Source organism: Pimephales promelas, chromosome 8 (genome assembly GCF_988280905.1).
Source record: "Pimephales promelas chromosome 8, fPimPro1.hap1.1, whole genome shotgun sequence".
NCBI classification, from domain to species: domain Eukaryota; kingdom Metazoa; phylum Chordata; class Actinopteri; order Cypriniformes; family Leuciscidae; genus Pimephales; species Pimephales promelas.
The window spans coordinates 32,718,072-33,006,429 of record NC_142776.1 but is presented as its reverse complement, the minus strand read 5'-3'; the positions used below and the strand labels follow the sequence as shown (position 1 = coordinate 33,006,429).

At 37.1% G+C, this 288,358-nt stretch overlaps 4 protein-coding genes and 1 long non-coding RNA gene across 8 annotated transcripts in view; 3 read left to right on the top strand and 2 right to left on the bottom strand.

Annotated features, from left to right (window-relative positions):
• Positions 1–30,138, top strand: part of magi3b (membrane associated guanylate kinase, WW and PDZ domain containing 3b) — a 117,253-nt gene extending 87,115 nt beyond the window's left edge. Inside the window, exons 5-21 of one of the 2 annotated variants that reach the window (XM_039693399.2) lie at positions 1,849–2,035; positions 3,465–3,544; positions 4,754–4,811; positions 4,899–5,011; positions 8,451–8,645; positions 9,718–10,338; positions 13,441–13,472; positions 15,333–15,492; positions 16,009–16,103; positions 16,230–16,422; positions 16,535–16,714; positions 17,897–18,082; positions 18,530–18,617; positions 19,567–19,672; positions 20,757–20,894; positions 21,658–21,793; positions 23,522–30,138. In XM_039693399.2, the coding sequence (XP_039549333.2) occupies positions 1,849–2,035; positions 3,465–3,544; positions 4,754–4,811; positions 4,899–5,011; positions 8,451–8,645; positions 9,718–10,338; positions 13,441–13,472; positions 15,333–15,492; positions 16,009–16,103; positions 16,230–16,422; positions 16,535–16,714; positions 17,897–18,082; positions 18,530–18,617; positions 19,567–19,672; positions 20,757–20,894; positions 21,658–21,793; positions 23,522–24,498 (3,545 nt within the window). In that variant the 3' untranslated portion in view covers positions 24,499–30,138. Of the gene's footprint in view, positions 1–1,848; positions 2,036–3,464; positions 3,545–4,753; positions 4,812–4,898; positions 5,012–8,450; positions 8,646–9,717; positions 10,339–13,440; positions 13,473–15,332; positions 15,493–16,008; positions 16,104–16,229; positions 16,423–16,534; positions 16,715–17,884; positions 18,083–18,529; positions 18,618–19,566; positions 19,673–20,756; positions 20,895–21,657; positions 21,794–23,521 lie in introns of both variants that reach the window. The other variant, XM_039693398.2, reaches the window with a different exon arrangement.
• A 5,254-nt stretch (positions 30,139–35,392) lies between these two features.
• Positions 35,393–43,795, top strand: LOC120494053 (zona pellucida sperm-binding protein 3 receptor). 2 transcript variants are annotated; one of them, XM_039693138.2, is made up of 12 exons: positions 35,394–35,718; positions 36,655–36,840; positions 36,941–37,040; positions 37,121–37,191; positions 37,407–37,586; positions 40,062–40,235; positions 40,966–41,043; positions 41,120–41,155; positions 41,403–41,438; positions 41,987–42,035; positions 43,314–43,384; positions 43,606–43,795. In XM_039693138.2, exons 1-11 carry the CDS (start codon positions 35,655–35,657, stop codon positions 43,375–43,377), a joined length of 1,038 nt encoding a protein of 345 aa, XP_039549072.2. In that variant the 5' UTR covers positions 35,394–35,654; the 3' UTR covers positions 43,378–43,384; positions 43,606–43,795. The 2 variants fall into 2 exon arrangements, with proteins under 2 accessions (XP_088990531.1, XP_039549072.2); XM_089134405.1 differs by lacking the exon at positions 43,314–43,384 and having other exon boundaries at positions 35,393–35,718.
• Positions 43,796–47,240: 3,445 nt separating this feature from the next.
• Positions 47,241–50,506, bottom strand: LOC148978124 (uncharacterized). The gene is made up of 2 exons (XR_016169551.1): positions 50,389–50,506; positions 47,241–49,040 (listed from the first exon to the last, which is right to left on the bottom strand). It is a non-coding gene; the product is annotated as an uncharacterized LOC148978124 (long non-coding RNA).
• Positions 50,507–55,716: 5,210 nt separating this feature from the next.
• On the bottom strand, positions 55,717–69,204 carry LOC120493999 (uncharacterized). Of its 2 annotated transcripts, XM_039693060.2 has the most exons (8): positions 69,037–69,203; positions 60,182–60,253; positions 59,480–59,637; positions 59,250–59,330; positions 57,567–57,687; positions 57,087–57,139; positions 56,536–56,685; positions 55,719–56,439 (listed from the first exon to the last, which is right to left on the bottom strand). In XM_039693060.2, exons 1-8 carry the CDS (start codon positions 69,134–69,136, stop codon positions 56,263–56,265), a joined length of 912 nt encoding a protein of 303 aa, XP_039548994.1. In that variant the 5' UTR covers positions 69,137–69,203; the 3' UTR covers positions 55,719–56,262. The 2 variants fall into 2 exon arrangements, with proteins under 2 accessions (XP_088990532.1, XP_039548994.1); XM_089134406.1 differs by lacking the exons at positions 57,087–57,139; positions 57,567–57,687 and having other exon boundaries at positions 55,717–56,439; positions 69,037–69,204.
• A 13,517-nt stretch (positions 69,205–82,721) lies between these two features.
• grm4 (glutamate receptor, metabotropic 4) lies at positions 82,722–260,593 on the top strand. The gene is made up of 11 exons (XM_039693054.2): positions 82,722–83,110; positions 131,829–132,722; positions 185,002–185,218; positions 198,050–198,185; positions 202,831–202,985; positions 205,196–205,336; positions 222,403–222,603; positions 228,472–228,608; positions 232,566–233,501; positions 246,310–246,559; positions 259,257–260,593. The coding sequence occupies exons 2-11, from the start codon at positions 132,195–132,197 to the stop codon at positions 259,304–259,306; spliced, it is 2,751 nt and encodes a 916-aa protein (XP_039548988.1). The 5' UTR covers positions 82,722–83,110; positions 131,829–132,194; the 3' UTR covers positions 259,307–260,593.
• The last annotated feature ends 27,765 nt before the right edge of the window (positions 260,594–288,358 follow it).

Genomic DNA, 288,358 nt, shown 5'->3' with positions numbered 1-288,358 from the left:
TGGGGAGTGTTCTTGCTGCGGAATAGTGTGATATTTTCTTTAAAGGCTTTCTGCCACTTCAAGTGTGTTTAAAAAGAGGGAAAATGGCAGTGAATTCGTTATCATGCATGCACACACACTTACTGCTTTTAAATATAAACACAGAGCTGATTATTACCACGGACATTTCTTCCTATGCTGTTGCCATTTTTTTACTGCATCAAATTATGTGCATTTAGTCAATTTTCAGATTTTGAATGATATGTAAATCTATGCAGAATCCATCAGATTAGTAATGAATCAGATTTAAATTAGTAATGCTTGGTAAGATACCGTAAATCATATTGCGTGCTAATAACCAAGTCAAATGTTGTTGGTTTTTTTGTGCACTTTTTACAATAGTGTTTTAAAGCCACTTCACAGAAAATCGTGATGTTAATGTTTGTAATATATCTTAATATTTTCATGCCTTATTGTCACATTTTGCAGATTAGAGCTGAGATATAATAGTTTACATTTTGTGATGAAGCAGTTGAGACACGCATGCTATAGTGTATTTCGGCCTACTCGAGTATTGCGTGTATGTGGATAAAGTTGTATGTGCTTTTTATATACTTTATACATAGAGCTAGACTATAACATAGTTACATTTAGCAACAAAATAAAATAAGGCAGTTGAGATTATACAGTGTATTGCTTTACGTGAGTGAATTGTATAGTTGGACACAATATGAAACATGAAACAGGACTCGCAACAGAACTTTTTCACACTTGTGCTCGAAAAAGAGCCCTGCCCCTCCATGTCAATGAACGACCCAACAATTTCACTCATAAAGACACTTGCTTTGTACCTGAATGAATCACCCGTTTTAAACAAATTGACTGACTGAATGATTCAGTGACTCACTCTTTAAGACTTTTGGCAGTTCATATATACATACTTTGTTATGTATATATTATATATATACGTATATACAATATATACATTTGTTATATATATATATATATATATATATACTTTGTTTGTGTGAAGATATAAACAATCACAAATCAAATTGTTTGCTATATATTGCCATAGTCTATAGACCATTTCACAAGATGTAAACAACACTGGTCCAGAAGCACTTCCTGTTTCAGTTTTTTAACACTACATAAAAGCTGGGATAAAATACAACCAACAGAACATTTAAAACTGAATCAAAAAGTTAAACAAACATCTTTAAGATGTTTTCTTTACATGTGAAATAAAGAAAACAGCTACAAACTGAAACAGGAAGTGCTTCTGGACCAGTGTTGTTTACATCTTGTGAAATGGTCTATATTACTTTACATGAGTTTACTGGATGCTGATTAAGTAGGATGTACAATTTATATAACTTTCAATATATTAATATTGTTATTTTTTATGAAATAACAATCAGGCAGTTTTACATTTGCTATATATTATTAGCAAAAGGTTTATGTTTATATATATATATGTGTGTGTATATATATATATACATACATACACACACACACACACACACACACACACACACACACACATATATATATATACAGTATATATATATATATATATATATATATATATATATATATATATATATGTATATATATATATATATATATATATATATATATATGTGTGTGTGCAAATATGATATAAAAATGAAAACTAAAAAAAATGTATGTATAATTAATTTGTGCTAATAATAATTTAATTATATCATTGAATTGTGGCTATATATTTTTTCTGCTATGTACCTGAAACAGAAAAAGATCTTGCTTGCACACCATCCTACTTTGACATGCAAAATATAAGCGGCCTTAGTTTTGCATTATACTTTTTTATCTTGTTTCCTTCTGTAGAGAGGACAGAGGAGTGGAGGAAAGCAGTGCCCAGCTACACTCAGTCCAGTGGTGGAGGCAGTGCAGGAGGCAGCGGGACACTGGAGCTCCGCACCTGGAGCTCTTTACCCAGAGACGACAGCCTGGAGCCCCTGCCCTACAACTGGGAAATGGCCTACACCGAGACGGGCATGGTCTACTTCATAGAGTGAGTGTGTGGCCATAAGAGGAGACTTTAGTAACTGCATGAGGTCTGCTGATGTCACCTATAATAAGACCTGTTCATAGCATTGAGAATATTGTATTTGAAAGGTGAATTTCAACATTCAGTTACATGATACTATTCATGAGTAATTTTCATTAATAATGTTGAATTATAAAAATAATCTATTTTATGTTATTGAAAAAAAAACTATTTATATATTCTGTAAATAATATGAATAATATCCATTATAGACCATTATAAATGTCTGTCAACCCTTGAACCGAATATACACCTTGAAGTTTTTTGTTGTCGCATTGCTGATTTGACAACACTGTATATCACAGGATATTGTATTCTGTGTTTATTATTGTTTTCATGCCACTGAATGGCATATGGGATTTGATGCACTATACACAATACCACAGGATATTCTTTTGTTTGTTTTTGTGTTTTGTTTTGCATTTATAATGCCGCTGTAGTATTACTGCAGAGTGCTTTCATTTTTTTTTATTGCCGGAGGCTCTTAAAGCGATATTTTGATGCAGGAGTAGTATGCAAAGACATTTTATGTAAGTTGTATATTTATACAAAGGTTTTATTTACTGTTTCTAAATTTGCTGCCCAATATTTGTTAGCAGGCAGCACATTTCCCCCTTCATAGCACTGCTGTCAAAATTCTTTTCAGGTTGAGTCTCAAACTTCATCAACATAGTATTCCAATTTCTATTTTCACAAACAGCATACTTTATCACTTTCTCTCCCCGTCTTGCTGATATCTGATGTTTTTCTCACTTTTTCTTAAAGTAGTGTTGCTTTTTAAAGTCAAGAGCAGAGCTGTCAGAACAGAATAAATATAGCTTGCAGTGTGGCCTAGATGCTCTTTAAAGAACAGAGTCAAAGTTCTGTTTCTGTGTGTGCGTTTGGGGTCGCAATCATAAATATTTTAGAGGTTCCAAACATTTTCCAGTTCAGTTTATAAGACTCATAACTACAGTCCAATAAAAATCTCACATTCTTTGACCTACCAAGACTTTGTAATGCGACTTTCTTTGACGCATCACATTAGCCAAAATCAAAAGTTAAAGCAATGGGGAAAAATAGACCTAAATAATACAATTATTGACAAAGAGCACTAACATTGAATTAATCGACTAATTGATCTATTCATAACAATAAATTAACTAATTATGGTTGCATAAAGCATTTCTGCAGTTTCGATTTAATAACGTAACTCATTTGCATCAGGGAACATTCGATGCTTGCCATTAGTCAGTTCATGAAGGTTCATTAGCTGAAAGTAGCAGCCTAGTTTATTTTAATGAAATAAGAACAAAACAGTCCAGCAAACTTATAGTGAGTTGGGGTGTTAGGTACTCTGCATTTTTTGTTACATACAGGTATTTTATCTAATTACATTTTTTTTGTTTCATAGCCACAACACAAAGTCGACTACGTGGTTGGACCCTCGGCTGGTCAAAAAAGCCAAGCCCCCTGAAAAGTGTGAGGATGGAGGTGAATCATTGCATCTACACATTTGAAAGATTTGACCCGTATGACAGATACATGCATATGCAAATAGAAATTAAATTTCATTCTATCAGATGTGAGCAGTCTTCCACATTCACATAGCAGAGGGCATGATTGCATAACCTCATCTGAATGCATTCGCTTCCTCTTGCCTTTTCACATACACACATAAGAACACATGATGTCTAACAAAATGTAGCTGCTCTTTTAAGCGAGTTTTATAGTCCTGTGCTATATGCGCACTGGTGCACAATACTTTTCTTTGAGTGTGTGTGAAGCTCTCTGTAGCGTGAACAGCTTTTTTTTTCCTCCTCATTAGTTCATTTGGGCATAATGTACGTACAGCAGAGGGGATACACACACACACAAAGAGTGGCTGTTTATTTAACTATTTCCTTTCAAAATATGCAATCTTTTGAAGTCTCATTTATATATATATGATTTGCATTCTACAAAATCTTATGACACATTATTAAGCACCATAAGTTGTTTAGTCATTTAGGGTATGGTAGTATGATAAAATATGTATTTTTATGAAAATTAAATACATCTTAAATACCCTAGAGATATTCTCCATTATTAAATAAATATGTTAGGAACACAAATTATGGATTTGAAACATATTCTAATTGGAAAAAGTGCATCTAATAAAATAGTGCTAAATAGTGCTATTTAATGTTACAGTAATATAATGCTGTGGAAATGTTGTAAATATAATCAATATAATTTACTAATTTAATTATAATTTCAATACTTTTCTCTCTAAATGTTGCAAACTGGTCATTATTTATTTATTTTTTTTTTTTTTTTTTGGGGGGGGGGGGGGGGGTTGATATATAAAAATGATATATAAATGGTGATATATAAATGATATATAAAAATATATCATTTTTATATATTTAATTATCCCAACCTCCCCCCTAAAAAGTCAACATGTAATGGTAATTAACGTGACATTTTTACACCACACCTTCAGTAATAACCTTACACCAACCAGGCTACTTTAAGGTAAACACAGTCGCTTTGTTATGATTGGCTAGCCTCTGAAAGTAATTTTACATTCAAAATATCAAGGAAATCTGATTCTTCATGATATGACCCCTTTAAAGTGCTGCACACTGTTGTTAATGATGTAGCGGCAGCGTTTGTGTGGATTTGCATATAAACACAACACTCTCACTCCTTCATCATCAGAACTTCCGTACGGATGGGAGGAGATTGATGACCCGCAGTATGGCACATACTACGTTGAGTAAGTGTTGTGACATGATTGTATTTGTTTTTATGCATAGAAAGTATAGGTTAGCGGTACTTATAAACTTTCTCTTGCCTTCCTCAGTCACGTAAACCAGAGAACCCAGTTCGAAAATCCGGTTCTAGAGGCCAAGAGGAAACTCGGTTTGGACACTGCAGTCGCAACCCAGACCCAACAGAGGGCAGCACCTCCTCCAGGTACAAGCACACACCGACGCCATCTGTGAATTTTAACTGAGTTTACGAGTGTAAAGGAAACAGCAAAGCATGTTAGAATTTCCCGACAGCAGCCCGGAGACAAACACACGGGCTGCTCGCTGTGTGAATGATTGTGTATGTGAGGGAAAGAGGACAGAAAGATAAGATTAAAGAACAGTGAGTCATCTGCCATTCTCAATATGATGAATTAAAGATTCTTCCATTACACTGGATGCATTATAGATGTGTTTGAGCATGTGCGAAAAAAAAAAAAAAAACCTGAGGAAGAGAGAGTGCTGTTTTAGGGTGAATGGATGGGGATATAAATGTTATAGAGATTGCTTTGCAGCACATCACAGGCTGCATTAACATAAAAGAGAACATTAGCATCCATCACGCATTCCTATTGCCTCTCTTTGATCAGTCCCTCTCTAAAACATGACTTTACTTCTTCATATTCATTCTGAATTTCTGGAAACAGTGACTACTGTCCATTTGAGCCAGTAAATCCATTTCTACTGAAGTGAACTGTGGTTATCGAAGCAGAGATGACAGTAACAGCAGGGAAAAGGATGACACATGAGTCTGAGGGTTTTGATTGGATGTGAATATAGTGTAAAATAGACTCTATTCAGTCATTATGGGTTGAGGGAAGGACGAGAGGAAAAAGCACTTTTTCTTTTACTTTACTGAAACGGTCAGTTACCATGGCAGTGGTGAGTCAAGTTTTATTGCTTTAGATAACAAAACCACAAATCAAGTGCCATCTACAGACGATGATGATCGAGCTTTCTGAAATGTTCACCAACATGATTTCGGTGGATGTATAAACTCGGTTGCCCCTCACATCCAAATTTTGAACAGTATTTTTTTTTTACTGTTTAAAACCTTTTGCAAACTTTGTACTTACCTACATTTTTATAGTTTCTAAATATTACCTTAATATTTATTAGATTACAGTTCCGTTCAAAAGTTTGGGGTCAGAATGTTTATTCAATAATTAATAGATTTATTTAGCGAGGACTCATTAAATTGGTCAAAAAATGACAATTACAATTTTAGAAAATGTTTCCATTTCAAATTAATGCTGTTTTTTATTCATCAAAGAGTCTATTAATAAAAAAAATATTAAGCAGGACATCTGTTTTTAACATTGATAATAATGATAAATGTGTCTTGAGCATCAAATCAGCATATTAGAATGATTTCTGAAGGATCATGTGACTCTGAAGACTGGAGTAATGATCCTGAAAATTAAATAAATTAAATTTAAAAATATATTAAAATAGAAAACAGTTATTTTAAATTACCGGTATTATAATATTTCACAATTTTAATGTTTTATTGTAGCCTTTGTGAGTAGAAGAGACTTCTTTCATAAACAATAGAAACATTTACTGACCCCAAACTTTTTAGTGGTAATTGAATAAAATAAATATATATTATTTGTGATTTATATTTATTTTGTATAACCTATTTAATTATTATACCAATATTTAGAATGTTAAAAACAAAAATGTGAATATAATAACATTGATTGTTTATTAATACACATAATAATACATATTAATATATTTTCATATTCTATTAATATAACGATAAACCCAAGCACACTTACAATTGGTTGCAGTTAAATAGGTGGCACTAACCAGCAACTTAAGTTACTTTAGATTATAATTAAGGGAAAATCAATATATGAGTGCACATCCTATGACATGTTAACCCGTTACAGACACAGACGATTCCCTTGTCTTGCTGGGACAATTTTCAAAACCCATTCACTATCATAATTTCCTCTCTTTTCTCTAATCTGTCCTGGAGAAAATGGCAAAATCAATGTTTTGACAGGCATTCCTCCATAGAGATTCTCAGCTGTCATTACAGCACATGCAGTACAATAGCTCATCAAAACAGTGTGATGCCCAGTCTTCGAAACTTCGCTGGTGACTTGGAAAACTGTTTTCATCTTTACTGAAAGGAAGTACAAAAAGTGTGAGTCAGAGCAGCCATGGGAGTAAAACACAAAGTTGCACTTATAACTCTCACTTACAGGCATGGAACATTAGCTGGAAAACTCCACACCCTGGTGATGAAAGTTTATGAAGGTTGTCCAACACTGAGGATGTAAGTGTTGTCATTCCCTCAGTCCTTCTGGGAACCCAAAGGATGGATGTATATTAAAAGAGTGTGAGGTCGAGTCCGCTAATGATTAATGTCCTGTCTACTCTGTCAAAGATAGAGTTGTTAATGGTTATGTTTACTACGCCAGATGTTTGGAATGATTTGCTGTTTTAATTACATGTCAGTCATACATAGGACAATCCTGCTCAAGAAAATAATAGCTACATGGAATCTGCCTGTCTATTTTGTCTGTTGTTCTATACATCTATCTATCTATCTATCTATCTATCTATCTATCTATCTATCTATCTATCTATCTATCTATCTATCTATCTATCTATCTATCTATCTATCTATCTATCTATCTATCTATCTATCTATCTATCTATCTATCCATCATCTATCTATCCATCCATCATCTATCTATCTATCTATCTATCTATCTATCTATCTATCTATCTATCTATCTATCTATCTATCTATCTATCTATCTATCTATCTATCTATCTATCTATCTATCTATCTATCTATCTATCTATCTATCTATCTATCTATCTATCTATCTATCTATCTATCTTGTCTGTCTGTCTAACTGCATTCATAAATCTCACTTTGAAGTTTATCAAACAGGCTGTCTTTTACCTAATTACATTTTAATTAAGGTTACATTTTTAACCCGGTTACCCATTTATATATATAGTGTCTTTAATTTTCTTAAACAAAATCTACAATTTATTTACAGCAAAAGTGCAAACCTCATATAAAATTGATAGAAAAATTTAGAAAAAAACCTCCTGAGATTGTCAGTTGACTAATTTATGGTCTAATTTATGTTTCAGGTCTATTTTTTGACCATATTAGTGAAAGTATCCCATAATAGGCTTTGGTTACTGATATTAGGAACATGATAGAAAAAAGAAAATATGTGCGTTTGTATGGAAGCGTATTGCATTCACTTGAGGAAACAAAATCTACTCTGTTTTTCTGAATTAACGTGTTAATTATCTCAGAATTATGAGATTTTTCTTGAAAAAAAGTTTTTTTGTTTTTTTTTACTCTGTTTAATGAACTAATTAGTTACTCCTAATTTTTGAGATACGGAAGTGTCATTAATTCAAATCCAAAAACTTTTTAATTCAGAAAAACAGAGTAGATTTTGTTTCTTCAAGTGAATGCAATACACTTCCGTATTTGTTGCTTGTATGTATCAAACACATCTACTATATCAATGTCTAGCTGTTTACAGTTTCGTCTTTGTGCATATTTTATGTGAAGTCATCACAGATGTTCTATGTCTTCTTCTCATCTGTCTCTGTAGGTGGAGCGGCTGGTACACCTGGATTCACACGGGACGCCACCCAACTGAAGGGGGAGCTGTATCACACGGCTCTCAGGAAGAGCCAGCAGGGGTTTGGTTTCACCATCATTGGTGGAGACCGACCTGATGAGTTCCTGCAGGTGAAGAACGTTCTCTCTGATGGCCCCGCCGCACAGGACAACAAGATGGCCTCTGGTGAGTGATGCCTAGTTTGGTAAAAGGTGTTTGGTGAAACATCCACAATTATTAGAAAGTTAACCTATGTGTGACTTAAAGGAGTAGTTCACTTTAAAAAAAAAAACTTTTTCTGATATTTACTCACCCCCATGTCATCCAAGATGTCCATGTCTTTCTTTCTTCAGTCGAAAAGAAATGAAGGTTTTTGATGAAAACATTCCAGGATTTTTCTCCATATAATGGACTTCATTGGGAACCAAACAGTTCAAGGTCCAAATGAGAGTTTCAGTGCAGCTTCAAAGGGCTTTTAAACGACACCAGACGATGAATAAGTGTCTTATCTAGGACCCTTCGAGTCATGACTCGAAAAAAGATTTTTTCATTTTGATGAACAGGAAAGTCACGAACGCTCATCACAGAAAAGAGCAAGGCGAGCATTTGTGCTTGTAAAACTTAAACTTTTTTATTAATTTTTTAAATGACCGATCGTTTCACTAGATAAGGCCCTTATTCATCGTCTGGTGTATTTTAAAGCCCTTTGAAGCTGCACTAAAACTCTCATTTGGACCTTGAACCATTTGGTTCCCATTGAAGTCCATTATATAGAGAAAATCCAGATGTTAACCAAAAAAGTCTGAAATGTATATCCTTATTCACTGATAACCGTTATCTAGAGAACTGCTGTGGATCATTGAGTCTGTGAGTGAGGAAAAAGTCTTATTCATGAACTGTATCTGCCGAGTCATTGAAAAGAAACTAATTTAAAAGAATAATTCATTCACTGATCCCATTCCAAAAAACTTGGAATATGCCATAAAGTCACACAAACTGCTCGGTGTGATTTTTGTAGCTTTTCAGATGTGTAAATAAAAAAGACCTGTTTGAAAAAATCTTCAAAGTTTTATAGAGAAATACACAGGTTTGGAACAAATAATGAAAGAATTTTCAATTCTTGTGTGAACTATTTCTATTATCTTTCAAAAGCACAAACGTATTAGAAAAAGTGTTCATCCACTTTGTAATGATTCTTTTCTTCAGTTCTTTCTTTACTCATTCCCATGCTGTCAAATTTCCTCTCTTCTAATCCAAGGTGATGTTATTGTGGAAATCAACGGCACACTTGTCTTGGGCAAGACGCATGCAGATGTGGTCCACATGTTCCAGTGCATCCCAATTAACCAGTACGTGGACATGGTCCTCTGTCACGGATACTTGCTCCCCCCTGACGTGAATGCGGACAGCGAGGACCTTCCTCCTCCTCCTCCTCCTCCCCCTCCGACAGGAGAGATCGTAACCGCGGTACCCCTCATCAACGGCCAGCCGCTGCTGGTCAAAGGTGACGCCCTCCACGGTTCCTCCCAAGAGCTTCACTATGTGACCACAGATGCCAACGGGCGGCCGGTGGTCGCTGCGCTTCCGGGAGGCATCAGTGCCAACGATAGGCCGGAGACGGGGATGCTGCAACCGGAGCTGGTGAGCGTTCCAATCGTGAAGGGGCCTGGAGGATTTGGCTTTGCCATTGCAGACTGTCCGTTGGGGCAGAAGGTGAAAATGATCCTGGATGAGCAGTGGTGCCGAGGACTGCTGAAAGGAGACGTGATAAAGGAGATTAACAGGCAAAATGTGCAAACGCTGAGCCACGCGCAGGTGGTGGATATACTGAAGGACCTCCCTGTGGGGAGCGAGGTGAATCTGTTGGTGTTGAGAGGAGGTAAGAGAGCGGGAGGGTGTGTGGCACATCCCACTGATCTGTTTAGGCCATAAACATGGACTACACAAACAGAAGAAGCCGAACGTTTACACTGATGGTGGCTCTTGCGGCGATTCTGTGAATCCAATGCACATTTCTTTTGCGTTATGACGTGCATTCTAACACAAAACACAGCATGATGTAAAATGCAGCTAGACTGCTTTGTCCTGTGTTCCTGTAGCTTAAGCATGGCACTAGCAACACTAGGTTTGATGCCATGTTTATTTTCACAATACAGATCGTTTCAAAACAGCTTTACAGAAAATTGAATTCAATTCACATTTATTTGCAAAGCGCTTTTCACAATACATATCATTTCAAAGCAGCTTTACAGAAAATGCATGCGTCCACATTACAATTTAGAGCGATCTGTTATCAGAGGTAACTGTGTAATTTATGTATTTCAGAAATGTACATATACAAAATCACAATTAGCTAAAAATGTATTACTTTAAACAATTTAACCATTTAAGGCAGAAACAATGAGCTCATTGAAGTATTGCATACTAAATATACTTTCTCCTTAAAGAAGTAGTTCACTCACCACCATGTCATCCAAGATGTCCATGTCATTCTTTCATCAGTCGAAAAGAAATGAAGGTTTTTGACGAAAACATTTCAGGATTTTCTCCATATAATGGACTTCAATGGGAACCAAATGGCTCAAGGTCCAAATGAGAGTTTCATTGCAAACTGTTCAAAGGGCTTTAAACGACACCAGACGATGAATAAGGGTCTTATCTAGTGAAACGATCTGTCATTTAAAAAATAAATAAAAAACTTTACGTTTTATAAGCACAAATGCTCGCCTTGCTCTGTTCTGTGATGAGCGTTCGTGACTCTCCTGTTCGAAGTCGTTCATCTAAATTAACAAATCTTTTTTCGAGTCATGACTCGAAAGGTCCTAGATAAAACCCTTATTCATCGTCTGGTGTCGTTTAAAGCCTCGTTTGGACCTTGAACCGTTTGGTTCCCAATGAAGTCCATTATATGGACAAAATCCTGGAATATTTTCATCAAAAACCTTAATTTCTTTTTTTTTTTTTAAAGTGAACTACTCCTTTAATGACCAGGGAATCTTGTATTAAATCACAAATGTACAGCTTGATTGCAATGTAAGTCACTTTGGATAAACATGTCAGCCAAATGAATCAATGTAAGAGTTCTTGTGTAGTGTATGTTTTGGGCCTTTAGGCAGTTATAGAGTTTAGGTAGTATAGCCATATAGTATAGGCATATGGTGACCAATGACAATTTAAAGGGGTCTTGTTATCTTTTAAGAAATCTTTTTTCTTTTTTGGTATTTTGTAGACTTTCAAACTAAAACTTTCCTCTGTTATCCATCACACACACACACACACACATGCACACACACTCAAAAGGAATCTTAAGCATTCCTAGTAAAACCCTGCTGAAAAGACTTTAAAGACTTTAACTTTGACAAGCATGAAGTGTATAAAAAGCGAACATGAATAAAACAGTCATACTATTTATTCTTTGAACTTTCAGACAAGCTTCTGTCAAGCCATCATTCAATACGTCGTATTTTTAAGTAAAATTACAATATTTAGAAAGAGTATACTGCAAAAAGTCACTTTCTTAAGCCCCATTCGCATAGAACTAGTTTTTTAAATGACGTTTGAGTAGAAATTCTAATCCCGTATAAGTATGTCTTTTAATTTATTATTTGTTGATACAATTTAGTAAACTTCTTGAGTTTATAGCAGTGGATGTTTATAACAAAACAGCATAAATGAGCAGAGAAATCTAGACAAATATCTTACTCTTACCTGACACTGATATTAAAATGGACAGTGTTTGCAGTTTTTTTTTTTTTTTGAGAAATACATGAACATTATTATGCTTTTTAACAAATAAATATAAAAAAATCTTGTTTTTTAAATTAAGTTGAATTGAATTAGAACCCCATTTCCAGGGTTTTCCCCTTATTTTAAACACGCACTTCACTTAAGATTTATACGTTTCTCAGAAAACCACTTGCATCCATAACAGACTGTATACTGGTGAGCAGCTCTAGCATGCTGGTCTTTTCAGCAGGGAATTGCATAAAGGCACTTTCCCCTTTTGTCTCTTTTTTATCTCTCCATTTTTCAGCAGGTGAGAAATCATTTCCATTCTTTTCCCTCTTCATAATTTTAACATTTTAGCCACACACGGGTTCTCCTCTCCTCCACGCTCACTGATCATACTCAGGCTGCGTCTCTCAGGAAGGTATTATGTAAGAATGATGGACCGTTGCTCCTGACACAGTTGGCAGGAGAGGCCCCTTTGCATTTTTGCAACCCACTCTGTGGGGTTGGCTGGGAATTTGGGAAATGAGTCTAGATTACAGGGCAGGGGAATTTTAGGATGTGTCTGCAAAGAGTTCTGTGAGGATTTATTGTCTGCTGAACGAAACCGGGAGGGGGGAAATGAGACAGTGCTTTAATCAGTTTCATTAACCCTCAAAGGCTGGGTGAGTTGCATCATTTATGGTTCAGCCATTAAATTCAATGGAAATCACACCAATCAAGAGAAAGTCAGAAAACAAAGGGAATGAATAAACGGCGTGGGTTCTGAATTGACAGATGGAAGTGTTGCTGCGTCATTATTTTACGCATGACTTCTCTCATTTGCAATGTCTCTCTCACTGGAGAATTCATGTGTAGTATCCATCATAATTTTCTCTTATGTACATTTATTTTATCCATCTTTAATGGCTCCTAGATGATGCATGTGTCATGATTTTACTCAGCTCGGAATTGGCTCAGGAAACGCCCCACTTTAAAGCACTTGAATGACATTTGCTCTTCGAGTAGCTTTTTAGTTAGATGGATGGGAATTAATAATGTAGCACTGAAACAATGTATTCTCATGCCTTTTTCATGTTTGAGAGGCAACAACCAAGAAGTGCTGTCATTATAATAAGGCTAGAAACTTTCTCCGTAATGACGTCCTGTTTTTTTTTCTTTCATCTGTTTGTTGATGAGTGCCTGTTCCCCCATTTTTTTCTCTTTCAGTGCTACATGTCTCTCATTTGGCTTTTTTTTTTTCTGTTTCTAGGTCATACATCACCAGTGAAGAGTTTACGACCTGTGAGTATGATAACAGATTTTCAGATGTGATAATGACCTTGTAGAACTGAGAAAATGGCAGAATATTTTGTTTTGTGCTTATGAAATATCTTCTCAATTCTCAAGCTTCCCTTCCTGTAAAGTACTAAAGTGTGATACTGTAGTAACACTAACACATTCCACACCATTTGCACTGGCGACATAAATTAATCCTGTGGCTTGTACATTTTTTAAGTGATTAGATGTACAATTTTCACTTGAGTATGATATAACAGGCAAAACTGTCCCATAGACTTACTTTGAAGAAGGATTTTGAGGGATCAGAAAACCATAGAGACTTGTGGGTGGGCACTTGACTCTGGCCTGTAAACAAAAACATGGAAATCACCCAGAACAGCCCAAACATTCCTAGTAACCACCTAGAAAACCATTGAAACCACATAGAACAATTTAGAAACACCCTAGCAACCATATAAAACACATAAGAAGCAGTTATCAAACACCCAAGACATTATAGAAACCACCTTGTAGTAAACATACAATAATAAAGAGAACACCTAACAACCACCAAGAACACAATAGAAATGCCTTAGCAACCACCCAGAACACCTTAGAAACACCCTAGCAACCACCTAAAATACCTTAGAAACCTTAAAAAGCAGTTATCAAACACTCATGACACTATTTGTAGTAGCCACAACAATAAAACCCTAACAAAAAAACACCTAACTATCACCCAAACACCATAGAAATACCCTGGCAACCACACAGAACACCTTAGAAACACCCTAGTAACCACCTAAAATACCTTAGAAACCATAAAAAGCAGTTATCGAACACTCATGACACTATTTGTAGTAACCACAACAATAAAACACTAACAAAAAACACCTAACTATCACCCAAACACCGTAGAAATACCCTGGCAACCACACAGAACACCTTACAAACACCCTAACAACCACCTAAAATACCTTAGAAACCATAAAAAGCAGTTATCAAACACTCATGACACTATTTGTAGTAACCACAACAATAAAACACTAACAAAAAAACACCTAACTATCACCCAAACACCGTAGAAATACCCTGGCAACCACACAGAACACCTTAGAAACACCCTAGCAACCACCTAAAATACCTTAGAAACCATAAAAAGCAGTTATCAAACACTTATGACACTATTTGTAGTAACCACAACAATAAAACACTAACAAAAACACCTAACTACCACCCAAACACCGTAGAAATACACTGGCAACCACACAGAACACCCTAGAAACCACCTAATAACTTCTAGCGACCAGAAGGAAAATCTTAGAAATCAATTATCAAACACCCAGGACACTCTTGTAACCATCTGGTAACCACCCAGAAAAGTAGCCCATAGCACTTAGTAATGCCCCAGCAAACAGAACATCAGGATACCCACATTGCAATCCTTGGCAACCAACTTAGTATCATGGTGGTGAGTTTTGTGTGTGGACAACATCACTTATATTTTCTACAGTAAATGTAAAAAATGTAGTTGCTTAAAATGTAATGCTTTATAAATTCTGTAACTAAAAACAAAACCATTAATAGTTTGGGCGTGTCAGGCTGTATTTTCCTGTGGGTTTCGTGAAAGACAGTGTTTTTGAGTGTCACTCTTGAAATGGAAACTGTAATTAATATTTTTTCCACTAACCAGACCATGAAGGCAAGATCCAACAAAAAACATTGTTTCTGTAGTCTATCTATCTGTATACACATGCTTGCATTCTTTCAAAAGACACACCCTGCAATCCGTTTTACTGTAAATGTTGCTTGTTCAGGTCCATATCTATGTTCACTCTGCGAGGTGGTATTAAAGCATGTTTTATTCCCCTTGTATTCCAACAGAGACCGGGGATGAGTGCCAGTACTGAGACTCTGGACCGTTGCCATGACATCATGGTTCCCCAGGCTTTGACCTATCACTCAAACACACTGCCATGTAGCTCTCCAAAACAAGACGCTTCCCTCCACTACAGCAAGCCCAAAGCTTTGCCGGAGAGCATAGGTGAGTCTCTGCTGGGCTGAGACAGCAAGGAGGAAACTCTTTTAATTTACAGCACCATGATGTTGAAAACATTCTAGTAGGTGGGTATATATATATATATATATATACATTGAGTGTTATTTGGTGGGTGAGGGAACCCTAAAATTTTGATAATAGGTGCAATAGGGAAAAATTACCTCATTTTCATCTGTCAGTGAAGAAAGTAAACATAGGCTTAGCTGATATTTAAGTTTTATGAATCATTTTCTTAAACAATTTACTCAAGGCTACCAGGTCAGTATTGCCAATAGGAACCTTCTACAAGAGAGATTTGGTCCAGCGGTATCTATCGGACTCCACCATTGTAAAAAGCTAACCGGAAGAGCCGCATCCCTACTAAAAGACGTACTTCCGGTCTTCAATTATTTCGTGACATAGGCCTATTGGTTTTACTTTTTTTTTTGATGTATTGATGAATGTGGTTTATTTCCAATTTATTTATCATACCTCCGTGGAAATCTGTCTATTGTTATGCAGCACCTCACACTAAGGAGTTGGACGTGTTCATTAAGCGAGATCAGGACACAGGCTTTGGCTTCCGTGTGCTTGGGGGAGAGGGCTCAGAACAACCAGTAAGTCCTTCATTCTTCCGTAACCACATTACTGAATATTTACATGAATTGTATTTATGTGATTTATTCGCAGATCGACTTTTGTGTCTTATCTCTAAAATGGACCTATCCATCTAATTCCATTAGGTCTACATCGGTGCCATCATTCCCCAGGGGGCGGCGGAGAAGGAAGGCCGTCTGAGGGCCGGAGATGAGCTCATTGGCATCGATGGCATCATTGTAAAGGGGAAATCTCACAAACAAGTTCTGGATCTGATGACTAACGCAGCACGTAACGGACAAGTGCTTCTTTCAGTGCGCAGGAAGGTCATTTACAGAGGTGAGCACTGCTGACTGACAGGCCTTAGACATAAAAACCAGTGCTGGAGTGTAATTAACTGCCTGAATAGCTTTTTATTAAAGGTCAGTCTGTGTAATCTTCTGCTCTATAGATGCCCAAGTGAATGTTGGGAGCGGGGCAATGACACTTGTGAATGGCTCACCCCGGCTTCCCCGTATCCAGGTGCCAAGTGTTAAGGACCAGGAGTCATTTGATATCACACTCCATCGTAAAGATAATGAGGGCTTTGGATTTGTCATTCTCACCTCAAAGAGCAAACCGCCACCTGGAGGTAACAGCAGATTCATTGATATTATTTACACAAAATGTTTATCGCTAGGATTTGGAATCAAGAACCAGTTCTTATTCAAACGGTTATATACTTATATTTTATTTTATGTAATATTCAGTTTTTTACCACATAATACTATGACACTGTTTCCTGCACCAGCATTTCACTGCTAAATTATTATTAAGGTTGTTAGTTGTTTAAAAAGACATATTTTGAAAAAACTATTGTTAGAATATACATTCAGAACAGTTTTTTGGGGGCAATAAAAAAGTCAATTAATTGTTTATATATATATATTAAAGAAACAAATTTGAGATGAAAAATTATAAACATTTAAAGAAAAGTTCAGAACAGTTTTTTTGGGGCAATAAAGAAGTCAATTAATTGTTTATATACGGTATATATATTAAAGAAACAAATTTGAGATGAAAAACAATAAACATTTAAAGAAAAGCACATGGTCAACATGACATTAATTCACCACTATTTAGGTTAAATTAAATTATTAAATAAAGAAATAAAAAAAAATATATAATATAAATACAACATCTAAAAGTAGTTGACTTTACTAGTTGATGATTATATATATATCTATTTATTTTTTATTTTTAAAAACAATAAAATATTTTTCCTGATTTTTTACATTTTATTTTATTTTATTATTCTATTTAGTTTGATTTTATTTTATATATACAGTAATCAACAACTAGTAAAGTCTACTAAAGTTCACCTGTCTATTACTTTTAAATGTTTTATTTATATTATTTTTTTATTTAATAATTTAATTTGACCTTATTAGTGGCGATTTAATGTCATGTTCACCGTGTGCTGTTCTTTAAATCTGTATTGTTTTTCATCTCAAAGTTATTTCTTTAATTTCTACCTTTGTATCACCGATACAGCCATACACATGTAAATGGAAGTACGTGGCAGTTGTATCAAAACTTGTTGCTGTTTTTTGAGTATTTTGTGTCACCTGCATTGCATTTGGCATGTCGTGTTAAACATACAGTAGTTTAACTTTTAAAGAGTGTCCTGGGACCCATGCGCTCCGTTCCATTCCGCTCCATCCAGCAGTTTTGCACAAACTCAGACAGTTAATTCATTATATCATTACATACTATATATAAAACTCAAGCCGTTCTAATTCTGCTAAGTGATTTGCCTAAGTGTGTGTTGCAGTGATTCCTCATAAGATTGGACGAATAATCGAGGGCAGTCCAACTGACCGCTGCGGGTTGTTGAATGTGGGCGACCGCATATCCGCTGTGAACAGTCAGTCCATTGTGGAGCTCTCCCACAACGACATTGTTCAGCTCATCAAAGACGCAGGGAACTCAGTCACGCTCACCGTGGTTCCTGAGGACGGTGAGTGAGATAATGAAATGTCACATAAATACTGCCGCAGTACATATTCCTGCATTCTCAACCTGTGCCTCATGCTTTGATTTGTCACACCAGGGCAATGATGTAGCTTCAATTAAAATGCTAATATCCACAGCAGAATTTGATATTAATTATGCATGCATATTTAAATTGAACGTTTTAAAAAGGGCACTTAGACCAATTACTAGCTTATTTAAAATACAAAGCATGAAAATACACAGTTCATTTTTCTCTGTCATGTTTGATTTCTGTTGGCTCCCAGGTATGAATATAATACAACAAAAAAGCATTAATTGACAGAGGCTTTTGTAGTTAAAACGTTCTTGATCTTATTTATTTATCATTATTATGTCATAATACAGAGGTAAAAAAAAACTTTAATACTTAGCATTTCATATGACAATCCATCTGTTTTGATTGGCGGTTTAGAGTACAAAGGTCCGCCCTCAGGAGCAAGCTCGGCCAAACAAAGTCCAGCACCTCAGCACAAGATTTTCAAAAACACTCAGGATGAGAGGTGCAGTCCATTATTACATATTTAGACCACTATAAATGTGCTTATACAACCATATACCCAATATAATTAACCTCCAATCACATATGGAGGATTTAAAGGGATAGTTCACTTTGAAATTAATTTTTGGTATGTTTTAGCTTAACTCGAGGGCATCCAAGATGGTGTCTTTGTTTCCACAGTAGTTTCAATTTTGATATTTTTAGGTCAAACCGTTCTTGTCTGTCAGTCATATAATGGAGGTCTATGGGGTCCACCACAAAGAGTTCAAATGAAATGTAAGTACACATTGATGGCCTAAGACAGAAAAAGAGCGGTTTGTGTGAGAAAACAAACAGTATTTATATCGTTTTTTACCTCTTGTATCCACAGCCACGTCCAAGTGATCTGAGGGTGCAGGCGCTTCGTTCTGCACAAGCGCTGGAAAGCGCCGGAAGTGATCTCTCGCGGGGTCTGTTGATGTACCAAAATCTTCTTCCATTGCGATTTCATGTATATCTATGTTTAGATGTTCACAGTGTAGGGTAACACTTCTGAAATCTCTGTGTAAATAATGAGAATACGCGCCCGCGCCCTCAGATCACTTGGACGTGGCTGTGGTTACAAGAGGTAAAAACGATATAAATACTGTTCGTTTTCTCACACAAACCGCTTATTTCGTGTCTTAGGCCATCAATGTGTACTTACATTTACGAGTCATTAAATCATGTTTCATTTGGACCTCTCTGAGCATGCTCTCTGAGTTGGTGACCATATACCTACATTATATGACTGACAGACAAGAACAGTTTGACCTAAAAACATCAAAATTCAAAATACTGCAGAAACAAAGACACCTACATCTTGGATGCCCTCGAGGTAAGCTAAAACATACCAAAAAATAGTTTCAAAGTGAACTATCCCTTTAAGCCACCCTGCCTTCTGATCTATAATACATGTTACTCATGTGCAGATATAATTTGGATATGGATGAGATCAGGGATGAGCTCATCTGGACGGAGTATAAAGCTCTTCCCATGAGTGAACAAGGAACGTTGTGTGTCGCCAACTCAAAACAGGTAAGAGTCACACTTATATCATAAACTGTACCTAAACTTTATCTAAAGTCATCACATCTAGTGTAATATGATGCAAAATAAAAATACAAATATTATATTATATTATATATTGTAGGGCTGCATGATATATCGTTTTAGCATCGATATCACGATGCACACATGCACACATTACTGGATTTGCTATGTCAATATAGGGATCGTAGTCAAGCAGCTCACTGGTCCGGAGCGCAGATTAATTGCAAAGTTTAAACATCATAGAGGAAAAGTGTATCATTTGCATGCGTTTTTAAAGTCCTATCAGTTTAAACATCAAACGTAAGAAGACTGGAACGCACACAGACAGCATGTGAACACCGAATTCAGTTCTCTTTTTTAGCTTGCACGCAAAATTAAGTTAAAATTAAGTCAATAATGTGTTGTAAACAATGGAAACATACATATCATTATATTGGATCTGTGCATTCATCTTTTAAAGTATACCCGCAGGTGTTTGTGTCACCAATGTTAATCAGACAACAAAAGAGAAAGAGAAAAATCACTTTTGTAGCTTGTATGAACTATATTTAATTTATACAGTGAAGACTGCAATGTTATTTTACATTTGATAATTCATTTTCCGTACCTGAATACTGTTAGATTTACTTGAAAAACATAAAGCACTGCTTATTTCATTTGTCTCTTTGTTCTATTGTATGTATTAGGGCCCGAGCACTGGTGGTCCGTGCGAGGACGCTCTTGGAATTGCCCCGTTTGTTATTATTATCTATGCTTGTAATGTGGTTATTATTTTCTATACAGATGTGCTCTGCTACAAAATCACCTCAATCATCCTAGAACGATTGATTCTCAACAAATAGAGCCATTCAAATCATCTGGTGAAATTGTTGTCATTGCGGAAAAAGCAAAATATTGCAATGTCAGTTTTTTTCTAATATCATGCAAGCCCCAATATACAGTATGTCATACATTATACATACACTAGGTATTTAAGCCAAGACTAAAGTAATTTAATCCAGGGTTATACTTCATATATATTCATGCCATCACTGGAATAAATTGCATTTTGTGTGTATTTTCCACCTAGGGCTGTATTGCAGTTGAGTTGGAGCGTGGTCCTCGTGGTTTCGGCTTTAGTCTGAGAGGGGGAACAGAGTATAACATGGGCCTCTACATCCTGCGGCTGGCTGAGGACGGCCCCGCTCTACAAGATGGCAGGATACACGTCAGTACAGAGAACACCACTCTTTAATAACTCGCATATTGTGGATGGAATCGGCAGACTTTTTGCATCTTCTGCAGAAATTTTAGGGAGTGCATTTAAATGTAGTAAAATGTTTTGATCAAAAAAACCTTTTTTTGATCAAAATCTAAATATGTCAAACCGTTGTTTACAGATGTCTTGAGAAATGCTTTTTTTAAGTGCTGTGAAGTACAACCTTATAAGAAGGTGACAATGTTTTTCATGTGTTTGATGATCTGGTAACACTTTACTTGAAGGGCTGTGAATAAGACTGGCATGACACCTTCATAACCATGACATGACATATGTCATGAATATGAAATAGGATTTATGCATGTTAATGACAACTGTCATTAAGTGTTAAAAAGTTATAATGGCTTCATGACAGCCAATGTTAAAACCAACCACCTGACAGTTAATGTAATGTTAACCAATAAAGCTAGTTGTTTTCTTAAGTTTGATAATTAATCTGCTATATCATATTTATGACAGGTTGTGGCAGGTTATGATGTATTGGTTTATGTCAAGGTGTCATAACAAAGACATCTCAAACAATGTCATATTTGCATTAAAAATGTCACAATTGAGTGAATGACACTTAATGACAGTTGTCACAAACATGCATAAAACTTAAATTCATATTTATTACATTTGTCATGATTATGAAGGTGTCATGTAAGTCTTTTGCACACCCCTTCAAGTAAAGTGTTACCGATGATCTTTTTGGCTGATTGTGTCTCTGCAGGTTGGAGATCAGGTAGTGGAGATCAATGGAGAACAGACACAAGGCATTAGTCACACTAGAGCCATTGAGCTGATCCAAGCTGGAGGAAACAAAGTGCTACTGTTACTGCGACCACAAGCCCTCTTAGCAGAGAACAGTGAGTAATCACACAAACCAGGATCATGCTGTGCTGATATATAAGCATACTGTAAGAACATCAAGACCACACAAGTTAACTTTCTTTCTTTCTTTCTTTCTTTCTTTCTTTCTTTCTTTCTTTCTTTCTTTCTTTCTTTCTTTCTTTCTTTCTTTCTTTCTTTCTTTCTTTCTTTCTTTTATTTCTTTTTTTTTCTTTCTTTCTTTCTTTCTTTCTTTCTTTCTTTCTTTCTTTCTTTCTTTCTTTCTTTCTTTCTTTTCTGTGCAGGTTGTGTAAGCTCATCTGCGATGTGTTACTGCCCCCAGGAACATCATCACTAACAGCCTCTTTTCCTCTAGGTCTTTTTTCTTTGGTAATGGGACTTTCACACTTTCTACACTTTCTATGCTTTCTAATTGCTAAACATTTTTCTTTATTGTCCAAGTTTATAGTAAAGGAGTAGTTCACTTAAAAAAAAAAAAAACTTTTGCTGATAATATACTCACCCCTCATGTCATCCAAGATGTCCACGTCATTCTTTCTTTAGTCGAAAAGAAATGAAGGTTTTTGATGAAAACAGTCCAGGATTTTCTCCATTTAATGGACTTCAGTGGGAACCAAACAGTTCAAGGTCCAAATGAAAGTTTCAGTGTAGCTTCAAAGGGCTTTAAACGACACCAGACGATGAATAAGGGTCTTATCTAGGACCCTTCGAGTCATGACTTGAAAAAAGTTCGAACAGGAGAGTCACGAACGCGCATCACAGAACAGAGCAAGGCGACCATTTGTGCTTATAAAACGTAAACTTTTTTTTATTTTTGAAATGACCTATCGTTTCACTAGATAAGAAGACCTTTATTCATTGTCTGAAATCGTTTAAAGCCCTTTGAACAGTTAGCACTGAAACTCTCATTTGGACCTTGAGTCGTTTGGTTTCCATTGAAGTCCATTATATGGAGAAAATCCTGGAATGTTTTCATCAAAAACCTTCATTTCTTTTCGATTGAAGAAAGACATGGACATCTTGGATGACACGGGGGTGAGTAAATTATCAGCAGGTTTTTTTAAAAGTGAACTACGCCTTTAATAAGACAATTATATATATTTTAGAACTGCACAATCAATCGTTAAAATATTGCAATTTTAATTCAAACACCCACGCGATCTTATTCTTAAACAACAACAATTCACCTGTCTATTAAACCTTTGACAAAATCATACTGGCACTTCAAATAATGATTGTATCGATTACATCATTAAATTACCAGGACTGTTAAAAATGTATTGTCATTGAATCATTCATTCAAGAGATTCATTCAAAAACGCTGATTCATACAGTAATGAACAAGTGAAAAAATGATGAGCGAGTCATTGAATAATCATTCAATAATTCATTTTATATTAATTAAACATTTTTAAATTGACTCCAGCACTTCATATTTTGTTAGAACCTCTAGTAAATTACATGTTATTTTGTTTAATTGGCTGTTCAGAATCGTGATCTCTCTTTAAAACAGTAAAATTGTGATATATTCAGAATCGTGCAGTTCTAATATATACACTAGCAACTGCCTAGCAACCACCCATAACTTTCTGTCAACTACATAGCAATGCATGTGCAGACATCCACAACAACCAAGCATTCTGGAATTAAGCACGTGTATGCAAAATCACTCAAAAAAAAAAAAATAGGTTATCATGATAAATTTTAATAAGGCTTTAATTAGTTGCAAATCTTTTCATCCTTAGGTTCTACAGGAGATGTTATCCTTCCTGATCCGCCGGAATCCAACACTTCCAACGTTCCTCTCAGTTCTCCTCTCCTTCATCCATCATCCACCTCAGCGAAGAAGGGAACACCAGACCTGACAAGCTCCTTGGATCTGGCCTGCGAGGATCCTCGCACTAAAGACAGCAAGAGGGAGAAAAGTGCCAAACCACGAAACACCAGCTCTTCCAGAGTCTCGCAGCAACGCCGCATCAAGAGTCGTTCCGCAGAGAATCTCCTTGATCTCGGAGAAACAGAGAAACCCAAAAGCTCATCCAAAGACAAAGCTCGCAGCTACAAAGAAAATCTGAAACAAAGCACTCAAGACTCCCACAAGAACAGAAAGTCCTGCCAACACAGTCGCTCAGTCAGCCCCCAGAAGTCAAAGCGTGAAGGACAGGAAGTGGCATTTGGAGAAACACAGGGACAGAAAGGGGAACGCCGTGCAAAGGGCACACTGAGCGTGGACCAGAGGAAAGGTGATGCTGAAAGGAGGAAAAAACAGGAATCTAGAGGAAGGAAGCGAAGTGAGGCCCAAGAACGGGAGGAGAGTTTGAGAACTGAGAGAAAAGCGAGGAGCAAAAAAGAGGATGAAGCGGTTGAGCCAATAGGGGAGGCTAAGCTCAAAAACACCCAAAAGAAGAAAAAACAGGAGGGAGACATGAAGAGCAAAAAAACAAAGGAGAAGGGATCTTTGAGGGATCAAAGGGAAGAAAACAAGAAGGAAGTGATTACAGACAAGGATGAAAACAAAAGAGAAGGAAATGAGAGTGAACACCCGAATGACGTCATTGTCACCACAGATGCAGCTTCAGTTACCACTAGAGAGAGTCAAGTGTTTGATCAGCCAGGACCCTTAAACCATGGCCTTTGGAAGATTCCTAGTTATGCACGCATTCTCACTCACGAGGAAGTGATGCGAGATGTTCACGAGCAGATCGAGGATGCTTGGGAATAGAAGGTCTAAGACCAGAAACATATGCATGTACGTGAATGCAAACTCTTCTTGCTAAGATTTCACACATTGACTAGGTTTACATCCAGCCAATAACCCGTTCAAAACCTGGATATTAGCAATAACCCGGTCACGAACGGCCATGTAAACACAGGTAAAAACCTGAATATTGCTCATATCCCTGATTTTAAAAACCGGGATATGATACCCCTTTTCTAACCCGATTTTTTGGTCATGTAAATGCGTATCGGCATATCCCCATAGTGATTTGTGTTCTGCGCATGTTCTGTTCGCAAGGAATCTTGGTCTTTTGAGTAGAGAAACTTCTCGGCGCATACAAAAATCCAGGTGTAGTGTACCGGAAGTAAACATGGCGAGACCAGGCGAGACACAGCACAGCATACTTTTGGAGCGAGGTCAGTAACGTTACCAGCATCAAAGCGCAAACAAAGGCGATCGCTATCTGCCCCAAACTATTCATTATCCGCGTGCTGTTGTTGTTGTTGTTGTTGTGTTTGGATACAGGAAGAAGAATCGGAAATGACGCATATTGCGTCTTAAGATTGTTCATACGTCTAGACGCTAAACGTGCGTCGGCGTTTACATGGGGATATTGCAATTCCATGTATACAGGAGAAACTCTCTCTGCTCAAGCATGTAAACGGGTTATTCCTAATGTTTCAGAAACCCGAATAGTGACCTTAACCCGACCATAACCCGAAGATTGGCTGCATGTAAACATAGTCATTGTTATTTATGCATTATAAGGCACATTAGCAGAAACCGTCTGCTGTCATGGTAGAGCAACATCTGGAGGACAATCTTGGTGAGCAAGTTACGTGTTTATAGCTAGCAACCTGAATTACAACCCATCTGGTTTATTGGCACATACATTTGAAGAAAACTTTGGACCCTTGACTACAAGACTAAACATCTTGTACTCAATGGATTTTCCTTTACAAGTCTACTGTATGTCCAATGGCTCAGAAACTACATACTTGGAACTTCTCTTAACGGGTTGCCGACACTGTAAAAAATCAAGTTGGAAAACTCAAAAACGTATACGACGAGCTTCAGGACTTTTTTGAGTATACTCAGGTTGATTACTTTTTTGCGATTACTGAAATTGTGGGCCATTCAACTGAAATCATGCATCCATAGTAAAGCAAATGCTGGTGAGGGACTTGGTTCTGTCCATCAAATTTTGATTGGACAGAGTCAGGTCTGAATGGGAGCATGCAGTCAATGAATTGACCTATGGCTAAGCCACGCCCTCAAATGCGAGGAGCCAATCACAGTGCGCAGCTAACCCAATACACTCGGACATTCTCTGCTTCCACGTCCATTGAAATGTGTCGCAGTTAGTGAGTTTTCATTCGTTTTTCTTGTCATTTTAAAGAGTAACTAAACAATTAACCAACTTTTTTTAGTTAATGATCTGTAAGAATGGACCTTTATTAATACCAGTCATTGATTCGAGTAACTTTTTTGACATTTGTTTATAAAGTGTTCAATTTCTACAATATACGGTGTAAAAACGTCTTAGTGCTGCCCTCTTCAGGTTGAACGGTGGCTACTACAGTTGAATTTTCCTATTGGATGTTCCGCACTTCGTGACGTACCCAGGTTTCAGCTCACCACGCGAGCTACGCCCTTGGCAGTATAAAAAACATCTTGTGTCGTCAAAACCACTGTAGGGAGTCAGGAGTTGGAATTGTGAGCATTGAAAACGATCAAGATAGAGTGTTTTAGCATCTATTTCGTCCCCTCTATCTCCGCTTTTTCAGCATTTTCAAATATTTCCAGTGGGTGGAGTCAGGCTCTGACCAGGGGTTTAGTTACCCTTTAAGTTTAAAATGGTCAAACAGTGTGCATGGGGTAGATGCAACTCCGACACTAGGTTCCCGAGAAGCTGGGCGACGGTGTGTATTTTTTTACCCTTTCCCAAGCCACATCTCAACCAAGATAAGTGGCTCTGGATAAAGTTATGCGGTAGCTAGACCACAACACCAACTAAACGTGGATAAAATTAAACAAGGATGTCTACATCTTTTCGAAGTGAAGTCAACAACGTATTTGAACGTTATCTTAAAAATATCTAACGTAACGTTTGGCTAACGTTAGACGTACATTAGAAAATGTTAACGTTAGCTTCTAGCTGTGTTGTACATCATGTCACTTAGCTTCATTAACGTTTCTGTAAATAACCGAGGTAACAAATGTTAACAATGTTGTGCTGAATGATTCATGTAAATACTGTAGCACTAAACGGTGATGGCAACGATATGCGGGTTATCACTTTTACACTGTGACCTATACATTTTTGGCTGGAGCTTTTCATCGACCTTCTCAACAACAAAATTATTAAAGTCCCCGTGAACCGGAAGTTGCAAACAATTTTTCTCCAGTGCTGTGACGTATTTCCAAGTGAAACGGAATATTGAACAGAGGGCAGGGTTTTACTCTAGCGCTCCTCCTCTCCATCTCTCGCTCATAGCAAACTAACGGTTCGAGGGGAGTGGTTAAGCGTTTCCCCACCCAAGCTGTGAAACCTACGTCATCAGAAAAAGAAACCATTCCAGACCGGAAGTAACTTTTCAGATTTTGATTAAAGATTACCAAGGTAAAACATTTTTTTTAATATATATTTACTTGCATGGATTAATTGTTCACCACAAGACTAGTAATATGCGCTAACAAAGTAAATAGGTTCAATTTTGATTTCACGGGGACTTTTAATGTTACCCTCCAATGCATAGTTAAGACCCTTTAGGTGACTTCCAGATGATATGTAATCGTTCTATCTCCAAAAATCACCAATTGCCTCCTGTGAAATGTCTCCTACTGTGACAGCTGCCATAGCGCCTGTCCCCGAATGTTGACTGTTTGTCCGAGTGAGTGGAGGGGGCGTGGCTTAGCCATAGGTCAATTGTTCACAATAAACAGTGAATTTTCATTTTATGGCAACTTTTAGCTCTTGACTTGTTTAAAGCTAGCTATCTGAGTAATAAACAATCTGGTTTAAAGGCACAGACATCCCTAGTCTTACCTTTATCACCTGATTGAATAGAGAGGTTTATAACCACCACAATAATGCAAGCTCTGTACCTTCAGTGCATAGACCAAGCATTCACACGCTTTCCACAAATATGTTTTTGGCCTTACACCTTGTTTTTCTCCTGTCCAGGCTTACTTCTGCTTACAGTAGCGTATGACGTGAACCATGTTGGACAGTGGTCAGGATGAGCTTCTCATTGAAATAATTTCTAAATGTTTGTAATCAGGAGTCTCGCTGTTACACAAACAGACTGATTTAACATGAGGCGTCATACAAACCGCTTTATGGAGATCATTGCTTAATCATCTTGGACAGGCAATTTCTGAGGCTTTGTGGTCAGACGCACGGAGCTCCCTTTTAATTTCCTTCGAGCCAGCTGACATTAAGCAACACAATGACTCTCTTGACATCACAATGCAATCCTTCCTTATGCAATTTAAGAGAACACGGCACGCACCATCAATCACCAAAACGACAATGCAAGTTTGTTTCGGTTAAAAACAGCACGTCCTTACCCCAAAGAATCTTTATTTTTCCTGCATGCAAACTCCTTGTTTTGTTGCATGCCTTTTTTGACCCGTGCAGGTCATCTCTAATGTTTCCGGACTTTGTAAATAAGAACCAGGGACTTTTCAGACTGTTCTATTTCTCTTCCATGTCTTTGACTCCCTGATCTCCAAATATTCTAACTGCAAACGACCAGAAACTTGTGCTTTAAGATACCAAGAAGATGATCAAATGTTTTATTTATCGAAATATGTATATGAATAGATACATGTAGCTATAACAGATTGTGACATTGATTTCGGTGTAGAGATCCAGGCTCTTGCTAAGCACCGTGGTAGTTTTACCTTGTAGCAACTGTTTTGACTTGTCACAAAACAAATGGTACATGCAAATGTATTTTTAAATAGATTTAATATAGTAAATATTTATTTTATGTTTTATTTTATTTTTTTCCTGTACATGGATTGTCCAGTCTACTCAAGATGAAGACAAGCAGTGCAAGCAATTCAAGCCCTCGGTTATGAAGCTATACTTTACTTTATGCTGGTCAACCTTTGATTTATGACCACCAGAAGCCAATGTATACATGGGTGAATCTCGTAAAGAATGTAAAGGGGTCATATTTCATCTCAAATTCAAGAGGAAATGGTACACTTTACTTAAAGACTTCAACTATGATGCATTCTCATAATGTACAGTACATTATAATGCATTATATTTGCAGATTCCTCGTTACTTCTGAAATTGTTTGTCAGGTTTTAATGCAAATTTCTAAATGTGTGTTTAATGAATATATAAGTATTGTCATTATAATAAATGATTCCACCTTACAATGCAGTAATAAGCATTAAAAGGCACAATTAATTAATAAAAAAATACATATTTTATAATGCATTATATATAAAAGCAATAAGTAAAGTGTTACTTATACAAAAATATTTTGCATGAAGAAAATGAGGCCTGTTATACCTTTAACTTACACTTAAAATATCAAAAGATGTGTGTATATACAGCATTTTATATTCATATATACAATTTAATTAATCAATATTAATATTAAAATACATTTTATATTGCACTAAATAATGAGAATATAAAACATATCATTTCCGTCAAAATCAAACTGTATGGATCAATTACAGAGATTTTTTAAGGGGAGAAATGTGCTTACAATTTATGCAAGAAATGTCACAATGCCAAAATAGACTTCATTAGGCTTCATTGTCTTTATGCAAATTAAGGTTTCTTCTTTTTTTTCTCTTGATTTGGTGAAATATGACCTAGACAGGTTTGGTGTGTGTGTGTGAGAGAGAGAGAGATTCACCCTAATGTGATAAGAATCACTGTCTGAAGTAGGGGAGAAATGATTTTCACTCCTAAAAATAGGATTGTTGCGGGTATAATGTCTTCTAACTATCTATTAGATGATCATCAGCTAATTTTGTACATGCTTGCATCACATGATCAGTTGTGGGAGGTTTCTGAAAGGGCTTATTTATTGGGGTTTTGAGGTCTGAAATGTGGCCAAGATTAATGTGTAAGGTGTGAAGTGATTTATCAATACCAAAGGACTGATGGCCATTCCACATGTGTGTAAAGTGACTATGACCTCAGGGTTTGGATATGTAACTAACAGCTGTGTGACACAGCTTTGATATAAAGGATGAGAACCCAAACTAATTACAAAGACAAGATTGTTGTACACTTTAAGTTGTGGTGGTGTTACATTGTGTTTTTTGTGCATATGACAGACTTCGAAACTCTGACAACGTGAAAGAAATGTCATAAAAGCAATGTTAGCATCTGCTGTACATAACTCATATATGTGTTCATATTTAAAAGTTATAGGCCTAGAATCACCTCATATTAGACTAAATACATATGGTCTCAATATAATGTGGTCTGATTCATGTAAATGTTTAAATATTGTACAGCACCTTTATAAAAAAATAGCTGAGTGCTCTCTCAGAACCAAGAATAGAAATATGTAAATTTGTGCCGTTATTTTTCTAAGTAATTATTTAAGAATGGGAGGAAATATTTAAAGTCAGTGTATAGAAAATAAAATCATATCCTGGTGTTCTGGTCATGTAAAGTTTTATGCGAAATCAAATCAAATGTATTTTTGAAAAATCAAGCGAGTTTCTATATTATTTGAACGGTCTCAAAACTTTTTGATGAAGTCATGAGAGCTTTCTGTCCCTCCATTGACAACTACATACTACCACTTTGATTTTCATAAAGAGATCATAAAACAAATCCATATGAATTGAGCGGTTTAGTCCAAATTTTATGAAGAGACTTGATCGCTTTACAGTAACAAAGTACATTTACTTTAAGTAAACTTTTTGAGTGTCTGTACTTTACTTTATTGTAGGCTACGTTAACTTTATTTTACATTAACTTTACTACATTTTAAAGACAATTATCGTACACTACATTTCTGTCAAGGTCCTTGAGTAGAATGTAGTAACGTCAGTCAGGGGATGATTTTGGTTGCAGGGGTTGCATTTCGGTTGAATTTTTTTTTTTTTTTTTACCTTATCGGATGTTACAACGGGTTCCCTTTTTGCTGAAAATCAAACGTGCTGTGTAACGCGAGAATGAACCGTTCTCGCTGAAGCTCAAACGCACTGCGTAACACAGCAATGAAGGACAATGAAGTGGTAGTTGTCAATGGAGGGACAGAAAGCTCTCAGATTTTAACAAAAGAAGATCTTCATTTGTGTTTTGACGATGAACGAAAGTCTTTCGGGTTTGGAACAACATGAAGGTGAGAAATTGATTACAGAGATTTCAGTTTAGGGTGAACTATCCCTTTAAGGGTCAACAGTCTACTTTTACTGAAAATGAACTTCAATGATTAGTCAAGCACACATGCGCTCATTTGAACTATAAAACAGAGTTGTCCAACTCTCAGACAAATTGCCATTTTGTGACTTGCGCTTCAGAATAATGCTGTTATCAAAGTATATGAATTATTGCTTAATTGCTATCGTTTCTATTTTTAACATCAGCACATTTCAATTGAGATAATTTTCTGCTGCGCTTTGGAAAATTAAAGGCACTGTGACCAAGCCGAACGCACAGATAAGACATATGTTTGACTAATTAAATTATTTTAAAATGACCTGAAGCCATACGATTAAAAAACACAATGACTGTGACCGTGACGTTTATTATCCCAGCTCAAGTTGTCTACAGAAGGTCTTATCCCGGTCTGTCACGCCTACAGTATTGTCTAGATGATAAAAACCTAAGGCCTGCCACACACAAAGTGTAGTGTAGTCTACTTTAATGGCTTACAGTCAAGAAATATGCCAGTCTAAGCAGCATTTGTTCTGCTGAGTTAAGCAGAACACTGCTGTCTGATTTCATGATTGTTCAGCGATGTGTAAAAGTACTCACTCCCGTTGAGACTGGAGGAGGTATTTTAGGCGGTAGCAGAGATATAAAAGAGCAGATAAATGTATCACAAACCACCGGAGCAGTGGTGAGAATGGATAATAAATGTCTGACAGGTGAAATGTATTAGGATTATTTAACACGCAGTCCTTTACGATTATGTGAACTGCCACCAGGTGTCACTAACGAGTCGTTTCCATTGAAACATGTCACTAATGGGAGAAAAACACAGCTTGTATGGTACAATAAAAGCTGAATTCTTGTTAAAGTTGAAATGTTTATCTGTGCTAAAGTTTTACATTTGTATATTTGTATTAGCCTATAGAAAAAAGCTGTCATTTAAAAAAAACAACCTTTTCCCCATCTGAATTAGCCAGGCTTATCTATCTTTATCATACTTATCTCCATAAACATTTTCATTTATCTCCATAAAATAGGGTTGAAAAGAAAGACTCATGAATCAAAGTTTATCACAAATACAAGCTGAAGTAAATGCCATCATGGTAACCAGTGTTGGGGATAATGCATTAGTAACGTGAGTTATCAGATGACTTTTTTCAAGCAACTAGAAAGTAATGCATTACCTCACTAAATCTACAACAGCAAGTTACAACAACAAGGCAAGTGACTTTTTTCCCCATTAATTGTCTGACACCTCTCCTGTCCCGCATGCTGAGAGAAATCAAGAGTAAGTGCAGAGGTGTTGGAACAGGATGGCTATATTGTGGATCTAAACTAAATGAGAGCATGACCTCACTTACACAAAAATAGATTCAGTGTTCTTCAAATAAAAACAGTGAAATGCAAACTCAGAATATTATGCAAACCTGCAATAATTACACAGATTTACTTTATTTAATCTCACTTTGCATGTCCTTCAGGCCAAGGCTTGGGCGCCGCGTTGCATTCTGGGACGTGTCGGCCATGTTGACAGCTTCGCAAATGTAAACATACCAGCAAGTCGAACGAGGAGAAGCAGCTGAGTTGGGAGAAAGAAAATAAAAAAAGATGTTAAAATCCCTAAAAGGATGCGGAATTCACCGGGATATGTTTAATAGGGAAACCAGGGACCGGTATGTGGATAAAACTGCACTTTTTTAACGGGTTGGATCCATTTGAAATTTCCTACAAACAGTGGGAGCACAGCACGTTACGTTAATTACTTAATCCGGACAAAGGTAAACTGCTCTCCACCTAGCTGCTAGTTTAGTAACAGTGCTAACAACCATTCACACATGTAACGTTCTTTTAACTATTAAATTCTGGTGTGAAAGGGTCTTCCAATTTGCAGAAAACTTTGTTAAAAAACAAGCAAGCCCAGCTCAGGTGAGAAAAAGTGACTTTCCATAAAAAGTAACTAAGTAACACAATTAGTTACTTTTTTATGGAGTAACAATTCTGTAATGCATTACTTACCTTACCATCCCCAATGTAACATACCGTACATGATGTTAAAATAAGGCAATGAACACTCCGGATGATTAAGGGTCAAGATAACAAAAAGAAGAGAGAGTCTGTGGAGAACTTTTCATCTCCAGTCGCAACTCTAAATAAAGAACACTGCCAACCAAAAATAAAATAAATAATTATCATAATATTTGAAACCGAAATGTAATGGAAACAAACGATTTAGGAATAAGCAAGGTCAAAATAATAATAAAAAAGGTTCTTAATGAATTATAATCTGCTCTAAACAGCAGTACGCCCTGTCTTAAAAAAAAAAAAAAAAAACGGTAGAAAAAGATGAAATACAAAGAAAATGGCTCTCACTTCCCCAAACAGTTCAAATAACAGAAAAGAAATAACAAAAAATAAAGTATTAAAGGTAAAGTAAGCAATTTCTGAGAAATGTTCTTACCCATGTTTTTACCCAAAAAGATCTTGATTTGCAACAGCTGGCAAACTATCTGGGACAGACGAGAAAGAGTCAGAAAACATAAAACCCATTAGGCCTATAACTGATAAAAATAAGAAGAATTATAAAGAATTAAAATGAAAAAACATCCAATGTTAAGTGTCACACATGGACTTGAATGTCAGTACAGCTTTTCACTATAAATTATAAGATAATTTGTTCTTTTTAATCCCCAAAACAGTAAAATGACGTTATATAGGTTTTCCTTACTGTTACAATCTTTTACTGTAGATCTTTTTTACAGTTAAAATTACAATCAGGAAATGATGGGAAGAACAACTAACCACTTGCCATTTTTGAACTTCAACCACCTTGAACCTTAAAGGAGTAATTCACTTTAAAAGAAACTTTTGCTGATAATCTACTCACCCCCATGTCATCCAAGATGTCCATGTCTTTCTTTCTTCAGTCGAAAATAAATTACGGTTTTTGATGAAAACATTCCAGGATTTTTCTCCATATAATGCACTTCACTGGTAACCAAATGGTTCAAGGTCCAAAAGACGTTTGGTTACCAGTGAAGTGCATTATATGGAGAAAAATCCTGGAATGTTTTCATCAAAAACCTTCATTTCTTTTCGACTGAAGAAAGAGAGACATGGATATCTTGGATGACATGGGGGTGAGTAAATTATCAGCAAAAGTTTTTTAAAAGTGAACTACTTCTTTAATGTGGACAAGCTGATGAAAAACAGAGCAGGTTTTGCTATAAATAAGTTTTGCAGAATGAGGTTTTATCTCCTTGCTCAGATGAGGAGTAAATGGGTGGAGTGTGTGTTTTTTGAGATAAGAGGCGCAGAGAGCACATTTGGAGTCTGTTACAATTGTCTAACCCCTTTCCAAGAAGTTGAGAGAGAGGAGGTTATTCAGATTCTCTGATAAAAGAGGGAAAAAATACTGCCGAATACCTTGACCATACGTGGGTGTGCTTCACATTTTCCATGCTATTAATTTACTTTGACTTTCTGGAAAGATATTAACGTTGTTGATCAGAGCTTTTTTTCCGAAGGGTCAGCAGTGGTTCAGTTGCGCCTGGTGTTCCCTGATTGAATCATTCAACTTTTTTTGTGGTTTAATATATAACATAATATATAACCACATATCCCGTGGTTTTGATTGCTATGGAGATACAAACACTGAGCCATGTAAAACACAGAGAGATGTCACAAAATAGTACAAAATAAGTCATAATGCTGATGTAAACAATTAAACATACGAAAAGTAGTTACCATAATGAACAGAGAAGGAAAACAAATTTGTAACTAGGCAGTGTCAAACATAATAACATGCCCTTGCTAGGGAACACCCTTACAATGACTCACACATTCCTTTTAAATCTGTTTGGAAAGTGGAGACGGCCTTCAAGACCTCAGCAGACTGGATTCATTAGATTTTTTACACTATTTTGATTTAAATAGGCCTATACATGCATTCAATAGCAACAGCAGTCATACACAGCTTTTGGAGATGTTCTTGCCATGTTTTACATCTCAAAGTCATCCACAATGTAAAACGTGCATGTTTAAAATATAGGCCTTCTACTATTTCTCCAATATGGATGTACTGTGCATGCATATTTTCTGTTTGTACCCACATAGCCTACAAGTTTATTTTTTTTAATGCTCTTTGATGAATATGAAGTTCAAACAAAACACACACACACACACACACACACACACACACACATATATATATATATATATATATATATATATATATAATAAAAAAATATAGAATTTATAACTGTTTGAACTATCAATTTTGATATTTTAATTTAATGCGTCCTTGCCGAATAAACGGCTTTTGAACGGTTCTGTACATAATAAAGTTGCCAAATAAAAGCAAAATATCACAGTGTCAAAAATACATATTGTTTAAAAGTGTGTACTGAACTGTACAGTGCACGCAAGTATTAGCGAGTAACACATCATTTTCTTCAATGATATTTTAATCTCTGGGGAGGAGATTTGGGAGGGGGGACTCAGACGTGATATGGGCGTGTTTTCAATCGTTTGGTTGGACCAGAGCCATATGTCTCTGGGTTGGACATGCGAATCTATGAAGCGTATTTTCCTTGTTATATGTGTTTTATTTCATTCTCAGGGAAAGCGACCAGTGACCAGTGAACTTATCATGGGGAATATCTTTGTCCGTGTACTGCTTTCCTGTTGTTTCGTCTTTATGCCTTCAGCCCGCTAAGTTTTCTGTCAGTTGTTGTAGGCTATATTCACGACAAGTGTTCACTGTTTAAAAGAAAAATCTATTTAAGAGACGATGACAACTGATGAGACTTGGCCGCTGTTTCTGCTGCCGTTTTCACTGCTCTCTGTGGTGAAAGGTAAGTTGCTTTTCCTCACCGGTGTCTGAAACGTAGGCTATATTATTTTTAAACCCATGTAAGTTTAAACTACATTAACTTATCAGTGTAGGCTAAAATAGTCCGAGCAATTTATTAAAGATGTTTCTGAGGTATAGACTTGTGATTCTAAAGTAGCATGTCATTTTAACAGCCTAGCTGAACAAAAATAATAACAATTACTCTAGCCTAATACTGTTTCTATGTTACGATGTTATGTAAAAAAAAAAAAAACATTGTTGGGATAAACCGGCTGCTAACCGGATAAACCATGAGGTAACCAGGTCATTGATTGATCTTTTTGTTTAAATTTTATTGAGATTATTATTATTATTATTATTTTGACAGAATCTCTAAAATTAATAAAGTGGGGGGAAAAACGTTCTGATAACGGTATAAAACTTTTGGAAGGTTCCTGTAGGTGGAGCCACTAACACACCTGCTTCCAGCCTTTGTAATACAATTAAATGTTAAAAGGAACATTACTACGCTAATTTTAGGGTTGGTAAGATTGTTTATGTTTTTGAAAGAAGTCTCTTATACCATGAATACAGTAACGTTGTGAAATAGGCATATTGCATTTTAAAATCGTTAAATTGCTATTTCTTCATGTGTAAAGTTGAATTTTCGGCACCATTACTTCAGTGTCAGTGCCCCAATGATATATGATCCTTCAGAAATTATTCTAATGCTTATTTACTGCTCAGAAATAAATGTCTTCTTATTATCAATGTTCAAAACAATTCTGCTGCTTAATGTGTGTAAACCATGATATGTTTTTTTTTCAGGATTCAAAAGAACAGCTTTTATTTGAACTGAAATAGTGTCCTAAATATAAGAATTTATTAAACTTTTGTTTGAATGACTAGAATCAAGTATTTTAGTTGATTATCTATCTTGTGTCTGTGGTTTATTTAGCAGATTGTCCGGTTCCTGTTTTGAATGGCAAATTTATCTTGTCTACGGAATCCATACAGATGAATACATTCCCAGAGGGTTCCAAAGCGTTTGTGGAGTGTCCTAAAGGACAGGAGAGAAAGGAAGGTTCAAATGTAATCACCTGCACGAATGGGATTTGGAGTACCGTGGAATTAATCTGTAAAAGTAATTCATTTTTGATTTTTGAATTGGGCCGTTCCCGCTTAACAAAATGGTGTCCAGAAAGGTATATGTTGTAAACTTCTGTTATTTACACTCATTTCAGAGATAGACTGTGGATCACCTGAAAATTCACCACATATGAACTACAACATCCCAAGTGGAACGTTGTTTGGTTCCCTCATACAACCTGAATGTGATAGGGGGTAAGAACTCCTGCGGCCCCTGCTGTCCTTATTGCACTCAAAATGTAGCAAACAACTTATTTCTTTTGTCTTGAAACCAGATATGACCTGGAAGGATCAAGTTATAGACAATGTCTTGTTTCTGGCTGGAGTGGAAGGTCTGAATGTATATGTGAGTCCTCATCTTTGCATTCTTCTTCTTATTATTTATAAACACACACACACACACACACACACACACACACACACACACACACACACACACACACACACACACACACACACACACACACACACACACACATTCAATATTAACATCAATGTTGTCTAGAACAACTTTACAAAAAGTCAGAGATGCAACAGCCTCTGTTATCTTGTCTTTCATAGTGATAACGTGTGATGAGCCAGCTCCAATTGAGCATGGAAAGTTCATCACGCCCGGGAGGATTCCACAGCTTGATGATGTCATTGAATATTCCTGCGAGGAAAACTACACCCTCTCTGGAAACAGATTCATTAAATGTGGGGCAAATTGGGAATATGATTTACCACCTCCAGAATGCAAAGGTTAGTTTTTGGAACTCAGGTTTTCACTCCAGCATATTCCAAGCATAAAATCACACACAATCATCAAATGCTCAACACTGCTGCATTCCTGTCGCTCAAGCAGTAGAGGATGGCGCTAGACGCGAAGGTCATGGCTTCGATCCCTAGGGAATGCATATTTTGAAGGATGCATCGGATGTATCACCCACAATCCTTTGCACACATTTAAATTCATAAAAAAAAAAGGATGGTACTGAGCTTAAGTCTGAGTTTAATATGAAATGTAAGACAAAAATAATGCGGACTCTAGCCTAGAAGCCTCAGAAGGACTTGACTAGGAAGGACGCAGTCTCGGTAGGATGAGAAACAACCCAACTTTTGGCCCTCTAGCGTTTAAAAAACAAAACTGTATCTATTATTGGACATTGTTTTAGTTGCGCTTCGGCTCTGCGTGACTGTGCAGTTGAATATGTTTTTTTTCTCATAACTAAAAAAAGAGTGCGAGATTATCCTGCTGCTCATAAAACATTCACTATAAGGCTTAAGAGATATAACCAGTTTAAAAGAAAAGGCCCTAAAGCTGACTGGCTGAAGACTTTGCTGTAGCTATACACATTAATAGACATGGAACTTCCTTAAAACTAGATTCCAGCACAGCGCTACAACAACCCATTATGAAAAGACCCTTCACAATAGGTAATGAACTCTGTTAGAGAGCGACATATGGAAACTTTTCTGTTGAGTAATAAAAACGTGATGTATGCACACAATTTCCAGCGAAAATCATCCCGTTTGGTCTAAAATATAAAAACGTATGATATATCATACGTTTCAGGCAAAACACTGAATCATAGTTCATAACGCGTTCATAATTTGGGCGAACGTGAACTGAACGTATATTACTGCCTGATGAATGTTACTGTGTGTACGCGTTCATTCTGGACACCAGACACCAGTGTCGCACTGCGGCCGCCGTCGACAAAGTAGCGAGCGAGGAAGCGTCGTATGATCATTTAAACGGGTGAGGATGGGATAAATCTTACATTTCTGTGCAAACTTTGCCCGTCGATAAAATAATTGTTGTCTGTGGGTTGTGGCTGTGGCAATAATAAAAAAAAAGAAGAAGCTCACAACATATGGAAAAAAAGAACTATAAACTAGTTCATTTTTTGAAGTATGAACTGTGAACTGAAGTAGTTCATATTAAAATGTGTGAACTGAACTTTGAACTAGTTCATGTAGAAAGTGAACTTTCCTAACACTGGCATAGTTCCTCAATCTGATCCTTAAATAGTCTGAGCATGCATGTATTTAGACCGGTGTTGTGGAAACATCTGGTCACAGTGTGTTAGGACTGGTGGAACATCTCTAGTAGCCTGCCCAACTCATCTTGCTTTTCTTGCACAACACAGTTTCATTGCCCTTTCTCTGTATTGCATTTTATTGTTTGGTTCCCTGACCTGTTTACTTATGTTTGCCTTAGTATGCATCTCTCAGTAACCTATACCGGAAGGTCATCTTTTTCTTGTTCAGCAGTTCCTCCAGGCCTTTTATGATTCATGGATTTTTTTTTTTTAAGTATGTTGATGTGATCTGTAGATTATGTATATTTCTAGGGCAGATTAGGGGTATTAGGTGGCTGTGTGTAGCAGTGCTAAGGAGTATGCTGCAAAAAAAGAAAGAAAAAAAGTGTGGGAGGAGAAGAGCAAAATTGTTTGTTTGTTTTTTTTTAAATGAAAAATACCAGTCATTTTTGTTTAAAGTTTACTAACAAATATGCAGAATTTTTTTTTTAAATTAGATTTACTAAATTTATTTTGGCTCATTAAATTAGATTAACAATAAAACTATATTTATACATATTTATTATTACTATATGTCAATATATTAATATGAACTAAAACATTATTATTAATTACCAATAAAATGCAAATATATCTATGCAATGTTGTTTTGAGATCTAAATAGCTGAAATCTCTGATGTGATTTTGGGCTACATACTCATTAAACTTAAAATGCTACTGTTTATGACCTGAGACTGAATGGCTGTTAAAATTAAAAATGAAAATAAAACCCACGTCACCAGTTGACACTGTTGTTTCCACAGTTGTGGTTTTATGGGTGTGATTTTTGTTTTTGTTTTTTACGCGTCCCACCAAACTGAGACATTTATTGGCACACCTGATATTGAAAAACTAATAAACATTTCAGTAATGTTTAAAACAGAAATCTTTCTGTAAATGTTTCTTTCCAGAGAAACATTCTTTTATAGTCTTGGTTTATAAAACCATTTGGAATCTTGTTTTGACATTTAATTGGGCTCTACATAACATGACTGAAATTCCAATGTTCCAGATGCCTTGATGTGTGTCCTTATGTGGTTTCATTACTATATTTTGCATATTACATTCCGCAAGTATTTACTGCCTTACAGAAAAAAAAGAAAAGAAAAAAATTTTTTTTACTGACTTAATCCAGTTTCCTTTCTATTCTCAGAAATTGAGTGTCAAGTTCCTGAAATTCGGTTCGGTAACCAGACTGAAGGAAATCCTCCATACTCTTATAAAAGTAAAGCCACGTTTGAATGCTGGCCAGGTTACAGGATGAAAGGTTTTGCTACATCAGTGTGTGAAGAGAGTGGCTGGTCTGCCCTTCCTGTCTGTGTTCAAGGTAAGCTTAAACTTCCGAATGCTAAAATGGATGGGATTTTTCCCCCAAGGTCTGAATTCATGATATGAGTGATACAGTAAGCAGACCCGTACAGAATCTGCAGCGTTTCCTGTGCTGATTCCAAGGGAAACTCTGCTGCATTCTCCATTGGAAAAATGTGTCAAACTGACCTGATGTCAGGCTTGATGTGGCTGAAATAATACAAGCACATTGATACAGTATTAGTACTGTATGCTTACTACATAAAGCATACTTATGAATATGCTTGCACTTTACTTAAAGGGATACTCCACTTTTTTGGGAAATAGGCTCATTTTACCACTCCCCCAGAGTTGAGTTTAACCGTTTTTGCATGCATTCTGCCAATTTTCTGATATTTAGAAAAATATCAGTAACCAGACGGTTTCTGGTCTCATTGCCTTCCATAGTAGGAAAAAAATATACTATGGAAGCCAATGAGACCAGAAACTGTCTGGTTACTGCTGTTCTTCTAAATATCAGAAAATTGGCTGAATGGATTCGAAAATGGTAAAACTCAACTGTTTAACTCTGGGGGGGGGGGGGGGGGGGGGTATCCTTTTAAGTATACTTAACAAAATGAATCAGAAGTATACTTTTTTTTGTTAAAGGTTATGTTGCCGTCAACTAAACTGCCGAGATGTTTACATGTGCAATGTTGTATTGAAGAAGGTGGCAAAGTAGATGATGACACACTAATATTTTCTTTCAGACATCATAACACAGACAACAACAATTACTACCACAAACTTAACCACAACAACAGCCACAGCCACCACGCATGCACATGGTGAGAAGCCCAGCCCATAGCATATTCTGATTCCTGATCATTTGTTATGGTAATGCTGTAATGCTTATTATTGCAGGAACACATGAAGAACAGCCCGATTCTGAATTACTAAGTGAGTCATCCTTTAAAGCCAATGATACATCTGCTACTGAATGAAATGTCCAAATGCGCCAGGGAAAGAAATGCGGTTACTGAAGTCACCATAATATAACAGTCAATGATGAGAATGAGTTATTTTGTCTCATTCAAGTTTAAAGTAATAGGAGTGATGACTACTGTAACCGAGGGCCACATGTCAATGAAACGTTTTTTTTCCTTTTGTTCATGTATTTGTAATAACACAACAATTGATCTTTCAGGTAGTGTTCCTGTGATTGCCTTGTGTATAATTGTCGGTAAGCATCTGAATGACTTGGATTAAATGATAGACTTTTATCTAAAATTATGTTTATTTTTATATGTAGTGTTCAAAAGTTTGGGGTCATTGCATTTTTTTTTTGTTGTTGTTGAAAGAAATGAATGGATGTATTCAACAAGGACACATTAAAGTTGAGTAAAACATTCTGAACTGTTTTCTGTTTCAAAATGCTGTTATTTTGAACATTCTCTTTATAATCCTGAAAAAATATATCACGGTTTCTAGAAAAATATTAAGCAGCATTTAAGGAAGGATCATGTGAGTCTCAAACTGGAGAAATGTTGCTTTAGCATCATAAGAATACATTATTATTCGAAAATATTAAAATATAGAATTGTTAAAAGTTTTTTACTGCATTTCTGATCAAATAAATGGAGCCTTTGTGATCATAAAAAACTTTCAACAACATAAAAAATATTACTGACCCCATACTTTTGAGCGAAAGTGTGTATACACCTTTTACTGTTTACGGCACTGTTCAATATTTTATAATATAATATTTTAATATTTCCTTGGTGTCCGCAGGCTGTGTTATCATCGTTTTGGTTTTGTGTCGTGAATATAAACAGAGAGGGTGAGTATATGCTAAGTCCTTCTAAGCATGACCGACTGTGTCTCTGCTTCTACTGCAGGCTGCTGTAGACATGCCTTGACCTGATGCTTTCTTTTGCTGTCTCTTGCATGAATGCCATCTTTTCATATGCTCTTCGTTTATAATAAGGGGGGACAGAAAATGCTTCACTTAGATGCGTGTTTTCACTATCAATCCGGAAGCTAGCTGTCCTTGTGCTGGATTTGTAGTTGATTTGCAGCTCACTTTTAAATTGCTCCTATTATGTTTTTTGGATGTTACCTTTCATGTAGGCTATGATATACTGTAGCTGTTTGTGAATGTAAAAGGGCTGCAATGTTCCAAAGATCAAAGTGTGGGATAAATGGAGTTATTGTCTCCCATTGGTGGGGGTTGTTGGATAGTAGGGGAGTGTCTGACATTTCTAATGGCCTTAGTCAGAGAGGGGTACTATCGAGGGATTTGTAGCTTTTGTTGGCTACCCATGAACAACGTCTACTTTGACCCGGCCTCAAACACTGTAAGCTGAAACCTGGAAGAGTTTGGTATGTGCCGTTGACATCTTGATGAAAATCCACTTTACACGCATTTTCGAAAGATGAGGATGCTAGTTCATTTCACTGTGCGGAAATTCAGATATGGTAATTGTCCCTTTGTTTCTGAAGAGCTGTATTCAGTTGACCAATCACAACAGATTTGGGCCATCTGACCAATCAGAGAATTGTAAACTCTTTGCAAAAAAAAAAAAAAAAAAAATTTGAGAGACTGAATCCTTTATCAAATCATTTGAGAGAAAATAGCTGAGGCTGCAAAATAATGTGTTTTTTAACCTTTGATGCATGTAAACCTTTTTCCAAAGCAAAATTAGGGTCTTTAAAATAGCATAATTGGGGCACTTTAAATTCTCAATTATTAATTAGTGTCTGTTGTACATTAACAGAAGTTCAAGGTTTCAAGGAAGTCTATTAAACTGTCCACCCTTATTTTTTGGGGGATTTTCCTGCATGCTTACATGGTTGGTTGGCTCACTAACTATTAAGTAACCTCAATGTACATGTGGAAAGACATTACAGTGTGTCTGGGCACATAATGATCTGCAGAATGTTAAAAAGAAACCCACACATTTTAATTAAAAGATCAGAGTTTCTGTCTGACCAGATACTAATTACATCCAAACAGCACGCAGAACGGATGGCTAATTGAATGTTAACAAGAAATGAAAGTGTCCAATAAATAATGTATTATAATGACTCTATCTCTTCGTTTGATAATGGTGCATAGTTCATACAATACTGGAGAAGGCAAGAAGACAAAAGAAGAGTTATTGCTAAAACAAAGTCTGTAAACCCAAGGTAAACCCAAACCCATCAAAATCTTCATAAAATGAGGTTTCTTTTGTTGTACAGTCACAATCAAATGCCATCATCTCAGACTAATACACTCATAGTTGGAGAGTTTATTCTGGCATTAGTTGCAAAATCGTCTCCATTAATTATTCTTAATGTGTTATTATGTTGAATAACAGCAATGTTTCATTTTCCTCAATGTGTTTTCTCTGGACTCTCCACCACAGGGCAAACAATCGGACGGCTCCTTTGTTCTGAGGCTAAGTGGACTACGTGAAGTTGAAGTTTTATAATTCAGTGTTGTATTTTATAAACTAAAATTTGTATTTATTTATAATTGCTATATAATGTGCTTCCAGTTATTGATGAAAACATAAGATGGTATTTTTGTATGTTAATAAAGATATTTAAACTTGAGTGTGTTCTCCCTATGATTATATCCTGACCTCAGAATTTCCCCATCTCGTAGTCAAGAATCCACCCAAAAGGATCTCCCAAAAGCCACATGTTTCCACTCATGTCTTTTCACTTTTTAAAAGTGCACTTTTATTTGTACCAATTGACAGTGCATCAACAGTCTGGATCAAGATTTCCATGACCATATGGTGAGGAAACCTGATCCCGAATGAGCAGACGTTCTTGATGTGAGCTGAAAATAATAAATGTTGCACTCCCTTTTCAATAGTGTCCTTTTACGTCAGCAGTAGAACCAAACAACAATGTGGTTACCAGGACAATGGCAGAGATAGTTGCTGCTATTCAAGTCAAATACTTCATCAACTGGAGAGTCATCCAGACAATGTGCTATACAGAGACCTTGGCCAATCCCACAAAAGCAAAGAAAAAGTCTCAATGTTGTTCTCAAAAACCTGGAATAAGATTTCGATTTCAAACTATATTAAGATAATAGTTTTCCTGACAGCTTTTTTTTTTTGATAACAAAATATAAAATGTCATTTATTCATTAATGTTTTAACAGTTGAAGAGCAAAACTTGTTGCTTGGCAAGTGTGAGAAAACTGGGTGGACAAGATGTTGTTTTGTGGTTGCTAATTGTTTCCTCCCATGTGATTGTTTCCTGGTTTTAAATTGTAAGTCAGATAGCTTAGAAAAGCTTCTCGCTTCTAGCTGTGTAGCACAAACATTGGGTCGAAGTATGTGTAAAACTATAGGCTTAGTCGTTTTTAAATACCTAACCTTAGTTTGTTCAATATAATAGTGATGGCACCTCACTTACATATAGAAAAAAGGTTACATAAAAGAGGTTACATAAAAGAGGTTACATATAGAGGCTAAAGGAGTAGTTCACTTTTAAAAAACGTTTGCTGATAATTTACTCACCCCAATGTCATCCAAGATGTCTTTCTTTCTACAGTCGAAAAGAAATTAGGGTTTTTGATGAAAACATTGCAGCATTTTTCAAGGTTCAACGTTATCAAAATGAACAAATCTTTTTCCGAGTCAATTTGTTCGTTTTGTTCGTTGAATGAACCAAATGACTCGGAAAAAGATTCGTTCATTGTGATGAACGTGTTCGAACAGGAGAGTCACAAACGTGCGTCATAGAACAGAGCAAGGCGACCATTTGAGCTTATAAAACTTAAACTTTGTTATTTATTTATTAAATGAGCGACCGTTTCGCTTGATAAGACCCTTATTCGTCGCCTTGAATCGTTTAAAGCCCTTTGAACAGTTTGCACTTTGTACAGGAAAGTGTCTTTTGGACATTGAACCGTTTGGTTTCCAGTAAAGTGCATTATATGGAGAAAAAATGCTGGAATGTTTTCATCAAAAACCTTAATTTCTTTTCGACTGAAGATGGACATTTTGGATGACATGGGGGTGAGTAAATTATCAGCAAAAGTGTTTTAAAAAATGAACTACTCCTTTAAAGGGGACATTCACCCAAAAATTTTAATTCTGTCATCATTTACTCACCCAATTGTTTCAAACCTGTATGAACAACAACAAAAAGGTATTTTGAAGAATGTTGGTAAGCAAACTGTTGACGGGCCCCATAGACTTCCATAGTATGGAAGAAAAAAAATACTATGGAAGTCAATAGGGACCATCAACTGTTTGGTTACCAACATTCTTCAAAATATCTTCTTTTGTGTTCAGCAGAAGAAAGAAATTCATACAAGTTTGGAACTTGAGGATGACAGGTTCCCATCATGGGACCATTTTATGGATTTAGTTTTGATTCATTCATTTTGTTTTAATATAATTTTTTTAATTTTGATTACATTTTTACATCACATAAATATAAGAATGCTATAGTATGGAAACCCAGTGAACATTTTGAATAGAATGTAGCACCACCACAAATCTAATAAAAGGTTTCTAACACGCTAATTGCATTAACAGTTAACAGGACAAGTGCCTTCACAAACTGAAAAGAATGGTTTCTTGAGTTCTTGCGTCACTGAACGGAATGTGGCAAATTTAATTTGTAAAGTTCATTGCTGATAACATACAGTAGGTTTATACTCAGTCTTTATTTGGAAGAATGAACCCATTATCAGTGCTAAAGCTTCTCCATTTTTTTTATCTCATAGTAACCCAGGTCTTTTGTTATCTGTTTGAGTAAAACCGTCCTCATTTGCTAAAGCTTCTCCGTTTTTTTTTTTTTTTTATCTCATAGTAACCCAGGTCTTTTGTTATCTTTTGTTAAAGCTTCTCCGTTTTTTTTTTATCTCATAGTAACCCAGGTCTTTTGTTATCTGTTTGGATCTGCACTGGATCATTTCACACTGCAGTCAAGGGTCCACAACTTCTAATAACAGTTGGTCATCTGTAAGGAGACTACAGTGAAGAATTACAGGGAAACCTTTAACCATTAAATCAATGTACTGTAGTATAATTAAGGATACAATGTATGTTACCTTCACCTCACTGAAAGGCTACATGAAGCAAGACTGCAGATGATTCAGTGTTTAGGGTGTAGGTTTAGCTGTAGATTAATGAAGGGATATTGAATGGAGGTGTATTTACTCATGCTGTGGTAAACAAAACCACAAGGATACGTCAGCTCTTACCAGACCACTCAAACCAGTAGACTGTTTTATTTAGGGTCATCTAAAAACAAGACATTTAATACGCTTGCTCACCCATTTTGTTCACAGACAACATGTTTTATGGGATTCAGGAGTTAGGCTAGGGTGACCATAGTTTGATTACAAAAAAACGCAGGACACTCGGCCCGGAAAACAGATGCTCAAATGATACTCGAAGTTTACTCAAAGATGCCTTATTAATTTCAATACATTTAAAGTATAGGCTATGCCTCCTCTGTACGGATAGAAAATTGTTATATTACAAGACCCAAATTCAAATAGGCGCCTTCTCAGAGGTTACTCAACAGGGGTTTTATTCTGACAGGTTTCAAAAATAATTAATGAAATAATGATAGAAATAATATCTCTTCTGTATTAGAAAAAATAATATATAAATAATAAATAACTAAAAGAAATTGGACAAAAATAGCTCTCACAAACATACAAAAAGAAACTAACATAATATATTTATATCTTTAGTTTTCTTCCTCTTTATCCTGTTTTTCTTCCTCATCCTCCTTGTTTGCCCATCTTTTGCTGTAGAGCTGATCTTTCCCAGCAGTTTTTTTTTTTTAAACCAGGACATTTTGATTACTTTATAAAAAACAGCCACGACGGCCAGGACAGTATGTGAAAACAGGACATGTCCGTCCTGGGAAAACAGGACTGTTGGTCACCCTAAGTTATGCTATCTGTTGTTGACTGTTCTTTTTTGTTTTGTTTCGTTTTTGTTTTGTTTTGTTATTGTTGCTCTTAAAATTGTATGGCAACGTAAAAGATCTCTTCCTGGCAGAAAGGAAATGCACATCCTTTTTATTCATTTATTTGAAGTAGGCTATCTTGTTGAAGGAAAGAGCATCTAGCGTTTGACATTGATGAATGCAGGACATTTCCTGGGCCTCAAACATACAACGAGAACACATTAGCACAATCATATAGTGGACAGCAATTTTAATACGATAACTTATAAAATATCTAAAAGACTGTGTCTGTTTTAAAGTGAAATGTGGTATTGGTGCTCACTTGACAGAAGTTAAAAATAGCATATTATGCTATAGGGTTGGGTTCTTACAGTTCAATCAGCTGTGTCATGCTCCCTCAAGACAGCACAATACATCCGGTTTATAACCACGCGTTAGACCATTAAATGCAATCAACTGGCATCAGTTACAGATGTTGGGAAAGTGATCCCAAGTTCAAAAGTTAAATGTGTGTCGGTCTTGAAAGCCAGTTGTTGAGCGTTCTCTCATTTCATCGACAATTATTAAGTCTAAAGAATCGGGAGTAGGTCTGGTGGGGGGAAAAGGGGTCTTGCTAGATGAGAGTAACTTCTTCTTTAGGGTTTAATGGCGGTTGGCAAACCCGGAGTGGACTAACTTGGAGATTAGTTTATTATGTTAGTCTGACTCCGGAGAAATCGAGAAGAACCGTTTCCACGCACGTTTTGGATCGGTTTGTCTGTAAGTAGGAAATAATAATGCACTTTTGAGGTCACACAGTGCCATCCAGTGGTGAAGAGTTGAAACGGTGAATGAGTTACGTCAGAGACATTCTGGTTACGTAGCGATTGAGCGTCAGGCGCTTGTTGATGATGTCACCAGTTCCACAAGCAGATTCGATAAATGGCAAATTTCGCCACCTGTAGTAATGTCATTCAAGATGCACACGTGCCACGGTGGAAAAACGGTGTCATTTTTACACTTTTACCCTTTTATTTTATTAAAAACGGAGATATTTCTTACTTGCGAGGTTCTGAGACGGTTCTGTTGCTGCTGTGGAGGTCCATGGTGAACTAGATGAATGTATCAGGTAATATAATGTAAAGATATTTTTAAAAACTGTAGTGAACCACAAATATCTGCAGGTGAACACAATGACAAGCTATTTTAAACTGTTATTATGACAGAGATCCTATGATATATTGCCTGCAGTGGTCCTGCAGTCTTGTAGAGGAATTACATGAACTTGTTGCACTTAAGAATCATTATTTTTATTCAATTTATAAAGTTTGTGCAAATCAGACATGCAAAGACATGGATCACAAATGTTGCAGTATGTAGTCCACAGCATTTACTGTAGGTCTCCCGTCCATTGTGATGTCAGGACTGACCCAAGAACACTGATTTCAAATGGTGCTAGATGCCATAAAGTACTCTATTGCACCATTTGAATCCAGCTTCCAGGAGCAGCAAGTGAGGAGATAGCACTGCAAAACAAAATACTAAAGATGCTATACATTCTGGAGCTTTTAGACCTCATTCTGCAAAGGTTGTTTTGAAGAGAATAATTTGTTCTGGACCATACATGCTTTTAATATTTATTGCTGTGCAAATAAACCTTTTCCCCAATACTTTACCTTGAAAGAAAGCTGTGAGATTTTGTGCACCTATACCCATATTTGAATTACTTTAGACCTGAGTCAATAGAATCAGTACACTAGAAAAGTATAGGGAGTGACCTAGAGGGAGGGAGAGCATTTGTTTACAAGTTTCATTTTCACTCATGTGCATCAGTTTATTCTTGGTTTGCTGCAACTGCGCACCTGATCGCTTGTGTAATGCTGATCCAGCTCTTAAAGGGAAAGGCGTCTTTATTGAAGCTTAGAATCTGCCATTTAAATGGAGTGGAAAAGAGAAAATACAACAGAAATATACAGTCAACAGATTGCAAACAGTTGAGACATGCAGTATGTTAGAAGATTAAACAGACTTTTATTTTGGAATACATTACTTAACCTCAGCATTGAACAGACACTGTTCCCTGTAAAGATGTCTTCAGGGACTTGTTGATTTTGAACTATCTTAAACTGTACGGCATATCACTAATTGTAATGTTGGGTCTAGATTTACCTGTTAATTTTTTTTTATTTTTTTTTTTTATAGCAAACAGGCCAATATATTTTTGGTCAGGCTAGACAGGATACTAAATATAACACTTTGTTTTGAAGTGATCTCTGCATTACATTAGCTTATTATTATCTCATATAAGAGTTAGAACAGAGATAAAGAGAGGGAGAGATAGAGGGGTTAAGAAACACACATATAACGTCTAAACGGCTTTTTTATTTGTAAATTTGCATTTCAGTAAATAAAATATGGGCAAAAGATTATTAGTATGATGGCATGCCTACCTGTTTCAGTACATTCAACAAGCGTATGCGGTCTGACTGCGCCGCCTAGAGGAAAAAGTGAGCACTACGCTAATGATTTGTTTACCTCGTATAGTCAAGTGCGCACTAGCAAATAACTACTCCAAGTTTATTGTTAAACTCGCTGAATAAGACCGACGTTGTCGCAGTTTGCCGTCATAAGCATTCATTTACTGAAATGAAGTGTCTATGTGGTGTTAAAACAGGCAACAAATAGATGTTAAGCCCCTTTTAATCCGTGTTCCACTATTATTTCTTGACAATAACACTTTACGGTCCCTCTTTGAAACAGATTAATCCGAATCGACAAAAAGTACGCACTTCTGATAGCCTACTGACGTACGCAACGCATCTCTTGCTCGCGCAGCATCCTTTTCCTGCCGTTGTCTTGAATGCGACGCCTCCAGTTGGATGAGACTGGTGAACACTCACTTATGATTATGTCATGATCAGTCGCGACGCGTTAATATAAATAAGGAGCACTCCACGAAATCTCTACGCAGGCGAAATTCCCTAACGAATCTCCATATTGTCGCAATAGCTATGATGACGCAGTAATTCTAATGCCTGTTGGAATAATTATCAACATATTTCGCTCTCAGATTTCAAGTGATGACATCAATTCTTCAAGCATTATTTGTCATATCATTTATTAACTGTGCTTAACTAAAATATTAAGGAAATTTAAAATGAAATAACTATTATCCTGGTTTACAAACAAATAAATAAAATAGCCTACATATTTCTACTTACATGGATAGCCTACATTCAAACGATTGACTTCCAATGAAATCTTTTCTTTGTTACCTGCATGCCATGGATGCCTGCACTCTTCACTTGTTTCAGTCCAACCCAATTCCTCAGTTTCTTTTCTTGAGACATAGTCTCCTCGCATCATTACAAGAACCCTATCGATTTTTCCAGTGCGAAATTCTCAAGCCCCGCCCCCTCCCAGACACTCCCCCGGCGTCTGATTGGCTGCAGCGCGTTACACGTTCCAAAAACACTTCTGGATCACATGTGCTTGACGCATGTTTACAAACATTGTACAGGTCACGTGGTACAGGGCACCATTTAATGCGCATCGCTGGGACACTGTCGCAACGTCTCATAGAAGAGAACAAAAGGACAAGGTCCCAAGTTTACATGAAACCATCTGTTGTTGCATTCCATCGTGTTAAAAAAGATCCGAAGCACTAAATCTTGTTTATGTGATCATATAGTAAGGAAAATTGGCAATAACATTGGCATAACTCACTATCTTAGTATAGAAAACATTTATGTTTAGATAAATTACGTCATATTTTCAAATTGAGTAGGCCTAATCACATTAATTAACTAACTAAATATCAAATAAAAGCACATGCGTATGACAAATTATTTGATCACTTTCTGCATGTCAAACGTTAGTGGAAGATGTTTAATGAGATGAACTACTCTATAGTAGGCTATATTATTGCATTCGTTTGGTCATTTTACAGAAGAGTTTTTGCATTGCTAATTATTTTAGCTGTTCAAATGACACCTTTAAAAGTCTAAATGAAATCCTGATTGTTTATATTTTCAATATAACATATTTTGGCCAACCAATAGGCTAGGCCTAAGGAAAGAACAGTTTTAGTGAAATAATTCCATGTTCATTATGACTACCAATTGTAATAATACTAATTATAACTTTTTTTATATATATACTTTTTTGCATCAGAATGTTAGACAACAAATAGGGAAATATCTGTAAAAAAACAAAACAAAATCGCTTTTATAGCCCACCCCTATTTGTTTTTCATATTTCTTGTATGATAGAGAGAAAACTTTACTAAGTGCTTGCTGAGAAAGTGTTTGTGACAATAAGAAAAGTTTATTGTTTTACCTCTTCGATTTGTCATTGCTTTAAAGCAGATTGTTATTGTCCAGTAACAACTTTGCCATGCAGGATCTCTTTATACACACTAGGGGGCGATATTTACTTAAAATACGGTTCACTAAAGCCGTTGCTGATGTTGTTGTCACTCTTACAAAGTGGACTATTTTCTAGGTTGCCCACTGATGTAATATGTAATGTTATATTTCATAATAAAAAAATAGGTCAGCATGGTCTTTTATTCCAAAAGCCATATTTTAAACAGACATAATCAACCGATTCATTGTCATTCTCAATGGAGCAGTGATTTATAATACAGTAGTGCACAAATGTGAAAAAGAGGGAAGTGTCTGGGAATTGAGCATGAAATGTACATGTGTTGGTCGTAAAACAGCGTTAGGGGGAGGGCATGACATCTGGGTGAAACCACCCCTCATGTTCATTCTCATTGCTGACAGGTTTATCTGTGTGTGTGCGTGTGAAATGAATCGATGTGTCCCATGCCTGGTTAGGGAGGTTGATGCATTCTTCTGCAGAACAAAGATAGAGTTTTTCTTAAACTTTTTGAGGTGGTGGACCACCTAAACCCAAGTTAGTGTTGCTGTGTTGAGTTCATACAGAGTCATGTTTTAATAGCACCAGTTTACATTCATCAGCCTATGTGTGGCATATTGAAGTCATCTCTGATTATTTAGTTTATTCATTAAGCCCTTTGTTTGTTGCTGAACTAGATCTGGTGTGTCAGTGAGTGTCCCGTTGCTATCCAAACTCTGAGGCTTGCAGATGGCTCTCACTAAAGGTCTATATTTAGCTCTGTGGTATTTCTGGAGTGTCTGTAAAGAATCTACTTTTAATAAACAAATGTGCATCTAAATTATTACATACACCTGTATAGTAATTTGAAATATGAATTTAATGGATAGAAAACTCTAGCATAAGAGTGAAAATTTTAGCACCCCATATGAAGATAAAATGGGGGTAGTAGTGTTTATTGAAACCAGCGTTGGAGAAAGTTACTTTTAAAAGTAATGCATTGCAATATTGTAATACTTTTTTTACTATCTAAAAAAGTAACTAATTGGAAAAATGTAACTTTTTATGGAAAGTATTGCAATTTCATTACTTTTACGTTACCTTTTTCTCACCTGGGCTGGGATTGGTTGTTTGTTTTTTGATAACATTTTTTTTTTTTTTTTTTTGTATTTTCGGAAAACATAAACGGGCCCCTTTTCACCAAATGTGATATTGAATAATCCTCAGGCTGAAGGAAATGCAGAAAATCCAAATAATAAAAAATAAAATAAGATTAAATACATAAAGTACATTTGTGTAATTTAATTATTATACATTTGCGTAATATTCAGAGTTTGAGTTTCACTGTTATTCATTTTGAGGAACACTGAAATAGTGCAAGTGAGAGGAGTAAATGCATGTTCACATTTACTCTAGAACTACAATAACCATCATCATCATCATCATCATCATCATCATCATCATCACACAACGCCTCTGCACTCCCGATTTCTCTCATCATGATGACAGGGAGCAATATAAGGGGAAACAAAGTCACTTGCGTTACTTGTTTGAAAAAGTGACTCCGATATTTTGTTGTAGATTTAAAAGTAATGCAATACTTTACTCATTACTTGAAAAAAGTAATCTGATTACATAACTTGCATTACTTGTAATGCATTACCCCCAACACTGTTTGAAACAGTCTATTTAGACTTTACTTGTGTACTGTAAAGTCATGAGTACTCCCCAAAAATGATACTCGAGTAAAGTACAAATCCCTTCAAAATTGTACTTAAGTAGTACTATACTCAAGTAAATGTACTCCGTTACTGTCCGGCTCTGCTTTTCTAAAACTTTAGTTTAAGAGCAACTGGGAAAAAAATTTCACTTGCAAATGTCCACAGCAAAATTGTCTGTATTTTCTAGCTGTTGATAATTTGGCTATTTTCATTTAATAAAATGATTCGCAATGTGAATGATTTCTATATTCCCCCTTCTCGACACCCATTAACTGGTTTACAGTCGGAGGGAAATATCCGCTCAGCCTTCAGTTTTTTTCCTGCTATTGCTGAACGCATAACACACACACATACACAGAGAGCGAGAGAGAGAGAATACCATAGTAAAAAATGTTCCACTGTGAGGCTCCACAGAGAGTTTAACACACTTCACTTGATCCCATGACCGTGTGAATCCACTGAAATTTTAATGCATGAAGCAAGTTTGATGTGGCCCAGGGGACATTATTACTGCCTTACTAGTGTTTTCTTTGCTCTAGCCTCACTATGCTTACTCGTTTACTTAAACAACCATTCAAAGCCAAAGATTTATATTATTTATCTGCTGATTCTTAATGTATGTTGATTGTTAATGAACTGTAAAATGAGCAAGATGTTGTACTGTATATTTGAGTGTTTTGTAATCTGTGGACTTTTCCCCCATTTTGTTCGCTGACTTTGGGAGTGGAATTGATTTAAATTTAGTAAAATCTGTGATATAAACAGAATTTTAATACATTTTTCAGGATTCACTCGGAATTATTGATATGGTAGTCAAACATTATGAAAATTGTGTTTATTCTGGAGCAGTTTAGAACTTTGGCTTGCACAGTAAATGAAATGAGACAAACAATACAACTATTCACTCATACACACTTCTACATGCACAAAACAACAATGCTACAATCCCCCCATGAGTAACTGAATGTCTAGATTACACACCAATCCAAAAAGGTATAAAACAAAATATACTTTGTATAAAAATATAGGCAATTGCAAAATACATAAAGGTAAATGTCATGGCCTATCTGGTCAGTGATTCATCAGTCATTACTATCAAGATCTACATGCAAATGTGTTTTCAGTGAGTGACGTGTCTCACACAAGGATTTTTAGCAGTACTAATGAGTTACCGGTCTGCCACTCAAGCTTTTGACTTAATACACAATTTTCCATAGTTCAACTTGTAGCATAATGCTAGAAATGGCAAGGTCCTGAGCTTACTTTCCAGAAAACACACATACCGAATAAACGTATTTTGAATGTTCAAAAGCATCTGCCAAATACATCTGAAATGCATAAAAATCCTGAACATTACTGAAATAAATCAAATAAAAGTAGCGGGAGAAACCTTCACATAGGCCATTGATAACCGCATGCTAAAAAACATTGAATGCAAACAACAGTAAACTGAAATTAACATTAACATTTATGAATTTAGTATCATGAACAACTTTTACATTTTAAAGCATTTATTAATCTAACTTAATGTTGATTCAGAAATATACTATCGTTGTTTGTTAATTATTCTTAATTCGTAATACTTTTGAATTTTCATTTATACAACTTGATATGTTAAAATATGTAGAAAGTATGTGTACAAATTAGCATTAACCTAGATTAATAATTGCTGCAGTAACACTTTATTTTACAGTGTCTTTGCTACATAGTATGCTACTATTCCTTACCCTATAGTAATAGTCATTAATATTAGTCAGTACTTAATGTATCATTATACTGTAACACTGACACCTTAAAATAAAGCGTTACCAAGTTATTTCACTTTAAAAAAAAACTTTTGCTGATAATTTACTCACCCTCATGTCATTCTTTCTTCAGTCGAAAAGAAATTAAGGTTTTTTTAATGAAAACAATCCAGGATTTTTCTCCATATAATACACTTTACTGGGAACCAAACAGTTCAAGGTCCAAAAGACACTTTCGGTACAAACTGCAAACTGTTCAAAGGGCTTTAAGCGATTCCAGACGATGAATAAGGGTCTTATCACGCGAAACGATCGCTCATTTAAAAAATAAAAAACAAAGGTTAAGTTTTACAAGCTCAAATCGCGTTCGTGACTCTCCTGTTTGAACTTGTTCATCAAAATGAACAAATCTTTTTTTGTGTCATTTGGTTCATTCAACGAACGAATTGACTCGGAAAAAGATTCGTTATTTTGATGAACGAGTTCGAACAGGAGAGTCACGAACGCATCACAGAACAGAGCAAGGTGAGCATTTGAGCTTATAAAACTTAAACTTTGTTATTTTTTTTTTAAATGAGCGATCGTTTCGCTTGATAAGACCCTTATTCATCGTCTGGAATTGTTTAAAGCCCTTTGAAAAGTTTGCAGTTTGCACTGACACTCTCATTTGGACCTTGAACTGTTTGGTTCCTAATGAAGTGCATTATATGAAGAAAAATCCTAGAATGTTTTCATCAAAAACCTTAATTTCTTTTCGACTGAAGAAAGAAGGACATAGACATCTTGGATGACATGGGGGTGAGGAAATTATCAGCAAAAGTTTTTTTTAAAAGTGAACTACTCCTTTAACGCATAATGTAAACAAACATACTTGATTGTTAACCATTACTACTGTATGTAAGTAATCTAGCAGCGGTTTTAGACTTGACAATGTTTTGCATACATGAGATTTTGGCTCATCTAAAGGTATAATACAAATCCTTAGTATTGTACTGTTTTTGAGTTCCTTAAGAGAAGCTTTGGCATGAATGATCTCTGAAAAATGGAGATTTAAACAGATTTAAAAGTGTAAGTGTTTGTATATAATAGATGTGGTTTCTGAAGGGTTATTCATATCCTGCTAACGTTTTCAGGCTCAACAAGAGCAGACTTACACAAAAGGCTCCTCTCACATCACGTTTTGGTTTTCATACTTTCAGCATTGTGTCCCTCGGCATCATCTCAGTTGTAGTTTTCATCACTCCTAATGTTGTTGTGTACGATAACCCATGAGGTCTGTTCACTCTAGTTGGTCATTGGATTGATGTTGACTCCGAGCCGCTTACATCGGAGTATCGGCCACCTGTGTCTGGGTGGCGGAGTGTCCATTGGTGGGGGGTGAGTCCGGAGACTCTCCGTTAATGATGGGCTTGTCCAAAGGCTCCTGTTGAGGCAGAGGAGCCACAGACAGAAGTGTGTTGCCTTGGTTGTCTTGATCCACTTGGAAGGAGTCCTCAGCCTTGATGAAGACAAGAGTCATAAATACAATGAGCAATGGCGCTACCCCAAGCTTAATTTTGATTCATTTGGTATGTGATTAGACGCTTACACTCACCAGTCTTAGCCCTTTGGATTGTCCTCGATGAGTCTTTAGAAGGTATCCAGCTATTAGCAAAGCAGCAAGAAGCAAACCCGTAATCAGAAGAGAGATCAGGACAATTTTCGAGCGCTGGCCCACGCGAGACACCGCCTCATCGACGTCCACCTATAGAGACAAACCATTACCAACACATTCTCTTTTTTACCTGGCAGGTGTTGTATAGTTTATAGCATTGCGTGAATTAAGTTTACGTGTATCGTAGAGTGTGTTTATCTGATTTGTCAGCACAGCTATTTACCTCATAATGAGTTCCAGCCTTACCTCACCCAAACTTAACCCTAAACTAAACCACATGGCAATATGTAGTGTTTCTGTTTCAGAGGCCGAACAGAGTGCGTATTATTCATATGTCCTGGAATCTGGGAGTAACGCTTTATTAAACCACTGCTATGCAAAATCCCAATAGCAGATGTACCAGGCTACATTCCTCATTTCAGTGTAATTTCTTTTGGATGTGTATGTGCATTTTGCATGTGTATATTTTATTGCACTTTTGTGTCGCTGACCTTATCTGTAATGTTGTCATTGTTGATCTTCCCAGCCATTTCTTCAGGATCAACTTCATGAAACAAAAAAAATTGCTGAAAGTTTAGTCTGATTGTTCAGATGTAGTCTGTAGAGCAGAGTTGTGCACCATTCAGAATTGAAATAAGAATTTTATAATTCCAGTGCAAAAGTTTTGTAGTTGTAAGAATTAATTCAAATTCGACATTCGTCATTTTAAACTTGTTACAAAAGATAAAATTCAGCTTTAAAAAGCCAGATAGATAGATCGATTTCATCATATTTAATAAATTGGTAACTTTTGTTATTTTATGGGGTGGGGACATTTCAGTTCACACTAATGAAGGTCAATTAAACTGAATTTGGATTAGTATACTATTAATTAATTGATATTTGGTGATTCCATTGTATTGATAGTGTGTTTGTGGAATATTTTGTAATAATATGAAACAAGCAAAAAATGAAAAGAAGACGATACAAACCATCAATGCTGTCTCCATAAATTATGACCTCATCGGTGTTGTCTTTCTGATAGATTTTAAGTTCACAATCTTCACCACAGAGATGTTCTAGAACACTCTGTATCCTGGCTCTAGTCTCTTCCTATTGGATGAAAGGGTTTTGAATTTAAAAAGTGTTTGTAATAAATGTTGGACACTTAAAAAGTCATGTATATTTAACATCAAATGGAGTGATGGCTTGCTCTCATTTCTCCCCCTTCTCTCTCTCTCTCTCTCCATCTTTCATATTTCTTTCTTTCCTGGAATTTGGTGTAATATGAAACCTGACTTTCTCTCATAGTAACAGCCTCCCTTTCCGCTGAATCACAGTCCTCCAAGGGAACATTGGTGAATAGAAGAATTCCCATAAGAGCTTTAAAATGCCATTTTGAACACGCGCACACACAAATACACACACACACATATATATCTCAAAATACTGAAATAGATAAATATATTGCTAATAAACTGAAATAAATAAGGCATAATTGCTTGAGACGGAAGCTTTTTGACTACGATCTATATCTAACTTTCCTTAAAAACGTGTCAAATTTGTGCTGAATTTTAGCTTAAATCATCAGACTTCATGAATATGTCACTTTTAGTCACACACACAATATAAATGCATGTTTTTTACTCTCATGATGTGTTTTCTTCTATTTGACTGTTTATACTTCATTCTATTGGGAGTTTGGTACTCTACTGGCTCTGAAACTAAACCTAGAGGCCCGTCTACTGTATGTATCTTGGCAGAGTTCCTGGCGTGAATTCCGAACAGCCGCCGCCCATAGCGTGTAATGGAATGCCATTGATGTGCGGGCCGCAAGGCCTCTATGATGGTCCACCCAGTGAGACTTGAGCACATGGCATAACACGCTTATTAGGGTCTCTAAAGGCTGACTTATAAAAAGGCTTCAACTTCTTATATAATGTCATAGTTGCCAAAATGAAGTTTGACTATAATTTGTAGCAAGTTAAAGGCTTAGCAATGATGTCTTTTTATTCTAGATTATGCAGATCACTCTTTGTTGTGGGTTTCCAAACATTTTAAAGGCGTGAGTGATTGCTGTGTATGCTAAAGTGTGATTCTCACAAAAACACGCATAGGTCACATTTACCGTACACATAATTCTCTTTACTGTAATGCCTCTGGTAGTTTTTTTACCCCCATAAATAATCTACCTCGATAATGTGGGTGCAAATAGGCTCCCCGCAAAAAACTTTTATACGAATAAAAGCGTACATTCAATCTATTCATCATATAAAGCGATTTGATCTCTTCAAGAATTTTGGACTTAACTGCTTAATTCATATGGATTCGTTTGATCTCTTTATGAACTTTTTGCAGCGTCAAAGTGGTAGTTGCGTAACTGTCAACGGAGGAACAGAAAACTCAGATTTCATCAAAAATATCTTCATTTGCATTCTGAAGATGAACGAAAGTCTCACGGGTTTGGAATGACATGAGGATGAGTAATTCATTTTTTTGGTGAACTAGTCTAAACGTTTCAACTGTATTAGTCTCGATAGGTGTATAAATCCGCACACAGCACTACCGTATTTAACTAAAGAGTTCTCAATCTAATAGCCACTGATATAGAATCAGCTCTCGCATGATATATTTTCCACCCAGTTATCACAGGATAAACGCAGCCCAGAACTTACACACGTGGAGGAGGCCTTTAGTTTCAGCAGCACATCATATCTGTAGTGCTCTTGTATTTTATCCACACAGACCACTTTTCCCTGCAAAAATAAATAAAACAAAAATGTAAGTCCAGATGTCTTCTTAACTGAATGGCACACACAATCAGGGTATAGCCTTTGGTAAATATAAAACATGTTTTGACATAATATTAATGAGGCACAATATCTGTTGTCTGGTTGTCCCCAACCTTTGAAGTAAGGCTGTTTTTTTGAGGTGGGTTTGAGTGGGTCTGATCTGGGGTCTGTGTGTTAGGTTGAGTGGTCCCACTGTCTGCTCCTGGTGTCTCTGACGTCTCTAAATCAGGTGATATGGAGGGGAAAACAACAATCTGGATCTGAGGATCTCCTGTGAGGGAAATGTATTTGATGTTACTTGCCGTATTGTTGTAATCATTCTCATAAAAAAGCAGTTTTTCTCATACAGTTGAATTTTAAATGGTGAGAACATGGTCATAGTTTAGCGAGGTATGGTACATTCTACTTTTTAGACTTTCAACTGGTATAACATAAAATTAGATCGCAAACATTTGTACGAATGGATTAGAAATGGAAAGTTAATGGAGCGCGGTGTTCAAGTTAATGAGAGTATATCATTAAAATAGCATGTATTTACATTGCATCTAATCCAAACTTGAATGGTCATTTAATTTAAAGCAATGTCATCGCCTGTTTTGGTCATAAATCCCTAGTTAGTTTTTTTTGTTTGCTGGCTAATGATGTATAAGTTAATCAGCTCCAAAAAAAAAAAAAGGGAAAAGAAAAGGAGCAAAATATAAAGATACATATCTTTAATTACAAGGGTCAAATGAAGAAATTGCACCTTTATGAATTCATTATTTATTCATTTATTTGTTGAATTTAATATGTAATTTTTTTATTATTTTTTTTACCTTTGCCGTGCGCCTTTTCGGTTGGAGAGACTGGATCACCATCTCCTCGGATGATTTCTTGACAAATCACAGCTGAAATATAAGGCAAATGTTGTCAGAGCGTCTGCATCCAACGTGTCATGATATAATAATCTTTCTTACTTAGCGGATGATGGAACGAGCAAAAACACAACAACAACCATAGACTAAAGTAGGCCTACATTAAATGAGGGATCTTATTCCTACACTTTAAAAAAAATATTGTTGGTTTAACTTGGAAAAAAATAAGTAACCTGGTTGCCTTAAAATTTTAAGTTCATTGAAATGGAAAAATTAAGTTAATACAATGAAGGAGATTAATTTAATCACTAGAAACTCAAAATATTATGTTATCTGAACTACATAAATTATCTAAGTTGATTTGACAAAAGAAAAATGTTGTGATTACAAATCATGAAAATATTTTTTTACAGTGCTCTGAAAATCATATAGTATATTACATTAGCATTCAAAGGTTTTTCCTTTAAAATTTACTCAGCAAGGACACGTTCAATTAAGTAAAAGTAAAGTTTTTTTAATAAATTGTATTGTTTTGAACTTTCTATATTTCCATCAAGCAATCCTGAACAAAATGGGTTCAGTGTACACATAAATATTGCAATAATAATTAATAATATTATGTTTTTTTGTATTTTAATAAATAATAACTGCAGCCTTGGTGAGCATAAGAGACTTCTTTCAAGAACATGAATAAATCTGACCCCAAACCGGTAGTGCAGTACACTAGCCTATTAGCCTAGCATCACTTTTGTGATTTTGCAAGGGTAAGCATCACTCACATTTTATTCTCAACTGTATCTAGATAATAGATAATTAGATTAAAATGAATTGGGTTAAACTGAGCTGTAAATCACGAACGTTGATGTGTTATTTCAAATCTCCTGTCACAATATTGTGGCCTTGGCAGAGTTCCAAAGACTCAAACCCAATTAGCATTTCAGTGGAACATACGTTTTCCCTCCCCTATTTAATTGAGTTATTTTCTGTCTTTATCACCCACAAACACCGTAGTTAACGATTCAAAAAAACTCACTTGTGTTACAGCCCACACACTGAGCCATGGTGCGAGTTTGAATCAGGCTCTTATGCTTCTTTTAAACTGTTGCTAACTTGCTAGCGCTGAAGTTAGTTGAAGAGAGCTGAATGAAAACGTAACTCATTTTTTGCAGTTGACCACATCCAAACTAATTAAATTGAGTGGAGCTTTACAAAAGTGAATCTTTGAAGAACTACAATATGCTTTGCATTTTCTAAACATGCGCAACTCTGGTTTCGAGTCAATTTTTTTTAGAGGAATGAATACTGACCTCATTTATTTGGCTCTAAAGGGCTGTGCTGGTATGAATTTCTAAGCTGAAGGTGATGTATGAAATGATTAGCCTGATTGAGCGCGAATACATCGGCACAGACTGAGCTAATAAAACCTTAACCTTTCCCCTCCCCCGTGCAACAAGAGGTCCCGACCTCTGACCCCGACCCTGACTCAACACACTCCCCTCTGCACTCCGCAGAGATTCGCCAGTCAGAGGTTAAAAAGAAAAGAATAGTGAAAGAAAAGGAGGCAGGGAGATAGATAGAGGAAATAAAAGAGACTCTTATGTCTCAGAGATCCTTCTGGATTTGTCATTTGCACACCATTTCTGCTAGAGATGTTTTGAATAAAAGAGTGATTCTATTTTAAAAGCGAGATTGTTTTTGTCTTTGGTCATGTGATCAATGCTCAGCACGGTACTCGTGAAACCTAAAGTGAGACATTTAGATCGCTGTCAGGATGATTTAGTGCGCTTTAAGACATCCGTTCCATCCATTATAATGAAACTGAATGTTTAGCATTTTTACATAATTCTTTTGAGCAAGATCAGAATGCCAGGGTGAATTATTTTGATTGGTTACCAACTAAATGTTGGCCTTTTTTTAAAGTTTTGCTAGTCAATAAACAAGATTTCCCACGTTTGTCTTTAATAAAAGCTACGAGAAGTGTAAAGAACTGGCATCCGTTACAGTAGCACTACTCTCGAGTATTGTTTTCTCTCTTTTATGAATTTCTTTGGCTTGTTTTATATTTGTATGTCATTATAAAAGTCTATTTAAAATGTCTCCAGATGCTAGCCTCTAGATTTTTCCATGCTAATGTTTCAAGGCGAAATTCACCAAGAATAAATTGAGTTTATTTGCCTTCTGTCTGGTTTGTTTTGACTAAAAGAGTTATGCAGTTCCGGTAATGGCGAAGGCGCGGCCAAAAATGATCACTGAATTCAATTTGCGCAATGCAATTCCCCATCTTTTAAACTGGTTTTGAGTGTTAGTTTGTGGAGGCACTGTTGAGTGAATTTGTCCCTCTGTGTTTTGTAAATTTGATTTAATAAGCAGGATAAAGTAGCTCCCCAAGAATAATACATTCCACTTCTTTGTAATACACTTTCCAATTTTGTTAATGACTGATTTAGTGGGGAAAAAAAAAATTAACCAGGAAATGTACAGTGTAAAACTGGACTTTAAACTAACTAGGATTTGCTTTAGATATAGGCTACAGCCGGGGTGTCCAATCCTGGTACTGGACGGCCATTGTCCTGCAGAGTTCAGCTCCAACACCAATCAAACACACCCGGACCAGCTGATCAAGGTCTTACTTTAGGCATACTAGAAACTTCCAGACAGGAGGCAAATTGGGGCTACACTCTGCGGGACCAACCTGATCACACTAAATGCATCTCTATAGCATGCAGTGTGTTTATTGTGCAGTTTTTTACGTGAAAATGAATTTTTTTGTGCATACAGTAGGATATGCATGGGTTGGTTAGGGTAGGTTTAGTAGTGGTGTGGGATGCGTTTGTATTACTCAAATGAACTGCGTATCAATTGCGTATCTACAGCAAAATAGAGCGAGAACAATTACACACAAACTGACAACCAGCAACAACTTTCAGCAATGAAAGGACAACCCGAGTTCTGACGTACATTTTCAGCATTACAGATTCATTTCCACCGTGGGGTTTGCTTTCATCACATGAGCTGAGTCATCCGATGGGCAAATTCAGATCTTGTTTTCTCCTCATCCTTCTTCTCTAAGCTTTTGTTCCATGACCTCACATTTACTCATTCACTCACTCCCCTGGGCTCCTTAGGTTAAACAGACAAATGTGTGTGTGCTATCATGTGCGTTTCTGTGATTCAGAGGCGTATTGTTTTAATAGTTTCATTTAATTTAGAGGCACTTGGAAACAGAGCAACTATGTAAAGTTCTTAACCAACACCGATGTAATGATGATGCTTAGGTTTTTGTTTGTTTTGTTTTTTTCTTGAAGATTTGCTTTACAGTAGTAGGTTTGCTGGACTAAAATATTATATTAGGCATGCAAAGAAAACATAGAGGTATTGACACTTGGCTGGAATCACTCACTCTGCCTTACTTCCTTCCTCCCTTCCTGTAATATGACAGAAGGAATAGTTTTCAGGCATTTCTGATAAAGTACAATCTGTTTTTCTTCATATATATAGATAATATAAATGGGGGGGGGGGGGTGACATTTTCTTAATAAAAGAGGGTTCTTGAACCATTGGATCAAATTGAGATTTGCATGCTAACACTGGTTTTCTCTGTGACAAACTTGCCCGTCACAGCTGTTGTCTTGTGCTATGAGCAAATATTATAAAGGAAGGTGACTGCAACTTTTATGCAGTAGGCCTAGGCTACACTTTGCCTACACCAGTCAGTTTTGGACTTAAATGCAAGACTAAGATCTATATTGACACTCTTTGGTCTTGTTTTCAACACTACTGTATATATCTGCCATATGACCTTTGCCTGGTAATGGTTGTTTAGAGAATATCTTGAATGATTGAATCATGTAGAAACTACTTTGAAAGCATTCAAAGTTTCAGCACAAACACAATGAGACTTTGTTCTGAAGGCTCTACATACAGTAGTTTAGTAGCTGACAGTAAATTAAAGCATATCAAGAGCTCTGAATAGCAGTGGCTTGAGGCACAATAAAGCACATTACTTAAACAATCATATGAAAGCATGGCTTCAGTTTCGTAGAAGGTACATTAGTGACCCAGTTTTTACTCGGTTTTACAAAATTCTGTTATAGGGAATTGGTGGTACATATCTAACACATCTAAAAACGCACTGTAGTGAGAGAGAATTAACAGCAGGGAATGAATATCTGGTTAAATGGAAGAATGGATGGGAAATGCATTTTAAATAGTTAAACAAATTCAACTCAAAGAATAGATTTGTTAGAGTCACTGTTGTTTGTTTGTCTATCTATCTATCTATCTATCTATCTATCTATCTATCTATCTATCTATCTATCTATCTATCTATCTATCTATCTATCTATCTACAGTATCTAACTATATAACTATCTATATCTATGTATATAACTTTTAGTGTTCCTAAAAGCTTGTTTCCACCACTGAAAAATTCAAAAAGGTAATTGTGACTTTTTATCACCCAGTTCTGACTTTTCTCAAAACTGCATGTTATAAAGTCACAATCGTAAGTTATAAAATCTGAATTGTGAGATGGAAACTATCAATTCTGAGGGAAAAGTTTGCCTTTTTCTTATTATAACCCAGAATTGCGAGTGTCTGTATGTCTCACAATTCTGAGAAAAGAAGTCAGAATTGCAGGATATAAACTCATACAATTGTGAGGAAAAATAGCAATTAAAAAGGTTGCAATTATCAATTGGAAACAAGCTTCCACAGAAGAAAGAAAGAGCTGACAGAATTTTAATTTTGGATAAACTGTCCCTTTAAGAGAAATGTTTATTTTAGTTTTACAACTGTTCTTGGACAGAAAGGGCGGCTCTTTTAGAAAGGACCAATGAAGGTGAAACATTGCCCAGACGAACATAAACAAACATAGCTGTGTCTCATTTCGAAGGCTGTGTCCTCCGGAGGTCGCATTTGTAGCCCGCACACGTACGTCACCAAGGATGTTTTATTTCAGAAAAGGGGTGTGGACTGAATTGTTGTAATTTTCTTATGACTTTGGAGTGTCATGGATACTCTGGAGGACGCAGCCATAGACCAATTCACACATGCACTAGTCCCTTCAGTGCTACAAGTGAACCCCTTACAACCATAGGGAACATTCCTACAACCCCCTTCCACACAGATGTTGTATCTATTCACCCCATCCCCCTTATTCCTCGACTCATCTTCACCCCATTCCCTCCATGAGAGGAAGTTACATCCCTCATTCGTTTACTGTCTCTTCCATTCCCTCAAAGCCTCTGGGAATTCCCAGTCAAGGAATGTTTCGACATTCCAAACCCAGGAAGGCTTGAGTAACAGGATCGTATGGATTCCTTTTAAGCCGTGGGCAAGAAGGAATGATAAAGGAAGCTTTCATGTGAGGATAGAAAGGCAGAAGGGGTGGGAGTGTCAATAAAGTGCTATGTTTTTGTTCTACATCTGGACTGTGATCCTCAAGGCTGCTCACGCTACTTGGCGATGTCCCATGTCGCAGCTTCTCTGAGCCGACAGCACGCTCGATACATCACGCCCTGCTTCACACTTGATAACACTGACAGTTTGTCAGCTGCTATGAGAGATCAGCTTTACGACAGCAGATGTATGAGCATATGCCTCCAATCCCCATCTCAAGTACATCTGTCACTTGTGCCTATCGAAGGCAAAGAAATTGCCCTCAAATATCATTCATTAATGAACTTTTTTAGTACTTCCTGGTGGGAAAACAAAAATTCCATTGACTTGCATTGAAGGAGAACCAGAATGTCAGAGGCTTGTGGATTGGCTCTTTTGAATTGGGAGAATAAACAATCATCCATAACGCCCTAGCAACTGTCCAGAACACCCTACAATCAACAACACTTAGCACTGGCCAAGTTTACACATCTACATAGCATATTTTATTCAGGAAATGTTTGAATCTAGTTTAAAAATCTTTTAGGTATCACTTGTTCTAACATTTAAAAATTGTAAAAAAAAAAAAAAAAAAAAAGTAGGATACATTATCTGTTAGACAACATGAAATGTTACACCGTTTAAACATTTGTAGTTGGCAATATTTTTATAGTAAAAATGTCTTTGGTACACTGCAGTTTTAAGGAGAAAATATTCTGACTGATGAATTTTCACAATATCTGATTGAAAGCGTATTAAAAATACCACATATACATTTAAACAACATTAAAAGCTTGTTTTTCACTTTGTTTAACTGACAAAGATGTATTAAAACATTCACGTTTTTCACGTACAGATGAAAACGACTAAAAACGCTGTTATACTGCCAGACCAGTAGTTGGCGATGTTAGTTTGTAACTTAAAAGTATATGCCTATAGACTGAACATGTAATATGTACGCGCATGACGTCACCGTTTTCACAAATTCACGTTTTTGTAGTTTCGTTGGGACAATAACGGTATCGTTTGCAAAAACTTGAACTTCGAAACCCGTTTCCAAAAGTTTTTAGTTGAAAACAGTGTCATGTAAACGGCCCCTAAATGTCTTGACAATCACTTTTTAAATTGAAAAAAGTTTTTAAAAAAATGAAGTAAAAAAAATTATAAAAAAATTATAATCATGTATGTAAAATAAATTCGGTAACACTTTACAATAAGATTAACATTAGTTAGCATGAACTACACATACTGTATACAGCATTTATTCATCTTTGTTAATGTTAATTTCAAAATTTACTAATACTTTATTAAACTTATTGACATTAGTTAATGCACTGTGAACTTACAATGAACAGCTGTATTTTTATTAACTAACATTAACAAAGATTACAACAAATACAGTAACAAATTGGTTAATCATGGTTAGTTAATGGACATTAACTAATGTAAACAAATGAACCTTATTGTAAAATGTTACCTTAAATTCTGTAAAAGTATTTTTCATTGTTAATTTATGATGGCTAGTGCCTTAACTAATGTTTTAATTTTTTTTTTCAAATGGAACTTGTAATTCATACTGTGATTCATCATCCCTCTCTCTCTCTCTGATGCAATTTAACTATATAGGACATTTTGTTCAGTTCTGCACTGCTCTACTAAAAGATGCCTGGTCGTCTGCTGCATCACTGAGCGTTCCCTTAGGGATGCTGGAATTTGAGACTCAAACCATCCATTTAAAGGGAAGGAGCAGTGTAACTTTGGATCTCTCTCACACAGCATGCCCCCTCTGACCTCTGACCCCCAGTCTCTCTCTTCCTCTCCCAGTAAAGGAGTGTGGGTCCCACGCTGTCTCCACCCAAACAGGGAGGGCAGCAACCATATGGAGGAAAGACACTCTTATGTTTCTAATCAGACACTTCTTGAGCAGCCCAACTCCCTCACTCTCTGCCAAAGCATCATTATCAGCAGAGCTCATACCCCCTTTAAGCTACAATAACCGAGTTATGGGACCTATGCCAATGAGAACAAAATCTGTTCTTGGTTGTCGTGAGTAAGGGAATGCATGCAAATGGAAAATAAACACGATACTGAATGACTAGAATGACACGAGGACTGACAAAAAACAGATACTTGCTTATTATTTTGATGTTTAATTGATTTGAAATTTAAAAATTCACATCTCTTTATATGAATGCATGGTTGAGTATTTTTTTTATATATAAATTGTTAATATCATGTTATGCACTTCATTATAATTCATATAATTATTTGACAAATTTTATTTACCTAAAATCGTTTACTTGAATGAATATATAATTGCAGATATGATAGTTTTTCATATAGTTTTCCAATAGTTTTTGATGAAAGAAAAAAAAAATATATATATATATATATATATATATATATATATATATATTTCATCAAAAACTATTGGGTCATATCTGAAAATATATAAAATAGTCAATATTCATAGAATCTTTCATCAACAACTATTGAGTCATATCTGCAATTTAGCAGGATTTATTGGCAACTTAGCAGGCATTTATTGCAATTTAGCAGGATTTAACAGTGCTCAAACATTTTCTTAATTTGTATTTTGTCTTGTTTTCCAGTAATAAAAACTATATTCCTAAACAAGATACATTAAATTAGAAGTAGTGATAATATCTTTTTTTTTTCTTCATATAAATATCAAGTAGCTACATTTTAGTTCGATATTGGCTTAAAACAAGAACTACAATTAGAAGAAAATAATCTTAATTCTGCAGGTATTCTCTGAAAGCAAATTTGCTTTTCAAATAAGTTTATTTTACTGGAAAACAAGATGTATTAATAATGAATAAATGTAGATTCAGAAAATAACTTTGCACTGCTGCATCTGGTATTTGCAGTTTTTGGTAATCTTGAGTGAATATGTAATGTGGATTAAGTTACATCATACAGCCCACGACTTTTGCTGCCCAGGGTCCTGGAAACACCTGGATGCTTCATAATCCGCCAAATGAACAAAATCCTCTTTATGCATTATGGAATAACAACAGATGGACTTTTATTTCTCATACAGACGCACACACGGCCACCTGGTGATAAAATATATGCATAGATACACTGAGTGGAAGAGAGCGATTCCATTGATCTCAAGCCATTAACTTGAGAGGGAACTCGCCAACTTTATTTAAAGCGTATGGCTGTCATGCAAAGGGGTGTGGTAGATTCGCAGGAAGAAAAAAATAAATGCATGCATGATGGCACGCACTGAAACGTTTACACAGCTACTTTCTAATAGTTACTAAAAGTTTGGAGCAAAACTATTACTAAAAGTAATAGCAACATTATAATCGCACACTCTTCTCTTAAAGCTGCACAACATCTTGAGTGAATCAAAGTTAGATCCAAACATCTGCAGTAGAACAAAAGTAAAGTAAATTTGTACTCACCTTGAAAAAATACAGCAAAAACACAGACTAAGAAAGCAACATCTGAGGATGTATGGCATTTTATCTGTGTCGCCATCCTGAGCGAACGGTCATGCAGCATGTGGTGTGTGTGTGTGTGTGTGTGTGTGTGAGAGAGGTTAGGTTTTTCACTGAGTGTCACACGAGGGATAAAGCAATGCCTGTGCTCTTATAGATTCAAGTGTGGCCCTTCCCCCTCTCTCTTTCACTCGATTCTGTTCTTTTCTTCATTTCCATGAGCTGTGTAATTATGGAGTATAGTGTGTTTATTCAGAGTAGATTGTATGATCCTAAGTCTTTTGAAATGTACAGACAGAATAGAGACCACATCAATGCACATTAGCTTGCTGTGATGATGCCATTCTGAGAACGCGCATTGTAAAAAGCATATATTATCTCTTTAGTTATCCCATAACACTGGAGAAGAAAACATTGTTTTCAAACGTTTTGTGTGAATGTTTGAGCATTTTAAATGTAAATCTGTAAAGCACAGAAAGTAAACATGTGTTCTTTTATAATTCCTAGACCTAAATCTGAAAGTGGATGAGTATTACAAATAATAATGCTGTTTTTAGGCAGTAGGTCCGCAGAATCAAATGTGTTTTGCAGTTTCTAGTTTTATGTTAATGGATGGCCTTCTTTCCAGACTACACAAAGTTACTCAACAATAGCAAAGACTAAAGGGACTTTAGTAGTCAACTAACGATTAGTGATTTTAGGATGTTCATATCTAGGTTTTAGTATTTTATTGTATGCAAGTATCTGTAGCTACATTTTAAGCAAGCATTTGTTTTCATTGGTTTACAGGGTGTTTTCATTGGCTACAATAAAACTAAGTGCTGCCCCCTGCTGTTTAAACTTTTTAAGTACCTTTATGCATTTTAGGTACTAGTATTTATCAGACTGCCGCATTGAAAACAACCTAATTGTGCACAAATAGAAACATGATCACCTAGAAATATATTTATTTAAAATGGAACAACGTATTGTATATGGCACGAAGGGACAAATTAAGCTCTGCCATCTTAAAAAAAAAAAAAGAAAAGTTATTCTTCAAGAAAATTATTGAAAATGTTGATCATCAACCCAAGGTCAAACCAAATTTTATATTATGTTTCGCTACATTTTGAAATGCTGAAATGTGAGATAAATTTGCTATATTAGCAGGTGGAACATCATGCAGTCATTGCATGAAATATGGGACACCGAATATCTAATACTGCTCACAAAAGAAACTCATCAAAGTGTACCAACCTACTGAATGGAGAGCACCATTCTGCATAGTCATGATTTTTCCTTTTGGATATACTTCATAATTGTAGATTCCATCTGTGACTATTGAGGCTGGGTTTAATTCGATGTTTGCAGGGTTTAATCAGAAGAGATGAATGACAGTGTGATTCTGGAATAATGTGGGAGTCATTTCTCTAAGGGATGGTGTGAAATGATTGTGCTTGTTTTCTTGCTTGTTATGAGTCAATACTGGTACAGCAAAGTCATCTAATCAAAACTAAGTCGGAATGAGGACGAAGGATGGCATAACTTGTGCAGATGTGAGGAATCTCTGCTTATATATTAGATTGGATGGAATTTTAAAGAGCTTGAAGTGATTTTTTTTTTTTTTGGAGAAAGTATAGCTTATTCCATATATGATCTATGATTGCTCTTGTTTAAAGTAGTTCACTTTAAAAAAAAAAAAAAAAAAAAAAAAAACTTTTGCTGAAAAAAAAAAAAAAACTGCAAACTGTTCAAAGGGCTTTAAACCATTCCAGACAATGAATAAGGGTCTTATCAAGCGAAACGGTCACTCATTTAAAAAAAAAAAAATAATAACAAACTTTAAGTTTTATAAGCACAAATGGTCGCCTTGCTCTGTTCTGTGATGCGTGTTCACATTTATCAAAATGAACGAATCTTTTTCCAAGTCAATTTGTTCATATCGTTCGTTGAATGAACCAAATGACACGAAATAAGATTTTGTTCATTTTGATAAATTAGTTCCAACAGGAGAGTCACGAACGTGCATCACAGAACAGAGCAAGGCGAGCATTTGTGCTTATAAAACTTAAACTTTCTTATTTATTTTTTTAATGAGTGATCGTTTCGCTTGATAAGACCCCTATTCATCGTCCAGAATCGTTTAAAGCCCTTTGAACAGTTTGCAGTTTGCACTGAAACTGTCTTTTGGACCTTGAACCGTTTGGTTACCATAAAGTGCATTATATGGAGAAAAATCCTGGAATGTTTTCATCAAAAACCTTAATTTCTTTTCGACTGAAGAAAGAATGACATGGACATCTTGTATGATATGAGGGTGAGTAAATTATCAGCAAAAGTTTTTTTTTTTTAAAAAAGTGAACTATTCCTTTAACTGTAATCATATCTCCTGTTGTTTTTAAATCAGCCGACTTTCTTCTGTGGAACAGAAAATAAGATATTTGTCAGAATAAACGGAAGCTTTTCTTTCACTGAAAGTATAGATGGAGAGCACGGACTACTGTGGTTTAGAAATGAAGATTTAAGGCCTGTTCACATCAAGAACGATAAAGATAACTAAAATGAAAGCTAAGGGATAGTTCACACAAAAATGAAAATTCTCTCATTAATTACTCTCTCTAATGTCGTTCTGAACCCGTAAGTCTTTCGTTCATCTTCCGAACATCTTTTTTAATGAAATCTGAGAGCTTTCTGTCCCTACACAGTTACACATATACCACTTTTATGCTTCAAAAGTTCATAAAGAGTTCGCGAAACTAATCCATATGAATTGAGCAGTTTAGTCCACATTTTCTGAAGAGACTCGATCGCTGTTTATGATGAACAGAGTTAAATGTTAGATGCTAAATGTTTTTTTTTTTTTTTGTACGTCTTTGAATGTTACCTCAGAATGTGGCGAAACATTATTACTGGAAATACAGCAGGGGATGTGAGAGCATACATCAGCCTTCTGTATTTCTGCTTATGAAAATAAAGAGATAATAGATTTCATGCATTACAGCCCATAGGCATTCATTCACCATGCGAACTTCTGAAGAGTGAGGTTAGCCACGATCAGCTGTCTTACCCCGAGGCATAGCAAAACGTGTGATGTGAAGAAGCACAGATTGTGAGTCCGTTAGCACTGTTACCACAATATTTACTGTTACAGTGCAATGTGGAGTCCAGTACCCCAGAGAAACACTCTCAGTCTGTGTGATTAGAGGTTACACGGGGCCTATTTCATGCACATTGGTGAATACATATTGTGAATAATTCATCAGTGGAAGATATTCAAGAGGATAAAATGTGTTTTCTCTCTAATCGTTCAAAGTGTAATAACTTGCGCTACCTCTGAAACGATTTTTCTTTTTGTCACCAATCACTCTTATTTTTCAACCTCATTTTCAACCTGAAACCTCAAGTCCCACATTGTTGAATATCCGGTTTCAGTCTGAAATTCCAGAAGTAAAATTAGTTGCGAATGTTGTTTGGTGATTTTAAATAGTGAAAAATCAGTAAATAGGCTAGAAAACGATAACAATTATTAACTAACTCATGTATAGGCTAATAGGCTAAGCTCAGATGTGTGAATGTGTGTTCCTAGTTAGCCTATAGTATGTGATTTTGTTTTTATTTAGTTCAATTTGAAACTTAATGGTTAAGTTAAACTTCTGCTTTAAAATGCTTTTATTTTTCGATTGTAATGTTATTAGAATAATGTAATTTTAACCCTTTTTTTCCACATATAGCATAGCCATGATGGTTACATTCACATATTTGTCTTAGCCTTCAATATGAATTGAACATTGTTTGTAGGACAACTTTGAGCAGGATGTGACTTTTTATTTTTATTTTTATTTTTTTTATAGAAAAAAGCCCCAGTAAATGAAATATACGTATAGCAACTGACTCATTATGCTTGCCGATTACTCCCTTGTAGCTTCAACGAGGGCTGATGGAAATAATTTGTTAATACAAAATTAAAGATACATATCAGCTTTCCTTCCAAATGAGAGGACATCTTGGGATATTCATGAACGTTCTGTAGCAATTCACTTCTATCACATCCAAGTCACTATTTAGATATTATCAACTTCGACTGCCTTAATGGCACTTCCATAGGAAACGTAACAACAAGGAAATTGCTGTTAAGAGTTGTCTAAGAGTCTTGTATTAGCCCAAATGGAGAAAATGTCAGAGGAAGATATTGCTTGCTTTGAGAGTGATTGTTATAGAACCAGCAGCTCGATTCAGTTGCTTATCTGCACCGTTGCAGTTATAACTCAGGGACACTGCAGCAATTATAGTGCTAGTGTGGTCTAAGCAAAACTGTCTTATGTACTCGTGCTTTAGATTCTTGAGAATATGACTTTGCTGAACTTGTGCAGAACCGATCTGCAAGGGTAGGCTCCTTGTATCATATTGAGTATGATGTAACTCCTCTGTGGTGAAATGTGAAAAACTGAAGAATGAATTCATCAATATTCAATGTTCTATGGACTTAATTGGTGAAGCTGTTATGATCAGGCAGGGACGTGTCGACACGCCTGGTCTCTGAAACACCGTGAAAGACAGATGTTCTCCTTCACAGAATATAGCCAGAAGTTCAGAACTATACTCTCATGTGACACTTTATAATAACTACGTGAGGTGATCCCCAATGTTGAATCTCTCTCTCTCTATTTCTCTCTCTGTCTCTCTCTCTCTCCCTCTCTCTCAACATACATACACACTCATATAAAGGGTGTTTACATAGAAGGCACATTAGCAAAATTATGGGCCAGAGAAAGGTAAAATGGTCATGATATTAGTCTTAATAAAATGGTTGGTTCCAATCCTTGATTCTGACTGGTCAATAGCTGTGCTTTATTCATGATGAAACACGGCTATGACCGCATCACCCAACGGTTCTATTTATCACTGCGCAACACAGCAGTTCCTACACTCACCTAGAGGATTATTTGGAAAACCATACTAATACTGTGTTTGACCCCCTTTCAACTTCCAAACTGCCTTAATTCTACGTGGAATTGATTCAACAAGGTGCTGAAAGCATTCTTTAGAAATGTTGGCCCATATTGATTGGATAGCATCTTGCAGTTGATGGAGATTTGTGGGATGCACATCCAGGGCACGAAGCTCCCGTTCCACCACATCCCAAAGATGCCCTATTGGGTTGAGATCTGGTGAATCTAGGGCAGTGATTCTTGGGAATTTGGATAAAACAGGTTTTAATTTTGAAAATAAAAAGTTAGTTAAATTACAAAATCTAAAGGTATATCATTATAAAGCAAGGTCTTGGCTGTTCAGCAATGCACCGGTGCAACCTCCTCATTTTGTATTTTTTTCATAAAATAGGCGTTTCTCCAGTTATCACTTTGTTTTTGTCAACACCGTCAGACAAAATAAATAGCAAATTATTTTTTATTTGTTTGGTCTAATATGTATTTAGAATTTTTAAATCATTATCTGGCATTCTTGGTACACATATATGCTGTTAAATGTTGAATATTCACTTTTGTTCATTTTTTATACTGTTTTGCGTGTACTCCTTTAAAAGATATAACATCATACAACATTTACTTTAAGCCTAAATAGAAAAATTAATGTTGTTTTACTTAACAAACATATTTTTGTATTAAAAGAGACTATTACTTTAATAACTCAACAGCACTGAAGAATCATATTTCAAGTATATTCATTTAAAACCAATAAAACTCCCTCTGACGGTGGTGACTTTAGAACTGACGGTGGTGACATTAATCTGACGGTGGTGACTGTGACTCTTTACAACATACAATTCCACAATGTATACCACTCAAGTCAATCAATTCTTGCTTAACAACTTCATTTAACTCTTTGGTCCAAAAAATAACAATCTTGAGCACTGTGATAAACATTTTTTTCCTTTTATGAGGTATTCCTCATTTAACTCTGCCTCACTGTGTATTTTCTCTCTCAGCTTTTTTTGGTATTCCCTGTTTCTTCTCCTTCTCTCCTCTATATAGCTGCTGCCTAGCCATAACTTTCGAAAATACATAAAGTCAAAGTTGAGTGTAATGACTATGAAATTGGGGGTAATTACAGCGAATGTTAGATTTGTTTAAATGATGTCATGCCATTTTCATTTGGCTTTAGTCATTGGAGATGCATAGCCTGGAATGGATAGTGCATACTATGTGCTGTGTAGGTAGGCAGTAGCTGCACTATGTGCATCCTTAGTTCTGGTTAGTTCTGGCAGGTCACGTTAGTCAAGCTCGCATCAGCCGACTATTAGCTGATCCACCTCCCCCTATAGGAATATGACGCCTATCACTGTACACATATACAGTATAAGCTCCTTCAGTATTATCATCAGCTATCACGTTTCTCAGGAGCTCATTACCCTCCTCCTTCCCCAGCTCCACTCGTCAGTCAGGACTTGACATTCTGATTCCCCAAGAATCTGAATAAATTCTCGAATTATATTGTACTTTAAATTTTGAAATAATCTGCAAAACATTCATGTTGGTTCTGTTCTGTTTACCCCAAGGGGGTTATTGCTGCTCCTATCCATGCTAGGCTTTAACAAATTTTTAGTGTGGGCAAAAATCTAAATGAACGTCATGAAACACAATTTAATCGCATCAAACGTGTTCAGATTAGAACTGCTGTATTCCTGCAGCTGAACCACAGCCGTGAGGATATCAGGAAACATCCTCACTCTCACTCGCGCTCATAGTAGCATGCAGTGTAAGCCTGAATGGAAGAAATATAGGGGGAATTAAATAAATAAAAATATTAAAGAGGTGAATGGAACATTACAGGATAATATATTGGTATTTATTGTGATCAACAATTATATTCTAGCCTCTGTTATAGACCATTTGGGGGGTTTTGTCACCACCGTCACACGGTATGTCACCACCGTCAGATAGAAAACCTGACGGTGGTGACGTCTGACGGTGGTGACAAAACCTACTCTTTCACATGATATGCATGAGTTGTTCACATTATAGCCATCTTGTTTCCCCTCTGTTGCTAGCTACTTCAGACCTCTTCTTAAAAAGTATACAATTATGTCATAATCTAATCTAATATTTTCTATACAAAAGAGACGGTGTTGACATGTTATGGTTGTGACAGTAGCAGTGCCCAAATATATGAACAAATTTAAGAGAAAATAGCAAAATTACGGGAGCTTGAGTGATCTTGAAGCATGCTGTAAAGCTGAAGGTTTGAAAATGGGGTATGGAGGAATGTAGTTGACCTTGTAGTTGCCTGATTTTATTGCTTTTTATAAATATCTGACGGTGGTGACGAATATGTGGGACACATTTTGAACAACCACAAAATAATAGTAAATATTGTTCAAAACTCAATGTTTGTAGTTTTTAATACATATTACAATGTACTCTTTTGTGTGGTAAATATATTATTCAATTCAATTATTCCTTTTTGTTTTTTTAATCAAGTTGAAATGATTATCTCCTATCCGAGGACAGCTGATTTTGTAGGCAATGGGCCAGGATATAATCATTAAAATAATAAAAATGAAAAATAAACCTATAAAAGAACCTTACATATGTGCAAAGGACCCCCTGATTATAAACTTGATTCTTTTCATTCATGAAAATGTTATTAATTTCCAACAGAATTAGCACTTTTTTTAGTGGGACATGTTTTTGCCAAAGTTTCAAGAATCAGTGAGGGGCCATTTTAGTACAGTGAACTCATTGTCATGTTCAAGAAACCAATTTGAAATGATTCGAGCTTTGTGACATGGTGTATTATCCTGCTGGAAGTAGCCATCAGAGGATGGGGACATGGTGGCCATAAAGGGATAGACGTGGCCATAAATAATGCTTAGGTAGGCCGTGGCATTTAAACGATGCCCAATTGGCACTAAGAGGCCTAAAGTGTGCCATGAAAACACCCCCCACACCATTACACCACCACCACCAGCCTGCACAGTGGTAACAAGGCATGATGGATCCATGTTCTCATTCTGTTGCCAAATCTGAATGTCTCAACAGAAATCGAGACGCATCAGACCAGGCAACATTTTTCAGCCTTCAAATGTTCAATTTTGGTGAGCTCTTGCAAATTGTAGCCTCTTTTTCCTATTTGTAATGGAGATGAGTGGTACCCGGTGGGGTCTTCTGCTGTTGTAGCCCATCCGCCTCAAGGTTGTGCGTGTAATGGCTTCACAAATGCTTTGCTGCATACCTCGGTTGTAACGAGTGGTTATTTCAGTCAAAGTTCCTCTTCTATCAGCTTGAATCAGTCGGCCCATTCTCCTCTGACCTCTAGCATCAACAAGGCATCTTCGTCCACAGGACTTCCGCATACTGGATGTTTTTCCCTTTTCACACCATTCTTTGTAAACCCTAGAAATGGTTGTGCGCAAAAATCCCTGTAACTGAGCAGATTGTGGAATACCAACAACCATGCCACGCTCAAAATTGCTTAAATCACCTTTCTTTCCCATTCTGACATTCAGTTTGGAGTTCAGGAGATTGTCTTGACCAGGACCACACCCCTAAATGCATTGAAGCTACTGCCATGTGATTGGTTGATTAGATAATTGCATTAATGAGAAATTGAACAGGTGTTCCTAATAATCCTTTAGGTGAGTGCATGTTGTTTTTATTTAAGCTTTCATGCATATTACACACCAGAACGTTGTTGTTTCTAGCGGAAGGAAGGCTTTTAGTGATTGTCATGAAAGTTGCACTAATACATTTTTTTTTTTTTTTACTTGAATATTTCGATTGTGTGTTAACCGTTTTATGAGAGCACGTCGTGCCTAACAACGCCCTTCAGCCGCTACTTATTCACGATCCAGCACAGCCTCTCGTACCTTATTGCTTACATATTTTTCATGCAAAAATAATTATTAACATTAAAACTAGACCTCAGGAAATAATAATTAAGTGATAAAAATAAAACGTATTATGATTATGATACTGTATAATCTCAGCAATGTTGTGTAATAACTCATTTAGTTTGTTTATCTGGCCTGGGGAGGTACTATTTGTATTTATTTATTTATTTATTTTTAGATGTGGTCCACACAATCTGTTGTGCCCAAATGATATGACTAACATACTACACTGTGGACATCATGACTGGAGGCATTAAGACAAACCCATACCGCATGTTTCTGTGCTGTTTGGAAACTGTGTTCTGTGGGGCATAAAAATACAATTATTGAAGACTGTTTATCATTGAGAGCTATGTTATTACAGTACGAGAAGCTTGGGCAGTCATAGAGGAGATTGGTGGCAGAATTTTAAGATAAAACTCACAGGTTAGAAACTATGCAGCTATTGACTGCTCTACAAGAATAATGCTAAATTACAGATTTTAATACTCATTGTGAAATGTTTTCATTGATTAGGGCTCAGAGTAAACCGTTGTCTTACCAACAATGTTTGCTGCACAGGATGATGGGAAAGTAGCTAAAAATCAGCACGTTATGATTTATGATGCCATTGTTTTTAACGTCACAGTTGTGAATGAGACTGCATTTATTTCTTACATCAATCTAAAAGTTTTTCAATGATTATTGATGATGATCTGCTGTATGGCTAAGGCTAGTACACACTTTCTAGCTGTTATCTAACCGATGCACCCTTTTCAAGGGTTATGCGAATAGCAAATAACAGTAGAAAAGCTATTTACTTTGGAGCTGCTCACATTATCAGCCTGCCAGCTCACTTTAAGTTATTTAATGGAGTCATTTCCTACAGTCACCATCCTGCACTTTGTTCTCTTTTTTTTGTCCGTTTAATGGTGCAGAAGTAGTTAATTACAGTTTACACTTTTGCAATGGACAGTGTTCAGAGAAAACGTACTTGCCAGTTTGCTCAAGGAGTTTGAATTTTAGGATGCAAGTGATCAATTAGTTCAATATTATTAGCAATGTTTTTTTTTTTTGGATTGGACCGATGCCACTAAATTGCATGATGATTATTGTGCTAGAAAGTAATTTGTGGATTAATAATTTAAAAGATTTAGACGTGTGTGTGTTGGAGGAAGAAATAGCTGGAAGTGATTTACATGAACCAATCTGGCCTCATCCTTCCTTTCTCTGTTCCATTTGTTTTATTTATCCCCTCCTCGTGGACCTGGTGATGTATAGTTTAACATAATAATATTAGCAAGGGACATTTAAATGTCAGTTAATAATTGTAGTCCACAATGAGCTCTGCTAAGTGTGAATTTATTGCGAAGGGTCCTCACTATGAGCTATCTTATAGCTGTATATATCTTTCTGTGCTGCCTGTCAAATATGCCCCCTAAATCCAAGGCTTATTTAAATGTCACACACAATTTAAGACCACTGAACAATGTCACGTCTGGATATTTCTTTTAGTTTTACTTGCAGCACAATATGACTGTTTTTAATCTTTTCTATTCGGTTTTTCTTCTTTGTGCTGCTTTATCTTCAGGGCTTTGTTTTGCAATGGGTGCATACAGTTTATAATAGCTGCTATGGAAATGGAAAGAAAATATATTTAATGGAAAGGACCTTGTAAAATAGAAAGCCTGAATACGAAGACGTCTTAGATGAGCCAAAACATTATGAGCAGTCAGAGGTGAAGCGAATATTGTTGATCATCGCCTAACAAGGCCACATGTTAAGGTCTGTAGATTAGATGGCAAGCAAACAATCAGCTCTTGTTATCAACGTGTTGGTTTCAGTGTAGAAGGTTCAGGAATAAAGATCTGAAGGACTTTGACAAGGGCCAGATTGTTATGGCAAGGCGACTGGGTCAGAGTATCTCTGAAACGGCAAGGCTTGTGGGTTGCTCCAGGTCAGCAAGGGTGAGAATTTAACAACAGTGGTCTGAGGAGGGACAAACCACATACTGGCGAGTCTGGCGACAGGGTGTTGGGTGCCCAATGAAGGCTATCCCTGGTCAGAGCAAACAGATGCTGAATGCCGGCTCACCTCGTGACCTATTGGACCTGAAGGATCTGTGCTAACCTCTTTGTGCCAGATACCACAGGACACCTTCAGGGGTCTTTAAGAGTCCATGCCTCAGCAGGGCAGTGCTGTCTTGGCAAGCACGTGGAGGAACAACGGCAGATTTTCTTACTATATAAGTAAAGCAATGATCCAAAAGCACTAGATATGAACTAAAACTGGATGTAGTGCCAGAGATTCTGGCAGCACTGCAATTTGCCACCTTGAGGAGTTTATCTGTAACACGCTGGCCAATGTTCCCACAGTGGCTTGGCAGCTTGGCTTCTGAACAGTAAAGCTTCTTGGCTAGACACCAAAGAGACATGAGCTCTGTCCGACAGGGACAAAACACTGCTGCAGGACTGTACTAAATATATCTCTGTTTGTGATACTTTACTACTGCGGAGTTTTATCATACTTATAGGAGGAATAAGAGAAGTTTGTTGAAGACAAAGTTGGTTATATATATATATATATATATATATATATATATATATATATACGTATATGAAGAGTTCAGATGCAAAAGCCTCTAAATGCCATTTGAAATTTTCTTCTAGAATGGTCATTTTTATCAAGCTTGTATATTTAAGTTCAGTAATTTCACTTAAATGGCAATTAATAGGTTATCTTCATTGCCATTTAAGTGAAATTACTGAACTTAAATATACAAGCTTGATAAAAATGATCATTTTAGAAGAAAATTTCAAATGGCACTTAGAGGCTTTTTGCATCTGAACTCTTCATATATATAAATATATATACACACACTTTAAAAATGCTATTTTTTTTAGTTTAGCAGCCATTTGGTTAAATTTTTAAATTACATTTTTTAACCCAATGTTTGAGTTTGTCCATATTTGACCAAAAATTGGGTTAAAACAACCCAGCATTTTTTTTGAAGTGTGTATATATATATATATGCATGAACACACACTTTTGTAAATGCATATCTATATGCACATTTAAATTGTATTTGCAAATTACATAGGCCTGTATGTTACATATTGTTTTTTTTTGTTTTTTTTCAGGTGATTAAACGACAAACGTTATTTTCTGTTTTTGGTATGTAAAAATGGCAGTAAAAAATTAATGTTGGCCATAAGTAAGCATTTCTCTCCACTAGGGAGTGCTAGTGCACCATTAAAAAATGACACTTATCTCTAAGATTTCCCAAAACGCAAATGAGCTCAGAATTTTGGACTGTTTAAAACTTAATTGGAGAATTAGCATTTACTGTGTGCTTTACTCATAGAGCATTCAGTTATAGCTGAATGGGACAAGAGGTAATGCCAAATGTCCTCAGTAAAACAAATCCCACAGAATTAAAAGCAGATGCAAGGAGCAATAAAGGGACTGGAATGAATAAGAAAAATATTTAATAAGCAATTTATATATCTGAAAATCAGATTTTTTTTTCTTGACACACCAAACAATGGTTCATATCAAGCTCATTTCTAAAAGAAGGGTCTGCAACTCATTCTTTATGTCCACTGATGTAAGTTTGACTTTTATAAATTATTTTGCATGAGTTTCAATGAATAAATTTAAATAAAAAATGATCTGCGAACAACTGATACAGGGTACCTAAAATGTCGGTCTTCCTTTATAAACAACAGGCAAGTTAACAATAGAAAGATATCAGTATTATGCACTCTAGATTAATGATTTTATAATCATAAGCCCCTTGGGGAAATGGTTTGGAAAATTCTGACATTGAAGGCATGTATGTGAATACATTAGATTTAAGAATATATCCTGGGAGAATGCTCAAATGCAACACTAGACCAGAATCCAAATGCCTGCCTTTTGTTCAAGCCCAGATTTGTATTGACGTGCTTTGAGACTAAATGTGTCCTTAAAAAAATAACAGTAACACATAAATGGGCATATTTAGCATTCCAAAAAAGTCTCCTTCGGGACATTATGTATTTTTAGTTCCTCCTTTTCTCTCTGCACTGTGGTTATCAATGCCCTGAATCTTTATGCTTTATATTTTACATACTGCATGTACAAGAAGATGTACAATTGTCTCCAGGACATTTACACTGGGGTTTAAAAGCGTATTCAACTAATTTCCTTTCCAGAGTGAAGAATACAGTAGTACAAACCTTAAGAATAAGTTAAGAAAACTAAGGAATCAGTCCTAATGCAATCAAACAAGACTTCTTTAAAAAGATCCATACTGGATAATCTGAAATAATCTTCTCCCCTCAACATGGTTGCTTTTTCATTACTTGAGCCTTTTTATTTACAGTAAAAAATTACAGTGACAATATTTACAGGAGACATTTTAGTGATTGTATATTTTGATAAAATTTTAGTAAACCAACCTAGCTATTAAAATCCATTTTGTTATCTTTTTTTTTACTTAAAATCCTTAAGATATGTGTATTATCTTCTCTACTTCTAAAAAGCATATTTACTACTGGTTACTGTAAAATCTTTACCGTAAAATGAGATATTTTATGAATATAAATCTTCTATTGTACAGTTAACTAGTCATAGTTTGTGCTGTAGCATTTTTAATTAAATATTTTACTCTGTTTGAGCTCATTGAAGTTGCTTAAAAATTATGAATAAAATTAGAAATTAGAATTCCTTTAGGATTTTTGACATATTTTCTTTTTTTTTTTAAGCTTCCTTAGTGAGCTGCAGGAAAGCTCTTCCATCAATTTGGTGTGTGTGTGTGTGATCAACTGGAGTGGGCTGTGTGGGCGTTGAACACACTGCTTCGACTGAAGAGCACTGCCTACATCTCAGCACGGCTCTGCTCTCTAGTTATGTCAGTGCAGTAGGCTACTATCTCTTCAGGTATGAGCTTCTAACACAAGATATTTGCCTCTATTGAGTGAATGAACACGGAGACTTGGAGAAATGGAAAGTACTTCGGCCCCGAGAGCGTTTCAGCACCACTTTCACTGGACAGCGCAACAGCTTTTCCCACTTGGTATAGTGCTTTGGGAGATTTGCGTGTGATTTCCATACGTGGGGAATGGAGTTTGTCGAATCGGGGGCCATCGTGCAGCAAACGATTAACGAGATCCCCAAAAATCTGCAGTCGACTGTGTTTAGGTGATCACACGGGAGGTGTTTGGCAACAGCGGCAGCAGATAGAAGAAGGTGAGTGCATGGAAATGGGTCAACTTTGAAAATCTCTCACGGATTCCTTGCAGGAAAAGCATCGCTTGAATCGTTTCGTCGATTTGTTGAAATCAATAGTGACATTTGCTGGATTACACATAATAACAGCGCGGGCACGATGTTTGTGAGACGTTTGGTTTCAACCTATATTTTGGCCAGTAGTGCGGTACTTTTGCAAATCTGATTTTTTTTTTCTCTGCGTTCCTCTGTGAAAAAGGCAGTGTGAAGTTGTGCCCATCACTTTGTTCCAAACAACAGGTTTTTCTGTCGTGCATCAACGCCTCTTAGATTGAATGCATATCACTGATTCATATGCGAATACCCTGTCAGGATTGAATGTTTTTATTAAGGTTTACCGGATAGGTGGGCTTCATTGCAATGAGAATATTTGAACGGAGAATTGTACTTAATTTTGTCTGACATAGTGAATCTCTTGGTCACTTGCAGCTACAGAAATTAGATAAAAGAAGATGGGTCATGGACATTGGGATCTACAAGATATGGAGGAGATCTTTTAAAAATGCAATTTAAGGCGAAACGTGACAAGTTCTTATATGATCTTATACCAAGACAATTCATAAAAATGCTTGCCATATATGTATAGATAAAAATTCTTACCATTTATGCACACTGACTTCAATTTGAGGACAAAAATGTAATTATGTATTAGCCTTTTTTATGTTTTATTATATATATTATAATTAATGGCTTCCATTACTTTCATCCAAAGAATTTCAGCTTTCATATTTCATTTACAATCTTTGTTCAACTATACATTTTTTTTGGCGTAAACACAACGACAATTATCAAAATAACTTGAATTCAGAAATTTAAGCCATGTTTAATAATTTTTGGATTGGTTGCATTTTAACGTATCGTTTTATAATTTGATATGCCGACATCATGCCATTGACCCAGATTTAGCCTGTGGATATCTAGAGGAAGCGAAGATTTTTATCAGCCTTGCAGATGTCATACCTTGAGGCCATCTGGACCAGATGGGCTAGTTTAGACAGTATGTTAGACGGGTTTGCATAAACCTCCAAATGCCTTAATACCATGTTTTGGCATTATTAAAAGCTTTTGCAATCTATAATTGCCACTGGAAATTACCAGAGACAAGTTAAATGAAACACCTGTAAAAGAAAGGAGTTGGGAGGTGTCAGTCGGAGAGAGAGAGAGGGCTGCATGGAAGTGGCGAAACCTTGACTTGTAACTTTGTTCCACAATACCGTATGGCACGACATTGTCAGACCTAATGAGTCAGCTATGTAAAAGCATACACCTACATGATGTGCTTGAACAATGTGTGATGGAGTTGCACTGACTTTTGTAGTATGGAGAGGCTGTCGCAGCAATGACTCACTCCCTGGGTCTTTGTGAGAGAGCTACAATCCCATTGATCATAAAGGAGCACCGAGCACTGCATTTCCCTGTTTTGCCACTGCAAAAAGACTTTTCTAGGACCTCTGGTAGAAAAAGGGTGTATAATAGAGAAGCATGTCTCTCTGTATGTTTAGCCTAGAGCAGTATGAAGTCACTTCTTTAGACTTCATTAGTCCAGAGAAGCTTTTAAAGCAATGGAAAGAGCTTTAGCTTGGAACGCTAAGGTCTGGCGGTTTCAGAGTCCGCCAAGATGGCTCTATTACATAATTGAATGAGCTAATGAACTTTTCCATCACGGCGATAGGGAAGTCAGGAAAACTGGTGCGGTGCCAACCCGAAAGTTTTGTCCTGTGACAAATATTTTTTCTCTATAGCCACTGGATGACTTCAATCGCCGAAGTGTGCGTTTGCACTCCTCCTTACGAGTCCGATCACGCACCGCCGTGTACGTTCTGCAAGGTAAAAAAGAGAAAGAAACAATACTAGGTTTTATGCATTATTCATTAGTTTTCTTAGGACTGTAGCTCTGTAAATGCCACCTGACCCTGAGTTTCCTCCAGGTTGAGAGTCTGTATCGTTTAATTTTGTTTATCCACATCTCACAACACAGTCGGACTGAATAAACTAAGTCATAATAACGCTCTTCCTTCACCTACTGTCACCATCCTGTTCTATAGGCAGCAAACATGATGCCAAATACATTTTGAATTATCATACATGGCAGTATGTCAATGTTTGTCATCATTTGAGTTACCAACTGCTGACAGATGGCCAAAAGCTGTTTGTTAGCAGCTAAATAACTCTATCAATAGCTTCCATTTTCTAAAGTCCTTGTTTTAGGAACAACTCGTGATATTTCTGTGGTGTGAAATAGATTGGCAGAGATCCATAAAGTTTACTTATGAGTAATGGTCATGAGCTACAACCGATAATGAAGCTGCAATTAGATTCAGATTAAACGTAATTCAGATTGACTACTGATGTTGGAGGATTGGCATAACGCAACCAGAAATGATTATAATGATGCTTCTTTTTTTTTTGGATCGGAACTCTTGCTTGAAAAAGAAACGCTGAGGGTGGATAATGGCAGGCCTACTTTATTCCAATGCAACAGTCAGGGGATCACACTGTGATATGATATGATGTGGGAACTCAGTCTTTGTGTTTTCACTGAATGTTGTATTTTTAAATCTGTTGCCTGCTGTTCCAACACATTCTCACCCCAAGGCGTCACCTTTGACCATGCTTCAATATTTGACGTTTTAGGCGCCCTTTAGCGTCACTTACATGACGCGATCCTACGGCGTCATCGACCTGACGCTAAAGGAAAGCGTCAGTTAGAGGACGCGGTTAGGTTTAGGTGTGGGGTGGAGGTAGGGTACACGCGATCCTAGGGCGTCATCTAACTGACGCTAAAGGGCGCCTAAAGCGTCAGATATTGAAGCATGTCCAAATAATAGTTAGGTGACGCCTTGGGAGTGAGAATGGGCTGGCTGTTCAGGGCCAGAGCTCAGGCCTAGATTGAATCAACACATTCTCACCCCAAGGCGTCACCTTTGATCATGCTTCAATATTTGACGTTTTAGGCGCCCTTTAGCGTCACTTACATGACGCGATCCTACGGCGTCATCGAACTGACGCTAAAGGAAAGCGTCAGATAGAGGACGCGGTTAGGTTTCGGTGTGGGGTGGAGGTAGGGTACACGCGATCCTAGGGCGTCATCTAACTGACGCTAAAGGGCGCCTAAAGCGTCAGATATTGAAGCATGGTCAAATGCTTCCCAACTGACGCCTTGAGAGTGAGATGATTGAATATCACAGTTTGAACGTGGAAAAATCTGTCGTGCATGTGGATGAGACGTCTTGTTTTCAGCTTCTGCCCACGTGTTGAAGTCGCTATCGTTGGCCAGAGAATGAGCGTCCTTCTTTAAGATCAAAAACCTTTGCTTGAGGAGGTTTGACTGATATCGCAACTTAATTACTTAAACCAACTGACTAAGCATAAAGACACATTCGGACTCAATTTAGCCCTGTTTCTGAGGCTCCTGCTTATGGATTTTCTGCCCACATTATCTGATGACACCCTCTGGCACAGAGGGCTAGGAGAGGAGACTGTGTATTGAGTGTAGTGTGATAGCCTTTAGCGGGTCATCGCCTACATCTGTTTTTCACATCAGCACAGTTCAGAGTGGCATGGCTTTATCAGATGCAGACTCCCCATCACCCTTTTTTTGCGCTATCTCTCGCCTCTATTTCTTGCCCTCGCCTTCACAGGCTGGGGAAATTCAGTGTCTGCTGCAGACTTGTGACATGAGATAATTTAAATTAAGATCATTGGCCAAATATTAACAGGTCTTGCATATTTAAAGCGATGCAAGCTGCAACATGACAGCTCAAGTCAGAAGTGTTAGCTGTGAAGATTCACAGAAAAAAAATGGCTGTCAGGAAAATGAAATATTAAAATCAGTCAGATTTATGCTTTATTAACTCTTAACAGAGTTTAAAAAAAAAAGCCAGCCAGTGAAGTATTTTTGATTATTTTCACTAAACTTTCATGGCCCCCCAGAATATTTTGTTGTATGAATATCTGAACATGCAATATGTTGAAGGAAAAAACAAAGCCTCTTCTTAAAAATCAAAACAAAAAAAACTTAGCTTCTAAATTCTAGCTTTTTTTTGCGATCAACTATTTATTGTCTTTAGAAACAAAGATAAAACAAGCATCTACAAAAAAATAAATAAATAATAGACAGGGAAGGGGGAACAACAGACACATCAAGAAATGTACAGTATGACAGAGAACATAGCATAAGACAAAAAAAAAATATATATATATATATATATATATATATATATACTGTATATAGCAAAATAAAATAAGAAATCTTAATACAATCATTCCTTTATATAATCCAACGTTTTTGAAGAAAAACATTGCCATGCACCAACGGTGAGTCTTTTTTTTCAGTCAACACTTGAATGTGGGAAAGTTTCATTAAAAAAGCAACATATTAAACAAAAAGCTGAGAAAATCGTGTTTTTGTCAAAGACTACGGTATGTCCAGATAGGATTCAGAACGATTCACAGCATATATGGGCTGCGTTTAACTCTTAGACAACTTTTAGACAAACACTCGCAAACTTCCCTAAGCACTAATCCCCGCTGCCATTTTGAAGTGCTTTTAACTTCGTCAAGTGCACGAGGGAAGTTTATTAGGACAGACGAGGTAGCGAGTCTACTCAATATAGTACACTTCAGGCAGACCCATAGACCATAATGCAACATGAAATTCATAAAAATGTAATAAAAAAAACCAAAAAAACGGTATAAATCTGCTCCATTGGGGATTCCAAGTGATCAAGAGCTTAGGGTGTTCCATTTAAACACATTGCAAGGGTTCCACCAGTAGTGGGCGTTGTGTAAGCAGTGGTGTAGCCTACATACGTGTGAATGAGACGTTAGCGAGAGAGGGGCATACAATCTTTTATTTAAATGCAGCCATGGAGTAGATCGCTACTGTCAACACCCCCACGCTCTGAAGTCCTGTATCTGGGTCAACCTTTCATTCAGTAACGTTGGGTAGTTTTGATTTATATGCTGTTTAATGTTTAATTATTGTGTTAACTTATGCATCTGCTATCTCTTTTTCTGCTTTTTGCATGTGTTTTGGTCTGAGATCCTGTAAGAGGTTTAATAGCGTCCCCTACTGTATACCCTTGTGGGGTCTCATGAATGATGGAAAATTCTGTCAATAGTGGGAAATAACACAGTCTCATCCCAAGTCGTCATTGGGATGTCTTTTGACCATACGTCAACATCCGCCTTTCTTGGATAGGCCTACCCTTAAACGTCGATTAGTTGATGATCCCGGGCCGCTTTACCTTTAACATGAGTTTGGTGACAGGGTAGGTTTAGGTCTGGGGTAGGGTTAGGATCCGATAACGTGATCTAACCGACGTTTAAGGGTACCCTAAAAAGGCGGATGTTGACGTATGGTCAAAAGACGTCCCAAGACGTCAGTCATATGACGTCATGGGATAAAAATTTGCCCTCTTAAAGGGCTAGTTCACCGACATTTTTTAATTCCGTTGTCAATTTATGTCGTTCCAAACCCATGACTTTCGTTCATTTGGGAACACAAAGAGATTTATTTCCCTTCATTAAAAGTCTATTCACCCAAAACTCTTTGTGCGATACATATTACCCCTTTTTTAAGGGTTCAATAATAAGAACCCTTTAGGGTTCTTTGTAACCAGGTTCTATATGGAACATTCTGGCTTCATTCATTATCATTTGTTTTGTCCTTTCCAGATCAAATGTTTCATATTATTGACAAACATCAAGACCCTAAAATGTATTTATGAATGATCACAAAATTCAAGATATGGAGGTTAGAAAATGTGTATTTATATCATTTTATGTAGTTAATCAATATCACATGAATGTGCCATTTCAGTTTTTCTCCTCCAAAAATCAGCTTGATTAAACAACAGTTTAATAAACATTAATTTAATTACCACTACAAAATGTTGCAGAATAATGTAATATATGAATGAATAATAGCCTATAAAGAACCTTTGTGCCAAAAGGGTTCTTTCTTGTCATTATAGAACCTTATTTAGCATAAAAGGTTCTTTGGAGTTGAGTAAAGAACCCTATGGTCATATATAGAACCCCAATGAACCCTTTTTTCTAAGAGTGTACTTGCTTGACATGTGAGTACAAACCTCAATAGTTCTCAATGGCTAAAGTGACACCAGCATAAACCTCATTGCCTTGTAACTGATGACAGAATTTTCATTTTTGGGTGAACTAACACTATTGGCCAGATAGAAAAAGTGTGTCTTTTGTAATCTATAATTAAAATATTTAAACTTTAAAATTACTGCTCATATAGGGTGTCCTGGCTATTGCTTTACATTAACTTATAGACAAATAGCTATTAATGCATTGTTTTTGCACCATCGTGGTATGAAATGCTCACTTTTCACATTGTAATCATTTCCTGGTGGATAAAATCATGTCCAGTCTTACATATATTTTGTTTTGAATATCCTGTTTCATCGTAAATATGTGACATTATAGGACGCAAAATGGGTTTGCGAATGAATGCCTTTTCATATTGAGTTTAAAACAAGCAATTTTCTTCTCAGTTAGATTCATCTTGGTGTAATGATGTTTAGGTACCTTTACTCAACAACAAGACCTAGATTTTCAGTAAAAGAGAGATGTTCAGATGTTAGTTCAGTGCTTCGGTATATGATTGCGTGAGTGTGTAATGAGACATATTGGGTCATATTGAGTGTCTTCATTCCAGACCATCTGCTTTAGGCGACCCTGGCCAACTGCTCGAAGACTAGGGGGAGCGCAGCACTAGCGCCGTCGCCGTCCCCGACAGTGTTTCTCAATCCACAGCGTGCACAGCAAAAATGTTCCTATGTGCTCCATTACTGCAAATGGGCCGTGTAGTGTTTTGGGTAAGAGGATCTGTGGCACAAGATCGTACCCCCCCACACACCCCCACAGAAGAACTCAATGGACTGTATAAAACAGAGAACTCAGTAGTCTGGCTTGCGCTCTGCATCGGTTCATTTCAGAGCGATGGTTGCAGGGTATTGTCCACCTCTCTAGTGAGAGCCAACTCATTAGGCCCCTTTCTGCATGGCCGTCGGGATGCAAGGCACACGCGTCTCTTCAGAAGTGCTCCTCTTTCTCCAAATTTTCTGTTAAATCATCTTTGTTTGCTCGACTGCACTCGGAGCTTGATTTAGGACTTGCTTGAAAAGCAAAAAAAGATATTTTTGTTACCCACAGTGATAAATGGTGTGTAAATGGTCATTAGTCATATGGCAGAACAGTGACAAAAAAAAAAACAATGACAGGCAAATTAAGAAGAGGCAATAAATCATGTTACACTTTAAAAATTTGAGATCGTCTGCATAGAAATGGTATCGGTGTAATCAAAATCTTTTATAAATGTCAAAATGAGCAAATGAACGAGAATACAGTGGGCTCCAAAAGACATTAAAAATCTTTTAACAAGTAAAATGAGGACACAATACTGAACATTATGATTTTTCTTGATCACCAATCAAATAAACAAGTTGGTATTTTGTATATAACATTCTCAATGCTCTAGATTGCTTCCAGAACATTCTCAGATCTTGATAAACTGTATGGATCATTATGTTTTGCACAAACCTGTAGGTTTCATGTCAGCTTGAGTTCTGCTGTTGTTAAAGACTTTTCAAATTTTCTTTACAACTTTCTTTAGTGTGTAATGTTGAGGTTTGAGCAGGAAAAAAAAGTTCTGCAACGTTACAGAGCTCAAAGACACTCTAAAAGGGAGTTATTCTAGTTATTCATGTAAACAGCCCCTAAACTAAATTAATAACTAATGTTTTTTACAATGAAAATGAATCAATGATGAACTCACATAAACCAGACCGGGGCTTTCTTCTAGAGCTGCTGTATAGCCAAAACAATCTTTGTTGCATTAAAGGGATAGTTCACTTTAAAATTAATTTTTGATATGTTTTAGCTTACCTCAAGGGCATCCAAGATGTAGTTTCCACTGTATTTTCAATTTTGATATTTTTCGGTCAAACCGTTGTTGTCTATCAGTCATATAATACAGGTTTAGGGGGTCCTCCCTCGGTTCACCTCAAAGAGCATACACAGAGAAGTCAAAATTAAACATGATTGAATGACTCGTAAATGCATTATATGACTGATAGACGACAACGGTTTGACCGAAAAATACTGTGGAAACAAAGACACCTACAGTACATCTTGGATGCTCTTGAGGTAAGCTAATACATTTCAAAAATTAATTTCAAAGTGAACTATCACTTTAATTTCTCGTTATCTCCGTAAAGCTGCTTTGAAACAATTTGTATTGTAAAAAGGGCTATATAAATAAAGGTGACTTGACTATATATCAGTAAGCACTCCCTGAAACACCTCGATTAGTCTTCAGTTTTCTTCAACGTACGTCATAATTAATTCCCACCCGTCGCATACAAGAAAAAAAAGAGTTAGTCAGTAGTGTGTTGAAACTCATGGGCGTGACATTTCCGAAGCACACTCGAAGCATTTGACAAATCACAACACAGTATTCGAGCCGACCAATCAGACCAGATTGGACTTTTCAGAAAAAGGGTCTTCATAGAGACCGAAACTAAACAGAGCGTTACTGAAAGCCTAGGAAGAGAGGTGCTGCAGCAATTTAAAATATGTGAAAAATAAACATATATGAATTTTTTTTTTTTTAATTTAAGCATGAAAAACTATTCAAGTAATCTCAAATATGCTGACTCGAAAGCAGGTCAAGTAAGACCGCGCGGTTACAAACACAAAAATAGATTTTCATCAGAAAATAATGCAAAATATAAGATTCACTCAATCAAAATATCAGATTTATACAACAGTTTACCATCATCTGATTGACTCTATGCTGTAATTTTGCCTCTGGAGTAAAACGCAGCATTAACCCACCTGAGGAGATTCTGTGTTGTTGTATTGATCTTTGCCCTTGCTACCCACGTAGCATGAATTAGCCTGAGCAAAGATCTTTATTAGCCCAGCCCACACGAATCCTGCAGTGTGATTTCAACTATATATTCCCGGATATTCAAGAAAGCAATGCAACAGTGCCTGCGTCCTGCGGAGACTTTGTGTCTGTCGAACGGTGCCTTATGTCAGGTTGAGCGACGGACCCCCGTATGAGCGCCTCATGTGAAATGGTGTGTGAAATGAGCACATTTAACTAGCCCACCAGTATCATGCTCATTCCTGGGCTGGGGCAGACTTACAGCCAAAGACTTGCTGTCCTGACACTGCCAATTGGATCATATTCTCCTGCCTATCTCATGCTGCCAGATTATGTATTTCCCTTTTGTCTCTGACCCCTGGGGTGAGGGGCCTCATGTAGAGGTTAAATGAAAATGATCAGCTCCTCGCCCACCATCTAAAGCGAATCCACGGTGACTGGGAACACGGACATCACTATGTGCTTTATAGAGCGAGCGAGCATCATTCACACTTGCGCTTTCAGTGCTTCAAATGAACCGTTGCGATAAGTGATTTTTTTCACCCGACTTTTTTTTTTCTTTTTCACACAAATCACTTGATGTGTCTTCCCTAAATGGGAAAAAAAGGTATCTCGCCACAAAGTGTGACTGTTTTGAAATCACTGACCTATACCTACAGTAGTAACGTGACTAGCCCTGGCCTTTTTTTTTTTTTTTTTCAATTTTATGTACATGCTCTGCAGCAATTTTAATTGCAATTAATTTAATATCCATTGCTGTGTTTTAATACCCTTTCTAATGTGTAAAAGTGATGTGACAATTAAAGAAACAGTTCACCAAAACAATAAAAATGTTCCCTCAAATTGGACACAAAAGAAGATATTTTGAAGAATGTTGGTAATCAAAAATCTGACAGTAGACATTGACTTTCATAGTATCTTTTTTCCTATTATGGAAGTCTATGGGGACTATCAACTGTGATGTTTTTCAATCTGCTTTCGTGTTCAGCAGAATAAAGAAACTCGTGCAGGTTTGGAACAACTTGAGGGTAATGAAGTTTTTTTTCTTTCCCTTGTCAATATTGTTGTGTTAATTCACAAAATAATTTAGATATATTTTTAAGTTAGGGTTGCGTGAAATTCATGCTGATTTTTGGACACAGTAACTTGTTTGTAACTTGGCCCTGGTTTACACTCACATGTCATTGCAATTCTACCCTAGTTTAAATGAAATTCAAATGAAGTCACTGAGATGAAATTCAAAAGCATTCTCGACTCGGTTCGGAATGGCACATTATTCTGGTATGTTTATGTTTCAGAAACTGCTGAATGTAATAAGGAAATCCCTTTTTTATATAAGTATTGGTTTATGCCACATGATTCCGAGACACTTTTTTTGGTGTTTTGTTTTTTACAAGCCTGTTGGGCTAATTTATTGTTTTATACTAAGAACATTTTCAGTAGTTGAGTCATGCTCTGATGTCTAAAATTGAGCATGGGCTCAGCTTCTCATGTTGAGTCTAGTCATGCTCCTGACCTACATCAAATTTTCTTTGCGTTTCCTTTATCTTCTTGAAGTGAGCAAAAAAGCTCACTCAATCTCTCAAATTCACTAGATGTAACAGAATGGCAGCCGTTAGGGCAAAAATAATGAAAGAAGCCCTTGAATGTAAGCCCAGCCCTGATGGCGAACTGGAGCCGGTGAACTGATAGCGACAGTTTGTTCTCTTTCGCCTTCTGATTTCGCAATACAAACCCACAGTTGGGGAGGAGTTGCCTCTTTCAAACCTAACAACTCTAACAATGCTCATTAAGGAAATAGAGAGGACATGCCTCAGTACTCTAAACCCAAGCTTTGATAATGAGATGTAATTATTTACTTTGAGCAGCCCCAATTAATAATGCATGGTCTGCAACCTAGAGAGAAGGGTTGCGCTATAATTCTCCACCAGAGCTGTATTATGAAGCCGGGTAATTGTCATGAGTGTACTAGAGGAAAAAGGCTTCTCCGATGTTATTGAATCCGGGAGTTCTCTTACGAGAGGTTCTCTCATACTGCGTGATATCTTACGCTAGGGGAAAACCTCTTTTCTACGAGATATTGAAGCCAAAAAGCCTATCGAGAGAGGTCCTTGGTGACATCAGATCGAATGCCAAAGCGGGCGTGGCCTGAGCCTGTAAATATAGCTTGATAGGCTGATGATATCTGATTTTTCAGATAAGCTTAAGCATCGCTGGGTCCGGAGCGAAGAAGCCACGCCGTCTTAGAAAAAGCTTTTTGCAGAACGAGGCTTTGCATCTGAAGCCGCTGGCCTTCATCTTGCCGCCTTCAGTCGCCATACCTATTACGCTTTCCGGCATTTATACCATCAACCGTTTGGATGGATGTTTCTTACAAAAGGACTGTGTAACTCTGTCTCAGCAGCTTTCACCGTTGTGGACGGTGCTAAAGACAGAGGATAACACTTTCTTCCTCCAGTAGAAGAAGCTGTAGGTGCCCATCTTTGCCCGCCCTCTGTTGGACGGCGAGCTAAGACGGCGCTACATTCCAAAGCTTGCCGCACTACTTCTTTTCACACCGCGAAATCCGCTGCACAGGCCATTGGGCGGGAACATTGCTTCCCTAACCATTGCTGGGAGACACCTACTGCTGACGTTATCCGAGATGCCGGACGCGGAGCACTCCGCTTTCCTCAGCACGTCCATCTCCCCAGCTGGCCTCTTTGGATCATCCGTTAAAGATTTTGCGGATAGATTCGCTGAGGTTCGGAAGACGTCACAGGCTTTGAAGCATTTTGTTACCAAAGCGCTCTAGCCTCGCAGCAAATCGCCCAAAACAGCCGTCTGCCCGATGCTCCCAGCCACAGTCTCTGCCCGCTGCCGCTTCACAGCATCATCAAGCCCAGGACCATATTGGATTTGGCCGCCATCTTGGTCTCAGGGACCATTGGCTTGAGAGCCCTGGCTAAATCATTTCTGTATGCCCTCAGCTACATCTGTGCCAAATTTGGTGCTTGTAGATGAATTTACACAAACAATGGAATGTAAGGCCCCATTCTACAGCCCAAACTGCTTTTTTGGACAGTGGCCATATTGGAATTGGAGGATCAAGGGGTCCAGATATACTGGGTCATAAATATAAACATTTCTGTGTGTTTCCCATGATCAATTAAGCTGAAAAACACATCAAGTTTGTATTTGTAACTCATGTGGTTCAAAAGTTATAGCCGGAACCCTTTTCGGGCAGCGGCCATATTGGATTTGGCCGCCATCTTGGTCCTGAGGGCCGCTGGCTCCGGCGCCCAAGCTAAATCATTTCAATATGGCTCCGGTTTGTTTCGCCTCAAGGTCGATCAGAAACGCGTCACAGCTCGGAAACCTTGGAGGTCAATCGACTGGTACCAGTCAGGAATAAACCAGGGGACTTCCTCGAGTGCGAGAGTGGTGTCCACAGACGCCTCCACCTCTGGATGGCGCTGCTCAATGGCAAACCGTTCTTTGGCCAGTGGTCAGAATGGGAGAAACTCCTACACATAAAATGTCTAGAAATGATGGCAGTCGACAACGCGCTGAGGCGTTTTTGTCCCCTTTTAAAAGGTCACCACGTTTTGGTCTGCCTGGACAACATGTCAGTGGTGGCCTACATAAATCACCAGTGTAGTGTCAGGTCCCGAAATCTTTACAGGCTGACGGAACGGTCCCTGCACAGCACCGATAGGCTGCTGCAGTTACGCAGGACAGCCAATGGGCACGTGAGCAACACGTTTTACATTTAATTCAAAATTAAGAATCATTTTTTGGCTTCAATATCTCGTGGAAAAGAGGTTTTACCCCTGCGTAAGATATTACACTCTTAGAAGAAAAGGTTCTATTTAGAACCTTAAAAGGTTCTATCAGCGCTATGTATTTATAACCCCTAAAAGGTTCTATACACTCTTAAAAAAGGGTTCCTCTGGGTTGTATGTAGAACCCTGGGGTTCCATACTTGGCCAATAGAAAAATGGTTCTATATAAAACCATTTTGGAGTTCCATATATGAAGCAGGGGATGGAACCATTTCTTGTAAGAGTGTACGCAGTACACTGTTCCCTCTTCTAGAGAGAACCGAGGCTACGTTAGTAACCGAGTACGTTTTCTTCCCAAGCCTCCCTCTTTGCATGTGCACGCATTTCTGCAGACCTTAGTCAGGGTAGACGCCTTTTTTATTTTTTATTTCACACAATAAAAATCAATGCTGTGAGGTATAGATGTAAAGTCCCTTTAGGCATTACTGTATTAAGATTCAAAGGTACATTTTTTGGAAAGATTTATTTTCCATGTAGCACCGGTTGAGCATTCAGCACTACAAGAGTACAACCCGTTGAACATCAATTGATATTCCCTCTAAACTGCTTGCATGTTGCTCCCGCGCAAATCCGCAGAAGGCAGGCTCAAAAACATGTGGGAAAAAGCAAGAGATTTCTTGAATCAGACCTAACTGAACGGGCAACATTTCAATTGGAGCACATCCGAATGTCCATTGATTTTTCTTTCTTTTTTTTCTCACTGAAACCGGAGCTGTGAGAATTTCTGTATCCACAAACAGTGCGAGAAATTCATAGTGGCAGTGTGGCACATTCAGAAGCCCAAAGAGGTCATGCATTATTGCCATGAAATAGAATGCATCGACATTCTAATTGTAGCTTTTCTTTTAAGGTTTATTTATAGTTCAAACTTTATATATTTAGAAGAAACTGTTTAGGAATTGATGTTGTGATGGTTTCTATTAGAAACGGTGATGAGATTTGGAAAATAACCTAATTATTCTATGAAAAAGGCTGTTTAGTCACTGGCCCATTTTATCCACCCCAGGCATTGAATTCAGTATCTCATATTTATATTTTATGAATGCAGTATCCATAGATGAGCACATACCCACACAACCAGCACACACATACTCATATACATAAATCAGCATTTTTATTACAGCAGTTGTTATTTAAAAATTACAATTATACATAAACGAAATGATAAGGAGGAACGTTACATTAAAATACACACTATTGTGTGTGAGTGTGTTTGTGTGCCTCACACACTAAGGTGCACGCTTACAAAAGTAACTATAAGTCACTGTAAAAAAAAAATATTTTCATGATTTGTAATCACAACATTTTTAACTTAGATAATTGATGTAGTTCAGATAACATAATATTTAGAGTTTCTGTTGATGAAATTAATCTCCTTCATTGTATTAACTCAATTTTTCCATTTCAATGAACTTAGAATTTTAAGGCAACCAGGTTACTTTTTTTAAGTTAAACCAACAATATTTTTTTGTAAAGGAAGTTGTATTTTAAAGTCACCATGAAGCATGAAATCAAAATGGATTTTTTAAATGTAATATTGCACTATTTATTAAATGATTTATCCATGCACATTGTCATTTTTTTTCATTATTTTCCCCTCGTAATCTTTAATATAAATAACCTCCCCTTTCCTTTTGCAGCAACGCCTCTTTTCTTCTTTGATGTTGTGTTTACTGGCGCGAGGGCGGGGCAATCTGTCACTCACATGACATCACAGCAATAGCAAACCACAACCATCCAATCAATCCCCCATGGCTAAAATCAAGTCCCACCCTACATTTTTTCTTGTTCGAGAAGCAATCTCACTCAAACATATGTGTCACAAAACACCCGTCTTTAATGTTAAATCAGTATCACTTTATTTTACAGTCCTGTTTCGCACTCATTAACACATTTATGGAAGTGGATTTTTTTGTAATGCGTGCTGTACACTAAAGTAAACATATTTTTGATAAATTAAAAGAGTGTCTGTTTCTTTATTGACAGTGGTTTTGCTGTATAATTTCATTCCAATTTCACCTGTGCATAGCGCTGGTGACATGGAGTGGGACGTCTGACTTTGATTTATATTTTTATACTACTTTTTAAGGGGTGTTGCTGAGCAAGAATAGAAATTAGGCAAAACATGCTGGACAGTACATCATTCACAGCCTTGTCGAATTGAATATTATCTATTGAGATCATCTTTCTGAGGAAGGACATACTCTGTATGAAGATATGTTAGAGATTCAGATGTGCCTGAAGACATCTCTGGATTGGCTAGCTTGCTGGAGTCCATACATGTCTCAGCAACACTGTGTTGTTAATGATTTGTATACTCTCTCCGGCACTGCAGTACATGAAGATGGTAGCTGTATCCATGGGGCGTCATCCCATCACTGCATATATTACTCAGTTCTTCCCTTTGTTTATCAGTGTTTCTGCAGAAGCACAGCTTCAGGGGCTGTTCTCTGATCTTTTCTGGCCCAGAGAAGTACGTCAGACCTGTGTTGAGGGAGTCATGGCGCTGTAGGTGAGACCAGGATGAGCATAATGCTCTTACCTTGAATACATTCTGCAGGCGTCCAGCAAGTGCTTGTTATAGTGTTTCTGTTGGATTTTACAGAACGTGTCCTCACAAAAGCACACGGCATCTGATTATTCCACGTATGCGGTCAGTTCTAGATCCACACAATGGAGGAATATATGAAACATAAAGAAAGGAAAAACTCAAGGGGAGATGTCAAAACTTCTTTCGTTACTTACAATATATTTACACCCTTTCACTCTGTTCACAAATAGAAAGAACCATAAGAATACAAATTACCACTGGAGCCGAATAACCAAAAGCAATAAAACAAAAAGAGATCTGAGAAAATTTAGAAATCTCTATGAACAAAAAAATACACTCGCTGCTCCCTCACTTACTACCTATCTAACAAAAACCCAAAATAACCCAAAATAAAAGGAAAAGAAGTGCTATAAGGCTTCTTCTTATTATTATCAGAGTGATTTTGGGACTTATGATCGGAGTGATTTTGGGACTTTCTTCAGTGACACAGACGAAAATGAGTTCAGCTTTAGGAGGGGAAGAAGAAGGGCATGATAAGGACACTGAGAGAAAAAGAAAGATGTAGATGAGGAGAGAGCAGGTATTGACAAAATAATATAATGCCCACTGACATGATTTTAAAGCTATTTATTAGCCTCTTGGGGGCTTCAAAAGTCTTAAATTGCACATATAGGTCAGAGAATCAATTTTCTCAGGGAGCATGCCCCTGGACCCCCCTAAATACCTCAGATTTTAATGCACATGTCCGTGGCTGAGGCTGTGGATGATAATGTGGGCTGGTGTGGCTACAGTGCCAGGGCTCAATTTTTGTCCTAGTGTTAAGCAATTTTAACATAGTATCATCAGTGTAGATGGCCCAAAATTAAACCATTAAAATATCAAGTCAATAAGTGATACTTGGTGCCACAGCGACACTCTTGACCCAAAAAGTATTGGTATATCACGATACTCAATGTTATATATTTATATTATAATATTATATATATTTGAGGGTTCCCCTACCCGCCAAATCCCACTTTAACCACCGAACATAGCCGTATTTAATAATTTGCTAAAACTGTTTAAAGTTGAAACATATACATATATAATAACACACAACAACAGCATTTTTATTTTTTAAATGAAAGTATTTTATTAGCAATATTTTATTTTATATATGCCATCTTTAAAAAATGTGCTAAATGCTGCTCTAGATTTTGACTTTTTGAGTTTACTATGATTTTTTTTATGTTATTGGTGGCATTTTGCATACTGATCAATCTAATATTATTTAAAGCTGTCATCCTAATTGAGATCTGTGTTGTTTTTGTGCCTGATACTCCGATTGCTTGTTTGTACTGTATGTATCCTGCTTGTAATGTGACCATGGAAAGCATGTGTTTACTGCACTGCAATAGATCCTGCTAGTCATTCGCTTATCCTCATCTATCTGTATACAACCAGGGTTGTAACCCTTGTATTACCGTCAAAAGTCAACAAGTGCTTTACTCCCCAAAGCAAGTGAGGTTTAAGTGCATTTCTGTTGAAGACGATGCCCTCTGAGTCTGAAATAAAGATACGTATTTGCTAAAATGTAAATCAGAGCTGACAAATAGGAAAATCCTTAAGTAATTTAACATGTTAATGCATTTCTGTCATATTTCAGAACATGGCTCACTCATTTGAAATTCAGCTCCTCCAGCTGCATGCTATCTGACAGTGATAATGGTAAAATGGCAAACTCCCCAAGGATATTAGATAGACATGCATACACTCACACACACATACTGGGGTAGAGGCAGCGAAATGAGTGATGTTTGAAAGCTTATGGCTGCACAACGTGGGTGTTTTCTCTTTGTCTTTCCCACGGGGGATGCTCTTGTTGTGTTGCGGGGGTAGCTTCGGCTCTTAGATGATTGAAAAGCACCATCTTAGTCCATAAAAAACAAGCTCTTTCACTTTCCCTCCCGTCAGGATATGCAGAGCAGTGGCTTGCCAGTGTCTTTGGCTTCTGAGCCATCGTGTGTACAGAGTCACTGTCTTGATTCCCTTTTGGAAGAGCTTAAAATGGCTGCAGGCACTTTGCTTCCTCCTGCTCTGAGGAAGCCTTTCACATTTGTCACTGACAAACGGATTCGGCAGCACTTGTTGCGCTATGGAAAAGAAAAGGGACAATATAATGGATAGCATGCCTAGCATAAACACGCAGCAGGATTCCAAACAAGGTTGACCACTGACTGTGTTAACTATGTACTGTGAAACATCGGCAAGGCGACAGTCTGCCTCTCGCATATGCAATTTATAACTATTACTTGGGCAAATGTCAGGGAAACGCTCTAGCTCCTTGTGCTAGATAACCATGCCATACAGCCATACGTACATTTATTCATATGTTTGAAGTGATATCATGAATTATGTTAATGAATCAATGTGATTTAAATTATGTAATTTCTAAAAAAAAATAACATGAAATAAATACATTTAAATAAATTAAAACTGAAATAATTTGACAACTTGCCTGTATTTATTAATATTTTTAAATGTTCTATTTTCCTTTTAATTTTAGTAATTTTGTTAAGTTAAATTTTTATTACAAATTTTAGATAGATTTTTTTTCTATATAGATTGAATTTATTTTTATTTCAGATTTAGCTTCAGTCATTTTAGAACTCCAACTTATCCAAAGGCGTCACATACTGACGCTTTTGACATTTCGTCTACATCCAACACACATGCCACCCTTTAGCATATTGACATGAGACGCATATATATTTTGGGCTAGATGGCGCCTCCTAGTGGTTTAACCCTAAACCTACAACAGAACTAAACCTACCAACAACTGAACAAAGCTCTGTGCACGTTATATTGAAAAAGGGTGCCATGTGCGTTTGATTTAGACGAAATGTCAAAAGCGTCGTAATATGATGGCCTAGGATGAGAATACATTAGATTTTCTAATCTTTAAGTTTTTCATATATATATATATATATATATATATATATATATATTGTATTCCGCTTAATAATTTTAGTTGGCAATATCAACAGTGGTGTACAGTATAAAGTCAGTGTGGCTTTAATGTGTTAAAGTGTTTAATTGTTGGTAATTGAAACACATGTGGCAAAACATTTGTGTAATAGGACTTTTGACTCAGACACAGCAATGGCAACTAACCCTAGTCTCCTCCGTATAGCTAATATTTTATTGTAATACAGTATGTGTCACCAGTGCCTTTTTTTTTTTTTTTTTGAGGGCTCTTAAAAGGATGAAAGTAGGTTACATATTTGCTGTCACAGCTCAGGATGGTCAATAGTGAGAGGCTTGGAACTGAATGTGCCCTTTTCTGTGGTGTCATCATCAGGCAATCATGATGTCAGCCTCATATCAGGTTTCATATCTGCTGTAGAAATCAAAGGAAATGCTGGTGGATAACTTTCCTCAGGTATTATTTATAACTGATGCTACTAGTGGCACAAAAATGACACTCTTGAAATAGTATATGAGAGTAGAGTTTATCAAGGGTTTAAGCTATTTTCCAAAGGCTTAGGAACGCCTTCTCGGTCATATGTTTGTGATCAGAGAATTGATTCAGTTAAACAATATTTCTCTGTTTGGGGTTGTTTGCTTGTAGCTGATTATCTTGGTGCCTGGCAGAAACAAGATAGAAATTCTGCTTTAACGAAGTTGCATCACGCTTGTGGATTACATTGTGCATACTCCACAAATACAAAGAGGCTGTCAGTGGAAGTTCTGCATCAGCTTTCTGAGAGTATAAATGAAACCGGGAAAAAATAAAACATGGAAATAAAAATCTTCTTTCTATTCAGGCCAGTGGGAAATGTGTCATGGATGTCATTTGATTTTTATTTTTTTATTTATTTTGTAAAGAGCCATATTTTTACATTTAGTTTTGGGGTTTGGATTTTTCTTTTTTTCACCATGTACTTTTGTCTGTTTGGATATTTTTGGCTCTTGCAACCACTGAAATAAAGTGGACACCCTAAAGTTGCTGTGGGTGGCATTTTCTTTATCTCACTTTTCCAGAGAATAGAAGCTATAGAATTTTTTTTTCTGCAGTCACATTTTTAATTTATCATACTTTCTTAAAAGCTTCTTCTAAATATCTTCAAATGCAGGGATTTCATGCATCTATTTTTTTCGTTTTCCTATGGTGAGATCATTAACAACACCTTTTAAACACTTTATAGGTTTTTTATTATTAATAAGATGTGTTAATCTTGTTAAGTTTTTGTTACCTTGCAAAGGACCCTTTGCACCCTGAATGCTGTGAAAGGTGCTCACTTCGCTCGCATTTAGAAAATGTGTGATTTCTGCCTATGCATTTTAAACAAACACGTCTTATCTAGACTAATCATTCAGCCTAATTGTAAATATGCAAATACATCTCTTTTGTAAGCTGTATTTGAAAATCCTCTTGGCTCATAAATCTTAATGAGGATGACACTTCTATTTAAATTCACATCTAAAATAAACTAAACAAGCTTGTTGGATGATTACTGAAATATTTCGACAATTTTGTGATTCTGTCCAGTTGCGTTTGACAGCATTTGAATATAACAACTCAGGCTGGTGTTGATATGCTCAGTACAGTATAATCCGTCCTGAACTCGGCAGAAATATTTTAAACTCCTCATTCTTTTATTTATTTTTTATTTTTTTAGGATCTGAGCCACAATACAATCCGATAGCAGAAGAGCAACTGTGAGCAGTTGAGAGCCTGCGGGCAGGAGAGGATGTGAGAAACTACAGTAAACAGTAGCACAAGGTCAGGAGATGTCAACTTATCAGAAGTGTTCATGCACAGTATCAAGGTCCACTGACAGTAAAATATAGTTCAAATTTGCAGAAATGTCAGTATTAAACTATCCATTTAAACCTACAGTGGCTTCCAAATGTAAACTTATTTTATATAAATATTAACTTATCAAACCAAGCAGCATTTGCAAGCACATGCATCTAGAGCTTTTCTCAGAACATGCTTTACTTTTCTGAGAAATGTAAGGGGATAATAAAGTATTCAATCAATCAGGAGTCAGAACACAGAGTTTAGATATACTGAACAGTCACGCTCGTGAGGAAACACGCTGTTTAACAAATCATCCATCAGTAGCAGTTCACTTCTGTGATTCAGTATATGATTACATTCATATCAGCAGCGAACTGGAGTTCACATGAATCGTATCCCAGACCAACTTTTTTTTTGGCGAACTCTGAGACGGTTCACAGATACATACCATTCAGAAAACAGTGTTCACATTATCCAAATGAACCAAACTCTGATCAATCCAACATGGGTTTGCTAATGAAGTGTGTAGGTGATTCACGTTTGACAATAAGAATGCACCAACAAATGTTCTTTTTGACATATAAAAATAATGTTTATGCTTTTTTGACTTGTACATTTTAATCATTTTACTCATACATTGTATTTTTTCAAATTTTATCCAGAGGCCCAAACTGAGCAAAAATATGCAATTTGGTGTAGATAATATTTACTGTATATGGCCAAAATGTAGAATGAAATTCTTATAGTCAATGAGATTATACATACATAAAATGTATACATATCAGCTGTCACTCAATATCTCCCTATATGTCTTAGATATTAAAATGCTTAATTTTATGATGAAAGCTCTGTAGATTTAATTGTGGCGGGCAAAACATCTAATGATGATTGACAGATGTACAAACAAACATTCCTCAAAAGCTTTGATACATTTTAACATGATTTTTATGTAAATAAAAAGATGTGTGGATAGTCAAGCTTCCGTCCAGTAAGTTGCAACTTAGTTGCCTCAGTCCAGTAAATGTTCATCTTAAAATATCACTAACAATATATTATGTTTATTATTATTATTGTTTATATCTTGTTATTTATGTTTTGATTATGTTGAAAATTTAGAGGCCGAAATGCATGTATCAATTTTATTTTATGTAGCAAGCCTTCTAAATTAATACAAATGCTTGGTTAGAAAAGAAATCTTGGTTAGAGATTTTGTGTCTTATAAAATGACATTCATACATTTAAGGTCCAAATAGCTTTTGAGGCCACTGTACTTTCCTAGAATTTTTATTGTTTTTTCTGCTACTAGTAAACAATTAAATCTGTGGTCATGCTAGGCTTTGAGAATGCAAAATTCCTTGGACCTTGCAACTCTATGAATCATGCATCGTGTTCAAATAAATAACCCAATGTTTTCACAAGGATGGTATTTGCAGTTACACATCTGCAATCTGCGACACACTGCTTTAAAAAAAACGTTGACGGTTATGCAGAGAATACTAAACCGATGCGCAAAATGATCATTAAAGATGATTGAATATCTATCGATTACGCCAGTTTAAACGAAGAATCCCCAAGTGTAACTGCGGAAGCCGTCGCATTCCAGGAATCCAGCCATGCTCCCATTGTTCCAGCCCTGCCATGTCAGCACTTTTGGCCATTTCTGAGGCTTGCATTCATCACCAGACATTTCTCCGGGCTTTTAAAAGACTTGTAAAGGTCCCGGCGAGGGAGCGCGAGAGAGAGAGCGCGCCCTCCTCCCCCTTCCCTGTATACTCCCAACAATCACATGCTTGTCAGAATGTCAGCTGGCATTATAGTAACCCCCTCATACGGGCCTGCAGGATCAAGACAGCCGAGGAACTGGAGCGAAACAGAGGCAGTCACTGGCACAGCTCGAGAGGGAGCAGTCGTCTCCAGAGTCCCGACCTGTGATGGCCTCAGAGGGCTTGAGGAACAGGCCCTGCGTGGGCGGCCACACTATAGTACAGGAAAATCTCTGTCACCAATGATGTGCACCGCCAAGCCTGATGGGAGTTGAAGGTTTGGACTGCGCGAGGTGCAGATTCTAACTCCCTTTGACTAGAAACAGAGCAAGACTTGATTCTCGTCATCAAAATTTAATTAAGTTTCGGATTTCTTAGCGAGGAAGCATAATACCACCGCTTCACCTTGGCAGTAGCTTTCATTTTTATGCACTTGTATTGACTTTTGAAATATTAGCTCATGAAATGTGTTTCGAAATTAAGAAATTTAGTTTTACTTTATTTTGCTGCTCCCTTTAACACATTCTGTTGATTATAGGTAATGTTGCACCTACATGTCTACTAAGAGTGTTAGTAGAGTGACTATATGGTTCGGGTTAAACACATAGACTACTAAATACTCTTAAAGGAGTACATCACTTTAAAAAAAAAAAAAAAAAATTTTGCTGATAATTTACTCACCCCCATGTCATCCAAGATGTCCACGTCTTTTTTTCTTTAGTTGAAAAGAAATTAAGGTTTTTGATGAAAACATTCCGGGATTTTCTCCATATAATGGACTTCATTGGGAACCAAACGGTTCAAGGTCCAAATGAGTTTCATTGCAGATTCAAAGGGCGACACCAAGAGAGCTTTAAACGACACCAGACAATGACTAAGGGTCTTATCTAGGACCCTTCGAGTCATGACTCGAAAAAAAGATTTGTTTATTTGAATGAGTTTGAACAGGAGAGTCATCAAAGAACAGAGCAAGACGAGCATTTGTGCTTATTTATTTTTTAAATGAGCGATCGTTTCGCTAGATAAGACCCTTATTCATCGTCTGGAATCGTTTAAAGCCCTTTGAAGCTGCACCGAAACTCTCATTTGGACCTTGAACCGTTTGGTTCCCATTAAAGTCCATTATATTGAGAAAAATGCTGGAATGTTTTCATCAAAAACCTTAATTTCTTTTCGACTGAAGAAAGACAGATATGGACATCTTGGATGACATGGTTGTGAGTAAATCATCAGCAAAAGTACTCCTTTACCCCTTTAATGACTGGCAGTTGACATGTAGTTGCAAAGTTAATTAATAGTCAACAGAATGTTCAAAAGCGACCATCTGTGTTCAACCATCAATCTGTGGTGATCATCAGCAATGATCCTTTAAATCTATCAAAATAGTGATGTGGAGGGATGCTGAATTAATGGGATACAGAATCAGAATGAATCATTCACTCTCCCTCATATCATTTCAAACCTCTATGATTTTATTTTTTCTGTGGAACACACATTTTTTATTTATTTAAAGATATTTTGAAGAACTGTTTTTGTCCATACTTCCGCAGTGTTCCCCAGAAGAAAGTCATAAATGTTTGAAATGAGGAAACCCTAAGACGACATGATATAAAAAAAGGAAAAATGCTTTTGCGTTCTCTTGCTATGTGTAAAACTATGTGTTCCATGGCAAAACATCTATTTGCTCGCCTGCATTCGCTTTCATAACATTAATTTGCCTTTTTTCTCGCAAAACTACTGCATTTTCCCCCAAGAAACTTTACATTCACTCGCACTGAAATATAGTTTTACCCTCCCACCTTATATGTTTTTCATTTCACAAGTTTTGCAAACAAACGCAAAGTTTCTTGCACTTCACTTTGGCTGTCGTGAGGAGCTGAAGTTTTACCCTCTGAAAGGCAACTGCTTTCAAACGCCCCTGTGTGTATTTGTGTGTGTGCTCTTGTTTTGTAATTGAAAAAGGCAAAGGTTTCTATTTGCAATTTTTTTTGCAGCGTTGAGTTCTGTAGCCAATGACAGGCACGTATTTTGAAAGCCAACCAGAGGCCAACGGGTTTAAGTTTACTGATTTCTACACGCTTGCTAATCCTCTTATAACAAACAAAGCGTAGGCCCATATTAGATAAGTGATTCATTGATTATAACAGAAGAGTTTGCGCGTGAGTGAGCTCAGTCAGTCGTTAGCGACAACAGGAGTTCCTCCAGTCTCATATTATTTACATCACAACAAATGCAGAGTTTCTCAGGAGAGGTATGGAATCATTGAAATAGGATTTTTCCACCCATCTCATTTCCCTCATCATCATGACCTTTTCCCATACAGTATCTGAGCTATCCCTTTAATTTGACCAGCTTAGTATGGGGGCAATCGGTCAACTCCAATTTGTCCTGACCTAACACCCACCCACCCACCCACCCACCAAAAAAGCCTTTCTCATCTCCGTCACATTTCCCCAGACAAGGTGATGATGTTCCAAGTTACACCTCTCACTGTTCATCTGGACTCACAGCTTCCTCAGGGGTGGTTCTCTGAATGAAGCGCTGGGGAGTCTGGAAGATTAAAAACAGCAACTGAAAAGCCTGGCAGGATTGGGCAGCGAGGCTCCGAGGCTTTGACACACAGGTTCTTGCTGGGGAGACTTTTCCTTTGTCCTGATCCCTTATTTATATTGTGTAAGCCCTGTTCAATTCCTGGAACACGTTTGGAAAGGCCTGAGGTGTGAATTTGTATGGAATAAAACCATGGCGGTGTCGAGCATGCCAAAGGCTTAGCTGGAGAAACTGTTGACTGGTTTCACCATTGCCAAAATGATTATTTTGATGAGAAAAATCTCTTTTTGTGTGTGAAATCTCTCTTTGATGAATATTAAAGGAGAATGTAAAACATCGGTACCTAGTCAACCGTTCTCTGAGATTTTTTTTTATGATAATCGAATGTATAGAGTTTTATCTCTAAAAACTGTTTAGCGTATAATGCTAGTACTGGGGGCATTTACTAAGTAAAAAGAAATCGCTAGTTTATACCACTAACAAGGCTCAAAATAGCCCCACACTAGGACGAACGAAGCATTGAGAACTTTGTAAGTGTACAGACCGTTTAATAAGAAGATACTTTATAAAGACAGACAGGAGCCATCTTAGAAAATAGTTTCGACCCTCATTATGTTATTGTGTTAGTGTGGGGCTATTTTGAGCCTTGTTAGTGGTATAAACTAGCGATTTCTTTTTACTTAGTAAATGCCCCCAGTATACTATACGCTAAACAGTTTTTAGAGATAAAACTCTTTACATTAGACTCTCATGAAAAAAAATCTCAGAGAACGGTTGACTAGGTACTGATGTTTTATTAGACCAAAGGTTCATTTTGCGCCGGAGTTCTCCTTTAAGTTCAAAAGAACAGCTTTTATTTTATATAGATTTTTTTCTCAAATCTAAAAAATCGATGTAATGCATATGTGCTAGATAATATGATTGTTTTCAAACCACAGACCTTTGAATATAGTGTAAATCTGGATGAAAACAATAGAAACAAATCTGAGAATGGAAGAATTATGATGTTAAAACAAGACAATTAAGAAAATAGCATTTTCACTTTACAGTTTTACTCAAATCAGTTTGACTTTGTACAAAGCAATAGATCAATTCCATAAAAGACATTTTTAATATTTGTTTTGCTACTTCACACTGGCATATATGGACCACCACTGACAATGCAGAAAGTCATGTCTGTGCACAATTTTGGAAACAACTCAAAACTCTTCCTTTTATAAATTATTTTCTTGTTCTACTTTTTCTTTCTAAATTGTTCTCCTCTTTTCAACTCGCCTTGTTCTTTAAAGATTTTGTTCTCATTGTTCTCAATACACAAGTGAAAACTTTCTTTACTTATTGTTATATAATGTGTAGACTTCAAAGTGTTTTAAAACTTGAGTTCCCCTTTAAATACCCTACATAAATGATCCTACATAATAAATGGAATAATAAATAGAAAATGATGATACCTTTAAAATTCTCATACTCATTTAATGTTTTAGACAAAAATGTTGTTTTTTTAATTGAAATTGTATTAGTATTGTCAGTATTATGAGTTTTAGGCGACAGTCAGAATAGGAACATTTGAAACAATTCATTTGACAGCATCAGTATGTTTCTCGCACAGTGTTCAAGGGAAGATTTTCACTGTCAGTTCACATAACATGCATGGCTCCACATACAACTCCATTAAAACCGAGCGCATTCTAACATATACAGGTATTTATATGAACTATTTTAGCCCTTAAACACATACAGTATACTGTATGGATCACAGGAGAAACACAAAACCAAAACAAATAGATGCCATTACCACCAGATCTACATACATCACAAGCATGTATTATGTTTATTAGCATTCTCTGATGGAAATTACATATATAACTCTTAATAAACACTGATTTGTCTTGCTAAGGCTATTTATGTGTTCATTTGTAAAATTAAAGGAGCTGTACGTAAGAAAATTATTTCAATTAATTATAAATTTTCCCTGATATGTCACTAGACATTAAGAAATCATGTTCGTTTCAAATACTTATATCACTGACAACGGTAGTCCGGCCAGGATATTGTCAATTAAAAAGTGAAGTCGCAGCCCTTGAATGATGTTGATATTGTCAAGTTGTGTTTTGTTCTGATGCGTCACTCTCCACCGATCTACCAATCACGGACTCAGTAGTGTTGCGGCATTGAGGTTGCCAGCTCTTCTCTAGTTACCACAGCTGCAGATACAGACGCGTCGTAATTGGATAAAAAAAAAAATTATAACATTGCGAAACCCCAAAAAACTCGATATGAATCGGGAATACTTTGACTAAATCCGAAATAAATAATTAACAGAAAAAAAAACTCACGGTGTAGGACTCGTCACTTGCCACTCCTGCTGGAACGTGCAGCATATCTGGCAACCTCGAGTCATGGGGAAAGGCGGGGATACACCCTAATTTGAAAGTGATTGCAGTACCAGTTTTGGCCACAATCTTGCATACAGCTCCTTTAAGTAATATTTTCAACAACAAAAATATAAAAAAATAAAATAACTTGACAATTAGTTTGACGGGTATAATTCCGAAAATGAATGCAAATTATTTATCCCAGTCTAGTGGACGTAGGCCAGTAATTTAGCATCCTTGTTAATGTGCCCGCCTCCCACACCGGAGAACCCGGTTCAAATCTAGCTTAGAGCGAAGCAAGTAAGACTGGTTATTTGGTGCCGTGACCCGGATGGGAGTAAGGTTTATGGGGGTGAGTGTAAGGGATGTAGACCACTAAGAGCTGTGCATGTAAACCTCTCTCTCCTGATCTAAAGTGTGTGTGTGTGTGTGTGTATATATATCTTCAGGGACTTTGTGTAAATAAGATTTCTGAGAATCTCGCTCATTTTTCCTCTCTTCCTCAATTCTCCAATGCAATAGATTGATATGATATGAAGACTCTGGATATATATATCATATCTGATAGAAAAATCAATGTATTCCCGTGGACAGTTGACGCATTAAATGTTGAAAAATCCCTGGCATACCTCTAAACCGATCGAGGCAGCGTGCCCTTTTTTTCAACTGACACTTTAAGTCCACATGTTGGGAGCGGTGGAATAAGATAGAAAATCAATTCACATTGCATATGTTTGTCGGTAAGTTTGCTTTCTAAAAAAAGTACAAAGCGCATTGGCCTTTTTTTTTTCTGCAGTACAACCATTGAGTTTCAAATGACATCCGAAAGAAAGGACACGAGCACATACATCATTTTCATTGTAAATGTTTGCGGATGAGAGAGCATAATCCTGGTTTGTGCACCATTTCTGACAAGCCGCCATGAAGCGCTGACATATCTACAATTCATAGCCATCTCCATGACAACCAGAGACCTGAGCCTAGCATTGTGATCAATCACCCTGATATATCCCCTCATTTCACTGAAATATAAGACCCATATAATGGAGCAACGCACATAAAATGAATTATGCATCCAGTAGACCGTGAGGACCAAACGTATACAATGAACAGTAAGTCGAATGCCGTATCTGAATACAGTCTCTTTCAGCATCAAGACCCACATGAAACGGCAGCAAAATGAACAGAGAGATTAACAAAGCAGCCGGGTTCACTTTAGAAAACACAAGCGCTCGTCAAGAAAACAAAGATTGTTTGCTGAGGAATCCCTCTGAATTAGTACATTTCCCATCGACAGACTTAATATTCAGGGCTTGTACGAGGGTTTAGCTGCTGATAAAAATGAGAGCACTGTCAGTTCTTCATCACCATGAGGCCATTTCCACAGAGGCGACACTCCAGACATTAAACTAGACCAAACGGGTTTATCTGTCAATTTAGTCCCTTGATTAGCCATTCATTAGACATGTTATACTGTTCCTTGAGGGTTTTTTTTCCAGAGTAACAATCCCCATAAGGGGTTCTGGAGTCATATTTTAATTAGCAGCTGATTAAGTAGAAAATTGTGGCATTAGAGAGGGGAAATAAGGAAAGACATGCGAGGTAGAGGGCAGGTTACGGATGGGGAGCGAGATCCAGATATCAAAATGGTTCCGCATCAAAGGTTTTACATCAGGATTACACGACCACAATGAGTTGTTTAATGTGGGAGAAAGGACAAAATCAAAGTCCGACCTATAGCAAATGGAACGGTTCGTTAAGAGGATAAGAACAAAGATTTTAGAAGGGGGGATCGAGTGGGACGCTGATTGGGTTGTGGTGGAAGCACGTTGATTGAGGCAATCAGACCTGCTACAACACTGAAAGCCTTCTTGTCCCTTTCTTTCGTAGGCCGTATGTTTTGAGCAACCTCGGATGAAACATGCATGGCTGACCTCTAGACGATCCCTTTTAGATTCGAATCGACGTGCTCTGAAGTTCTGTAGCGATCCAGCCATTTTATTTCAACTGTTAAGATTAGTGCGCTGACAAAGCCAGATTTCTCGTCCTCTTTGACGTGCCACTTTGCTTTCAGCGTTTGCAATAAAGACACAAAGTGTGTAGACTCTTTGAGTGTGATAAGATCTGTAAACCTGACAAGCAATGCAATCTCATCTATATATAGTCTCCACAGCTGTGATAGTGCAAATGACAGATGACAGCTGCTTCTATAACCAGAAGCATCAGCCAGGATGCAGATGAAATGTCCCAAAACAGTGACTAACAGCTAATAATTATATATATGGTAAACTCTTTTAATTAATGATTGAATAATGCTGTTTTGGCCCTTTTAGAGCTAATCCTTAAAGGGTTAGTTCACCCAAAAATGACATTTATGTCATTAATTAATCACCCTAGTGGGTCAACCTTAATGTTATGAAGTAAAAAACAACTATTTTTTCTCTTCGTCTCTGGCGCCATTTTTCTGGGCTTTGAAAGTGGTTATGAAGTTGCACATGGGGGGGTCAGAAAACTCTCGGATTTCATAAAAAATATCTGGTAACACTTTACAATACAGGTGCACTAATATGCATTAATTCATGTTTAACTAATGCACTTATAATCATGAGTTAATGTATAACTCATGAAGAACTAAACCATTAATTAATGATTACTGCATCAGCAACTAATAAAGAGTCTATATGATTAATAGATTAAGTAATACATGAATTGCTATTAATTCAATGTGTCATTGTGTATTACTTCCTTAATAACATATTTTATTAACTAATAGTGTAAATTAATGTGTTAATTACCACAATTAGTCAAAGCTATGCACTTCAACTTCCAGTTGTCTGCTTTAATTAATCATTAGCTAATGATTTGCAAAGGTATCATTATGTTATGGCTTTACTTGTTGAGGCACATCATTATTAAAGGGTTAGTTCACCCAAAAATGAAAATTCTGTCAGTATTTACTCACCCTCATGTTGTTCCAACCCCGTAAGACCTTCGTTCATCTTCGGAACACAAATTAAGATATTTAAGATATTAAGATCGCTCCTGCATACAGTCCGTAGGCTTCTTGAGGGACTGGCTCTTGCTGTCCTCAAAGTCATTAAAGACATCGTTAAAATAGTCCAAGTGACTACAGGGGCTCAATCTTAACTTTATCAAACGACGAGAACACTTTTGTGCGCAAAAAAACAACAAAAATAACGACTTTATTTCAACTATTCGTTTATTTCTCCCTCTGCGCGAGTCAGGTTACTAGTTTAATAGCGTAAGCTTCTGTACGTCACACGCATCACACACACATGACCAGCGTCGGCCAATAGTGAGCCTACGTGTGACGTAGCTCTACGCAATCACACTACGTTAACTGACTTACAGGCTCATGGAGAAGGAAGTGAATAGTTGAAATAAAGTCGTTATTTTTGTTGTTTTTTTGCGCACAAAAGTGTTTTCGTCGTTTGATAAAGTTAAGATTGAGCCCCTGTAGTCACTTGGACTATTTTAACGATGTCTTTAATGACTTTTCGATGCCAGCAAGAGCCAGTACCTCAAGAAGCCTATGGACTGTATACAGGAGCGATCTTAATATCTTAAATATCTTAATTTGTGTTCCGAAGATGAACGAAGGTCTTACGGGGTTGGAACAACATGAGGGTGAGTAAATACTGACAGAATTTTCATTTTTGGGTGAACTAACCCTTTAACTAGTCATTTAGTAATTGTAGTAATTTGCACATTAATTTGCACTAACAATGAAGTAATTAATCATAAATTAATGCATATTAGTGTACCTGTCATATTATCTGGAAGTTGAACTACAAGGCTTTGGCTCATTCTGGTAATTAACATATTAATTAACACTATTAGTTAAAAAAATTATACTGGAATTAATCCACAATTACATATTTAATTGATAACAATTAATTTATGAACTAATAAATCAACCTTACAGACTCTTAATTAGTACCTAATGTGGTAATCATTAATGAATAGCTTAGATAATTATTAGTTACACTTTAATTCAGTATTATTTGTGCATTAGTTAAGCGTGAATCAATGCTTATTAGTGCACCCATATTGTAAAGTGTTACCAAATATCTTCATTTGTTTTTCTGAAGACGAACATAAGGTTTGGAACGATTGATTAATGAGAATTACAATTTTTGGGTGAACTATCCCTTTATGTCCCTCCTATGTAAAGCTTGTCACTGCTTTGCCAGCATGATAGCCCTTATAAAGCATTAATATTGATACTGAACACATGTTGTTCTTCACTGAACGAGTTTTGGCACTAAATCTGGTCACACTTTATATTATGTGTCCTTAACTAGGCCTACTATATACATACATCAAAAATGTTATATTGCAAAAACACATTTGCTGCTATTGAAGTGGGATACGGGTATGGTTAGGGACTTTGGTGGTATGGGTAGGTTTAAGGGTGGGTTAAGGTAGGCTAAGTATTTACACATGTGATTTACATGTGGTATTTAAAAAAATATTCTTTATAAAATCATGTATGTACACAATACGAGCATTGTATCAAATGATTACTTTAAATGTTAGTAGTTAAAGACACTTAATGTAAAGTGGGACCCTAGATCTGGTTTCTGAACGAACTGAATGAATGAGTCATATCATGTGAGTCCAACTCGTATTCATAGACTTACATTGATTTAGCCAAATCAAAAGATTGAGATCCTTATTATTCTTACCAAGGCTGCTTTTATTTGATCAAAAATACTGTAAAAACAGTGATATTGTGAAATATTATTACCATTTAAAATAACTATTTTCTATTTTAATATATTTTAAAATGCCATTTATTCCAGTCACATGGTACTTATGCTGATTTGGAGCTCGAGAAACAGTTGTTATTATCATTGATGTTGAATAGTGCACAACCCTTCCATCCTATTTCATTTTTATAACCCACCAGTTCCAATAACGCCAAACGCTTGTTTCAGCCTAGCTTCTTGCCACATTGTTGTTTACTCTTTCCCTTCACAATGATCGTGTCTAGGTTGCATATTGAATCAAATGAGGAAAATGAAATAAATCTATATATATATTTAAAGACAAACATCTGAGTCATTCTGATTCAGCTGGACTTTGAGTGGCTAAGCGAGACTCTCTTTCATTCACCTTGTCCTGGATCATTACCAGAGCGGCTGGTGTCGATGCCATTATCGAGAAACCAGCAGCATAGATGCACTGCTGTGATCGCTCCATCCTCTCACAGGCTCATTAACCAACAGCTTTCAATCACATAAAGCCACTTCATCTTAATATGGTAAGACACTGCGAGGACTTTTGAGCAATATGCAGGGAGTTTGACAGCCGTAAAATATTGTTACTTGGTATTCCAGTGAATAGCAGGGATTAATGTTTTGAATCAAATGCTTTGAACGGCCTGTCTGAATGTCATCTGTATCCGTATTTTCGGAAAATGGATGACCATGGATACCCTTCATTTGGACCCTACTAACAAATTGAGATTGTGTTTGTAAGAAGCCTCATTATTGAATCTGTTGTCATTACGTCCTTTAGCTGAGCTCTATTACTCAGAATGAAGATATTGTCATGCAAATCATTCACTTGCCATTTAGGAGATGCGTTTCATGCTAAGCCACTTACAGTAGTCTAATCGGCTAGAATGGTTCGTGACCCGTCTACTTTAGACAATTCAGCTCTGGGATTCTGTATGCTTTGGTAAGGGCATCCTTTGCAGTAAGTAGTAAGCTAAAGGTAAGGCTATTAACTTTTCAGTAGTGCGACACCAGTCCAAAATAGCAAAGATGGGCAAGGTGCACACCTCTAGTACTTCAGTAAAAGAATATATTATATTACTAATATATAGTAAAAGTACTTATTTTTGGGGTTTACTTGAGTTAAAGCACAAAATAACTTGATTTTGAAACAAGCATTAAAAGTAAAAAGGACTGATTTAAGACACATATAGGCTATTTATTCTAGTCAGACGGGTACGTTTCCCGTACGACTGTGTAGTTCGCTGCTTCACTTCCATAGTACGATGCATCGTTGGAGAAATCAACTAGCTATTCCATCATTAGTGGGTTACCACGAACTTCACTTTATAGAATTAATTATAAAGTATAAATTATTAACATTAATTATGACCCTGTATGTAGTAGTTCTTAGTCCTCTGGGAGGTATCAGAATAGGCTCGCAGAAAGGAGGGAATTAGAGAGACCGATTCATCCGACGAGTCGTTTGAGAATCATTGGAAAATGTGGTGATGTGCAAATATGCGAAAACGAAAGTGTTTTTGACCTTTGATGCAAGTAAACCTGTTGTAGGAGACATCCAAAACAAAATTATGAGCCTTAAAAATAGCATAGTGGCACTTCGGCAAGCTACGGTTGCCAAGCTTCCCCAACTCGAATTCTTTAAATAAACATTCAGTTTAGTCCTAATAACAGGTTGAGAGTGGCCGTTTTCATAGACAGCCAGTCTCTCACAGCACTTAAAGACCCTACTCGACTTATGCAAGCAGATCAAGTCTTTCTGTAATAGCTGGACACCCAGGTGACTTCCTTTTCTGAGGTGACTAAATTGGCTCTCTATAGCAGGTCGAGAAGTCCGGAAGGTTGTGTGACTGGTAAAAAATAATGAAAAGCGCCAACCGCGGAGAGCAGCCTCCCCTGGACCTGCCGGCTTCTGACTCCTCTCACATTTGCACCCTTTCATTTTCCCTCAGGCCTGTAAAGATGCTCATCTCTGCAAAAGAGTACCTGAAACTGGGTCAGGGCTCTCCTCCCGTTTCATCTCATGTCCTCTGTACTGCGCACTGTCTTAATTGATTCTCTCAGTATCTGGGGTTTTGAAGTGCGCCACTAAAATAAAAGTTAGCCGCGTGAAGAGAGCTTATTCTTTTTCACAAGAGGGTCTAATTAGCATACAGGGCCCGAGGTAGTTTGTCGCTGGCCTCGTCTGTATGTCTTGGGAGCTTTCTAGGATGAACTGAATGGCTCCATCTCCCCCAAAATAAACCGGCTCACTGTCTGACATGTAGCCCAGTTGAGAGTTCTATTTTCATAAGTGTTGCATTCATTTCGTCGAGCTCCTCGGGAGAACGGCATCTCGGCTAGGCGGTGGAGTGACTCGGAGTCTCTCACTAGTGTAGATGTCTTTCAGGCTGTATTTTTCAGTTGACAAATTGCACCAGTGTTTCACTGAGTTCAGAGCCAGGGGAAATCAAACAGCTGCAGAGCGACAGATCATGCATAATATCATGTCCCCTTTATTCACAGAAAACATTCTCCCCGACAACAGAGTTGGCCAGATTTGTTTTTAGTACACTTCTCTTTTATTATCATCAACTACTCATCCGTTTAAAGGGGTGATGATATGTTACATTAATTGTTGCTTTTTTTCCCATTTATAATGGTTTATCGTTGTTTTTTGCAACAAAAAGTGGGTTTTACTTTATTTGGAGGATCCCTTTCTCATTCTGTTGACTATAAGTAACGTTGCTATGTCTACTAACTCTCATTAGAGTGTTAGTAGAGTATTGGTAGGGTTCGGGTTGGAATAGGTTGACCAGCCTGGTCTCATTCCAAAGTGTGATATAGGTGACTGTTTTGAAATTGGGTCTACATCCGACACACATGGCACCCTTTAGTGTTAATATGAAACGCAGATATATATGGGCCAGAAGGTGCCTCCTAGTGGTGTAACCCTAACACTACCCCAGACCTTAACCTACACATAACCGGAGCGTGTTAAATTGACGCGAAAGGGTGCCATGTGCTTCGAATTTAGACGCATGTCAAAAGCGTCACCTATATGGCGCCCTAGGATGAGAATGCGTGTTGACATGTAGTTGCAAAGTTAGTCAGTAGAATATCTGTCACGCAGACAGATTACTCTAATGAGAGTTAGTTGACAAGTATTTGCAAAGTTACATATAATCAACAGATTGTTCACAAGGGACCATCAAAATAAAGTGTTACCAAAAATAATAACAAAAAGAAAATGAAAATTCTATCATTGTTTACCTTGATGGCTTGCATTGTTTTTTCCTGCTGAATACCAACACCACAGTAGTAAAAAAATGACCGTGATTTTAACAGTAAAACACTGTAAAAATGCTACAGTGCAAAACTGTTAATTGGTTAACAGAAAGTTTCCGTACTATACACGGTAAATAACTGTGATATAATTTTACAGTAAAATACCGTTTACAGTTTTTGAAAGTGAAAAAGAACAAATCGCATAATTTACAGTGAAAAACCGTAAATTGACATGCTCACAATTCCCTGTTTCCCTTATTTCAACAAAATGTGACACTTCACATTTGATGAGTTTTTGTTGAAATAACTATGGTTCCTCATAGTTTTATTGTTTTATTTTTTATAATCAGTTGTACATTAGGGTTTTATATTACATTTAATGTTGTTATTTTATGTGTGTTACCATGATGGTGTTTAATGTGTGAATGACACTGTGCAGCTTCTTTGGTAGGATGATTGTTGGTTGTCAGTGTATTACAATGGTCTAAAACAGATATCAATACATCAATAAGTTGGTAAATCAACATTTTATCAGAAAATAAAATACAGTTTATTACTGTAAATTTTAAGTTAAGTCTGTAAAACCATTAACGTTCCTACCGTATTTTCAACGGTAAAGTTCTGCCAACCACAGCTGCCGTTTTTCGCCGTAAAAATTACGGTTTTATTTCTTACAGTGTAGTGCAAAGTCTTGTGAAGTCATAACGCAGCTAATCAAAATTTACATTTTCACACTTTGGACACCAGTGATTCTTGCTTGTCTCTAATAACAATGCACAACATTTTAATATATGCATTTTTGTCTGAATGAGATTTAAGAGCAACATTTGTCTAAATTATGATAGAATTGTCATCATTTTATGTTATCATTTTACTTTTACGTGATCATCTCTTAATTTTAGTATTAATCGGGCAGTTTTGTCACTATATCTTTTAAGACTTTTATTAAACTCTTTGCATGTGAAGTAAATAAACAATGCTGGCCTATATGGGTGGTGCAGCCATGACTTTTTTATAAAAGAATAAATAAAAAAATCATGTAGGGGTCGTTAATATATGTTGATGTGCCAATCTGGGGTGCATTTCCTGAAGTTCCTTCCCTCCCAACACAATTCAACAGAACTTGCGACCATAGTAGCAAACAATGCGGGGAACCACACACACCACAGGGCGGTTATATGCTAATGTAACTGTTATTTCAAAAAATCAAGAAATTATTTATTAAATGACCTATATGGCCTCTTTCTCTGTAACATTGATTGGAGTGTCGCTGAATAGCTGGTCATTGTTCATGGATGGCCTAATTCAGAATAAAACAACAAAAGACAGACACCCAAACAAAACAAGTGTCCACTAGTTGTTACATAATGAGGTTAATTAACTAGAGGGTGATCGCTTGGGCATTTAATTAGACTGTTATGGTAAAATATTCACCTTGCTTTGCTCTTTTGCTCTCATTAGACCCATCTTATTACCTTTGATGATTCCCTCTTTGCATCATTCATTCATTAGTTGCCTTTTGCTTTAATGAGAGCATTCCTCTCTTTATTCTGATGCGGAGACTCACAGTAATTTGCACATCTTAAAGGCACAATTCTTACTGTTGGAAGTGCAACAACAAATGGCTTCAAAAAACAACAACGCCCTCCTTATCCTTCTGCATTGGATCCGTATAAAGGTTCAAAGGCACAAAACTTTCCTGTAGGCTCTCAGCGAATTCTTGAGGGAAAAAGTCGGGCTGTTTTATCGGGTGCTTAAAGGCGTGATTATCGGAAATACTTCCTTTCAAGCGTTCAAGGCTCTCTACCTTGTGGTGGTGGTGCTGCTGCAGGTGCGCACAGAAATCCTGCAATATTGAGCACTGAACATTTGAAACTGTGTTTTCCTCTTGCAGTGTGACATAAAACTGTCAATTGAATCAAAACACGTTGTGCCCAGCACACCAATTGGATTCCATCACTTACAAAAAGAGCTGGTGGAAAAATGCAACGGTCAGACACAATGCATAATTGATGAGTCTTATCGCGTTCATCAACATACATTCTGCAGCTTGCATTCTGCATTATTGATGCGAGGGCATTGTTCTGCATGGCAGACCTCCGAGACTTTTGACAGATGAGTCAATATGCTCTGAACGCCGCAGTAGTGCACTTTGATTACCATGGAGAAAACATTGCAGCTTTGTTTAAGCAACAGTCTACTGGAATACAGTAAAATAGCAAATACAATTAGTTCCTAGATCATCTGTTAAATGACTATTTTGTTAGCTGGCGATATTAGTTTGCGATACATAATGAGTCTACTTTGTCTATTTATTTAATCAGTCTCATTTTAATACAATTATTCAGAAAAGATTCACAATCCATTGCTTTTTGGAGATGATAATGATAATCGTATAATTGTGTCATCAAAATAAAAATGATCCTGAACTAAACTGAACTGGAGATTGGATTATGTAATGTGGGCATGTGGCTTGTCAAGAGGCTCTCAGAGATATGCATTGGAGCACTTCAGTGTAAATATTGAGGAAATTGTCAAACCCAAAATGAATTCAAAGCCACTGTACAATTGTATGTGTAAGTGTACAGTACTACTCAGCTCATTACAAGCAACTTGAGTTACGTAATCAGATTGCTTTTATCAAGTAAAGTATTACTTTTAAATTTGCAGGAAAATATTTGTCACTTTTTCAAATAAGTACCGCAAGGATGTAAACATGATAAGTATTTATTGACTAAATGTGAGCGTGCATTTACTAATCTCACTATAGCACACAAAAAGATTCAGTATTCCTAAATCAGTGAAATGCAGAATCAGAATAATACGCAAACCTCCAATAATTAAATATGTTAAATAAAACTAATGTTTTTATGCATTTCATCTCACTTTATTGATCAATGTACTTGTTGCTGTCTTTGATGATTCAGTTCAACCATAAGCAAATATGACTTGTTTTTATTGGTGAAGTAAACGTTGAACTTTTTTCTCATGCATCTCATTCTTATGTTATCCAGAAATCCGCCCCTCTACTGTCCATGCATTTTCTTCAGCCTTGTTATTTAAATTTTGGTCTGAAAGTACCTTTACATTGAACCAAAAATTAAAAAAACTGAAGAAAAAACAACAACATAAAAGTGGTGCATACAACTGATGCACTATATTCCAAGTTTTAACTAGTCACGCAATAGCTTTGTTTTTAAAGACAAATGCATTTGTTATTGTCTCATCTATAAATGTTTTTTGGTGCATCAATTTCTTTATTTTTATTTTTATTTTTTTATTTTGCTTTTTATTGAACATCTAAACAGGTAATGGTTTTGTGAAGTTATGGCCACAGATGGTCTTCACATAAGATTACTTTTATGATACCTTTATAGTGCTTTTTTCCATCCACCTACCCACTCACCTATCCATCCACCCACCCATCCATCGATCCATCCATCCACCCACCCATCCACCTACCCACTCACCCATCCACCCATCCATCCACCCACCCACCCACCCACCCACCCATCCATTTTATTTTGCTTTTTATTGAACATCTAAACAGGTAATGGTTTTGTGAAGTTATGGCCACAGATGGTCTTCACATAAGATTACTTTTATGATACCTATATAGTGCTTTTTGGTGAAATATCCATCCATCCATCCATCCACCCACTCACCCATCCATCCATCCATCCACCCATCCACCTACCCACTCACCCATCCATCCATCCATCCATCCACCCACCCACCCATCCATACATGTATCCATCCATCCACCCATCCACCTACCCACTCACCCATCCACCCACCCACCCACCCATCCATCCACCCACCTACCCACTCACCCATCCATCCATCCACCCATCCATCCATCCATCCATCCATCCATCCATCCATCCATCCATCCATCCACCCATCCATCCATCCATCCATCCATCCACCCATCCATCCATCCATCCATCCATCGACCCATCCATCCATCCATCCATCCATCCACCCACTCACCCATCCATCCATCCATCCATCCATCCATCCATCCATCCATCCATCCATCGACCCACCCACCCATCCATCCATCCATCCATCCATTCACCCATCCACCTACCCACTCACCCATCCATCCACCCACCCATCCATTCATCTATCCATCCACCCATCCACCTACCCACTCACCCATCCATCCACCCACCCACCCATCCACCCATCCATCCATCCACCCATCCATCCATCCATCCATCCATCCATCCATCCATCCATCCATCCATCCACCTACCCACCCATCCATCCACCCATCCATCCATCTATCCATCCATCCATCCACCCACCCATCCACCTACCCACTCACCCATCCATCCACCCACCCATCCATCCACCCATCCATCCATCCATCCATCCATCCATCGACCCACCCACTCACTCACCCATCCATCCACCCATCCATCCATCCATCCATCCATCCATCCACCCACACATCCGCCTACCCACTCACCCATCCACCCATCCACCCATCCATCCATCCATCCATCCACCCACACACACACTGTCTCTCTCTCTCCAGGAACAAATTTTATATTGGACGCAGTATCAAAATCATTTTCGCAATTAATATATGAAATATATTCTTAGACATAAAGTCAGTTTGATTTTTACTATAATAATTTTGGTTCGTGTCTTATGTAAATTAAACTCAGTGTCTGATTCTGCGATAATATTTGGTCCCTTGTCCAGGAGTTGAGCACCCCTATGGTGATCTCACTGCCGCATACCTGCGGTGCAAGAGGCAGCTGCACGAGTAAATGAGTTTGTGTGTGTCTGGAGGTCTCTTCCTCTCTTCCTCTCTCCCTCCCGCCACTACTTTCCTGCTGTGCATGGCTCCTCTGCAATGAGAATTACTGAGCTCCTCCTCTTTCCCCCGCAGAACAGTTGGAGAGAGAGGATGGAAGAGAGAAAGAGAGATATGAGCATGTCAGAAAAACACATCTGCTTGATGTTGTTCCTTGTCCTCATTTGCTAGGTTTTTCCAAATGTTGTGCCAATGTGTTGGGATCAGAGAGCCGACACAGCTTCCCTTTGAAGTTTAAATAGACGGTTGGTGGTTTCCCTCTTTTAGTGCCGCCAAAGTGCGCCTCAGTGTGCACGCACCGCTCCCATCTGAAAACATCAGGAAAGAAACGCGCTGCATGGCTGATCGAAAATATTAATGTGGGGGTTTCTCTATATCGCCTGTGCTAAATGCGCCTCGAATGTAATTCCTTGCCTCCGTCACGACAAAATTGGCCTCATTTGAAATTCAGCTTGAAAGCATTTTTTAGTTCTCTTTTAATGGATAAATTTTAAAGGATGTTAAGAGCGTTTGCTGTAATAAAGCAAAGACAAATTTGCACTTCCTGAAGGAAAAGCCAGTGCTCTCAAGCCTGCCAAAGAAAGGGGTTACAATTTAAAGTAAGTTTAGGTTTTAAGCTCTTTGGTTTTCTGTTACATATAATTAATGCTGAAAAAGGAATACCAAAAATGATTTAGTGTGCAAATATATGTAAGACGAAGACCAACTGGAATTCATTTGCAAATAATTTAAGCTCAAAACAGTTTGCACATGCAGCAACACCATATTTTAAACCAGGTTGACATGATAATAAGCTCTTTTAATGGAAATTTGAGTTTCTGTCAACAAGACGTGACAAATTACTTGCGCTACATGTACTATTTCTCCTGTAAAACAAGATTTATTTATTTTTTGCTGAGTATAAAAGAAGAATACATGTATACGTCCTCTTTTTCTGTCCGTTATCAGCAACATTATTTGTTAGGCAAAAGCATTTTTTTTTTAGCTAGGCAAATTGCTATTAGACAATAAAGTAAAACAAATAAAAAAATAAAAGTCAGCATTTACATGATGGTTCCAACCCAGGCAGGTGTTGTTATCAGTGCAAAGGTTAAGGAAATGTGAAATGACATTTATCTCGTTCCCTATAGGATCTTACACCCAACCTTTAGATATCTGTTTATTCTCGCCCATGACTGGCCTCAGCAAACATGTGGTGATATTGCGGTGTGTGTTTGTGCCGTGTGGAAGTCCCACAGCTGTCTGTGACATTTTGCCGCTGTAAGATATCTGGTTATTCGCTCCAGTCCAAATGTGCTCTGGAAGATATTTACAGCTTTAATTTTGTGGGTTGACCGTTTCCCATCTTTCTGGAGGGAAAAGATCGGAATATTCAATTAGAGCATGTGTAGGGCTCCTATCTTCTTATAAAATGTCATACTGTGTTTTTGGCCTCACAGTTCTCAACTCTCAATGAATCTAATGGTCCTCACGTGGCTATAAACATACTCGGCACAGGTCTTCAAATTAAATTCTCTGTGTTTCCTCAAGGGGTGCATACGTTTTCCCTGTGTGTCATATGTACTCCGTTCACCTTTTCTATTAATTAATAGTCCCTCTGTATTAAGAATCTGAGTTTTCCTCTGTTTCTTGTCCCATCTCTTCAATGTGTTGGTTGTGTTTGCCTGTTTTGTTCCTGTTTGAACTGTTATTTTTTATTTTTTTTAAATTTTCCTTGTACGTCTCTATAACCACCTGTGACACTCCTGCTTTAAGCCTGATCTATTTGATCAAATATGGTCCATCGGTTTGAACAAGGTTGGTTTAACTCAATTGCTGAATAGAAAGATGGACATTATTTGATAAAATAGATCATCAAATGTATTGTTGCTTTTTAAGCCTGATCTATAATTTGGATATACATTTTCTAGTCATACATTTCCACCGTATCTTTAAATTGATACTCAATTAAATTGATGCTTTTATGTAACAAGTGTTCTGTGGTAGCATAGAGTGTGTTTCTGACCTTAAAATTATGTGTGTGTTCTGATTTATTGCTTGCCATGCAGTCTCGAAGCTTTTTGGAGACTGTGACATCCCACATTCGAGTTCTATCTTTATCTTTTGGCGGGGTGAAAGCCCCATGGTACTCCCTAGCAGGCAGCTAGTACAATATTAAGTGCCTCAGCTTCTTATCTTCATACAGTGTGTGCTTGGGAGTCCACTGTATTGTAGAAAGAGATCGGCACGGCTGAAAGACCTGTCAGCCAATCACAAGACAACAATAATGGCCCTTAAGGTCAGTGAGTCAACGAAATGCTTACCGTGGCAACATTTTAATGGCTGGGCCAAAAACTTTGTGGTATTTGCCTAAATCAGCAAGGGAGCCCGAGGGAACTCTCAAATGAACAATATTTCCTACGCGCTCTCTCGATCCCAAAGCTAATTTCAGTTGTTGGCTGTACAGTTATCTGGATGTGATAATATGCTGTTATTTCACTAATGTGATGGAAACGTTGACAAAGCTTTGTGAATTGTCATGTTGTGTTTATCTCATTGGTGTCTCTTTAGGCATTGAGTCAACCAGGTGATTGTAAGATACAGGGAACTGATGTTTAAAATACATTGGATTATGTGGCTCCAAATTCCCAGATCGCATTATTTAGGTTTCAGAAACAATGAGTAAACAACAGCTCAACTAATATTAACAAATCATGCACATATACACGATAATGTTTGAAAGTCATTTCAACTTGTGGTGTTTTTGCTGTGTTATTTTAAAACACAGATCCAACAAAATTCCAACAGCCAGTTCTGAGTCATTTTTCACCTCGAGGAGGAAATTAGAAATAATATTTAACTTAAAGAAAACAAAGAATCTTTTAGGACCATCAAGATGTTTATGAGCACCACATCATTTCTCTCTCTCTCTCTCTTTTAAAAGAAATTAATACTTTTATTCAGCAAGGATGCATTACATTTGTCAAAACTTAAATTCAATAAATTTATATTGTTATGAAAGATTACTATTTCAAGTAATTGCTTTCAAAGATATTTAAAAAATATGCTGTAATGGAATAATTCAAACATTTTTAATGTTCCCCAATATAGGCTTTATTTTCTCTTTTTGTAAAATATTTCCTATAGTTGTTCTTTTGGCTTTAAATTAAATGTGATCTCGATCTTCCTAACAATAAAATGGTACGAAACCATACACGAACTGTCACAATGCTGGGTTGTAGATCCCTGATGAACACGATGAAGGCAAAGATTATCTTTAATAAATCCAAAGGAAGATAAATCACACAAAGAGAACGGCTTACGACATATATCACAGATGAGACCTGACAGCATATAAATAGACAAAGGACTTAAGTTTACATTCAAATGAGGATAATTAACAACACACAGATAAACTAATCAGAAATCTCAAGTCACCTTTATTTAAATAGCTTGTATCAAAGCAGCTTCACAGCGATAATATGAATATACCAGTTTGTTTCTAGAAGAAAATTGTGTCATCATCCACCTGAAGTAAGGCAGATCAATAATATTGTTCAATATTAAATGTCCCCAACTAAGCAAGCCAAAAGCCAAGGCGACAGTGGCAAGGAACCCAAACTCCATCAGGGACAGAATGGAGAACCCAGACTCAGTCGGTCAACGAACGAACAATGTATATGATTCAGGCAACATAACAGGTCAGAAGTCAGATTGGATCAGGACATTCACAATATTTATCCAGTTTCATCTGGTTGGGGGTCAGAGTCGTAATGCCGGTATGGAGATGAGTTTGTTGAGGTGTCCACGAGGCCTTCACAGGGCTGATGCGTTGTGGTCGTGTCTAGCAGGTCCACCGTCTGATCCGGATACGGCCTGGATCTGACTTCACTAAACCTCGGAAAAATTGAAAGACTAATATTAGCGTAGATGCCATTCTTCTTATGATGTAACGAGTCAACGCATCCTCATCCTAGGGCGTCATATAGTGACACTTTTGAAATTTCGTCTAAATCCAACGCATTTGTTTGGTTATGGTAGGTTTAGTTCTGGGGTAGGTTTAGGGTTAGACCACTAGGAGGCACCTTCTGGCCCATATACTGTGTCTCATATTGACGCTAAAGGGTGCCATGTGCGTTGTATGCAGACGAAATGTCAAAAGCGTCAGTATATGACGCCTTGGGATGAGAACGGGCTGAACGAGTACATCGGGTGTTGTTCCGGCTGACCTGCAGCCTAATAATCGTTTAACTGATTTGAATAATAGAAATGTATAATGTTCTATGTGAATGTCAGGTAAAAGAGATGTGTTTTTAGTTTAGATTTAAACTGACAGAGTGTGTGACAATGTTTGGGAGACTGTTCTAAGGTTTAGGTGCTAAATAGGAAAATGATCTATGAAGGACTCAACGGTGGAAACAGTGCAAACTGAAAAAGTACAAAGTAAGAGTGTGAAAAGCACATCTTATTTTGGAAATTTTGCTAGAGTAACCTCGCAAAATAAACGTATTTAATGACTGGCTTTTGTTAGTACTGATGGGAACTAATAAGTCAGCGTGGATAACTCCAAATTAAAAATGAATCCGTCTCTTCACTGTGTTTGAACGTCTCCATCTCTCCTCTCTACTAATCACAGTCACTTTATTTGTGTAAGCCCCTTATCTATTCCGAGACTCGAACTGAAGCCATAGTTGAGCTGTGAATTGGAAAACAGGTCTGACATTAGCCTGCCTGATTCACTCTACATTGATTAAACTGAATCTGCGGTGAATGATCAGGCCCAAATAACTACTCCGCTCGAAAGAGTGTGCATTAAATTCACCATGTCACCTTCAGTCTTCTTACAAAGGATCTGCTCCCAGGTCTTCCAATGCACCTCGTCCCATTGTGGCCCACATCTCATCTGTTTCTAGAAGAGATGGGAAAGAGATTATTCCTTTAAGATCAATTACTGCTCTAACTGACTGAATGGTGTCAGCCCAACACGCTTAAAGAAACCGAGACAAGGAGGTGCTTTAAAAAGCAACCCATGAATGGCATGTGTGGGCGACGTGCGCAGCTTTTTTTTGCACGTGACTTTCCCCAAGACTGTGCAGGTGGGTTAATTTTATCAAGAATGTGTACACTGTAAAAACACTCCCAGTGAGATGGCAATTTGTGCTTTTAATTTGGCAGTGCACTATAAGTAATTGTCCTTTTACAGCAGCAAGGGCTTAGCATTAAGAGTCTTGGAGGTGGAGCCTAAAACAAGCATCCAATATGTACTGCGTTATGAGAAACAGATAATGATCTCATTAGCGCTATTTATAATTGCCATAACTAATATTTCCTTGAGCACACACTTGAATATGATATTAGATATGAGGAACAACACAATTTCTCTGCGGCACGCTGCACCAGCGAAGATTTATTAGCCTGTTGCTAAGTGGAGGTTCCCTTGGGCAGCTTGTTGGGATTCTACAGTATGCATGCTAGATCTTGCACACATATGGATTATTAGGAAGTGCAGTGCTCTTGGGTTACTGAAAATCGAAATAACTTTTAATAAGTGCCCTTAAAAAGGCAACGCATTATTGGCAGTTGCCGAATCTCCTGTAGAAACAACTTAACAACTCTTTAAACGGCTATCTAGAGATAGCAAGGAGCGCTACAGTGCTGTGTTGTTTTTGTGATTCTTTTGTTTATTGACCACATTAAAATTGTGGCTGCTCTGTGCTTTGAAAAACACAAACAGACAAACATAATCCAGTGTGAAGCACAAAGTAGGCACCTGGTTGTGGGCTCATTTGTGAGATTTTGCAATGTCTCGAGTACTTACTTGCCAGTATGAGGATGTTGTTTTGACAGTCTTCCCATCCTATAAACATCAAATAAAGTGAAAGTGTTTGCATTAAAGGATTTTTTGCTTTATAGGCTTACAAAAGTCTGCTCCAGCCATTTCCCCCTTTCATAAAAGAATTGAATGAATGCTCACTCACTGGGTCTAATGCGGTTTTGGTTAGCAATCGAGTTACGTGCTATGGACAATTGTAGGAGGCATTTTGAGAAGGAGACACATGCAGATATTTCCTAAATAGTATTTTGAAAACTTTGTCTAGTGTATTATTATTCCGAGATTGTGTTAGCTCCGAAGTGGCCGGTTATGGTGTGAAACTAAAAAATGTAGATTTGGTATCAATAAAAAGTTAAACTTCAAGGACTGGAGTGTACCTGTAGCGTGACTTCCTCATACTCATATTCTAGTGAGAATGTGAGTCTGAAACCGCTTCATAGGGCTTTGATTATGAGGCGTGTCTTAACTGAACCAAGAAAAAAACTTGAGCCTACAACCAATCAGAGCAACTACTTGCAGCTACGCAGTCAACTACTTTGCATAGCACAGTTTTCAACTATAGAACTTACTTTTAGAAGTAAAATAATGAGTGTTGCTTCTTTTACTTACTCCTCCATGAGTGCAACCAAAGGAGAAACCACAAGGACTACAGGCATTTCATTACGTCCCATCTTCTTAGCGACCATCGGAGACAGCTGATAATTTAAACTTTTGCCCAATCCCGTAGGAAGGACTGCAAAAATATCTTTCCGATCGACAAATGCCTTGATTGCAGTTTTCTGTTCGTCTATTAAAATGAATACGCTGTAAAAAAAATGTACAACAATTTATACATCTCAATTCTCCAGCTGCATCTTTGAGGGAAACCAGTTAAAGGGATACTCCACTTTTTTTGAAAATAGGCTCATTTTACCACTCCCCCAGAGATAAACAGTTGGGTTTTACCGTTTTCGAATCCATTCAGACGAATGAGGTCGTGCTGATTTTTTCACATGCTGCATTTCTTAAGTGTAGTAGTCAAATAGCACTGATGTGCTCAAATCAATTTTTCTTTATTTAAAAACACAAGCATTAAAGGTGGTGTATATTCTACCTCTTCTATGCTAGAAGTGAACTTCAATCAAGTTTTAACATTTCAATGATTCTGAATTTTCTAATTAAATACACCAAACTGTTTGTAGCACTCCAGATCTGATATAACTGAACATTACCCCAAAAAGAGCAAACGATGTATAATTGCTGTTATCCACTATCGGTTCCAAGCCTATTGCTGATAAAAAAAACAAACTCTCAGCGCTTATTATATCTCCATTACGTCCTCAGACAGCCATGCACTGTCAATTAACTTTAACTAATGAATTAAATTAACTTCTGTGGTAGGGCTGACACTCCCGCAAATCACAGCAATGATCGCAGATCATGCTGACAGCTTCATATGGGTCAACAGTCACCTAACAAGCTTGGCTTCTCCTTAAAAAATCCCAGGGAGTTAATCAACCAGTGTTGGGGAAGTTACTTGGTTAAGCTATGACTATTCAGAATTTACTTAAGCAACAGTCAAGCTAAACCCTGAGAATTTTTTATGGATGCACATGGAACAAAATATAGCATTTTGTCATCCTAGGTACCATTTGCTGTATTAGCCATGACACTATACTATAAACAATAAAATAACCAAGCTACTGACACAATACTGAGAAATGTAGTTGAGTTAGTAGAATTGCTACTTTTAGTTAGTTACTCCCCAACACTGTTAACAACACCATTCAAGACAAACACCTTTGAATCTAGGCTGCGTTCCATCTCTCACGTGTTTGGCAATGTTTCCCTTAGCTGTGAGCGTGGGAGAGTGGAACATGTGCTTCAAGCCTCACCGTGGTCTCTCTCACGAACTTCTTTTCCCAAAGGAAGGATTCCCCAGTTCAACTCTTTAATATCAAAGCACATTTGCCAACATTGAAAAAGCATTTCATAGTCACTTCAGAAGCCCTGTTGTAATTCTTTGAAGTGCCTGTGCACTGGAGGAGAAGTGTGGAGCAAGCGTATAGTGTACTAATAGAGGATGAGGTGGAAAGAGATAAAAAAAAAAAAAAACACTAGATAGAATGAGAGCAGGTCAGTTAGAACTTACAAAGGCATAAAAGAGAATTTCCGAGCTTTTTCATTCACCTTGTAAATAAGTGACTTGAACGAAACGATTTGCAGCGATCAAGGCTTGTTTAAACTGCATCAATGTTTAATGAAATGCACAGTATTTGTATGCAAGACCGTAATTGATGATCATTTAAAAATATCAAGTACTGTAAAAAAGGAAGCTTTTAATGCTATGCTTGACTCTTTCTCACAAAAAAAAGTAAGATACACAAGTGGAAGAAAGTGCAGGAGGAGGTGAGAACAAGTCAAGCAGTGAATCACGATGGTGCATGATAACGATATTGTGTAGGCATTAAAAATATGGCTAGATGAATTTGCCGTATTTGGAACTCACCAACTAATTAAAACTAAATTTTGAAAGACTCTACAATTCAAATATATGGACATGCATACTGAAAAAAAGCCTGTTGTACTTGTAATATTCCAGTATGCAAATTTTAACCCAATTAGGCAACGATTAAGGGAGTAATGATAACAGTGTCTGTCAAAGTTGTGGGAGATAACTCGTCGTCCCCACGTCGAGATCAGCGTCATACAAATTAAATCTCAGTTCTTAAATTAAATTATGACCTCGAGGTTGCGAAAGTTACAATCCATCCTGAGAACTTTGAATATCCTGCGGTGACCGTTGGGGAAAGGATTAAAGGGTTTGCTTTATGTCAGCATGCGGAACAATTTTCATCTACCAAGCTCATTTCCTTTATCAGAGTTTGTCATTTCAGATGGGGTGAAAAAAAAAAAAAAAAAAACCCTAAAACATCACATTACATAGATAATTCTCCCACTCTCAGGATAGGAGCTCCTCATTGGAATTCAGCTCCTTCATTCAGAATGTTGAAAAGAGACATGTGGGAGCCAAAGCATATTTCTCTCGACCTTGGGAGCCCATAGCAACATTTTAAATTCAAACTATAGCGAGAAAGTGGGTGCAGAAAAAGCTAGGGTGTTTTCTGTAAGAAAAAGGTTTTCAATGAGATGCTACAAAGGAAAATTTAAGGAAAAGAACCCAAGTCCTACAATGCCCATACTGACAGATTCTCTGGTGCTAACTCACTCCTTTCTTCCGATCTTTTTTTCTTCCAGGAAGGCCGTCACAGGTGGGTGAAGATTTGTGTTGGCAGCACAACACCCCCAACCTCCTCCACCAGGAGACAAGGCAATTGGAAACCTAGAGGGAGCAAGGGACCAAAGACGTACGATAAACCTTTAATCTCATCAAAGGAACCCAGAGGAAGTTCCTTGACAGGAGATAAAGAGGATTGACTCAGAACTGCTGCCTAAAGAACCCGATGAACATTCCATTCAATTACAAATGCATCGCAACGTGACAACTATGAACTTTACAAGATTGTGCCCTGTGAAAGGGTGCCTCCATTGACCCATTAATTCAGTTGTGACACATCTCCGATCCAAAAATAGACACGCTTGGGTTGAACCTAGCTTGGTGCGATGTCTTCTGCCATGGGCAAAATGGTTGGATGGACCAACCGTCACTGTCAGGCCTCAACATTAGTTCTTCTCTACCTCTTCCTGATTGTTTTGGCTGCAAAGCCCAAAGGTCCAGGCCACACGCATCTAAACTCTATCCGGATTGATGGGGACATTGCCTTGGGCGGCCTGTTTCCAGTTCATGCTCGGGGTCATGAGGGGAAACCCTGCGGTGAGCTAAAAAAGGAAAAGGGGATCCATCGTCTGGAAGCTATGCTCTTTGCTTTGGACCGCATCAACAATGACCACGAACTGCTCCCAAACATCACGCTGGGGGCCCGCATTCTGGACACATGCTCACGGGACACTCACGCTCTGGAGCAGTCTCTCACTTTTGTCCAGGCGCTCATCGAAAAGGACGGCACGGATGTGAAGTGCCAAGGTGGTGGATCGCCCATCATTACCAAGCCAGAACGGGTGGTGGGTGTCATCGGAGCGTCGTCCAGTTCCGTGTCCATAATGGTGGCTAATATCCTCCGACTGTTTAAGGTAAATGCATCATCATACAGTAATGTTTGGGGTTTATGTGGATTGAACTTGGTCATGGTGGAACTAAATGCGCTGACTCTTTACTGATGAAAGAATTAATAGTTTCAAACGCTTTAGCATCCTTATCTGCTATTGTATTATAGATATAAAGTCATACAATTATAAAATTGTAAAATAAATTAAGAAAATTATTTGATGAATTAATTACGAAAATAATAAATTATGATTATAAATGATAAAACAATAATTAATTATTGGATAATATATGTTTTTACGTTATCATCCCAAGACATCATCTAAATGACGCTATTGACCATACGTCAACATCCGACGCTTTAGGGCTTAACGTCAGTTAGATGACGCTGTCTAACCCTCTAAACCTACTCACTACTCGCTATCCTAGGGCGTCATCTAACTGACAGTTTACCTTTAGCGTCAGTTAGATGACGTCCTAGGATAGCGTCATCTAACTGACGTTAAAGGGCGCCCTAAAACGTTAAATGTTGACGTATGGTCAACATTTCAGGTCAAGCGTCAGTTAGATGAGAATGTGTTGCAATGGGCTAATGACATGATAAAAAAGGTTTAATTGGTATTTTGGAGGTCTTGCTGGAAATGAAAAAGCCTGGTTTGGACACAACTGAACCAGCTTCAAAATATGCTTGAGACATGATCTTTTCACAGGTTTGAAATGAATACATTGATGTGTGAGATTGGATTTTTGTCGCTGTTGCGTCTGTATCTTTCCTTTCCTGCTGTTTGGCATTCTCCTTTGGTAAGCAGAGTGGTATTATCCCAGTGAATGTATAATTGATAAGAAAGCAATCGGAGGGTTCTTACATTCACTTAGCCATGACCAAACAAAGTCAGTAGCATTCCTAAACTCATTCTGGGCAAATTGCAAGGCTCATGTGTGATAATGCACTCATGGCTCATTTCCAAACAAATGTTAACTTAATATTTACTACATTAAAACTCACGAGATAAACAGTCGAGAGAGATTTCCGAATTAGGATACTGCACTTGCAGTCTTCAAGATTGTTATGGAGGTGGGTAATTCTTCATTGACGAAATATAACTGCACACTTTCACACTTTGATGATCACCTTGGGGGGATAATCTCAATATGCAAATTGAAATAGTTTTGCGCCCACAAACATATGCAGTTAACATGGGATACGGATAATGTGGATTATGGGTTTAACATGATGTACTGTGTCTTGTCTGTTATATGTAATGCATGAATTGTTAATTGAATTTGTGAATTGTGAGCATCAACCTGACTATAAGCGTTTGTTATGCTCAAGGTTAACCATTGAATAAGCTCTTTAGGACCCTCTGCGTGCATACGTTAATGCACTCTTCAATTTAAGAGATCAAATACCTCTCCCTTTTGCAGAGGACTGTGGTTATGTTTTAAAAAAAAATTGTTTGAATCTGGAGATCAGATTTGCATCTGTTCACAGCGGAGGAATATGAATAATGCAGGACTCCATGTTTAGCTCAGAGTAGTACTGACCTGGCATCAGCGAGGCTGATTCTCATTCATTCTTCAGCCAGGCCGCCCAGAGACAGATGCCCAACGTTTAATGGATATTTACCCTCTGAAATGCCGACTACACAGTGCCATTCATCAGCCAGAGAGTTGTGATCAAAGACAGATCGCAGGCGGAGGAAACTAAGCAGCCGTTCGTGGAGATGACATGCCTCGAGCACGAGTGGGGATATAAGCGCATTTAAAGCTCACAGCTAAAACACTGGTGTTATTGAGAAAAAGAAGCAGCAGGTGCAGCGACAGGGCAAATGGGGAGTCCTCTCTGCGGGTTGAGCTCGTACGCTCATAAATTCACTGAGTGCTTTTGTGCAAACCCTCTTATTAGGATCTTCAGATCAACTGTTTTACAAGAGCTTCTCTTTCAAAAGGACAAACTGCATCCGTATTAGCCTTGCCCACCTCAGTTGCAGTTAATGAAGATGCACCTCGCTCATAAACCACACAGTCCTGCACTCTACGCATGTATGGCTCGCTTCTCCCATTCATTCGCAATTTCCTTCTCTCATCTACAACATGTGGCCGTTCCTTCCAGAATCTTCAGGGCTATTTTACCGGAAAACCTTAAAAAGGTTTCAGTCGGGGAGATGATGAAATCTTTTTCATAATCCACTTAGATAATGGATTCAGCTTTTTCATGCTGACCATCAAAGTACAATATGTAAAAAAATAAATGGTAATAGGGATGGTTTCATTTGACTGAAAAATGTTGGATTAGCCTGAGAGTCCTCACTGACAAAAAAAAAGTATCATGGCAGTATTACCCTGGAATTTTGATCATGTACTGTAGTAATATCATGGTCTTCTTTGAAGTACCAGAGTGTGTAATCATTCGGTACTATATACAAAGTTAGGTCTCTCGGCAGGCATGTTAGGTAATGCTACTATCTACTTGAATGGTAAAAGCTGCCTGTCAAATTACATTTAGAAATCAGCCATAAAAAATATGAATTCATCCATATAAAAAATATGAATTCATATAATTGTTTTCCTTAGCTAAGCTTGCACTTGCAAGTGTATATTTATGTAAATGTAGTTTGTATTTTACATACATTTACATAAATATACACTTTGACAAGTGAGATTGCGATTGTATAAAGAAGTATATAGATATTTTAATTCTGTTGCTTTTATACAACAACAGTTCAAAAAACTACTTTGTAAACTACACTAAACTTGACTATTTTTGATTCAATGACTCGCTCAGTAAATAATGTCACTTGCTGTGTCTAATTTTTAAGGCTGTGCTCTCCAAAGGCCACATTTGTCGGCTATTTAACGGAGACCAGTGAGAACTGTGCAGGTAAACCTCACTAAACTGATCTCCAGAGGCACATTAGCGACTGATGCTAGCGTCTGTGGTCTTAAGCATTCTTGTTAGCAGCCCAGGCTCATTATTTAAATGTACCTGTGGCAACATTAACGCAAAACATGTTGCATCGTGAATGTTTCACGACAGTTTCAAAGTGAAATGCCCAGTGAGTGGCCCTAAAAACGTGTTTAGTTTTTTCCGAAACAGATGAACGTGAACATGGCAATGATTTATTAGGTTGGAGTTTAATTGAAAATTGAAATTGAATTGAAATTGTTTGAAATTGAAACGTCCAGTGAGTGGCGCTATTTTAAAATAGCGTACACCTACACTAAAGCCTAAACCCAATAGTGTTAACAAAAGTAAATGTCATAAAAACACAATAGTAAAAACGGTGTTTTAGCTTGTTTTTAAACTCATTTATTGTGACTCCTCTTTCATGGGATTCATACCCGAGCCCTCTGCATCACAAGTACAGCTACTGCAAGCTTGGTATGGCAGTAAAACTGAACATATGGAGCTGGTTAATGATGTTAGATTACCTTAAAAAGCTAGCTTATTAGCTCAAAGCTAGCTTATTTCAGAAAATAAACCATAAAATTCTTAAGTAATAAAGCAATGACAGCAATAACGCCTCATGATGAATAAAAATCTGTTTTCTTGGTTCAAAAATGGTCTTTCTTGGTGGCAGATGAATACTTTCAGTCACACACAGAACAAAAGTATACCCTATCCATGTGATTTGTGATAGTACTAACAATAAATCCAAATTAAATGCAAAGAAACAGTTATGCTAAGAAATACAAAAGATATTAACTTATCCTACACTGTAAAAAAAATATTGTTGGTTTAACTTAAAAAAATAAGTAACCTGGTTGCCTTAAAATTTTAAGTTCATTGAAATGGAAAAAAAAATGAGTTAATACAACGAAGGAGATTAATTTAATCACCAGAAACTAAAAATATTATGTTATCTGAACTACATGAATTATCTAAGTTGATTTGACAAAAGAAAAAATGTTGTGATAACAAATCATGAAAATATTTTTTTACGGTTAAATAATTTGTTTTTGTTCTGTCCATATCAGCTGTCAGTCGGATTCAATCATGCATTTAAATACGGTTGTCAATCCAGAAACTTTGCGATGTGAAGTTAGCTGCATTAAAAATACAAATATATACAGAAAGACGACATAAAAGACACTGAAAAAAAATCAAACAGTGAAAATGCACAATGTTGTTGGACTGATAACCAGCACTCAGAATTTGATTGACCAATCAATTTCAGGACCAGTTGTATAAAATGTGATAAGTAATTGAAAAGATATTACATAATTTTCACAATTTTTACTAAATACACAGTAAATAAATTTCAGCTATACTTTTTCAACCAGACATTGAATATAGCACCATAGAATTTTTATTTAGTGCAATAAAAGCTTCTATGCATTACAGAGAAAAACAAAACCCTGTAAATATCAGCCACATCTGAATGCTTACCCAAGGCAGTAAAAAAAATGTGCATCAGCAAAAAGCATTTAATGCTCCAGACTGTCTCCCTGAATTTAAACACGTCTCAGGCCAGATGAAGCTATTGGCCTTTTGCTTGCATTTTGCTAGTTTTCAATTATAGAATCCGAAGCAGTGAGGAACAGGAAAAAAATGCATACTTGCATACGCAAATGCACACACAACCCTCACCCACAGCCTCAAACATGCACACACGCAAACACCGGGGAGAAAGAAAACTGCATACTCTTGCAAGAACACCCTCAAGATGGAAGGTCTGCCACCTGCATGCAGTTTAGGGGGTTAACAAAAAGCACTTTCCCCAGCATAGATTTGGCAGTTCTGAGCTTTTCATGATTAATATTTCACATCAGCATTACATAACAGCAGCTAGAAGCAGCAAATTACCCTTCCCCGACATCTATGTATTGAAAAATCCGACAGCACATTCAGAGTAGAGGCTGGAATCTGAAAGAAAAAGCATTAACAGTTGTTTGGAGTTTTTTGTGAAATTTGCCAGTATCATTTATCTAACAAGAGAGTTGCGCAGTCAAACTCAAACAGCTGTCATAAACTCTACAGCCACATCCTCTTGATTATTGTTGAAGTAAAATGGAAGCCTGTTTTGGATTAATCGCCGAATTTTCAGTGCCAAAACGCTTGAAATGAAACTCTGAAGCATTTTAGATGTTTACCACCACTGATAATGTACTAGCTATTACAGAGTCTCTTACTTCCATGGCTATAAAGCAAAACTACCCCACTATCTTGGTATAATGTGAACATTCTGTTCAAAATCTATGCTGTGGCAGACCATCAGAATTGCTATTATGGGTCATAGAACTGCCCTGGGTTCACGGCTATGCTAATAAACAACACCAGTCTATTTTATTCGAGCAATATTGTTCTCTGAAAAGACTGTTAATATAAATTTATGTACATCATTAACTCAAAACATTACATTGTGTCATTTATCCCTATTATTTTAGTCAATATGAAAGCAAAACTGACCCTGTGTACATTCAAAATACACATTCATATTCTCGCATGATTCGTGGGTGCACATTATTCCAAAGAAAACATCTCAAAATGTATAATGGCTTTTTGGCTTTTGCTGTCATATTCTTTAGTCCATTCACTCCAATGATGCCCAAAACCACTTTTAATGATCCAATCAATGTTCAACAGGTAAAACCCAACATTTTTTTGTACTAATGAATATCATAAATGCATCGAAATGGCTTGCAAATGGCGTATTCGTGTTGACATTGACAGAAGATGTTTATTTTCAATCCAAAAAAGGTCAATGGTTTCAAGGCATTTTCAGGGTGCTAATTAGCCTAAATTAATTACAATAATCACTGCCTGCTTGGCATTGAGTTTTGTATTCACGTACATCACTGATCAATGTTGTTGTGCTTTGAATGCAGGCTGTGAATGTGTATGCCACATGGTTTGTAGCTTGCAATTTAGCTATTAAATTGGAGAGCCATTTTAAAGCTCAATTCCTGCCCAGACACTTTGAGGAGGACAGTCGATTCATGATATAAACTCTCTCAGTGGTTGTTTTGTCTGTCTGGATGTTTGATTGTTTTAGCTGCAGTGAGCAATAAAGAGTTTCAGAGAATCAGGTAAGGGGTCGCTACAACAATTGTTAACACTGCACTCTTCAACTGGCCTGTTTACACGGTTGTCTCACTGTCTGTTTTCACTCAAATGTCACGACATATTGCTCTCTTTTCCTCCATATTATCGTTTCTTTGTCCTCTTATGTCTTACTACCCAGGATTCGGACCTGACTGTTCTTACCAAATAACTTGCTGATGGCTATATTTGAAGTGATGTTGGAAGAAAAAGTGAAAAGAATAGTTTTCAAAGAGAAAGTGAGCACAATCAGCTGTTTCATTTGTTTTAAACTGTTTCAGTGAGGAAACTTTCAACACTTAAAACCTAAAAGGGAAGCATGTCATTTCTTTGGCGGCAGGATGGAAACACTTTTTTTTTTAATGTTGTCAAAGTGTCTTGTTATATATTTGGCTGGGATGATAAAATAAAGTATTTTTTAATGGAAAAATAAATAAATGACACACTTCATCTTTAAGTACACCGATCTAAGGGATTTTTAATTCTCGAAAGCAAAGCACTGCTCTGCATTTATGGAAATTAATTCCTATTAACTCAAATCTAATGTGAAGCGACATAGTCTATTGCTTATCAATCACTCAGTGGTGTTAGATTTTCTAGCACATTTCATGAGAGAGCAGCTGCAAGCACACACAATGTTGACATTTAAAATGAATCATTGAATTTACCCAGACAATGGCAATTGCTAGGCCTATAGGCCAGGAAAATTGCAATTGATCCACATTGTTATCTGAGGCATTGAACCTTTTCATAAAATTTCTGGTTTAAGGTGAGTTTTTTTCTTGACATTGTGGGTCTGAGAGACTGATATCAGTGAGTTTAATTTTTCTCAATATCTTTTTAATAATTTGTTTAGGGCACAGTAAAAACTATTTACGCGCCGATGCGAACTTTCGTGTATTTGAAGATTTAAATGCTTTAAATAGGCCTCCATTTACTTTAATTTGCTTTCTTTCAGTACAGGTTTATGGCAAATAAATAGTCTCTCTTCCTGTGTGACTGATGGGGCTTTTACCCGCCACCTGCAGAAAAAAAAAAATACCACACTATGGTCTCTTTGATTTCTGAAGCAAACTTGCCATCATTTGAGTAGCTTGCTTAGAGGTTCAATTTGACATCGCCTTCCATCTCAAAGAGGGTTACGTCGTAATAGCTCTCCGTCTAAGAGCGCTCCATTTTTCAATTACACCTACCCAGCGTGTGATCATGTTTCTACCACCTCACAAACTAATATTCTATTGCAAGAGATTGGAGTGACACATTTAATGTAATTTCCTATTCAGAGGTTCCCACTGGTTTCTCATCTGGTTTTTGCATTAATGTGTGAGGATATTAGAAATGTTTGCGTTAACCCAACTCTGTCCAACATAGGAGCCATTGTACATTTACTGTATAGGTGACTAGATTTAGGATTGTTCTTTTGAACCGAGTCTGTTCAATTAACTTGATTAGTTTCAGACACTGGGCTGAGCGGAATGGATTCACTCACGAATCAATCAACCGATTTTAAGAACAGTTCATCAAAAAGAGCAAATCTTTTGTAAAGCGGATAATGCCGATTATCAGCCGTTATATATTTTCTGATATTTAGAAGAATATCAGTAACCAGACAGTTTCTGGTCTCATTGACTTCCATAGTAGGAAAAAAAAAATATACTATGGAAGTCAATGAGACCAGAAACTGTCTGGTTACTGATATTTTTCCAAATATCAGAAAATCAGCTGAATGGATTCGAAAACGGTAAAACTCAACTGTTTATCTCTGGGGGAGTTGTAAAATGAGCTTATAGAGTGCCGAAGTGATGATGTCACTTTGTAGGACAACTCGGAAGCTAGCGGCGGCGCATATTATCATATTAGTTTCTCTGGTATCCCTTTAAGGCTTTCCCCAGAAAAAAGTTTACCCTTCTTCCGGTCTCGGTCGCCATCTTGCGAAATAGGCCTATTATACAAAATAAAGTCATTATGAATGTTATTATTGTTAATATTATTTTATTAAGTAAGTAAGATAAGAGGAGTTTTATCAGTACGTGTGACGAAGCCTTTTCTGCGACAGCTCCAACTCTTCGACGCACAGTGTAAACGTCAGCTTCCGAATTCACTCACTTCATCTCGTTCACTCCTTGCAGATATAACGTTAGTGCACTCAAATGGTGAATGAGTGAACAAGTGAGCGGTTTCGGACACAGCTAGTGATTCAAATAAATATAAAATATGGCGACATGTACTGGAAAACTGCATCACCCGTCAGAACCAACGGCAGCTGCTATTTGGGAATGGGCTCTATGCACGGCGGTATTTCCGGTGAAGCATTAGGGATGCTCGATAACTTCCGCCGATCGTAGAGTCCAATGCAATACCGAGAATTTATATTGAATTTTATACTCCATGGTTATACTAAAGAAACGTTAGTCACAAAAACCAGATAAAACAGACACCCCTTGTTGTGTTTATGCTTCTTTTTAAAATTATATTAAATAAATATAACTATATATAAAATTACATCTAAACGTATGTACGTTTCATTTCAAAGACTGGAGGACAGTAAATTTTGAAGACTCTGCCATAATCCCGTTTTCCTCTGTTCTCCTCCGCTTTAATCTCCACAACCGGAAATGGACGAGCATCCTTGCGTCAAATGCGGAATTTATGCGTGCATATAGCCCATTGAGTCGCGCGCATGCAGGCTTAACAACACCGGAAAACTGAATTCGCGTCGGATGAAGACGGACGACGTTCGAAAACTTCAGGTGAGACACAGCTAATTTCGGCATATCTGAAAGTTACCGGAGTCATATATGAAAACACAACAGTCAGAATTGCCTGTTGCATTGTAATTATGATTTGCGGTTCGTTCACGTTCACACTTCGTCTAATATAAGTTTTTGAAATTTCAGTCTCACAAACACCCAAAATGCTATGAAAATTGTCATTACGCGCTCAAATACAATTATGGTAACCTAATTTTATTTTACAGTATGTTAACCCAATTGTACAAACCGTTATAAAGTCTGTCAGAAAACATATTTTAATGTGAAATTTGGCTGAAACCAAATTAGGCCTATCTGACGCCATGTCAGTTAGCTTTATAGCTACTCTTGATATGTTGAGCCACTGTTGTCTATAAAAGAGCAGCTTCAGAGTAATGTATTCTGTAATATTTTGATGTAATATCAGCCTGTTATATCAGTCAACTTGTAGAATTCATGAGAAATGAAATGCATGAGGTGGAATCATGTAGGCCAGGGTACATTTTCGCAGTGCTGTGATATTGAAGCAGGTTGCTTTGCTTTGCTTGACGATTTTGCTCCCGGTCCAGCTTTTTCCCAAGTCTCCAGTGCATCCTTGTAAAAGTGAATTAGTGCAAATCTGCCTGGGGTGATATAGCTAATTCAATGACTGAATCATGTCTTCTTAAAACAAAACAGACTGATCTGCCCGTAGTCCCTGTCATGTTGAATAAGCGCAGAAAGTGCTCATGTTGTTTGGTAGAGAGCACATCAAGTGTGATTGCGTGTAATGGCGGTCGGCTACTTCTTTTCTTCTCAATGTTGTGTGCGCTGTTTTTTTCCCCTTTGCTCTTTTCTTGCTTTTTTTTTTTTTTTTTTTTTACCTGTTGCATAAATAATGCACGTTTTTTTTGTTTCTGCTTTTTTCTATACTAGCACATACTGTATCTGCATGGAATGTTTAGCACATATTACTACTTGCCCTAACTTCTTGTTGGGAATAAGTTTACAGTATCAAAACTGCATTAATATCTGAATGTGTGGTTCTGTCTATTTGCTAATGTCTGGAACTAAACTTGGGAAAACTCAGTGCCCTTCCCTTCAGGGATTTCTGTAGTATACTTGTCACACCGGTGAAGCTGCTCAAAGATTGACTTCGACTTCCATTCCACCTCGCTTGTCAAGGTGGTCAATTCCCTCAAAGCATACCGGCCCTCCCCCCATCCTATTACTTTGGGCTTTTTCCTTCACTGTGCGGCACAAACAATATCACAAAGGCTAGAGGCTTACGATCCTGTCTATATCTCATATAAAATATTTTCCTTCATCTTGGAGATACCTACATCCAATCATATTTAAGTACAACCAAAGAACATATCTTTTTGATGTACATATGATTAGAATGATTGGAGCAGCATATTGGCTTCATATTTTGATATAGCCACATCACCAATGCCAGTTTGAATTGGAAATTGTACTATTTTGATCATTGAATAATTGATGGATGGCTTTGCTAGGATCTTGGGACAGTGGGTAATCACGGCTATGTTTATGTCAACTTTTTAAAGTTTTACACAACTTTTTTTTTAAATCGGACAGAATTCATTACGATTAACTAATCCGAATGCAGTTTACACGAACGCTATACGTGATTGAGTTTAGGTGTGCTTTTATATGTTACAAGCTTCAAATCAGAATAGATTCGCGCATAAGAACCATTCTCCTCCACCGGTTCTTTATGTGTTTTAAACAGTTAATATTTATTCATTTCTGATCATAATTTGGGGACAATTAACATATGAACTGTTGTACCGTGCTGTCACTTAATAGAACCAGGTGCAAAACAATTGCTTTAAAAAAAAAAAATAATTTAAAATTCAATAAACATTTTCATTGAATTTCAAACAATTAAAAAGTGCAATTAATACCATAAAGGTACTGCTAATATAATCAAATGTTGGTCTAGTGTATTTTCGTTTACTGTTGTGAAATGGAAAAGCAATAATCGCTAATCGAGAATCGTTTGTAATCGAATCGAAATCGGGAAATCTGACAGATTAACCACCCCTAATTTCTACATCATTGCACATGCGCAATCCTTTCAGTTTTGGTTTTCCATCCGATTTAGCGTTTACATGTCCTATAAATTGGATTAGAAAATAAAATAAAAACCACCCCTTGCAATCCAATCGAAATTGAATTCGGATCGAGCTCAATCGGATCATTAGGGTGTTTACATGAAGGTTTTTTCAGTCCGATTGAGCAGTCAGTCTGATTGCTAATGGATTATTTGGTTGCATGGAACCTATGTAAGCAGCAGCATGTCTGACTTGCTTACCGTAGCGTGTTGTGTATGTATTGGCAGTAGCGAGTCCTGTACTTGCTCTACAGCAACAGCATTGAAAGCAGCAGACCTTGGCAGGTCTATTCCGCCAAGACCAGACATATCAATATTGTCATACCTATTACCATGCCAAAGAGTTGTCATGATAAAAATGTCTTTACTGTGACTTTTGATCAATGTAATACCCCCTTGCGGACTAAAAGCATTAATTGTGTTTTTTAGAAAAAATCTTAGCGCAGAAATGTTTGAATGGTAGTGTATATTACTTGTTGTATTTGTTTATTGCTCTTTTTAAAAGAAATATTTTATTTATTACAAATCAACCATGGCAAGCTCAAATAGAGTTAATATCAGTGCAAGATGTGAACAAAACCTTTTAAGACAAACGAAAGAGAAAATCTTTAGCTGAAAATATGAGTGTGTGATGCATTCCCCCTGTTGCTGAGAATTACAGGCATCACTGCTCACAAAGAGACTTGACTTTAAGAGACTCATTTAAATTTCATTTTAAGTAACTAACCTTTAAATCGTGCAGCTCACCAGCCCTTTCCATTCTGTGTTGCAAAGTGTATCTGGCATTTTGTTATATTGTTATCGTAATTTAATTTGTTTATTTTCAGGTCTACATAAAATGACAGATTTTCAATGTGCCGTCGGATCTTTTTACTTCACGCCAGGGCCGTAGTCAGAAGAAATGTTGAGGCTAAAGGGCCCCCGTGATATAGTCACATTGAGCCAGCAGAGGGGGCCCATCCATAAACCTTTTGTCTCGGACCCCTGCACACATACGTGGACATTCGGCTAGAACAGAAACCTCAGACTTCACATTATTCAGATTGCGATACATTTTGTCTTCACAAGGCAGCAACTCGTCTACCATGACAAGATCAAAGTGAGTTAATATCAGTGCAAGATGTGAACAAAACCTTTTAAGACTGAGAAAATGAATGGAGAAAATATAATGAGCGTGTGATGCATTCCCCCAGTTGCTGAGAAGTACAGGCATCTTTAAATTGTGAAGCTCACCAGTCTTTTCCATTCTCTGTTGCAAAGAGTATCTGGCATTTGGTTAAAAAAAATAATAAAATTTGATAGATGATACAAAGCAGGATGAATGAAAAATCAATTCATTATTTCTCAAGTGAGTCTCACTTGCGCCTTCCTCTATATTGTTGTACGAGTGGACAAGTTATTCTTTTGATGCAAATGTCCAGGCTGCAGGTGATGCTAATAGAGTTCGAGGCCAATGAACAACCCCAGAAATGCCAAAGCCATAGATCACCACAAAGTATGAAAGGTTTATCAGCAGGGCTTGCTTGTTGATATGTATATGTGCATAATTCCTGACAATGCAATTTGATTGCGGGCATACTGTAGCTCTCGTTTAGTTTGCTTGTTCATTTGTTTGTTGGTTTTGCACGTCAGCACTCATTTTCAAAACAAGTCAACCTTTATCAGCGCAGCCATTTTTCTGAGCCGATTGGTGTTGTTTGCTCACAGGATTGTCTTGGTTCACTAACAGCAGCACACACTGCAGAGGATAGACGACAGCGTGCATTATTTGCGTGGTGGTGGGTAGATCCGATTTTCCCTTGACAACTCCCCATGATTGAGCTGATAGACCACGGCGCCCGATGAATTTGTCTTTGTTGAGAGAGTCTCGGCAAATGTTTTACATGCTCCTCATTAAAGTCTTAGCTTTCTTGTTGAGAGCGAACCTGAGAAGTAAAGCTTAGAACTGGGGAGCCATATCTGTATTGATTTAACACCTCATTGGGGGAATGACGGCTGAATCAAGATTAACGCTTCTGCTCAATATCTGCGTGGTGTGCCCATTCCTCTTCAACCCCATTAGTTGAGGGGTGATAGCCAAGCTGGCCAACAAATCTGTTTACACTGTCAAGCGCACTCAATGGCAAATGCACCAGCAGGAATGAGCCGCCTTATGAAAGCTTTTCATTTTCTCACTGCAGCGACGTTGATGGATAACCATGCAGGGTGTTTCTTTTTCACTATACTCTATTGTGTGTGTGTGTATAGCCATGCGTATTTTTGTGTAACTGCCCATTGGTTAATGGTCTGCTATAGTGATGGGGCCAAATGGAGTTGTGCCAGAAAGCACTGGCAGAAGAGGGTATAAGGATGTCAGAAGTACCTTTTACTATAGTAAAAAATGTAAAGATGGCAGTTTTTCCACTATGTTGTTAAATATTCAGACTGACTGACAACCTGCTGCTTTTAAATGCTTATATATAAAGTTTTTTTTAAGTACAGTAAAGTAGCTGTGTATATGAACAGTCAAATACCCAACTTGAGACCACTTGGAGATGTATTAAAGTAATTGGTTGGTTTGTCTTAATTGGACAGAAAATCAGATTTGGGTAAATAGTCCTTGCGGTGTAAATGCAGCCCAGTCATTAATCATTTTATTTCTTTGTTTTATATTTTTCTTATAAAAACGGCATTTACTTCATTGGAAAATACTGCAAAAATAATTGTCTTAAAGGGATAGTTCACTTTGAAATTAATTTTTGATATGTTTTAGCTTAGATGTAGGTGTCTTTGTTTCCACAGTATTTTCAATTTTGATAATTTTAGGTCAAACCGTTTGTGTCTATCAGTCATATAATGGAAATCTATGTGGTCCACCTCAAAGAGCATGCATAAAGAAATCCAAATTAAACATGATTGAATGACTCGTAAATGTAAGTACACATTGATGGCCTAAGACACGAAACGAGCGGTTTGTGTGAGAAAACGAACAGTATTTATATAGATTATTTATATAGATATTTTGCTTAAAAAAATTTATAAACATCCTTAAAACAAGATTTTGTTTTAAAGATAACAAGAAAATAGAATAAGCTATTAATAATTATTTTCATAGAATATAAATGAAATGCTGTTTTTACATTCTTTATAGATTCATAAATGCTGTTTGTACATTCTTTATACATTCATAGCTTTTCCCCTTTTTAAAGTATAAAACAAAATTTAGTGGGGCACATGCAGGTTAGGAAAAATAAACCGGATTCAAGATATGTTCTATGAAAATAGGATTTATTTTGACACTAATTCTTATCTTGTTTTACTTGAAATCAAGATAAAGCCCTTAAAAAGAAAAGTTTTTGATATTTACGTAGCAAATAAATGTGGTACATGAATTCAATAGAATAGTTTCTAAAGGATATTGCTGTGGTGTCGAAATTGATATAGAATATTGTGACATTTTGGTGGTATTAGTATTAATGACTGAAATTATGCTGTTGTGACTGACAACCCGGAGTTTTTAGTTCTGTTCAATATTGTGCCGCTTATGTTGCCGCATTCTTTCAAAACCTTCATTCTCTTCTTTCCTTTGAATCTGGCCTCATCTGAACTTAGCCTAAACTTCATCAAAGTCTTTTCTTCTGATGTTGTTGGAGGTCATCAAATAGGGTGGTATTGGGATTATTATAGAGAATTTCTCCACCGCCTTTGTGTCTGTCAACTAGGGTCTCTCTTTGCCTCACATTCTCTCTCTCCAATCTCTTTGGAGACAAATTACTAAGGTTGAGGGTTTATCTCTATTTCTTGCAGAATCGGTCCATCTGTTTGCATGCTGCTATATTAAGATGGTGTTACCACTGGGTACCCGCAACCATACTGTTTTATCCCATGCGTTTTCTGTTTTTAGGGAGCATGCCAGTGTTTCCCCTACCATTGTTTTGAATAAATGAATGATGATAATAATGATAAAATAGATGTGCAAGCTCCATGTAGTAGCCTAACATTTTATAATTTACTGTATAAAGAGGAATTTCACAGAATTGTCATGTTTTTTGATGAATAAATAAAAAGCAGTTCAGTATACTTGAAATCAAATCGCTATATAGACTATTTTAAACCGTAATATATATATATATATATATATATATATATATAAAATGCATGTGTGAATGAATGGTGCAGACGAAGCATAGTTTCATTTACTGTTTTTTGATGAGGCGTAAAAAAAAAATTGTTTGTTTCCGGTTTCCGACCGACCCTGTCAATTTATGTGCGACCCAAAATTCTTTTATGACCTTGGGGAAGAAATAATAAAAAAATAAATAAATACACAAATAAAAAACTCTGAGGCGAACTATTAATTTACTTTTTTGTACAGCTCCGTCTTTTTATAGCACGCGATGTAAGATGCATCTTGTCCTCCAGCAATCTATTAACAAACGAGGCAGATATCGTTCGTCAAACTGAACTGTCTATAATACATATTATTCAAGTCTTTTTTTGTAATTTAGGATATTTTTATTCATATTCGCACACATACAAATACATGCATTCATAGGCATGCACACACCACATACTAATACCTCCATCCGCCTAGTTTTATTAAAAAATCATCCTATCATGATCCAATCATGATCCCAATCCCATCTTCTGCTGTCTAGCACTTCTTTCGCCATGTATTTGTTCGTTTCTTTCATTATTTTACGCAATCCAAAACACTCTAACCTGCCGCGGTTCGTATCTCTAGAGCCCGTCTAACTTGTCCGCTTTTCCGGGACAAATGGATTTTTGAAGGACAAGTAAAAGAGAATTTTACTCGCCCCAACGGACAAGTAGCCTGATTAGAACATCAATAACAAACAAAAAAATAACTAGGGAATCACTAAACCGAGAGAATGATTCTGATTTTATTACATTTATTGCAAGTTGCGATCGATTGTGGATAATAAATGTAGCAGGCCTACTGTATTACTGATGGTAAATTTGCGCTGTTTGTTGACGCTCGCGCAGAGAAATCTACACACATGAGCGGAGCACACACACACAGTTAACAACATACTCTGTCTATAAAAAATTTAAATGTGGAGTTTTTATATTTTAACATATGTTAAGCACTAAGCAGCCTCAATTATTTTTTCCTGAATACCATCACGATTGAAAAAGTGACATTGATTTCCTACAACAGTTCAATAAACAGTTAAGATTAAGTCACTTACTGTTTATAAGCAATATTGGGTGTTTTTGTTCCATTTCAGCAGCGAAAATAGTTCCAAAGAAAAGTCACAGCAGAACCACGACGCATCTCACAGGAACTCATCCTGTTGTCATTACTGAATGATTCAGTATTTTGAACGAATTGGTTGAGTCAAGGATTCAATGACCCATTCATAAACATCAACATCTGTCTCATTCTTGAATGAATCAACCGTTTGAACGAATCGTTTGAATTAATGAATCAATAACTCACTCATTAATACGGCCGCCTGCCGCCACCTATTGGCAGTTTAGTGTTATGTTTATAAGTAGCCTAGTATAATTCTTTCCAATATTTCTTATTTGCACATTTAAATCAATTTCATAACATTATTTTATGAAATTGTAATTTTTCAGTGTAAATGATTTAATTTCATCAGCCCTACCTAGGGTAACAGTATGCTTCATCTTTCATTTTAAATTCCTAAATTTGATCAATAAATTCAATTATTTAGAATAATAAGACACTATAGGGCATTTAATAATATTGGTGGAGGGGATGCCCTTAAAGGTGCAGATATTACAATTTGCCTTTTTAAATATCAAAGCTGATTGAACACTGATGAGAATATTGCTTCAGAATAAAAAATAAATAAATTTTAAAAATCCGGACAAGCAACTTTTTTACTCGGACAAGTGATTGACAGATTTACTTACTTGTCCGGAGGACAAGCACGTGAAAAGGCTTAAGGGGATAGTTCACTTTGAAATTAATTTTTGATATGTTTTAGCTTAACTCAAGGGCATCCAAGATGTAGGTGTCTTTGTTTCCACAGTAGTTTCGATTTTGATATTTTTAGGTTTGACTATCCCTTTAATGTCGAGCCCTGAATAATTTCCTACCCATCCCTTGCTGCCAAAAAAAAAAAAAAAATTCCCCACCGACCCATGACCTCAACTGACAACCAACCGGAACCAAACTTTTTTTTTTTAGGCCTGAATGAATAAAAAGCAGTTCAGTATACTTAAAATCAAATCGCGATATAGACTATATTAAACCGTAATATATATATATATGTAAGGGTTAATGCCCGACGAGGTGTCCATTGTCAGGTTTTAATGGACGACGGCGAGGCGTAAACCGGCCGACGCGCAGCGGAGGACGGTTGCCTCCGCCGAAGTCCATTAAAACCTGACAATGGACACCTCGGAGGGCATTAACCCGCTTATACCATGGTCACTTGCCAAATAAAACATTAGTTTATATTTTAATTAGGCTAAATCTAGTTTTTACAAATAATAACTTGACTGACTGTTTATCTAGCAACCGGAGATATTTATAGTCCGCTTAGCTCGTATCCCTTCAGGTTCACAAATGCATTTTTTTTTCATGAAACACAAAGGTAGGCATAGTTTTTTTATTACACATAAAACAATTAATCAAACAACAATAAAAAAACAATTAGCTCTGAGCTCCAGCGATTTGCGCTTAACGTTATAGAGGGCAATAAATTAATCAGATCAAAGAGAGGGTCATTTGCCTCAGGCTCCTTAGGCTTGAAACGCTGTAACGTTCAGCCTTCTCCTGCCTTGGTTGTCTGGACAGCTGCGTAAAACTCCCGCAGGGTCTCATTCAGGGGTGCGTTTCCCGAAAGCATCATTATCCAACTATGGTCGCAAGTTACGTCGTTACCAATAGAGTTCAATGGAGCAGCGCAGCAGCGGTGTAATTTCCTCCGTTTTATTTACATTTTTTCTTTCTTCAGCAGCATACCAGTCGTCAAAGTTGCCATATTCTCCATAAATGTTAAAAGAAATAGCACGAAGTCGCTCATTGTTGTATTAGGCTATAATATCTAACGTTAGATGATAGAGCATGTGACTGCCTGTTGCTATGGTTACTCACAGCCGTTGTAGGCAGCGCATTTATTTATTAATTTCGAATGGTAAACAGGCAGTTTCACCAGAACTACTTTACTAGGTGTCCTCTATCACTTTTTAACGGACACCCTGCAGCCAATCAGAATCGAGTATTCACCCAGACCATGGTATAAATATATATAAAATGCATGTGTGAATGAATGGTGCAGACGAAGCGTAGTTTCATTTACTTCACACACACTAAAACACGTATGATGCTCGCACTGTTTTTTGCCTATATGTGGACACGAATGCATGAACTTCCTCTCCAAACTCTAGATCCGCTCTAATAGATACTTCATAAGCAACCGCTCATAGTTTTGAGAAAAACTATGGTGATGTCATAAACACAAAGGTCTTCATGGCAACCCGTCAAAATAAAAGTTCGCTTTAACTTGACAGAAATATGTTTCTGTTGTACACTAGAATTTACATATGTCCCAAGGTAATAATAATAACACTAATACAAATAAATTAATAAATTGTTTAATAAATTATCATCAAATGTATTTAAGGAATACATTTTTCTTCCATGTTTTAGTTTTAACAGTAAATCTCATTGTTTTTGTTTGACAAAAAGTGTTTAATTTGATATGATTAATGTATTATGTCTTCATTTGATTAACAAACAAAAAAAACAGAATTTGTTTAAAAAACATTTCTTATATTTAATTTTTTTTTTATAAGTTTACTAATTGTACAAATTTCATGACTAAATTAATCAGACATGCTTTTTTTATTACAAAATTTTTTACACCATCTGTAACGCCTGCTCCGCGACATTAGTAGTTTCAGGTGCACTGTCCTCTACCCCTTCCACCCCTGAAAAAAATCCTAGGGCAAACACTGCATGCTATTTTACATTACCTGATTAAGGTGTTCATTTCTGAAAAAAAAAAAGAAAGAAAATAGAACACATGCATATCACACAGCCATTAAAACAAATAAATAAAGAGTAAAGCAGAAAGAAAGGCTCCCAAAATGTGGTATTTGTGCACTCAGGAGAAAATCCAACATCAACCACGCAGTCAGACCATGAGAGAGGAAACAACTGTGTGTTATTGCTTTTATGTAGAGTGCCTCTTAAAGGTGCTCCCTGAGCCGGAAGAGTTCATTTACTAGATAGATCTTGACAATGGACTCTTTTGTTTTTGAGCATTAGTGTGCCCTACTACAAAGCAGTAAAGCCCTAATAACATCCAAAAATGGACTCGGACACTGACTTACTTTGAGCATTACCTGTCTCCTCATCTCAGTGCCTCTCACTTACTGGGGCACCGAAATGAGAAATGTAACAATGGGAGCTATTTTCTTGATTTCTGAGTAGATGGATGACCCAGCAATGTCATTTATCCACAAGAACATTTATGTGTTCGTGGCAAAACCCAGCAAACAAAAATGTGTTCTAAGAATATTTTGGATAATGTTCCTATTAAGGAATCTTTCAAAGCATCCATTTTTGTTTATGTTTTAAAAAGTTAGAGAAAACGTTAAGTGAATGTTCAATTTTATAATTTTGCAAACATTATGGGAACATTTACGTTTTCTGAACCATCTAAAACAACCAGTAATGTTTAAAAAATAAAGTCCAACTAAAATGTTTTAGAAAAATTTTTCCAACAATATATAAATAATGTTTTTGTGCTAACTTTTGAATTGTTATTAAAGATTACTTTCTGCTAACATTAATGGAAGAACGTTTATAACCTACTGACCCCAATTTTTTTTAATCTAATTAATGCATCCTTGCTGAATAAAAGTATCAATTTTTTTTCTTTTTTAAAAAGTTACTGACCCCAAACCTTTGAATGGTAGAGGTTGAATGTATGTATGTGTACAGTATGTGTATTGTGTGTGTATGTATTTGCATGTCTTTGTGTAGGATAAGCAGTTTGGAAAATGGATGTGTGTGTCTGTAATGTATACTGCTCTCTGCTCCCCATACCGGGAAATTCAGTTACTATTAAATAGGCCACAGCTTCCGTGTAGTTGTTCTTTCATGTGATAATGTGCAGAGTGTGTTATTTAAGTGAGTTAGAAAGGGAACAGATAGTAGATGCCAAACAGACCACTCCATCTCAGATATGGTGCACATGGTGTTCTGATGTTCCAGCTTGTCAAGAGTTCTGGGAGTGGGGCAGTGAACATGATGCACCTCATAAGCACCCTAAAATACATTAAGCATGTGCAATTATCACATTGTAATTAATTAGAGTTTTAGAACCCATTGCTGTTGCTGTCACCGGTCTGCGCACCTCGTGTAGGCAAGGGTGAATCGAATTAGGCATCAGTTGGAAATTGTTCAGGGTATTGGATGTGCTGTAATGGTTTGTGGTGTTTTTAAGATGTGATTTTCTAGGAACACGGACATACTTGATTTACTCTAGCTACTTTGCTGTCCATCATTCACCCAGATAGCAAAGTCGAACGCGTATACTGTAATGGACGAGACATAGTTTTAGAAGAATTTATCTAATTTCAGAATGCAACATCCTTGTTTGTAGGACATGAACTCTGTGAAACATCTTTAGGATGTCATAGTACAGTCAGTTTAATATATGGATCAACTAACTTGAAATAGGATGCACTGATGCAGTTATGTTGTGCCATTAAAGGTGGATGCGTGCCAATACTTGCAGCAAGCCTCTGAAATCTCATAGACTCCTTTTTACACTTTATACCTGAGGCTATTGAGGCTAAAGGTTATTGAGACTATTGATGTTTATTGACTGAGATTTTATGTAGTTCGACTAATGAAAATCCAAGCTGCCAAACACAATATCCGAAAATAGTAGCTGCATTCCTTCAAATGATTATTCCAATGTCGATCTCTCGCCTTAACTGGTCCAACTGGAGGAACTTCTTGTTTTCACATTCCAAATATAAATTATATAAACATTGGTTTTCATTATTATTATTCAGAATTTTATTTCTAAAGCATGTGCTTCTAAACCTATATGTTGTATTGTTATGTTGTGCTACAAAAAGACAACATGGGAATATAATAAATATTGTCTACATCATGGCCATACATCACATTTATGGCCACAAATCATAAGAATGAAATGACGTCATAATGCCCTTGGCCATAATCACACATTATTGTATTGGTGCAGTCTTCGTAGCAGAGTCTGAGGATGCAAAACAGAGAGATATTGATTCCAGCTGGCCTCAGTCATGTCTGATTTAATACTTTGCTGTTAGGCATATGGTCCATTGAACTATATAATAGCAGCATTGCAGGTGGGCAGCGAGGGTAAATTATGAGTGTAGTTTCTCATTACTTCAAAACTTGGAATAAGGACAAAGGCAGTGGCATTATTTGAGACATGCTTTATGCACGGCCCAAATCAGCTGAATAAATAAGGCTAAATAAAACTGGGGGTCTGCATTGAAAGTCTAATATAATTTAGACGAGGAAATAAACAATGTAACAATGTTTTAGGATTTAGGGTGGAATGGGGACAGTGGGCAGAAAAACAAGAAATAAAATCTGTATATTTTTAATTCCAAACCAAATAGTTCCTTCCCGATTTTATTTGAATCATATCATGGATCATCTGGCTTTATTATCATGTTACTTCTTATTTATTATTTAATTAAAATGATTATATTATATTTTATGTATTCCAGTCCATTATTACATTATTGAATGTACTCTATTTGTGTTAGTTCGTTACCTTCATATTAATCTACTGAATACTAAATTTCATACAGGAGGCGAGGTCCAAGATTATGTGGTTTGGTAGTCACATGTAAATGTGACTGTGTCTGTATTGATGTATCAGCTTCAATGAGCTATAAAGTGTGGTTAAATAGACAGTTGCAACATTATTGCATTTCACTGCTCTAATGTAGTAGATACCTTAATCTTAAGCCTGCATGACGTGTTTCCTTGGATTTATGAGTCTGGAGTAATGGAATACAATGGAATGCAGAATAGAGTGCAGTCTCTCCAGGCTGTTGCTTTTTTTCATGTTTGTTTTAATTATTCATATTCCCTCTGATATATGTTAACATAAAAAGGTTGGTTAAATTATGCACGCGAAACAAACATAGATTAATCCCAGGGCTTTTACAGTAAGAAAAGACCGTTAGAACAAAAGTGTGATATTGCAATTTTTGTTTTTTCTATTAGATTATACTCCATCATCATGAGTCATGCTTAAGCTGTTTAAATAGCTTCACCCTGTTTGTAAATGAAACACTGTCGTATTTGTCCATTAGTATTAGTCTTTTTACCTTTGGTTTACCATATTTTGCATTTTGAGTGTTTTGGGTGCAAAGTACAGCATTTTGATGATTTACACAATGAGTTTTGTCTGAACTGTTATGTTTCTCTCTTGCTGCTGTTCAGCATTTTCTATATGCATCATTGAACCTTGGGCATTCTTAGACGAGGTGGACGTTAGAAATGCATTTAGGGTAAATGAGACACTGAAATGCATGGATCGATTGCACTTGGAGACGGTTTCCGAGCTGCTCACTCTTTAGGCCAATGGCTCAGAAGGATGAGGTTGCTGTGCACAAGACAGAGCCTTAATGGATCTGAGAGTGGGTGTGTGGAGAACTGAATTCAGATTTAACCATAAAAGAGGACTACCTAACCTAGAAACAGATGTTGAGGTGCCGATAACATTGTTTTCCAAAAATTCTCACTTGAATGATATTCTTAACGTTTCTACCGCTCTTTGAAATAAAGCAGATTTTCAACACCAAATCAATATTTTCCACCCCCAAACACACCTTTTTTTATTTTTATTTATTTTTTTATATCATACCTTCAACGCTCATAAAATCAGCTTAGGTGCTTTAAGGTGAGCTAAGCCATCTGTGAGCCTTGGTGAAATTTAATCACAAGAAATACAACATTTTTAGCCTTGTGCTTTGACCAAACCAATTGCTGTGATATGGGTGTATGATTAGCTCATACAAAGTTTTCATAATAACAGTTAATGTAATTCAAACAATTTAGTACTGTAATGTCTCTATGATACATGTATTAAAGAGATAGGTCAGTAGTTCATTTATTTATTCCAAATCTATTTCTTCTTCAGAAAATCAGAATATTTTACAATAGAAGTCGATGCAATGTTAATTATACCCCAGTGTTCTTTACAATGTTCTTTTGTGTTCCAGACGAAAGGTAGTTATTTTTGGGTGAACTATCCCTTCATATTGATTACACATTTAAAAGATAATATAAGTGGAATAGTAAGAAATTAATTAATCATAATAAACAATATGGTTAAATAATATGAATCAATAGTCTCAGTTTTTGTGGTTTAATTTTTGACGTTAACTTTCATTTTAAAATAAATAACAGGCAGTTTATTAAATATATTCCATATTTTCTTCATTAGGCGGTAATATTGCAGAAAAAGGAGAAGATCCCTTTACAAAGCAAAAGCCACTTTCTTACTGTCATCATCTCGATTACATCATCACTTTGGATCACCTAAAAATTAAAATTCTGTCATTAGGCTATTTACTCATCCTCACCTCGTTTTAAACCCAAGACATTTTTTCATTGTCGAAACACAACACTCGCTTTCTCTTTCACACATCTCTTTTATTATCAATATAGCTGACTGCACAATTAATCTGTCATAAAATGTACACTTTGTTATAATTAGAGGATTTGCCAGCACACAGAATTCAGCACTGTTTTGATCGAGGAGCTGAGTCTATCTTAAATGCTTCTGATGAGCCATTGCGAAGATCTGGCAACTGGTCAACATTAGACAAACATATTGGTCTGATTATTCATAAAGGAATGCAAATTTGGGCCATGCAAATTACGGGAGTTTCCCGAGAGAAATAACAAACAGGTATTCTTGCCATACTTGTCTCGGAGATAGGGCTAAAGAAACAAGAGAAACCCGGGAAAAACGGGAGTGTTGACATGTATGGCAATAACCAATGAGGTTCATTCTCATGTTACGCAGCACGTTTGAGCTTCAGCAAAAACCAATGAGGTTTTTATTCTACGTGTCAAGTAGGGCTGCAACAACTAATCGATAAAATCGATTATAATCGATTATGAAAATCGTTGTCAACGAATGTCATTATCGATTAGTTGGTCTGATTACGTCACGGGGATTGTTTACATGCTACATGCGCTTCTTACATGCGCTTCATGAGGCACAGGCGCAGTCTCTCTCCCTCGCCGGTCTGTGCGCAACACGGACGGTTTGGAACACATTATCTTCTGTCTCTCATGCGCACTCTTGATTCCGTGAGTTTGAACTAATTTGCGGGCATCAGGAAACCGCTATCAATATGGAGCATACACGAAAATCATTCACCTTTCGGCAAATTCGCCGTTTTGAAACCAAAATAGGCGACCTACGTTAATCGTGTATACTTTATGAAGCCATAATGTAGTATAATGTGAGATAGAAATGTATATTTAAGTCATTAAATCAAGTTAACGTAAGCTTTTCCTTCCACTGCGGCTGTCAGTCATTCTCTATTCGGTGTTCAAGCTCGTCGCGTTCGGTTACAACAGTTAACATGATGAAACTCTTTCCAATATGATTCAATGTTATTATTATAATTGATCCGTAGATAAAGGTCTATGGTTTCGTAATATAATGACTATCTTGCTAGACTTTTATTGCTGTAACTTAATCACTTTCTACTGAGCGTTTGTTAGATCACAACACTAGAGTAGACTCGGCGCACTATAATTGTTCTTCACGTGCACAGTAGCCTAACTGAAATTTAAAACTGTTAAAAGAAAAGGCTTAATAAACTATTGCAAAGATACTGTATAATACACAGTCAATATTGCTTCCTCACTAAACAGCTGTGCTTCTGATTTTTACGATGTTTTTCATGAATGTATAACAACAATACAAAGAGCAATGTGTAACGTTTTACCAGAGTTAGTGCTACACTTATTGTCTCTTATTTTTTCCCCACTAAGGAATGTTTTTTTCACTAAATGTTCAGATTTTATAAAATTATTGTGCATTTGTGATTTTTCTAGGCTAAGTTTTTCTGAGTTATCCACTAATCTAGTTTACAATAGCATTTTTGTCATCGGTTATGGTCATATATAATTTTTTTATTTGTTGTTTTTCTTTATAATGAAGTTGTCTGTATTAAGTAGATTGTTTAACACACAAAAGAGTGTGGTTTTTAGGGTTTTATTTAGTTATAATAAACAAAAAAAATGAAAAATGTTTTATCCGATTAATCGATTAATCGAAAAAATAATCGTTCGATTAATCGATTATCAAAATAATCGTTAGTTGCAGCCCTAGTGTCAAGAAGGTTCGGTTGAGCGTCCTGTTTATGTTTGCTGATCAATGTTTTAATGTGGATAAAAGCCTAAATTCAATCTGTTCATCATATAAAGCGCTCGAGTCTTCCGAAAATTTTAACTAAACCTCTCAGTTCATATGGATCAATTAATTTACAATCTCTTTATTAACAACTGTCAAGGAGCAACAGAAAGCTCTCAGATTTCATAAAAAAGATCTTCATTTGTGTTCTGAAGATGAACAAAAGTCCTACGGGTTTGGAACGACATGAGGGTGAGTAATTACGGACAGATATTTTTTGGGTGAACTATCCCTTTAAGGAATGACCCTTATATGTAATATATATTTTGTACTATACAGATATGGTGAAATATTGCTTGACTTTATGGTCATAACAGCAGTTCTCAGTATGGCCATTGTCCGCAGAGGGTTAGCGCTGTCAGCGCTGATAAACAAAAACTGCATCATAAAGTAAAGCACAGTGTCTTATGGGAAATCTGTGCAAATGCACACTGTATACAACGAGAGCTCGTCGGGCCTGTGGGGAGACATAGCCACGGTGCTAGCCGTTCCCTTTAGAGCGCTACCTCATTTTGTGTGGAGTTATCCCAGCGCTGAATCCCGACCAGGCCATTGGAGGTGGGGAGGGGGGAGGGGGGGCATTTCACACGGGTCTGGAGCAGTGTGAGTGATGAGGAGCTTGTAAATGATTCTCCTGTGTCTCATTCTCTCCACCAGCTTTTGCTCCCAACCATCTACAGAGCTTCATCCAGCCCCCCACACTAAGCTAATGGAGCCGAGTGGCTGTATAAAGGTGTAATTATTATGGCTTCTGTTTTAAGGATGCTTCTCTGTAATATTCATTAAGAAATTCACTAGCATATGGGATTGCATGTAAGATTGGCGAGACTGCTTCGCAATAGTTGGAAATAACCGCGAAAGCAGGCGATGCCTATTGATGTGGTGTAAACATCAATCGCTCATTTTCACTCGCTGTGTGATCACAGCTCTCAGGACGGCCAACAGCACCACTGAGTGATATTCCAGGCTTATCTATCCTCTGACTGTCAAGGCTATCTGTAGGACTCACCGCATGTGTTATAACCCACACAGACTCTATAATAACAAATCAAGTTGCACAGAGTGTGTATATGGCACAATGATTTTTTTTTTCCTTTTTCACAGGTGAGAATCTGACTCATATAATGTAGGGCTTTTCTAACTCAGGAGAGCAATAGGACTGCTGCAACCAAACTCTACACCAGCATCCGATATGGTAACAACGGGCGCAAGGACAGAAATTAATAATAACTATAATATTGCTATTGTATTTCACAAATAAGTGCAGTAATACATAATTTTCTCAAGGAAATGGATATTTGACAGTAAAGCGTTTGGATGCAGATACACATCACAACAGTAAATCTAAAAATTAAACCTCATATTAATAGTTAATGTAAATGTTTTGACTCTGCAGCCCTTGATTCTTCTTTTTATTTGCCAATTAAAATTCACCATTGTTTTTTCATAGTATCATACTGATCATGATAACAAGTAAGAACATGGATTGTTTCTATCATAGTTTAAAATAACTATATGGTTTCTATATTTGCTAAAAACAGTAGTTTAGCACATTTAGCATACATTTAAATACAAAACAACTGCCATGGTTAATAATAAAAAATGCTGTAATATTCCACTAAACCTGCAATACATTTATTAAATAATGAATTGCATCCATTGTGAATGCCACATTTCTGTCAAAATACATTGGTTATAGTAAATCCATGGTAAATTTAGGTAATTTTGGGAATTGCAAAGCCTGGATCATTCATGTCAGTTTTCCATGTTAGTGGCATTTCATCAAGATTTAAAATAGTTTAAATCATGGAGACTTTTGTGGATTCTGCACAGTTTAATAATGGTTGTGTGTTTGAGATTGGTCTGTGAGTAAACACACCTTCCCTGAGCTTATATGCTGTGCTGTGTAAGACAGCAAATATCATTTTTGTATTCCCATTTGCTCCAATAGCAAATAGCGTGATGGCATTTCCACCATTATCTAAAAGAGGAAAAAAAAGAGAGATTAATTACAGCAATCAGAAGAGAGATGAAATTTGCTGGCACTCCCTTGCCCGTATTAGAAATACTCACGCAGCACAGTAGTTATAATGCTGCCAAGGTAATAGCTAGTGTGTTATATTACATATTTAAAAATGAAATTATGAAAAACTTTTCTGGATTTGTGATGTTGATAACTGTGGAAATATGTCATGACAGTCTGTGAAAAGGTTCCATTGGGCTGAGCTGATAAATTATCTTTGCTCTGCCATGGATGTTTTTCATACGCAACAGTAATGGCAGCGCATTATCTAAGAGAGTTTGGCAACTTTGTAGTGGCCCAAGTGCAAACTCAAACATTTTTAATCACACTGGCACAAAAAAAGTTGCAAAATGCGAGCATTTAGTCACAGGCTGGAGCCCTGTAATGGGATGTTTTGAGTTATGACTGTGTTTAAGAATTATTAAATGTCAGCGAGGGGGCAAGTAATTGGGCTTTTGAAGGATTAGTTGGATGGTCTATCATATGTTTTAAAAATCCATGCAAATGTTTGAGATGCTTTTTACTATACAAGTATGATTTTACCAGATCTCCTCCTGATAGTAGCTTCCAGTTATCAACACTGATCAATCATGCCTTTTACTATGTTCATTCTTGTATCTAATATTCCTTATAGTTTGCAAAATAAATTTGTCTTTGACCCTGTAGTCTTTTTTGTTTTGTTTTGTTTTTTTGCTAAAGGTAAAATCGCTGTGTAATGAGATTAAATGTTGCAATTTGGAGGCTAATTTGTCATTTGTCAAGAGATTTTAACAGTTTGTCAAACTTCACAGATTTGCCAACATTCATCAATAAGTGGATTTAAAAGTTAAGATTGTGGCATAATAATTATTGTATTTTTTTCCCTTTAAAAAAAATCACATTACAGTTTTGTACTTACTATGGAACTAAATGGTGTGTGTGTGTGTGTGTATGTATGTATGTATGCATGTATATATATACTGTATATATATATATATATATATATATATACTGTGTGTATATATATATATATATATATATATATATATATATATATATATACTGTATATATACACATATAACTGTTTTAGGATTATTATATTATATTATATTATATTAGTGCTGCACAATTAATCGAATTTTAATCACGTTTACGATTTTAGGTTCCCACAATCAAATTTGTGTGATCAAGGGATATTTAAATTGCGCCATTCTGTTCACAGAAGTTCCGTATCAAAGGTTTTTTTTTGCACTGTCTGATCACGTGCCTCCATGAGCGACAGTGTACGAGAGAGACCAAGTGTCCAAGAGTGCGCTCAACAGCGACCGAGTGTGTCTGCATGCGAGCGATATCGTGCTAGAGAGACCGAGTGTGAGCATAGTAAATTGGTACATACTACATAGTAATATATAATTACTATATAAGAGGAATGGAAGTTCGATCAATGGACTCCAGTAATCAGTAGCCTATTAACGTCTTGTTTTGAACTATTGTTTAATAAATAGAAATAATTCCGCACATAAACTTTCATATGGAGGATTAAATAAGATTCAATTCATAAAGTAAGATTTTATTTCAGATTTCAAATGAATTGTTAATCAATGTTGTCACAAATGCTGTCGATTTAGTTTAACATGTATTGAACATGTAATGTTACTTTTAGATTTGAATAAAAAAGTGTTAGTTTATATGTTACCATAAGAAGCAGAAGGTTGCATTAATTTACAGGTATTTATTTAGCTCTGTCAATCCTTGACTATTAAGGTTTATTTATGAGCTATAGGCTAGATATTTATCCGTTTTTTTCGTTGTTCATCCGCACTAGGTAACTTGTAAAGTAAATGAATTGCGATTTAATACAGGAACCTCATTTTGTCCTTTCATTCAGCCATCTGGGTTCATCCATGGCTCTTTCGAGAGAGGGAATGCAATCTCGCTCTGAGCCAAAGAACATATACATCACTACAGAAGAACAGAGGAGTGATGGAAATTATTGTGTTGGGTTTTTCAAAGGCATGCGTCTGCATGAAAAATGCATGAGGCTTCCATAGGGAGGCACTCGGTTGAACTCGGTCTTGTTGCTTCCTCCTCCTCCTCCTCCTCCTCCATCTCGAGCTGCTGAAATGGAACTCAGTCGCACATAGTTGCCCTGTGCTTAGAGATGGAGGAATCTGTCAGACAATGCTATTGAGAGCAGGATTAAAGATGGTTTCCGCACAACTCTGTTCACGTCATGCAGAAACTCATCTGTCTTCTTCCTGTATCCTTGAGGGGTCTATAAGAATCTCTGAATGCTCTTCAATCGACTTGAATCTATCGGAAAAGTATGTTACTGTCAATGCCTTGCTTTTGGAATAGAGGTTTGTTTGCTTTCATATATCTCAAGGGAAATGTTCAACCAAAGCCTCTCCACGTATCGAGGCAGATTATGTTTCAGGATAAAAAGACCGTCCCATAACAAGGCGCCTGTCCACTTTGCTGTCCACCTGATCCCCAGATTAGTTAGAAATTGAACTCCGTTTACATTACGTTTGCACAACACTTCTCTAATGTCTACGGGTTAGCTTTCATATTCTTCTCAAGTGCATATCGGTTCAGGTCTGGCAAGGCAACTACAGGCAGAGACAGGAAGTGATTTCTGATATATGTTATAGTTTCGTACAACTTTGTCAGACATTTCAAATGTCTAGAAAGTGCTTACTGTTGGCATGGAAACAACCTTTAGCCGCTCTTCCATTCCATTTAGCCGGGCCAAACCATTCTCATTGCTTAACGATTCCATTCCGTGCCGATCCGGTTTAGCCGGTACGGATATGGTTTCTTTTTCCACTGTGGTGGGGCTGATAAGAGCTCTTTTGAATTTAATACAATTGTGTCATTTGTTCCCTTGGTATCACAAGAGTTTGCAGATAATAAATACCTCATTCAGAGCAGCGCCATGATGAGTATGAAAGCGAGGTTTTGAGGTATAGACGTACTGTGTTTTCAATGGCATCCACTTTAAAAAGCTACATAAAGCTCCTAGATCTCGTATAATTTTACACAACTCCTATTGTGAAATTTCTCTGAAAGATATGTTTGCAGTGTTTCGTCAGCAGAACAATCCAAAAATGCATAAAACAACAGTACAACCAAAGATGGTGCTGCTGTGAACAAGGTTAATGAGATGTAAGTAGCGACCACATTATGGAGACTTGTCAGATATTTCTTTTAAAGGGTTAGTTCACCCAAAAATGAAAATTATGTCAGTATTTACTCACCATCATGTTGTTCCAACCCCGCAAGACCTTTGTTCATCTTCGGAACACAAGTTAAGATATTTTTGATGAAATCTGAGAGCTGGATCACTCCTCCATACTAGTCCATAGGCTTCTTGAGGAATTGAAACTTGCCGGCCTCAAAGCTATTAATGACATTGTTAAAATAATCCAAATGACTTCAGTGGCTCAATCTTGACTTTATCAAGCGACGAGAACACTTTTTGTGCGGAAAAACAAACAAAAATAAGACGAGACGAGGAAAACAAACAAGCATGCGAATGGAGGGGCTACTAGCTGTTAGCTACTTAACTAGCTAACAACGCTACCTTGTCAGAGCAAATAACCACCAAAATCATACATTTGATTTTTTTTTTTTTTTTTTTTAATAATACCTATTACGTTTCGAATTTCCCATGATTAAATGTAAATCTCTGATGGCCAGTGTGTAAATATATAGATATACAGTAAATATCATGAAAGGCAAATTGGGGCAAGTCTGGGGCAGATAATAATGGATAAAAGAAAACTGGGCGTAACAAATAAGGATTGGAGCCTAAAATTATCTCTTTCTCTCTCTCTCATTCAAATGGGCAGTTTGGGCGGCCATACCGGGCGAGATCAGTCATAAATATGACTCGTTAAATTTGGAGTGACGTAGGTGGTACTGCACCATACTGCAAACCGCGTTGGAACTTGTTGGCATTACTATTGTGAAATACCTCAACCTTGACTCTTTGGTCACACATTTCCGATGACTAACATGCTAATTAGTTAGCCTTCTAAGCTATCATATCCAGCAGAACTTACACGTCTTTAAATTGTGTGTTGTATGGTAAAATGTATATTCTAGTTCTATATATAAGGCTAAAAATGAAGTTTAAGTGGCAATGTGAATTTGTTTATTTTTAGTTTATTTCAATATATTTACATTTATTTGAATTAAAAAATAATATATAAATTAATCTTAGATAACAAAGATTCAATAACCTTTTCAACTACAAGACATCTCTTGTATTATACTATATTAATAGCCACATTGAAGTACTGCTTAATCATGACAATTATGGGATTGGCTACAAATGGAAGATGTGACAGTGTCTTCTAATCTTACACGCAAAGTCCCAACGTCCCAAGGGGATCAAATCCTCAAGTCATCAAGGACGAATTCCAAATGACATTTTTTCCCTCCCTTGAAGGGCATTGTGGGAAGTGGATGCTATTTGAAGGGCCATTAGTGAAGTGCACACGATGGTCACTTGAACGAATTAGTCACTTTGAAAACTGAGGTAGTTAAAAAAATAATGCAGGCTGCCGTTGTCTTTTACCATGCGTAGCACGTACGCGTCAGTTAACGTCTTGAAAACAGGTTTTAGTGTTTCATGACCTTCAAGTAGACAGCGCGGATTAGAGGTGGATCTGACCTGCCCCCGGAAAAATGGCAGGCGGTGGCAAGGAAATTGGGAAAAATTTGATTAGTTGGGCCACTGAAATGGTGACAAGAAGATTGAAGTAAATGACACGGACAATTGCTAAAATGGCAATGGGAGTAACCGAAATGGAGGGCAAGGAAGCAGATGACGTACTTTTTTCATGAACAAAGTAGATTGTGATGGGCTAATTAGTGCAGATGGGAGGTTGTCGTTCTCAAGGAGCTTTGCCAAAACTCTCATTAATTGATGTTCTTTCTGTCCTGTAAATGTTGATACAATCGTATTTGATACACTTACCACTTGCAGTCTCACTATGCCAGTGTTACTTTCTAACGTCGATTACTAATTGAGCTTGGAAATAGGCTTAACAAAGGATTAAAAGATCTATGTTCCCTTTAATGTGACCTGGGTCCCTTAATAATTGTAGGGACCTGCTCTGGGACTCAGCAGGGCAGTCAAACGAAGAATTCATTTTACAGAACCCTAATTCACACACGCAGACACACACCAGTGTGCTAATGTGCCTTGTCAGGTAGACCAGCATTAATAATAGCAATCTCCATTCTCCATGTCTCTAGTATTCCCACTGCACAGGATTACCGCTGTGTAATGTGACCCTTGGTGAATTACTCCAAATTTTGATGACAACATTCCATCTTATGTCCTGACTGATTGAAGTCATGGTTTTATAGTATTTCATCTGCACCAAAGTTACTGTAGGGCTGCGTGATTGACGCGCATCGTAATTTTTTTTTTGTTAATTGAATTGTCTTTTATGTTGTAATAATATCATTTACATTTATATTCTTTTAAATTCTATAATAATATACTACAATAATAATTTCAGCATTATTCCAGTCGTCAGTGTCTAATATGCTGATTTGCTGCTCAGTTATTAATATCTGATTATTATTCATAATATATATTATTCATGCTCAATTATTAATGTTGTTTCTTATTATCAATGTTAAAAATGAAATCAAATGTCAATGTTATTTTTTGCTGCTTAGTTTTTTGTGGAAATTATTTTTTTCAGGAGCCTTGGACTTTAAAATGTAAACTTTTACAATATTTAAAAAAAAACGTTTTTGTTATAACTAAAATTCAAAATGATGAATATAATTGTATGTTTGTTTAAATTGTAATTCTAAAATATTTAATATACAGTATATACTCTCCACCAATATCACAAAAGGCAACCTCAGCAAAAGAGCTCATATACATTTCTTGCTCACAAGGGTGCTAGTGTTGCATTTTTTAATCATTTATTGTAACCGTCTTAAGAGGGAAAAGAAAGATTTTGAAAGCGTTTAACGAGGCCAACAGGGTTATGCAAATCAGTTTTTCTTATTTTGGTGCATTGATCTGTTTTATTCACATTTTTGAGTTTGCACATTCATCTCTGATTTGTTTAGGTAAATACTGTAATTAGCACAAATATACCGAAACTCAGCAAGGAAAGAGGTCAGATGTAACAAAACAAGCACAAGCAATACAAATCATTATCCATTCAAGATATTCCATGCATGCAAAGGTCAGAGACATTAGAAGTACCTAGTTGGGACTGATCAGCTGAGAGTGAAGCCAAATTTAATATGGATTATATATACACATCAAGTCACCTGCCAGATTCAGATGACAGCTGTAACTGCTTCATGAAGTTCAAACATGATATTGATCGACTGTGAGAGTGAAAGCTGTGACAAGAAATTGTCTTGCTGGTGTTTAACAAGTGTGACCAATTATTTTCCCACTATAGTGTAGGATCGATATCGATATAAATATATATTAAGCACAATTATTCCGGGATAGGCTGAGAGGCAACTGAACACGAGTGTGTTTGCCCCATATTTTAGCCTTAATCACCTTGAAGACAGTTATGTTGCTATCAGCCGTGCTTTAGGACTTCTAGATGTAGACACAAACAATTTTCTGCACAGACCAGCATATTTCAGTTGAATGAGTAAGACACAATGAGAGCAATACTGAATCCACTGCCCTGGGAGAGGGGAGTCTATACAGTATCTAATTGAAATGGCAACCTGAGAGACAAATCAATGGTTGCAGGCAGTGTAACAGGAAATGCCGGCCACTGGGTGTTGAGTTTATTATTAAGTTACATCACAATCTGATAACCTCTTGCTTTTTTGACTGTTCTATTTGCCTTTAAAGCCGCTACACGCTGGAGGCAAGATTTTATAGTGTACGGAGATTTCGCATTGGAGCGTGTATTGAAAAAAAACAACAACTTTATACTAATGGAGTATCAGACTAGCATCACCGACACAAATAAAGGTCTTGAAAGAGCTCATGGAAACAAAACAATTTATTTATTTATTTTTTTTACATTTTTTGTCTAAACTTGAAAGGGTTTTTTTCTGCTGAGTTACAAGAGCTACAATTTGGATGTTATGTTTTATATTTAAAATATGCTTTTATGTTTTCAGAGCTTTACTTTGGAGCCCTATGGGTTTGTCGTCTTGTTGTGTCTGGACCATCTTTGTGGGCCTTTCAAAAGAGTGAATTAGGAGTGCATTACTGCACAATAAGGTCCGTGTTCCCTCTGGACTGACTGACTGACTGCACTCACTATTTCCAGAGAGAGATTTGGGCCAGTGTCATGTCTTTGCAATTTTGTATATTAGTTTTTCATCTCAAATTAAATTTTAAAGTTAAGTTAATTGCCAATTCAATTAGACTCCTCTGCAAATGGTAGTCAATTCACATTGAATCCAGATTTATTTGTTCCAATTGTGTTATTTGCTGGTGTGAATGCATACCAAAGACTGTACAAAAATATGAACAATGCACCTTCACTCGTTTCCTTCACTCTTGTAGAGTGTTTTTTGCTAGTTTCAGCCTGACGCAGTTATCATTTTCACATCCTGCTCTACGTTGTTTAAAGAGCCCCTATCATAGCATTTGAAATGTTCCTATTTTTGTTTTGGGAGTTCCCAAAAACAATTTAACGTGCATGCAAGGATAAATGCTTTATTTGTCTTACAATATGCATTTATTTTTACCTGATTTGCTCAACGACTCCCAAATGATTCGTTCGACGATTCCTTTTCCCAAACACCTCCTTTGAGTGACGCGAATCTGCGGCGATTGGTCAAATGACCCAGTCAGTTGTTATTGGTAAACCATAGGCAGAGATTGTTGGAAACAGAACGCCCATCACCATTAATGGGTTATAGCTTGTCAAGTGTTGAAAATTGTATATAGTGTTTGAACAAACATGTCAGAAAAAGTGCACTTTCCACACGGTCCCTTACTCGCGTCTCCGTCAAGAGTGAGCTTTCCCGGCGAAGCTCGCATTGCGGCGGCTTTTGAGGGGCAGTGCTTATTATATAGAGCGAAGTCATATTTGGCAAGGTCGTTTAGGAGGTAATTGCCATTTTTCAAAGAATGTCTGGTGAATATCAAAAACAAAACTAACTTTACCCCACTTAGAAGCTGCGCAGAGTGTACACAACACAATATAACTATATTGGGCATGCTACAGAAAACATAACAGAAAACATTATTAATAATACTTACAGATTGTGATTCGGAGGACGACGAACCTGATCCATATACACTGGATACTGAGCCCTCCTTCGGGAACCGGCTTGCGAATCCACATTTGAATTCATTTATGTTTTTGAATGATTCGCCACTAAAATGATGAGAACACAAGGTTCGGGCTATATTGTTGTGGTATCATTGCAAATATGAACTCTAACCACTGATTCTTCACATGCTCGTCTCTGGGCAATGAAAACAAGTGGCTGAACTGTCTTTGCAACGTAGAGCACAGCGTCTTCTCGACATGACGCTATTCAGCTGAAGTTTTTGAATGTGTTCTAGACTTCAAGTTTACACACTTCCGTCTGTGCGCGCAGTTGTTGGGAGCTGCCAATGAGCTAATGTTTTGTATCAACGTCACTACGAAACAGCTAATGACTCCTTTCAAAAACAATTCATTTCATAGACTCAGAGTCGACTCTCACTTTTGAAAGACAATAACTTTATATACGGTGCACTTTCAGTTATAAATCTTTGGAGGATGTTTTCATTCCCTTAGAGCTATATTCCACACTACATGAACAGTCGTTTTCAAAAATCAATGAGAGAATAAAATGACAGAAATAGAAAAAATATTTGAGGTTTAATTTGTTTTACTTTGTCTCAAGTCCTTTAGATTATATGGAGAGGACAGGGTTTATGAGCTATTCTGCATTTAGAAACCTTGGAGTGATCGAAACATTTTGCCATCCCTTTTTAGGACATGTGCGGCACACTTGATGCATGCATGGCAAGCAGCAGCTTGTGTTGTTGAACCTATTGTCAATGTATTGTATAAACATTGCAACATAATGGCTTTAGGCTCAACAATTCTGATGTGTCATTTAGGAGATTGGGACGTGCCAATAGAAAGCTCCAATTCCAAATGTCGATTTTAGTAATTTAAACCAACGATGGTTCCCATTCCTGAGAAGGTCTATCGCTGGATGTATTTGAACTGCAGTTGACCCTTGAATTGCATCTGAAATTGGAAGCAGCCTCATTCTTGCTTTTACTTGTCTAACAATTTTGATGATTGATAGTATGACTATCAAGAGGCCTGAGTCTGAAGAAACAGTTCAAGCTAAATTTATGGATTCATCATTTTAGTGCATGTGCACTAAAACATGTGATGGCACATTTATTATGCATTTAATTATGATAGCTTTGCATGAAGAGCAGACTGATAATCTTTCTTTAGCTGCTGGCTGCTGCAAATTAATCATTGAGTCTGTGAGTTGAACCTGAGAATCAGATTAGTCTCATTTGTGATTTGAAGCTATGGCACAAAAAATCGTCTCGTATTGTATGGCTTTAGACTTGCAAGCTCCAGTCCTCACAATTTCTCCTTTTGTGTGATGGAAGAGTTAAATGTTTTTTGGAATGAAATGATGACGGATTTGTGATGTCAGGGTGAAGTATCCCTTTAAATCGAGAATAAACTTATGATCAGTACAGAAGCAATGCCATGACAACAGAATTGCTAAGACATTGCATCTTGTCTCGTGGGACAATGCATAAATAAAAGTGTGAAATGCTCTGTTTTTTCCTTCCTTTCTTGAGACTAAGAAAACTAAATCTTTAAAAGCAAGTCAAAGACCTGATGCTTAAAATATTTCAAACACCATGAAATCCATTACCGTATCAACACGTGGAATCACTTTTGTTACATTTTTGATCACTTTATATAATGCAGTGTGATTTTATTTATTAATAAATACCTTGGGCCCGGACACCTAGGTCTTTCGCGTTTAAATGCATTTTTACATAAAATATTCATTGGGTGGAACGCAGACCATAAGCAATGGAATATTCAAATATTCAAGTTATTTTAGGGAAAGGAAAAGTTGGACCATAACCTACATATATTTCTACTCTCATTCTGGGTGTAACAAGATTTAGAGTATTCATTCACTCCTAGAATTTGAATGAGTTTGCGCACAAAGGCATTATTAATTAAAATATTCCTATTTAAACAGCGTAGCCTTGCTGTTACATAATAACGACTTGCCCCAACCCTGCTGATCCGTAGCAGGAACATGATCACTAATGAGCTTATGGAAATCTAAAGTTCCGAGTAAAAAAGTGCTTTCAGCTCTTAATGAATATACCGAGGGCTGAATTATGATTTTTGAATTTCTAAAAAGCACTGCCATATATTCCTCTGCAGTTGATAAACTCTGTAAAGTAGCTGCTTGCCCAGTCCCTTTCCCCTGTGTGCAGTTAGCAGTGCTTGGAATATTGGCATAACAAAGATCATTTATCAGCTCCAGCATCTGAACATTGCACCCGCCAACTAGAGCCAACCGTAAATACTGTAGTTTTTGTGATAACAGTGATAAGCCAGCGACAACGCAACGCTTTCACTGTGACAAAGGAGCGCTGTTAATGCATGACAAATTACAGATTCTGCTTCACCGTACTCTTGATTGTTATGAATTACTTAAGAGCTGTGACTTTTCTGAGCACCTATATTCATTTCCGCTGTCACAAGAGCAAATAAGCCAACAGTTTAGCTCCCTTTCAACAACTGCCATCTATCATTACTTGTTGTGTGGTTGTTTGAGTGCTGATGAATCAGGGGCAGAAGAGGAGCTCGGAGTGATCTGTGACACTGTGTCGAAGCCTCGCAGGCTGACTGTTAAGAGCAGGCGCTTACCCCCTCCGGCGACTTGTGAACTGTCATTCTTCCTGATGGGCCAGCTGCCCTCTCTCTAATGATAAAGTCAACGCTGATCTGCTGACTCGGAGTCGATCGCCATCCGGCTCCATATAGATTTGCAGGAAGAACACACACGGTTTTTTAGCTACACAAACACGCAGAGAAAAACGTTCCGGAGCAGCGCTCCAGAAATGCCTGACAAAACCGAAAACAATGTGCCTGTGTTTGCAAATGCGCGTGTATTTATGCTGCTGTTGACATTTAGAGGGGCATTTTAGCACTTAATGCCGTGCTGAGATATAAACGTGTCTCAGTTTGGCAGAGCAAAAGGGCTTTTGTGAATGTTGTTTTCATCTTGAGTTCATTTATGATTTCCTTATGACACGTATTGTTTTTACTAGGGCTGTTAATCAATTATAATTTCCAATCTAGTTAATTGCATGGGCGTTTTTTGAGTTTTCTTCATTTGGTGGCTTGCAAAATATTGATATTATAGTATTGTGCGGATGAAAACATCTTTGGAATTCACATACTGTACTGGTATACTGTATTTTCTTTAATTAAAGGGATAGTTGACTTTGAAATTTCTTTTTGATATGTTTTAGCTTACCTCAAGGGCATCCAAGATGTAGGTGTCTTTAGCCCCTTTCACACAGCGCGTTGATCCCAGGAAATTGCCAGAACGCCTTCTGTGTGAACGCAAACACGACCCGGGATTGATACCGGGACTGATCCCAGGTTGGGGACCTAGTAACATTGCTGGGATCAGTCCCGGAACGCGCGCTGTGTGAACAAAAGCCAGGACCAAAGCCGTAAAGGGTGTGTCATAGTGCGACTCTGTTGCTCTTAGAAGAAAGTTTGTGTTCGTCAACAAAGAAAGGACGAACAAATACCTGCAAACTGGAGCGAAGCAGAGACCAGGAGATCCTCACTATCCGTACTGAAGCTGAGATCGTTCACCAGCTTTGTGGAACGGTATGAGCGTGTACATGTTTTCGACGCGTCCGTTATACGTCTCATCCTGACGTCATGTGTCTTCCCAAGATTTTTACGGGTTATGTGTGAACGCACTCACAGATCCCGGCAAATTCACTGGCAGTGTGAATGAACCGAAATCAAACAATCCCGGGACAAATGCCGGTCATATTACCCGTGCCTTCAGGTCACTTGGACGTGGGTGTGGTTACAAGAGGTAAAAACGATAATACTGTTCGTTTTCTCACACAAACCGCTCGTTTCGTGTCTTAGGCCATCAATGTGTACTTACATTTACGAGTCATTAAATCATGTTTAATTTGGACTTCTCTGTGCATGCTCTTTGAGGTGGTGACCATAGACCTCCATTATATGACTGACAGACAAGAATGTTTTTTTATAATTAAAAAAGAAGACAAGAACGGTTTGACCTAAAAATATCAAAATTGAAAATACTGTGGAAACAAAGACGCCTACATCTTGGATGCCCTTGAGGTAAGCTAAAACATATCAAAAATTAATTTCAAAGAGAACTATCCCATTAATTTACATTATTATCAGGTCTTGGATTAAATTAATGTGTTAAATTAACAGACTTCATTTTGTTGTGGGCTCCACATTTTGCATATGTTTGTAAAGAAGGCAAAAATCACTGTGGGATAAATGGATGGAGGACTCACTGCGAGATAAAGGCATAAAGGCATATTACTGTATGTAAAGGTCTGTGACAGGAAAACAATAAAAACAATGATGAATTCAGCACATTGGTCAGTCTTTTGCTTTTCGCTGTGGAAATGTCTGGGGTGGCGTGACCTTCTATGAATGATAATAACTGTTCTGTACCAAAGTGCAGAAACCAGGGGAAATGGCTAGCTGTGGAGGCACAGATTTAATTACCCGTCCAGAGGTCAAGAATGTGAAGGTGGCCTGAAACAACTGTAAAGAAAATATGACTACTGGACTCTGGAGGGCAATCTAGTGGCTGCAGTATTTCAACAGACATTCAGCTCTCTCAGATGATTTGTGGTAATGAGGGAGAGTGCCTTAATAATATGAGTGGCTACATCCAAAGAAATTGTTCATTTATAACTACATTACAATGTTTGTATATAGCAGTCAGCTAGGAAAGCCAAGATAAACTGTATACTATACCGGTCAAAAGTTTAAAACATTATTTAATGGGTTTTTAAGGAAAAAAAAAAAAACAAGGCTGCATTTATTGTATCATACAAATGGTAAAAATAGGAATATTGTGAAATATATTTACAATTTATATAAATATTTAAAATATCCCCTGTTGATTGGACACATTTTCCAGTCACATTTTCCATTGATGTTTCAGAAATCATTCTTATATGCTGATTTGCTGCTCAAATTTTAGTTTGCTAGTAGAATGGTACATTGTTGTAACCTTATGTGACCTCATAAAGTTTAAAAAAATTAAAGATGTTTAAAACTCTCTGCTGACAATTGCAATGAAGTTAAGTGCATTGCATTGTGGGATACAGTAATAGTAATATAGTAATAGTAGCTTCCTATTCATAGCCTTTGTGCATTTAAAGTATTCTTTGTGCATTAAATATTGCTTAATGCGTTGTATGTTAAAATTTCCATTATAATTGGTTAAACCACACTGCAGCTGGGATATTTATTTCATTAGATTTTGCTGTGTATTTTTTTAAATGACAGTGGTGATATGCTATTACACCAACATTAAGTCATTTCAAGGGAAGATTTGACCCAGCAACAAATAGATCAGCAACGATCATGCTATTAATGCGTCATCTAGAGTGGTTCAATTTGCAGTCAAATAGATAAGTTAGAATATATGGTTTAGACAGGCTGAGATGGCCCCCAATGCTAATCACCATAATTAAGCAGGTGGTATTTTCTCTTGCCAATATTTCACCGACATCAGCCACTGAGAGCTCTAGAGCATCGAGGCAACTGAATAATTGATGCCGCTTGTGAGCATTTATAATTTATGCCTTTATCCATCTGAGAAAGATAGCAATGCAGTGTCATTGAGGAATTCTCTAACATTGGGTTTATATGCCCCAGTAGCGGTTTTAGGCACGAGCGAACCGGGCAGTCGTCCGGGGCGGCATTTCTTTATGTCACATGGGGGACGTCACGAGCAGTTAAAAAAAACTGCATCCTCTCTGCCGCGAAAGTTTTCTAATTTTTATTTTTTCGATTCAATTATTGGCAATGGCGCCCCTGCTTGCTGAGAATGAGCCACTCACAGAACAGAAGCGATGTCAAGCTCCAGTTCACGTATCGCGTCTTTTGCACACTCGAGGTCGTTATTTCAAATAGGCGCACGGGAAGCTTTTATATTTTATAAATTTAAAAAATAAATTTATAGAAATTGTATAATTTAACTGCAATTTATTGAAGGTTTAGCAAAAATTACATCTTCACGGCCCTATGAAATACGTTTTATTTTATTTTTTAACAAATTCATTTTTTTTCTGTTTTAAGTTTTATGGATTCCATTTTAATGGTTTAATTACTTTTTAATAATCAAAAAGCATATCAAATCATTGAATTATGGCAGTATAATGAAGGCATAAAACATTTAACATTTAATTGGTCATCTAATTATATGAAATTAAACACTTTTTGTCAAACAAAGTGCTGCACAGCAGAGCTTTACTGTTAAATTAAAACGTGGAAGAAAAATTGTGAATAGTCCTTAAAAAGGATTGTGTTCATTTCAATGCAATGTTATTATTGCTCTAAGTGTTATTATTAAACCTTGCATCTGCGCCATTCATTCACACAGGCACAAAATCTGCAGGGTTCATTGTTAAATAGTCTTTTTGTGGTTTAATAATCACAGACACTAGTCTATATCACGATTTGATTTAAGTGCGCTGACCTGCTTTTTATTTATTCATTCAAAAAATTTACAAATTCGGTGAAATTCCACGTTATACAGTAAATTCCACTTTTATAACTGGATTCCGCGTTTCCGCATCGCGGAAATCAAAGGGCCCTTGGTTTATCCCACACATATTGTTAATGGCAGCTTTTATTGCCTCCACTGGCAACCTATTTATCAAAGGGTTGTAGCAACAAATTGTACTACAGTTGTAAAATGCAGATTCAGATGAGCTATATGAAGTCAGATTCTTATGGGTGTTATTCATTGTAGCACAGTCTGATTTCCATTATGCTTTCACTTCAATTAAATGAGATGTTTCCTTAAATGAAAGCAGGGAAAACAGACCAAGAGTTAACAAGTGTTTCTGTAAGCCATTGTTAGGCTATCTATCGATCCTTCAGGGTGCTATCATGTTGACTGTTCCTCCAGGATCTTATTAATTTCTTCAGTGTAGCCGACTATAAAACCTTCACTCATAGATGGTCTCTAAACTCTGTGTGGATGATTTGACATTTCTCACTGACAGTGCTGATTAACATGTCGTTGTTGAATATGTCTCTCATTTCATGATTAATGTTCTTTAAACAGAGGGTGGGTGTGATTGGAAATTTCCAGCCCAACTGGTTCAAACAGTGAAAAAATGGCAATTTGTTTAAGGCGATTAAAACTCAAGGCAGCTTTTCTACAATATTAGGGCCTAATGCGCTGTACTAGGGGTTTCTCCAAAAATGACCCAGACAATATAAGCAAACATGCTCAGAATATAATAAATATTGGAAATAAGGATTACTTTATTATATTTATGCTCCCAAATAACAGGAACTTAAGCTCTCCTGTATCTATCATCAGGAATAGATATCCTATATCTTTAAGAGGTCTTGGAAAAACAAAATGATGATGAGTCGATTCTGTTTTGATTGCTTGGTTTCAGCTCCCCTGCAGTGCCTATATCCGAAAGCCTTCTTTAAACCTTCACTTCGATAAGCTCCTCTCATGCTGTCAACTTTAACAAGTGACATGTTGATCAGCTCGAAGAAGATAATGAACTGACAAAGCCTCGCTGTACCTTTCCAACCAGAGGCCCTTCCTAACGCATACATTTTACCTCTGATCAGAAGTTTGACCTTTTCCAAATGATATTCCCAATTTCCAATTCATCACTTCGTCCGCCTGAATTACCCAGGGCTGTGCTACACGAGAGCCTCATTACTGTAGAAATACAGTATATAGAAGGATCTGCTCAGTCAAGCATCGGGAGTTCGGTCCGAAAATGAATCGTATAATAATTGATGGACCAAGGAAATGCCATAAGGAAACGCCATGGTGACAGAATTCCCATGAGACCAGAGATGCTAAAAGAGATAAGGATGACTAGATGCTATTTTCCAGTGTGGAAAAGAACACTTAATCTACAAAGGTCAGGACTGAGTGATGGAGATATTAAATAAATATCTGAGGCATGCTGGGAAATATTATTCACGGTGAGTCAGTGTCTTCAGCTATAGAGCAAGATCTGCTTATTAATGAACCGACTTTTTGCGTGATGCTTAATAGGGATGTGGATTTCTGCCAAAAATGCCATTTGAAAATCGAGGAGCGAAAGACGATAATCGTTCGAAAATCCCCCCCAAAAAAACGCACACTCACAATGACAGAAAGAGAGGCCTAAGGTCAATTTCATCTTTAGTGATTTGTCATCAAACAAACTGTTTATTAATTGAACAAGTAACATGTTTTCGTCGTTTTTTCAACATACCGGTTATTGCATAGAAAAACAACATAGAAAAAAACGGTAACACTTCCTTTTACAGTCCAGTTACCCATGTAAATACTATGTACTTATTTTAGTAACTACAATTACTGGGTAATAAATAGTACTAACCCTGTTCCATGTACTTACCTTATTAGCCAGTACTTTCTAGGTAAGTACACTGTAAGTATGCTGTAAGTACTGTACTGTAAAAGGAAGCGTTACCAAAAAAACAATACGCACAACAGTCCGTTTTTGCATCGCCAAACCAGATGCTCGATAAAAAAAGTAATGTCATATGTCATAATGGTTTTATGTGAACCTGCCTTGTTACTTCTATAGCCTACTTTTTAAACAAATTAGTTTCAATCCAAAACTATTTGTGTGATGCCACTGCTCAATACACAAACATTACCGCGGGATGGTGGGTGTTCATTTCATAAACTGTGGACAATGGTAGCTTATTTTATTTAGCCTATAAATGAATGAATTTGTCCAATAAACGGATAATGTCATTATACTTGTAGTGGTGCTAACGTCGCTTAATAATCTGTAAAACCGCTGGTAAAAATTATGCGTAAACTTGCAGATTTGCTTTCACTAGACTAAACTGTAGGTCCACGGCCACTTCATTCAATGCTCTTGATGTTCTTAAATCTTCCTGTTACGATTCCGAATCGAGTGTGAATTAAAGCGCTTCAGATCCAGTGCATGCATGAAACTGAACAGATCGTTCAAACTGATTCGCAAACCAATTTAGACAGATATGCCAACTTGTTTGAGTCTTTGAACAGAATCGACTCAAAATAGTGATTCATTTGTAAATTGAGCTGTCAATTATGACACATTGGAATTGCGCGAAAATATAATGATATCGAAAACGCAATTTTATAATCGAATTTTGAACGCAGATCGAGTATTCGACTATTCGAAGATCGCGACTCATCATGCTTGACAAATGCTCTGCCACTTTGTGATTATTTAACCATATGGTATTTCATGCAAACACTTACTGTTTTATACAGCTTTTCAGCCCATATGGATGCCTGTTGGAGGAGGCTTTTCAGAATTGCACAGAAGCACTGGTGGTTCTCAACTGGTGATTCATGTATGTTCTGATAAGGTCAAAACAAAGCTAAACGTAAGTGATTAAGTGCAACAAACCATATAATTGTGCATTTAAGAGTGGAGAGAACACTTCCTATATGGTTGTCGATGTCAAAGGCTGTTTGTCCGGCCTGATCTCACAAAATTTCGAAAAAAACATTACGAACAAATAGCTACATATTCTTATATGTTTGGAAATGAGCTGAAATGTACAATATGCGCTTGCTACTAACAGCATATCTAAAACATTTAAATATATTTGTATTCCCTAATTTCCTAAGTATGAATGTCTGGAAAAAAAAAAATATATATATATATATATATATATATATATATATATATATATATATATACATGATTGTTTTAGTTACAATATACTATTATTGATATTTATACATTTTTTTTTATGTCTGATAAAATCTAGGCTTGTAGACCAAGTAATCCATTTGTGAATGGAAGTAGAGAGGCATTGTCATTGATGGCAGTTTGTCACACTGTCAGACTGAGGGAAGTTTGGCCAATGCACCAGCAGATTTCTCAATTAGCTCCCGGCCTTCAAAATAGGTAGATTGAGTTACTAAACGCCTCTGCGAGCACCAGAGATGCTGCTGTATTGTGAATGGGCTTGTCATTCAGAATGGCTAAGGAGTCATTGATTGTGTGTCATCAAAAATAAGTAAAACATTTGGGATCCAGTGATTGAGAAATAAGGTGTAGCTTCTTGATGCCTTAGAACTAGGGATGGGCAACGATTAATCGCATCCAAAATAAAAGTTTGTGTTTACATAATATATGTGTGTAGTGTGTGTATAATTATTTTGTATATATAAAAACCCACACATGCATGTATATATTTAAGAAAAATATGTTAATATATCAAATATTTATATTTATATATAATATTAATTGTGAATAAATGTATATAAAATATATACATGCACACATTTCTTAAATATATATGCATGTGTGGGTATTTATATATACAAATGAATTATACACACTACACAAACATATATTATGTAAATAGAAAGTTTTATTTTGGATGCGATTAATCGTTGCCCATCCCTACTTAGAAGTTAGAACACATCACAACTCTCATGCTCATGTCAAAATATAATGACAAAATGCAGTATATATTTAGACCAATGCTTCTCGACCTAATTATTCGGGCAAATATTCACTGAAAATTGAATGGCTAGACTGTAACACTATTTGCCTGGCTAGAATGTGTCCCAATCTGTTTTCTTCAATAATTACGCAGCGTTTTCTGTCATTCTGTTCTCACAGCTCAGCCATTTGCTGCCCCGCTCAGCTGACAGTAACAGATGTGAAAATTACATTGACTATCAGTGTAAACAACAGCTGATACCAGTTGAGAAGCCGTTAGATATGGAAGAAGGATATTTGTTTCAAATGAGTTTGTCCACAAACCTCTTCTGGTTCGCCCGATGCCATCGGCACCTGATGCAAATAGAATATTCTTTGCATTTTGCTCATTCATTGGCGCTTGAAACCGTAGTATTTAGATGTTATCATTTATATAAGTCATTCTCTCTGTCTAATGACAATAAAATAATTGCTTTTGATATACTTAATTTAAACGCACCTCGCAAATGACTATTTATCAGAGAAATGCTACTTCTGACCTTTGCTTTAACCAGTCAAACATAATTATGCAAACTCGTGTTTATACGCACATGGCTTGCAGCAATGCATAGCAATAGTCACATTAATTTCATACAAAGCTGCCGCCTATGATTAGGTGCCCTTCACCTAGAACGTATGTTTAATAAATCTTATTTTAAATTACATCTGACATGCACATGCTAGGAGAAGCAACAGCTGTAACCTTTGGTTCTCTCCTCAAGAACTCCTCGGAGGTTTGGAAACAAAGAAAAGAGATTCATCACAGTCCTCTTTCTGTCCCCATGTTTCAGCATGGAATATGAAATAAATCTTTATTGGAGAAATCAGCAGGGTGGCTTGAACCATTTCAACGACATTTACAAATAATTCAGCAATGCCAAGGTTTATAGGATCAAATCCGGCATATAAACAAGATTTTTTCATTGCTGACAAATGTTTTTCTTAAACCCTAATGTAGATATTATAGTTTTACAGCTGTTTGTTCAGCTGTGGAAAAAAAACAGCTCTGAAAATGTCTTTGTGTCATCCAGTGTCAGTCAGAAAATCTCTGCAATATTTTGAGTCTTCATTACTTTGTGTACACACGTCCATCCGTGCTTGTCACATTCAATGCCTTGTGAGTTAGCTTCTTCTCTGTTGAGTAATGCTTTAAGTTATTGGCCCTGACAGAATTTGTATACGTATATTTAAGCATATCTCTGCAGCAAATATATCAGCGTCGCAGATCTTCTTGTGGGCCTTTTTTTATGTAAATGTTTACTTCTTATACATTTTTTTTGTTCTGCAGAGAAAAGGCATGCAATACTTTGTACATTTACTTTGGCTTTTTATTACTATTACCTTTTTATTCAATATTTATTTGGGTGTTTAGATTTAGATTCTTGAAAAAAATATATTAAAGCACTGTTTTCTGCTTCAGTCTTTATTTGATTTGCTACTACATTGAAGAAAATTTCGAAGACTAAATTCCATTGTTTTAACTGAATTTGTTAGTATTTGCGTTAATATGTAATTATTATAAATAAAGGGCTGTGGTCAGGAGCATATTCGTTTCTGCTGTGGTACTATTAAGAATCATATAAAATTCTACTGGTTTTGGTGCCAACTTGAAATTTTGGTACAGTGCCAATCCTCTTTTGGTGTACACTACAGCTCTGTTTCTTGTGCAGGTGTGTGTGTGTGGTCCTTATGGAAGACATGCTCCCTCTGCAGGTGTGGGTATTTCCCATACAATGCAATTTTTAGAAAGATAAAGATAAATCACAAGATAGTGAGAAAAGAGCAGATTCATATTTTCTGTAAAAAAACTGTAATTTTTAAATTAAATTTCCTACTAATTAAGAGGCAGTCATTTGGTTATCATTTTTAGAGATTACATTTGTTTTTCTGCAACGCTGTGTTGGCAGTGCTTGTTGAGATGTCTTGCCTAACAAAACTTAAACCTTGGAATTTAAAAGATGGATTTCACATTGTTAATGCCATAAATTTGCCTTTTGATTACCTAAATAGTGTGAATCTTTAAATATTTCTTAGTTTTATGTCATAACAATTCTTTGCTTTATTTTTTTTTTTTTAAATCCTAAAACTTTTCAGGTTTAAATCCCAGATTTTTCAATGTTGTGTCAGATGTTTGGATCCCAATATAAACATTATATCTGCATCCATGTAAAATGTAAATATTTCTCCGCTATGCAGATTGGTTATGCGCTGCTGATAGTGTCAGCAGATGCTCATGAAGTTGAACCAATGAACTAAATGTGCAACAGACAGCAACATCATATTCACTCACTGAATGCCAGCATTGCGTGACCATGCAAAGAGCTGCTTTTCAGCCTGTCGCTATTCCTCTGACGTGTATGAAGAGAAAGCCCCCTTGCTACCTAGAGGCATTACTAGTAGCATGCATATTGTACATCTATTTATAGCTATTCATTAAGGTACTATATTATGTACATTCAATTTTAAGACATGCTTGCATATGATGCTTGCATTATTTGACTAATTTAAATTCATGAATTAGATTTAATCAATAATTAAATATGTAATTTGAAATTTATTTCAAATGGCATTTTTATGCTTGGTAAATTTGTCAAAACTAGGAATTTATGGCCAACATTCAGCATTATGTAATGATATGAATTCCTAAGTCCAATGTCCATCTGAAACCAAATGTAAAAAATATGAGTTGCACAGTAAGTTAATTGCAGCTTTGTGTGTTTGTGTAGATAAGCAGGGTTCTAATATTTACTAAAATGGTATTTAAAACATGCTGAATTGAATAGCAAATTATATAGTTCATGCTCATTTTTAGACATTATCTATAAAAAAAATAGTACTAGCCTATGTCAAGGTGGACGATGACTGACTTGCAGTCTGTTTGGGTCTGAAAAAGAGGCTCTCGTTCTGTCATTGTTTAGACTTTTGTTGTCCTCAACGCAGATGAATTTATGATCCCGTTTAATGGAGCCATACCGCTGGTATTATGTCTGCAGAGAGTGGGCTTAAAAGCCAGAGTATGTTCACAATAGCCAAGTTAATAAACTTGTATGAATTACATTCTTGGTGGTGCAAGCCATCCATTATGCTATGCGTGACATTAGCTTAATGTATTCCGAGCATCACCAGCGATCCATTTTATGGTGATTGCTTAAGTTTCACATCACGCCTGATTTGTGTGTCTGTTGTTCGGTGTAGTCCGTGTATGAATTCTCAACACGATTCAGTTGGGGAGATACTTAAGGGGTTAGTTCACCCCTTTTCGGTCATAAATTACTCATGCTCATGTCCTCAGTTTTTCTTCTGAACTCAGATGATGACATTTTGAAGGACTCTTGCAATATTTTGAATTAATCAAAAGCACCATACAAGTATCTAAAAAATAACCCATATGATTTGTTGTATTGCAAGCCTTGTTGTGTGACAAACATGTTGAAGCTGAAGCTGATAATCTGATTTCATCCATTTTAGTGGACCATTGTGGACTACCGGTTTAGCAAGTCACATGAGCTGAGGTCGAAAATCAAAATATTGCGTGAAATATTGAGAGGGTTTTGAGAAGGGTTTTCATTTGGATCAATGAAAAGATCCAACTCGAAATATTGACGTGATCATGAGTCAGAGTCAGACTTTGGCTGGAAAACTGGAAGAAAGACACGGTGTCTCCACTTCCACCGTAGAAAAATGAAGCCAAAATATATAATAATACAATAATATCCCAGAAATGGTTGTTGCGATTTATGTCATTTAGAGCTTTACACACTCCATTTTTATAACATTAAATAACTAACTAAAACCAAACTTTTATGAAAAAAAGAACACTTTAACCCTCTGAGACCTAAGGGTATTTTTACAATAAATTTTCCGTCTGGTGTCATTTACTAAAAAAGCTTGTAAAATATCAACCCTTTGGTGCACAGACAATTGACACACCTCTTTTTTTTCAGGACAAATTGAACTTTCAGCATATTTGTGTTACATTGATGTCACCTGAATGTAAAATAAGTTATGGGACCATAAAGACAAATGAAAAAATAAATCGGAAATGGAATCACTCAATTATTTATTGAAATCACACACAAATAAATAAAAGCTAAGCAATTTTCCTCTGGAAAATAGTTTGTTCATGTCTTTGGAGTCCTGGAGCACAGGAATAAACATTATAACTTGTACAGAACAAAAAATAGTGACATTTTTCCAAAAGAAGTCCAGGCGTTTGGGGCCTCATGAAATTCACTGGTGCCAAGCCTCAAAACAGTTCCTATCAGCAATCACACAGAGGGCCACATCACAGGTTTTGCATTTCTATTTTATTTATTCTTTTATTTATTATGTTCTTTTTATTCTTTTATAATACATTTATACTACTATAATACTTTTTTACAGTAAATAAATAAATGGCACTTCAGCTGGGTCTATCCTGGTAATCTAGTTCCTCATCTGTCAAAAAGCTCTGTTCTCCTGAAAATCCTTCATCCTGCAATGCACCAAAATAGACCAGCGCTTTATTTACGTCCATTTCGCTGTGTTTCTCTGTGAATCGCGCGTCTCCGTGAGTCTCTCTATCTCTCTACACTATATCAGCGCTTGGTTCATGCGTAATGACGCACACCAATGTTTACAACGGATCAGCCTGTAATTGGTCAAAAACCATCACGTGAAAACATCACGTGATATCCAGGATGTCCGCTAGCATCAAGCTAGCGGCAAAAATGACCGAATATTTATGAATTATGGGCTTCAAGATTATCAAAGTTTGACATAAAGCGTTTGGATTTATTGCTGAAAACCTCTGAAAGGAAGCACAAGTTCCAGGCTGGATAGAAAACCTTCTGTAAAGGCTAGAAAGACCCGAAAGACACCCCCGTGATGGCTAGCTCGTTAGCTTTCTGCTGGAAAAAACGGTAAGAAAATCGATAAATCTGTCATCGAGTTATGTAAACATTTATCGGAGGTGACGTGTGGCATCGTCGACGACGCCGTCGGGCTCAGGGGGTTAACATACCTCAGCAGAATAAGACCTACCTAAAATTACAGAAACCATCTTTAGTAAAAACTTTTGGATTTTTTAGTTTGGCTTGCATCCCATTTAATTACATAGAGAGGGTGGGTTTTATAACCTATACTGCAGCCAGCCACTAGGGGCAGATCGAAATGTTTCGTCAGTTTCTTTCATGACCTTAAATGAACATGCCATATCATATAGAAATTTAGAAATATCATATCAGCCACAAATTTTCCTTGAGCTTTTGACATCTAAGAGGTCATCATATTATAAGAATATCCTGTTTCAGAACTGAAAATGTCCTAGTTAGTCCAAAAAAAGCTTTTATTGACACCAGGCTCATCAAACGACTCGTTTTTCAAAGTGGGGAACTATGACGTCAAAGAGGATAAAACACCACCCCCGCAGAAGATCAACGCCTACTTCAACGCGTCCGGTTTAGCCCCGCCCACTGATTCGCGGATGACAAACCGAATTGAGAGTGAAACTCATTATAATATGCAAAACTGTTATCCACTCACAGCAGTGGGTTTTTACTTCCAAGTCTTCAATGCGAGACGCCCATAAAAACCGAGCGTTTTTGAGCTGGGCTCAAAACTAGGGTAGAAAATAGCCTATTACTTATTCATTTTGATGTTTTTTTTTAATATAAAAACCAAGCGGACGTCATAAGTTGACCTCAGACAACAATATAAAAAAGATTTAAAAAGACATGACCCCTGTAATCATACTTTTATGGTGCTTTTTGTATTTTTGGTGGTTTTCTAGCCAGTACATTCTTCAGAAATGCACTTTTTGTGTTCCACCTAAAGTAAACCCCTAATAGCTGGCAGAGACATGAGGATGAGTAAATAAAGCAGAACATTTTACTTGAGGCGACCTATTCCTTTAAGAGACTCTTGTCTCTTTAGGGTTCCTGTAAACTAGTCTGTGAAAGTGTGATAGTTGTTGACCAGTTGCTTTCCACACACATCTCATTTCTGAACGAACTGTCCTCATTCCTGCGGTCTTGAGTGTGCCACCTGTGGCTGTGTAAGAGAGAGCTTGGTAGGGGATGTAGTCTGGGATGATGGAGCGTGTTATAATCTGTCCGAGGTGAGCTCAGAAGCAGCAGGGGTTTGGGGGAATTGTGTACTTCAGTGCCTGATTCTGAATAGGATATATGTTTCTGTCTCCTCCTACAGATTCCCCAGGTGAGTTATGCCTCCACGGCTCCTGAGCTGAGCGACAACACCCGTTATGACTTCTTCTCCCGCGTGGTACCGCCGGACACCTACCAGGCACAGGCTATGGTGGATATTGTCAGGGCCATGCGCTGGAATTACGTCTCCACGGTGGCGTCAGAGGGGAATTACGGAGAGAGCGGCGTGGATGCCTTCATCCAAAAATCTCGGGAAGAGGGTAAGAGAGTGTTTGCATTCAATTTAGGAATATTTTTGAAATTTGTCTACCTTAGCTTCGAATTTTGTCTTGCTGTATAGATAGACTTAATTGTAGCTTATTATGACCAAGAACTGCCCACTCAGACAGGAAGAGACTGTCTGACTGATAAAAATTGACCAACCACAATATTTGCATGTTTTCCACTGGTATTCCCTTGTGGAAAAGAGGTGTGTATTGTACAGTGTACTTTAAGTTCTTAAAGCTACACTGTGTGAATTTTACCCCCATCTAGCGGTGAAAAGGTATATGACCATCCAGTGAATATTATTTTCTATTCCTCTCAATTCTGATTTCGTTTTAACTCCTACGGTGGCCAATGTAGTTCAAGATTAACATGGCTTCCAGTTCGAACTCGCCCATGAGTGTTAACTCAAATGTAAACGCGAAAGGCAAAGCTTGAATTAATGGGTATGTCCCTCTTTGGCTAATGTACATTCAAGATTGAGGGCAACATGGCGACTGACATTAGAACCCCTTACCCGTATGTGTTTCCAATGGCATATTATACACTCACGAGAATACTTTATTACTTGAAGTAAATATACATTAATGAGCACATATATTTTTGAAAGAACTAAGTGTTTTTAGCTAAGAATAAACTAAATGAGTTACACAGTGTAGCTTTATAAGTATTTTTTAATGTACTTCCATAATACGATATTAATGAAATTAAAATGCCATTTATGGGTACTTAACACTTTCTTAAAGGGGTCATGACATGTGAAACCAAATTTCCCTTGGTTTTTTGGTATATAAGAGATCTTTGTACCATTAAAACTTCCTGGAAGTTTCATAGCTTAAGACACCCTCCCCAGTATACGAACAATTTATTTAATCAAGCTTTAAATACCGCTCATTGTTCATCCATGGTATGTGACGTCACAGTACAAAGTGACGTACCAGTCGTTTGCAGATACTACCCCCTCCAGTGCAAGACACCTCTTTTCCTCATTTCGGTCCGTTTACAAGAAGATTGCAATGCCACGCAGATGTGCTGTTCCTGGCTGTGAACAAAAAACATTATTTTAATATGCATATGCTTGGGTGTTTGGAAGAGAGGGTCAAAACAGGATAGATAATAGCTTATTACTTCCGTTTGTAAAAATCTTAACATTATAAGTGAACCTACTTAAACATAGAAAAAATGCAGTTCATGACCCCTTTACTTAAGCAGCACAAAAAGCACTCCAAGTTAAAATTTGTATTAAATGCATTTAGTTGAACTTTAAATACATATTCATTTAAATTGCAATTATCATGAAATTAAGTTTCTGAAAACATTCAGTACACACCAAAGTATAAACTTTTTGTAATTTTCTGCTATAATAATAACTCTTTTAGTTATGTTAATGCTAAAGTGTACAGCTTAAACTTAATGTACAGTCCCCACCCAACTTTGCATACTGAATTGCAATGGACTTTTCTTTCTGGCATCTATTTATGCGTCTATATAGCATAGGCCTATTTCTATCGATCTCTCTTCTTTTCTTCTATTAAATATTGGTTTATTTCATTTTAAATAGAACTTCAAAACTATTCAATTGCCTTGAAAGAATTGATATTTGTTTCTGGAAATGCAAATCTAGTTTTGTGAAACGAATCCAATACTTTAAGCTTAGATGAAGCAGTAATATTTTCCAAACATTTTCCTTCCCAACTGCATTTCCTTTCTGAGAAATGAAACTTCAAGTGCACCCCAGGGGGAAAGTAGACTTGCAATTTGTGTGAAGAATACTGAGTTCAACCATTGATTTTCTTCAAAACTTCTTCCAGTTTTCCCATGTCTGTTACTCTCACGAGTGCTTCAGGTTAAGCTTAGCTGACAAACGTCATACCCTATTTTATCAGTAAATATCTACTTTTGCACTGCTCATACTGTAAATTAGGAAAACCCATAACCAGTCTAAATTGTTACAAATTTAGATACTACATAAAATTTTAATATTGAACTTGTCAGTCATTACATTATACAGTTATCTTAAAATATGTCAAACCTCAAGCAATGGTGAATGCAAACAGATGGAAGCTAAAATTGCTCGAGTCAAGTTCTATGAATAGTCTTCGTGAGAATACTCAAAACTGCCTTGAGGAAGTTCTGGGGGACATGGAGTCATACTGCTCTCCTGTCTCAAGGGTAACAGTGTCCTCCTCGCTGTCTATGGTTTCTCCTAACATCTGTTCCTTCCAATATTCTACTCAGAGATCTGGCCCTTCCTCGTGAATGAAGAATCTGGGTGCTTTCACACTCCACCCCAGAAGTTATAGTTCATTTTCTTGGTGTGAAAAAGTGCATTCTTGCGAACTCACCGAACTGCAGAAGCGAGCTACTGTTTGATGACGCATAATTGCACCTTTGCATGCTTCCAGTCACACTTACTGCTGAAAGTGTTTCTTTTCGTTGTGGAAAAATCACGCTTCCCTCCTTCTAATGGGGACAACGGGTGGTGATATGATCCGTCATACGCCCTGACTTAAAAACGTGTGGCCAAATAAAGCATCTCATGACTGTAGATGGGCGGTGTCAAATGGATTAACACATTAATGCATTTGTTAGTTAAATAACGTGTTCCAGGAAATCTTTGTTCTTAGAGCCGCTCTGGTGCTCGAGAATGGAGAGCTAGTTTCATTTGATTCGCCTATAGGAAAGACAATCAATTTAAATGAGAGGAAACATTTAAAACCCATGAAATGAAAATGGGCTTGCATTTCTAGAAAGTTGAGTTAATAAGAAACTGCTCTGTTTGGAATGTAACTGTGAAAGTCATATTTGTCCAAAAGAGCTTGGAAAAGTTTCCCAAAGGTCATATTTACTTTCACTGGTAAAAAGTCACATGTAATTCATATCATGACTTATTTAAAGCTGATGTGTGTAATTTATGTTAAAATAGTTTGGTATAGTTAGTTTAGTATAATAGTTTTTTTTTTATTATAGTTTATTGACCTATAAATTGAAAATGAATCATATTTGCATAATCATTTTTTTAATATATTTTTTGAGAGTTCTTAAAAGCTTCAAATAGTCCAGTCCTTGGCACTTTTTTTATTTTTATTTTTTAATGCCTTGGGCGGGAATTATTTAAATGAGGGATATTGTGACATACTTTCCTGGAAGAGAACTCAAGACTACAATAGAGGTGTTTCAGGGACTTCAGAAACAATGTTTACTGATATAGAGAATAACTCCCTTTGGAGAGAATTTGTGCTTTGTAGTCTGTTATCATGCTCAAACAGCAACATTACACACTAAAGAAAAATAAAAATATTGAAGAAAAAAAATAATAATTTAAATAAAAATAATATTTATTTATTCTTATTCTTGCAATTACATGTGGTTCTGCTTAATAAAAAATGCTGCTTTAAGGATATTTGGGTTAGTCTTCTGAATCCAAAATGTTATTATAATCATTCATAATTTGAATAATATACATTTATAGTAATTTTTAGAGCATTTTGGTTGGTTGTAGTGAAGGAGGAAAAGCACTGCAAAATGGCAACTTTAAGACCAAGCTGAATCCACTGTCCACTGGTTGCATCCGCAGTCAATCAAATTAACGCCCAATCAGTAAATGGTAATCCAAATATGGCTAGCACTCACTGGGGGGACATATCACCTAATGAATATTTATGAGGCAGGTTTATAATGCCCCCTCTTTCATTTTCATTCTCTGGGTACCGGCTACTCAGATTTTGGTATTGTGACAAACCTAGCTGTAATAAAGTAAAAAAAAAAAAAAATGCTTATAAATTTATTGTAACTCATTTGCTGGATGCTAAATATGAACAGAAGAAATGATGACGGTTATATGCATTTATTCATGCTTTATTTTTTATTCATACACATATAAAAGGTTCCATTATGTAACTCTGGTTGTCAAGACCACTCCCACAGCTGTATTTAGAGGATGCTGGACGGATGGAGTGAGACTTGAGGTCCGTGATATGAATAACCATGAGCGTCACTGCAGTGCCATGGCGTCTCCTTACAGCTTCATGGGAGTGTTTGCACATCTGTCCAGGGCCTAGAGAAAGAGCAAGAGCCAGAATCAAAGAAAAGGGGCGACAGGGAATGAGAAAGAAAGGCAGAAACAAACAAACAAAGATAATTAATAGCTTAAGTCTTGGCTGTGCGGGTCGATAGAATGTCTCCCATGGTGCTTTGCTCACATATATCTCTATTCTGTCTCTGCATCGCAGTAATACAGCAGATGAGTAGGATGTCCAACTGAATAATTCTATTAAAATTTTCTCAATGACTTAGGAATTCAGTTTAAGTACAAACAAGATAATTTTCAATCATATGAGTTGCCTTTGTTCCAAAGATTGATCCCTAAGTGTAGGATCTTCAATTACATTGGGAGACAAAAGTCTGAGATAACTTGATGAAAAATAATTTAAGTTAAATGTTGAATTAAAACATGATTTTTGGAATACCTTTTGGATTTGTTTTTTCTTCTTTTTTTCTTTAATCACATCAGCAGTCAAGCTGAATGAAATCCACAGATTTGTGTAAAGCCTGATGATCCTTTTATTTATAGGGCTGTTTGCAATTCAGAATTGAACTGAGAACTGATTTTTAATTAAATATCAATTGAGTTTAAAAATCCATTATTGTATTTTATTTATTTTATTGTCAGTGTTTAAAGGGACACTTCACCCATCAGCATTAAGCTTTGCATCTTTAGAAACCCAGTTGTATTTTTGAATGGTCATGATTTATTCCCTTATTTCCCCCTGAGATGGGAGAAATAAGGATTTAAGTGTTCCACTTCCTGCTTTTTATGATGTAAATATCGTCATTTTGCGTCATAAAAAGCAGGAAGTCCCATTTCTTTGTATAAGGGGTTGAGACTACAAACACTAGGTCATCATTTATCCAGGGTGTGGTACTTCACTTGCAGATACTTAACAATATCGGCCATCTTGTTTGGAACAATGATGGAAGAAACTAAACATGAAATGGAAGAAGAGGTTTTTGAAATTCTGCTGCTCGAATCCGATGTTCGTGGCTATCTTTACGAGCCGCAGTATAGTGAAGAGCAGCTGAGGCTGATGGAGGAACAGGAGCTTGGACTGGCTCGAGCTGAGGCGGACTGCTGGTGCCTGTGCGCTACGGACACAGATAGAGTCCGTCTACTGCAGATCATTTCAACGATGGCAATTTCTCCTGGACGAAATCTTCGTTGGGTTCGTTGTTGTGGGAAGGAGGCGGGAACCGGCGAACATTTAGACATTTTAATAGTAAAATACAAAACAAAAGTATAAGCCAGCACCCCTCATGGACAACTGCTGACCACATAAAACAGAAGCAAAACACTAACATAAAATCAGACCTGTTCCTCTATCAATCTGCACTGTCGTCACTCCTTTTATGCTTCCACTCCTCGGTGCGAGATGCGAGACCGGTGCGTCTCACAGGTGTCTTTCATTAGCAGTCGCGCCGCGCTCACGTCCCTCGCCTTCATTCTGCTCACCATAGCCAACTAATTAGAAATTGTGTGAAATAAATTTCAAACTCTGGTGGCAGCTAGCCTTGTAGATGGAAGAGTGATTAAAGAGCGCTGTTCTGGATTAGTGGGAGTGGCTTGCGGAACTGTGCAATGGGGTGCATTGTGGGAGTTGTTGTCTTGCATATTGTCACGGCCGGGGTCGCAAGCCGTGACAAAGGAGACAACATTTTGGATATTGCTCAAAAGAATAACATTTATTAAAGTAAGAATAATTAAATGAGACGGAGATGGAAAGCAAACAAACAACGGACTCCAAGGCTACGTCCACATTAATCCGGATACATTTGAAAACGGGGTTTTCGTTTAAAAACGCTCTCCGTCCACACTAGCGTTTTCTGGTGTTTTCCGACGTTTCAGTGTGGATGAGAAACGTCTAAATTCACTTTACTGCGCCTGCGTGAAACTTCACAAAAGCTCACTGAGATGATACAGATGGGAAAATAAATAATAATGTAATCGCACAATAACAGGATAATTTTATTTAGCAAAATATCTCACCATCACGGATGCATCCAGGTCGCATTCAGTCACCATATGTTTTGCCGCAGGACAGCAAATGTGAGTAGACTACATTATCTGTTATCTTTGCAGTACTGTGCTATGAAGAATAGCACATATTAAGTAACATAGAAAGTAACATATTTTAGCAATAGTGTAAAAATGAATAACACATAACAGGCACAATACCGATAAACATGAATATCTATTGATACTACATGGCTCACATGACTAAACTTACGTCATCGTTTTGAAATACCTCCGGTTTCACTGTCCACACTACAACGCGAAAACGGCGTTTTCAAATTTATCCACTTTGGAGAGCGTTTTCCAAACGATACGTTTTTGTTGACTTAAAACGGTGTCTCAGCGTGGACGGAAGGCCAAAACGGAGAGAAAAATATGTTTTCAAACGAAAACGTATTAGTGTGGACATGGCCCAAGACACAAACGGCACGAGAATGGGAGATTCCCCATTGATTCTCATTCCCCATTGACTACCATAGTATGTATTTTTTCCTACTATGGTAGTCTATGGGGAATGAGATCTGTTTGATTAAAGCATTCTTCCAAATATCTTCCTTTGTGTATAGGAGGACAAATAAACACATAGAGGTTTGGAACAACATGAGGGTGAGTAAATACTGACAGAATTTTCATTTTTGGGTGAACTAACCCTTTAATGAATACGGCCCCAGATTTTCAACACGGTCTCAGATTTTTAGGCCCTATTCTGAAGGTGTTTATGAATGAAAGTATATTTGCCTGCTTGGAGTAATTCATTCATAATTCAAGGCAACAGATGAATAAATAATGCAGATGAGAGAGCAGTGGTGTACCACAGAGAGCAAAGGGACTGAGCATGGTATCTTGCACCTCGTAATCTCTGCATGATAGGCTGATAAATAATGCTTACTTAATGTAATATAATATGTGATGTGCACACAATTCTCTCAGCTAGCTACAGTGAATCAGAGACAAATTGAATGGATAAAGAGCACTGACTTGTGTTGATCTTCTGAAATAAAGAGCGAAATAGTATTTTCAGCTTTGTTAATTATTGTTCCATTTTGATTTTTGCACGGTTGTTGGATTGAAAATTTACCTCCCACTATCAACAAGCAACCCGTATTTTTGTATGTTTATTTTAACATGTTGTTTACATTGTTGACTTTGCTTCAAAAAGAATAAGTGCAATAATCGAGTAAATTATTTATATTATCATTAGTCACCTTTTTCTTTTTGACTCTCTCTTGGACGAGGCACTGCCTCCCTTGTCTCCCCAGAGAAAACGGCCAGAGTAAAGACACCTTGTGACATTGAGGGTCCGTAGGCTATAGATGTTTGATTACGATGACCATACATTTTAAATGATGAAGAGCCACTCAATGTCTGATCATCTTATGATTTGTTCATCATTCCCTGTATATACTCAATCATACCTTTTGAGCGCAATTCCAGACCCGAAGGCAATCCTGACTTCATTTTTTTTCTGTGTCTGCCCTGACCAGCACATGATTCAATTCAGTCTTCACTCCTGCCTCCAGGGAAAAGGCTGAAAAACACTATGTTTGTGAAACGCCTCACTGTTTTTCTCCTTTGTCTTTTATGCTGTTTGCAAAGGAAGGCTTTGTGACGTCTTAACCCTGTATCAGTATCAGTTATTTGCTTGCCGAGTGTTTTATCTAATACCGCAGCAAGTTCACGCTAATCAAATGAACACATTCGTGTGGGATAAGTAGCTACCCCACAAGATCATCCGAGGCATTGATGGGGAAACATGCTGCACCGGTTCTCTTTGTTGACTCTCCTTCAAGCAGAACCTCATTCGATATTTTCAATATCTTCTGGGTTCCAGTAATGGGCCAAATTTATAATGCGCTTGCTGCTGAGGGACCTTGAAGGGTCGAATTCTGAAATGAAGGAATAGATTTGGTGAGTTTTGAAAGGTGACTGCCACTAGCATATATCACCATGGAAAATGGTTGCCCAGTGGTACTGTGGAGTTGACTTGGGCCACCGCTGAGTGATGAGCAATCTTCAGCCGCAGCATGGCACAATAACAAAATAAACAGCCTATGCTGCTCTCAGCATACATAAATCTACAATATTTGATAAATAAGGTTTGCCTGCTGTAATTGATTCCATGTGGAGATCCAAATAGAAACCTCTGAGGCCCTGGTAAATCTAATCAAGAGGTAGGTTAGTCATATGGTGAGTTACCTAAGGCTTTGTAATAATGGATCAATAATTATAATTATCATAATTACTTGACACAAACATGTAGATTATTATATACAGTGCTTTAGATTCAGTCTGACATTTACTTTCCTCTGCGAGTCGGCTCAGGCTGTTCTCAGAAACCATGCGTGCCTCATTCCATGCGAGGTGCAAATGCAGTACGGATTCTGTTGATAAAAGTGCCCTGCTAAAAGGGATTTTTGAAATATATATATATCTAAGTTAGATATCCCAGTTGACGTTGTGGATTGCAAGGGTTCTTTATCGTGTTGAAGTCTGTGGGAGTTCTTGAGGAAAACATGACAGACATCCAGTCACTCATGAAAATGCGACTCTGTCTGGGTTTACCGTGTTCGATTTCAAAGGTACGACAGAGGCATGAAGTCGAAAGTCTCAAATCCTAAGCCAAAACTTTTGCTTGAAGAAAGAAGACAAACAGCTTTTTTTCTCCATTGTGTGCTACTTTATAAATGTAGAAATAATGCATCAGCTTCCTTTTCTCTTGTGAAAAAATAAATTGGGACAATTTATATTCAATCAAAATTTTAATGATTTGAAATGAGCTATTTAAGTGAATGTTTCACGGAGAAATTAAAATGCACTTGCCTTTAATGAGAACTTTTATTTCCGTCTGTTTTCAGAGGGTTAGGAAGATTTGAAAACTTTTTATGAGACCTGATTTCTTGTCCTTTTTGAAGCTTCTATCCATTGCAGTTGAATGGAAACATTGTTCAGAATTCTCTTTTCTTTTTTCCACAGACAATAGACAGTCATATTTGAAATGGGATGAGGGTGATGATGACAGAATATTTATTTTTGGGTGAACTGTCCCTTTAATTGTTAGCCGAGACAGGCTTCTGAAACATATGGATGCTTTGTTAGTATCTTCTCTTGAGCTTTTTTCACAATGTGTCTGGAAAGGATAATTGACTCTGCCACCAATCAGGCGATCAAGTTCTGACATCCTGTCACTTTGACTCTGGGCTTGACTCTGAATGTGTCATTGTTATTATTAGAGCCTTCTCACAAAATTAGGTTGAGCCTTTTTTTTTCTTCTTATATATTTCCCTAGAGACCTTATGAATCGTTGTGACATGCATTCAATCAATCTTCTTTCTTTCTTTCTTTCTTTCTTTCTTTCTTTCTTTATTTCTTTCTTTCTTTCTTTCTTTCTTTCTTTCTTTCGTTTCATTCTTTCCTTCTTTCCTTCTTTCTTGTAAATGATCGATGACTCTAGGAAAATTTGAGCTCAAATTGCATTATCAAATTGTTGTTACTTCTACTTTATTAAGTTTCTATTGAAATACATTGCTCATGCCATAAGTTTCCATGGACACAGAAAGAGCTACTTTCAATCTGTTTTGGAAGTTGGTTCCAAATAAGTAAGTAAATAAATAGACAACTGACCTACCCACACAAAGAACTCCTATAACTCAGTCAGTTTCTCCATCTTGTCAGTACCCATCTGTTCTCAGATCACCCCTCCTGCTGTTCATTATTATTTGGTTAAGCATCAAATATAACCCTGCTGGAAATGCTTGTGCATATTTTGGTCAATTCATGCAAGACATACTTGAATGCATCAAAACACCATTTGTTCCTTTTACTAAGTCATTTATTCCCATTAAAATAAATAAGCTAAATTTGATTAAAGTGTAATTCTATTACAGCAGGTACTGTGAAGGAATATAACCATTTGAGTACAAATATAGATTACATTAGACTGACACTGAGAATTGGTTCAACCAATGGTGTGAATTTGGGGTGGGACAACCAATGGCCGATGGGAAGGTTTGGAAAACCTGATCGGAAACCATCATTATTTTTGTAATTCTCTTTCAGTTATCTCCGTCTGTCTATCTGTCTGTCTCCTTTGTCTACTGTAAAACGCTTTATTTAAAATATAATCAAACAACTGTTTCATATACATCCAGTGTTGTCTCATTCAGTGACATTGGGAGTTCTTACCTTGAGGCCTTCAGTCATTTAAAATATCTCCTGACTCAAAGTAGCATATGCACACAGCAGAGGGATGCAAGTTGACTGCAAGACTCCTGCAGTTAGGAAGCCTCTCCATATGGCATCTTTGAGAGTTCTCTTTCTGTCTAATTAAAGCCTTTAATGCAAATCAGTGTTCATCTCTCAGAGAGGACAGGTCAAACGCTTTGAAAACGCCCTCTCCTTGGTACGGCAACTGTCGGTTTGTGTGGAAGTTTACAAGGGCTCAGTGTTTTCTCAGAAAGTATATAAGAAGTTTAATGAGCTTATTATTATGCACTCTTTTTCAGTTAATCTGCATATGACTATTTGCTGATATGACACGAGGTTAATTCAAGGCATCTGTGAAACTAAGAGGGTTGGAGATTGCAAAGATTAGACTTTCTACAACAAAAGACTACAACAAAAGAGGTAGCATGTGTTAAACACAGTAGAGTACACACAATAACAAAACAATAATGATAATGAGAACTGGTTCAATTTAAGGACCCAGCAGAGCAAAACCCATTGGGGATCCAAGGCTTAACAATGAAGATTCTCTGTAGAACATCCAGATTTTTCTACCGTTAAAATTTGTGTTTAAAATTTTAATAGGATTTAAAGGAGTAGTTCACTTTTAAAAAACTTTTGCTGATAATTTACTCAACCCCATGTCATCCAAGATATCCATGTCATTCTTTCTTCAGTCGAAAAGAAATTAAGGTTTTTGATGAAAACATTCCAAGATTTTTTCTCCATATAATGGATTTCATTGGCAACCAAACGGTTCAAGGTCCAAAAGACCGTTTCATTGCAAACTGCAAACTGAAACATTGGGCTTTAAACGATTTCAGACGATGAATAAGGGTCTTATCAAGCGAAACGATCTCTCATTTAAAAAAAAAAGTTTAAATTTTATAAGATCAAATGGTCGCCTTGCTCTGTTCTGTGATGAGCATTCGTGACTCTCCTGTTCAAAGTCGTTCATCAAAATGAACAAATCTTTTCCGTTGTCAACTCATTCATTTTGTTCGTTGAATGAACCAAATGACACGAAAAAAGATTTGTTCATTTTGATAAACGAGTTTGAACAGGAGAGTCACGAATGCTCATCACAGAACAGAGCAAGCTTATAAAACTTGAACTTTTATTTAAATGAGCAATCGTTTCGCTTGATAAGACCCTTATTCATCGTCTGGAATAGTTTAAAGCCCAGTTTACAGTACAATGAAGTCAAGTGGCTTGTTTTATCCTTATTTTTTCTGCACAGTCGACTGAGATCAATATCAGACCCCCTAAGACCAAGGCCAAGATCTGCCGGTCCAAAGGACCTGAAAAATAGAAGATACTGAATTTATTGTAGCATTCAATCAAAAAGATACTTTGCACAGTGGCTAAGTGGCCACTCGGAGCTGTGGAATTGTCTGTAATGGTCAAGACACCATACCCGCCTCTGTTGGAGGTACAGTATATAGGTATATTAAACTAGACTGATTTTGAAACCCAGAACAAGACTGAGTTGAGTCTTTCTATTTTAAAGGCACAGCTAAATGTGATTTTTATTATATTGGATTAATGGGAAGATTTTTTTCAAAAGTTAAGTTATATTTTTAATCTTTGCAAAGTTTATCAAAAACCTTAATTTCTTTTCGACTGAAGAAAGAAAGACATGGTTATCTTGGATGACATGGGGGGTGAGTAAATTAGCAGCAAAAGTTGTTTTTTTTTTTAAAAAAAAAAAAGTGAACTACTCCTTTAAAAATATAACTTAACTTTTGAAAGAATCTTCCCATAAATCCATTATAATAAAAATCACATTTAGCTGTGCCTTTAATATAGAAAGACTCAACTCAGTCTTGTTCTGGGTTTTAAAATGTAAGTCATGGTTTGGAAATGGGTCTCAGCTTATGTTCTCTGAAAATGTCAGTCTAGTTTAATATACCTATATACCTCCAGCAGAGGCGGGTATGGTGTCTTGACCATTACAGACAATTCCAAAGCTCCGAATGGCCACTTAGCCACTGTACAAAGTATCTTTTTGATTGAATGCTACAATAAATTCAGTATCTTCTATTTTTCAGGTCCTTTGGACCGGCAGGTCTTGGCCTTGGTCTTAGGGGGTCTGATATTGATCTCAGTCGACTGTGCAGAAAAAAATAAGGATAAAACAAGCAACTTGACTTCATCCTATAAACACTGAGACTCTGTGGTGCATTTAAAACATTGTTCTATTCGAGTACACTAAAAATGTTTTTTTTCATGTAACCTAAAAATGTGCTTTAAATGTGCTTATGATTTAATATATCTGAAGAAATCTGACTGCAGTAGGTTACACTACCAAGCCATTTTTAAAGGTCAGATCAGTTTGAAATAGCTCCTTACGGAAACAAATGCCTATTTTTACAGAATATATTTGTGCTGCCTGCCAAACATCGCAACGTCTCCCTCAACCAGTGCAGTGAGTTTGGACAGGACTACCAGTAATAAGCTGTTCGATGGGAGGTTTTAGTTGTGTTGCTCTTTATTTTGCAACTAGTAATCATGACACTTTTTTTTTTTTTCACAGGAAGTGTGTGTATCTCACAGTCGGTGAAAATCCCCCGTGAGCCAAAACCAGGAGAGTTTGATAAGATAATTAAGAGACTGGGAGAAAATCCGAATGCGAGGGTTGTTATTATATTTGCAAGTGAGGATGATATAAGGTGAGTGGATTCTGTTTTTTTTTTTTTTAAATGAGCAACTATCTTTAAGGATTATACTATATTTCTTTCTCCAGAAATGATATAGTACACTGTGAAAAATATTGTTGGTTTAACTTAAAAAAAATAAGTAAGCTGGTTGCCTTAATTTTAACTTCATTGAAATGGAAAAAAATTGAGTTAATACAATGAAGGAGATTAATTTAATCATTAGAAACTCAAAATATTATGTTATATGAACTACATAAATGATCCAAGTTGATTTGACAAAAGAAAAAAATGTTGTGATTACAAATCATGAAAATATTTTTTTTTACAATGTATAAGTTCTTTATTGTAGCTACGATGAAGCAGTTAAACTCGTTTCTGCTATTGATTTGCTTCTGCAGAGTTAAAAAGTTCATAAAAGAAACACCAACATGTGTATTGCATTCTAATCTGGCATTTGAAATACACAACAAGGACTCTGCATGGAGGTGAAAAACTAATTTCCCTGACCTCTATTATAACATGTTTAATTTTGCCCCATGGGAACGTCTACAACACCCCAGCAATGAGCACCTGGAGTACCTAATCAGAACTATTAGAACCCAGCTGTTCTCATGAAAATTGACAAAAAGCCTTCACTTTAATGCGCTATTAGACATCCATCGAATAATAATCGTTTTAATTTGAAGGAATAATTATGGTCAAACTTTTTCAATTTGTTGCTTGCTTGAGCGTTCAGGATGACTGTTTAATCATGTTTCTCTAATTATTGTTTGTCAGCCGTTGTCCTTGAGATCATAATGGTTTGTTTATCCATGGCATGTTCACCATCGACACACCTGTAATTCTGAAAGTATGTTTTTCCTAATGAAAAAAAGAAACGTTATAGACATCATGATGACACTAAAATGGACCCTTTGTACTTTTATACATGTTCTTGATTTTATTTTGCATGATATTCCAAAATATCTTTCATTACAATGTAACATCTTGTTAACTTGCTTCAAGTTTCCTTTTTAGCTGGTGTCACCTCGGCCATGCAGATTGTTGATTAATATTAAAGGGATAGTTCGCTTTGAAATTAATTTTTGTGGTATGTTTTAGCTTACTTCAAGGGCATCCAAGATGTAGGTGTCTTTGTTTCCACAGTATTTTCAATTTTGATATTTTTAGGTCAAACCGTTCTTGTCTGCCAGTCATATAATGGAGGTCTATGGTCACCACCTCAAAGAGCATGCACAGAGAAGTCCAAATTAAACATGATTTAATGACATGTAAATGTAAGTACACATTGATGGCCTAAGACACGAAACGAGCGGTTTGTGTGAGAAAATAAACAGTATTTATATCGTTTTTACCTCTTGTAACCACAGCCGCGTCCAAGTGATCTGAGGGTGCGGGTGCTTCGGAAGTGATCTAAATATGGTTGTAAAAAAATTCAACGTTGTCTGTTGATATATCGAAATCATCTTCCATTGTGATTTCATATATGTCTAAATATGTTTAGATCTTCACAGTGAAAGGTAACGCTTCTGAAATCTTGGTGTAAATAATGAGTGACGAGAGATCACTTACGGCACTTTCCGGCGCTTGCGCAGACCGAAGCGCCCGTGCCCTCAGATCACTTGGACCTGCATTATATGACTGACAGACAAGAACGGTTTGACCTAAAAATATCAATTTAAACTACTGTGGAAACTAGTGTTGTCAAAAAACTCGGTACTTCGGTACCAAGTCGGTACTAAAAAAAAAAAATGTTACGGTACCAGCTTTTCTAGGTACCGAGTACCAGGTTAATCCAGTTCTGTTCAAGACGCGATGTCTGAAACGTGCACAGTCGCGTCCTCTTTATAACGCTGATATGGCTCTCTCTCTCTGAATCCACTTGTTGAAACGAAAGGAGGAAAGAGCCACATATGGAAATATTTTGGATTAGGCTAATGTCACGTTGCCATAAAAGGCCGATTACCTGCAAATTCGCAATTTCAAATATAGGCGCGATTCAAGCGCGCTCATAATAAAAACTCGTTGGCGTTGCATAGCAACGACAGACGCCGCGTGAGAGCAAGCGCTTTGGAAAGAATAGGCACGCGCAAAAATATAATTAAAAAACACGCGCGACATGTGAACGGCCTCTAAAGTGCTTTCGGGGTAGTTTTACGAGTACATGAGCACAGTAGTATCCACCCGACATCAGAGTACTACTGGTATTAGTATTGTCATTTATGTCAGTGCCAGTTCTAGGCGTATTCTTGCCTTTATAACTCGGCAGGTTTAAAAAGATTAGATTTTAGATTAAATAAAAGGACAGTCAAGTCAAATAAAACATGTTTTATGGTAATGCTACAAAGATACCATTCATCAACATTACTTAGTTATCAACACATTGAGTGAACAATATATTTTTACAACATTAATTAATGTTTGAAAATGTTATTTATTACAAACACCTGATTGTTCATGTTTGTTCACTTAATTCATTGTGCATTAAATAAATAATGGATTAAAACTTTACAAACAACTTTAAAAATGTGTTCGTGTATACTATTGTTTATTTTAGGTCATTTTATCTAATCTTTTTCTAAAGTGTTTATAATACAAATGTACAGTTTCCATACTTGTAACCGTGATAAACACTTAAATATATGTAAATTTAAACTGAGCTTTGGTACCGAAATTGGTACCGAGAACCGTGAATTTTAACTGGTATTGGTACCGAATACTGAAATTTTGGTACCGTGACAACACTAGTGGAAACAAAGACACCTACATCTTGGATGCCCTTGAGTTAAGCTAAAACATACCAAAAATTAATTTCAAAGTGAACTATCACTTTAACGTATAACCAAATGGTTATTTAGGAATTTTATTAGGCTTTTCTTGTACAGGGTTTGGACAATGAAACTGAAATACTGACCTACTGAGGTTTCATGCCTATAAATGTGCGGCCTTGTGGCCGATCTTCATTGATTTTATATACCATCAGTAAGAACAGAGTGTAAAGGTTACATTAGAAGAGCAATTGCCTAGCTGTACATAAAATATTCCAATCCAAACAGCATAATGTGTGATATATCAGAGCTCAAAAGAGGATAAATTGTTGGTGCACGTCTCACTGGCTCATCATCTGTGACCAGGACAGCAAGTCTCTGTGGTATATCAAGACTTCTAGAGCTAATGTATCCAGATTAATGTCGGCATAACACCACGTAGGACGAACCACATCCAACAGGAGTAACAGTCGACGCAAGAGAAAGCTGTCTTCAGTTAGTAAGCCAGGTTGTATTCAAAAAACATAAAACCACAGCTGCCCACCTCACTGCAGAATTGAATGCGCATGCACCTTGACTCTCTTGTTTCCACCAAAACTGTTCATCGGGAGCCACACAGAGTCAGTATTGATGATCGGGATGCTTAAGCAAGACCTTTGGTCTCTCATCCCAATGTTAACTTTTTCAATAGTGCCAACACTGCAAATCTCGGGCTGTGGACAATGTGAAACATGTATTGTTCTCTGATGAATCCACCTTCACTGTCTTTCCCACATCCATGGGAGTTACGGTGTTAGAGGCCTCAAAGAGGCTTAACACCCGACTGTTGCTGTCCAGAGTGAAGCACGGGGTGGATCAGTGATGGTTTGGGCTGCTATATCATGGCATTTCTCTACTGTGCTTGATTGGCGCATCCCTACCAAGGACTAACAAACCATTCTGGAGGACAATGTGCACCTAATGGTCAATTATTGTACCCATAAGGGGGTGCCGTGTATCAGCATGATAATGCGCCAATACACAAAGACTTGTGGCAGAATGGATTGATGTTTATGAAAGTGAAGTTGTACATATCTCATGGCATGCACAGATCTAAGCTTTTGGGTATTTTGGAGGAACAAATTTAGAAAATGTTTGGCTCCACCAGCATCACATACTGTAGTGACCTGGCCACTGCTCTTCAAGAGGAATGGATCAAAATCCCTCTGGCCACTGTGAAGGACAATTCCCAAGACGAATTGATGCTGTATTGGCCGCAAAAGTAGGCCCTACACCAGACTTATAAATTATTGTGGTCTAGAACCAGGTTACAGTTTCATTCTCCAAACCCTGTAGTTAATGCTTCATTTTGAAAGTAAAATGTGTTAGGAATGGTGTCTCATGTTTAATGTAGGTAAATAAATAGCAGCAAGGGCATAGTCGGCAAAGATGTGGGCGAATTTAATACAGTTATTAAAATGTTGATAAGTTACTATAGCATATAAGCCCAGAAAATGTATTCCACGGCTTATGGAAAACTCTGCATGCGAAGATGCTTCAAGTCTGTGTCTGTTTAAAAGACAGAAAATGATTTTGTGTGCACCGCCTGAAACATACTTTATTGAGCCATTATTATCTTGGGGAAAAGCTTTTGCTGTCAGTTGTGCATGACTAATTTTGACATCAATTGCTACTGTGCCTGGCGGAGAATGCTTAGAATTTTTTATTTTTTTTTTTTGCGCTGAGCAGTGTCAATACTGACCTTTCAATAACACATTGATTTGCAGTTACTGTAAATGGAGAATTACCAAAGCACCACAGAAAGGAGGCAACAATTGCAAACAAGTAATTAGAGTTGATGTGACTCAGAGCCTATATTCATCTTTTTACTGCCACTCATCTTTTAACAGGCGGCTACTACAGGCAGCAAAAAAAGCCAATCAGACGGGTCACTTCCTGTGGGTGGGGTCAGATAGCTGGGGCTCGAAAATATCGCCAGTGCTTCACCAGGAGGAAATGGCCGAGGGAGCTGTCACCATCCTACCCAAACGACAGTCCATCAGAGGCAAGTGACAGATTAAATCCTCCACTTGTCAGTGGTTGCTCTCATCCATTACAGAGCCGTTCTGAACCAGAGCGTGTGCTTAATGTTTTCTGACAACACATTAGCTACTTGTGATGCATTTAATAATTATAACAAGTTATGATGCATGTATAGTGTTAAAGGAATAGTTCACTCAAAAACAAAAAATTATATAAATATGCAACTTACTTTCTTCAGAGGAACACCAAAAGAGGACTTTGAAAAATCCTCATCCAGCATTTTTCCATACAAAAAAAGTATCAGCAAGCTTTGAAAGAGCACTATAGAAGTGGTCAATCGACTTGTGTGCTTTTATTCCAAGTCTTTCTAAAGCCGTTTAAAGGTTTGTGTGAATAACGAACCAAATTGTAAGTCGTAATTCACTGAAAAGCCTCCATTTAAATATGGTGGATTCTGATTTAATTGTTAATGACATCATTAAGTATCTTGTGTGTTGGACTCAACAATATGGAAAAAAAACTGATATGGAACTTTTGAACAACACAATAGCACAGCCTTTCTCAAAATGGGTGCCGCGGCACACTGGGGTGCCCCCTAGCTGTGTCAGGGGTGCCGCCAAAAAATTACGTAGGCTAAAAAAACAGAAAAAAAAAACAGCTGACATTTCATATATAAATATATTTGAATTTACATATTTACATTCTTCTTTTTAAACATATGAACATATTAATAAAATTGTAAATTCATTTTAGATAAATATATAAAATTAATCATAAAAAAATCCGTCTCACAAGACCGAAGCAAGACGCACACAACTTGACGCAAGTGACGCAATCCATAGCAACGCGTTATAGCAACACCTCAGACTGACAGAAACGTAAAAATAAACGTGAATTTAGGCCACTTTAGTTACAGCATTATGGATCGTTTTTTTGAAAAGAAAATCCCCATAAGAGCCGGGGATTTTTATTTTATTTTATCTGCATCCTGCACTTCATTTGAGTTCTCCTGGTCTGGATTTGTTATTGGGTTCTTGTATTGGGCGGTCCACCTCTTACGGTTTTATGGCATTTGTGTCTCTGATTAATTATTTTGTGAATTACTTTGCAAACCTGTGTTTTTAAAGGTGCTTGTTATGGCCCGGCTCAAAAGCCACAACAAATAGAGGAAACGGACGTTCACCCTGCAAACACAAAACAAACCCAAGCATCCCAAAAGAAACCAGAAACCTATGGGCCGTCACAGTGCTATAAAGTTTTTATTATTATTGTTATTTACAGTTCATATTATGCTCTGTTCATTACTGTTCTGTCTAACTAAACAAGACATTTGCATTTAAATTTGGGTTATGCAGTGTTTTTAAATTATATTTTACACTGGGGTGCCTTGAGATTTTATACACTTTTGAAAGGTGCCCTGACTGAAAAAAGTTTGAGAAAGGCTGCAATAGCACATCATTCTATATTGATATCTCAATATTCTTTAACAAGGAAGGAAATGTACATGTAACTTTTTTTGTTTACATCCAAGTAAACTCCACAGAGTAAGTTAACTTTTAATATGGGGCCCATGAAATCTATAAACCATCCATTTTCCCCCAAATTCTGTTTTCGTTTTTGTTTTATGCTTCAATAACCAGTTCAAAATTGTCTAATGACATGAATTCATCAAATTATAATAATTTAAAAGAGTAGTTCACTTTAAAAAAAAAAAACTTCAAGATATCCATGTCATTCTTTCTTCAGTCGAAAAGAAATTAAGGTTTTTAATGAAAACATTCCAGCATTTTTCTCTATATAATGCACTTCATTGGTAACCAAACGGTTCAAGGTCTAAAAGAAAGTTTTAGGTTCCCACTGAAGTGCATTATATAGAGAAAAATGCTAGAATGTTTTCATCAAAAACCTTAATTTCTTTTCGACTGAAGAAAGAAAGACATGGACATCTTGGATGTCATGGGGGTGAGTAAATTATCAGCAAAAATTTTTTTTTTTTAAAGTGAACTACTCCTTTAATAAAATTTTTAATCAAATGAAAATGAACCAATTAATTTACAAAATAACCGCTGTGAAAATAAACCTGCTGTGAACATTCTCGGTGTGACAAAACAAAAAAAAAGGTACATGCAAATTTTCCGTCAAATCATATTGCTCTTTGAAGTTCATTGGCTGAGAGCTTTGACTCTGACAGAGCACATTAAAGTGACACAGATCTCATCGATCTACCCTCAGGCTTTGATCGCTACTTCACCAGCCGCACACTCGAGAACAACCGGAGGAATATCTGGTTTGCAGAGTTCTGGGAGAACAATTTCAACTGCAAGCTCAGCCGCCATGCCTTGAAGAAGGGATCTGGCATTAAGAAATGCACAAGTAAGTATCTCTCCCTTTGGCAATACTCCATTTCACAGAGCTCCAGAAAAGTGAGAAAAGGGAGAAGCCAAATTTATCGTAAAAGACTAGGCCTGCTTTTCTCAGAACGCCTGAAATGGGCCTTTGTTTACACCAGAGTCTGATTAGTCATACCACAGCGAAGCTGTTCTACATCTGATGTTTCCTGATGCACAGCAGCAGCAGCCCTACGCTAAGCACACAGAACCAGCAAATTGGAAAAAAGATGATGATCTTTAATTGATTCGAGCCTTCTCTCAGGGGAAGAGCCGCCCGTGGCGGCCCCGTCAGTTATAAGTTGAGACCCGGTCAGAGCCCGTCCGTTCGGCTGTGAAGAAAGGTTGACTCCTAGCAACACATTTCAGGCTTCATCCAATCAGTGTGGGTTGTGATCTTACGAGGAGGGGTTTCCGCCGGCAGACCTTTTCGAGTAGTTTACGGTAGTGCATCTGATTCTCAGCATGTAGCCTACCAAGCATTACAGCGCTTACTGCACTGCACCAGTAAGCAGGGCAGGATATTAACCTCTTGGTTCAGTGTCGGCGCGGTGACCTCTTAGAGACGGCAGAAGCCAAATTATATGCGACTGTGGCAAAGGGGCTCACTGTAACATCTCAACGCGCTAAATGTCACCGTGCATAATCCTTGTCAGTGGGCTCACTTGTAATGGCTGGCCTTTAGCATGCTGCAAGAAGTATCTGGCCTGAAACAAAATCCATTGCTCCACCACAACGTAATAAATCACTTTTTCTGTATGCTAATTGCTGTGCCCACAAGAAAATTCATCATTGTTACCTTCCATTCTTGAATAGCCATTGGTGATTAAATGCAGTGCTTCTATTCACTTGATTAAAAAATATGGTAGGTTGTTTTCAGTGTGTGAATGAGATGCAAACCATGCCACTGAGCACAGCTTTTTCTTTCTCCTGTGGCATATTCTTGCATGCTTTTGCTACACCCAAAGGTTCACATCTAAAAAACGTGGCGTTTGAGTGTATTGCACATACTGAATGCTGAAATCATGCTTGACTATTCATGTAAAGAACAATTTGGCATTTGCCATCCACGTTGTAGCTGACGTATAATGCCGCGTGGGAAATGAAAATGGTGTTAAGACTGTTTGCGCAGCTTTATTAGTTTAAGAAAACGACTTCATGTTGAAATGCAATGCAGTTTTAACTGGGTCGCATCCTCTAACAGCTTTGTCTCAAAGGTAGGATGTAATATTTGTCTGAAAGCATGAATTCAGAACCGGAGGCCACTACGGCTGTGGCTGGATAAACCTTTATCGTTCGCCGTGGATTCTCGAGTTAGCAAAGCGACGGTCTCCAGGGTCTGGGGGTTTTCAGTGCTGTAATAACTGCTGATGGAGATTAACAGTCTAGATCTGCATGTATTTTCCATTAAGGTTTAGCTAGCATGGTTCTTAGCATGTCATGCATTTGAGAAAAAACAATGTTTTGCATAGTGTTATTAGCACAGTGTTGTTGTTTTTTTTAGTCATCTAGACAGACTACAGTGTATCCTCAAATATAGCCTCAGAGGGACAATGCTAATGCATGAGTCAACAGGCACCCACAGATTTGCCCGAATTCCAGCTGACTTTTTTCGATAATGACTAATGTGATGGAGGATCTGTGAAACGTATTTGGGGTATGAATCAAAGCTGATTCTATGACAACACTGTGTCTGTCTTTCATCCATTTCATTAGCTGTGAGCTGGGTTTTAAATACACTATGCAAGGTATTATTTGCAGTATTTATTTATTTATTTATTTGATGTTGAAACTGTTTTCAGATTAAAAACCTATGAAACCGCATTTAGCTTATACCATTAAACCAATAGTCAAGGAGCACAATACTACACTCTAAAAATTGCTGGGTTATTTTAACCCAATTTTTGGGTAAAATATGGACAAACCCAGCCATTGGGTTACATTTTTAAATGACATTTTTTTACCCAATGGCTGGGTTTGTCCATATTTTACCCAAAATTGGGTTAAAACAACCCAGCATTTTTAGAGTATATATATATATATATATATATACACCATTTTTATGTTCTGCATTTGTTTGATCAAATATCAGTAATATTGTGTATTATTATAACAGTTAAAAAAGCATCATTGCTCTAGTCGTCAGTGTCACATGAGCCTTCAGAAATCCTTCTAATGAACATTTACATACTGTAAATTCCTGTATAATGTTGTGGTTAAAATCACTAATTTTACTTTTTTAATTTTGAGTAGTCAAAATAGTATAATGTTGACAATTTTTACAATTATTGCCATAGCCTGAAAATAATTGTTGCCTTTTTGTATGGGACGCGATTTCAATATCGGTGCATCACTAACTATAATATTTTTGTAAGCATATATTTAGTATTTAATGCATGTTATATTTACAGTATTTATCACTGACTGTTTTCAGTGATTATTATTATTTGAATTCATTTTTTTTTTTTTGGGAAACATTGCAGATGTAATGATGGTCACAAGCACAGAGATGCAGCTTCAATTTAACCAAGCTGAGTGCTCACAAACCTGGTTCACTCACTTTGATTCGGACGTGCCTGAACATAGTGTTGACCAATTGATTGAATTGTTTACTCTGTAATTAGTCAGTCTTGTTCCATCAGTTTGACCCATTGATGTGGATTTGGGCACTGAGAGTGTAAATAAACCAATCATAGCAATGTTTGCCAGTATATTGCCGTTGCCACCTCACATTTGCTGTTGAAGCTTAGTGAGGACATATCGAGCTCAAGGGGAGTCCCCCGCTGAAACTTAATCCACTGATGTTACTGTTAGAGAGTCCTATGATGAAGGCTTTTGATGTCATATTTCTTCCTTTTTTTGTAGAAAGGTCAATGGTTGAATCAAAACACAAATGGCACAAATATATTTTTCACCTTGAGACCTTTTATTGACATGCTGTCAGCTTGTCCAATTACCCTAATTCATGAAACACGTGCAGGACCAATTTCTGTGTAAATCATTCAGAAAACTGTTGCTACATAAATTGTTCAGTTCATGTTTAACGAACGAGTCCCAATGTGTGCCGCCTATCTGACTATATAGTTTTGACATCAAGATCTGACCCCATAATCAAATGACTTTATTGGTGTATTGATTTAAAAAGCTTAAAATGCCATTTTGGGGGGTCAGTATGAGGTTTTTTAAATACTTTCATTACGAAAGGACTACTTAAAAACTTGAAAAACTGACAGTGAAGACTTTGTTCTTTTGAACTTTCTATTTGTCAAAAAATCCTTAAAGAAAATTTGGTTTCCACAAACTTTAAAGCAGCGCAACTGTTTAACATTGACAATAATAAGAAATGTTTATAGAGCAGCGAAATCAGCATATAGAGGGAATGCATTGGCGTCACTTTGACGCCTGACCGAGTGGCAAAAGATCTGCTGCATGACTCGATTTAATAGGGGAAAATGCGACTAAAACGAACAATTTTATCAATTTAAATTAAATGTTGGACTCAATATAGTGTTCCTTACAACTTACTAAAGATCCAGTGGTACATGTATATTGACATGCAGCCAGACATTTATGTTTGCCTGATTTCGACACCGGGGAAATAAAGGCTACGGTCACACTGCAGGGCTCAATGCTCAATTCCGATTTTTTGAAAAAATTCGATTTTTTTTGCAAGGCCGTTCACATTTCCAATTAAATGCGACCTTTTGGTGATCTCCTGTGTAAACGTGAAATGACCCAGAAGTGACCCGCATGCGCAGAAGAGTAATCAACGGTCAACGGCGTCATTGCCACAGCCCATATACAAACACAGACAATAATTATTTTATCGACGGGCAAAGTTTGCACATAAATGTGATTTTTCCGATCTTCACCGACCTCGTCATAAAACCCGTTTAATTGATAGTGCGCGTCCTCCTCGGCGCTCCTTGCTTTTTGTCACGGCGGCCGCGGTGCGACACTGGTGGCTGGTGACTGGTTTTTCCGCTACATTTTAAGGCATGTATACATGTGTTTTAGCCAGGTTTTCGCCTGGAAGGCTCTATAGAAATCTGGCACCCTACTGTACGAAGTTATACTGACAGAGAGTGCACGTTCACAGACACCAGAATGAACGTGTTCACAGTAATGTTCATCAGGCAGTAATACAGTATGTTTATGAACGCGTTCATGCACTATCGTTCATTGAACACGTTCAGGCACAACACTGGGGAAGAGACACATCTGCAGCGGCCCATAACAGTGCAGAAACGCGTTGGAGTTAGCGTGTTGGCTAGCTACAGGTGCGTGCAATGACGTGCGGGTCGGATATATGTGACCTGGCCGTTCAGATTGAAGTCGCATTTCAAAAGATCGGATACATATCGGATTTGGACCACGTACCCAAGTGGCCTGGGTCGCATTTGAAAAGATCGGATCTGTGTCGTTCAGACTGTCATGAAAAAATCAGATACAGGTCGCATAGGGGCAAAAAAAAATCGGAATTAGGTCCTTTCAGCCTGCAGTGTGAACGTAGCCAAAAGCAATATAGACCTAAACATAGCAAAGCAAATTTGCCTGTGAACGCTTTAGATATATGTGTGTATATATCATCATATCGTCCAGCCCTAAAACTTAATAGTGCAGTAAAAACATCCAATAATGCTGAATATGCAATGATAAATATTGAATTGAGTTGTTAATATATATAACAATACAAAATATATGGGCATGGTTTTACACCTAAATTCAGCATATTGACACAAAATGATTACTGCAAGTGCAAATCCACCTTTCGCTGACTGGAGTCCAGTTGTTCCTGTGAATTGCAGCGATCCATTTGCTCCTCTTTCTATAGCAGTCTGTAAAAATATACCTCCGATTTTTTTTTGTTTTTTTTTTGGTCAAATCTAGTGGTACAGTCAATCGAAAAGCTCTTTCCCACTATATAGGTGTTTGTTTTTCGCGGCATTTTTGCCACTCACTGTGAGTAACTGTAGGCACTCCGGCCGACGGTGACGTCACGCGCATTCCCTCTATATACACCACTACAGCAAACAATCTTACCAACCCCAAATTTTGATATGGTAGTGTGTGTTAGATTTAGTACAAAAGCACATGTATGTATCATGTCAAATTTAATTTAGATAATGCATTGGATAGCAAGTTAATGAGTACAGAAATGTATGGGATTGCTGTTTTATCAGAGAGAATGCAATGCTTGAATATAAAGACTGTGTTGACCCCCACGCTTATCGAAGATCCAGCAGCCAGAGATAGAAGAGTGCTCTACATCAATGCTGCGATTTTCCAGCCCTCACAAAAGCCCTCTGGTTACTGTCGGATTAAAAGGCTGGATATCTCCGCGTTCAGCTCTCTCTGCCTCTCCTCCTCTCTACCTCCTTCCTATTCTCTATCTCTCGCTCTCTGTCTTTCTCTGTTTGTAGCACCCGGCTCTGCTTTTATCAGGGTTGAACATACAGGAAATTTTCCATGCAGGGAGCAGCTTGTGATTATGGATTGAACATGTTGAGATGGATCTCTGCGATATCAGAGGATGGGAGGACAAACTTTAGCTTGTTGACATCTGTTTGCTGTAGTTACATGGTTTCACTGCTCACTTGAGTTGGGGTGACGTGTAGCCTGACTTTTGAATCCATTTTGTAGCTTATACTCAGTGTTTTCGGTGGGGTAGTGACCCGAAAAAAAGTCAAATGATCATGTATTGGTAGGATTGGAAAATAAATAAGCTTAGCAACTTATAAAATACCAATGCATTTTTTAAGGAACATCTTATTTTTTTACAATTTGGGTTCCATTTTGGTGCTCCACTTGGGTCCTGAAGCAGAACTGGTTGAGAACCACTAATCTAGTTGCTACAGGCTACTAAGCGGCTTAATCAAATTGCATAGCACCATTCTTATTCTTGCCCATTTTTTATTTTTTTTTGTGTGTGTAATATGTATCCAGATAGTCAGTAATTATCTACATGCACATTGTCTGAAGCCGAGTAGCATTAGACTGACTGATGCTGATAAATATATAGTAGCCTGGGTATTGATTGTACACAAAATGCCTCATTTAACTAGTTTCAAATGGTATAAATGTTGGAGGGAAATGTTGCTGCTGGCAAAAAGGCAAAAAGGTTTAATTTGATCCATGTTTTTTTTTATTTAGAAGAAGCAGTTCCAGTGTAAGCATCTCAATTAATTGTTGGAGAATATATGTTGGTTAGTGGCCCAAATATTTACCACAAAATGGGCCTTAGAAAGTAACATTTCTATTTTTTATCAATTCATGTATAGAGTTAAGCACTCAAATCAGATGCATTCATCTAGGAATTATAAAATTTAAAATAAGCTATAAAATGGAAAGATTAATTGCATAAATTGCATTCTCAGTTTAAAAAACAAACCAAACTATTATTTAGAATAAACATCAATGTATAATGCACACTTAGCTTGAAATGGAGTTGTTACTTCAGGAGTTGAATAGACTGTTGTTCTGTGGAAACATCTTTTGTCAGCTGTCTGGATCAGTTTGATCAGTGGTATTCATGGTCGGAAGTATGATGCCGCTGTAAAGATGCACACAGATCTGCTGTATTGTGCAGCTCTGTGCCACTTCATTTCTAAGTTCTAAGTTTCTGTTCTACTTTGCAAAAATACTTGTCTTTGTTTCATTTTCAACTAAAAATATCTAAACATTCTTAACACTATACAAGTTCGATATTTTGCACTTGAAGCCCTGTTTTAAGATCATTTCTGATGAAATAGAATGGTTAAGATTAAAATTTGGACACATGATGCTGTCCCGAGAGTAGTTAGTTTACAAAGATGTGAAACTCACGAGTGGTCTGGGGTGTTCACTGATAAGCTCACACAAAAATCGCTGCAAAAGATGCTTTGCAACAGTTTTTTTCATTAGTTTTTGTTCAACTCTTCACTTGACTTGGACAAAAACTACATTTTGGTGTAGTTAAAACTACAAAAGTAACCATTGTGGAGGTTGGGGGGTGCAACCACAGAAACTGAAAATTCTCGGGCCAGCAGCAGTGTCAATTTTTATCTTAACCATTTTATTTCATCAGAAACACCAGGGAACTTTTCAACCTTCATAATATATTTCTAAGTCTTTTGTGATGGTACATCGACTTACAATAGGTTGAATGACACGTCTGCCATAGCCTGACGGGGGCTGTAGCGTTTTAATCGTACTTTTAAACTTCGGGTTTCGGGTAGTAACCCCGCGAACAAAGAGAACTACAATATTCGACTGCTTGACGGCATATACGTCACTTCCACCACCACCCCACTTCCTTAAAATCGGACGTGCGAGCCAAATGTTATAGTCAACGGCTCTGTCATGACCGAAGCAGCACAAAAAAAAACAAGAAAACCAAGGTTTTATCGGAGCAAATTAAAAAGAGAAAGTAGGGATGCACCGAATATTCGGCCGCCGAAAATTTTCGGCCGAAAATGGCCCAAAAGAGCATTTTCGGTTTTCGGCCGAAAGACTTTTATCACCGAAACAATACGGTCGAATTGTTGTGATGACGCAAACAGAAACCGCGACCTGCTTGTCTGAAGCAACATGTCTGTGGTGTGGACGTATTTCAGTGTATCTGAACCCGCGATGAGACGGAAACCTTGTTTATCCACCTATTATCTGCTCTAAACAATGCGCGCCGCCATGACGACGACTCCGGTTGCGAGCGGGTCAAGAGCGGTGCGCGCGCTGTCTGTGGAGACTCGCGCTGCGGAGGCAGGCGAAAGTATAAACAAGGCAGCGCGAGTCTCCACAGACAGCGCGCGCACCGCTCTTGACCCGCTCGCAACCGGAGTCGTCGTCATGGCGGCACGCATTGTTTAGAGCAGATATAGGTGGATGACACAATTAAAAATTATAAATAAGACTCGCGCTGCGGAGGCAGGCGAAAGTAAACAAGGCAGCGCGAGTCTCCACAGACAGCGCGTGCACCGCTCCAAACGGTCGAGGCGTTTATACTTGACGCGCTCTCCGTTGTACTATTCCTTGAAACGACGATTCAAGTAACTGTCCTCTAACCATCAGGAATCGGTGAGAAGAAGACAGATAAATACATGACAATGTTTATTTTTTAGTATTCCACCACCAATACAAAAATAATCATGTAAAACCCAGTAAACCCTGAGATTATTACTTGTGACATTACAAAAAAATATGTATATGGGAACATGTATGTATAGAACTAAATTAATGCTCTCTTAAATATTTTCTACATTCACTAAACATGGTTCATTAAGTTTCATGTACATTTGTATTAAACATGGACCATTGTTCATTTAAAAAGGCTTTTTATGCTATTGTATGCTAAATTTTTAAAATGTAACTAATTTAGACATGCAAACTGGGTGCTAGTGTGATGAGAAGTTTGCGCTCGGCTTTGTTTTTGAGAGAACATTTCATTTTAAAACCTTTCTGCAGGCCAGTAGATTATTATTTAGTGTACACATGAGTGGGGTCAAATTAAACATTTTAGTTTGAATTTTATTTTATACTGTGCATTGTGCTAAATAAATATTTGCCTTATTTGTAATTGATTTATTCTTTGAAAATGTTATATTAATTTATGCAATTGCAATGCCTTGATTTTAGTAAAGTTTGTACACAGTCATAGCCATAAATGCAATGATACTAATAATTGGCATAATTTCTTTCGGTGTTTCGGTTTTCGGCCTTGGTTTCCTCTTTTTCAGTTTTCGGTTTCGGCCAAGAATTTTCATTTCGGTGCATCCCTAAGAGAAAGTGATCGGGTTAAAGGCAAAACGAGGATCAACTTTGGGCTAGTGTTTTCTGGCGTGAGCTGAAGGAGGAGGAGGGGGCCGACCGATGCGTACTTGGCTGTCATGCTATTTTGGACTAGTAAGTACGTTATGTTGTTGCATTGTTTTTTTTTTGTCTGCCTTAATATGTTACGGAAGCTATCTTATCCTCCGTTTATCTTCAAAATAAAGTTAACTGGTGTTTTAACTTCTAAACGGCATGTACAAGTTTGGTAGGGGCTACATTCTTGTGAGTAAATATATAAGATGTTCAAAATCATATTTTAGGATACCTAAAATGTCTGTGATATTCGTTTATTTTTCTTGCCTCAAGCTATAATGCAAATCGATTTGTAAAATTTGCAGATTCATTTATGGTAGCTTGATATTATAATATTGATGATATAGGGTTATTATCTACCACTCAAACATTGCATTGAAGCATCATATACGTAGATTCAGTAAAACGGTAACCAATAGACTAGGCTACGCTGGACGCTGGACGTACTATGACGCTGGCTTGTAAACGTGAGCATCACGATCATTTGTCGTTAGAAAAAAAATAATAAAACCCATGAAATTATATTCATGTGACATGTTGAAATATATGCCACTGTACCTGGGATGAAGACATTTCACACACGACGCAAGCAGAACAGCTGCATCTGACGTCCTCCTACAGTGTTCAGGGCTATCAAGGTTGTCAACAAATGCGTGTGTATGTAGTATGACAGTTTACGACAATAGTAGAGACAATACTGTTTCCCAACTGTAGGGGGACCCCCGAGAGCAAAAGATCCCTGGTGTTACTTTAAAACAGGGCTTTAAGTGTAAAATATCAAGTTAAATATGTTGCTACCTGTCTGGATCGCAGTATATGGAAATTGTATGCAGATGAGGCTCTTCATAATAAGCTGTTGTAAGCTTGCATGCACAATTTCCTGCTAATTTAAATTATCAGGTCCAAGAGTATGTGAGAATAGGTTTATGAATATGTGTGTGCAAAATTTGCCATTGTAACACGACCTGTCCTGAAGAGGAAGCACAAAAACCTGGCACAGAAACGTAAAAATGTGTAACCCAAGTGAATCTCCTGCAGTTAACTACTAGTGAAGAATATGTAACTTTTTTTTTTCCACCATACTGAGATGTATAGTGTTGGCAGGAAGCAAAACTAAGAAAAGAGTGGTCATTCCACAAACATTTTCACATTAATTGCTTTTTGAGCAAAGCAATATATAGCAAAGCTAATTTTGTATGTACCCGTGGTGTGGACACAACCTCAGCACTCAGCACATTGTTTGCAGCTCTCCTTCCTTGCAACTTGTACTCACTCGGGATTGTAAGGCAAGTTTGGCCCTTATTACATCTGGTATTTAGATGTGTTTTGGTCGATCAGATCACAAGTAGACAAGAGAGAGACATATCCGTTTACACCTGTATTTAAATCCATATCTTTTTGTTCACTTTCAATCACTTCTGTCCTGATTTCTTCAAGGCAATGTATGGATGGTAAATGTATAGGGTTTTTGCAGATCTTTCAATCTAATGGGCAAAATAAGCTTACGCAATTTACATAATGAACGTGCCCGAAGATAACAGAAAAACATACAGAGAACAGCAACTTGCGTTTCTGCTCTGACGGCAAGGCTGAAATATATAATGTGTGTTTGAAGATGTACCAAGCACAATGTTCTTTCACCATTCCTGATTTCAAACCAAACTTGTGTCTTCAGCCGACAAAGTTTAAAGAGTAGTTCAATTTAAAAAAAAACTTTTGCTGATAATTTACTCACCTGTCATCCAAGATATCCATGTCATTCTTTCTTCAGTAGAAAAGAAATTAAGGTTTTTGATGAAAACATTCCAGGATTTTTCTCCATATAACGGTTCGAGGTCCAAAACAGTTTCAGTGCAAACTGTTCAAAGGGCTTTAAACGATTCCAGACGATGAATCAGATCAGTCATTAAAAAAAAAATAACAGAATTTAAGTTTTATAACTCAAATGGTCGCCTTGCTCTGTTCTGTAATGCACGTTCGTGACTCTCCTGTTCGAACTCGTTCATCAAAATGAACTGATCTTTTTTCAAGTCATTTGGTTCATTCAATGAATGAACGAATGAATGAATGAATGAATGTTAATTATTAAAATATTTAGCCAATTATTTAATTTAGGAAATGTACTTTGTAAATATGCACATTTTATGTATATATATATTTTTTCTCATACTACATTAATGGGTCTTCAAGGTACAATATGCATGATTGTTTCGCCACCAGGGGTCGCTAACCTCTTCCAATTACAAAGGCGTGTATTAATGACGTATATTCCGGATTTAAACGGAATTATGGATCTCCATGGTCAAGCTGATGGATCTTTTGTGGGTGAATGAATACATTGATGTTTTTTAACATGACTGTAGTATGAAGCAGGGCGCGATTGCTAGACGTATACCAGCGTGTGGCGGACGTAGAGCTCTCGGCATCTAGAAAGGTGTTGATCTTCGTTTTAGTGCTCTTTTTGTCTCAAAGTCTGCTTGCCATGGTCCATAATGTTTGAACAAAACCCTGCTAGGGACGCTCACGCTGTTGAGCACGCATAACGGGCATAACTGACCCAGTTGTCCATGTCTGTCGCCATGGTTACTATTGCAGTACGAGGTCAAACCTGACGGAAACCAGGGGTAACGCGGATATGACGTCATTGACTGGCGACTTCTCACCCCTGCTCACACGCCCCGTTTCCTTGGTTAAAAATCACAATTTTCTCACGATTTACTAATAGTTGGAAACATTTGGGATTTTGTAAGTAATCAACTAAACAAAATATATAACATTGGCATAGTGTTTTTTTGGATATTTTACTGCAAAAATCCTGCATATTGTACCTTTAATATATGGAATATGTATAGCTGCCTTTATATTTTGGGGTTCCTTGCAAAGGGGGACTTTCTTGTATTGTTGAGGTTTTAGTGAATTTCTTGCAGTGAAACTAAGTTGAGAGTGAGACCAAAGATTTGTTGCATCTGCTTGTGGATAAATGTATGGTTTCCTACTATAGGGATATTTCTAAAACAAAGATGGAACACAAGACGCCCATCTTTGTATACAAAAAGTGTTGAAGGATGTCTCCTAGGGGCAATTCATGGGATTTGGATTGCCAAGCTTTAATAAGGTTCTTTGTTTCCCAACGAAACCACCCTCCGGTGTGGTGGAGGAGACATCATCATCATCATCATGTCTTAAATGCTTAGCATGGGAGTGTGGATCAAAAAGACCTATCTTTCATCCTGAAGATATGACTGATAATGCAGAGGTGAGGCAGATTCCATCTATTATCACCATCCCACCTAAATGTTGTGTATGGATTATAGAGGTGGGCCCTATCAAGGACAACATATGAGTCATCAAAATGTGCCTTTGATTAGTAAGTGTAACGGTTGGCATAAAAGCTAAAGAATGACTTGCTGTGTAAAACAAACATTTAAACAGATTGCTTTCAGAACAGTTTTTTTTTCTATGTACTATTAATATTTAGATTGTCTGGACCTAAGACAAAAATCCTGAAGCCTCTCAACGAAATAATTACCCCCCTTCTTTGATTGCTGGAGGGATTTTTGAGGTCTGAGCTCCAAAACTAATGTATGCAACATCTAAAGCAGTCATTCTGTCCTTTGAATCAATTATAGTAGCAATCTCCATGCTGAATATTATAGTTCATTTGTCTGAAGTTAATGGATTGCTTTTATACAGTAAGTGCATTCAGAGACTGGCACTCCTTGAGTAAGGCCCACACCACAACCATTTCTATAGACCGCTCACATTGTGTCTGAATCAAAAGCACTTTGTGTATCAAGATTTTCTTTTACAGTTGTTGAGGTTAAGGCTACAGCAGGGTTTCCACTAAACCCTTTGAGAAATAATTCACTCGTCCGAAACCACAAACAAGAGACTTAAGTGAGACAAAAGACTCTGGAGGTTTTTCTGGCAAATGGGGAGAGTCAGAGCCATTATTCCCAGTGAGAGCATGAGCCCTCAGAGCAGGACATCTAGTGTCTTTAAAGCCCTGGAGCAGCGAGAGGTATACAGAAGGTTATGAGCGTGCTACTCTGTCACGGCCACCTTTCAGCCCCCGACAAACTCTCCGAGATGCCTCCCTTAATTGCAAAGGATTCCTCAAACGGCGGCCGGCTCTACAGCCATCGTGGATGCGTTTAGAATCTAGGATGAGGAGTTGGTACTCGTAACTGTAGGATTTTGTGTTTAAAGTTTTTTTTTTTTTTCGCTCTGCTTGTTTATTTTTTTATGCCAATCATTTGTATCAATGTTTTGTGAGAAAATGCCCCAAATGAAGATGCAATCAGTGTTTTATTTTATTTTTTTATTATTTTCATACATTTATTTATTTGATCTCTATGAATTATTTTTAAACAGGATCAAAATGCATTAAGTATGCAATCAATTTAATTGAATTAATCATATTATTTGGTGAAAAGAAATGCCCCATATGAAGATAAAATCTACTTATTTTATTAATTTTGAATTCTATTTATTAATTATATTATTTCATTAGTATTTTTTTTATTAAGTCAATAAATTGTATTTTATTTTCCGCAATTTTTATGTTCTAATAGAAGTTCTTTTTTTGTTTCAGTGTTGTCACAGTACTTTGTTTTATTTAATATATATTTGTAAAATTTAAACACTGTTTTTCAGCAAATCAGTGAATGTTAATAAATAATGTTAACAAGTTGTACAGTAGCGCATGTGAATGTGCTCAGATGAGGAGTTAACTTGTAAGTCGCATTTGAAGGATTTTGTGTACACACAAACGGCATGAATGGGTGCGTTCGTCTGCCAGAGAGAGTGCTAATGCGTTTGTGTGTTTGCGTACGAAGAGCATTAAGAAGTGTGTGGGCTCGCCATCCTCCCCCAGTGTGAACGATTTACAATGGATTTTTTTCCACGGCGGACGTCGAACATTCCTCCCCCACCCCCCAAATAGTTATGCTTGTGGTGAACAATTACACAAGCAAAACCTGCCTCTTTAATTTAGGGTTTTCAAGATGCATAGGGACTGTCGAGGATGTTAAATTGCCTTTGGCTTTCTGTTTAAGGCAATGCTGAAGTGCTGGTGATTAGAAACCCTAGAAGAATAGGACAGACATTTCTTTACTAACAGCAGCTTCTAGAAAAAAAAAAAATAAATAAAAAAAGAAGAAAAACACTCTGGCTTTGTTTAGATAAGAAAAGGTTTGCAAATGTAGGAAGAGAAGGGATATGGATGGGTTTGTCTTGGACGAACATGCAAAGAGTATTGAGTAAAAGAGGAAACCAGCCTTTTGAAATTTCAAACAACAGTAAAATACTGCACTAAGCGGCATTGACCTGAAAGGAAATCCTATTGTATGGAGTAATGATTGTTCTTTCAGTTTTTGCAGTTGTTTGAAATATTGTAAAAGTACTGTAAACGTATGGCATTAGCTCAGAATGACAATGTCGCAGGCTTTATTCTAAAGAGTGTACCCTGCAATCTGCCAACCTGACATCTGACAGCTATCTCTCCGGTTTGTTCTGGCAGGGTCATAATTGAAACAGCTCCTTTGCAATTAAGACCTTACAAAAAAAAAAACATGCTGAGCAACTCCAGCACTAATGAATATACAGCTGTCTTGCATGATTATATGAGCGCTCAGAGATAATTAATCTTGCTTGCTCTCTCCATGTCTATTATTCCACCCTCGTGTGTTACCAGACCTCTTTCATTTATACGTGGCATAAAGAGCAAGATATGGGACTTGGATAACTGAACATGTGAGATGACAACTCGTGGCATACTGTATATTTGATTATTTTCTTCCCCTTTCTATTTAAAGGACAAGTTCGGTATTTTACAATTAAAGCCCTGTTTTAAGATCGTCCCTGATGAAATGGAATAGTTCAGATTGTTTTTTAGACAAATGCTCCTGTCACAAGAATTTTTGGATTCTGTGTTAGCACCCCCCCCCCCCCCCCCCCCCCCCCCCCGTCTTTGTAAACTAAAGTTTTATGCGTTTTTATGAATGATTGTTCGAGTGCACCTATGCTTTCATTATAAAGGTGGGGGGTGCTAACACAGAATCCAAAAATTCTTGTGACAGGAGCATTTGTCTAAAAAACAATCTGAACTATTCCATTTCATCAGGGACGATCTTAAAACAGGGCTTTAATCGTAAAATACCGAACTTGCCCTTTAAATACTATTTAACAAGCCCTGTCGAAATTATTTCAAATACAACCTTTTACACTACTGTACAGTACTGTAAGAAGTCAACTGGTTGGGTTGCCCCTCCTTTTAATTTAATTTTTATTGTATTATTTAATTTTTAAAAATATATATATTATTTAACTTTAATTTTATTTAACTAATTTCAACTTAGGCCCTGTTTACACAAGGACGGTCGCGGGTGAAAACGTAAAAAAAATATTTTATCGGATGTGCCTTTCGTTTACACGGCAAAAGCTTTTTTGGGGCTTGAAAACGTAAAAAAGTGAAACCACCCTCCAGAGTGGAAATCTTAAAAACGCTCCACCGTCTCGTTCCCGTCTAAAGAGTAAAAATGCAAGATTCTGCTAGACAGTGAAGGTTGTACGCAGGTGTGCGGAGTTGGTGTTGTTGTGTGGCAGTGCTTCACATTGCCACCTAGCTGCCTGGAGTGCATACTACATCGAATTTCACACACTTTTGCGTCACCATATGCACGCGGTTTTCCCACCCATAAGGCTCGTCTAAACGCAGAATAAAAAGTGATAACGCAACGCCACTTTTGCTTTTTCTCTTCAAATCGTTTCCGTGTAAACATAGCCTTAAAATGACTTCGAATTTTTAAATTGAATCTTGTATAACATATAAAGTCTAAGTTGGTGAGTCAAAGCAATTTAAAAACATATGTTGTCATAACTTATTGATCTTTTAATTTTTCATAGTGTGGTAAGAAAAAATTTTTTTGTAACATTTTATTTTAAATAATGTTTTATTCATTCTATTTTATGTTCTGCAATTATTTATCTAGTAATATTTGTACTGTAAGCATTTTATGCATTGCTTTTAATTGGTATAATGTAAGAAAAAAAAAAATATATATATATATGCGCCTTTCGGTGAATCACATAATTAATATTCATGACAAGCTGTGTCTGAATATACATTTTTATATTATATCATAATTGCCACTATGTTTTAGGCCTAATTTTGAAAGATTTATGACAAAAATGCTAGAATGATGCTTCCTTACATATTCTAATGGCTTCTCAAATTAGTGATCCGTAGCAACTAGGCATTTAAAATTGTCATACTTGTGAAGAGAGCTTGATGAGGTTTATAAATGTGCATTTTTTAGATCATTCCTACATCCCTGTAATGGTTTTAAAGCTCTGAAGTCTTACTACAATTCCATATGTGTCTATTATCAATATGATAGGATGATAGAACACTGAGATGCTACCTTAATGGATATGTGCTCTACTTTTCGACAGAATTATGTTCTATGTGTTTAAGAACCAGGTTTTGTCATTGATCAAGAAATTGCTTACTGTTTGTTTTTAACCATCTCCATCCATGTAGGAGCATTCACTTTCAATGTACATTTTGTCTTCTTTATTAAAAATATTTTTTTTTACTTTCATGCAACTGGAACAACATTTCCTGAATGCATTCTGAACAATTTCTGTTGTTGTTGCTGGCGTGCTGATTGATTTGATGTGTAAAGATTTACCCTAACACCACTGTACACAATGCTTGTTAAAGAAGCGATGCGCTCTAAATTATTATATATTAAATTGTCTTTATCAGTTGGTAAATATTACAAGTATGTTCTTCTTGTCCTCAAAAGCTGTTTGCTTAATACTTCAATTAATTTGTAAATATTTTATAAAATAAGACACATTTGTGTTTGGCTCAAAATGCAATCTTGAGGAAGGAACAGTTTAAATAGGTTGATTGCATCACATTAGAACTACTATTATTGTATTGTAAAATAATATTTAATTGACAAAATAATTACCGATACAAGTATATTAAATTCAGAGATTCACCAAAAGCCTTGCCTTATGCTCACAGCTGGTTTCACAGTGAGGTTGTGAGGTGGCAAGTAACTCCGTATAGAAAGCATCAAGCTGTGCAACATCAGCCGCTTCCAGTACTCTCCTAGACTAGAGTAAGTGTGACAATTCAGTTCAAATCTAATGACACTTCAGTCGATGTTCATGCAAACGTTTTCTTTCATCTGTCAGATCAAGAGCGGATCGGAAAAGACTCGTCCTACGAGCAAGAAGGAAAGGTGATGTTCGTGATTGACGCAGTGTACGCAATGGCACACGCCCTCCACAACATGCACAAAGACCTGTGTCCTGGCAAGGTGGGACTTTGCTCCAAAATGGACCCTGTTGATGGAACCCTCCTGCTAAAGTACATCCGCGCTGTCAAGATTTCAGGTAAACGGTTCACCTTCTGTGTTACCGCTCTTCTGTTTGTCCTTCCACAGACCTACCAGCACAAAGCAAACATCTGCGTATGGGTGCTTAAGAAAAGGGATTTTTGCATAATTATCCCTTACGGTGAATTAAAGTTTCTTCATCGCAGCACAACAATTTTAAAAAGGCTCTCTCCCAGGAGACGTTTTTTGAAAGCTGTCCAAAACGGTCCTTTTTCTAAAGCCCCACCCTGGTTATAAATTGTCAACAATTGGTTTTACAAAGATTAGCTGCTGTAATGGATTAGAGTTGTGAGAAACAACAGAAGCCCTGAGGAAGGGCTGACTGCTCCCCAGAAAAGTATTTTGATATGTGCTTAGTGTACCCAAGCCAAGGTTCCTCCAGAGCCATGTATGTGTTAATTAAAGCAGTTTGCAGTGTGCTCACAACACCCTTTGGACATGTTCTTCCTGGACTATCAATGGCAGTATGACTAATTAATTTACTGAGTATTCACAATTACTCGGAGGACCATGATGATGTGGCCTACAGTTCTGAAGTGTAACCGGCTAATAGAATATGACTTTCGGGGTCATTAAAAAAAAAAAATCAACTGGGTCAACTGTTATGCAAATTGATCTGTCACATGCTTCTCTGACCAAGTGCCCTTCAATCATTAGTGCATTTGATTAAATGATTGTCTAGTGAGCTTTTTACTGAGTCAATAGCGTCTGCTTTTGAATAGGCCATAACGTTTTTCCAGCAGAAAACATGCAGATCTAACTGAATTAATGAAGTGCCTGACAATTACCGCGGTTGGATGTTAGCTCAGAATATAAACACTTGATTGGGGAGTTCTTCGGGAAACAGTTAAGAACTGAAGTTATAATTAATTATACTCAGTGGTCGAACAAAGTCGGTAATCTGTGACAGCAATTTTGTGCTTTTCACATTTATTCAGGTCTTGGTTTGTTGTTGGTCTGATCGCTTTAGCTTTGATATCTAGCTTATTATGTCCATTTTTCCATCAAACAAATGTCTGACTGACTTGTTGAAACACCAAGCAGACTTTGGTTGTTTCTATGTGAGAAATTGACAGTGCATCAAAAGTGATGGTTCTTTTAAAGATTGCTAAACCTCGGAAATTTTGAAAATCCAGTGAGTAGCTTTTTCCTTTCAAAATGCTTTTTCCTGTATACAATACTGTTTGAAAATTTTAATATCTAATCAAATGTAATTTATTTCTGTGATTATTGCTGATTTTTTTTTTTTTTAGCAGAGATTATTTATTACACTTTTCAGTGTCACATGATCCTTCAGAAATCATTCTAATTTGTTGCTGTAACAGTTGCTTAATGATGTTTTTGTGGCACCGTGACATATTAATAAGGATTATGATGAATAGAAAGTTCACAAGAACGGCATTTATTTGAAACAAACATTTTTATAACAATGTCTGTTAAAAGTCTTTACTGTCACTTTTGTTCAATGCATCCTGGTTGAATAGAAATATTAATTTATTAAAAAAAAAAATCTTATTAACACCAAACTTTTGAACGGTAATGTGTATATAAATATTAGTGGCTATTTGCAGGATTGAATAAATTTAATTTGTTTTGTATATATTGTGGGACACTTAAAAGCTTAAGTTAGAAGAATTGTTTGTGGATTTAATGGATTTCGAATTTACTTGTTCAATTTGTTTTATTATCTGTGATCTACGCAACAAAATTGTTTCTCTGCTAAACTTGATTCCTTTACTTTTGATTAATGCAATTCTCTAAAATGTGTAAGCTACTTGATTTAAATTATTTAGGGCGAATGTGAACCCAAGTAGCCTTCTCGAAAATGTTTTTTTTTTTTTTGCTGAAAATGTAGTTTCTACCAGCTTTGCTTGGGTCTTAATGAGGAGAGTAAAATATTTAAATTACATGTTATTTTATGGGTTTTTGTGCAAGATGAGAAAAGGGGGAGACTTGATAAATAGTGTTTAATGTTCAGTTATGTTAAAATTATGCTAATGTTATTCTTGAGTTGAAAGAGGCTCTACTACAAGCACTTCTATATATCTTACACTTCTAACCCTATTTACAGCAAATCAGCAGCTTTTGTATTACTTTGAGTCCGTGTCATCCTATTACTGTTAATGAACAGATATGTTGATAATTATAAGAGTGTTCAGAATGCAATCAGTTTGCAACACTTCTCCTGCCAGTTCAGAAGTGGCCATGGCAGACGTTAGCAGCAGCTGAGCTGGCAGAGATTTGTTTGCTATATTATAACCATGGGCTTGATGAGAGGGGCAGTTTCGCATTTGAAACAGCTTTGGCTACACACAGCAGGTCTCAAATCTCACAAAACTGTCTAGTAACTCAGCATTGCTTGTTTCCAGCGCTACTTTCCACACATAACCCCATCCTCCTCTCTTGAAACGACTTTGAGTGAGGTTAGTTGGAGACTTCAATTGGCTGAGATTAAAGGCGGCCCCATCACTCTTCAGAATGGTTTCTTCTTTGTAAGTCTACTGAGTGCGATGACCTTTAAACTGCTGGCTTTGCTCCCAAAGCTCAAATTGCAGGTTTCCTCCATATTGTCTTTTTTAACAACATAAATTACTGCCAACATGGGTTTTAGAGTTCTGCTAATGGATGGTAGAAAATGACAAAACACTTTAGCTTTCAGTTTCAGTAAAATGAATCTTATAAGTTTGTTTTGAATTTACTTTGAGTCCTAGATATCACATAATACATTATTTTCTAAGGCATTTTTTATATTAAAGGTAGGGTAGGCAATTTCAGACAGGCTAGCAATAGCAAGCCTTAGTTTTGAGAGCATAAAATCGCGCCCTCCCTTCAGAACGCTCTGCAAAGTCGCCACTCCTTCAAAACACATGAACGCACACAGCAGAGTTTACAAAGTGAGACGAGATGGCAATATATTACCTCATATCTCAAAGCACATATAATTACAATAATAGTAAACATAAACACCTTACAGAGCTCTTATTTGTACCAACTGTCTGTCTGTCTGTCTGTCTGTTTGTAGTTTTGTCCATCCATCCATCCATCTGTCTGTAGATCTATCTATCTATCTATAAATTAGGGGTGTAACGGTACACAAAAATCACGGTTCGGTACGTACCTCGGTTTTAAAGTCACGGTTCGGTACGTTTTCGATACAGCAAAAAGAAAGAATGCCAGAGAAATTTCCTATTTGTTTAAAGAAAAAATATTTTTAAATAAGTGAGTTTTCCTACAGTAGATCTTGAAACTTTCAGGTTTATAAATGGGGCTCATCTTTGAAGGATGAACGAATAATGTTTTGGTCATCACATTAAAAATAACTTTTAAACATATATTTATTTAGATAATGTTTGAATTTTGAAGTGCTGGAAAAAGATGTGTGAAGTACTTGAAAGCATTTCACCATTCCAGCCAAACTGGTTCCAGTTAGTGTTACTATATTAAATCCATGGTGAATGTTGCTGGTCTGTGGACGAAGGTATTACTAGTTCATTCACGGCACAATGTTTCTCCTGGTTTCCATGACAGCGCTGTTTGATCTAATAGAGATCTACGGTTAACAACGGAGAAATGTGAATGCATCTCACTAGATCTCGCAGCGATGTTATTACCTCAGTGGCGAATTCAAATGTTTTCTTTACCGGATCTCTTAGCGCTGTGTAGTAACAGTGTTGCTTGATCGAGATCGGCTCGCGCTGCACAGATGTTGCTGGTCCGAACTGATAAACGATCCATGAAGCACATAACGAGTAGCGCAGTTTCGTTCTGCTTTGCCATTTGATGTTGCACAACGTTGTGTTGGCCGCGTCACACGAATTTTGCCGGCAGGAAAAATGGTCCAAGCAATCGTTCGGTTTGTATGCGTACCGAACCGGAAGCCTCGAACCGAAACGGTCCAATACGAATACATGTACCGTTACACCCCTTCTATCTATCTATCTATCTATCTATCTATCTATCTATCTATCTATCTATCTATCTATCTATCTATCTATCTATCTATCTATCTATCTATCTATCTATCTATCTATCTATCTATCTATCTATCTATCTATCTATCTATCTATCTATCTATCTATCTATCTATCTATCTATCTGTCTGTCTGTCTGTCTGTCTGTCTGTCTGTCTGTCTGTCTGTCTGTCTGTCTGTCTGTCTGTCTGTCTGTCTATGTGTCTGTCTGTCTGTCTGTCTGTCTGTAGTTCTGTCTGTCCGTCCATCCGTCCGTCCGTCATGGTTGGAGAATGATCTCTTGGCTGAGTTGTAAGCCTTCTCTCTGGAGCTGGAAGTCTACCTTTGTTTCTCCCTGATCCCATTGTTTGAAGTACTGCACAATGTCTCATCAAATGAACCTCAGATGAAACCTCAACTCAACCCTTTGATGCTGTGGAGTACACTTGCGGCTCTAATAAGGATATATGTCTTGGGACAGTTCATTGTTTAGTGCCATTTCCTGGTAGAGTCAGAGCCCTGTACTGCATGATGAAACAACGTAAAATAATTGCCTTGCATGATTAATTTAAATACTCTCCTCCCATACATTTTCCGTCTAAAAGAGAAACGCCTATAAATGCATATTCAATATGGTCAGCCACAAAAATAATCGTGTCCATACCTTTTAAGGACTAATTTTTCACTGCATGTCTTTAGCAAGTCCTTGCAGTAGCTTTTTAATGGCTAAAGAGGGTTTGCGCTGCCACAAACTTAGTAAATCTGACCTTTAGTGATTTACTGTGGGAATATCAGTCATTTCATGTGCACTCTCATGTTTTGATGAATATTTTGTCCTTATGAAATTCTCATAATCCTTTACATATGTCTACATTATATGGTGTGCTGCACCGGCACCAAGCATGGCTGTAAAAAATCTTAAACCCTTAATCCATTGCGGTTGACTCATCAGAGTTTGAAATAAGCCTCTTGCAGCTTCCAAGCCTGCACAAAGAATGGATATTCATCAACAGAAATCCACCATTGCTGATAATCAGTGAGAATTTCATGTTGATTGTGCCTCAGAATAGTTATAACCCAAACACGAGTAGTGAAAACACAGTTTCTTGTGCTATTGTTTGGTAGATCCGGCTGCACGGGGTCCAGGGAATTAAGTTGGACACGGTCAGGTGCTTGGAATACAGATAGCTTAACCAAAACTTTAAAGCATGAGACAGCAGGGTTTTCCACAGAATAAGGCACCTAATCTAAAATGCATCATGGGATGCAGCCCCATTGTTATCCTGTCCTCCTCGCCTGCCTCCTTCCATAAGCTATTGCTCTGGCAAAATAGAAACTGCACTCAATGTACTTGAGGTTAGATATCTGCAAAGGGAATTTCAGCTTGTGTATACGGAGCCAAATAAATATGACCATGCATGTTATACTAAGCAGTGGGAATGCAAGGTGTATTTTTTCGTTCTGTTTCGGGTTTAAATGAGGTTCTTTATTTCTCCTTTAGATACAGTGCTCATTGTTATATTATAAATAAGGGGTTTTAAAAAACTGATGGCTATTCAATATAGTGTAATATAGCATTAAAAGCCTCTAAATCTATGTATTTTGCAAATGTTGTATTAAATTGACAGCAAGCACATTTAGTGCAGTTCAGTTTTAGTTTCAGTTTCCAGCTCACCATCAATCTCAGCTGAATTTTGTTCACGGATTTTGGACACTGTCCTGGATGTGTCCATACATGAGCGGTTGCTCATTAATGTGAAGGTATATGCCGAGATGGGCATAATACATGGAAATTTATTTCAAATAAAAATGCAAAATAGTGTGTGGAAAAGTATTTCAATACAAAATATTGTGTGAAAAATGGTGTTGGACACTTTTTGCATGTCTTAATCAGATTTCTCTGCTCACATATTCAGGAATAGCTGGCAATCCGGTGCAGTTCAATGAGAACGGAGATGCCCCAGGACGTTATGATATCTACCAGTACCAAATAAAGAACACAACAGCTGAATACAAAATCATTGGCCAGTGGACTGACCAACTTCACCTAAATGTAAGCTTATTCAAGATTATTTAAAAAAAAATAATAATAATGTTTCCCCCTTGTTTATTCACTCTCATGCTGTTCCAAACCTGTATTTTGTTATTACATTCTCCTGTGGAACACAAAAGTACACATTTTTTCAAAATCTTTATCAGTTGTTGCCATACAGCAACAGTAAACAGTGACTGAAAAATAGCTTTTTCAAGATCCAAACAGGGCAAAACATTCTTTTTAAAAGTGTGTGTGTGCAGTCTTCCGAATAGCTTTGTGTGAAAGACAGACTAAAATAATGCTATAATACTCTGAAGGTCACATAAACTGATTAAACCTAACTGCACGTTGGTCAAACTAGATCTTAAGTAGGGCTGAACGATTAATTGCATTTGCGATAAAATCGCGATATGATGAAACGCGATTTTGTAATCGCAAGAGCTGCGATTACACTGGTCACGTGACACGCGAGAGAAAAGCAGTCTGCAAGATAAAGCATCAACTTGCCACGCTACGCGTTCTGGCGTTCAGAAAAGAACAGTTTGTGTTTAATGTATGTGATATTGTGTTATTTATTCTCTCCTCAACAATTCTGGATCGATTCAGAGAATTTCAGAATCGAGTCTGAGCTTAGTTTTTAAACACAGATGCGTGATGACGCTGCGCGTGCTTCAGAAACGAACCGTGTTCTGAATCTGCTTGCTTCTATTTTCTCTCTCTCTCACTCTCTCTCTTCCTCACTCACACACACGACACCGCTCGAACCTTCCAAAACATAGTAACGTTATTTCATAAAGTTCGGGATTGAACCGAATTACAAGGACATTCGCGGGCTTCATTGAACAGGTTTTGCCGCTTTGCTTGATGTTATAACGTTACACTTGCAGTGCGCGTTCTCTCCCGCGGGAATTTTCTTTACAAATGCTTCACAGAGGCATTATTTATGTCTTTTGGAATGCAGTTGGCTTATATTAAAACCATGAAAATCACTGAGAAGGCTGCTTTCATTTTAAAATACTAACGCGTGCTTTGTGAAGAGCGCTCGTGCATGCGGCCGTGAGTGACTCATTGGTAAATGTACTTGCATGTCAAAATGCTTTTATGACGCGAAATTGATGTAAACACGGTCAGTTATATCTTAAACCAACAGGACAAACCACATTTACAATTTCAAAAGAGATATATGCATTAGTGTGAATGCAGCTTATCGTATTTAAACTGAGGGGAAATCACTCCAGCTCTTGAATGAAAAACATTCAGACAGCCTACTGTTAAATACTGAGACCACTCTGTTTATTGCTTGTAATGTTTTTTTTTTTTGTTTCTCTTTATTTACTAGCTTTTATATTTTGAAGCTATATTATTTTATATAGCCTATTTAACTAATTGGTTTAATTAAAAAAAATGTATATTTATTTTTTTAAAGTATGTGTTTTTACACATGCAATTAAATACATATTTTAAGAGTTATTAAGATTAATTAATAAGAAAAAAAGTAGATCGGATCATGAGCTATCTAAAGATTCCCATCCCTACTGCAGTGTTTCCTCTACATTCATTCTCCCGTGGCGGGCCGCCACACTTAAAATCCTCCCGCCACGGCTGCAGCTTCTCAGTGACGTCCGATATTCTGCATAGTATTACTATGTTATTTTGTTAAGCCCCACTAAAGGCATAAAAAACTTAATAGCGTAAAGCACAATCAAGTTTTCACCCTATATTCCAAGACTTCTAAAGTCATTGTATAATGTGTAATTTTAGTCGCTAAGTTAAAGTTAACGGAAAGTCATCTCGCCTCAGTCATTCTTCATTCAGAATTCACACAGCGCGTCGCGTTCGTTTGCGACACGACGACACTCTCTTCAAGGTCAATATTCCCATTATTATACTTTATTTGTAGATAAAGCATAAAGTAGATGGTTTTCATAAAATGACTTTATCTTGCTGGAGTGGAGTTTATTGCCCTTTCACATTCCCTTCTCCCGGGTGTATGTGAGATTACAGCATAGAGTCGAGAGAGTGCTATTGTTCTTCATGCGCACTGAAATTTAAAACTGTTAAAAGAAAAGGCTCAAAAAACTGTTGCATATAGAATACACTAAGCATTAGTGCTGCACGATTAATCAAATCGCAATCGTAATAGCGATCTCAAACCTATGCAATTATTTAACGCAAAATGCCGCGATTTTATATGAAATAAACAAATTAGGGCTATTAACGCAGCATCTCTTCATTTTTGTCATCCTTTGACTAGTGTTACACGATCCCGCTCTTATTCGTGCAAATGCCTTTTCGCATTTTGCACGACAAGAAGTGAAAAGCTGCCTGTGAATGCCCTAAATGAGACTCGCAGAAAGACGCGCGCCATAATGCGCATGCACTGACGCGTGCCAGAATACAGTTCTCTTTCGAGCTTGAACGAACAATAGCACACACAATTATGCCAAAATGTCGTTTTGTCGAGTATCTTCATAACGTAAGAAAAGTCTTATGGACGAAAAGATTTGTGCTATGAGGCGCATGTGAGATCCGCGTCTCGGCAACGGGTGCTCTTAAAGCGCCAGCAGCGAATAAAGCGTTCTGTCAGTAAAGTTAAAAGAACAAAGGGAAATTAGAAAATATTTACTGATCTTGACTAAAGAACTTTTGTAGCTTTAATAAGGATTATTCTATATATAATTTATAATTCATGCAGCGCAGACTGTTTGATAACTTTATTCAATTTCTGTATCCTACCTGTTAAGACAGGAAGGGCACAGGTAAATATGGTTTTTATTATGGGTTTATGTGGGGATTGTTTGAAGTTCACTTAATTTAAAAGTTGTTAAAAAATTTTTTTAGCCTAATAATTTTTTTTAAAAAGTTAATAGCTTTCACTGTAATGATGGTTTGGTTGGTTTATTGATCATTATAGGTGTTATCAATCATTTAGTTGTTGTTTTTAGTTTGAGTTGAGAAATAAACATTAATACACAGAATGATCACTAAGCTGTGTGTGCATTTTACTTTAGAACCAAGCAAGTTGGACTCATGAAAGCATTTTATTATATCGGAATCGCATATGCAATATTGACCTCAGTAATGGCAATATGACATTTTCCCCAAATCGTCCAGCCCTACTAAGCATATTATAGATCTAATCCCTTCGCTATGTTCTTTTCAATGTGAAGCGTTGCGTGCTGTGACTTGGTGTTGCTTCAAGTGCATCATTCTGCACACGGGATGCGCATGATCGATTATAATACTTTGGGGAGATAAGGGGGCGTGGCCTAAGTGAAAATATCGGGGGAAATGGGCCTGCCCCCACAGCTTGGAAAAATCCTAGAGGAAACACTGCTACTGTACAATGATTTATTGCTTGTCTTTGTCGACTAATACAGAAGGTAAATAACTTTTTTATTTAAATCGCATATTAAATCGCAATCGCAATATTGGTTAAAAAAATCGCAATTAGATTATTTTCCAAAATCGTTCAGCCCTAATCTTAAGTTACAGTCTTAACATAGAGGCTAAGTTTATGCCACAGGATTTAAAAAAAACAAATAACACTTTACTGTCAGTGATGTTAGTATTAGTATAATAATTATTAAATAAAGTCTTAAATTTTGATCTCTACCTCTAACATGGCTTCAGAATACAGTGCAAACCTTTTTTACAACTACTGATCACTTTAAACTGTCGTTTTATGTCTAACAGTAATAGCTGCACAATAAATCCTCTCAAAATAAAAACAGCATATGGTGTTGGAAAGACATAAGGATGATAGTTTTTCCACTTTTTGATGAATGTTACGCGCAAATCACTTATGAATAAGGATTGAATTATAGCCTTGAGGAATACAGTTTAAAATTGCCCCTTTGAGATCCCCAAGAATTAATTTAATGAGTCAGTGGATGAGGAAATTTGAGATGTTAAACATTGTTTCCTGTCTCTAGCCGAGGTGAATGGTAAATAGTGTTTGCTTTTGTGATTTAGATGCGGACGATGCAGTGGCCAGGTGGAGGGAAGCAGGTGCCGACTTCCATCTGCAGCCTGCCCTGCAAACCCGGGTGGCGCAAGAAGATAGTTAAGGGCATTTCCTGCTGCTGGCACTGCGAGCGCTGCGATGGTTACCAGTATCAGGCCGACCTCTACACCTGCAAGATGTGTCGATATGATTTAAGACCAAACAAGAATCACACAGGCTGCCAGCCCATCCCGATTGTGAAGCTGGAGTGGAGCTCGCCGTGGGCCGTTATACCGGTCCTGATCGCTATTGTTGGCATCATGGCCACCCTTTTTGTGGTGGTCACCTTCATTCGCTACAACGACACGCCAATCGTTAAGGCATCCGGACGTGAGCTCAGCTACGTCCTCCTCACTGGAATCTTTTTGTGTTACGCTACCACGTTCTTGATGATCTCGACCCCAGATGTAGGGATCTGTTCACTGCGGCGAATTTTCCTGGGTCTTGGAATGAGTATCAGCTATGCGGCGCTGCTCACCAAAACTAATCGGATATATCGGATTTTCGAGCAGGGCAAAATGACGGTCAGTGCCCCACGCTTTATCAGCCCAGCTTCGCAGTTGGTAATCACGTTCAGCTTGATATCCGTTCAGCTCCTTGGGGTGTGCATCTGGTTCGCAGTGGACCCTTCTAAAGCTTTCATTGACTTCGAGGACCAGCGCACGGTAAATCCAGAGATGGCACGTGGAGTTCTTAAGTGTGACATATCAGACTTGTCGCTCATCTGCCTCCTGGGATACAGCATGTTGCTGATGGTGACGTGCACCGTGTACGCCATCAAGACGAGAGGTGTGCCCGAGACCTTCAACGAGGCCAAGCCCATCGGCTTCACCATGTACACCACCTGCATCATCTGGCTCGCTTTCATCCCCATTTTTTTCGGGACATCGCAGTCGACGGAAAAGGTAAGAGCAGACGAGTGAGCGCAACTCCTCAAGACCTTGCAAATCAAGCGTTTTAAAGTAATGACAGCATTTACCGCCTCAGCTTCCCACAAAACATGCCATTCAGCAGGCTCCATTTTCAGCAAAAAACAGACCAGCAGGAACAAATTGACTATGTTCATTTTGGCTTGAGATCAAGCAGAGCGGTAAAACAGACAGTTTATTTCAAAGAGAAATTGAGAATCATGAGGTTTTGCGCTATAGCGAAGGTCTCACGTGGTTTCCTTCGAATATTGAAAAGGACATGTACGGCTGGGAAAAAAAACTAAAAAAAACAAAGGCACTCTCTTTTGCCAATCCAGCACTCCTCTCAAAGATAAAAGAGACTTTGAAAATAGCAAGGAGATTGAGCGTCAGCTTTTTGTAGATGATGTAATCAATTGACAAGCACCAACATACCAGAAAAAAAAGGCTCTGCTCTTCATTTTGAGGCTGAATTAAATGTGCAACTACCCTGGCATTGGCTGCATTACTCATTTCAATTAGAAAACCTGGAACCTTCTGTTTCTGAAGCTTAAGATAAGGGCTTTCTCCTTTTTCAATTTAAGTTTTATTTAATTAGTGTCTCCCTTAGCAAAGGCTTGAACAAGCAATTTCAGCAATATGAGTATTGTTATACTTGTTGGTAGGGAGCCATTATTGCTTTAAACTCAGTTTCCCACTGCGCCTTTTAAACCACCGTTTGAATGACTAATTTAGATATAAGATTGTATGAACTGACTTTGGTAATTGCATGCTGCCTTAGACTAGTGTGTGCCTACACCAATCAAAAATAAACAAATAGAAAAAAATCATGACGTAACCCTCTTTTGCAGGGTCTCTCTTCCCTTCTCTTCTTACCAGAATCTGCTTTTTTATCTGCATGTAAAATATTTTTCCATGAATGAATTTACAGTATTCAGTACAACTTTTCAGTACAATTTTCTTTGAGTGTAGTCTTTGAACCATATTGCAATTAGTGTTGATCATTTGAGTGATGGGAATGTATTCTTGTCTCAAATGTACTTTGGAGTGCATTTAGAAAGTTTTACGGTCGGATGGCTATGATGAGTTAAAGGGTCAGTTCACCCAAAAATGAAAATTAAGTCATTAATGACTGACCCTCATGTCATTCCAAGCCTATCTTAAACACAGTTTAAGATATTTTAGATTTAGTCCGAGAGTTTTCTGTCCCTCCATTGAAAATGTATGTACAGTATACTGTCCTTGTCCAGAAAGGAAATAAAGAGATCATCAAAGTAGTCCATGTGACAGCAGTGTCACAGTTAGAATGTTTTGAAGCATCAAAAATACATTTTGGTCCAAAAATAGCAAAAAATGTGACCTTTATTTAGCATTGTATTTTCTTCCGATTCTGTTGTCAATCTGCGTTCAGTGACTCTGATGATGCATGACGCTGCTGACGTGTTATCAGAGCGCCCAAGCTTTGTTTAACAGTCTGAGAGAGACATGCTGTAAACAAAACAATCTTCGCAAACATGTCTAAGGATTTCGACACGGATGAAGACGCGCAAGACTTGCCCAGCCATATTTATTTGAACCTGAATACACGGACGCACCAGATACACGTCAACAGCGTCTTACAGCGTCACTGAGCGCAGATTGACAACAGAAACGGAAGACAATACAATGCTGAATAAAGTCATAGTTTTTGTTATTTTTGGATCAAAATGTATTTTCGATACTTCAAGGGTTAGTTCACCCAAAAATGAAAATCCTGTCAGTATTTACTCACCCTCATGTTGTTCCAACCCCGTAAGACCTTCGTTCATCTTCGGAACACAAATTAAGATATTTAGGATATTAAAATCGCTCCTGCATACAGTCCATAGGCTTCTTGAGGGACTGGCTCTTGCTGTCCCCGAAAAGTAATTGAAGACATCGTTAAAATAGTCCAAGTGACTACAGGGACTCAATCTTAAGTTTATCAAACGACGAGAACACTTTTGTGCACAAAAAAACAACAAAAATAACGACTTTATTTCAACTATTCACTTCCTTCTCCATAAGCCTGTAGTCCGTTAACGTAGTGTGATTGCGTAGAGCTACGTCACACGTAGGCTCACTATTGGCCGACGCTGGTCATGTGTGTGTGATGCGTGTGACGTACAACAACAGAAGCTTACGCTATTAAACTAGTAACCTGACTCGCGCAGAGGGAGAAATAAACGAATAGTTGAAATAAAGTCGTTATTTTTGTTGTTTTTTTGCGCACAAAAGTGTTCTCGTCGTTTGATAAACTTAAGATTGAGCCCCTGTAGTCACTTGGACTATTTTAACGATGTCTTTTATGACTTTTCGGGGACAGCAAGAGCCAGTCCCTCAAGAAGCCTATGGACTGTATGCAGGAGCGATCTTAATATCTTAAATATCTTAATTTGTGTTCCGAAGATGAACGAAGGTCTTACGGGGTTGGAACAACATGAGGGTGAGTAAATACCGACAGAATTTTCATTTTTGGGTGAACTAACCCTTTCAGAACATTCTTACTAACCCACTGCTGTCACATGGACTACTTTGATGATGTCTTTATGTTTTATTTCTGGACAAGGACTTTATACCACACATACATTCTCAATGAAGGGACAGAAAACTCTCAGACTGAATCTAAAATATCTTAAACTGTGTTCCAAAGATGAACAGAGGTCTTACAGGCTTGGGACGACATGAGGGGTGTCATTAATGACCTAATTTCTGGGGGAAAAAAACCCTTTAAAAAAAAATCTAATTAAAAATGCGTCATGTTACTTTGAGCACTTGAGTGATGGCTCGCTTAAGTTTTACAACTTTAGTTTTATGTCGAAAGATAGCAATTCAGTGTGCTATTGAAGTTGTTTAAATGGGTTTTGACATTCTAATTGCAATGTTATGGCTGATATGATATCCCAGTTGTTATATGAGAAAATGAGCAAAAAATCTACTATAGTCCTGATCAGATCATTACAGTATTGCTGGTTTTCAGTTTCCCAGCATGAATAAATTAAACAGTTGCGTTTTTCTTTTTTTACTTCTGGTTTATTTCAATTCTGTTTAAAAGTGGCGCACTATGATTTTTGTACAGTAATATAGTTACCATAGAAAATGATGCTTTTAATTTCAGTGACATTCTGAAACACTGAAAGTGTTATTCACTCAAAGCCTATCAATCCTCTCATGGTGTAATCAGAGTTTGATGTTGATTCTGCTCTGTACATCTTAGGACTAAAGGAAAAGTTTTAGCAATTAGCTTCGCATGGAAAATAAAGGATGCGTCATATGATACAATCCCAACACTGTGTGCTCAACAAACAGTGTTTTCAGAGGGGAATTAACATATCAAAACAAGAGCACCTCACAATCATCCAGGCTGGCAAGCACAATAAAGCCTGGCGAGTCAGAGATGACATGTCTTTTTAGAGCAATTAAATGCCTCACTTCCTCCTGGCCTGTGATTTACCTTATCTCTCTGCCTGTGCACTTGTCACACGATTTCTGCCAGACTCCTCATCAGCATGCCGGCTCCATCAGTTGTTTGTCATCTTATGTCAAAGTGAATAATGAATGTCTTTGGAGGCTTTCTGGAGCATTTGAATGTGGGCAGCTGGTCTGGTCTCTGCTGAATATGATCAGCCTGTCAAGTGATTAATCGCGAGGTCATCTTATTGTGGTTTAACCAAAAGATTTTTTTTTTTTAAATGAGCTAGTAGTCTGGCAGGTAGGTCTCATTGTGGTCTAAGGGTTTTAGCATGTTTCCTTCCTGGATTTTTTAAGGATCCAGATGGATTTTTGATTGCTTTGTTGGGTAAAATTGAAAGCATGCCCGAAATCTGATCATTGAAAAAAAAAAAAGCCTGTATAAAAAATTCTAAAAGAGAATCATGATCATTTTTTGCATCTTAAAACAAACGGGTGGATTATGATATTAAAAAAAAGCAATACAATGAATGCGGTTAAGCAGCTGTTTCTATCCTTAATATATTCAGTTCTGGTAAAAACTGTAACACTCTGAAAACATTGGAAACCTAGCGCGTCCTTGTTAAAGGAATAGTTCAAACCCAAAATAAAAATTCTGTCATTACTCAGAACACGACTGATCCAAAAAAGACCGAAATCACCATAAAGGTGTTGTAAATGTGGCCCATATTATGCATCATTATTCCAAGCACAGTCGCACAATAGCTTTGTTTGAGGAATAGACCAAAATTTTGATCTGTTCATGTGTGCTCCTATTGGGTTATTGTCCTTTCGAATTTTCTGTATTCCGTTTTAATGGTTTAATAATATTTTACCAATCAAAAAGCATGTCTAAGTAAAAGGCGAAAATCTTTGGAGCAAACTTTTATGTTGGCTTGACAAAGCCTTGTCTGAAACGTTTTATAAGCTTCCAAGCATTTATTCTTATCATGTTGCAAGCATGTCTAAGCATGTGCCAAACATTATTTCATATTTCAGTAGCATGTTTGTAATATGTAAGAATACATTACTAGCATGAATTAACAAATTGTTAACATGAATTATCACATTGGTATCTTGTTTTAGCGTGGTGTTAGCATTAGTCAGCACATTGCTAACATGTTTCAGCTCATAGCATGAATTATCACATTGATGGGTTTTTTACACATTACTAAAAAAAAATTTTTTAACACGTTGCTAGCATGATTTAGCACGTTGCTAACATATCTTTAACTATTTGCTAGGCATTGTTTGTGATAGTAGATAGTTATTGGATGTAACTCTGTTAGTTATAGTAAAAAAGTTCCCCCCCCCCCCTCATTTAAGAAGAAAAAAGTCGTAAGAAAAACATACAATTCCTTCTTTTCTTTCCTTTTCTTGAGGTTATTACATCCCTTCTCATGTTGGTTTCGAAGAAGCTTGATAATATCTTAAGTCTAGTGTCTTGCCTTACATGGACCTGCTATTTGTATGCATCTCCAACCTCCAAAACTGGAAGCTATCATTAGAGTGCCATCATGTCGTTAGGGTTCACTTGCAGGGGCTTTCCTCCTTTGTGTTCCTGACAGAGTAATCACTGTCTGTTTCTGAGCGAGGTCAACATCGCTTATTTACATACATGTGTGTGACAGGTGTGGTAGAGGGGGGCGCCGACTCCTGTTAAATGTCAGTTTCTTTGACATTCCCGTTATTGAACTCCTTCAGTCTGTCATTCATTTGCTGTCACCTGAATGAGCACCTTGTACACTCTAAAAAATGCTGGGTTGTTTTAACCCAATTTTGGGTCAAATATGGACAAACCCGAAATGTTGGGTTAAAAATGTAATGTAAAAATTTAACCCAACGGCTGGGTTAGTCCATATTTGACCCAAAGTTGGTTTAAAACAACCCAGCATTTTTTAGAGTGTACAGACAGATCCATGAGAGCTTTTTTCTGAAATATTAAACAGCTTCTCACAGATAGAATTTAATGCAAGTTTTACACTGTAACCCTGGTACTATCTGCTATGAATTACAATAAAGGAATTCATATTACAGTTTGACTTTGAAAAAAAAAAATTACAGTACAAAGTGGCCCAGGGCCTATTCAAATATTAGCACTGTATTGGTTTATTGATCTCACCCTTGGTTGATTTTATTCAATAACTAAATGAAATCCATTTGCAGTTTAACAGTTTTTTTATTCATGCATATGTAAACCTGCACATAAAAGATGCCACACACACAATTCATGGAACAAATCAATCTGCATCGAAAACAAATTTAAAGGCTCAAGTCAGGCATATTATTACAAAAATCAGTTAGATTTGAAAAGTTTTACTTAAGAAAAGAATATGTATATAAATAAAAATATATAAAATAAAAAATAAAATGTGTCAAATGTTTGAAAAAAAAAATTTAAAAGAATATTTTTCAAATTAAATAAGTTGTTAATGAAAATTGAAATAAAGTGCAAATGACGGTTGTCATTTATAGCTTTATAAATATAACAAATGTACATTAACAACAATTTGAGACAAATGACTGAGCGTCTTCTGCTTAATGGCGTTTGTTAAACAACTGAGGCATTACTGCCACTAGTGGTGGGATAGTGTATTGTAATGTCTAGTGGATAACAGTGGTCATTCTGGTGTCTTCAATTGATATCTTGTTTGGTCCCGCGGCCTTCGCGGCCCACAGGTGAAAATACGTAAAGTTTTTTGCGGGCCTCCAGGTGGCGCTCGCGGCCCAAGCGTGGTTCGTGGCCCTATGGTTAAGAATAGGTGACATAGAAGAAATTAGATGAACATAGTGACATATAGAATTAATTAATTATAACATTCAGGGATGGCCTGGATACATACATGATAGATGGAGTCCCAAGTTTTAATATGGAGCATTGTAATTTTCACTCCCTCAAACTTTGCTTTGATTTGCATAAGATACTGGAACAGGGATGGGCAAGGTCAGTTATGGAGTGCCGCTGAGCTGCATTTTAGCTCCAACCCTAATCAAACACACCTGAACAAGCGAATCTGTGTCTTCAGGCAATAGATGGGCTGTGTTAGAAACCGCCCCTATACCCTCATTCTCTATTCCCTACATTAGTCCACTAATATAATTCACTTGAGGGAGTGAATGAAAGCAAGTGAGCGAATGTGGACACAGAGGCTGTTTCCGAAGTCGCCCCCTACACCCTTAAATAGGAAGCTGTTTGAGGGGACAGCCATTTGTAATGGTGTCCGAAACCATAAGTGGAAGTTATTGAGTGTAGTCATTCAATCCCAGAATCCACCTCAATAACGAGTGTACAATCCATAGACATAACTAACTAGAGATGGAACTTTTTGTACACCACAAACAAACCACTGAAATCGGTTGATAAATGTAAAAACAGTTTGTTTTTATCTAGAAAAAAACGCAGCGCACCCGTTTACTAACATATGATTACAGTGGAGTCTTGCCCTCCGCAAAATGGCGGACCCGTTGACGTATCGCACAGCAACGTTCCAAAGCGGCCAATAGGGCGTCTATGTATTTATAATGTCTAATGGTACAATCGATGTACACTCAATGGCTAGAGAATACCCATAATGCACTGTGACGATCAAGCCAAATGAATCGTTAATCGCGCGATTAAAAATTAACGCCGTTAAAATGGGTTTGCGTTAACGGCGTTAAATTGACAGCCCTAATATTAGTATTAACGCGTTAAACTGACAGCCCTAATATAAAACATATTTTTTTTTTGTGTAAACTAACAGCAGATCTATCGAAAATAATGTTTAAGAGGAAACATGTTGAAGATTAGCTAATGGGCTGTTGATTCATTAAACAATAAGCTATTTTCTCATAAAAGCGACCTCTTGTCTCTTTCCCTGTGCGCACCGCTGCGCTAGCTGGCGTTACGACTTTTCCGGCTAAGTTTGCAGGACTGCCTTCAAGTGGCTTTGCTGAGGCCAGAGGCAGGTGATGTTAGTTTTTTTATCAGGGTTAGAGCTAAACTCAGCAGGACAGTGGCACTCCAGGACCAACGTTGCCCATCCCTGCACTGGAAAAATTAAACATGTTTGTTTTTTTTTTTGTTTTTTTCAGAGCACCATGGAATCTAACAGAATGAGGTTTTGTTTTGTTTTTTGTGTGCAGCATATTCAGTGATTTTAAATGTGCATAATTCAATGTTCATTTGAATGGCAAACATTCACATCCGTTTAATGATGTTTTCCACAGCGCTGCTATTAACATGAGACCTACTTCTTTCTTAAAAAGCTTTTGATGTTGACATAAGACCTAGTTCCTTTTAAAAAATGACAGTTCATTTTTTTCTTCTTTATCCCAAGAGATAATTTGGCAGCAGTAGGTGAAGAAGTGGCTGAAACGGTTGTTGTATTATTAAAGTTGATGGTGTTCCGGTGTACGTTTTATCAAGTCATACATTTATATGTGCGAGTGCAATAACAGCTGCTTTTTTTTAACTTGTGGTTTCAATTCGAGGGCAAAAAAGTGGAACACTTTGTATGTGTAGAGACAACAGAGAACGTCTTAGAGGACTAACACTGATTCACTGTCTAGTTGTCGTCTCAGTATTTCTCATAAGCCTCATTAGATTGCAGGTGTGCTGTCTGCACATACAGGGCCCGAGGCGGAGGCATTGATGAGATACCGCTATGAATCGTTTGTCGTGTGCGCCATTAAATCCTCATTTGTGACTGTAATTGCAACTTCAGGTTCAGCTAGATTAGTGAGTTTTCGACGTATAGACTAAAAGCTAATAATTTCTGGCCTGTGTAATCACTATGTATGGACCAGTCATGTCCTTTCAGGGGATTTGTTGGAGCCCTGCCATAGATTTTCTGGTTAAATTTGAAAGTGTAGCTCTGCTGACTGAAGTGACCAGGGACCATATTTAACAATAGCTTTTATCTGAGCCATGGGCTTTTGGTTAGACCTCTGACATTTTGAACTGTGGCAAGTGACATATCTAAAAATTTCCAGACCTCTTTCCACTATACTTACTTTTAACTGTTTTACTGAAGAAAATGTGAGCGGGGTTTAAACTGTCCATGACAAAATTAGTGATTAATTGCATTGCTAAGGTGTTCTGGTTGGTTTCTGGGTGGTTGCTAGGGTGTTTACGGTATAAATGTTAACAAAGCCAGTTTATCATAAGTGGATGTTAGCTGGCATGTGACAGTTTATGATTTGGGTCAAAATCTCTTCATCCAAAGCCTGTGCACAGTTTTTTTTAATTAGTTTTTTTTATTTTTTTTTTTATAGAATTTACTAATGTTGATTTTCATTTAGATTTTTATATTTTCCTTTTCATTATAATTTTAGTCATCCTTTTATTTCAATTTTAGTAATCTTAGTGCTTTAAAACTTATTCCAGTTAGTTGCCATGGGTATCATTTGTAAGTTTTCAATCTAGTATTATTATTTTAAATTTTATTTCAGCTTTATTTCTATTAACTTGGCATTCATTGAATTAAAATAATTGAATTAATTAATTGCATGGCATTGTTTTTTATTCTATATGATATTAACCTAAATATTATTACTTATAAACTTATTTAAATGTATTTATAATATATTTGAATTTAATTTCTTTAAATATTAATATCATGTTTATTATTAAGGGTAGGAGTGTTTATTAGCATAAAATTTCTGTGGTATCAAACTAGCTTCCTCTTCAGACTTGTATCTAGTAGCTCTAATAGTTGGTAGAAAAAGATACAAGTTTTTTTTTTTCTATAGGTTTAATACAAACAAAATATTTTACAGATATTATTTTAATCACTTCTTTTGGCTTTTGTGTAATGAAAATGAACTTGCTCTGCAAAAAAAAAAAAAACATGGTTAAAACTACTGAAACATTGGTGTCTTGACTAGCTAATGAGTGCCTTTTTAAAGACACTGCGCTATATTTGAACGACACAGTTCTTTAGGATTGCCTAGTGGCCAGTGCTGAGGGGTAGCCATCTGTCTCTTCTTCGAGAAGAACCCCAGCACAGCTGATGTGGTCCTAACCCTTCCTGTCGACTTGTGCTGAGACTGCTTTCCAGTCAGTCCCTCTGGATGGAGATCACAGCAGTGAGTCACACTTAATCACAGCACACAGTGGAGCCAGAGCCGAGGTCACGTCCGCCAGAGCCAAAACACACAGCAGCGTTCTAAAGCAACAGCAGGGGGTTCGCAGCAGTTCCATGGAGTGGCTGGAGCCATTAGTGCTGGTGTGTGTGTGTGTGTGTGTGTCACTGAAAACATGTCATAAACAAAGTGGTTGGTTAAAAATAATCATGATTACCCTCTCATTATTTAGGTAATAATGCCTTACACCGTGTCGTAACCGGGCGAGGTGTGACAAAGCGACCAGCGATGAAAGCAACCACTTGCATGTTAATCTGAGTTTCTGAGCTAACTAGCCAGAACAAGTGAAACAACAGTTTCATCAGTCACTTGGTTTCTACTTCTGTGGCGTCGTGCAGAGAAGTCCGAATCACAGCTGCTCATCGTTTATATAGTGGGCTCCACTGAAATTAATGTATTATTGTTAATATATAATTATTGAGTTTATTATTACATGTAAGAGCAGCCTCTCTGTCAAGTCGAAGTTTGTCACGGACCTTCAGAACTGCCTTAATTCTACGTGGCATTGATTTTAGAAATGCATTCTTTAGAAATGTTGGCCTATATTGATAGGATAACATCTTCCAGTTGATGGAGATTTGTGGGATGTACATCCAGGGAACTCATGGGCAGCTCCTGTTCCACCACATCCCAAAGATGTTCTATATCTGGTGACTGTGGGGGCCATTTTAGTACAGTGAACTCATTGTCATGTTTAAGAAACCAATTTGAAATGATTCGAGCTTTGTGACATGGTGCATTATCCTGCTGGAAGTAGACATCAGAGGATGGGTACATGGTGGCCATAAAGGGATGGATATGGTCAGAAATAATGCTTAGGTAGGCAGTGGAATTTAAACAATGCCCAATTGGCTCTAAGGGGCCTAAATTGTGACAAGAAAACATCCCCCACACCATTACACCACCACCACCAGCCTGCACAGTGGTAACAAGGCATGATGGATCCATGTTTTCATTCTGTTTACGCCAAATTCTGACTCTACCATCTGAACGTCTCAACAGAAATCGAGACTCATCAGACCAGGCAACATTTTTCCAGTCTTCAACTGTCCAATTTTGGTGAGCTCTTGCAAATTGTAGCCTCTTTTTCCTATTTGTAGTGGAGATGAGTGGTACCTGTTGGGGTCTTCTGTTGTTGTACCCCATTTCCCCCAAGGTTGTGCGTGTAATGGCTTCACAAATGCTTTGCTGCATACCTCGGTTGTAACGAGTGGTTATTTCAGTCAAAGTTCCTCTTCTATCAGCTTGAATCAGTCGGCTCATTCTCCTCTGACCTCTAGCATCAACAAGGCATTTTCGCCCACAGGACTGCAGCATACTGGATGTTTTTCCCTTTTCACACCATTCTTTGTAAACCCTAGAAATGGTTGTGCATGAAAATCCCAGTAACCAAGATTGTAAAATACTCAGACTGGCCCTTCTGGCACCACCAACCATGCCACGCTCAAAATTGCTGAAATCACCTTTCTTTCCCATTCTGACATTCAGTTTAGAGTTCAGGAGATTGTCTTGACCAGGACCACACCCCTAAATGCATTTAAACAACTGCCATGTGATTGGTTGATTAGATAATTATATTAATGAGAAATTGAACAGGTGTTCCAAATAATCCTTTAGGGTGAGTGTATATCAAGTTATTTTCAGAATTTTTATTAAAAACGTGTACTTTATTTTACTTTTGGATCCCACTGTATATTAAACACCAAATATGGAGAAAGTGGTGTCAACTGTAGAAGTTGAGAAACATTGAGCATTATATGATAATTATGTGACAAAATGAAGTCACACACTTGAAGTGTGAGCATAAAAATAGCTGATTGCTGCAGTCAAATACAGCACAAGTAAACTCAAGGAATATATATATATTTTGGCACCTATAGCACTGTTAAGCATCATAATACCACTACCTATATACCTCTCATTACTCATGGCCACATGGGTTAGCAAAGTGTCAGTTGGTTGCACAATTGAAAATCTCAGCAAATTCAGTACATCATCTGCCCTCAATATCATGAATACTTTGTATTTTGACGTTCTAGTCATTAATAATAATAATAATTCATGACTTTTTTTTTCTTTTCTCGGCACTCAATCCGCTTTACATTAAAGGGGGAATCTCCTCAACCACCACCAATATACCACCTGGATGATGCGACGGCAGCCATATTGCGCCAGCCACACACCAGCTTAGTGGTGGAGAGGAGACATAGTGATGAAATCAATTTGTATATACTATTAATATATATATATTTATGATTAGGAGGCCATGATGGACAGATGCCACTGGGCAAATTTGGCCAGGATGCTGGGGTTACACCCTTACTCTTTCTAAAGACATCCTGGGATTTTTTTGTGACCACAGAGAGTCCACAGAGGACCTCGGTTTAACGTCTCATCCGAAGGATGGTGCTCTTTGACAGCATGGTGTCCCTATTTCTATACTGGGGCGTTAGGACCCACACAGACCACAGGGTGAGCACCCCCTGCTGGCCTCACTAACACCTCTTTCAGCAGCAACCTGGTTTTCTCGGAAGGTCTCCCATCCAGGTACTAACCAGGCTCAGCCCTGCTTAGTTTCAGTGGGAAACCAGTCTTGGGCTACAGGGTGATATGGCTGCTGGATATTTGCATATTATTTAGTAGAGAATTACGCATATTCAAATGTGGTGACGGCGATGCTTTGGGCATGTTGAGTCACAAGGTTATGGTTCTCTGTTGAGGCTTGACATATTGACTGTGTCAGTTAGATCAGGGGGATATTATGTCAACAAGCCCTCATGAAAAGAAGGTCCCAGGTCATGTGAACATGTCTTCATTATTGCAAAATACAGCCCTGACAGGACCCTACTGTGAAGAAGGAGGCCTATTGTATCATCCTGAAGGGGTTTATTTTGTGATAATGACCTGTATTGTCCCCTACATTATTTCTTTCCTACCATATAAGCAAATAAATGGTCTTCAAATATTGATTTTAGTGAAAATTCTTTTATTATGTGAGAAGAAATAGACTGTGTTGTGATATAAAACTAGCACACTGCAGGGTATTGGTTGCCTGGGGCAACAGACAAATATACAGTTTCATTATACTAAAATATTTGGCCACAGAGAGCTGTGATTGACCAATTACAACCCAGTATGCTATGTAATAATGGCTTTGTTTTCAGTGATTTTTCACTTTCATATGCTGTTTTTTTATTTAATTTTTTTGCAGATGTACATACAAACAACCACACTGACCATCTCAGTGAGTCTGAGCGCATCCGTGTCTCTGGGGATGCTGTACATGCCGAAAGTCTATGTGGTGCTCTTCCACCCGGAGCAGAATGTGGCCAAGCGCAGCACTCGCAGTCTGAAAGCTGTGGTCACTGCCGCCACCATGTCTAACAAGTTCAACCCCAAGGCCAGTCTGCGGCCCAACGGAGAAGCCAAGTCGGAGCTGTGTGAAAACCTGGAAACTCAGGGTGAGTGGGTTTGAGGATAAACACTTTATTCTTATTGACAATGATTTTTATACTGCCATAAACCTGTTTTTGTAATCTTAAAATGTTTTATTCACCATCATTCTCTTGCTCACTTGAATCCATTTGGATAATGGATCCAAATTTGGAGTCAGTGACAAAATTATGCATCAGCGGTCCAGTTATGAGTCTCAATGCAAAAGCTTTAGATTTCTTTTTGATTTAAAGGATTAATTCACCCAAAATTGACATATCTATTATTATTTATTCCTGGATTGGTCTAATTTTTTATTTAATAATGCCATGAAATGCAATGAAGACATTTAATGGCATCAGTGTTATGATCATAACAAGACAACCCCTAATCGTCTGCCTCATTTTGCGAAATGTTTTTATGTTAGAATCTTACCGCTTAGCATCAGAGATAGGTTTAGGAGTGTGCTTTTTAAAGCATCAAGAGGCAAATCAGTTGAATCGGTACAACAGTCTTTGCCTAAAACCCATCCCCTGCTAATTTGAATATCAATAAAACACCAGCTCATAAACAACTTTGTAATACAACAGTAAAAAAAAGTCTACTGCCTCAGCAGAAATAACTTGCATTCTAAAGCAGAAGCAAACGCATCTTCCGGTGAGTGAAGTGCCATCAAGATTTAAGAGAAGTTCCCAGTTCGCATAATTATACTTTTCATTAAGGGCCTGATTGATTAAGTTCAGGGCTGAACAGATTAGTCGTTGTCGACAATAAAAAAAAATGGTAACAATTAATAGTTTCGTTGTTGAATAGTCTTTTGATCTTATGACCTATTTTAACTCCCCTCATCCCCCTTGATGGAAATTTCCATAATTTTCTTTAGAAAACGCTTCCCCACCATTTGATGGAAATGTACGGCTTTCTGTGCTTTCACTATTACACAGTAGGGGGCTCTATTATGCATCTTCTGAAAGAGTACTGAATCCTGATTCGAAGCACAGGTGAAGAAGAAACCGAAACCAGCAATATTATATGTAAGCAGATTTATATGTAAAATAATGCAAGCATCAACATCAGACAGCATATATGTCACAACTACACAATTTCACTGAATGAAATGTTAACCCAGAATGAGCTATAGGACTGCGAGCTTTGGGGGTGTTGATAAATCTTTGACACAGTTTTGCTTTTTTTTTATTGAAACTCACCCACAAAACATCAACCCAAGTGTTGATAAAAAAAGGAATGCATGAAGCTAGAATAAAAGTTTATGTATATATATTGCACATTCTAATAATCATACCACCAAATAATCTGGGTGCCATTACACTTTTGTAAAAATGATTTAAAAAAAATTGCTGGCGTTGGCTTGATGCAGTTCAATTCAATTCAAATTTATTTGTATAGCGCTTTTCACAATACATATTGTTTCAAAGCAGCTTTACGGAAAGTGCATTTCAGAAATGTACATAGAAAAATACAGTTAGTTAATCATGTATTATTTTAGGACATAACATATCGCCAGCGTCGAGTCGTCTCTTCACAGGCGTTTAGTCGTCTCATTGCAGGTGTCGGGGCATCTGAAGTCTCCGTGAGAGGCTGGATACAAACTGGAGCTGACGAACGCTATTTACCTCAGGACTAGCATCCCGAGATAACAGCAGAAAAGCAGATGTAAAATAATTAGCATAGCTGCTGTTATTAATATTAATGCATTTAATCTTATTCAACAGTGGTATAAAAGGTAAGCATTATGTGAATGCTTGGCTAAAGAGATGTGTCTTTAATCTAGGTTTAAACTGGGACAGCGAGTCTGAGCCTCGAACAGTATCAGGAAGGCTATTCCAGAGTTTAGGAGCTAAATGTATGAACGCCCTCCCTCCTTTAGTGGACTTAGATATCCTAGGAATGACCAGAAGCCTTGATTTTAGTGGTCTTAAAGAACGCGATAGATTGTAGGGTGATAGAAGGTCCATTAAATACACAGGCGCTAGACCATTTAGGTCTTTAGGTCAGTAGTAATACTTTGTAATTGATACGGACCTTAATAGGTAACCAGTGTGGAGATGATAAAATTGGTGTTATATGATGTCATATTTTCTTGACCTTGTAAGAACTCTAGCAGTTGCATTTTGCACTAACTGTAGCTTGTTTATTGCGGATGCAGGACAACCAGCTAATAAAGCATTACAGTAATCTAGTCTCGAGGTCATGAATGCATGAACTAACTTTTCTGCATCAGAAACAGACAGCATGTTACGTAGCTTAGCAATGTTTCTAAGGTGGAAAAAGGCTGTTCTTTTAACATATGAAATATGATTTTCGAAAGACACGTTGCGGTCTAGTATAACACCCAGGTCTTTTACTGTAGTGGATAAAGTAACAGGACATCCTTCTAAATTAAAGTTCTACTCTAAGAGGTTTTGTGGGTAGTTTTTTGGACCAATACGTAATACCTGCGTTTTATCTGAATTTAATAGCAGGAAATTACATGTCATCCAGCATTTTATATATCTTTAAGTCAATTTAGATGAGTGTTTTCAACTGGTCGTGATGAAATATATAATTTAGTGCATCAGCATAACAGTGGAAATTAATTCCATGTTTTCATATAATATTACCAAGTGGCAGTATATATATATATTGAAAATAGAAGAGGGCCTAACACTGATCCTTGCGGCACTGCATAGTCTACTGACTTTATTTTCGATTTTTTTCCCCATTTAAACAGACAAAATGGTAACGGTCTGATAAGTACAATCTAAACCAGGTTCATGATGACTTTCAAATAATCCTGCTATTAGGAACTAACCCTAACCTCTGACGTCAAATGTATCAGACAGGGAAAAAATATAAATCCATTTCATACTTTCAATAGACGTGGTAAAATATGTACGTAATATAGATGAATATGTTGCTTACAGGAAGAATTTTCCTTAGAAAAAGCGGATGATGTTGAATTGTTGTCAATGAAGCAACTTGTATATTTGCAGCCAGATGGTGTCACATCTACCAGCTGGGGTTCTACAACAGGGTCATGCTAACCAACCAGCAACCTTGACCCCTTCATTTTGGGCCATGTATGCTGGAAAGAAAAAAAAAACATACAGAAATATAAATCCAGTCAGAGATATACACAATGTATTTTTAAAATGCATTATGAATGTACTAAGACATTCTCCAAGATATATCTGTACATCGACTAGTTCTTGAATAAAATATCGTGTTAAGCAGATTCAAAGTATCATGTTTGACTAGGAAGGAACAAATTATCTGCTACCATTACATTGCATTTGGCATTCACAGCAACGCGCATCCACTCTGCTTTCAATATGTTGCATTTTGTATTCATTTTGCAATGTAGCAATACCCAGTAAATCATATTGTGGGTCTTAGTAACAAATAGCTCTGAATTAAGGGTGACATCCAGTTAAATGTTTTGACAACAGAATTAAATTGTGTAATGAATGTTTGCCACATAGATGAAAATTCACCCAATTAAACATGACTAGTTAGCACAGAATGTTTTCAGTAAATATTTAACACGCCGGTTGCATGACCATGCCAGACTACCACCAAGACCAGTGTGAATTTCGTGTGCTCAGTGCTTTGTTTGCTCTCTATAGCGCCGCTTTGAATTCACTGCAGTGGAACAATGTGCTTTTGTAAATGAGGTGTTAGAGTCAGTGACTACATTAGCATGTGCCCTTTTAAAAAATCTTTCCAGAGTCATTTAATACAGGCCGTTTCTTTACATTTACAGCAAAAGCTAGCTAACAAATAATTTCTCCTTGGCTCAGGGATGTCTAACATTTCATGAATGCATTAATGGTGAAATTAGATATCTTTGTTGATTCTAATTGATTTGTGATCCTCCTTTAAGACTTGAATTACATTAAATAAAAGTGTCTAAGTGTCTTAATGTAGTGTAATGTGAAAGAAACATTGATATAAAGTGTTAGTGAATAATATGACATTGAATTATTATGTAGTTGTAGTTTCTAGTCAAGCAAGGATTTATCTTTATGTGTATGTAGGCAGAAATCACCATTATTTTTAGCATTGGTATGTTACAGTAAAACAGATTTCAATTGGAGTAAAATATATCATGATTTTGTGAAGATGACTAAAGAAGATTGTTAGTTGCAATAGAGTGGTGCAGGGATGACGTTAAAACATGAAATATTAATTTGCCTCGGGATTTTCCCATAGAGTTTATAATGGAGTTTTTCAAGTTATGGGTAAAATAACGCCTGTGGTAAACACAACTTATTAACCTTAATTTAACCATCACTTAAGAACAAGTTCTTATTTTCAACAACAGCCTGGCAGGAGAGTTCAAATCTCATGAAAGTCATACAAACATACATTACAACACGCACACATATATACATTCATTTAAGACAAGCTGTAATGAAAACACTCCCTAGTATTTTTTTTAAAATGCATAGATTGAAATATCAAAAGCTAAATGACCCAGAAACAGTATGTACTACGTTGAAGTTTTGTTCTACTATGTACATAGATAAATTATATAGTATTATACATAGGCATGATATAGAATTATTGAGTTGATTTTGTATTAAGTCCGTTTGGCATTGTTTTGGAATGATCTGATGTATTTTGATATGTAAAGGCAGTCTCTGGATTTTAGAGAGGATTTCAATCCTGCGTTTAAGGGAGATGTCTGTTTTAGGTCACTGTCTTGGGACATTTTATTATTCAATACTATAATATATTTTATGCAACACTGATGCTTGTTTGTTTATTAATTTGGCTTGTGCAATAGGCAATATCATAATTATATTGTTATTTGATTATTTATGCTGCCTAAAAAGCATCACATAACCCATAAAGAAACACTGTGTACCTTGCAGAAGTGCTTTCTATTAAGGTGATTATCTATTAACAAAAGGAATATGACACATTTCACACCCATTGCTTTTTCGCGGTTTTTAACTCGCAGGTGAATAGTCTTCACAGAATCACACATATGTGACATAGTTCACTCTGTCTTCTCGGAAGCTCCTAAAGTCACACTTCTGAAGTCACAATTTTTGTCAGCTCACCATCAAGATGAGCAAAAGACATGTTTGATGTAGCTATTCTTATAGTGTCAGTGCATATTTGTGACATATTATTCACAGTCATATAGCCTAGAAATCTAGATGCACCCTAGCGGCAGCAAAAATTATTTCGCAGCCAGTGTGGTTTAGCAACTCTCCATAGACGTTTTAGCTGGAAAAACCAAACTCTGGTCTGGTCAATCACATCGTGTATAGAGTCGGCGGGTGGGCTTAACATAATGACGACTGAGCTGTGACGGTTCATTACTACTTGAAAACAAAGAATGGCTGCTGCTGGCGAACAGCTGTCTTTCGATTTGGCTTTTGACCGCTACTCTGGATGATTTGAACTTAAGCTTTTCTTTGAAACCAGAACAAAGAACGGCACTTCATTTAAACAAAAATAAAAATCGGAGATTTGCTGACTGGATACGCACAACCGGCACATCCGGGAACTTAACTGTCAATTTTGTCCCCGCCCCCTTTTGGGGGAAACAAACTAGACTCCCCATAGACTTCAATACAAAATAACGGCAAAACCAACGTCCTTACACAGCCGACAGGCGTACTGTAGTGTAGATAACTAAAGAAATCACTTATATAAAACATGTCAAGTAATTATATGTCCACGCTGCCTGCCATAGAGCGTGAAATACATTTTTTATGCCCGTTATCAACTAGCCCAGGCTACCTGCCATCTGCCATTATCATCATAAATTCATAATACCGTGGTGTGAATAAGTTTGGACACCCATGCTAAAGTTGCCTAAAAAGAGGAATAAAAAATCATCTTTTGGATATTGATATTAATGCCTTAATTAGAAAAATGAGGAAAACTCCAACCTTTAAGGACACAAATTTTCTTTGTGAATGAATAATGTATCATAAATAAATAAATGTTTTTTTCTTAAAATACAGGGTGCATAAGTCAGGACACCCCTATGTTAAATTCCCATAGAGTCAGGCAGGTTTTTATTTTTAAAAGCCAGTTATTTCATGGATCCAGGATAATATGCATCCTGATAAAGTTCCCTTGGCCTTTGGAATTAAAATAGACCCACATCATCACACACCTTCCACCACACCTAGAGATTGGCATGGGGTACTTTCCATAAGATCATCTTTCAATGCAAATCAAACCAGCTATTAGGCTAACTGAAGTAAAACCATGCCGATCTCTAGGCATGGTGAATGGTGGACGGGGGGCGGGGACAAAATTGACAGTTAAGTTCCCGGATGTGCCGGTTGTGCGTATACGCTCTGACTACGTCACCTTATTCATTGCTCTGATTGGTTGTAGCGCTATCCAATTGCGTGCAGAGAGAATTTGAAAGACAACCGTTTATCCCGCACCTCGGATTGAGCCCGGTCAATGATGAGTTCCCAGACCTAACATCTTGATGTAGGTCTGGCATGCCAGGCTAACAGTCATACACTCCATTAGTGTATCTACAAAAGTCAGTACTTAGCAAGCAGATTTATCACTGATATAGTGATGGGCACCTTGCTACCAATATATCCTGGAGTAACAGTCCATCATTGAAATGCAGTATGTGTATTGAGTTTAGTGATGCATGCAAAAACAAGCTCAAAATATAATGTGTGTGTCTGATGTTGCCTGCAAAGATCATAGAAACTTGCCAAAGAATGAGGATGAGAGTGACAAGGTCACTTGATCAAACTCACAGAAACGTTATATAAACATCAATAGGTTTTCTTCTGTGTTCTCTATGGATTAGAGGTTCGCTCTTGGGTGAGTTGTAAAAATGATCAATAACAATACGAGTCTGCTTTACATCAGCCGTTTTATGTGTCTGGATGTGTATGACATAAAAGATCATTGGATCTCCTTGAAATAGTCTCTTTACCACAATATAACCATTCTAATGAATAACTGGTTGAATTGAAGATATAAATTCAATATCACATGTTGTTGCCTTAGTTAGAGAGTTGTCTGCAGTGTGCAACAGCTTAAATATTCTTAAGTTTTAATATGACATATGTGATATATAGGGTTGGGTATCGAGAATCGAGTATCGATTGGAACCGGGACTAGCTTTTCGTTTTTCCCGGAATCGTTCAAAAGTTCAAATTTCGATTCCTAGTTTCGATATTCACAGTCCGCCGAGCGGAAGAAGAAACCGCTGAACAACACCAACGAAGAAGCGTCTACCGAAAGTGTTGGCATAACCACGCGAGTCGAACATGAGTACCTTACGTCGGCGATCCAAAGTGTGGCTTCACTTTTCTAAAAATAACGAAATCTCGGCAAAATGCAAAATTTGTGACAAAAGGAGTATTTTTACAGAAGGAGTATTTCCTTCAGAAAGGCCGTTGGTTAGCAAGGTTAGCTAAACTTTTTTGAGCCTGCCTCTTAGAAGAATCAGAATCGAGAATCGTTAGGAACCGGAATCGAAACAAGGAATCGGAATCGGAATCAGAATTGTTCAAATTCAAACGATACCCAACCCTAGTGATATATGACATATAGTAATGTGATACATAATTTAGAGATTCCCTGATTTTTGACCCCAAAACAAAGTCAGACTTTTGCACTTTAATATCAGAAATTTATTTTGTGTTGTTAATCAAAGCAAAATGGTTAAAATATTCTGCCACATACTTTGATGTTTCTAGATATGTACACATATCTAAAACACTTATTCCATTTTTGTTGGGCTTTGTTTTTTTTTCTTGTTTGTTTTTTGAAATAGTTAGAATTCATTTATGCAGCATATTCCTCCAGGCTACCTTTTAATGACAATTACATTTTTAATGCGCCCTGATAATTTGTGTGCAAGGTCGTTTAATTTCCGGGCATATTGAGTCAGAGAAAAGCACCTCTGCATATCCAAGTTCAATGGGCCTTAAGGCCAAATGGGCCCCAACAGGTTCAATTATAACACAGAAACGTATACATCTGTGTTTGCAATAGGTGGCCACACACTATAGAGTTTATCAATATACAGAGAGAGACTTAACATTGTAGACTCTTTTATTCTGTTAAGCTTTAATTTGACCTATTCTAGTATATTACTTTGGCTTGCTGTAAATGAGACTGCAAGATTTTTATATCTAGACAGAAAATACAGAACACGTCAAATCATAGGATGCATACTGTCCTTTTAAGAGCGTGTTAGTGTGAGTTGCTGTGTCCATGTTATGAGCTGAACGTGCTCAAGCATAAAAAGGAGTTCATAATGTTACTTTGAAATAAACTTGTTTCAGCACCAAATTATGCTAGTTCATTTATCCGTCTATGGGCTTAGCCAAAGCACAAATATTTAATTTCTGTGTGTTACATTAGTCATTTAACACGCATGTGCAATGCTATTACTGTTAATCTCTGAGATGCACATGTTCACATTTATACAGAATACTGTACTTTTCGTTCCAGAACACACAAACACAGATTATTTTGTGTAATACCCAACCCGCCATTAACATCCAGTGGTTATTATAACCGTTTTTTTTTTTAAGTACTTATCTACCTAGCATCCCAGAGGTCCTATGTCCATTGGGCTTATTTTCTCCTAATTCAAATATGGTAAATGTTTATTCTATTCACGTTATTTTAAACGTGAGTTGGTGCAGCCATTTCTAACTTGAATTTTTTAAGGGGATACTCCACTTTTTTTTTTTTTGGAAATAGGCTCATTTTACAACTCCCCCAGTGTTAAACATTTGAGTCTTACCGTTTTCGAAACAATTCAGAGGATTTTCTGATATTTAGAAGAATATCAGTAACCAGACAGTTTCTGGTCTCAATGGCTTCCATAGTAGGAAAAAAAATATACTATGGAAGTCAATGAGACCAGAAACTGTCTGGTTATTGATATTATTCTAAATATCAGAAAATCCTCTGAATTGTTTCGTCAACGGTAAAACTCAACTGTTCAACTCTGGGGGAGTTGTAAAATGAGCCTATTTCCAAAAAAGTGGAGTATCCCTTTAAGGCTTCTAGTCATCTACTTCCAGCTGTACAGCATCAGTTATGCTGCTTGATTTTGCAAACAGTTATTTGTTTTTGTATTATTTTAATTTATCGTAATCATAAACACAAATAGTGCTATTTGCTCTACTGCTTTCTGAAGCAAAGTTAATTTAGTTCATTGACTACAAATAGCCAAAGACTATATTTTCACTAACTCCACCCATCATAACTCTATTTTACATTTAGTACAAATAACATATAACATTCTGTTAACTCTTTGTATGATTAGCATCTGTTATTATTTACATTGCACATTGTAAACATGATGCTATCTATTGCTATATGCTATTATTCTTGGTGCATAAACCGTATTTAACCCTCTGAGGTCTGTGGTGATGCTAGTGCACTTTTTATGTTAGCCTATAGGCTGTATTATAATGTTGTGATGCATATTTGCTTGTAGCATAAGTATTCAACTGCATTATGCCTACTGGTATATGCTTTTATGATTTAGAGTGATAGACATTTACAGTAGCTTGTTACTGTGCCTTTGCAGATGTATTCACAATCACAATCTTTGCGAATCCTACATTGAAATCTACTTCACAAAGAGTTTCTAAAACACATTATTTTAATATAACATTGTTGTATTATACAACTTGCTGAAATGTGCTTTTTGCATAAGGATCCTGTCCCTGTATCACAGACGATCCTAATTTACATAGATGGAAAACAATTGTCCTGATGAGGAGACAATTATCTCACAATTGTGCTCTGCCTGTGAATCATTAAACTAACGACCACATATTTTCTGTATAAAAAAAATTAACCCTACTGTAAATGGATCATTTTTCAGGTTGAGAATATGAAGTAGATCTTTTCAGGTTGAGGCACTCGAGTATGAATCAACTAATTAAGAAAATGCTTAAATTGTTGTAAACACTTTAAAATAACACAATATACCGCTCAAGCTTATAATTCTTCAAAGAGAGCATTCAGGGGGTTGAAGAGCATTTCAAATAGGATCTGAAAAGAAGATTTGGATCCAACATTGATTGATGTACTGTGAAAAAAAATCAAAGCTTGCATCCTGTAGAAACATCTCTGTATACAAGGTCCAAATGCTTTTTTTTTCTCCTTTCTTCATGGCCATATGAAAAACATGTTATACCTGCAATGTGTTGCATTTGCAAAACTAAATCGAGAAGCAGCCAGCATCCATTGTTTGAATTTTTATTTTTCAGTCATATTTTTTATTATAGATGTATAAAATTCTGCTAAGTTATTGTAAATGAAACCTGTCTAATATATGTAACCACTCAACCTGTGTTTCAGGATGTGTTGATGATAACTAAACAATGAAGTCAGGTAAAGAATTTAATTATTGGTTATTGCTTGGCTTATTGTTAGAGCTAATTGTTAAACTCAGCTATGTTCAATTTAGCTTTAATGCTTAAACTGTGCATATCAATTAGTTTATAATAGACAATGCATTGAGAATACGCTGACGTTTGTTAGAATTGCTAAAGACAAAAAGCATGCATGGCGCATTGTTTTTGCAAATCACTTGTTTACACCGAGCTTTGTTGGTGAGAGACACTATACTGGGGAAAAATCTAAAGATAGCAGCAAATTTGTGTTTATGCGTTTTTCAACCAATAGAGAGGAAGGTATGAAAACTTTCAGAACACTGCATGGCCTAGATTGCATAAAAACAAACACAAATTGGGAAAGCATTAAAATAGAGCTGTATGAATCTATGCTAGATAAAATCAAGCAATGATATTTTAAATAAAGCACGAATCATTTAAGTTTGCTTTTAAGCTGAAATGGAGCTATTTATCTGACTGCACCTATGGGTCAGTGCTCCACACGCCGATGGACAGTCCAGACTGAGAACCGCACCATAGTGATGGGTCAAATGTCACTTCACCTTCCTTATTCAAATGGCCCTGCATGATTGCATGAGGTAACCTTTTGATCTCCATATAATGATGCAATGAGCTTGAATTTTCCATTGACCCTCCTTCTTTGGCAAGGTCATTACATAAATAGCTGAAGGCAGTGTCACTCATGCTACCCTTTGTGGTTGTTTGTTCTACACAGCTATTGCAAGATGGATGCCGAATGACAGGATTAGGCTGTTGATTGAGTTTTTGTTGATGGAATGCTTTAATTGCAGACTTGTCACTGTTTGCTGGTAACTGGCATGTTTTTAGAAGGTCTTAAATGGCCCTTCTCTGCAAAAGGTGACGAGCGTCTCAGTCAAGTAATTTGCACTTTGATATCAAGAAAAGAGAGAGTCTGAAATCAAAAGAGACATGCCACTTGACTTCTGGCAAGTTAATAGCAGTATCAAAGGAGGAGTCTTCACATTGCAACCAGGCCTGACAAGAAATAAAACTGCGTCATAAAGCTTTGATAAAGATTTTCGCCAGTGCGTATCCTACCAAATTACTACATGTCAACCAACCAACTCTTATGCATTTGCAACTACTGTACATGTCAACTCACTTTCATTAGAGTAAGACTGTTAGGTTAGGGTTTGTAGAATAAGTTGACTGTACTTGCAAATCTACTATTCAGTAGAATGTCTGTTAGGGGACCAGATATTAAAGGGGTCATGAACTGGTTTTTTTTATTTTTTTAAATGATATTTATTTTTTTTAAATGACGTTTTCTTGGTTTTTACAATGAAAAACATCATAATGAATAAGTAATAGGATATTTTCTACCCTAGTTTTGTTCCATGCTCAAAAACGTTTTTATGGTTTTTATGGGCGTCTCGCATTGAAGACTTGGAAGTAAATGGTCACTGCTGTGAGTTTTGCATATTATAATGACTTTCAACTCACCCACCTATGCAGCGACTGTCTTCCACAATAATTTGCAAACGGCATGTTTATTGTTCGGTAGCTCAATCCGGTTTGTCATCACGAGGTAGACTGAGGTGGGCTGGGCTAAACCGGCCGTGTTGAAGTAGGCGTTGATTTTCTTCTGCGGGGGTGGTGTTTTATCCTCTTTGACGTCATAGTTCCCCACTTTTAAAAAAGGAGTCGTTTGCTGAGCCTGGTGTCGATAAATGCTTTTATTGGACTAGCAAGGACGTTTTCAGTTCTGATACTTATGGGATATTCTTATGTGATGACCTCTTAGATGTCAAAAGCTCAAGAAAAATTCGATTTCTCAGTTCATCACCCCTTTAAAGGGATAGCATACCCAAAAATGACAATTCTCTCATCATTTACTTGCCGTTATGTTGCTTCAAACCTGTATGAGTTTCTTTCTTCTGCTGAACACAAAAAATATATTTTAAAGAAAATTGGTAACCAGACTCTTGATGGATGGTATGACCTCCCATAGTGTTTCTTTCCCCTAGCATGGAAGCCAATGGTTCGTTGACTGTTTGGTTACTAACATTCTTTAAAGTGTCATCTTTTGTGTTGGAACTTGGAACAACTAGGGGGTGAGTAAGGGATGACAAATTTGACATTTTTGGGTGAACTATCCCTTTAAGTAGACAGTCTACTAATACTCTGACTGGTAGTTGGCATGCAGTTGCAAATACAGTATAGTAGAATGTCTAAAGTGGACAATCGAAAAAGTGTTATCGAATTACCTCTCACGTTTAAAGTCGTAAAATTCTAATAAAGCAGCTGCATTGATGTTTAAGTGCTTCTGAGACTCAAATGATCTATTTTTGTAACACTCTCTCTTCCCTTGCAGGACTCAGCCCTAAACAAACGTACATCAGCTACAGCAACCATGCAATCTAGCCAAGTGATAAAAGGCCACTTCCGAATCCCAGAAGTGACCCCTGGAAGACAGAATCTCAAGATAAATCACTCTCGCGTTATATCACGTATGGAAGTGAGACAGCGGATGGTTGGAGGACCCCCACAGACATGTTTCCATTAATGAATCTTATGTGAAGTCACACAGGGAGCATCTGGGGAGGCCGTGACTGTTGAGACGTTGATGTTGGAATGACAGTCTGTCACCCAGACTATTCCATTACAGCTTGCTTTATCTATTCCAGATGTCATTGTTAAAGTGATACACACTAATTAAGGACAACATGTCAGTGTCTGCTGTTTCATTGGCGCTAACACTTATGTGGTGGCTAAAAAAAGAAAAAAAGAAAAGAAAAAAGTATTTAAAAAAAATCATTTGGAGCTTTTTCTTCTTGTTTTCTCCTTGGTGATGACAACAGCAAAGGCAGTGACCATTGTTTACAGATGTTGAGCATGCTGGTTTTGACATCCTGTGCTGTGTTGTTTTTTTCTTTATTTATTTCTTTTAGGTTTTTTTTTTTTCAACAACAAAAAAAGAACCTTCTGGAATGCTGTTGAACTATGTTGCTGTATTGTTACCTCACCATGGGCCTTGTGAAACTGTTGAAGATGTACGAAGTGCTCTTTGGAGTAATGTTTGCTTGTGCATACAGTAAGTACACATCTTTGAGGAACTCAAATCTGCCCTGTTGTCAAAATGTGCTATATCACAGTCACCTGTGCGAAATGGAAAAATCACAATTTAGAAAAGGCGTGACGGCAGCTTGGAAAGGAACGCTCGAGATATTAGAACCAACATCCACTGGACCAGGCGGGCGCGCGCAACTTGCCATCATAAGAATGCAGCGACCGAAGACTTCAAAAAAAATTCAAGTAAGCATCACCAATCTCGAGTAAAGGAACGGTTCTGAGAAGCTCGGAGAGAGTAGATGACAGGAGGATTCAGTATTCATATCCGGAAATGTCAGGTGAGAGACACAAGCTGATTTGTCTCTTTAGATGTTTGTGAATTCAAGGTTCAGTTCTTATGATTTTTCTTTGTTTTTGCACTGTTTGTGCTGCAGAATAAAATGTCTATGTTGACCGTGATAAATGACAACTTAATGTGTGTTCCCGATTGCTAATGTTTGCTTTTCATCCTAAAAGAGAAAAAATCGTCGGAAACAGTGCCTGAATTAAAGTATTTGTAAAATAAGACATATGAGGTATGTGAAGCATGTTAATTTTGATACATAAATAATTTCTAATAAAGAAATTTTTCAAAACGCATTGTTTTCTGAAAAACAAAATCATCTCTGCATTGTTTGCCATGTCAAATGTTTGTCACATATGGCTAGACCTTTTTCGCTTATTTTTCTTGTCAGGCAAAACCTTCGAAAAGTAATAGCACAGCTCTCTTCTATAAACCCAATTTGAGTGATGATTCAGATATGTAGCACAAGCTTTTGTTGCGAGAATAATAATACGACAAACGATAGTTATGCAAGCGTCTTAATAAATAGACAAGTTTTTCTTGTTTATTTAATCATGGTTTTTGTATCAAAACTAACCTGACAATCTGAAACATAATTATAAGCTTTAATTCGTTTTGAAAGTTGCATTTCCTCGTAATGGGCTAATACTCTATTGAATTTCTTTTTATATATATTTTTTGGTCAAAAACACAAAAGGGTTATTCTCAAAACTAAATGATATTATCTTTAGTGCATTAAAAATCTCCTTCAGGAAGGCAATTAGTCCTGAAGATTCAGAGACAACCCGGCACAAAGGCACAGTGAAAATTTAAAGAAATGTCGCTTTTCTGAAATATATTGCTTTTACAACAGGCAGCCGTCTATCATAATGTGGATTTCTGAAGGCCCCATTATTAAGTGTGAGATGTGTCTTCCATCAACGGCAACAGAGTAGAAGACGACAAGTGCTATAAAGAAAAGCGCCGGTGATGTATAACGGCATCACTAGCAGACATAAATTATAGCCCATGTTAGGCTTATTTAGGTCTGTCTCGAATACAGGACATAAAACAGGGGCTTGATTGGAATGCTGCTCCATCTCTCTGACAGTGCTTAGAAACTGATGGAAAGAGCGTACAGTGAAGGGTGGATCAGGATGCTGTGCAAAGGAGGTCATGTACTCTGAGATCAATACTGAGAGTGTGTGTGTGTGTGTGGTGGGGGGGTAGCGTTGTAGTATGCAAGCTGATGAGGGTCGTTAACAAGGGTTGTTTATGAGTGAAACATGCATTACCATTTATTTATAAGAAATAAACAATAGCAATTTTTTTTCTTATTGAGACGTTTATTTGTGAGGAAATAATTATGTTATGATTTTATCTTAGGCTTACACAACTTAGGCTACTTACAGTTACTGTAGTATGTGGATTCATCTGAAAGATGACAGCTATTGGTGGTTTGATGCAGTGCAGAAGATGCAGATTTTACATTTGCTTTTTTAGATTTTAAAAAAGAAAAGTCAAATAAAATAACGCAATAGACGATGCAGTCTGCTGTTCCAAATATCAATATGATAGAAGCTCAAGCAGGTTTGCTTGACATGCAATAACCAATGAGGTTCATTCTCGTGTTACAGCACGTTTGAGCTTCAGCAAGAACCAATGAGGTTCATTCTTGTTACGCAGCACGTTTGAGCTTCAGCAAGAACCAATGAGATTCATTCTTGTGTTACAGCACGTTTGAGCTTCAGTAAGAACCAATGAGGTTCATTCTTGTTACGCAGCACGTTTGAGCTTCAGCAAGAACCAATGAGGTTAATTCTTGTTACGCAGCACGTTTAAGCTTCAGTAAGTACCAATGAGGTTCATTCTTGTTACGCAGCACGTTTGAGCTTCAGCAAGAACCAATGAGGTTCATTCTTGTGTTGCAGCACGTTTGAGATTTAGCAAGAACCAATGAGGTTCATTCTTGTGTTGCAGCACGTTTGAGCTTCAGTAAGAACCAATGAAGTTCATTCTTGTGTTGCAGCACGTTTGAGCTTCAGCAAGAACCAATGAGATTCATTCTTGTGTTACAGCACGTTTGAGCTTCAGTAAGAACCAATGAGGTTCATTCTTGTTACGCAGCACGTTTGAGCTTCAGCAAGAACCAATGAGGTTCATTCTTGTTACGCAGCACGTTTGAGCTTCAGCAAGAACCAATGAGGTTCATTCTTGTTACGCAGCACGTTTGAGCTTCATCAAGAACCAATGAGGTTTGTTCTCGCACCTCAAGGGTGTTCCATTGAGCTTCTGTTTATGTTCACTTATGAATGTTTATATGTGAATAAAAGCCTAAATTCTATCTCTTCATCATATAAAGTGATCGAACTTTGATCTTTGGACTAAACCACTCAAATCATATGGATTAGTTTTATGATCTCTTTTATGAACTTTTTGAAGTGGTAGTTACGTAGCTGTCAATGGAGGGATAGAAAGCTCTCAGATTTCATCAAAAAGACCTTCGTTTGTGTTCTGAAGATGACCGAACATCTTTTAATTTTGAAATGACATGAGGATTAGTAATTAATGTCAACTTTAATTTTTGGGTGAACCATCCCTTTAAGGAGTTTAATCTGCTTCATGTGAGGAAATTAATTAGTACTGACATTTGATATGACGTTCGTTTCAAACATTAACTTTGGTTAATTCTACACTAAGTAAATCCACTTCACCGGCTTAGTACTCTTCGACAGTGATGCCATAGAAATATCTATCTATATCACGAAAACAGAAGTTCAACTTCAAATCGAAAATTCTAAAAATGGCTCTGTGTTTGTTGGCACACAAGATCTAATAGAACCTTTATTCAGTAGATCATTAAGATCTTTTAGATCTTTTTTAATAATAATATGATGTCAGTATGCCAATCACGAGTGAAACGATATGTCTGCCCTTTCCAGTGAACACAAGAACATGCAGTGATATCAGACAACTTAATCCAGATATTTGAATCAAATCTGCAAATTCATTTGTAGAACCAAATTAGCCAGAGATAAATGATCAAATCACCTTAGAGCTATTAAGCGAACACAGCCTTGAACTGTAGAGTAGGCTACATTATCTGATCGCTACATGGCTACTTAACAAATAAAAAAGATAATAAATGGGAAATAAAATATATTAATGTTAAAAATGCTTTTATATGTGAGAAAACTGCTATGCGAGACATGAAACAATGTAGGACAGTGGTTGCCAGGGAGAACAGTCAAAATATACAGTACGGTGTAGCTTATACAACCACAGAATGTTGCGACAGAATCAAATCTTCCACAGAGCCATGTAATATTTTATTAATAAAGTGATAATGATTCCAGATCAGCTCTTAGATTCTAGACCCAGCATTTTCTGTGGGCAGAATCTTAAATATTTATTATTTGTTAATCTTTCAAAATCAAAAACATTCAGATTCTTGCAGGTGTTAAGGGTTTTTGTATGTGGTTTCAGAATTTCGGACCCCCATATGCACAATTGTTTTTGCAATCTTTATTTTTATACTACATAAATTTAATACTTGCAGATGTTACGTAGTTTGGTGGTTTTGCTTACAGACTCATTTATTTATCACCACATTTTTATATACATTATCAACTAACAAATGTTCTTTGGCCATTTTTTATCCAAAAACAAATTGAGCACACTCACTGAAGTAACGTTTTACTCGGGTTAGGCCTATTACTAGAGATATGTATGATTATTTTCTTAGATTTCATTTCAAATCAGCTGCATTCAAATGCATTTGGACACATTGGAGCAAAACAAAGAAATTGAAACAAACAGCTCAGCTCAGGTTGATTTCAGTCAAACAGCACCTCATAGTGGTAATTTGTGGATGTGTGTTTACCATATGCACTGTGGTCTCATCACTATCACATTCTGGCACGCTGCTGCGTATATACTGTAAGAAAAAACCCTAGCTTTCACACAAAATAGACACTAAAGCTATTTAAATTCAGACTAATTTCGCAGCGCTAACCCTCCCTTCTGCCTTAAAGAGGGATTCACAAACACTTAAGGCTAACGGATTAGGTTGTGTAAATGTGTGTTTGCAAGCGTACATGTGTTGGGAATGTGCTGTGATGAAAAGCGGCTTTGTTTACGGTTACAGAGGTGTCAAGTTATAGTCGGGCCAAGCAATTTGCGCCGAGCTTCAATCTGTCATAATGGCAGCTGGTGCAGCAGGTCCTTAGAGACTTCTCCTGAAGAGACTGTGCTTTTTGTTCTCTTTATTTGGTTTACTGTGTCTTGTGATTAAAATGTCAAAAAATAAAAGATTGTCAGCAGCAGCCTTTGCGAGTTGAACTCTACCTTTCAACCATGTTTCCTAAATGGCAATTTTATGTGCAATCCAGAGATTAATATCCGATTTTAGCTCCACTTGTATTGGTTGCGTTATACAATGTCTGAGTGTCACATATCTCTCTGTGTTTGCTAGGTATCAGGTTTATGTAATCAATTGATGTAGCCAAGTTTGCCACTTTGGTCACTTTACAAGTGAGCTAGACAATCTTTTTCTTCTCTAAGTAGGTGATCGTGACCGGAATAAAAAGGAAGGCGATAGTCTGTAGTACTGCATAGCTCCCTGAAACCAGATTTGAACAATCAACAAGGTATTAAAGCCAGATTTGAAGATCATGACAACTCGAATCGTGATCTGTTCCTCGCATTAAAGGGATATAGTTCACCCAAAAATGAAAATTCAGTCATCGTTTACTCGCCCTCAAGTTGTTCCAAACCTGTATACATTTATTTGTTCTGTTGACCACAAAGGAAGATATTTTGAAAAGTTTGTAACCAAGCTGCTTACACACCCACGCACACCACACACAAATAAATACTATAGAAGTCAATGGTGCCTCTAAACTGTTCTTAGTTTCCCACATTCTTATTATATCTTATTTTGTGTTATATGTGGAAAGAACGCAACGCTTCACACCTCAGATCTGCTCTTTATGACACTTTTTGCCCTGTAGGATCTTGAAAGCCACTGGTAACCATTGTCCATCATTGTTTAAATGAAAAAGAGCATGCCTGGACTTGATAAATAACAACTCATAACGCATTCTCATCCAAGGGTGTCATATAGGTGACACTTTTGAAATTGCGTCTACGTCCCACGCACATGGCACCCTTTAGCGTCAATATAACACCCTTCAGTTATGGGTAGATTTAGGTCTGGGGTAGTGTTAGCACTAGAGGCGCCTTCTGGCCCATATATATCTGCGTCTCATATTGACGCTAAAGTGTGCCATGTGCGTCGGATGTAGACGCAATTTCAAAAGAGTCACCTACATATGACACCTTGGGCTGTATTTAACATGTTGTGTTACGACTGGTGTTTAGGACACCCAATTCTAACACATCTGCAGAAATTTACAAACCAGTCACTTAAAGGGTTAGTTCACCCCAAAATAAAAATAAAAAACAAGCCCCGTAAGACTTTCGTTTTCAAACACAAATTAAGATATTTTTGATTAAATCTGAGAGCTGGATCACTCCTCGATTGAAACTTGCCGGCGAGGAAAAATAGTTAAAATAATTGTTAAAATAGTCAGAGTGACCACAGTGTGTGATGCGTGTGACGTACAATCTCGAGGCCCACAGAGAAGGAAATGAGGGTGAGTAATTACTGACAGACTTTTCATTTTGGGGTGAACTAAGCCTTTAAACAATAGTGAACAGTGAGAGAATTTACCAGGAATGAGGTCAAGTGTATTTGATGAATTGTCCCTTCCTCCCAAAAGCTTAAATTCAGTCGAATTCTTCCCACAGTTATGCATACTAAACTACAGGTGTAGCGGCTGAGCAGATCCCAGAGCTGCTGAACTGTGGATGTGGTCTCGCGTGTTAGTCGCATCACGTTCTGCTTTGTTATTATTATAGTGCTCTAGAGGAAGTCATTTAACCCTAACTTGCTGTGCTTCTCCAGTGGGGATTCCCCTGCAGTCGCTCTACACAGTAACTGCACAGAAGTGAACACTTGCTAATTCATTTTTGGATCTAGATCTAATTGATGGGCTCATCTCATAACTGCTTAAGAAGCTGTAGCTGCTGCCTGGGCCTTAGTCAATGTAGCTTTTTGAGAAGTGTCACTAGAGACCTTGTGTTTGTGGTGTGTGACCATCTCTTTTATTTTATTTGTTTATTTAACAGGGACAGTACATTTGTTACACTAGACAACCGATGCTGTGTACATAGGCTTTTAAATAAAATCAAAACATCCAAAATAAAAAGAAATTCATCACAAGGAACAAAACAACTAGAAATACACACTTGTATTTGTGTGAATGTTGTACCCAAACAAATCAACAATGACATATTGACATACCTAAACACATGAACTTCATAAAAATAATGTAACTAATCTAAAAAAGACTCAATATTCATACGAGTTTATTCATTATATTCTCAATGTTTATTCATTATATAGGCTATAGGCAAGACGTGGGGATAATGAGGGACTTGCTCAGATTCATAATTCATATGGGGCTTGATTGTGTTTATGGGGCTTGTTTAGGATTACATTTTTATGCAAGTCAACATCATGTCAATTTGGGGCCAGATTTTTTTTTTTAAAGAGATGAATACTTAAATTCTGTATTAAATTGATTAAAAGGAACATTTAGAATGTTAAAAAAAGATTTCTATTTTCTGTTCTTTTGATCTGTCTATTCTTTAAACTAATACAGTTTCTAAAAAAAAAAAAAAACATTAAGCCGCAACTGTTTTCAACATTGATTGATGAATGATTTCTGAAGGATCATGTGACACTGAAGACATGATAATGTTGAAAACTCAATATTACTCATTTGACTATTTCTGATCAAATAAATGCAGCCTTGGTGAACAGAAACGACAAAAAAAAAATGAAAAATATGTACTGATCCTAAAACTTTGAATGGTTTGGTGTGTGTGTGCATTCTGGTAAACTACCACTCCCCCCAAAGATAGGAATATCTAAAATCATTGTGTTTGTGGGGACATTTTTGGTCCCCATGAGGAAAACGGGTTATAAATCATACTAAGTGAACTTTTTTTGAAAATGTAAAAATGCAGAAAGTTTTCTGTGATGGGTAGGTTTAGTGAAAGGGGATTGAATATGCAGTTTGTACAGTATAAAAATCATTACGTCTATGGAAACTCCCCTAAAATATTTGTCTGCAACAAATGCACCAATTATGTGCAACCTTAAAGGGATACTCCACTTTTTTTGGAAATAGGCTCATTTTAACTCCCCCAGAGTTAAACAGTTGAGTTTTACCGTTTTTGAATCCATTCAGCCGATTTTCTGATATTTAGAAGAATATCAGTAACCAGACAGTTTCTGGTCTCATTGACTTCCGAAAAAAATATATATACTATGGAAGTCAATGAGACCAGAAACTGTCTGGTTTCTGATATTCTTCTACTGTAAATATCAGAAAATCATCTGAATCGATTTCAAAAACGGAGTATCCCTTTAAAATCCCTTTAAAAAAATGTTTAAAATCAAATAGGCATGTTTTTGAGCCTGCAGCACATGTCTCAGACGTAATATCTGATGTAATTATATTTTGTATCTAATGACAAATGCGGTGGGCCTGATAAAGCAATAAGCACTGTCAATACAATATGTTTTGCCCTGTGGGGAATCCCTAGTGTAGTGCTGTGTCAGAGCCCTGGGAGGCCAGTGTGCCAGTGTGCTCTCCACTCAGTGCCTCTGGGTAAACACTGCACAGCTGTTTGATTGATTACCAACCAACCACACTTGCTTTGATTAACCGCCAGTCTCCAGCTTGTCACCCAAGTATCTGGTGTAATTTCTTGCTTTTTACTTGTCAGCAGATTGAGAGTGTGCAATTTTGACCAGTCCACTTGTCACCAATCCCGAGGGGATATAAGCGGTAATCACATCTCGATTAGGGAGCTGTACACTGCAAATTACTCCATGTTGGTGTTGTGACAGTGTTAATTTACACAAGTTGAAAGATGGAAATAGATGTTTGAGTAATGTGCAAAATGCAAGATACAGACCAGCAAGCGACCAAATTACTAGTGTAATTAAAAACGTTTGTTTTCACGGACCATTGATGCCTTACAGTTGGGCACAACTTGCAAAATGTCAAAAGATCTGAATCATGTTCACACTGAATTCCAAAAGATCAAATGAGTTCTAATTACAAAATAGTTCACTTGTTCTGTAAGACGTCAATAGAAGCATAAAGACTAGAAAGCAAAAGGGTATTCGTGAACAACTAACACATTAATATGGGTATTTATAGCTCTCGATTTTACGTTCAAATATTCTGTCATAATCTCAATTTTTTTCCATACAATGAAAATGAATAATGACCACATTTGTTAAGCTTCAAAAATAATATTAGATCATTAATAATAATAAAATTAGACAATAATTGTATATAGTTCAGATAGATAGATGGATAGATAGGTGGATAGATAGATAGATAGATAGATAGATAGATAGATAGATAGATAGATAGATAGATAGATAGATAGATAGATAGATAGATAGATAGATAGATAGATAGATAGATAGATAGATAGATAGATAGATGGATAGATAGATGGATGGATGGATGGGTAGGTAGGTAGGTAGGTAGGTAGGTGGATGGATGGATGGATGGGATTGGATGATAGATAGATAGATAGATAGATAGATAGATAGATAGATAGATAGATAGATAGATAGATAGATAGATAGATAGATACATAGATACATAGATGCATAGATACATAGATACATAGATAGATAGATAGATAGATAGATAGATAGATAGATAGATAGATAGATAGATAGATAGATAGATAGATAGATAGATAGATAGATAGATAGATAGATAGATAGATAGATAGATAGATAGATAGATAGATAGATAGATAGATAGATAGATGGATGGATGGATGGATGGGTAGGTAGGTAGGTAGGTAGGTAGGTAGGTGGATGGATGGATGGATGGATGGGATTGGATGATAGATAGATAGATAGATAGATAGATAGATAGATAGATAGATAGATAGATAGATAGATAGATACATAGATAGATAGATAGATAGATAGATAGATAGATAGATAGATAGATAGATACATAGATAGATAGATAGATAGATAGATAGATAGATAGATAGATAGATAGATAGATAGATAGATAGATAGATAGATAGATAGATAGATAGATGGATGGATGGATGGATGGATGGATGGATGGATAGATAGATACAGTGGATAGATAGATACAGTGGATAGATAGATGGATGGATGGATGGATGGATGGATGGATGGATGGATGGATGGGATAGATAGATGGATGGATGAATAGATGGATAGATGGATAGATAGGTAGGTGGATGGATGGGTGGATGGATGGATGGATGGGAGAGGATGGATGGATGGGATAGATAGATAGATGGATAGATAGGTGGATGGATAGGTAGGTGGATGGATGGATGTGATTGGATGATAGATAGATAGTTGGATGGATGGATAGATGGATAGATATGTGGATAGATAGATAGGTGGATGGATGGATGGATGGATGGATGGATAATATATTTTTAGATTATCATAGTGTTGCATAAAAATACTGTACATTGATTCAAAAAATGTATGTACCTGTATTTCATACCAGCTTATGTATCCCACTGTTCTGCGATTCTTTTTGTTGGCACTATGCACAGTACATTTATCTTCTTACAGTACAGTATTTACAGTACATTCATCATATAGTCTATTTGTCGTCTAGTAATTCTAGCATATACATCAAAGTTGAATATTAATCCCCACTGGTTTACAGACTTGCAGATTGGAGCTTTGACTCACCAGGCTTGAAGAATTCCAGGCCTGTAATACTCCCAGCGTGTCCGCTTTATCACAAGACCGTGTTGATTCACCGCTGACACGCAGCCAAGGCAAGACCCAGTAAACTTTCACCTTTTACAAGTATGTATCCACATTGTAACACAGGATTTAGTAGTATTAATTGGACGTTACCAGTGCACCAGTGGCTGTAGGGACAAGTTAACAGAGAAGACACTGTGTTTGCAAGATTCTGGCTTAAGACCTAAAGAATTCACAGTCGACAGGTGGGAAAGGACCAGCTATTGGTGTAACCCCTAGAGAGAGAAAGAGACAGGACAAAATGACAAGGACACTGAATATTAGGAGGAGACGGGGGAAACCGCGTCGCCTAATGTGTAACACGAGAATGTACGAAAAAACATTGAGAGCGAGGCAAATAGCTGACCGATTAGCTGTTGGATGGGGATGGGGGGGGGGGGGGATTGAAGCATATCGACTGCAGCTCTAAATAGAGATGTCTCGGTTTTCAGCGCCCCACCCCCACCCGGCTCAACCTCCCCTCACAGACCACATGATGAACAGAAAATACCATTCAGGCCACCCACTCACTCCTCTCTCTCTCTCTCTAATGAAGACTCCTCTCATAGTACATCCAGGTGGATTTGGAGTGACTGGCAACTGCAGCACTGCAGGCTTAATATAAACCTAATACACGCGATCAGTCATTTATATGGTGTACTCGTGATATGCCATGAGCCATGAGTAATATGTCAGGCTTTTTGGGCAGAGTTCAAGGTTGGGATTGTTCTGGTGTCAGCTTTCAAAGTGAAGATCAGGGTAATATTTGTCTGGATTATACAATTGAATCAGAGCTACGCTCCACTCACCTTGGTCACTGCACTGCTACGGTCACTGTAAAATAAAATGTACTCATAAATTTGCAACAACGTAATATATGACTTCATGATCAGGTTTAAATGCAAGCTAGAAACACTGGCAGTGTGAGAGCACAATGGGTGTGTGTAGCTTCTGCTCTGAATACATGCGTCTTCTGCGTCCACTGTGAAAGCCTCGCATCCATTGGGAATGAATGTAATGAAAGAAAAGATCAGAACTGGGAAACATTATAAACATTCAAAATATATTTGTTTATCCATCACTTAGTCAATAACTTATGACACCATATGTCTTAACATAGCTTTAACTCAAAATAAGCCATTTTCAACTTTATTTTTATAAGTTATACAAGATTCAACACTCAGAAAAAAAGGTACGAAAGCTCTCACTGGGGCGGTACCTTTTCAAAAGGTACACTTTTGTACCTAAAGGGTGCATATTGGTACCTTCGTGGTACATATTTGTACAATTATGGTACCAATATGCACCCTTTAGGTACAAAAGTGTACCTTTTGAAAAGGTACCGCCCCAGTGACCGCTTTTGTACCTTTTTTTCTGACAGTGAACCGTTTTCTGAAGTCAGTTTAATTTAATTTAAGTTGAATAACTTAAAAATCCAAGTTGATTGTACTCAGCAATAGCAGACTTAAAATATAATTCCACTAAATGATTTTTAACTTGACGTGCAACAAAATAAGCTGCTTCCTTGTCAGTGTTGGTGCTTCTGCAACAATATATATAGAGTATTCTTCATTAAAGACTTGTAAGCCACGAACTAAACCAACCAGATACAAACTATAAACTTTGATTAAAAGCAAAATTAGACAAAAAGACAAATACTGTGTCCTCGAAAGCTTCAATGAGGGAAAGAACAATGGATAAAAAAACAACTGATTTAAAGGTGTTGAAATGTAAATAAACAATAAATTAATAATTAATGAAGAAATAAAGATATAGACAATATATCTTATTTATTGCAAAATATGCACACAAATGTTTAAATATAGTGACAAAATTTAAATAACAATAACAATCAAATATTATGTCTTGCGTTTATTGCAAATATAAGTAATATATTTGCATATTTAAGTAACAATAAAATGATATAAAAATGATGGATAAATATAAAACTTGATTTAAGATGGTTATTACATAGAATGTTTGCATAGCTTAGTGTTAATTTCGCTGCTCTGGTTTAAAATGTTTATTCCAGATTTATGCAAGTTTCCTGTTTTAAGAATACTGCAAGTGTACCTGGCATTGTCAAATGTGAATGTGGAAGAATATAAAACAGTGGTGTAGCCGTGTGATTGATTTTTGGAAGCAATTCATTTTCCCACACACAGTGACTTAAAATGAATCAGGCCTTGACCTGCTGGAAGCCGTCTAATACCCTGAACTGGTAATCATTTAGCCATGGGAGAGCTGGTTAATAGACTCTTGAACTAGATTTCCAACATAAACATACCACTGAGAAGTTAGCACAGGCATGAGCACAAAACATAAAAACAAGTGTCTCTGCAACACAGCCAAAAATGGCAGCCTGTGGAAATTTCCATGCGTCGGTTTTAAACAAACGAGAATTTAATCCAGTATGAAAAGCCAAAATAAGATTTCAGGGTTTGATATGAATTGGTGGCTGAAATACTGTATATCCCTCTAAGATGTTCCATGGGATTGTGTTTATCAAAATCATCAGTTGGTAATGCTGTAAGATCATCCGCTAAATTGGTACAGGAAAAAGACAGCATTGGTATTTACAGATTATCATTATGAATCATTTTATTTGGAAATTAATATTTGCATGCGCGACATGGCATATTTATATCTGCAAGATGCACCAATTCCAACTGATTAACTAAAAATGTATCCTCACGAGCTGAAATTCCCAGATAAGCTGTTGACATTTCATCACGCACATATTCTATTTTCTGTGATCAGTCTTAATAAACTTATTTTGCATGTCCTCTGCGCAACAACATACATCTAGAATGCTGTTATTTCTTCCCAACAAGGCTTAGAACTAGCATTTTATGTAATATTCTCAGTCACTCACATCGCATTAATGTTGTTTCTTGCTCACTCCAAAAAAGTTGTCCAGTCATATCTGAGATGGTGATGGACACTCATAGACTTTATTTAAATGCGTAATTTTGAAGGTGAGGTAACATTAAAATCATAAACAAAGGCATATTTGTTTTGTTAATAGCCATCTGCATGCAGGACTACTTGTACGCTCGATAAATGGGAACATAAATTGTGGACTGGATCATACAAAAACCGGCCTGGAGCATAGATGGGTGGATTCGATAACACAAACAAACAACCAAAAATATCATTTCTCATCAAAGGCTCAATTTGACCCCCGCTGGCCCTGACCTGGAACTAGAGCAATATCAGCATAAACCGCTGTTAGTGCAATGTTTAAAGTGTTTTATACATCAATTTCAATAAACAGCTACAATTATACGACGACAACATCATGGAGTGTCAATTGATCTGGATTAGCTTGACGCAATGTGTAAGTGGCAAACTTTTCCCACCTTCCAGTAACCTCTCCACAGCCAGTCTTCTCTAAAAATAACTGCTGATTTACATGTTGTCTGGAGTTGTGTTCTGTGCAAGCTGTGCTGGAATGGCTGTCCTGAAGGTGCTGTAAATCAGGGGTCCCATGTTAGGGCTTCAGTGTGGGCCTCTTGAAGGGTTTGCGAGTGATGTCACACTAACAGTTGCTTACAACTCATCGACACACTCTAGACAAGGACTAACTAGAAAACCAATTGCTTCCGAGGCATGAACCATGCAAACATTAGCTGTAAAATGAAGGTTTATGTAGTTATTTGCCACAAAATTTTGATTTTCTGGGCCATTGGAGCAAAAATAAAACATATCAGAAAGCGTCATGAGTGCTGTTTAAATTTGCTCGGAACCTCAGTTATGAAGACTCAATTATACAGTTCCATATAGCTAATGCCATATCGCTGTTACAGTCAAGATGATGCTGCAAATAAGCAGGGCTATATCATCTATTTTTATAGAACAAGGGGGGGGGGGGGGTGTTGATGATTAAAAACAAACAAATAAGGGAAATGACTAACAGGTTGTCAAATTGGGAAAAGTGTTAATGATGAGTGAGAGCATGGGATGGAGGAGGGTAAATAGCTATATGTAGCCTACTCTCCTCCATCACATGCTATCAAGGAAAACATTGAGGAAAACACTAAGGCCCTGTTTACACGAGAACGATTCCGGGTGAAAACGTACAAATATTTTAGCGGATTTAATCGGCGATGGCGTTTTGGGGGCCTAAAAACGCAAAAAAGTGAAACCACCTTCCAGTAGAAATCTTAAAAACGCTCCACCCTCGCATTCCCGTCTAAAGGGTAAAAGCGCAAATCGCGTTCACGTTTACATCACAGACATACGCCAGTACAGGAAAATTACAACCAACATGTCGAATTATTTCCATATGCGGACCTTCAAATTGCCGTAGCAGCTCTGATAAACATACAAGAGTCTTTTCAGCGGTTGTACAAAATATTCTCAGATATTGGTGTTGTTGTGTGGCAGTGCTTCACACTGCCACCTAGCTGCCTGGAGTGCATACTACATCGAATTTCACACATTTTTGCATCACGCAGATCCCCCCTCCCCATAAGGCTCGTCTAAACGCAGAATAAAAAGTGAAAACGCAACACCACTTCTGCGTTTTCTCTTCTAAATGCGTCTCTATAGCACGCATTGTGTTTTTGTAATTTATACACGAAAATGAGTTTTTACATGCGGATACGCATGGGTAGGTTTAGTAGTGGTGTGGGGTGCGTTTGTATTATACGTTTGGTTAGGATTAGTGGTGCGTATGTATTACACGCAATAAAGTGCGTATCAAATGCACATGAAAACTGCACGTAAAACTGATTTTCGCTTATAAATTGCTCGATAAACACAATGTGTGCTATTGAGACGCATTGTCTGACCTTTCTCTCTTGCTAAAGCATAGACTTATCTTTTGACATTGTAATATTTCTTTACCGCACTTTCGAAAAAGGATAATTTACTTTACTTTGTGTGTTAAATATTATTGGTAACACTTTACCGTAATGTTCATTAGTTAACATTAGTTAATAGCAATGAGAAATACAGATGTTATTTATTCATCTTTGTTAACATTACTTAATACAATACAATAACAAACAAATACAGCTGTTCATTGTTTGTTCTAATCTTAACAAGTATTAGTAAATGTTGAAATTACAAAGATACAAAGATGAATAAATGCTGTATAAGTGCAGTTCATTATTAGTTCATGCTAACTAATGTAGTTAACTAATGTTAATTAATGAACCTTACTAGAAAGAAGACATGCAAACAAATGAGCCCTTCAGAACATGGCCCAAGATTTAGACGTGCAGCGGTGGTTGAATTATACACTGTATATTGGCCTGATCAAAAGTGATAAATCTTGTCTCATATAACTACTATCTTCCTAGTTCACAAATATTTGTCTGCATTGAAATACATTTATTGTAATGACTCGTCTTTGTTATTTAGTCCAGATAAAAATGTGCATGGCTAACCACTTTATTTGCAGATCGGTTAACACCTTAAAACCCGACTTTCCCCATGCACTTCCATCCTCATTTACACATGCACCACAAATTGACACCCTGGAAAAAAAAATAATTGACTTTTTCATTTCCTACAGATGTTTAATTTATTAACAAGTGAGGCGGATTAAGATCAAGACGGCATTGCCATATGCAACTTGTAATAATATGCAATTACAAGATGCATTTTATGTTGAGGCCACTGTTTTTTATTAATTCATGCAAAAAATCATTTGATTTCTTTAATGCATTAAAACAATACAGTTTGACTTAAGTAACAAAAATATCTTTAAATGTCTTTATGCTAATAAGCATAAGGCCATTTAATGCAAAAATCTACATCTATGACGGATATATTATTAAAAAATATACTTCTTGCAGCATTAAGTTTACTTCCTTTTGAACTTCAGAATACAACAGAGACAACAATGCAGAACATTATAGTCGTGCAACGTGGCATTCGGTCTGTATGGCGATGCTGTAATTCTGAACATTGTTCATTTACTACCAGGGCCGCCAGCTGTGTTCACCCGTTAGAGATTGTATAAATAGAAACGTGTAAACCAAATGCAAAGCATCACTGAAGGTGCAAATATTACATGTTTAACATAATATGGTGCAAGTTGTTGAATAGAGTACTATTAGTGCTTCCATGAACAAAATAATCTAGCCTAATTGCCAAGTGCAAAGCATTGGCTTTCTAGCATTTATATTAGGCTATTTACTGTAGCAACATTTGAGTTACAGACAATATGATTCAGTCACACTTTGAACTTTGTCAAATGTGAGACGACTGCAGCTCTAGGCTCAAGTTATGATTCATTTTCAGAGTAATTAGCTAATAGTAATTGATAATAGTAAGTTGTTTATTTCACTGTATTGCAATTGTCTGTCACTGGTTTTTGGTCTGTCACAATCAAAATGTGACTGTGAAACAGATTGTCTGTAACTCAAATGTTGCTACAGTATATGAATGCTAAAAAGCCAATGCTTTGCAAAATTAGGCTAGATTATTTTGTTCATAGAAGCATTTCTACTTTATGTATTAAATTTGTAGTCTATTTTTATTGACTTTTGTATTTTAGGGTGCCTGTTAAGATCTGGTTAGGGACAGCATCTGGAAACTATAGCACTTGTAGCTAACCCTGGCTTGTTTACAGCAAGTAACTTGTTTGTTGATCAGTGAGCATTGTCCCAATCAAATGAAAATGGTTCAGGCTGTTCTAACTTACCATAAAATTATGCATCTGTGAAATGGGTCGCAATGATTGTTACGACAGTGGCGGAGCCAGGATTTTTTTATAGGGCCAGCAAACAGTCTGGGCTGGTACATAAAAACCCAGAACTGGGCCCTCATTAAATTATGGAATAATTGTTAAAAAATAAAATAAAATAGGCATATTTGTGGGGGGAAAAAAATTAATATTTGAGTTACATTAAAAACTTTTTATTTGTTTTCTTCCAAATTGTCCTTGAAATTGTGAACAAGAACCCTTATTCTTATACCACCTCCAAAACAAAAAAAAGTTTGGCCACTGATTAAAATTTGATGTTGTCATTTGATTTGAAGTTCAGTAGGCTAACGTATAACTTAACGCTCAGCACAAGTCGTTTTTACAGGCTCGCAAGTTCATTGTTGCATAGCAACGACAGATGCCACAGGAGAGCAAGTGCTTGTGGAAAGGAAAAAGCGGTGCGAACTGCACTCTTCATGATGATGAGGAAGTATTAGCAAAGAATTAATTGATTTCTAGCCCTTACATTAGTTTTCCTACTAGACATATTTATGGAGATGAGAAATTAAAAGCCGGCTGAAATGCGTCACTGTCGGCATCGGTGAACAGATAATAGGCCAGGTCCGAGTCTATTTTTGCTGCGCTGCTCATTCTTAATAAATAAATATGATTTCACACAAAAAGTGCCCAAAATGCACAGATTTTTGCTTGTCTACTGTGTTTTAACAAGAACTGCAGTAGGCTATAGTATGTCAGAAAAGAAAATGAAAACATTTATAGAAAATGTACCCATTTAAACGTGTTTTTATTATTCAGTTTGATTAAAAGTATATGGTGAGGAGGGGAGAGAAAGAGCAGAGGAGAGGAACAGGAGAGAAAGAGCAAGGGAAAAGGAGAGATCTGGGCGTGGAGGGGGCCATCATCTAAGATTATCTTGTCCCGGGCCCAGGCGAGACTGTCAGCTGGCCTGCATAGGGCACACAAAATGGGAAACGCTACTGGTGTTTCAATCTGTCGTCATCTGATTGGTTGAATTCTCCAGGATTTCTGGGAGAAGTGTGTCGAGTTTTAAAGCCGTTTTAACGCTAAACCCCTCTCATTGAAGATTATTATCATCGTGTTTACAACTGTAACAATGAACACTTCGATTAAATAAATGCCGTTTTTTTTTTAAGTATGTGATTGCGAAGTTAACGTTGTTGCAGTAAACGTGCAAACCTTTCCTGAATGAATGCACGCCAGTTTGTTATTTTAGGGACATCAACCTAAACATGAATCTAAACAAAATCAACTGTGATTGGTTGCTTTGCACATCCTCAGGGACTGTCCTTGCTCAATGAAATCTGATATGGTTCCCAGACCTTCTGCAGTAGCTGGGGATTACGTCATTGCCCCCCTTTCATAGAGGTCGATGTGTATTAAAGAGAAAAAAGGAAAGTTTTTTTTATGTCATCAAATAATTATACTTTACAAGACAAGTGCAGTTAGTGTTCAGCTATTGTTCATTCGATTCAGTATGAACTCATTTGTTCGATGTGAAAACTGTGGAACTTTTTCACAGATGGTGAAACTGTGTGTTAACAGTTTTAGCAAAGTTGTTTCGTGAATCCTGCTAAGTTAGTCATATTTTATTTCATTTTAGTCATATTTTATCTGGGAAATGTTAACTTTTGCCTGCTAGCATTGAAAGCATATGATACCACCCTCCCTGCAAATCGCCAACCAAAGCCACGCCTCCTACAAAACACATGAACACAGGTAATCATGAATATATGATGCATATTTATAAAAATACATTTAGATTGCTTAACATAGTGATTGCGATCAGCATATGAGAAGGCTTTCAACCAGCATAACAAAAATTCCTTAATTATTTTTAAATGTTACACTATACTTTCTATTATATTACCATTGCATAAAAAAATTAATAAAACTAAAAACTAATACAGCGGCTGATGGTAAAATCTTTCTCTTTTCTGACTGCTGTTTTCAATCTCTCTCTCTTTTTCCCTCTTTTTGAAAATTGGAGGGTGGGATCTACATTATATACATCTACATATACAATTTGTAACTGAGTGCCTAATAACAATCCAAAATGTTTCTTCACTGTAGACCTTCTTACATAACTTTGCTCAGTGGACAATGTTACACATTTGGCCTGCTTCTTAGCAGCAAGGCCGTGGTGCAGTTTAATGAGAAGGTAATAAAAATTTGTGACCCAGTGGCCTTTCGTCGAGTCATGTCGTTCATGACTCCAAGAGGATTAGCCATGTTTTCCCACATTTTACCATGCGTGTTCCAGGTCAGCCTTCACGTGGTTCTGCTGTTCAGAGCATCCAAGCCTTTGCACTCGCAATTCAGTGGTTTATTAGTTGGGTTTATTCCCAAGTACACAGGAGCTGAACGCACAGAATGTCAAGGAGATTACAGTGAAACATGAGTATCAACAAACTAACATGGACACACTAATGCACACTATAGTTTTTACATCTAAAATGTGGCCATAAACACATGCTGATAATTATGGAGGAGATTATATTTATGTTCTAACACAAATGCCTATTTTATCTGGCTGAAATGAGAGGAGTGCATCTTTCCTAACACCTAAATGCAATCTGTGCTCCACTCCATGGTTGTAACTCACAAACATAATTGCCTAGGGGATTGTTTTCTAAATGAATATTATTATGTATAAATAATAATGTCATGTATTTGATGATTGGCTATTTTTTCAAGGCTGTTTCATAATGTTATGTCATATAAGATGCATGCATAACCAAGCAACCTGGATATTTTGTGCATAAAAAAACAACTTTAAAAAAAAAGATTAGATTATTCACTCAAAAATAAAAGTTCTTTATTGGCATTTACAGTGTCAGTTACTATCCATAAGTTACTATCTTGAGGCCACGAGATACCATCTTGAGGCCACGAGTTACCATCTTGAGGCCACGAGTTACCATCTTGAGGGCACGAGTTACCATCTTGAGGCCACGAGATATTATCTTGAGGCCACAAAATATCATCTTGAGGTCACAAGTGACTATTTTGAGGCCATGAGATACTATCTTGAGGCCACGAGATACCATCTTGAGGCCACTAGATACCATCTTGAGGCCACGAGATATTATCTTGAGGCCACGAGTTACCATCCTGAGGCCACGAGTTATCATTTTGAGGCCACAAAATATCATCTTGAGGCCACAAGTTAGTATCTTGAGGCTACGAGATACCATCTTGAGGCCAGGAGCTACTATCTTGAGGTCCCGAGTTAGTATCTTGAGGCCACAAGATAGTTATAATTCTTTTTTTTTTTTCTTTTTTTGACAAAGTGGAACTAGGAGGACTCCGTAGTTCTTTATACTCTTAAAAATAAAGATTTTCACAAAGAAAGCAGGTTTTTACTGCAATGCTATGGAAAACCATTTTGGTGAACAACCTTTCTGTGAACAGTTTTAAAATAACCATTATTTTCTCAGTGTAAAGAAAAAAAAGGCAAAAAAAGAAGAAAAAAAATATCTCACTGATAAAAAATAAAGCATTTTATGTACGAACTTTTAGTTGCACAGAGAACATGTTGTGATCTAATACAACAATGTATATATATATATATTTTTTTTTTCAGAACTATTAAGTTAATGAATGCTTGACCCAATTTGAAAATTCGTTCCAGCCTTCGACTGTCAATCTGAAGTAAAGCTATGCACTTCCCAGGTAAGATCAAGACGAAAAAATTTCAAAAGTAATTTCATAACATAACATTATGGTGTCAACAGGAATGAGGATTCTTCCCAGAGACCCTCCCTTCCAATAAGAGAACTTGCTTTTGGCGGAAGCCAAGGTTGAATACATGGAACAACACACACACACACACACACACACTCAACGGATTTATTACCTTGGACAACTTGGAAGCAGCACTCAAATACCAGAAGAGACCAGAGGACTTTGAAAGAAGCAAGAGAGGAGCACAGAGAACTGTGAACAGGTATGGATTTCTCTTAGCCTTTTTGTTGTTGTTGTGACAGAACTGAGAGACATGCACAAAGAACAAGAAAACAATAAGAGTTTCATACCCTTGTATTGTGCCAAAGTCTCTCACCACCCTGCTTACTTTGAACAGACACTTGTGTTCTACAGAACACAAACTAAGTTTTTTTCGCTCTGTTGGATGTACTGATCTATGAATGTACTTCGACTTAATCTAATGCCTGTGGAATTTTTACAATGCAGAGCTGACAACCTCCTGTTACTTTGAGTTCTGACACCACTAAACTCTAAAATGATCTTCTTCTGGTTTAAATACTTATACAGTCTCATAACCTTATAACATAGAAGTTTTAAATGCAGTTTCTTACAACTAATTTGATGGCCACACATCAGAATCGTTCGAGTTGGTCTTCCCAACTTGGGTTTCGGAGTCTGGAATCTGTGATAGCTGCTAGTCAGGTGGCATGAAGTCAAATAAGAGATGATCTAACTATAGATACAAGTATCACATCAAACGAAGCCAATGTACATGAAGGATTTTGAATCTTTGGGTAGATGTCCATGACAGATGTCCCATGCATGTAACATATTTAAAATAATAAAAATCATCTTCCTATGAATGATTAGTGAACTGATCATTTTCAGTACTTTAGTTTTTAACAAATCATGCGAAATATACTATTGTAATGAAAAATGCGACGGTGGGGACAAAACAGAGGAAGCATGCGAGTAATGGTGTAACGTTCAATAATGTGGGATATAGTACCTATTTCGTACCTGTGTTTCGAGATCGCCAAAACTGTCTGGCTTTTGCGTTCTACAGTAGCCGTTCATCATGTTTACTGCGGCGAGCGGGACGAGTGAGGGCCACAGGAGAACGGCGCGAGGCCGGTGGCGTGATTACCGATGAGCGACAACAATAAGACGCACCGGTCTCGTATCTCTCACGGAGCGGGAATTTTTTTAGTAAAATTAAACGCACATCAACCGATCACTTGTTTAGCGTTCATGTAAACACTACATTCAGATTCACCAATCCAAATCAATTCAGTACATGTAAACTATGAATGGCGACCGCAGAAAGAAAAAGCTAAACCCCGGACATCGATGAGCGGACATGTCCGGGGAAAAAAGGATGGTAACCCCTACTTCTCAGCTTTCTCCATAGAACAAGAGCCTGCTAGCTTAGCTTACAAAAAAGATGGCTGACACTATGTGTACATTCTGTGAGTGAGATCCCACCCTCTATTGGCGAGTTGATAACATGCAGAACAGCTCTTTCTACTGGCTGTAGTCTTTAGCCTCTGGCCAAAAAATCCTTAGATGACGCAAAATGACGATTTTCAAAAAATACATAAATCTCGTCTCGTCGGGGGATATGAGGGTGGAAACCATAGTAATTCGAAAATACTACAGGTTTTCTACTAATACAACGCTCAATGCTAAATCCTGAAGTATCCCTTTAAGAGGTGTGTGGGGACATTTGAGAAGCCTGGAGAGTCTATCCACAGGAGCCATTTTAACTGGGCAAGGCTGAAAGGACAGAGGAAGAGATTTTATCACCAATCAGAGAAATAGGAGGGTGATAGACATTGGCTTTGCCTATTACTAACGGTCATTTTGCTCAGTTAAACACCCTGTGGAATCGTATCCTATGTACTCTAAATAAAGTACTGACAAGCAGGCTGATTAATAGTGTGGTCATTTCCTCACCTAAAACATGTGTTGCTTCAGTCTAAGACCTTAGGGGCTCATTTCCAGCCTTCCCTAAAAGGAAAAATAGACTTAATGCTCCCATCAATATTGCATTTAATGCATTCCTGGCTAGTGTGCTGTTTGAGAAACCTACTTACGCACTGCTGGGATTAGGCGATTACTAAAATAATCCCTGTTGTGAAAATTAGACTTATTTTTATTAACATGATGGTTAAATAGCTCTAAAATCCATTTCATATCCATTTCCGAGAGACAGGCCCCTTGGCAAAGCCAAAAATACAACTTCCCCATTGGTGTTCGCATAAATGTCACATTGCTAATACAATGTACGGTGATGATATGCATGCTATTACTTTCTAAGTGGCTCTCTTACTGAACTTCGCCGGTTTTCCGAAATGTAAATAACTGGCGCCAACCGAGGGCTGCGTTAGGCTAGCATGGTAGCCTATCATTTGACAAATGACTGTGTCCTATTAAACATGTCAGCAGGGCAATTCACCGAGAGGAAAAAAGGGTTAGTGGTATAGTTTAAAACTTGAACAAGTCATTAGACTTGCTTTTCATATAGTCGTGTGAAGTGGTAGTTTACTCATGCACTGTTATTACCGTTATACAGCACGGCCTGCCGCTGACATCCAATTATGTTTTGAAGCATGGCTTCTCATGCTTCATAACTTCTCATCGGTTTCTCAGCACGATGAAAATGTCTGCTTTCATACAGCAGTTCGTCTGATCTGAGATACAGGTGGAAACCCCTGGAAGCTATATTATCAGAACTTTGCTCAATAAACCACTAATTTGTTAAGTAAGATGGCAATATACCTACATTTAGGAGTAGAATGCCCAAGATGGCTGTGAAATGAAATGCTTTCTTGTTCCCATATAAGCATGTGATTGCGCTGAGTGGTGTGAAGCTCAGGTTGCGTGTAAACTTAAGACCCTCAGCTTGGCAAGCTTCAGTGTCGGGGTATTTTGCTCAGGAGGGTTAGATAGCTCGTTTTCCAAAATGAGCTGAAGCCAAGGGCTGCTTAGGAGGACTTACTGAAAACTAGCATGGTTGTTCAAATAATTTGTCTTTCTGAATACCTTGTGCTGTAATCAGAGAACGTGCAATAGTGTTTCTCAAATAATTTTGTTCTAGCAGCCAGATTTTACACTGGACATCAAGTCACACAATATTGAAAGCATTTCTCATACAAAACGCATGGAAATTGACCATTTTCTTTTGTGCATGCCTCTTGAATTTTGATGGTTTTGTGCTCTCTGCCCAAAACAAATTGTAGTTGGCACAATCCATTGTTTACTCTCGCTTAAACTGATTTAATATAGTCCAGTTTGTTCTACCTTGTGTACCGGAGAATGGGTGATGTCTCAACCTGTGCATGAATTTGGCTGCTTCTACTAGTAGTGAAAGATGAATTTGCACCAAAAAAACGCATTTGGCTGTATGGACGCTCAGCTGTTGAACACCAAAAGTGTAATCTCCTCTCTATTAAAAGGCTTTATATATATATATATATATATATATATATATATATATATATATATTTATTTATTTTTTTTTTTTTTGCTATGACAAAGTATAGATGTTACTTTTATTTTATTTTTGTTTGTTTTTTCATGGCAGTCTATGACCCTAACAAACCCACCAGGTGAGACCAATGGTATAATACTGTAGATATCACAGTTTTGGTAAAACTTTAACTATGAATTGAACCTTTTTGTAATGCACCAATATACTATTGTTTGTTGTTACTGAGATTATTCATGAATAAAGTTAATTCCTGCAACTTTAAATGGTATAAATGTATGAAGTAATTAACACTCATGGATCAATGATCTAGATTAATAAATGCTGTTCATTTCAGTTCACAATGCTTAATGCAAATTCTTTTTATGAACTTTATCGTAAAGTGTTGCCATGACTTCAGTACATGCATTCACCTGTTCAACATGAGGCTGATAATTATTCGTAAAATATGTATGTATTGGAAGCAGTAAACTGTCATAGTGTTATTCATGATGCATCCAATTGAAATAATAGCTGGCAGGTTTCACGCCAACAGAAATGACAAGCCAACCATGCATAATGATGAGTGCAATGAATCACATGCATGTTGAAGGATGACACTCAAATGTCAGATTTCAGCAGCTTGTGATCCACAAAACGCTTGCATTTATATCCCATTATGCTCTGTGCAGTGTTTATGAGAGGCCAATCAGCATGCTATTGTGTATTGAATACGCCACTCGGTCAGATGACTGGTGTAGCACAGAATGCAAGTTTAGTTATTTATGAAAAAAGATAGCCACTGTATAAAACAACCTGCGTTGTTCTGTTTCTGAGATGAGATTGAGACTACCATTAGCAGAAGTCAATGACTAGAGTGGGACAAGACTCATTGAAGGCCCTAGACTACAAGATCATTCCAAATAAACAAGCTCTGTCCAAAACCTATAGTCGACCTAGTCAGCATTTCACCTTGTTTGGCCAAACTTAGCTTTCATTGAGAAATTAACTTTCCTGTAATGAACTGATGAATTAAAAATATAATGAAAACTATTCATGAAAATTGTTTAAAGTAAGGGGGCTATATGGAAGAATATTCATGGATTAATTACTTTTTTGGAGCCATTGTGTACAAAAAATACACATTATAATGAAACTCTAAAAAGTTCCTAGGTTGTATAATGCCTGTAAAATTGAAAGGATGTGACATTTACATGTGCTCCTGAGAGTCTCACTTCTGTTCAAGGACACATGAAATGAATGCTTACAATGTTCAGGATAATGCAGAAAAAGCTATTATAATGTCATTAATTCAAACACATGGCCAGATCTATATAGTCTATATCTCAATCTCTTTCCCCGCCATCTGTCTTTCCGTGTTTCCACTGTTATATGGTTGGCGGCGCTTCTAAACGAGTACTGAATTTCAAAACACGGGCAATAGGTTGCTGGCTGCAGTTCACTTAACCATGACCAGTGTTACTAATTTCAAGGGTTTTTGAATTCTACATTTAGCCCCTTTAAATAAAAATGACCTATATTTACTGAAATATTAAGGTGTGTGATTTACATTGCATAGATAATGCACTGTTATCTTAGCAACATGCTAACGGCTAATTTTGTTGAAGTCGATTGTGAGGGATTAACACAACGAGCACTTTTTGTGTGACATGCGGGGTAGCAATTCAGTCGTTTATTTCAATTAGGTCCCTTTTTACATTCAAGGATGCGTTCCTTGATTCACAACGAGCTGGCTAATAGATATGGTGTCTAAAAACTCAGTACACATGAACCAAGATGTCCGTCTTGTGTTCACATAAAGCACATTTGAAACAGCACAATGGGCTTTATGCCCAGCTGCACTACTTCCTGAACGTCAGCCAGCTCCTTGTTTCCTGTCTGCCATTATTGGCCAAATTGATTCATTCAGGTGTGCTTGACCTCAGTAGTCATGGCAACAATAATCAGACGCACCTGAATTAATCAATTTGGCCAATAATGGCAGACAGGAAACAAGGAGCTGGCTGAAGTTCAGGAAGTAGTGCAGCTGGGCATAAAGCCAATTGGATGCATACCGTACATTATTTGTAACGCCCCCTATAGGCAGTAGACAGCACACTAGGTTTTGGAACAATGCTAAAAATCTCAAACACATGCTCACTAAAACATTTTCAGCTCTCCTCCTCAAAGCCAATTTGTCACCATGCAGTAGACAGTTAAATCCAGACATGTCAAAATCCCATATTAGTGCTGCTATGCTAGTGCTGGTATACTGGTGAGGACACACTGACTGGATCTGAACTGTATGTGTGAGTGGATTTGAAAAGATGAATGACTAGAGCCGTGGAGGTTTTGCTGACTAGGCCCAAAGCCTCTCCAATGGAACATAATGCACCGCACTGTCACACTGCATCACATCCCAACAGATGGGATAACTGCCGTCCTACTTTGCTCCGTCTTTGTGCCTATCTCACCTGAATTGCTCTTCCCTAAACTGTGTGGACTTAATAGGTTATTTAAATGTGCAAATACTAGTTGCACCTATTTTGAGGTGTTTGCTTAATGGGGATACATTCTTCAGAAGCACATGGGCCGAATATCCTAGACTGATTTATTAAATTGGCTTTTTTACACATCTTCTAATTGCATCCCGTGCAAACATTTTAATCTCTCCAAATGTTTAATAAGATTGAAATTGAATTGACCTTTCATATTGCTTTTCTCTTTCCCAGAGATACTTCTGAATTCTTGAGCCATTGGACTGCATCAAGATGATGAAAAAAGCCAAGGTTTCCGATCCAACTGCTGCCGGGCAAGGCGGTAAGAACAATATAATTGTTCTCTCTCCCATATGGCAGGCTGACACCGGCACCGAACCTTGTCCAAGTGCTCTATTACTGAATTACTGAAACAACAAATCCAGCCATGTTCTCTCTGTGAAGACTTGCTAGTGGAGAAAGACAGATGATGGTGAAAAGAAATCTCCTCTTTTGTTGTGTAATTCTTTCTTTTTCTTAATGGTAACTATTCCCGGAGGATGTAATTTAGTTAATCAGTTTTCATTGTACTCATAATGATGAGGGTATAGCAATGGAATTTGATACACTTGATAGGACATGAGTCTCATTTCGAAAAGTCCTTCCACGGTAAGCAGCTGTGTTAAAAGGCGACGGCGGATTTTCCAGATAAAAATCTAATGACCTCCTCTCCATGACAAAGTGAATAATATATCGGTCCCCGAGGGGTTCGAAAAGCAAGATGGCGAGATAAAAGCAAGTGTTGAATCGAACCTAGCCACACAAATTTATTGAAACACACGAATGATCAAACAGCTGGTTAAAGTCGTAGGCTGTGTGTTTGGAAACTAGCCACTGAGCACAAGATGCAAATGAAGAAGAGGCTGTGAATGTGGCTTATGAAATCAGAGCCTTTATCAGTGGCTAGTGTGCCCTTCATCTGGAAGCTCAAACAGCCCTGAGAGCATTTACTGTCATTCAGCATGGGTTTCTTTGAATCGCGTAACCATGGATGCGAGGGACGACCATCAACCAACCTGAATGTGAAGTGTCTGTGTTGTGAAGGACAGTAAATAGAGCGAGAAAAGAAGAGCGGATGAAATAAACCAGGCTGGATTCAAACCTGTATGCACAACTTACAGCTCCTACCTTTCAACAAACCAGCTTACATCATTACATTTTTTTCCCCCCACTTCCACCAAATCCACCCACTCACAATATTTCTTTTCTTTGATTATTTCTTTGATTAATTCTTGCTTTATTTATTTCATTTGCTTTGAGGAGGGGATTTATTTTATCTTATTTAATTACATTTTTTATTCATTTTTTTCTTGTTATTTATGAACCCCTTCTTTTTTATTATGATGGGTGATGATACACTCACCTTAAGGATTATCAGGAACACCTGTTAAATTTCTCATTAATGCAATTATCTAATCAACCAATCACATGGCAGTTGCTTCAATGCATTTAGGGGTGTGGTCCTGGTCAAGACAATCTCCTGAACTCCGAGAGGAGAATGGGCCGACTGATAGAAGAGCAACTTTGACTGAAATAACGACTCGTTACACTCGAGGTATGCAGTAAAGCATTTGTGAAACCACAACACGCACAACCTTGAGGCGGATGGGCTACAACAGTAGAAGACCCCACTGGGTACCACTCATCTCCACTACAAATAGGAAAAAAAAATGTCTGTTGAGACATTCAGATGGTAGAGTCAGAAGAACATGGATCCATCATGCCTTGTTACCACTCTGCAGGCTGGTGGTGGTG

What these genes read in the sequence shown, in the direction of transcription:
- LOC120494053 (XM_039693138.2), top strand. Translation starts at nt 35,655, where the DNA reads ATGACAACTGATGAGACTTGGCCGCTGTTTCTGCTGCCGTTTTCACTG. An exon ending in CAACCTGAATGTGATAGGGG is followed by an intron (nt 37,041 to 37,120) that starts GTAAGAACTCCT and finishes TCTTGAAACCAG; the next exon opens with ATATGACCTGGAAGGATCAA. An exon ending in GCCCGATTCTGAATTACTAA is followed by an intron (nt 41,156 to 41,402) that starts GTGAGTCATCCT and finishes TTGATCTTTCAG; the next exon opens with GTAGTGTTCCTGTGATTGCC.
- LOC120493999 (XM_039693060.2), bottom strand. Translation starts at nt 69,136, where the DNA reads ATGCTGCATGACCGTTCGCTCAGGATGGCGACACAGATAAAATGCCAT. An exon ending in TAAAGGCCTCCTCCACGTGT is followed by an intron (nt 57,688 to 59,249) that starts GTAAGTTCTGGG and finishes TTCATCCAATAG; the next exon opens with GAAGAGACTAGAGCCAGGAT. An exon ending in AATCCAAAGGGCTAAGACTG is followed by an intron (nt 56,440 to 56,535) that starts GTGAGTGTAAGC and finishes GTCTTCATCAAG; the next exon opens with GCTGAGGACTCCTTCCAAGT.
- grm4 (XM_039693054.2), top strand. Translation starts at nt 132,195, where the DNA reads ATGTCTTCTGCCATGGGCAAAATGGTTGGATGGACCAACCGTCACTGT. An exon ending in ATATCCTCCGACTGTTTAAG is followed by an intron (nt 132,723 to 185,001) that starts GTAAATGCATCA and finishes CTCCTCCTACAG; the next exon opens with ATTCCCCAGGTGAGTTATGC. An exon ending in CATCGCAGTCGACGGAAAAG is followed by an intron (nt 233,502 to 246,309) that starts GTAAGAGCAGAC and finishes ATTTTTTTGCAG; the next exon opens with ATGTACATACAAACAACCAC.